Source organism: Balaenoptera physalus, assembly GCF_965194825.1.
Source record: "Balaenoptera physalus genome assembly, chromosome: 8".
Lineage (NCBI taxonomy): Eukaryota > Metazoa > Chordata > Mammalia > Artiodactyla > Balaenopteridae > Balaenoptera > Balaenoptera physalus.
The window spans coordinates 117153354-117441711 of record NC_138887.1 but is presented as its reverse complement, the minus strand read 5'-3'; the positions used below and the strand labels follow the sequence as shown (position 1 = coordinate 117441711).

Here is a 288358-nt window from a genome sequence, read left to right as displayed (position 1 = left end):
TCTTTAATCAATTTTATTTCAGTGTGACTGATGAGAGACCAGCTTCTCATCTTCCTTGCCTGGCTCTTCCCTCTTATCTTAATTAAGATTTCTAATTTCTGTGGTATTTCTTGGCTTTAAAACCCCTGCAGGGAGTGTTACAAAAAAAGTTAAATTTTACTATGTTGTAGGTTATTTTCTGAGGACAAACTGCACTCTTTCAAGAACTAACATGCTAGATGACTTTGGGTCATTGTTTTCACCTCTCTGGGCCTCAGAATCTTCTGTAAAATGAGGGATTTGGACTGGATCTGCTTTTCCTCCGAGTATTCTGAGGAGTACAATCTTGTTGGGCTAAATGAGAAAGGAATTCTGTAGACAGTTATGTTCAGGAAGTTCTGTGTTATATAAAGTGTGAAAGGGCTTTTTCTTTTATCTTACCTTTAATATTATTATTTATTCAGAAGCGTTTATTGAGTGACTCATGATCACAAGAGGTAGGGCCCCTAAGCCCAGACACAGCCTCTGCAGTGGAATTCATACTGTGCAGAAGACAGACTTGAGCAAACCCTGGTCAGTTACAGAGAAGTTGCAAAGGGGTGTCAGGAATGCATGGCAGGGGGAGCCCACAAAGAGTGCTGAGAGTTGAAGGGTGAGCAGGAGCTGCCCAGGGTAAGGGTGGGGAGTGGCAGAGAAAAAAGCACATGCTCCTAACTGACAGCGTGTGGAACTTCCGAGAAACTGGTGAGAATCCAGCCTGAAGCCAGATCACTATGGACCTCTGAAGCCTTTTGGGGAGATTTGGGACTTTATCCCGGGGGAGCAAAAAGCTACTGAAGATTTTAATTAGGGGTGTGATGTTTCCATTTTGCAGAGATCCATTCTTCTGGCTGCTTTGGAGAGAATAGGTTAATGGAGACAGAACCGTTAGGGGTCTGCAGTGTTTTAGAGAGGAGATGCTGGTGATGTTGGATGATGGCAGTGAAAACGGGGCCAAAGTGGGCAGATTGGAGAAAAAAATTGGAGATGTCATTGAAAGAAGTCAGGGAAAGAGAGGAGTCAGAAATGATACCCAGGTTTCTGGTTTGTGCCATTGGGGGATACTGGTACTAGTGCCTGGAATGCGGAGCGAGTGATATTGACATGGAGAGTATTTATGAGGTGAGGGTGACAGGGACGTGTGGAGACCAGTGAGCTCCGTTTGGGAGCTGATATCTCAAACCCCTAAAATCAACAGTATGCAGCATCTGTCATAATCCATAACCCATAATCCATTTCTTCTTGGTAGAACATCTCTTGGGGCCAGGGTTCCGTGGAACACACTTTGATAAATGCTGGACTAGCCACTCTCAGAGGTCCCTGCCAGCTCACATGTGATCTTTTCCCGTAATGCTTATTATAACCAGAAAGTAAATTGCATCGCCTGATGTTTGAAATAAACCTGTAAATTCAAGCGTAAGAAAGATACAGAAGGTGCACAACGGATGCATTTATACACGATGAGCACACGCATGTGAACACCACCTAGAACAACACAGAACACGTCGCAGAAGCCTCCCGCGTGGTCTGACGTTTGAGTCTGTGAATCAAACACTGGGCGGTCCCAGGCTGCGGGGGCATGCTGCTCAGCGGAGCCATCGCTTCTGTCTGTCCTCTGGGATAGCCTCGTCCTCAGAACTCAGGGGCACAGGGGGGCCTCCACGTTGGCTCGCCCGTGGCTCTGCACCCTGAGCGCACCACCGTTAGCACTTGGCCTCTTCCCTTGAAAAGCGTATTAGTGACCAGTAAATCAAGTCAAGGGCCTTCATCCAGAGTTGGCCTCACCTGCCAAGTAACCTTCGCATGAACATCTCAGGAAGAAAGGAAAGGTTCTTATCCATTTGCCAAACAACCTCCGGCAGCGGATGATTCCCTAGGTTAACAGTGGCACAGCATAGGGATCAATAAATATTTACAGGTTAATGAGTACGTGAATATCAACCAATGCTTCCTGCCCAGGGAATAGGCTGCAGACGCCAATGCCTCCAAGAAAGCAGAAGTTCAGCATCACACCCTGAATGAATGAGTGAATGAATGAATGACTTCATTTTCTGGGCTGAAATGCTCCTCCGTACCCCTTTCTACGGCTGCTTCTCCTAACTGCTGGCCCTAATTTCAATGCCGCGCCCTCGGAGAAGCTATACCCGACCCCCAGGCTAGGTCAGGCTGTTCTACCTCTTCCTAACATGTAGCACGACTGCTGTTGGCAACGGAAAGGCATCAGGCCTGCGAGGAGGCTGAATGAGGCAGCCTCAGAGGATGGCCACCCAAGTCAGACTTGCCGGGTTCAAGTCTCTGCTCCATTTACTACTTACAAGCTTTGTGACCTTGGGTAAATTACTTAACTTCTCTGTGCAGCATGTTACCAGCTGGATGAGGATCATCGCAGCACGCACGTCAGAGCCCCCACGTGAAGACTAGAGAGAATAGCCTCGCGAAGTGGTTAGTGCAGTAAGGTGCTCAGAAAACACGTGCTGAGTGATGAACGCTGAATACGTCTTATGGGGCTGTTCTGACTGAGGGGTGGTGGAAGGTTCTATGAGTCTGGGTGTCCGAGGAGGGAGGTGGAAAAGCCAGCAGGTGGGTGGGGAGAGTGGTGGCAACAAAGGCGAGGCTGGGGTTTTAATAAATGTTTCCTTTTAAGACAGGGCCTGACTTGCCTTTCCCCTATTAATGCTTCTTAGCATTTGCCCAAATTAGAATGAACCTGGCCTTGGTGATAAGAAGCCATTGTTTTAATAGAAATGAACACAGCGGTCTGTCTCTTCTGCTGGCTTCTGTCATGGGAACTTGTGGTAGGGTCAACTCAGTTGAGCAGATTTGGCTCCTGGCGGCTACCCGGCTAACCCCATCTGATAACCTAGTGACCAAAGGAGAGGAAAGGGTGGGGCTGGCCTCAGAGTATTTACACGTGATTCCTACGAATGTGCATAGTAAGGGAAATAATCATGGATCATAGCACTGGAAAGTTCTTCCCAATTCCCTTTTGAAATTTACATGTTTACGGCTTGGTCTCACTCAACGTGAAAATCTTTTTACATTTTGGGGAGGTGGAAGCAGGAAGGCACTTTGGAACAAATACATTTGGTCATTTATTTTCTGGCCTAGTTAAGATGCGGTTTTTGAAGACAGCGGGGATCTGTCAGCTCTATGATCTGGCAGTTTTCTAGATCACTTCCAGCCCTGTAATTCTATGATCTAATAGAATTTATAACATTATGTATTCCAGTAGTGACTTGCAAAGATTGCTTTGAAGGGATTACAGATGGTTCTGTTAAGTATATACTTTTAGAAGAATATAATGCAATTTGCTTCCTAGCCCAAAGCCCCAAAAATAATTAGGTAGGAGTTCAGACAAGTGTTGAGGCAGTTGTTTCTGGTGAATCCAAATGTTTTTTTAAAAATCAATTTCATTTATCATCAGAGGAGGGCTTGCATTTCAGAATTCTTATGGTTTGTTGAATAGGAAAGCACAATGACCATGCTAGCATTACAAAAGTCAGCAATGAGAGAAATCAGTGCAACATTCCAAACGCAAATTAAGTATAACAGAGTGAGGAGAAGGAATTTTAGAATGTGAGGAGACTCAAGTGTCTGCCTTTGGGGATTCTTACTTGGTCACATTTGCGACTTTAACACATCTTCCATCCGACTACATCTGTAGCCCCTCATGCCTTGGAATTGCCCCGGCCCATCTGGTTTTCTTTCGTGGGGTCCAGGGGAGACTTTCCCACTAACGTGTGGGTCAGAGTTTAGGCTCAGTCTGTGCAGAGATGGGTGGGGATGGTCTAGAGGGAAGAGAGGACAGTGGGGGCCACACTATGGAGGGCCTTCCTATAGGCAAGAGGGAACCATTTGGAAGTTTTATCTTCAATAAATTTTTATAATAAGAAGAATATACCTTTAATGTAGAAAAATCAGAAAAAAAGCCCAGAAAGGTATAAAGAAGGAGATAAACATCACTCATAATCTCATCTTTCAGAGCCATTGTGATTTTCTTTCTTTTTTTTTTTTTTTTTTTGTTGTTGGAGAGAAGCGTTATCAAAGTGCTATTTTTAGGAAAATTAACATGACAGGCAGTCTAGGATGTACTGGGGAAGAACTAAGTCAGGGAGACTATTTAGGAAGCTAATTAATGGGTCTCTGGACAAAACGGTGGTGATAGCTGTGACCAAAGGAGGAAGGGGTAGATTTGAGGCCATCGGAAGTGAGTGATCAGTAAATCTGGATGAATTAAGATGTGGGGAGTGAGACTTGAGATGGAGGAGTTAAAGGTGGCGTGGAAAGTTCCACTGGATGAACATTATCCATTCATTCATTTAACAGAAATGTATCAAGTACCTCCATTAAATCATCATTCATTCATTCAACAGAAATGTATCAAGTACCTACTACTATTATGGAACTTACAGTCTAACGGTGGGGGGACAGACAAAAAAGTAAAATAAATAACTACAAGACATAGCATGTTAGGTGGTAGTAAGTGTTACAGGGAAAAATGAAGCAAGGAGGCAGCTAGGGTGTGTGGCAGGTGCAGTTGTAAGCAGGGTAGTTAGGGAAGATATCACAGAGGGAGGATTTTTAAATAAATACCTGGGGCTTCCCTGGTGGCGCAGTGGTTAAGAGTCCGCCTGCCAATGCAGGGGACATGGGTTCGAGCCCTGGTCCGGGAAGATCCCACATGCCGCGGAGCAACTAAGCCCGTGCGCCACAACTACTGAGCCTGTGTGCCACAACTACTGAAGCCCGCGCACCTAGAGCCCGAGCTTCACAACAAGAGAAGCCACCGCAATGAGAAGCCCGCGCACCGCAACGAAGAGTAGCCTCCGCTCGCCACAACTAGAGAAAGCCTGCACGCAGCAATGAAGACCCAATGCAGCCAAAAATAAATAATAAATTAAAAAACAAAACAAAACAAAAAAACACCTGAAGGGCATGAGAAAATGAGCCATCTGGTTACCTGGACGTGGAAGTGTGCTCCTCTAAAAAGGAGGGAGTGATGGGGAGAGGACCATCAGGGGCTTCCAGCAGAAGAACGACTCTGGCTCTGGCTGTTATGTTAGGAGTAGACTCAAGAGCGACAAAAGAAGCCAGGAGAAATAGGGAGGTGTATTCAATGTACCCACTTGCTGGGACCGCTGGAACAAATTACCACAGACTGGTGGCTTATAAGAACAGAAGTGTCTTCTCTGCAGCTCTGGAGGCCAGAAGTCTGCAATCAAGGTGTCGGCAGGGTTGGTTCCTTTTGGAGGCTCTGAGGGAGAATCCGTCTCATGTCTGTCTCCTGGCAGCTGCCAGCAGCCCTTGGTGTTCCTTGGTTTGTAGGCACATCGCCGCAGTCTATGCCTCCATCCTCACGTTACCTCTCCTCTCATATAAGGATACTTGTCACTGGATTTAGGGCTCATCCTAGTCCAGGAAGATCTCATCTTGAGATTCTTAATTACATCGCTAAACACCCTTTCCCCAAATAAGTCACATCTCACAGGAGATGTCATTCCGGACTACCATTTGGCCACTACAGGAGGTCAGGAGGAGGAGGGGGATTTTGAAGAAAGGTGATATGTTGACACAGTCAGGACCTAGGAAGACTCAGTGATTCTCTCAGTTTCACAGGCAAGTGCTGCCTCATTCTCCCCCAAATCTATATACATCTCCTTAGCTTCCCTCAGCAATGCAGTGTTGAATACAACTTGACAAAAAAAAAGCCAAGGTCATAATCTCGAACCATAGTTCAACCACTTCATTTTCTCAAGAAGCCTTGGCTCTACAGGTGCCTTCTCATCTTGTGATCTGCCCTGATAAAGGACTGATCCTGGAGAACGCTTCATGTCCCCGTCACCTTTATTCTAATGAGTGAAGGGATGAACAGCCAGTTTCAGTCTGACCTCTGGCCAGTGTTGAAATTCAGAAGCGATTCTAATAGTTCAAGTCAGTAGTTCTTATCCTTTTGTTGAGGAGTCAAGCATGCCCTTAAGAAACAGTAGACAATTACGGGTCTCCCTCCCCATGAAACTATGCTTATTCTCATTATACACAGTTCCCAGGGATTCACGGGTGGAGAGCCAACCGGCCCCTGAGGAGGTGGCCCAAAGAGTCCCCAAAGATGTGGCTACATTTTTCTCATGAGAACTGGATGGTACCTCAAACCTTCAGCCCAGGAAACTGCCCAGCTCACTTCATCTCATATGGCATGACCAACCAGATTTGGGCTGGAAGTGTTCAAGGGTACCAGGTTGCCAGAGAGCTTAGAGCAGGGAAGACTCCGAGCCTAAGGGTCTGGTCAGGAGATAGTAGGTACCATGCCAGGGAGAGGCTGTGAGGTAAGGCTGTTGGCTCTGGGGAAGGAAAAGAAGGTTGAAGCCAACACACATTTGGGAAGTGCACTGGTGATGGGCTGCATGCAGACGGCAAAGGAAAGAGGATTTGGTTGTTTGGTTGGTTCTGGCCACACCACATGGCTTGGGGGATCTTAGTTCCCTGACCAGGGATCGAACCCGGGTCCACAGCAGTGAAAGGCCAAGTCTTAACCACTGGACTGCCAGGGAGTTCCCAGGATACAGGATTTTAAAAGGACCCCAGCTTGCAAGCCTACAGACAAGGGAGAGAGGCATGATGACCTCAAGTCAAGGAGGCTATTTTGATGACAGGATCAATTTGTAGCATTTACTTGTCTGTCTGTCTGTCTGTCTGTCTGTCTGTCTGTCTGTCTGTCTATCTATCTATCTATCTCACCACGCAGGATCTTAGTTCCCCAACCAGCCTAACCATTGGACCACCAGGGAATTCCCTCAATTTGTAGCTTTTAGACTCTTCAGAAAGTCCATACTCAGTTTGGAAACTTTTAACTCTAATCGCTGAACTTGTGGACATGATAGCGCTGGTTGATATAACATTCATGAGTGTTTCAGACTTTGCTGTCATAGGAAATGTGGACTTGAATTGCTGTTGGCTTTAAGGTACAGCTTACCTTTTCTCTGTGACATCCAATTTCATTTGTCATAGGACCTGTATTATATTGTATATAATTGTGTAATGAAAGTGTCCTAAACTTAAAACTGCTTTTATATGGCAGTTACACATAGTTTCTACTGAACCCCCAACCGAATTCCTGAAAGTGCAAAAGTCATAGAGCATGATGTGAAGATCTTGTATTGTGAAAATTTCAGATTGTGTATGTAGGATGCAAGCCAGGCTGCCTCTGAGACTCTGGGTAGAATCTGTCCTTGCCTCTTCCAGCTTCTGGTGGTGGCCGGCCGCCCTTGGCATTCCTTGGCACGTGGACACCTCTCTCCCTCTCCTTCCTCCAGTCTCCGCCTTTACGGCCACATGGCCTTCCCTTGTGTGTCTGTCTTCACATGGACTTCTTCCCTCTTCTCGTAAGGACGCCATCCTGTTGGATGAAAGGCCCATCTTACTGCAGTATGACCTCATCCTAATGAATTACATCTGCAAAGACCCTGTTTCCAGAGAAGGTCACATTCTGAAGCATTGGGAATTAGGACTTCAGCCTATCTTTTGGGGGGACACAGTTCAATTCCATAATAACATGTCAAGGCTGGAACCGGAGTTCTCATCTTTCCTTCCCAGCAAACCAAACTTAAAATGATTCACTTCCTATCCCTTCTCCCTTTAAAAAAATCATATGTGGACCTCGGTAAGGGATAGTATAGGGTGCAACAGGATGAATCCACAAGGAGGATCTAGTACCTTCTGGGGACCAGTCCTGGACAATTACAGAGGAGGGAGACACCCCAAGGAGTTTGCCAGTGGGGTGACATCCTGGCAAGAAATTGTAGTACCAACACGCTGGCTACCGTTAAAACACTTCAGACCCTTCATCCATGGATTTTGCCAGCCCGTAAAATTGTAGTAGCCGTGGCTGATGTTTTTTGAAATTCTATAGGCTTAAAACCTCATAAATTGAGTGAATATGTGTAAGTGTGTGTGTGTGAGTGTGTGTTTTGTGTATATGTGTATGTGTGTTTGCATCAGTGTGTTAGTGTGTGCTGAGTGTGTAGGTGAGGTCGAGGTTTAGGTGTCATGCTGTCAGTTGACTGTCTTGAGATATCACAGATGCTCCTTGTTAAGGGATGCCTTGGAACCTAAAGCCTGTAAATTTGGATATTATGGCAAATTAGATGGCAGTGATTTAAGTGATTTTCTTCTTTTTTAGTGACTAGTGGAACTCAGGAATCCCTCACTGCCCCTTCCTGCCGACATACCCACTGGACATAGACATTTGGCTATAAAATTTGAGTGTAGAAAGAAAAACAGAGAAAGCTAGAGAAATTCTAGGCTCTCACTGCCATCTGGGGCTAGATGAAGGAAGGAAAGACTTCTTAAATAGAGGGGAGGGAGGGGGAAGAGATGAGAGAGAGAGACAGACAGACAGATAGAATCAGAAAGCAAATAGGCCAGTGTCCCCAGGGCCTGACATCAAAAGCAGAGTTCGGTGGATTAAAAGATTGTCTTTTAAATAAAGGTCTGGGATAAGAGTAGATTTAGCATAAAGACTGTTATGGGAAAAGTTCAGAACTAGTAGAAAAGGTTCAGTTGTGTATTGTAGAGTTAATTTCAAATTTTGTCCAAAAGGCATGTCATCTTAAACTCAGCACTTCCAGTAGTTTTACACATATCTGTATAGACAGGAATGTACTTTCTATCAGACTGTGTGCAGCCATGGTGTCACTGAGCACCGATGATGTGACATCATCAGTGAAAATTTCGGGTTTTCTCTCTAATGAGAACAACGATGGTGTTGGTCAGGTCAGATTCACCAGATTAATAAGGAGAAAGGTGTGTTTTTAGAAATCAGAGCACTAATATTAAGACTTGAATAGGACTTCCCTGGTGGCACAGTAGTTAAGAATCCGCCTGCCAATGAAGGAGACACGGGTTTGAGCGCTGGTCTGGGAAGATCCCGCATGCCGTGGAGCAACTAAGCCCATACGCCACAACTACTGAAGCGCGTGCACCTAGAGCTGGTGCTCTGCAATAAGAGAAGCCACCGCAATGGGAAGCTCGCGCACCGCAACGAAGAGTAGCCCCCGCTCGCCGCAGCTTTAGAAAGCCCGCGCGCAACAACGAAGACCCAATGCAGCCATCCATAAACAAACAAACAAATAAATAATCCGCCTGCTAAAAAAAAAAAAAAAAAAAGAATCCGCCTCCTGGTGCAGGGAACATGGGTTCAGGCCCTGGTCCGGGAAGATCCTACATGCCACAGAGCAACTAAACCTGCGCCACAACTACTGATCCTGCGCTCTAGAGCCCGCGAGCCACAACTACTGAAGCCCGCGCCCCTAGAGCCCGTGCTCCGCAACAAGTGAAGCCACCGCAGAGAAGCCCGCGCTCCGCAACAAAGAGTAGCCCCCGCTAGCGGCCACTAGAGAAAGCCCGTGCGCAGCGACGAAGACCCAAGACAGCCAAAAATAAATAAATTAATTAATTAAAAAAAAAAAAGACTTGGATGTTAGATGCTGTAGTCTTGGGAAACTAATCACTATCCACTTACCTCTTTACCTCATAAACTGGTAAGATGAAAGTACATTCCTAGAAGCGGAATGAAAGCAAAACCTGTAAAAATCGCTTTAGAGACACAGCTAGATAGGTATGGAGATTTGATGTTGAAGTAGAACTTCACCAAATCCTAAGACTCCAGGAACTACAATATCTATAGCAGGACTAGGATGTGAAACAGTGAAACACCCAATTACCGTCAGGGTTGCTGGATAAATTTAGATACGTTTCCTTTTGTAGTTGGCATTTCTGGTTGTGTTGGCATTTTCTGAGTCAGATTTAGTAAGTGCGTAAGCCTTTTGTGGACAAAGGAGAATTTTTAAAATATAGCCAATCTTATTAATATGTTAATTCAGCAGTGGAAATGTATTGAGTACTTACTACATGCTGTACACGATTCGTGTATATACATGCATTCTCAGTATATGTGATTTTTAGATGCTTGCTTTTTTAATTATAATTTTCTCACATTCAAAGACAGTGCTTTTTTGTTGTGCTTTGTTTTACAGAAAGCCTATCTGATTTTATAGTGGAAGAATTCATTTAGCAGAGATTCACTTTAAGGAAACTCAAAAAAATTCTCCCCTGTGTTGGGTGAGAGACCTCTACACTAAGAAGGGGATATTAGATGCACCTGAGCAGCAAAAATCCTGGCTTGAAAGCAAAGAGTTTTGCTTGGTATCTGGTATATGAGCTTAAATCACCAAATGGGAGAATGTTTTTACGAGATTCTTTCTTTTTTTTCTTTTTTTTCTTTTTAAAGAGGGGGAGACCTCTAGATCCCCCTCCCACCACATTTTTTTTTTCTTTTTATTTATTTATTTATTTTTGACTGTGTTGGGTCTTCGTTTCTGTGCGAGGGCTTTCTCCAGCTGCGGCAAGCGGGGGCCACTCCTCATCGCGGTGCGCGGGCCTCTCACTATCGCGGCCTCCCTTGCTGCGGAGCACAGGCTCCAGTCGCGCAGGCTCAGCAGCCGTGGCTCACGGGCCCAGCCGCTCCGCGGCATGTGGGATCCTCCCAGACCAGGGCTCGAACCCGTGTGCCCTGCACTGGCAGGCAGATTCTCAACCACTGTGCCACCAGGGAAGCCCGAGATTCTTTCTTAAAGAGAGAAACCATCTCCTAAGAAATCTCTGCAAGGGCAGACACTGTTTTAACCATCTTTGTATCACTGACCTGCCCAGCTCAGAGCTTAGCATATAAAACATGCTCAAAACATATTTTTTGCCGGAATGTTTGATCTAGGTACCCAAACCTGCAAGTGCCATTTCTCTACCTACGATAGTCAATGGTGGCTTTTTTCAAACGACATTTTCCCTGCTCTCGGTGATAATTAATGCTCAGTTCAGATTACATGGTTTGGATGAAGAAATCTGAACAATAGCTAGACAAAGCCTGTTAAATCTTAGGCAGGCTTCTCCATCTACTAATGTGGTTTAGAATTATACATTAGGAGCATTGTATACCAGGAGAATATTGATTGCTTTTCAGATAATGCAATTTACAGTTAATATGATGGTTAGGCTGGTCCAGGGAAATATTTGTTTTGTTCGATAATGTTAGACAGAAAACATACACTTTAATAAATACTGCATGAGAACAATCCTTTGGGGTGAACTTCAAGGAAATAAACATAGTACCATATGGCTACACATCAGTGGATTTTCACATTTCTAAAATCTGGAGAGATGTGTTCTCAGTAATTCTTTGCTTTACAAATAGATTCTTTTGAATTGTTCTTGTTTTAATACCAGAAACCATTGGCTGGCATTTTGTATGTAACCTTTAATATCTAAGAATGATAGTTATAGGACAGAATATGCAGTATGATCCCATTTGTGTGTGCATATATACACACATTTATAGGTACACACACTCACACACACAAAACCCTGGAAGACCATCTAACTTCACAGTGGTTTTGGTGAGGATCAGGGCAGAGTGAAATTATAAGGTATTTTTACATTTAGAGTTACATATTTCTGTACTACTTGAATTTCTATAAGAAGCCTATATTGCTTTTGTAATCAGAAAATGATATATTAATATAGAGCTGAAATTGATGACATCTGCAATAAAAATAGTATTGCAAAGAGCTTGAAAGTAATCTAGTTGCAGAATCATCTATCAAAACTGCATCCTAAAAAAAAAACACCAAAAAAAACCCCCCAAAACTGCATCCTGCCTGTGTACCCAAGGATGTTCGCTACAGCCACGCCTGAAATGGCAAAAGCTCTGCCATTAAAAAAAGTCCTCGAAAGGCCATCATCCAAGGGAGAGAAAGAGGACGTGAGAATGTGTGTCTGTCTGCGGTGGGGTGAGCCTAAGAGGGGCCTGTGTTGCTGGGGGGAACTTTCTCAATTTTATACCAAGTGCTTGTGCCACGTGTTAAAAAAAAAATTAAAATGTTAAAAGGCTATACTTAGGTTCACAAGCCACAACTACTGGTCAAGATAGAACAGGAATCTGATGGGATACTTTCTATTTCCTCCCAGTGGACTTCTCACACCCACCACCTGCTGTGTTCTGCCCCAACAGGGCTTCTAGAACAGAGCATCGGTAGTGAAAGACCAGTTCTGTTCTGCTCTTTATTTCCCCAGTGCCTTGCAGACAGAGGCTTTAATAAAACCAATAAAAATGAATTACTGCAAAAATGAAATTAAAAGACAACCAAGACATGCAAAATTCAGGGTCCAATATTTTTATTAGTAGATCGAATAGACATAAAGTTCCTCTGTCAAATTGCTTTTAAACTGTGGTTCTCAAATGATACAGATGAACTTATTTGCAAAGCAGAAATAGAGACACAGACATAGAGAACAGACATATGGATACCAAGGGAGGGAAGGGGGGATGGGACAAATTGGGAGATTGGGATTGACATATATACACTACTATGTATGAAATAGATAATTAATGAGAACCTACTGTAGAGCACAGGGAACGCTACTCAATGCTCTGTGGTGACCTAAATGGGAAAGAAATCCCAGAAAAGAGGGGATATATGTATACATATAGCTGATTCACTTTGCTGTACAGCAGAAAGTAACACAACATTGTAAAGCAACTATACTCTATTAAAAATTAATAAAAAAAAAAAAAACTTGTAAAAAGCACACAACCAAACAGTGGTTCTCAACTGGGGTGGTGGCAGGGGGGAGCTGTGATTTTTGCCCCCAGGGGACATTTGGCAAGTCTAGAGACACTTTTGGTTGTCACAACTGGTAAGGGAAGTGTTACTGGCACCTAGTAGGTGGAGACCAGGAAAGCTGCTCACTGTTGGGACCACAGTGCACAGAACGGCCCTAACACTAAGGAATTGTTGGGCTCAAAATACCAAAAGTGCCAAGGCAGAAAAATCCTGCCTTAAAAGTTTTTAAGTGGTTAATCTCAGATTCTGTATTTATCTCTGGTCAGATTGGTAACGTTTTTGGACCCCCGTCCACAGACTTCCCTTTGAAAAGACTGCCCTTAACATACTCCCTTTGAACTCTGGCCTAAAAAGGTTGCCGACAAACCGCAACCAGGATTCTCTAATCCTCAACATTTGTGAGGCTTCCACATGAAGAATATACTAGAATGAGGACAGGAAAACGGAGCTTAGTGATGTAATCAAAGGAAACGTGAACAAATGATTCTCTGCAGACGGCGAGACTGCGGCCTGGAGCCCAGCTGTGCCGCGTCCTAGCTGTGTAAGCCTGGGAAAGCTGGTTAGTACCTCCGGGCCACCATTTACCCATCTGTGAAATGGGAAGACCGCCCTCGTCGTAGGGCTACTGTGGAGGTTAAGCGTAAGTCAGGTAGTTTCTAACCCTCAGCAGCACCCAATACGCATCCTCAGGTTCGTCCTCTCTTGGAGCCCCTCTGTCAAAGGACTCTGCCCCAGGTCCCCAGAGCCCACGCATGGCTGGCTCTTGTCAGTCTCTGTTTCTGTGACGGGGCTTGAGGCAACACTGCCCACGTCTTCTCCTCCTCCTTTGAGAAGAGCGGGCCCGGCAGGAACTTTCTGAGGCCAGACATGTGAACGAGCGAGGGGCGGGGCCTAACTCTTCTGAGGAAGTTGAATAAGCAAGTGGAAAGTGCTGCAAATGGGAGGAATCACTCGCTGGCTCAGCCAGTACTGATTGGACCCTTACTAAATGCCCTTCATAGAAACGGCGGGAAAGGAAACTAGAGGCGAAAAAAATAAAAAAGAGGCCCCACAAAACTTGCCACCTGGTAGCAAGCCATGCATTTTGTGAGACCCACATCTGTTTGAAAAGCGGAACCCGCCTCCCATTTGTTCACTGGCAACAACGGTCAGCGAGAAGGAGAAAAGATAATTTGTGAAGAAGTTTCTCATACAGCTCATGAGGCAGCCACAGGGCAGCTGGCTCAGGCGTTGGCAGGAGCTACTGGGAGGGATCTCACCCAACAAATTCCAGCTCCACCTTAATAAACAACTCTCCAGCTGAACCTGAGCGGCAGGGCCTCGCACCTGGCCCCGGGCACTGCTGACCTGGTTCCGGGGAACCAGAACACAGCCCCTCGACGGGTTCCTGTTCTAGGAACGAGGAGAGGGCGCAGGTTGGCTCTGGGCTCAGTGCTGAGATGCTCTCCTGGCTGGATCTCCTGGAATTGCAGCTCGCGGAGGAGGTGTGGGAAGCGGGGGCAGAGCTGGGGCCGGGCCCCTCCCGTCGGGGCACACGGGCCCTTGTCAGTTACACCTGAGGTCCGCCCGCGTGGAGGCCCAGCAAGTCTCTGCTTCCAAAACTCTTTTTCTTGAGAATACTTCCCTCTCTTTCATAATTGCTATGGGTGAGTCACGCTCTGGATTTCTCTCAAGCAGTTGTGAAAGAGGACCTGTCAGAAGCCGCTCTCGGGGTGCGTTCTGAGTAAGCGGCAGGTGCTTTGGAGAGACAGCTGCACGGGAGGCTGCAGATCAGGTGGTGACGGGTAACAAAAACCTCCCTGAACCGTCCAGAGGCCAGATGTTCCCACGCCGAAGTCAGGGATGGATGGGGAAAGGTATAGGTATGAATGAATCACAAATATCAGGTTAATTACCTGGAGCTGCCTGGGAGGAAAAATTCGTTCTGTTCCAAATCCACATCATTTCAGCTACCTCTTCATGCCTGCGTCACCCACAGCATCTTTGCTGCCGTTGGTGGAGGGACTGGAGAAAGATGACCTGTGATCACCTTCTGTACCCGGGGCACCAGCTGGCCCTGGGTACGCAGAGAGAGTTAAGACCTAATTTCTCTCCCACAGATACTCACAGCCTAGACGGAGATGTGAACTATAAACTAATAATGGCCACACAGGGGTCAAGTGCTGTAAAAACACATTTTACAAGGATTTGGGAACAGAGAGGGAGAAGCCGATAACTGCTCACGAACAAAGAAATGGTCCTTTCGGCTTCCCTGCGTGCTCCCGACACAGGCTCTCAGCATTTGAACTTGACGATGGTTGATATCATGCCCTGATCATGGAGCAGATACCTTCTCATTTTATGACTTTTTTGTTTTAATTCATATTCTCAGGTTTCGCTACCATGGCAGAACATGCAGTCATGAACTGTCTGTTAATCTCACTTACCCAGGTCTTCTCATGATATGTTATACAAATATCTTTTTACCCAGCATGTGCTTTGTGTCACTATCTGACTATACGATGTGCTTTCATTTCCAAAAGCAAGTCGTTCATGTAAATGTTCCTGCAGATCATGAAGCCTATAAACTCTGGTACCAGGCATAACTGGAAGATGAATCCACAAATAATCCCAACACATATCTGTACAACATTTGAGATTTCTTCCTACTTTCAAAGAAAATGATATGAGTATACTCATATATAAATGACTGTATGATATATAGGTATATGTATTTGAGTATATATGATATCTATACATGTATATATGATATGTATATCCTATAAATGATATATGAGTATACTGACCTTTTTTTCACATTAGTCTCATATTATTATTTTTTTCTGTTAAATCAGGCAATGAGTACACTTTCCAAGGTTGAGCTCTTTGCAGACGAGCTCTGTGACTCAACTTTGCCATAATGAGGCAGTCTGGAGGCTTTTAAAAGCATGGAGACATTCTTAAGATTAGTAAAAACAGGATCGTCAAAGTCATGCAAATTGAAAGTACAAAAAGAAACATTTTGGCTTTTGATGGTTTGATGAAACTTTCTCTTCACTGGCTTCATAACTCATAAGCATCAAAGTCATGGAAACTGGTGACATAATTTTGCAGTCACAATTTCTGAGTCTCAGAAATGCATTCAGCTGAATCGAATGTAGTATTTTTTTTTATTTAAAATGGGTAAAGTATAGATTCATGGTTTTAGAATCAGAATCAGTTTAATGACTGAAGGAAGAGCCTTTGAGAAAATCTGTTCCCAGCCCATCATTTTGCAGATAAATGCAGCTAGTTTATGACCTGCAGGTCCCTTAACCTCCCAGGGCTCGGCTTTCTGGTCTGTGAAATGAGGGGCGGGGCTGTATGAACTCTGATCCCCTCCCACCACCAACATTTTGCAGAATCCTAAAAAATGGTTGTTGAATGAATGAAGCTAGTGCCCAGAGAGACTGGTTGATTGGCCTGAGATCACACAGTTACTCAGGGAGGGACCCACGTCTTCTGATTTTCAGCCGTGGCTCTTGGTATAGAATAGGCTTAGAATAAAGACCTTGAATTTGGTAAAAGTACATAGAGATCAATGAAGAAAACACCCTAAGAAGAAAATAAATAAATAAATAAAACACCTCTATACAACAACCAAGTGAAACAAAGTTTCACAAAGTTTCAATTATCTGCATATCCACCGTTTTAATCATAGGCTGGCTTCCCTTAGACATCCAGCTCATTTGCCTGGTGGACCAGAAGTGTCAACCATTCTATTGCTGCATCACAAACTTCTCCAAAAGGAGGAAGCTTACAACAGTTTATCTTTACCTCTTGTTATGGGTTAACAAGAGAAAAGACATATTGAAGTCCTAACCCCTGGGGCCTGTGAATGGGACCTTATTTGAAAATAGGACCTTAGCACATGTCATCAAGTTAAGACGAGGGCATCAGGGTCCAAATCCAATATCACTGGTGTCCGCATAAGAAGAGGGAAATCTGGACACCAGACACCCAGAGGGAAGAAGGCCACGGGAAGACGGAGGCAGACCTTGGTGTGATGCTACCACAAGTCAAGGAACACCTGGGACCACCAGAAGCTGGAAGAGACAAGGAAGGACCCTCCCCTAGAAGTTTCAGAGGGAGCATGGCCCTGTGACACATTAATTTCAGACTTCCAGCCTCCAGAACTGTGAGAGAATGAATTCCTGTTGTTTTCAGCCCCACAGCTTACGGTACTGTGGAAGGCAACCCTGGGAAGTGAATATACCTCTCATGTTTCTGCAGGTTGAGTGGGCGAGGGTGGGTCCTTCTCTCTCAGGATCTCTCAGACGGTGGCTGGGACTAGAGTCATTTGAAGGCATGACTGAGCAGGATGTCCAAGATGACGCACTCACATGCCCAAGGTTGGTGTTGTCTTTGGCTGGAGGCTCAGCTGTGCCTCTGGACTGGAGCATCTACATGTGGCCTCTCCATGTGACTCAGATTCTTGAAGCATGGCAGTGTCTCAAGAATGACCATTCCAAAGGGACAGTAAGGCCCTGGCCAGAAATCGGTGCAGCATCTCTTCTGCTCTGTTCTATTCCTCTGTTCTATTCTATTCTCAAGGAGGCAAACATTAGTGACTGAGGGACAGTTCCTTGAGATGTTCTTTTTATTTATTTATTTGATTGCACTGGGTCTTAGTTGCGGCAGGCGGGCTCCTTAGTTGTGGCTCACAGCCTCCTTAGTTGCAGCTCGCCAGCTCCTTAGTTGTGACACGCGAACTCTTAGTTGCGGCATGCATGTGGGATCTAGTTCCCCGACCGGGGATTGAACTCAGGCCCCCTGCGTTGGGAGCACGGAGTCTTATCCTCGGCGCCACCAGGAAAGCCCCTCCTTGAGGTGTTCTGAGCCATTGCCTTCCACTGGTAATATGGATTAACAAGCTGAGGTTGTAGAAAACATTCTCCACAAGAGCAAATGCCACCTGGGACCCAGAAGGCCTAATAAAGCCCCCAAGGGTTCTACATCACAAGGAGAGCTCCTTCAAACCAGTTTTCCTCCCAGAAACTTTCTCACCCCTGGGTCGCAGCTTAGGAGGTTGGAGGAGACATTTTCTCCCTCCTTGCTTTTGAATCATTCATATAGCAACGATTATAACGATGTTCAGGCATTCCCTAGCAGGTGAGGAAAGCGTCGCCCTGAAGGAGAATTCTCACAATTCTTTATTCAATATGCCTTCGGTGAACGTCTCCTGGGGGGTCCGCATCGTGCTGGCTGATGAGACAAGGAGATAAGTAGGAATTTTAGAAGTTCGAAAGAAAAAAAATGCCTGCAGTCTGGGGAGATGGAGCCAAGAAGACTCTCTGAGCCTTCCTCTTCCTTTTTCCTTTCGGGTCTGGGAGCCATCCTGGCCGTGTCTGTCCCCAGACACTCTTTCCTTCCCACGGGATGGCTGGCCTGAGACACTGTCTGGGCCTGAGGCGCCCTGGGGCCGCAGCGCTGGGGCAGGCATGTTCTAACTCTGGGGGCCCAGTTTCTCTGACAGGGTAGGGAAGCTCTCTGTGACCTGAGAGGCTGCAGGTGGGGTGAGGTCTAGGAGCGACCCTCTGGGAGGTAGGTTCCAGCTACACATCTGGGGGAGAAGACGCAGGAACAGAGTGCAGAGGGGTTAGAAGAAAGAGAGCAGTCCCACACGTCTGGGGCAAACTGTACGGGACTGCTTTGGGGTTTTCATAGAGGGGTTGTTCTCTGGTGGGGCGGCCAGTGGCTTTTATACTGCTCATGGTGGAGCCATTGCAGGACCTTTGGTGGCATCAGGGACCTCCAAAGGGAAGGCTGAAGTGGGTGTGGGGGAAGAGACTCAAGGCCCCTCATCCCCTTTTTTTTTTTTTTAATAGACTTTATTTTTTAGAGCAGTTTTAGATCCACAGTGAAACTGAGAGGAAGGAACCGAGAGTTCCCACCCATCCTTAGCCCGACACATACACAGCTTCCCGTGTTATCATCAGCGTCCCCCCACCAGAGTGGTCCATTTGTCACAACTGATGAACCTACCCTGACACGTCATAAACACCCAATGTGCATAGTTTACGTGAGGGTTCACTCTTGGTGTTGCACATTCTCTGGGTTTGGATAAATGTATAATGACCTCTATCCCAGCGTTATATTATCATCCAGAGTAGTTTCACTGCCCTCAAAATCCTCTGTGCTGTATCTATTCATCCCTCCCTCCCTCTCCCCACCCCTGGCAACCACTGATCCTTTTACTGTCTCCATAGTTTTGCCTTTTCCCGTCCCCTTTCTAACCAGAGCTGATCCAATTTACATATTGGGCTTTTGTTTAAGATTTCATTTTAAGATGAGGTTATGTGGCTTAAGAAGAAAAGAAAAAGGTTTTAAGTTAACAGGCAGCATCTTGACCCCATCACTCATTAGCTGTGTGACCCTGAGCAAATCACTTCACCTCTCTGAAACTCAACGTCTCATCCATACAATGGGGCCAATGAGGGCTGCCTCACGTAAATACTGTTCTGTGTGTGCAGCACCTGCACACAGTAGGGCCTCAACCAGGGTGAACTGCTTCCTTTTGCAGCTCGTGCTCACTTCCCCCATTCAGTCCCCAAGGCCTGGTTATTTTGTCTCTGGAGTTCCAGGATTTCTGTCTTCTCTCATCCTTACTCTAACTTCTTTCTAGTTTAGCCTTGACCTGATTCAGTGTGTCTGAAAACAGTGATTAGGCCACACACCTGTGCCAAATGCTCACCTTTAATGTGATGAAACATGGAGCTGACCCTCGGCAATGGGGCGGTGAGCCCAGCAGGAGGCAGGCGTGTTCTTCGGGCTGTTTCCTGGTGCACTCCTCTGGGGTCCTTACCCCCCTAACCGCCCCCACCAAACCACCAGGGCACCTGATGGTCCTTCTGAGTCTGAGGAGCCGTCACAAGGGTGGTTGGCTATCCATTTAGGGCCCCATGTCTAAGTTCTTTCACACAAGCTCTCTGTAACTCTTGCTGGCACTAACCTTACAAGACACAGTGGAGCAGAAACCACTACATCCACAGAAATACACCAGGCTTCGGGCTTCACCGGGCAGCTTTCTGGACCGTATTTCCTTAAATATTTATCTTTGGGCATCTTCGGATTAAGACCCTCTAAATGTGAGGCACTCACCCCCTCTCACCTGGACTACTTCCTTGCTCTCCTGGGTGGTCTCAGCCACCCAGATGAGCAGGGTTTGGTGACTGATTAGAAGCTGGGGCCGAAAGAAAATTTCAGCACGGAGCAATCCCAAGTCCCAGAATTGGTCTCAGTGTCACCAAGTAGAAGAGAGAACACAGGAGAACAGGCAGACTTAAGGACTTTGGTGTTGGCCACCTCAGTTTGTGGCACTTGTGGGACCCACAGATGTGAACCTCAGGCTGGCAGCTGGACACGTGCATCTAAGCTTCAGTGAGTCCTAGACGGGAGGGTTGTTTTGACCCATCCCCAGCTGATTTTTCCATTTACCTCTTATGGGGCATCTGTTTTCTCTTATTTTTGATTTCTTGGATGGGAGTAATTCACTGTCACTCATGTCCCATTTACAGTTCTTGTCTGACTTGGCATCTAGTGTGATAGTTTACTGAGGAAATGCCAAATATTTGCATCTGAGCTATTAGCTCATCATTGGGCTGAATTGATTAGCTGTTAGTGTCTTGATACCGTGTATGAATACATATTACAAATATTATAAAAGGCTTTACTGGGGGCTTCCCTGGTGGCGCAGTGGTTGAGAATCTGCCTGCCAATGCAGGGGACACGGGTTCGAGCCCTGGTCTGGGAAGATCCCACATGCCGTGGGGCGACTAAGCCCGTGCGCCACAACTACTGAGCCTGCGCGTCTGGAGCTTGTGCTCCGCAACAAGAGAGGCCGCGATAGTGAGAGACCCGCGCACCGCGATGAAGAGTGACCCCCGCTCGCCGCAACTAGAGAAAGCCCTCGCACAGAAACGAAGACCCAACACAGCCAAAAAAATAAATAAATAAATAAAAATTAAAAAAATAACAAGGCTTTCCTTTATATACAGCTGATAAAATCATACACTCTTTAGAGAAGGAAAATTAGAGATGATATAATCCAATGCCCACAAAATACTAAATAAGTCAGCATGCTTTAATTGAGTGCCCTTTATGTGTATATGTATATTTACTGAGAGAGAGAGAATGTTGTAAAATGTTAACATTTGAGGAATGTCAGTGAAGGAGAGATGGGAATTACCTGCACCATTTTTTTCAACTTTTTTCTGTCTAAAATTTTTTCAGAATTAAGAAGTTAGTCCCCAAAGTCTAATACATACTATATAACACTTTAACGACTGAGAAGGGCCGGTGCTGGTGGAGGGGATGGTGGAGGTGGGTGGGAAACAATAAAAACTCAATAGTGCTGCCAAGAAATGGGGACTCATGCAACCTGATTCTGTACAATCGCCTCAACTTCTCGGATGTTTTGTGAAACAATCTTTTTGCTTTTTCTAGATGCAAACAGATAGAATTGAATAAATCATAACAGAAAATGAAAAGATCCTCTGCTTGCTGTTATAGTGATTGTGAAATACGTATAAATCTCAGCCCAGAAGGAATTAATTTGGTTAATGTAGATGTAAAATCAAAATGAATAGGACTGTAATCCCTTGGGGAGTCTGCATTTGTTCCGAACGCTCTGATCAAATGTTCCTGGGGACACAGGACCCAATATTATTAAGATACCTGGCTGGGGAGGGCAGTAAGTCGAATAGAGGAAAGATGCTACAGGTCATGTGCTTGCTTTGCTTGGAGAAACCTGATGAAGAAAGCTCCGGATACCAACTCTGGGGCATGGACTGTGGACCCCGGAACCTGACCCCAGGAGCCTTTCACGGACATGAGCACCCGGACTGAGACACACATGTGGCCGCAGCATGTGGTCCTGATGAGGCTTAGGGATGATCCCCTGCCTCAAAGGAAATAGAGAACACCCTTAATTAGTTAAGGACTTAATAAAGTCTAGTGAGTTCTGCTCTAAGGGATGGGCCTCACCAGGAAGACAGGGGAGGCTGCTTATTCAACAAGTATTAAATAAATGCCTTCTCTAGATGGGGCACAATGCAAAACAATGGAAAAATGTAGAGTAAGATAAATAGGATCTATGCCATCAGGTGGCTTATGGGACAAAGACTGCTGACCAAGGAGTTCTCAGAGAACTCAGTTTCCACATCCGTAAAAGGGAAAACCTCCCTCCTTCATATATGAAACACGAAGATTAAATGAATTGATGTATCTAAACGCTTGGCAGTTATCAGGCACTTAATAGTTCCTGGCTTCCCCCTCTCTCTCTTCTCTGATTCAAGAGCCCAGGTCATCCTGGGTTACTCTGAATCTTGCCCACTCTGGTCCATCACCAGGACAGTTCCATGGACCCACATCTAGACCCTCTGCTGTTGTCTTAACCCAGATGCCCTAAGGACGTCTGTACTTGCCCTTACACCTCAACCCCGTACCAAGAGTGCTAAGGACACCGCAAACATTTGATTAGGAAAACCACCTAGTTTTAAAATGTGAATATATTTGGGCTGTAACTGTGATTTCAATTTGTAGATTTCACCACGGTCGTGCTATCAAGCAGTGTTCAGGTTTATTAATTTTATACGCATTGGTGTCTTTGAAATTGTTAGTTCGTATGTATGGAAATAAATTTTCATGAAATGAACTATAAGCTCTCTTATATGGGACATCTTTAATACTAGAGTAAAATAGATTTTAAATTACGTACTAGAATGGCAGGTTTCTGCTGTAAGTTTGTGTTAAAAAAGGGGGAAAAGAAAGCATAGATGGGAATAAAAAAGAAGAAAAGAAAGTAGATGTAAAGTCTCCGTACTTTGGATTATGTTCAGGGAGAAATTTTATCCCGTTTTCCTTGAAACCCAGCCTTTTCCCCACCCTTAAGAAGCTCTGTAAAGGTTGGGGTTATTTATCTCAACTCTAGGACAACTTGGGACAGCGGGATGGAGCTAGAAGGAAATGATAAGGGGCCGAAGGAAGGTTGAATTGCAAGCAGCCTCCAACAAGCATCTGCTTCAGATCACTGGGCTCAGACACGGAGGAAATAGGATCTTACGGCCACTGGGCTGAAACCGGAGCCCAGCCCCTCTCTCGATGGAACCGAGGCTGTGCCGGCCGATCCGTGGACCAGGGGGAGGAACTGATCCCTGAGATCACGGTGACGGCTGTCTGCCGGAAAATAAGGCTGCTCAGAGTGCTGTTTTCTTCTTTGAGTTAATTCCTCCATCTGTCCTGGGCCATGACTCCACAGGAGATATTTCATAACTGCTTACAGAATGATTCAGGTCTCCACAAAATCGGAACTAGTACAAAGTACAGAATCCCGCGGAGACCAAGAGGACCTGTAGAGAATGTCTGCTGTTAGGAAATGTGATAAGTTGAACCAGAAGCTTAGATTTAAAAAAAATAAAAAAAAAAAAGCATAAAGTTGCACATGATACCACTTTATTGCGCTGACAAAGAAGGAAATAAAATGGAAAAGCCAATTCTTCCGATCTAGTCAGGAAAAAGAAAAAAATATTCACCTTTCCTCTACACTTTTCTGTTCTAGTCTCTATATGTCCCTTTTTCTCTGGCTAAGAATGCCTAAGAATTTTTTTTTTTTTTTTTATTGCAGTATAGTTGATTTACAATGTTGTGTTAGTTTCAGGTGTATGGGATGCCGAAGAATTTTGAATCATCATTTTATTATTATCAGAAATCTGTCTCACACTGTTACCAGGTGTGACTACAGAGGAAGGCTTCTGATTCCACGAGCCACACATGGAAATCAATGTTCTTATTTTATAACCGAAGCATATACAGGCAATATGTGCATATATCAAACCATTATGTTGTTGTATAAAACTAATACGATATTGTATGTCAGTTACATCTTAACTTAAAAAAGCTTATTCAGTATTCTGTTTTCCTAGAGTTTCAGATGTGATTTGGGGCATCCCTGGCGATCTCTGATTTTACTTGTTGGAGCATGAAGTCAGGACTTAACAAACTGATCTAGAACTTTGTATTTTCAAAATAGTTTACACTTCTTAAAGTCATCAGGTATTATTTACTGACTTAATAACGTTATTCATGCCCCTCCCCCATGACCCAAATGAGATCATCACCGGATTGTCTCAGATTATAGATTCTTAGCGGCCGCAGCCAGCCCCATGCAGCTCCCCGTGTGTAATGTTTTGCACTTAGATGCTTGATAATGATAATGCTTTGAAGTATGAACTCAGTTTAACGTTTGGTCTGTTTATTTTTAACATAATGGACCGTGAAAATTTGATTTTTCTTGTTATGCCATTTTAGACATTGTCAGTTTTCCTCAGTTGCAAACTTAGTTACGGAGAGAGGAGATACTGCTACGTTCAGAATCAGCAACCATCATACCTGCAACACAACCATACTTGAAAGAGCAGAGTGGAACCCAGAAGCTGTATAATGTGGGGGACCAAGTTGAAAGACTGTGGGTGGATTTCTTAGTCACCCACGGATGGGCCTCAGGGGCTCTGGACACTCCCTGAAATGCCCTATTTGGAAATTCTGAGGGTAGGGCAGTATCTGTTGCTTAGATGCTCAAAGGGATTCAGGTTGCCCTGCCAAAAAAAAAAAAAAAGATAAAACCACAATTCCATGTCTTCTGCTTTCCTGCATCCATTGGGTCGAGAAGACAAGGGATGTAAGGACAGTAAGACAATGTGGGGAGGCTGTGTGTCTTCCCTTCTTTCTGCCAGTAGAACCCTGATTTTGCTCAGGGTGACAATGGGCCTAGCCTGGGAGGATGACTCGTGACATTGCAAGACCAGTCAGGACAAACCCATCCTCTTCCATTAGACTGTCAGCTTCCCAGCCTCCCTTTCAGTGAGGGTGTCGTCAGCATGTGTTCCATTTCTTGCCAATGAGATGCAAGAGGAAGGCTGCAGGGAAGCTTTTGGAGAGTTCTTGCTTTCTTTATACGTGAGAAAGAAGTGGCTGCCTCAGCCCCCTCCCCTTTCTTTTGGCCTTGAACTTGCCTGTGATAGTTGGAACTGCCGCAGCCATCTTGTAACCTTGAGGTGATGTGCATGGGGATAATAGGCCAATATGCAAAATGGAGAGACAGAAGGAGTCTGAGTCTTTAATGACATTGGTAAGTTGGCAGGTCAATCCTGATATGGACTGTCTTTGAGTTTCTTAAGTAAGTAATAAACATTCTTCTGGCTTAACCTATAGTTAGTGGAGGGTTTCTGCTACTTGCATCCAAATATACCTCAGTGGGTATAGTGAATAATCTTTTTCCGCTTAAAATATAAACAATTGATTCTGCCTGTTCAAAATGTACCACTAGTAGCTAGATGTTGTTTTCATTGGATGATACTAACCCTATTAATAAGCTAGCCTTCTAAATATACATGCAGGAAACATATGGGAAAAATCAGGAGTGAAATAAATGATCCTCTGAACTTAAACAGTATTCTTCCTGATATGAAGAATGGTGGGTTTTACCTTATTTTTGGTTAATAATACCATAATCAATGAACAGAAGTAATTATATAGGCAGAGACTACATCTCTACTTCCAACTAAAGTGGGAATTAATTTTAAATATCCATGCTTTTTTGTTCTAAACTTTTCTATCTCAATAAATGTTTGTGCTATTTCATCATATGGCCTACTTACTAACATAAAAGACAAATCTACTAATTAAGGTTTGAATTTTTGTTTGGTTTTATTTTTTTATATTCTGTTAAAACCATTTTGACATATAAGTCCCTTGGAAAATTTGAGGAAGGAAAAAGCCACTGAATTAAGTTAGCACATTCTCCTCCAGGAAATTTAGTCACATGTATTTCTATGCTATTTATATAAACTTAAACATTACTTCATATGTATCCATATGTATATATATATATTTGTGGATTATTTTTAAAAAGCTTTATCTACAGTTCACCAAAGGTGAAGGGTTGGAAGTTCATCAGTTAGCTTTTGCTGTGTAACAAACCCCTCTAAAACTCAGTTGCTTAAACAGCAATGGTGTTGTCACTCACACGTCTGCAGGTCGGCTGGCGTAGCTTGCACTTGACTGGGTTTGCCTCCAAGCTGAAGATTGGATCCAGGTCTGCTTTACATTTCTTGGACCAGCAGGTTGGCTGGGACGTGTTTTTCTCCTGGTGATGACAGAGGTGCGAGATGCAAGAGGGCCAGCCCAGATGTATATTTCAAGTCTTTGCTTGTGTCACATCCACTAACATGCCATTGGCCAAAGTGAGTCAGAGGGCCAAGCCCCATACTCACGGCATAGGAGATGGACTTCATTGCCAGCTGGGAGGGGGCACTACAAAGTCACATGCCAGGTCACAGGAAGGGGGTGGGGGGAAGGATTGAAAACAATGAAGGAAAGAGAGTTGGTAACAAATGACCAGCTTCTGACATTGTCCTGACAGTTCTTGGAACCCCACAGAGCAAAGAATTAAAGGAACACTCTTAGGAAAGAGAGATGCCTGGTACTCCTACCATGAAAGGTGAAATTCCTCATACTGAATATGTTTAGGTTATTCTTGGGAGAATGATCTGACAATGCTTTTAAGAAGATCACTATTCCTTTCTACTATACCTATATGAGAAGATGGATGTTGGCTGAATTTATTGTGGTAATCATTTCCCAATACATGTAAATCAAACCATCATGCAGTACACCTTAAACTTATATAGTGATGTATTTCAATTATTTCTCGATAAAACTGGGGAAAAAAAGATCACCATCCACCACCATCATTCATGTACCTTTCTAGAGCTAGCCTAGTATTTCTGTGGAATAAAGATATTTATTTATTTTTCTTTCTTTTTTTAGATTGAAGAACAATTGATTTACAATGTTGTGTTAATTTCTGCTGTACAGAAAAGCAATTCAGTTATATGCATATACGTGTGTATATATATATATACACACACACATTCTTTTTTATATTCTTTTTTATTATGGTTTATCACAGGATGTTGAATATAGTTCCTTGTGCTATACAGTAGGACCTTGCTGTTTATCCATTCTCTGTATAATAGTTTGCATCTGCTAATCCAAAATTCCCACTCCATCCCTCCCCAACCCACCTCCCCCTTGGCAACCACAAGTCTGTTCTCTGTGTCTGTGCATAGATAAGCTCATTTGTGTCATATTTTAGATTCTGCGTATAAGTGATATCATATGGTATTTGTCTTTCTCTTTCTGACTTACTTCACTTAGTATGATAATCTCTAGGTCCATCTGTTTTGCTGCAAATGGCATTATTTCATTCTTTTTTTATGGCTGAGTAGTATTCTATTGTATATTTGTACCACATCTTTATCCATTCATCTGTTGATGGACATTTAGGTTGTTTCCATGTCTTGGCTATTGTGAATAGTGCTGCTATGAATATAGGGGAGCACGTATCATTTTGAATTATAGTTTTGTCTGGATATATGCCCAGGAGTGGGAATGCTGGATCATACGGCAACTCTATTTTTAGTTTTTTGAGGAACCTCCATACTGTTTTCCATAGTGGCTGTACCAACTTACATTTCCAGCAACAGTGTAGGAAGCTTCCCTTTTCTCCACACCCTCTCCAACATTTGTTATTTGTAGACTTTTTAATGATGGCCATTCTGATTGACCGATATGAGGTGGTACCTCATTGTAGTTTTGGGTTTTTTTTAATAAGTTTTATTTATCTTATTTTTGGCTGCATTGGGTCTTCGTTGCTGTGCGCAGGCTTTTCTCTGGTTGCAGCAAGCGGGGGCTACTCTTCATTGCCGTGCACGGGCTTCTCATTGCGGTGGCTTCTCTTGCTGCGGAGCACGGACTCTAGGTGTGCAGGCGTCAGTAGTTGTGGCACGTGGGCTCAGTAGTTGTGGCTCGCGGGCTCTAGAGCACAGGCTCAGTAGTTGTGGCGCACGGGCTTAATTGCTCCACGGCATGTGGGATCTTCCTGGACCAGGGATGGAACCCGTGTCCCCTGCATTGGCAGGCGGATTCTTAACCACTGCGCCACCAGGGAAGCCCCTCATTGTAGTTTTGATTTGCATTTCTCTAATAATTAGCGATGTTGAGCACCTTTTCATGTGCCTGTTGGCCATCTGTATGTCTTCTTTGGAAAAATGTATATTTAGGTCTTCTATCCATTTTTCGATTGGGTTGTTTGTTTTTTTGTTATTGAGTTGTATGAGCTGTTTGTATATTTTGAAAATTAAGCCCTTGTCGGTCGCATCATTTGCAAATATTTTCTCCCAGTCCATAGGTTGTTTTTCATTTTGTTTATGGTTTCCTTTGCTGTGCAAAAGCTTGTAAGTTTGATTAGGTCCCATTTGTTTATTTTTGCTTTTATTTCTATTGCCTTGGGAGACTGACCTAAGAAAACATCGGTACCATTTATGTCAGAGAATGTTTTGCCCATGATCTCTTCTAGGAGTTTTATAGTGTCATGTCTTATATTTAAGTCTTTAAGCCATTTTGAGTTTATTTTTGTGTATGGTGTAAGGGAGTGTTCTAACTTCATTGATCTACATGCAGCTGTCCAGCTTTCCCAACACCACTTGCTGAAGAGACTTTTTCCATTGTATATTTTTGCCTCCTTTGTTGAACATTAATTGACCATAAGTGTGTAGGTTTATTTCTGGGCTCTCTATTCTGTTCCATTGATCCATATGTCTGTTTTTGTGCCAGTACCACGCTGTTTTGATTATTGTAGCTTTGTAGTATTGTCTGAAGTCTGGGAGGGTTATGCCTCCTGCTTTGTTCTTTTTCTTCAGGATTGCTTTGGCAATTCCGGCTCTTTATGGTTCCATATAAATTTTAGGATTATTTGTTCTAGTTCTGTGAAAAATGTCATGGGTAATTTGATAGAGATTGCATTAAATCTATAGATTGTTTTTGGGAGTGTGGCCATTTTTTTTGGTTGTTTTTTTTGTTTTTGTTTTAAATTTTTATTTATTTATTTATTTATTTATGGCTGTGTTGGGTCTTCGTTTCTGTGCGAGGGCTTTCTCTAGTTGCGGCAAGTGGGGGCCACTCTTCATCGCGGTGTGCGGGCCTCTCATTATCGCAGCCTCTCTTGTTGCGGAGCACAGGCTCCAGAAGCACAGGCTCAGTAATTGTGGCTCACGGGCCTCGTTGCTCCGCGGCATGTGGGATCTTCCCAGACCAGGGCTCGAACCCGTGTCCCCTGCATTGGCAGGCAGATTCTCAACCACTGCACCACCAGGGAAGCCCAGTGTGGCCATTTTAACAATATTAATTCTTCCAGTCCAAGAGCATGGGATATGTTTCCATTTCTTTGAATCATTAAAGATAATTTATTTTGTCATTATTGCTGTCATTGTCTCTGTATGTTGGAATTGTACAGTGATTTTATTTACAAGATCCATAATGTGTAATGACCAATATTTTTAACAACAGTAGCTAAAATAATAGCCATGTTCCTCACGTGCATTCTTTCATTTGAATCTTCACAGCAACCCTGTGAAGTAGGAATTGTTCATTATGCCTATTTCACAGATGAGGAAGTTGAGTCCTGGGTTAAGTAACTTACTGAAGGTCACAGCTAACAGAGCCAGGAATCAAACCTAGTTAGTCTCACTTAAGACTCACATGCTTACCAGGACACAGGTTGCTCCAGGGAAGACAGTGTTGAGCTGGTATTGTTGGAGCCCGGTTTGGCACACGAAGCCACTACAGCCAAGCCGCCATGACGAAATATACATGCTGTAAAATAAAGCAAATGCTGTGTCTATGCTATATTTTTCTGTGTCGCAATACAGAAAATTGCCTATCTAGATTGCTTTTGAGAACAGCATCCTGAGGATTTGGGTTGATCGTTAGCAGAAGTACGCATTTTACAAAACAAACGTGAATTTTTGAACACTCTTAGACCCCTGAGTTACCAGAGCATCAATTTGTCTGGCTTCATTGGCTTCTCAAACCATCGTGGCCTGGGCCAGCCATGCCCACAGTGGACTAGCGGCCTGAAACCTTACCCCCAGTGACCTGCTGTCCCAGCCCGGCAGGTCCCAGCCCAAGCCCCTCGATCCCCTGTGGACAGCTGAGCAGGGTGCAGGTGGCTCTTCATGTCCCCACTGTCACTTAAAAACCTTTTCCCTTGATTCTTCGTGTTCTGCATTCTTTTCTGAAACTGGGTGTTGACTCAGCACATGGAGCAACATTGGAGGACACTCCCCAGAATTCAAATCCACAAGGAGCCTCTTTCTGTGTCTGAACTTAACTTTTCCACTTTCAGTCTCATTCTTTGCTCATCGATCTGAACAAAATGAATCTCTGGACTTTTCAGTGCTTTCAGTAATCATGTGAGTGAGTGTCCTCTTATTTTAAGCTCTACAAATTAATTCCTTTAAAAAGAGTATTCTTTTTTTTCTTTAAAAAACTTTTTTAAACATCTTTATTGGAGTATAATTGCTTTACAATGGTGTGTTAGTTTCTGCTGTATAACAAAGTGAATCAGCTATACATATACATACATCCCCATATCTCCTCCCTCTTGCATCTCCCTCCCACCTTCCCTATCCCACCCCTCTAGGTGGACACAAAGCACTGAGCTGATCTCCCTGTGCTATGAGGCTCCTTCCCACTAGCTATCTGTTCTACATTTGGTAGTGTATATATGTCCATGCCACTCTCTCACTTTGTCCCAACTTACCCTTCCCCCTCCCCGTGTCCTCAAGTCCATTCTCTACATCTTTGTCTTTATTCCTGTCCTGCCCCTAGTTCTTCAGAACCTTTTTTTTTTTTAGATTCCATATATATGCATTAGCATACAGTATTTGTTTTTCTCTTTCTGACTTACTTCTCTCTGTATGACAGTCTCTAGGTCCATCCACCTCACTGCAAATAACTCAATTTCGTTCCTTTTTATGGCTGAATAATATTCCATTGTATATATGTGCCACATCTTCTTTATCCATTCATCTGTCAGTGGACACTTAGGTTGCTTCCATGTCCTGGCTATTGTAAATAGAGCTGCAGTGAGTATTGTGGTACATGACTCTTTCTGAATTATGGTTTTCTCAGGGTATATGCCCAGTAGTGGGATTGCTGGGTCATATGGTAGTTCTATTTTTAGTTTTTTGAGGAACCTCCATACTTTTCTCCGTAGTGGCTGTATCAATTTACATTCCCACCAACAGTGCAAGAGCGTTCCTAAAAAGGGTATCCTTAAGAAAAATACTTTTGGTATGAACTAGAGAGAGTAAAGCACACCCCTTAAACCCAAGAGTGCTTTCATGTGACCCGCAAGCCAACAGTTATTTCTTTAACTAGCACATATTTTTTGCTTCTTTAACAAGAGTGGCATAATCTTGGGGATGCTTTGGGGATGGCTAATGGAAAGGGGAGGGTGATCAAGCCCCTTAGGAAGGTGAGGTTCAAATGATTTTTATAACTGAGATGGCATGAGCACTGACCATTCAGCATAGACACCCGTTATCAACAGCCTGTGTGGCCGTATTTGTGTCACCTCCAGACCAGACGTGCCCCACTCCTGTTCGCACCAGCACTGGCACTCAGCTCCATCACCCCAGATCTGGATCCAAACCCCTAGGCGGTGCTTTTGTAAATAGAATCTACTGTCCAGGGAAAAGATTCATCACCATTTAGGAAATTCAGTTTCTGAAGACAATTTCAAAAGAAGGTTTTCAAAGAGATTTTGAGCAATGACTGGGATAAGTTATTCCTTCTTCAAGGGTCCTGCTGGTTGAGAACATACACATTCTGGCATGTTTATTCAAAGACAAGTGCTGTTATTTTGCCCTACTTCCTGGTGACTGTTATACTTTGTAGTGGCTTCAAGAAGTGACTGTCATTTTGATAAAATGTCAAGTCAGATGACAGATGTCTGACTTATTTGGGGAACCTTAAGCCTGGAGAGAAAGGGAGATTATTGTTAGATCAGAGAAGTAGGTATAGAATGATCACGTTATTAAGCAGAAATAGTTGGATTTGGAAAGAGAAATCAGCCAGCCCAGTGTGACAACCAGCGCTAATGGGACAACCCATGCTGTTGGCTTTCAGTGTGTAGGTTGCAAGTTGATGGAGCCCAGAGGAAGAAAAACACGAGCCCAGGGCAGGAGTGGGAAGAGCTCTGCTATCAGCTATAACTCAGTGCTTCTTTGGCTCTCCATGCCTGCAGTATTCCTTTCATAGTGGATTTGCAAATAAGAAGTTCTCTGAAAACAGCCAAGTAAAGAAGACACTGGAAACCTGGGGTTGGCTCTGGAGTTTGTGAATATGATAAGAGTCTTTGCACCAAAGAGACTGTACTTTTTTGTAGCAACTTATTTCAATATTACATAAAAAGGAAATGTAAAAATGCTATTTGTTCTAAAATGCTCAATGATAAGGGACACATTGAATAATTTAATATAGAACATTAAGCAGGCATTAAAAGCCAGGGTTTCAGCAAAACAATACTATAGATTGTTCCATACATACATATATGTAGAAGGTCCAAAACCGGGCGTGGAAGTGCCAAAGGCCAAATTCAAATCGAGGTGTTACTTCTGGAGAGAGAAGAGGGAAAACTGGGTTGAGGAGATGCAAATGGAGTTTTTTAATCTGTAATGTTTATTTCTGCAGCTGGGTGGTGGGTTCACAGGGGTTCACTATGTGAGTTTTTATACTTTTTGTATGCTTGAGTTATTTCATAATTTAAAAAAATATGTTTTCAGATTCTAATCATATAACTTGGTCATGATAAAATATTAAATGAAGAGATCAATAGAAAAAAATAAAAGAAATCAATAGGATATAAAATATGTACACAATATGACCTCAGTTTTGTTTATTTATTTATTTATTTATTTATGGCTGTGTTGGGTCTTCATTTCTGTGCGAGGGCTTTCTCTAGTTGCAGCAAGTGGGGGCCACTCTTCATCGCGGTGCGCAGACCTCTCACTGTCGCGGCCTCTCTTGTTGCGGAGCACAGGCTCCAGACGCGCAGGCTCAGTAGTTGTGGCTCACGGGCCTAGTTGCTCCACGGCATGTGGGATCTTCCCAGACCGGGGCTCGAACCCGTGTCCCCTGCATTGGCAGGCAGATTCTCAACCACTGCGCCACCAGGGAAGCCCCTCAGTTTTGTTTTAAAGTAATAGGTATACAGATACATATATATATACATACACACGTGTATATGAATAGAAGAAAGCAAAAGAAGCTATCTGGTGATTTCTATTTTCTTCTTTTTTTAAAATTTATTTTATTTATTTATTTTTATTTATTTTTGGCTGTGTTGGGTCTTTGTTACTGTGCTTGGGATTTCTTTCGTTGTGGTGAGCGGGGGCTACGCTTCGCTGCGGTGTGCAGACTTCTCATTGGGGTGGCTTCTCTTGTTGCAGAGCACAGGCTCTAGCCTGCGGGCTTCAGTAGTTGTGGCACGTGGGCTCAGTAGTTGTGGCACGCAGGTTCAGTAGTTGTGGCACGTGGGCTCTAGAGCGCAGGCTCAGTAGTTGTGGCGCCTGGGCTTAGTTGCTCTGTGGCATGTGGGATCTTCCCGGACCAGGGCTCGAACCCGTGTCCCCCTGCATTGGCAGGTGGATTCTTAACCACTGCGCCACCAGGGAAGCCCTCTATTTTCTTAATTATACTTTTTTCGCATTATCTGAATGTTTTACAATAATATATCTTTTATAATCTAAGAAGTGGTATTTTAAAATATTATGGTCTCTAATAATTAATCAAGTACATTGTACAGCTTAGCTTTTTAAAATTATAGAATACATGAATGCAGTCTTATTGTAAAGAGTCCGGCCAGCCATGATGACACAGAGCTGAGAGTGATACTGCCTCCCCAGCATGATGACAGCTCTGTGTGCATCTTCCTTTGTATATATGAACATATGTGCATATAGCGCTCTCGTATTTACTGAATGTGATCATACTATACTTACTGTTTTATAATTTACCTTTTTCATTTTATATTGCATCTTGGGAGACTTAATTATCAGGGTATGTAGGTTTACCTCGTATTTTTAATTCAAAAAATTAAAAAATAAATTTAATTCTATTCACTTAATCTCATTCATCTCAGTAGCTGCATAGTATTTATAATACATATAAATAAATACATATTTATAATATAGCTCTATCGTAATTCATTTAACTATATCCCTAATGATGGATATTAAGCCATTTCCTAAATGTTTCTGTTATAAACAATCTTTCAGTGACTATCCTTATCTTCATGTGCACGAACAAGAATTTTTGTAAGAAAGATTCCTGGAAATGGGTCTCTAAGTCAGAGGGTACACACATATTTAAATAAGGACAAATACTACCAAACTGCCTTCCTGAAAGATTTTGTCACTTAATACTCCCGACACGTATGAGTCTGGTTTCCTCAGATCCTAGCATTTCACTAACATCATATTTTTAAAAACACAAGTTTATCAAGAATGTTTGGCAGATTTCTTGAATAAGCATGTATTCCTTTTAGCGAAAAAAGTTTTTAAATTAAATCGAAATGTTGCTTTTCAAGAAGGAAAGCAAATGCACCAAAATGGTAAAAGTGGTTCTTTTTGGAAGACAGGCTGTGGGCAATTTTAATTTCTTTTTAATCTGAAAAAAAAGACAGTTATTTAAAAAACAAGAATGCTAACATTCAAACATAAACATTATAGAAAAAGATAGAGACACATCGTAAGACCCTGCCCAGTTAACCACTGGATGGTGTAGAACTGGTTTGTTTACACTGCCAAGCGATGCTAGTTTTGGTATTCAGTACACAAAAACAGTTATCTGGAGTAGACATTAGAGTGGATTCTTTAAAATGTTATTAAAACACATATAATCATTATACTCTGAAAGTAGAAATGACAATACCTTAGAAAAAATTTAATAATCTCACCATTTTCTGTGAGAACCCAGCCTACTTTAAAAGACATTGGCTTGTAAAATATATAAGGTATGAAAAATAATAAAATTATGGGCACAATGGATGTCTTTATTGAGAAGTTTCTGCCAGTGTGCACTGCACTATTTTCTTTTATATTTATAAGATAATAAACTATCGAGCAATGGGCCATTCTTTTAAGATTACCCTAGGATAATCTTTGTAGGAAAGTATTTGAAAAGTAACTTATGAGGTCTTTTTCCAGTGCAATATTCCAAGTTCAGTGATTTTTTTTTTTGCAAAAACTTCACAGGTGGTACGGATGTGACAACACTGCAGAATGAACCTGCTCTATCACAGATATACTGCCCTTAGTTTAAAATGGTTGCTTTTTGAAACATATGGTTCCCAGCTGAAGTTTTATCACTGCTACTGTTTTTCTTCCCAGAAGATTATACACCAGTTTGATAAATTTCATCAGTGGGAAAATATTTTCTCCTCAAGTTAGGGATAAATTTCTGCAGTTGGAACGTCTCTTATATTAAAGATATTGATTTGGAACATGTTCCTCTTTGAATGGGAGGAATAAGTCTTTAGTCAACAGTCAGCAGAACACGGAGAATTGCAAAGCAACACGTCAAAAGATTGCCGTGGAACTTGTACAGAACCAGAGCTTCAAAAGCTCTGGGTACGTTAGCATGTGCATTTGCAACAGCACTGGCCCCCGCCCCGCAGGTGCTGGAGGGAATGAGAGGGCACAGGGAACCTTGCAGCTCAAACCCACTAAGAATGCAAAAGGGTTTGAGGAGGGTGCCACCCTGGACTTGGAACAGTGGAAGAAATCAGGTGTAGGATGTTGTTATCGGGAAGATTTATTAGCCAAAGAGTTGGAGCTTGCCCACCCCAGACTCAGGAATCACTGAGCCTGGTCCTGAGGCAGGAATCCTGGTCACACACCCTGCTTCTGAGATCCTAGACGATGACACCTCTAGAGGCCAAGGGAATTAACCTTCCCCCACCCAAACCCCGCCAGTCATGGGAGTGGGCTGCTGGAAGGACCCACGTCACTCTGCTCTTGGGAGCAGGAGGTCTGGGTTGCCTCGCTGCTGACCTGAACATCTTCTCCCCTCGGCATTGCTAATTGTGCTGCTCGGCTCCGAGCCCCACAGCCCTCCATCCTTCCTTCCCTCCCTCCCTTGCTTTCCTCTTGCTTTCTTGAGGAATCCTTCTCTGTGTCCCTCCCCTGGCTATACTCCTGCAGGGCATGGACCAAAGCAAACATTAAGTAAATGTATTTTGAGTGAATAAATAAATTGTCGTGTATGACTCAGACTTTTAAACATTTATGCAAACATTTTAAACTCTTTTATGTTTGTCTAATTATGCCGTATTTTTACATAATGAGTTCCTTAGCTTGTTACTTACCAATTGAAGTCATTCTTAATTGTTTTCATTATACATTATAGAGAATGCAAGCAGTACTTTTTAATTGAAACATCTTGGGATTCAACGAAAAAACCTGGATTCACTTTATCCAGATTGCGTACGTTTTCAGAGAATCTGAACACCTGATTCGCTTCTCAGCTTTTGCGTTTTTAGCCTCAAGTGTTCTGATGCTGTCTTTATTCAGCAGAATTTCTTCTCTTTTCCCTTTCCAACACCCATCTCCCTCTTTCCCTCTCTCCCTCTCTAATCCTTTTAGGTGCAGTGATCAAAAATGCTTGCAGTATTTCCTTCTGTGGACACCTCAAAGCTTTTTATTCCCATTTTAAAATTTTATTTATTAATTTAATTTATTTATTTTTGGCTGCTTTGGGTGTTTGTTGCTGCGCGTGGGCTTTCTCTAGTTGTGGTGAGCGGGGGCTACTCTTCGTTGTGTTGCTGGGCTTCTCATTTCGGTGGCTTCTCTTGTTGCGGAGCAAGGACTATATGCACACAGGCTTCAGTAGTTGTGGCTCGCGGGCTCTAGAGCGCAGGCTCAGTAGCTGTGGCGCACGGGCTTTGTTGCTACGCGGCATGTGGGATCTTCCCAGACCAGGGCTCGAACCCGTGGCCCCTGCATTGGCAGGCGGATTCTGAACCACTGCGCCACCAGGGAAGACCTTATTCTCGTTTTTAAGCCTGATGCTAGGACAAGTAATGTTTTGCTGCCTTTTGGGACCTAAAGCCCTTATTTTCAAGCAACTGACTCCCTGGGGGACCTTTCCTAAGGCTTTGACCAATGGTTCAGAGGTCTTCTTTTTTAATGCATAGAGGATTTATTTTATCCCTAAATAAGTTATCTGGAACTTTCCATCTGAGCAAATATCCTTTCTCTGGAAGTAGGATCTTTTGGTGGGTGGGGATGTCTAAGCAAGTTCTCCTGAGTAATCACCACTTCCTTCTTTTTTAAAAAATGACTTTGAGATGTAATTTACATACCATAAAGTTCACCCTTTGAAACTATACAAAATTCAGTGGTTTTTAGTATATTTACAGAATTGTACCACCATCATCATAATCTAACTTTAGAACATTTCCATCATCCCCCAGGAAACCTTGTATAATTTAGCAGTCACTCCTCCTGTCTCACCCCACCCTCTCCTCCCCCTCCAGTCCCAGGCAATGGCTATTCTACCTCTGTCTCTCTATATGTGCACATTCTAGACATTATATATAAATGGCCCCATACAATACGTGGCCTTTTGTGTTGTTTCTTCCCCTTACCATGTTTTTGAGGTTCACCCCTGTTGTAGCATGTATTAGTACTTCATTCCCTTTTACTGCTGAATAATATTCCATTGTATCGATATACCACGTTTGGTTTATCCTTTCATCAGTTGATGGACATTTGGGTTGTTTTTACTTTTTTTACTATTATGAATGACGCTGCTATGAATGTTCATGTACAAGGTTTTGTGTGGCTATATGTTTTCATTTCTCTTGGTTGAAATGAAATAGCCTTAGGAACGCAACTGCTGGTTTATATGGTAACGCTTTCTGTTTTACATTTTGCAGAACTGCCAGACCGTTTTCCAAAGTGCTGCGCCATTTTACAGTTCATCAGCAATGCCTGAGGGTTCCAGTCCCTCTACATCCTTGCTAACACCTGTTATTGTCTGTCTTTTTGATCATTGCCATCCTAGTGGGTGAGAAGTGGTGGTTTTGATTTGCATTTCCTTAATGACTAATGATGTTAAGCATCTTTTCATGTGCTTGTTAGCCGTTCACATATCTTCTTTGGAGAAATGTCTATTCAAATCCTTTATCTATTTGTCTTTTTATTGTTTATACATTTGGGATATTTGTCTTTTTATTGTGGAGTTGTTAAGAGTTCTTCATATATTATGGGTATACCTCTTCCTTCTTCATAGACTATTTTCATGTGGCTTTTGGGACATGACACTCGGGTTTTCCTCCTTTGTCATTGTTCACCCCCTTCAGTGTTCTTTGCTGGCTCTTTCTCTTCTCCTTGATCTTAAAAAAAAAAAACCCCAAATGAGAAAAACTTATTATTGAAGTATAACATACAAATAGAAATAGCTTAAATAATTTTCACCAAGAAAATGCACCTGTTTACCCAGCACTCAGATCAAGGAGTAGAACATCCTCAGCACCCCAGAAATGGCCCTCACATTCTCCCCAGCCACTAGCCTCACCAGGGGTAACCAACTATCCTGACTTCTAACATCATGGGTCAGTTTTGCTTGTTAAGGAATTTTAAATAAACAAAATCATATGATACATATTCTTTCTTTCTGACTTTTTTCACTCAATTTTTATGTTGATCAGATTTATTCACATTGTTCTACGTAGCTGTAGATTGTTCATTTGCACTGTTGTAGGGTATTCCATTCTGTGAACTGACCACAATTTATTCATTCTACTGTTGATGGGCATTTAGATGTTTCCAGTTTGTGGCTATTAGGAATAGCGCTCTTTTGAACATTCTTGTACATGCGTTCAAGAAAGTATATTCTTGGTAAGTATACATACACACATACATACCTGCTAGATCTAGACCTCGGAGTAGAGTTGCTAGGTTACCGAGTGTCCAATATTTGTTCAAGTTCAGTAGCCACTACCTCTTCTCAACTTTCCAAAGTGGTTGTACCAATTCATAGTCCTATTAGCAGTGTATAAGAATTTTGGTTGTTTCACATTCTTGCTAACCCTTGGTATCTTCTGTATTTTTTTTGTTTTGTTTTAGCTATTCTGGTATGTATGTAGTGGTATTATATTATGGTTTTATTTGCATTTCTCTAATAACTAGTGAAATTGAGCACCTTTTTATACTTATTAGACATTTGTACATTTACTCTTTCAGAGTGCCAGTTTAAGGTGCGTTGTATTTGACCACTTCCTAATATTTTGTCTTCTTTTTCAAATTGTTTTATAGGAGTTCTTTTTTTTTTTAAGATTTTTTTTTGATGTGGACCATTTTTAAAGTCTGTGTTGAATTTTTTTTTGTTACGATATTGCTTCTGTTTGTTTCTTTTTTTAAAATATTTATTTATTTATTTTGGTTGCACTGGGTCTTAGTTGCGGCATGCGGGGTCTTTAGTTGCAGCGTGCCGACTTCTTAGTTGCAGTGTGTGGACTCTTTAGTTGCTCTTAGTTGCAGCATGCATGCTGATCTAGTTCCCTGACCAGGGATCGAATCCGCACCCCCTGCACTGCGAGTGTGGAGTCTTACCCACTGGACCACTAGGGAAGTCCCTGCTTCTGTTTTATGTTTTGGTTTTTTGGCCATGAGGCATGTGGGATCTTAGCTCCCTGACCAGAGATCAAACCTGCACCCCCTGCATTGGAAGGTGAAGTCTCAACCACCGCACCTCCAGGGAAGTCCCTAGGAGTTCTTCACATAATCTAATTACAAGTCTTTTGCCAGATATGAGTATTGTGGATTTCTTCTTTGGCCTGCCTTTGCAGTATCGTAATGGTGTCTTTTGAAGGATAGAAGTTCTTAATGTAGTTCAACTTATCATTTTTTTTATGGTGAGCACTTTTTGTATCCTGTTTAAGCACTTTACGCCTACTGCAAGATCATAAAGATATTTCTCTGCGTTTTCTTCCACATTTAAATCAGTAACCCATCTGGTAAGAGGTAGAGGCGAAGATTTTTTTTCCCATAAGGATATCCAGGACCAATTGTTGAAAAGACTCTCCTTTCTCCACTGAGCTGCCAGGTCACCTCTGTTATAAATCAGGTAACCATATAGGTATGGGTCTATTTCTGGGCTCTCCATTTTGTTTCCCATAGGTCCATTTGTCCATCTTTGTGTTAATATCACTGTCTTAATGACCATAGCTTTAAAAAGCTAGGTTTTGATATCTGGTCATGAAGTCTCCCAGCTTCATTCTTCTTCTTCAAGATTGTCTTGGGTCTTCTCCGCCTTTTGCATTTCACATATGTTTTAGAATCAACTTGTCAATTTACACACACACACACACACACACACACACACACACACACACACACACACACCCATGAACCCTCCTGGGATTCTGATTGGCATTGTGTTGAATCTAGGCATCTTCTAAATCACAAAAATGACATTCCCTCTATTTACTTAGGTCTTTTAAAAGTTTTTCCCAGTATCATTTTGTAATATTCTGTATATAGGTCATGTGCATTTTTCATCAGATTTATTATTAGGTATTTGATGTTTTTCAAAAGGTAAATGGTTTTACTTTAAAAGTTTAATTTCCTCTTTGTTTATTGCTGGTATATAGAAATTGATTTTTGTAAACTAGCCTTGTATCCAGTGACCTTGCTAACTTCATTCATTAATTCTAATACTTTGAAGATTATTTTGGAGTATCTATGTATACAATCATGTAATCAGTTTTTTTTCCTTTCCAGCTCTTACCCTTTGCTAAAACCATGTTCTCTTTCATATAATATATTTTAGTCTTTATTGATCATTTCTCCCATTATAGTTCAAAGTCATGGTAAGATTCATCAGTTCTCAGCTTCCCCAAATCCTCAGTAATCCTTTGTAGGACAAGTGTCACATTTGTAAAATGATATTCTGCCCAGGGGTCACATTTGTAACAATATTTTGGCCAAGCATCCCTGTTTCACACTTGGATTTCTTTAAAACTCCCAGATAATTTCTAGATTGCCTAAATGTTTAACTCTATTTTAATCTATTCATTTGACTTGATCAAATTTCTCTTTTAAAAGTCAAAGTAAAATGGTAACATCCTGATCAATTTAGCTGAATTTGTGTTTGGGAAAGTGGGTAGTACAACATGGCTCGAATTAAGGGTGGTGGAGGTGTAAGGGATAAAACTGATGACAGCTTGTTTCATCCAGAGCAAGAGATGAGGGAGAAAGAGGTGGGGGGTAGGTCCTAATTTCAGAAATGACATCCCATTACTCATGTGGCCGTATTCTATTAATTAGAAGTGAATCAGCCAGTGGGTCCAGCCACATTCAAGGGGAGAAGATTACACATAGCTGTGAAGAGCAAGAGGCGGTAATAACTTGGAGCATTTTAGAGGCTGCCTATCACCGCCCCCTTTAGCTTTCTAGAGGTGACTATTTCAACCTTTTTCTTAAAAGGTCAGGCTAATTTAAATCAGGACCAAATTATGCTGTAATTTTTAATTAAGCTTTCTCTACATGCCACACGTTTCCTGGCCCCAGCCCTGGGTGTTTTCCAGCCTGCAGTATAAGGCCGCTCTCGTTCTTTACGAGAGTTCATCCCTTCTCGGGCCTTCAATTGCTACTCCTCTGTTGACAAGCTCAAACCTCTTAGCCAAATTTTATATCCTATAGCTCTTCATTTGTCCTCCAAAACTTTTAGATGTTTTGCTTTTGCTCTGTATTCTCTGTGTTTAAAACCCAAATAATCAGTTTTCTATCTCGATTAGGACTGAGAAATTATTTTAAGACCAAGAAGGGAGAGTTGATAAAAATGTGATGCTGGAATATAATGGTCTAAACATTTTTTTGCCCTAACAAACTGCATCCTCATTTACACACTACCCATTCTCAGTCAGGTAATTACCAACGGGTGTCTGTTGCAATCAGATGTAAACGCCTACCAAATCTACCCATGTACTGCATTTGCGTCCAGGTAGTCTACCTTCTCTCCTGGCCACTACCTAGCAAAGGTCAATCTTTGCTAGGGTCCTGACAGGCTCCGGGACCCGTCTCTTTTCACCTGTTCAGGGTTTGGAGTCCATGCCTCCTAACACACCAGATGTTGCTCCAGCAATATGCTTTCTTTCCTGAATCACCTGTTTTCCCATCTCCACTAGATCTTTCATCAGAATATCAACGTGGTATGTTATTTCTCTTAAAGATCTTAAAATCTTTCTCTCCATTCCACTTACTGTTCCAGCTATATTTTCTCTCCTTCTGTAGTAAAATTCTTGAGACAGTTGGTTACAATTGCTATCTCCAATCTTCATTCACTATGAAATCCACTCCAACCAGTTTACTGAAAGTGTGCTATCAAGGTCACCGATGCTCTCCACGTTGTTAAATCCGAGGGTTAAGTCTCAGACATCTTACTTATTGTGCAACGATTACTCTCCTCTTTGAAACACCTCCTCCCCTTGGCTTCCAGGATGCCACACTTTCCCACTTGGCTGGTCGTTCCCTCTGTCTTTATTGGTTTCTCTTCATCGCCACAAATGTCATGGTAGAGTACCTTCAACTTCTTTTCTGTCTACCCCTGTTCCCTTGGTTTTAACCACCATTTATATGCTGATGATTCCCAAACTTACATTCCTAGTCACAACCCCTCCTCTAAGTCCAGACTCCTATAACGAATTTTTTTTATAACAGAAATGGTACAAAGATGACCCCAAAGTGCGAACATCTCAGCTCTAACCGATGCTGAAAGAACTTATTGGACTCCCCTTATCTGACTAAAGTGAGAGCTTCACAGAGTCAGCTACCTGCCCTCCCCAGCAAGTCTCCCGTCAGGGAGGTGACCTACCTCAGGCACTGGGACATTCCAGAAGAAAAAAAAAGTCATTTAAACAAGCCTCATCAGAACGTTACATCCTTGGAAGGCTTAAACCTCCCCTGTTCCCCCGCCCTTTATTAAGCTGGTATATAAACATTTACCTCTTTCTGTTTGGGGAGCTACTCTCTCCGTAGAAGTACTCCTGCAGGCATAATAAACAAAAGTTTATCCTGTTACTCTGCTGTGAATTAATTTGCTGGCACTGATAACTAGGTCCTAAATTGGTAGAGGACAAGTTTTCCTCCCATCAGTAACTTACCAACCTCTTGATAGCTCGATTTGGTTGAAAACAGGCATCTTAAACTTACTGTGTCCCAAACTAAACTCTGATCTCCAAACCTGCACCCCCATATCCCTATCCGCTCCTACTGCCTGTACCTTCAAGACGCACCCAGGATCTAACTACAACCTGCCAGCTCCACTGTCACCACTTAGCTTCCCAGTCATTTCTTGCCTGGGTTATTACGATAGACCCCTAACTGCTCTCTGATTTGGCCCTTGCTCCACTTCAGGCTACTCTCAACACAGCAGCCAGAGTGATCTCGTTTAAACGATCCAATCACCTTTCTGCTCCAAATCCTCTCATTGAAGTAAAAAGTCAAGTCCTAACAACGGGCCCGGGCCCGCAAGGCGCGAGAAGATCTGCCTGTGCCCCCTCACCTCCCACTGGTCTCCCCCTCCCCCTAGAGCAGCAGGCAGGCTCCTACCTCAGGCCCAGACACTTGCCATCCCCTCCCCTTTGAACATCTTTCTCAGGAAGGGCTCCTTCACCTCCAAGTTTTCCTTCACATGTCACCTTCTCAGTGTGGCCTTCCTTAAGCTATTTAAAAATTGCAGCATTTACACTCAACGCTTCCCTCCTTCCATGCTGTGTTTCCCCGTTTTATTTACTATCACTCATATGCTGTATAATTTGTTTATTGTTTGTTTCTCTCCACTAGACTATCAGCTCCACCAAGGCAGGGACTTTTCTTTTGTTCTCTTTGTATTCCTAGACCCTAGAACAGTGCTTTCACATAGTAAGCCCTCCGTTAACGCTTGTTGAATGCTGAGTGAATAAATGAATGTGTGAGAAGTAAATCCCGTTCATGGGGTTGAAAGGGGAGTTCTGTGATGCTAACAGCCTTAATTTTGCCCTTGACCTTCTCCTGTCCCCCCTGGAAAAGCCTGATGATACACCGTGTGCAGGCAGTGGTAGGCCCGGGGAGAACAGCAGTGACTAAGGTAGAGCTGTGTCCCGACTTCAGACTTTAACTCTCCACTTTTGGTTTTATCCCATAACTGTTAATAGTAAATCTCTGTCTTTAACAGAGAACAGGACGACCTACCAGTAGTAGCATAACTACTACTGGTGACTCTCACCCTTCACATCTACCTTTGTGTTCAGCCTGGCTTTCTGCTTCATCTGGGTCCCTTCAGTAGTTTGGGGTTCTCACACACACACACACACACATTTTCTTGCTTTCCCCGCTTGGAAATCTTCAGATAATTTTTCTTAGTATCTAAAATGAAATAATTCTTCTCCCTCCCAACTTTCCTGTATTTGTGAATATACAAAATTGAGTTGCAAGATAATGTATGCCCTCCATATACAATGAAGTCTTTTGGCAATGTTTTCAATTTAGCCTTTTTTCTTGCCATCACTGTGACCTAAAACATCCTGCTTAACTGGATAATGTTACCCCTGAATTAAGACAATGTTGTGATCCACTGGCACCCCCACTTCCTGCTCCAAGTCAGCCTTCATATTATATTTAACATAAACGTGTATTGTAAATATAAATATTACAATATTGGCTTTCTAATCCGCTCTCACTCTTTCACAACTGGTGCTCTCAGCTCTAGATTCCACATAATCACTCGGAGTACCTGTTCATTCCCATCTCAAGTGCCCTCACTGCCCCATCAATCTAAATCTTATGCTTTCTTTAGGGTCCGGCTAAAATTTCCTTTTCTGAGTTTTTTTGGGGGGGGAACATCTTGATCCGACGTCATTCCTTGGTTCTAAATGCCTTAGCAATTCATATGGCATTTCACACTATGCTGGATATGTTTATATATTGCTTGGATTTGCTGATAATCTCTAATGTAATTTCCTTGATCTTTCTTTAAAAAATGCCCACATTGTTTTAATATTTAATATAAAGGACAGGCAAAATCGGTAATTTGATAAGTGACTTAGGGATAAAGTTAACTTTTGAGATTTAAATGGCTGGTTTAAAAAGTAATTGTAGGGCTTCCCTGGTGGCGCAGTGGTTGAGAATCTGCCTGCCAATGCAGGGGACACGGGTTCGAGCCCTGGTCTGGGAAGATCCCACATGCCGCGGAGCAACTGGGCCCGTGAGCCACAACTACTGAGCCTGTGCGTCTGGAGCCTGTGCTCCGCAACAAGAGAGGCCGCGATAGTGAAAGGCCCGCGCACCGCGATGAAGAGCGGCCCCCGCTTGCCGCAACTAGAGAAAGCCCTCGCAGAGAAACGAAGACCCAACACAGCCATAAATAAAATTTAAAAAAAAAAAAAAAAAAAAAAAAAAAAATTCAAAAAAAAAAAAAAAAAGTAATTGTAAATTAATGGTCTAGAGGGAAGCCTTTTACCATGGACTACGAATGTATTGGTGACTGTTGGTATATGACAGATGCAATTGTTACATTAGTTTATAGTTACATCTCAGATGCATAACCTACTTACTTTTGCACTATTCTTATCATTTATTCATAACTCTGCTTTTATTTGGGCACATGATTGTATTTTCTCTGTATCTTTTGGGTTCCCTCCACCTAAACTTTTAACATTGAGTTGGTCCAGAATATACGTGAGGAATGGGATGGTGATTTAGGAAAGTTGGTAGAACTATGGGTTAAATCACATGAGGAACTAGTCATTAAAAATCATAATTATTTAAAAATGTAACTAAAAATATTCAAAACATGATTCCGTTAGGCTTTTAGCTCCAGCTCATAGTTGACCATCCTCCCCGCACCGCATCTGAACTCTCAGTATGGAATCCCAGTTTATATGGGTGAGTGGTTGCTTTGCCCTATAGCTGCGTCCTATTAAAAAAAAAAATTCGTAATAATCTTAACTTCATTGCCAGAAAAATCAAAAGTGGGGATTGTATCTGAAGTAGAATATTCCTAATTCCTCTGGGTTGAAACAGGCTTACCCCAAGATCATTTTTTTTAATACTTGAAAAATGTTGCAATCATCCTAATACTTTCCAGAGGCGTTAGCACGAGGCAAGTGAACGGCACTCATCCTTGATAAATGATTTTTAACGTTGACACGTGCTTGGCACTACAAGCCCTGGAAGGGTCTGAACAAGGCGCTCTAAATGAGGAATTTGAAATAATTGTGACGCCGTTCTGTGCCAGGTTTCTAAGGCATGGGCACTGCGGGCTCGACCAACCAAAGTCCAGCGGGCCGGGAATCCGAGGCGGGCCAAGCGGCCGAGGGGCGGCAGCAGACAAAAGTAGCGGGCAGGACGCTCCGCTCGGCTCGGGGGGCGGCACGCTGGCCCCACCGGAGCGCGGGAGGCTCGCGGCTCCTCGCCCGAGCCCAGCCGGGCTGGAGCCGGGGCCCCAGAGCGCATCTGGCCGGCAAACGGGGCACCGCGGGCCCTCCTGTCCGGGAGCCTCCCGCGCACTCGCCGGCCGGCCCGGGCCTCGGCTCCGCGCGCGGGGAAAAGAGCGCGGCGGTTGAAACCGTTACCACCCCCGAGTTTTGAACTGGTTCAAACTTGGCTTTCGGCCCCGCCCCGCCCCTCCGGCCCGGGAACTCCGAGGCGGCGGTTCCCGCCAAGAGCCGCGAGCGCGCCGTCCCGCCCTCCGGCCGGTTCCCGCCACCCCGCCCTGTCCGCCCCCCGCCCGCGGCCCGGGATTCGGGCTCCAGAGGCCCTTCGTCCCCGCGCGCCGGCCCACCGCCTTCCTGAAAGGCGCCGTGCGTTCCGCGAAAGAACAAAGAGCCAGCGCAGCGCTTCCACCAACTGCGGCGTCCCCCGGCGCCCACCCACCCGCGCGCGCGCACGCGCCGCCGGCCCGGCCCGGCCGAGTCCCGCGGGCGCCTCGGCGTGGGGCTGGCTCTGCGCCTCAGAGCCCGGCGGGCCCTGTGATTGGATGGGAGCCCGCCTCGCGTCCCGCCAATCGGGGCGGCGCTTGGTTGGACAGGGGGGGCCAAATAAAAGCGATGGCGATTGGGCTGCCGGGTTTGGCGCTCGGTCCGGGAGCGTCCGACACCCACTGGGACGCAGAAGGCGGTGGAGCCCCGGCGGCGGCAGCGGCGGCGGCAGCGGCGGCAGCGGCGGCGCGCGGGAGCGGCGCGGGCTGGGGCGCGGGGCGCAGGTAACGCGCCGCTGTCGGGCCGGCCGGCCGGCGGTGCTCCGGAGCCCGGCGAGGGGCGGCGGCGGCGGTGGTGGGACATCCCCGCCGCCGCTCTGCCCGTCCGGGTATCGCCCCGAGCGGGCTTTCCCGGGGCGCCGCTTTGGCTGGCGGGGTGAGAGGAGACCCTTCTGAAGGGGTCGTGGGTCCGGGCCGGCCCGCGCGACCGCCACGGGCGGGCAGTGCCGGACCCGGCGACCCGAGGCGGGAGCCCGGGCGGGCGCCGCGGGGGGCAAGCGAAGGGGTCTTCTCGCGCGCCCGCCCCTCCGGAGGCGCCGGGGCTGGGCTGGGGGCGCTCCGGTGCCCGGGGCGGGCCGGCCGCCCGAGCCCCGGTCTCCTTTGTGTGGAGCGCCGCGGCGGGAGCGCCCGGGTGGGACGGGACGCACACAAGTTGGTGGGACCTCGGCGCCGAGTGTGCACTCAGACAAAGGACGGACTGTGTCTCGGGGGAGCTCGGCGCGAGGAAGGGGCAGTGACACCGGGGCCTGACAGCGGGCGGGAGAGTGGCGTGGGGAGCGGCGGCCGCGGTGCAGCGGGCGGGCTCGGCTCCACGCCCCCTCCCCGTGAGGGCGCAGGCTCGGCCGGGGCCGCGGGGGCCGGGACGGCGCGCGGAGACCGGACTCCGAGCGGCCGCGCGTCTGACATTTCCCCGGAAAGGAGCTCCGGAGCTCCTCGTCTCCACCCGCTCGGACCAGGCGGTCCCGGCCGCCTTCGCCTTCTCGGCGGGCTTTCTGTTAAGTTTGAGGGAAGGGTCTCGCTGTTCTTCCCCTTCCCGGTTTTGTTCGTTTCGGAGGGCTTTCCGTCGAGTTCCCGCGTCATTGTGGCACCCCTCCCCCCCGCCCACCCAAAAGTCGGTGCCACAGGGTCCCTTTTTGAAAAATGGGAGGAATGAGAAGCACGATATTTTGGAAAACTTGGTGAACTCACGCCTGATGAGTCCCCACTTTCTAAAGAATCATAATCTTAAAAAAAAAATTACAGGCTGTTTCGGCCAACTTGTGTGATACAGCTGAGACTGGCGACAGGTGCTAACGAAATCAGCTGTCATTTAGTAAGCGATTATTCCCCAAATCCCTAGGGGATGAATGAGGATGAGATGGTTGAAAGTTGATCACAAGAAAATGTTTATGACAAACGTGTATTTAGGTGGTATGGTTAGCAATTTCTCATTAATTGGTCTTGTTTTCTGTGAACAATAGCTTTGTTGAGTCAGAAAAGGCTGGCTGCAGAAATGTTTGTTGCCTAAGAAATCGAATGTGTGCTGTTCACAGTTAAGTTAAACTTCCTTTGTTTGTCACACAGGATCTGTAAAATTTAAATTCATTTGGAGATAAAGATGTGTCTTTGGTATTTCAAAATATTTTACTACAAGGTGTACTTGCTGGGTTTGAAAGGTCATTATCAGCTTAGTTTTATGGCGTTTCAGTGTCACATAAAACAACATTTAAAACAATATTTTAAAAAAATCTTTAAAGAACACTAATGCTGACACAGTTGACTGTATCTATACTTCTAGAGGGTTTTGAGATCGGTTGGGATCCTAACTGTTAGACCACCAGGGAGCTAGGGGGGGTCTTGGAGTTTGTTTTCCATTACTCTTCATTCATGACCATTAGCAATTATTTTATGTTTGGGAATAAAAGTAGAACAAGTGTGTAATCCTAATTAGTTTATTGATCATTTATTTGCAAGAAAATGAAAGCATTTAAGACATATTTTAATTTCCTTTTCATATTCCCTAAAGATAGGAATAGATAGGATGCTAGTCCTAGATATAAAGAATCCCATTCTCTCTTTTTGGAGGTGTGTTAGAGAATGTAATGTTTAAAGTCTTGGAAGCTCTTAAAAAATGGCATCTTAAATTCTAATTTTTGTGGAAAGTGAACATATTCAAAGAAAAGGAATTTAGAAACACATAGACACTCTTCTGATTTGCATTGTTCTGATGATCTGATGTACAACCTACTGTCTTATGGTTTCATAAAAATGGAGACAAAGAAATGCATTGTAAAAGTCTTTATTACATATTTTGCAGTGTTGGACACCACTGAACGGACAGACATTCCAGGTGCTGTTCCTAAGTATTGTTTACATTTATATTAGTTGCTGGTAATTATATATTAAAAAGTCTTGCCCATTGTTATGAGATGAACTAGTTACGCAGATTTTGGCAGAAATTTGGATCTTTTAGGATATAAAATTCCAGTTTTTCCCTTCTTGTGTACACTGTATTTGATAATTACTATCTTTGTACTTGTCACAAGATTTTTTTTTAAAGTTTTTTTGGGGAATTGGTTTTAAATTTTTTCTATTTGAATTGAGAATGTTTAGTTTAAGTAGCAGTGATTAAAAGAACACACTTGTTGATTTAGTGTAATTAGGCAAAAAAAAAAAAGAGCTCTAATACTTTTATACCAGCTTTGCCTTGCATGCATATGTGTAAGTGATTATCTTTGTGTTGGCCACTTAAATTTTTAGGCACATTTCCCCAGCTCACCCTGAGGTTTTCCAGGATATCCTCCATCCTTTGAGCTGGCATGCTCGAAAAGTGTGAATTAGGTTCTGTCCTGGCCTTAAAAAGTGATTAAGAAGGTTGAGCTGCTTTTAAAGAACTAACAGCAAGGAAAAATCCGCTTGTCAGCGGATCTAATATCTTCTGGGGTCGATTAGAAATGATTTATGGATTTGCCTTGAAGTCTTTATGTCCGTACAAATGAAGAAAACATTTTCTGGGAATGATGAAGAATTCTAGATGGGCAGGTGAAATCTTCAGTTTGGAGGAGAGCAGGAGAGGAACAGCTCGTTAAGTTCAGAGAAAGCTTCACTTGCTAGAGGCCTTCCCTGTGCCTGCAAGGGCTTTGTTCATACCTTGATTGTAGCATGTATCCAATTGTATTGTAATCACTTGCTGGTGCCTCCAACTCCTTCACTACAGTCTTAAGTGCCTTGAGTCAGAAGCTCTGTCTTACTTTTCTTTTTATACCTGGTGGTTGCTGGAGAGTAGGTGTTAATAGTTGAATGAATGAAGGAAATCCAAAAAATGTAAGGAAATAATTTGACAAAGGAAGTTGCAAAGGAAACAGGATATATTCATATTTATGTTGTGAGGAACTTTGGAAGGTGTTTTTCTCCCTCTGAGAGGCAGTGGTTATAAAGAAAAATAATTGTCAAGATGTACAAGTTCCAAGGTCTCTCCTAGTTATTAACACTCTGAGGTATTGAAAATTGGATATCCTTTAGGTGCAGCTATTGGTTTTCATGTTTGGTATTTCAGGCAGCTAGAGAGAACCTTGATGGATCATAGCATATATTATCTGCTTAATTTGTGTTGAAATTGATAATTGTACAAAAATATAAGGGGCGAGTACATCTTTTAATCGTTAGGTGTCTCGTTACCATTAATGAGTTCTTTATTGGAATAATTTGAGGTAGGTTTTGAAGCTAAAACTGAAGGAAGTAGTGCCAGTGTAATTACAGATTATTTATTGGGATGTTCTTCATCATTCTTTTAAAATGATATGATAAATGTAGATTTGTAAATCCAATAATATCTCAAAAGGCATAGCTGATAAATTTTTAAGATGGTTGCACTGTTTTATATCTTGCCACTGCACCACTATGTGGTGCAAAAATATGACAAAAATGAAGTGGAAAAAAAAGACATTAATATTAAAGAGCCTACTATTTGCCAGATTCTTTATTCATTCATTTGTTTGTTTGGTTTGTTTGTTTTTATTGGGGTAACATTCACATCAGAGGCTTTGTTTTTAATTCTTATAAAAACCACCTTGCATTCATCAACAGATGTTTGGATAAACAAAACATGGTGTATACATACAATGGAATGTTCAACTATTGAAGGAATGACGTACTGACACATATAATAACATGGGTGAAACTTGACAATGTTATGCTAAGGAAAATAAGCCAGACACAGAAGGAAACAATTGTATGATTCCATTTATAGGAGGCACCTAGAACAGGCAAATTCCGAGACAGAAAGTAGCATAAGAGGTTACCAGGGGCAGAGGGGAGAGGGGAACGGGAAGATAGTGTTTAATTGGGACAGAGTTGCTGTTTGGAAGGTGAAAAAGTTCTGGACGTGGAAGGTGGTAATGGCTGCACAACATTTTGCATGTGTCTAATGCCACTGAATTGTGTGCTTAAAAATGGTTAAAATGGTAAATTTTATGTTATGTATGTTTTACCATAAAAAACTTTAACAACGACAACAACACACTCTGCAAACCTTTACAGATAAGGAAACTTTGATGTAGAGGGTTAAGAATTTGCCCAGGATTATCCAGCTAGGAATTTGCAGTCAGGATCCAAACTTAGATTCTGTTTGGCTCCATTTTATCTACTTCGTGTTATCTGCTGGTCTCCTGGATGATTGAAGACGGATTGGTTCCAAGAAGAGTGAGTTTATTTGAATCAATCAGAGAGTTATATTTAAAAGTAGATAATTGTAGGTTTATGGGCTCTGATGCCCTAGACAAACTAAAAGATGTCTTTGTGGATTTATTTTCAGCCGGAGTTGTACTAGTGTGCGCTCTGGGGGCAGTACAAGTTTTGAGAGTGTGGTCTTTGGAGTCACGTTGCTTGGGTTCCAGTTCCCGAACTGCCAGTTTGTGTCACGTTGTCCTTGATGTCTAAGTTCCCTATCTGTAAATTGGTGGTCCTAATGATAACTACTCATTCCATAAGGTTGTTGAGAGAGTTAAATGAGTTAATACATGTGAAGCCCTTAGAACTACAGCTGGCACAAATTGTTTGATAAGTGATTCTTAGTTATTGCATTAGTATTGTTTATAAGAGTTGATGTACTTTCTCATTCATGGAACTAAACACTTCCCAGGCTTAAGTACGTGCTTAGAACCTGTATGTGAAGAAAACGGCGCCACGTACGCTTTTCATTTCTGTTTCCTTTGAATTATGTATTGATTAAAAACAGGTAATATGTGTTCAATTAAAAAAACTGGAAACAATTTAGACGTTTATAAAGTGAAAACTTTCTTGATCCCTGTAACCCCATTCCCTACCCATAACAGTTTGCTGTATATTCTTCCCAAACTTTCCAGTGTATTCATATGAATATATTAATACATGTATTTTACAAAAACAGGATCAAGTTATTTTGTTATGAAACATTTTTTTAGGTCAATGCAGAGATCTGTTTCATTTTAAAAAGCTTGCTATTTCTTTAAAGCTTGCTATGTGGTCAACACTGTTTTAAGTGCTTTCATTTATTTTACATAGACATGTAATAACAAGAGATGGAGAGCTTAGGTAACTAGTTAGTGGTAGAGTATGGATTTGAATTTGGGCATTTGGGCTTCAAAGCCCTGATTTCTCAGCCTGGGGTGTGTGTGTGTGTGTTTGTTCTTTGTTTTCGTAAGGCCCTCGAGTTACCCATGATTTTAGCATTTCTTAAAAGAGTTGTAAAACAACAGCAAATACCCCAAAAGAATATGCAAGGCGACTGGATGTGGCCTGCCAAGCCTCAAAGCACTTAACCATGTGGCTGTTTGCAGAAGTTTGCTGCCCTCTGCTCTAAGCTCTCAGGCTGTTTTGTTACGTGGAATACGCAGTATGCCGGCTTCTGTGCCGTCATGCAGTGAACCAGCCGTCTGTGTGGACGTTGTGCTCTCCCCGCAAGGAGGGAACATCCTTATGGAGCTTTGAACATTTGTGTGATGGCTTTCTATAGGGAGAATCGCTGGTTCAAGATTATGCACAGTTCAGGTTTTAATAGATGTTGCCAAATCACTTTCTAGAGAGGTATCCATTTTTTAGTGTGCAAAATCAACTTTATTGAAGTGTAGTTTATATACATGAAAATGCACGTATTTGAAGGGTACAGTTTGAAGAGTTTTGACAAATGTAAACATCTGTGTAACTGTCACCTCAATCAAGATATAACCTTGCTATCATTTCAGAGTTCTTTTGTGCTCCCAACTGCCAGTCCGATTTCTCCTGTTTAAGAATTTCACATGAATGGAATTACGCAGAATATACATTTTTGTGACTGACTTCTTTGATCCAACATGTTTTTGAGATTTATCTATGTTGTTGCTTGTTTCAGTAGTTTCTCTTTATTTCTCAGTAATAGTCCATTGTGTGAATATCCTATGTTTTCTTCATTTACCTGTTTATGGGTCTGTGTCCCGTTTTGGCTCTTATTAGTAAAGCCTCTGTGACCATTTGGGCAAGCCTTTTGTGGACATATCTTCTACTTTCTCTTGGGTAAATACCTTGTAGTTAGACTGTGGGGTCATGTGGTAAATATTGATTTAATTTTATGAGAAACTGCCAGACCATTTCCCCAAGCGATTGTCCCGTTTTGCGTGGAGTTAGGGTTGACTTGTTTCCGTGGGGGAGCTGTGGTTTCTCCACATTTTCTCTGAGTCTTCACCCATGTCCCGTGTTGCTCTCATTTAAGTCACTGGCATCTGAGTGCTGAGTATCTTATTGTGGTTTTAATTTGCATTTCCCAAGTGATCAGTGATGTTGGACATCTTTTCACGTGCTTATTGGCCATTTGTATGCATTTTTCGGTCAAGCCTTTTGTCCATTTAAAAAATTGGGGTGTTTGCCTCATTGAGTTGTAAGAGGTCTCTGTGTATTCTGGGTACACATTCTCTGTCAGATGTATGTGTTGCAAACGTTTTCTCCTTAATTTTCTACTTTGATTTTGTGTTTTTGACAATATATAGATCAAGTTAGGTAATAGTACTAGAAGCGTAATTGTTTAAATTCAGTTAAATTGTGTGAAAACAAATTCATTCTTAATCCACAAATCATTTAGTTCTTGGTATAGCAAAACGTCTTGTGTTTGCAGAAACATGGACATTAAAAGGATATTATTTATATTGATGGTATTAGGTGTGTGGCATGAGGAATTTTAAAATTAAGCTAACTAGTTTTGAAAGTGATAATATTTAGTAATTCTTTAAATTTTCATTTTGGGTAATTTGGACCTTTTCATTTATTAGTGAGTTAACATTTTTTTTTCTTCAGAGGATAAATGGGGATATTAAAAGTGACTTTGATCTTAGACTCTGGTAATGTAGAAGTGATGATAAGGTTGCCAGGCTTCGTTTACCTATTTTGATAGTTAAGTAAATTTTTTGCTATATAATCAGATGGCTTTTCAGAGTATATATACTTGATTTGTGTACTGTTTTATTTCTGCAGAGTATCAGTTCTTTTGCTCAACAGCTAATTTACTCCCATAATAATTTTTAGTTTTTCTTCATTATACAAGTAATACACAGTACCTCCTTTTCCCTGTTAAATAAAGGAGAGAAAAAAAAAAAAGCAAGCATTTGGGCTTCTGCTGGGTGTCGTACACCTCTGCAGGTGGTCCCGTCCTTGCCCAGCTCAAGTCTTCCATGGCTGTCGATTCCACGAGAAACTCCTGAAGCTAGTGTTGCAGGCTGGCTACGGAACAGCCCACCTCTTTCAACTAGTCTCACCTCTGATAGTTTTCTTATACTTTTCCCCTGTTGAGCTCAACTGGTCTTCTTACTTGTCTCCAGGAAGGCTCACATGGAGAGTCTGTGCTCTGTCTTCTTTCTGCAGTGTCTTCCATACCATTTTAGCATCTCAAGATGCTGTTTATTAGCCTGTTTGGCTCGGAACACCCCATCCCCCTCTCCCAACCAAACTAGACAGCTTCTCTCCTGCTTCGAGGGAAATAGCCAGCAGTTCTCTTGTGTTTTTCTCTTTCCCTCTCCCCTTGACTTTAAGCTCTAATTTACTCGTCTGCATGGTAGAGGTTAGAAAAGGGTTCTGGGACTTCCCTGGTGGCGCAGTGGTTAAGAGTCTGCCTGCCAACACAGGGGACACGGGTTCGATCCGTGGTCCGGGAAGATCCCATATGCTGCGGAGTAACTAAGCCCATGAGCCACAACTACTGAGCCTGCGTTCCACAACTACTGAAGCCTGCGCACCTAGAGCCCGTGCTCCGCAACAAGAGAAGCCACCGCATGAGAAGCCCGCGCACTGCAACGAAGAGTAGCTCCCACTCACCGCAACTAGAGAAAGCCCGTGCGCAGCAACGAAGACCCAACGCAGCCGAAAATCAATAAATAAAAATAAATAAATTAATTAAAAAAAAGAAAAAGTACCTTCCTTTAAAAAAAAAAAGTACCTTCCTTTAAAAAAAAAAAAAGGGTTCTGTACATAGTAGATAGAAATAAAATTTTGTGAAATTGATTTAGGACCAGAGCCCTGAAAACTTGAGGCTCTCTTCTTCAGCAGCAACTCAGTAAATAGTGATTTAAATAGCACCCCGACCCTTTAAAGCAGAGCCTTCAAGAGTCTGTCTCAGGTGAGTTTTTTGGCTGTTCTGTGTATCACCCAGTGAGCTTTGCTACCTGCTGTCAGGTACTATTATACAATTTTAATTTATATCCCTAGTATACTCTTGACTAAAGTTAGAAAGCTTGAGAAACTCTGATCATGGGAAAAAGTGAGAACGTAAAATAATGATTCTGCAAATTTATCTCAGGATGATCTTTATCCCTCTGTTGCATTTATGCGAGCTAAATGCATGCTATCGTACATAGCATGTCAAGATGTTTCTAGTAAGTTTTTAAAAAGTGTCAAAAAGACAAAACATCATGACTATTTTATCTATTTTAGTGCTTTGGTTTTTGTTACTAAAGACCATCTGAGAAGTGCTTTTTGTAAGCAAAACACAAAAATTTAAGAAAACTAGTTGATTTTCTTTAAACAGGGGAAGAATTCCAATCATCATTAAAGCAGCTTTTATTTGTCTTTGATGCCATAGCGTATAGTGAAATTTCACTGTATGCTATTCATAGGTACATGAATACCTACTGTGTGCTTACAAATAATGGAACTAACTACTATTTATTGTGAACTTGCCCTTTGCCTAATATACATGCAGCCTGTAAACCAAACATTTTACTTTTGAAATTTGTTGAAAGTCATGCATTTTAATTACTTTAAAAAAACCGTATAGTATTTGCTAAATGAGAAAATAATTATCTGTTCTTTGAATATTATAAAAGATTCTGTAAGATGAACTTCATAATCTTTTAACAGTATAATGATCTATCATATTATTAGGTAGACAAAAGCTACGGTGTGAGTATCCTTATTCATAAAATTCTGATCTAAAATGTTTCTATATTCAGACTATTTAATAGTGTAAGCAAAATTTGCAAAATTATTTTTTAAATCTCTAGTGGGTACCATGAGATAAATTACCATGCAGAGGATTTATTGGTCAGAAAAGGTTGGGAAATGCCCTTCTAGAGTAATCAGTAAGGACTTTTAAATGGCAGAAATGTTGCTTGAACAGGCTTAAAGGAAGGAGAGGATGAATTGTTCTACTTGCCCCGTAAGTAATTTTGCCTCTTCAACGAATATTTGTCTGTCTGAAATACAGAGCTCAAGTTAGCTATGGAGAAGATATTTTAGAGGGTGCCTTCCCACTGGCAGCTGGATATTGTGCAAAGAACACAGACTCCAGGCTAGGCTCTGCCGTTAAACTAGTTGTATTTCCTTGGCAAGTAGCTTTCGTGGCTCTCCACTGCTAAATGACCCGGGTGAACAAACTGAGCAACTTGTGGTTATTGAGGATCTACCTTGTGCCTTCAGAGAGGATATCTGTGTCTCTGTTTCGCAGATAAAGAAATAGGGACTTGGTGAAGGTAAGTAACTTGCTTAAATTCGTGTAACCAGGAGGACCAGGATCCCTTTGAGAATAGGCTTTTGCTGCTTCTAGGGTCCTGCTTAGCTCGAACACTGAGATGCTTGCTAGGTGCTGGGCTTCTGTTAGCCACTTAGATCTGTTTCTCTGGAGAGTTTGAGAAATACTGGACTTGACTTCACATTACTATCACAGGTAATTGCCGTGCTCCCTAGCTGGCATTTAATTGCGTTCTATGCATTTCTCCCAAATTCCTTTACCAGTTCATCAATTCATAAAACATCTAATGCTGATTATAAGCCTATTTTTTTCCTCTTTTTTGCCTCTGCACAATAGGCATAATAGCACCTAAAAGTCTTTTAGGACTATGATATATCTGACTAAACTCGCTTTCTAAACAATCAAATGGGGATATTGTGATTTATATTAAGTTTATATTTGGTCTTTGTCCTGCTTCTGGCACTGGAGCTCCTAAAACCCTTGGAGTTTTCTAAGCGGTTAAGAGAGATAAGGGTGTTTTTTGCTATTTGTAACCAACCCCTTTCAGCCACACCTGAGTTTATGCTAAGAGGTGACTTCTGGAAAACACCTAAGGATGGTTGGGGGCTGGTTGCTAGGAAACCAACCTTGAGATTAGAGGGTTGGAACTTTCAGACACCACCCCCCCCTCCAACCTCTGGGGAGGGGAGAGGGGCTAGAGATGGAGTTCAGTCACCAGTGGCCAATTATTTAATCAACCAACCTTGCCTGTGTAATGAAGCCTCCATAAAAACTCAAAGGGACAGAGTTCGGGTAGCTTCTGGGTTGGTGGACACATGGAGCTTCAGGAAGAGTGGCAGGCCCAGAGAGCGTGGAAGCCCTGTGCCCCTTCCCACATGCCTGGCCCTATGCACCTCGTCCGTCTGGCTGTTCCTAAGTTACATTCTTTTCTAATAAGCTGGTAATCTGTTTTCCTGAGTTCTGTGAGCAGCTCTAGCAAATTAATTAATGAAAACCTATCTCCAGGTAGATAGTGTCAGATTTGAGTTGAAGTGTAGGGTACCCAGCTGGTGTCGCAGAGAATTGCTTGGTGAGGGGAAAAACTCCACATGTTTGGTGACCGGGAAGTGTCAGAAATGAAGTACTATTCAGAGAATATTGTGTGTAATGTAAATGAAAACTATCATAGCATTACTCTTCGTACAGATCTGCACTGGCAAGTTCATACTCATTATTTCTCACTTTTTCCTATAGAATTTACTCTTGTAGTTAAAGAAATAAAATAGTTTTTCTTTACTATTTGTCTGGTGTCACTTGTTATCCCCTAACAGCATATAACTAAATGGCTCGCTGTGCCATACAGTTTTCTAGAATAGAAATTTCTTCAAACTATTTATTGGGTGCCTCAGTCTTCACCCATTAGGGCTGTTCAAATAAAGGGTGAGATACTCTCTTCCTTACCCTTGAGAAAGAGACATTCTATTACAACTTTTAAATCTAGATTACCAAACAAAAAGTCATGTCTTTTCTGTGCCCAGAGTCTAAAATTCCTAAATGTTAGGCACTCATTTTAGCCCCCTCCTTTTCTTTTACCAGAGGAAGTGCTGAGATTGAAGTCTTTTTTTCCTGCCTAAAAACCTTAGTGTTAGTGTGGTAATTGCAGAGAGGTAACTGCAGGGATTGTACAACTGGTTTACCTGTAGTTGGTGAATTCTTTATAGCATTTCCATAGTTATTTGGAGACTCAAAAATATTTCTTCTCAGGGCTTAAGTATTTGTGATAAGCGATGTTATAGTAATAAAATAGACAATATACTTTGGTAACAAATACTGAAAATATCATTGATTGTCAGTAGTACTTGAAGGGTTGGACATTTTCTAGTACCTCAGCAATATATTTATATTGATATTTGTCATGAACCTTAAGTATAGGAAAATCATGAAAAGACTTATATCTCATCACTGCCCCTACCTCCTATACTTCCATGTTGGCCCAAAACTACTTCTGTTTTGAGCAAGAGAATGACTTTCAGAGTAGAGATGAGCCTAAGGAGTTTCTGAAGGGTCTCTGAGGAGTTCTGTCGTCCATGGGCTAAATAAATGGCACTTGCAAACATTTTTACCCCCTTGTGGTGTACACCAAACTCACCAAACTCCAGTGCTGAAACTACCAGGTAAGGGTTACTTGGTTGTAGGATGCCTGGAAATTCTGAGAGGTTCTGTAAATACTTTGGGATTAATAGTTTGAACTACCAAGTCCTTTTTATGATTCTGTCTTCAGAATATAGAGGGAATTGTTTTTTGTTTGGGGGTTAAGATATAAGGTCAGTGTCTCAGGCAACTCTAGTATGTTGGCAGAATTGCCCATGGAGAGTTTCTAGGAAGATTCCATATCATAAATACCTTCTCTTTAGGTCCAGAAGCAGCCCATCTTTCCTCTAGTATGGGAACAGATCACTGTTCTTCTGTTGAGCACAGATTTGTTTGTTTGCACTTAGGGGCCAATGCTATATGGAAAGCGCTGAGCACCGGAATCACTCTGCGCGGCTAAATAGTGTCGAGGATGTGCAGAGCAGGCTGTGGGGACAGCAGATTCCTGTCACCTATCTATGCTCACTTAGGTAACTTATTGCTTGGAATGATGGGTGGATCCCTTGTATTTACCTAAAGTGGGTTTCTCTTAAAATTTTGCCAATATATTAATATGTTGTTAAATTTGTACTAGGTTGGCTTATTTGAGGTATAAGATTTAAAATAGACTTCCTATAAGGAAGAAAGGCTGTCATCAGACTTAACCTACCTTTTCATTTTTTTGCCTATATCAAAAGGAGTGTTGAAGAAATAATATGTATCCCATGTCCCGTCCTTGAATTACAGTGAGTTGTGTATCATAGTTTTAGTTTCTGGTACATCAGTCTTTGTTCTGTTTCCCCTCCAACAGTGTCTCAGTAAACTGAGTATGTACCCAACAAAATGAGAGGATTTAGCTTATAAAATAGGTTTCGTACAGTTTTCAAAGAAAACTTTACCCTCTAGATGCGAATTTTGTTAATCTGTTTTATCTGTTTTCCAAGCAAACTATTTATAACCTTTATGATAGTTCAGTTTTCCACTTGGTGTAAATTTATATGCCATTTCTTTTCTAGGACGGGTCTGTGAATGGATAGAACTTTCGAATAAACACAGGAATGCTGGTCTGTAGACTCCGTGTTGAACTATTGAACTTAGGAGTTTAGTTTATTCTTCTGCTGGAAGGAAAATGATCTTATTTTTGTAGAAAATACATTACTGCAGAGTCTACTCATTTTTGCTGAAACAATCCAGTTAATGTTTTCGATCATTCACCTAAGATTGCCACATTACTGTAATTTTCCTGTGCCTTTTAACACGACTGTGCCTTTTTAGCACTACTTAAACCAGGGCTACAAATGTGATATGTATTTTTTCCCCCTTATTTTCCCTTATCACTAGTCAGGGGCACATCTGTTTCCTAAAAACTTCTTGAATACAATTGCTGTTTATAATGCTTTCTCACCTGTAGTCGTATTCACTGAAGTTTAGGCGCTAAGGTGCCTGTTGTATCTTGCAAACTTGTGTCTGTCACAGGATTTAGCACTTTCAGAATGTTTCATAAATTCATATTGACTGGTTGATAATACCTCTACTCCTGGCTTTCCCAAATCCTTCAAAATGAAGTTTCAGAAGTTTCTTTTCCTTAAATTTTTGCAAGTCATTTGGGTGGACTGTTTGGGTCCAACAGTAGTGAGCTTGTGTATTTTTGTCACTTTTTTCTCCTTTTTAAATAAAAATAGAGGCGTGCTAGGAAGTGAAAAGGAACAAGATATTTATGTTTCTTTTATGTGTGTAGGGTGAAGTTTGAATATGTGGGGAGTTGGTTGGGAGGATGGGGTTGTTTTAGGTAAGCAAGGGGGTCAGAAGAGTGACCATGATGGGGGATGATTATCTTCTTACGAGCATGAAGGGTAGGACAGATGGATGAAAACAAGCAATTTGTTTAAAACAAATTTTGTTAATGTTAGTCTCTTAATTTGGCACAGATGTATGGCAGACTTTCTTTTGGATTCTATAGTTGACAGTTATAGCAAAGTATCCCTCATTAAATATTCTTCACATAGATTTTTGTTTGCTTTTTTTATTAGTTGCAAGAATGGTGATTTCTAGGCTTTCATTGTTACAGACTTGTCTTTTAGAAAATATAATTTGAATATATGCCAGTTCCAGGCTCTCTGCTAGGCAAATGAAGAGGCGGGCTATTGTGATTTCTGATTCATACGGTGTCTGGATATACTGATGGCACTTGTTCTCCAAGCCAGCTCTGTGGGCCTCAGGGGGTCCGTGAGGTTAAAATTATTTTTGTAATAATTTTAAGATGTTATTTGCCTTTTTTACTGTGTTGACATCTGCACCAGTGGTAGAAAAGCAGTGGTAGGTAAGGACTGTTGGCACCTTAGCACTGAGAGTAAAAATAAAAAGCCAGTTTTGAGAATGTCCTCGATGAAGTGAAAAAAGTTGTTAATTTTATATACTCTCGATCCTGTGCACACATCTTAATGTTTTGCGCCACAGGATGGGAATGTGCACAAAGGGCTTCGATTGCTGCCCGAGTGTGACCTTCTTTGGGAGCTGCACTCATGGATGGAGTTCCAGGCCGCACCAGCTGCTTTTTTCATGGGGAACCATTTTCACTTGAAAGAGGGGTTGACAGACAAACTGTGATTATTTCGACTTGGGTATTTGGCAGCCATTTTTCAACGAAGTGAGCCTGTCACTTCAAGGAAAACAACTAACCGTTATTTGTTGCCGGTGATAATGTTTGAGTTTTCAAGCAAAATTGAGAATTTTTGGAAAACTTGCATCTGTCACTGTGAGGTTGACAACTTTCCCAATAAATACTTGAAGACATCTTTGATGACGTCGGTGGATTTAACAAGTATGATTTTTTGAAATATATGAACTTATGGAAAATCTGCATAACTCAGTGGACCAGTCAGTGTTTTTCATATTGAGGAAATGATATTATAAAGTCATGCATGGGTTAAAGATGCATTCAAAGGAGACAGACCAATGAATTTTAATGTAGCAGAGTATGAAAAGTTTATTGATACAATTTCAGGTTCCACATTGCAACTAATCTTTTAAGAAACCACCACTGCTTACTGAAGGGTAGTGGTTGTCTTGAGGAAAAGCACCTATGAGGTTGAATTACAAGCTGCACTCGCCACTCTTTTCTTAAAACAGTTTTGGAGTAATATCAGAGCATGAGATTCACCATTACCTCAGAAGGCTATCCAGATACTCTTCCCTTTTCTAGTTCAGTATCTGTTTGGGAAAGTATTTTCTTTATATTCTTCAACCAAAACAACATGTTGGAACAGATTGAATGCAGCAGCAGATATGAGAATCCAGCTGTCTTCTATTAAGACAGATATTAAAGAAATTGGCAAAAATGTAAAACAGTGTCCCTCACTGATTATTTTAAAAGAAAAATAGTTTTTAAAAAGTAAAATGTGTTATTATATTAACATGTAACAGCCTTGCTGTTATTTTTAAATGAATTAATGTTTTAAAACGTTCTCAGTTTAAAATTTCTAATATGCAAAATTTCAGTAGATACGCCCCATATAAACTAAAGGGGTCCTGAGACCAGAATGCATAAGAATGGTGTCTGGTGTTTTCTTTGAACATTCTACCCTCTCTCTTTGTCTGTGCTAGTAACTGCCATGTGAGTAGTTAATGTCTCAATCTGGATCTAAGTTCAAATTCTTAGTGGTCGCAGTGGCTCACTTAGGGCTTCTTATCCTCTTTTGGTCAGTTCTTCTTTCTCCTCGTGAGTGCATCTGGTTTTTAAATTTTAGAATGTCTCTTATCATCTTTTTTCTCCATTCACACTACTGTCAACCCAGTCAGAACTCTTATCACTTTATTCCTGAATTACTTCAGTACTCCAGTTGTTTCTAATATAGTTTTCAAACTTGAATGTTGAATGCAACCCCAGGGTTGACTTGACTTTAATTTTATTTATATGCTCTCTAAAAATGTACAGATATAAACTTCTTATGGTAAAACCAAAGCAAAGTTACAGATTAAACACGGACAATCAAATCAGCAACATGTATTTAATGATGTTATTTTGTTAACATGAATAGCCAATCTGTTTCTTTAATTTGGCTTAATAATACTAACACAGAGAATGGCTGTTAGCATATATGTGTTTTATAAAATGCTGTTAACTTTTAGTCTTTATTTGTTCAGGATAATTAGACCTAGTAGTTAGCCTGCGCTGTGACACCTAGCAATCCTTGAATGCCAGTTGAAAATTCTGTAAAGCTGTGTTGATCACTGGAGCATTGTGGAGTTACTGAAGCCTGCATTGGATAGATATTGAATCAATTATTTTTGGAGTCTTTACTAGAAAAATTATTACATATTTTACTACTGGGTTTGCTGGTTGGTGGGAACAAAATGCAAGTTGGTGACCTCTCTGCATCCCACTGGCTTTGCAGCGCGCACTGGGTGCTGAGCGGTTCAGCACCGGTTCCTTTGCCAACCTTACCAGACCTGCCTCACCTTACTTTCCTGTTGTTTTTTTTTTTTCCCCATAGCCCTCAACGCCATGTTACATACTAAACATTTTTCTTTGTTTTTGATCGTTTCCATCTAAGTAGACTTTAAGTTCTATGAGGTCACAGATTTTTGTCTGTTTTATTTATTGCTGAGCCTTCCGTTTCTGTAAGAGTACGTAGCCATGTGTTAAATGTTCAATAAATATTGAATGAATGAGTGAATGCATATTAACACTTCTCTTTTAAAACCCCAAACTCAGATGCTCTTCTCTTGTGTTAGGTGTTTAATGCTGTCTTCCAGCTGCGGCAAAGACATGTTTCTCTGTCTATCCTAAACACAACTAAACTGGACCTGAATTGTATAGAATTCTTTGATCAGTATATGTATAATCAGTGGCACAATTTCCTTGGTTCAGAGTCTGTATTTCTATTAATATAGCCTGTAAAGTGTATTATCTTTTTAAGTGAACACCATCTTATAAGTGCATATGGAGATCTTTTCCCCCCTTTTTAAATTGTTCAAGTCATGTCTGAGTTTTTAAATAGTAGAATTAGATGTGGGAAACTCCCCCTCAAATTCCATCTGTGTATATTTTTTGTTTTTTCCTGTTTAACATTTTACATAGCATTTTAATTTTTAATATATCAATATTTCTGTTCTGTTTATCATTTTAAAAAGTCGATGCCTATTTTAAAAATGAATGTCTTTACATTAGGTTGTTGTATAACTTAATTCCCTTCTTTAAAAAAGAAACTTTATTTTGGAATAATTTTAGATTTCTGTAACCATGGTACATTTGTCAAAGTTAAGAAACCAGTATTATTATGTAACTGTTAACTAAACTAGAGACTATTTGGATTTTACCAGTTTTTCTGTTTAGTCCTTTTTCTGCTCCAGGGTCCAGTCCAGGACACCAGGTCGCATTTAGGTGTCTCCTTAGTCTCTTCCAATCTGTGACAGTTTCTCAGTCTTTCCTTGTTTTCATGACCTTATTTATTGGTCAGATGTTTGGTCGAAATGTCCTTCAGTTTGGGTTGATGTGATGTTTTCGAGCGATGACTGAAGTGAGAGGTTGTGAGGTTTGGGGAAAGAATACGACTGGGGTGCGGCGCTGGTCTCAGCACACGTCGGGGTGCAAGTGGCGGGTGACCTAACCGTGGCAGGGGTGTCACTGGTTTCTCCGCTGGGACGTCCCCTTCCCCTCCCTGGATTCTGCCTTGAAAGCGACCCACCTGGGAAGGGACTAGCTCCGCGCGTGGGCTCGGGAAGTGTGCACATGGGTTTTGGAATTCCGTGTAAGAAAGACTTGCCTCTCCGCCCCCGTTTACTTGTTTATTTAATCACTTCTTTCTCTCATAGACTCATGGATACTTATTTTATTAGTTCGGGTATCATACCGTTGTGATTTAGTTTGATGCTCCGATTGCTCCAGCTTTGGCCCCTGGGAGTGCCTTCAGTTCCCGTCCTTTCATCCTCTCAGCATTCCCTTACTTCCTGCTACAGGCTGTTCTCCTATTTTCCCGGTCCCAGCCCATGAACCGGCCATTAATGCAGAGCCCGGCTTCCTTGTGCTGGGTAATGAGATTCAGGAGAGGAAGATGTGGGCGCTGGGGTCCTGCTCCTGGGCTCTGTGGGCGGAGCCTGGAAGCCCACGCGTGTCTGCTCACCCAGGGATGCACGCGAGCCTCCCTGCGCCTGTCCGCGTGTGTATGAACATGGAGGAGTTCACGCTGCTGTCTCTGACTCTACTCCATCACCACCGCTTGCTTATTTGGCCCTGGTACCCGTGAGAAAGCTTAACTAGAGGACAGTGTTTCTGTCCAGTCCTTTTCGTCTTTAGCCTTCCTCTGTCCAGTCAAAACACAGATTTCCAAAGTTTCCTAGGTTGGCTCCTTTTCTCCCCACCCGTTTCCATGGGCTTATCTCATGTGGTTTTTATATACCCCAACTCATTGTGTGGTCTGTATTCCTTCCTGAGATATCCCCTGACATCCTGTTTTGGTTTTATTTACTTGCATACAGTCTATCATTTAAGAAAATGACTTTTCACATTGATTTGTTGTCTAACTTAACTTTTTTATATGAATATCGTATCCTGATCTTCCTCACCTGCTGTTGGGTGATGGTAGCCAGGACTTACATGGTGTAGTGCCTGCTGTGACAGGTGCTGTCCTGCGGCCTTACATCCTTACAAGAGTGGACTTCTCAGGACAACTCTGTGACGAGGACGCTCCTCACAGCATGCGGAGAGGGAGGAACAAAAAGGTTTGGGAACTTGACCAGGTTCACACACAGCCGGTCCTAGGAGAACTGGAGTCCAACCCAGGGAGGCTGGCTTTGCAGGCTGTGCTCTTGCCTTTGTTTAAGTTGTGGATAGGACTTAGGATTTAATAGGACCAGATGCCGTCTTGTTGGTTTATCGTTGGGACTTAGTTTGGAGTGGAGAGGGCTGCTGCCCACGTTCTCTGCCCCACGTCCGTAACAGGCCTTGTTGTCGCCAGAGCGCTCTTCCTGCTGAGCCAGAGCATGGCCAGCCTGGAGCGGGTCGCTGTAAGGCTCAGGGTGGTGACCTGCAGTGGAGTCTGCTTGTCCTTGCGGATCCCGAACGGAGGACGCAGGCAGCAGCCCTGTGCGCTTGCCTCCTTGGGCCCCTCACTCCTAGTCTCCTTCTCATGGGGGTGTTTTCCATAAAGCCCCTCAGGCGTAAGACCTACTTCTCTTAGGTTATTAATTTTTATCTCTTACCAAGAGTTACATCTATAGGTCTCTCTAAGTTCTCCTAACCCTAACCCTTAGCCTTACCCGCAGAATCTTACTTACCATTAATTTCCTTTTGAGTTTATTAAAGCAATGGATCTTAACTTAAAGAAGTAAATGAAATTGGTAAATGTGACTAACAGCTGCCCTCAAAGCATTTTAAATATAAAAGCACTATTGAAGATTGGTGATTTTTCAAAATTGGCAATTTCAGTTAGGGAAGGACATCGAGAATATTGCAATCATTATTACTTAAATGTTGTTAAATTTGGATTTTACCTTCCTTAGTCTGGTCTTCAGTTTAGAGTCAAAGTTGATGCTATTGACTTAGTTGAGAAGGATAAGTAGTACCTGTAATTTATTTTTTAGTTTTCTTCAGACAAGTAGAAGCAGAACTCAGCAAGACTAGTAGATGGCGAGTGCCTTGATTTGGCAAATCCTTTAGGAATGAAAAACCTTTAAAGAGGGGCATAAAGTGCACTGAAAATGCCTAGGGCATTTTTTTTTTTTTTTTTAATTCCTCAGTCATTGGCAACTGAGTAAGGAGGGGCAGGAGTGTTACCTTATTTTGGAAAAGACCCCTCACAAGTAGACTAGAGTTGGACTTGATGGAGAAGAATGCTGATTCCTGTGCTGTGTGGCCCAGTCACTGGAGGTAGAGAGGTGTGTCTTGGGGTCACCAGGGCCGTCCAAACCCAGGGCAGGGGCGGAGCTCCTCACCACGTGGGAGTGGAGCCGATGCTGTTGACCATGAGGAAATAGGGCTCGAGAACCTGTCTTCTGTTCACTCAGGTGTTGTTGTGTATATAATCTCAATATTAAAACGGTACCTCAGACCCCTTCTGTGTCTCATGTGGCGGAAAATCGAATCCAAACTGGTTAAAGTAAAAGAGAGGGAATTCCTTGGCTCACATAACTGAACAGTTGTGGAGTTGGTTTGGCAAAGCACGCCTGGTCAGGGCTCAGTGATGGGACTAGAGTCCATTTCTTGGCTTTGGGTGTTTTTTCTTTTTCTCTTGTTGACTGTTCTTTGTAGGCTCTCCTCTCATGGTTGCAGTTGGCTTCCAGCAGTTCTTCAGGCAGCATGTTTCCAGGTTCAAACCTAAGTGGAAAGGGTGAGCGTTCTTGACCTTGCAGGGAACCTCCTGAGACTTTCACATCTGGTTGTGTATTCATCCCTGCACTGGTAACTACAGGGGGCTGTGGGCCGGGGCCTCGGGCTCCCTCCCATGGAGGTGGCAGTCCTTAGAGAAGGGTGGGTGCAAAGTTCCCAGAGAGGGTGAACTGATGCAGGGCGGCAAAAACAATTTGAGTTTGGTTGATTCATAAATTAGACTCTGGACTGTATAATTTTCCTTTATTTAATCTATATGTTTGTGATCCTGTAAAGCTTTACTACATTGTATTAAGGTTTGGATGGTTCCCCACCATAACCTGGTTTGTCTTTTGAATTAAAGCATAACTGTTGTTGTGGTTTCACTGTATACAGGTCGACTTGAGCTATAATCTGTTTTGAATAAGAGAAGCTGTTTTTTTCCTGGATAAAAATCATACTCGTGCCATTTCACCTATGAAACTAAACAAATCTTTTGAGTGGGAAATTTGAAAATTGGATTTTTCACAAATCCCCATCCATTTAGTAGCAAGTCATTTTAACAAAAGTTTCTTTCTGCTAATGTACGAGTATTCCAAGCTGTATCTTAATACTTACTGGGCTGTGATATAGTGGGAAATAGTCAGAAGAGCTGATTTGTCTGCCTTCAGGGTGGTAAGGAGCAGGGGGAGCTCACGTTTGAAGGCTTGAAGTCTCTGCACGCCGGGCCTAAGAGGTAGGTGAGCCTACCTGTGTCTGGTGTTTGCACCCAGCTGTGGGGTAGGTGATGTTATCCCGATTGTTTGGATAAGGTCTCTCAGGCAATATCAGCTTCCCTAAGGAGGACCCAGAGGCTCCAGGTTTTGTGCTCAGAATCTCTTGATTGGTAAGGCGGCTGGACCACAGGGTCCTGACTGCCCCTGAGACGCATCTCCTCCCGGGTTTCTCGGTGGTGGGGTGACTCCCCCTGCCTTCCCGCACTCAGCGCGGCAGCCACCCTTCCTCTCATACCTTGTGGCACAGCGACTCATGATCAGCGCATGCTAATAGACCTGCTTTTTGTTTTTAAATCTGTTTGCCAGGCACACAGCCTGCAAGTTGACAAATGGAGAAAAATTGTTCTTGAGACTGAGGAACTTCCAGTGGGGGTGAAGTGGGGTGAAGAACGTGAAAATGTGATTTTAATACGTTGTAAATGCTGTGATAGTCGGAGGCAGTTTGTTTTATGTAAAACATCCTTCTAATGGTGTCTTAAATTTTGTTATTTTTTTCATGGATCTTCCTGTTTATCCCTATACTTTTTTAAAAAAATTAATTAATTAATTCATTTATTTATTTTTGGCTGTGTTGGGTCTCCATTTCTGTGCGAGGGCTTTCTCTAGTTGCGGCGAGCGGGGGCCACTCTTCATCGCGGTGCGCGGGCCTCTCACTATCGCGGCCTCTCTTGTTGCGGAGCACAGGCTCCAGACGCGCAGGCTCAGTAGATGTGGCTCACGGGCCCAGTTGCTCCGCGGCATGCGGGATCTTCCCAGACCAGGGCTCAAACCCGTGTCCCCAGCACTGGCAGGCAGATTCTCAACCACTGTGCCACGAGGGAAGCCCTTATTCCTATACTTTTAAAGAACAGTCTGTACACTTCCATTTCTTATCCTAATTCAGAGGTCATGATTCTTATATTTTGATAATTTCCCCTAAATGAATCACTGTCCTTTTTTCTTTTCCTCTCTATTGTGTATATTTACCAGATCATTCTATAGCTTAAAACCTTCACTTCTTTATTTGGAAGAGCTTTGTGACGTTTATAAACGTGGAAACTTATCCCTTCATGCCCTCTTACGGAGAGGTTGGTTCCAAATCAACTTTGAAGCGTTTTGTCATTGATGGAGCAACTTGTTAGTTTAGTAACAGCTTTGGTTTTGTCCTGACATACTTTTCCAGAGGTGTTGTTACTAATGGTAGAAACACATAGAAGGTATTCCAGCGTGTTAGGCACGGAGGATTCCAGTGGAAAACATGAAGTGCTAACTAATGAAATGATACCTCTTCACCATGACATAAAAAATGCACCTTAAGAAATGCATTGTAGTGATATCCGTGTTGCACATCAGTGAAAACGAAAGCTGTGTTCCCAGTGCGGGTTTTTATCAGGCACGGTGGTGCCGCCTCCCAGGACCAAGAATTTGTGGAAGCAGCAGATGGGACTAGTTGTGATGAGTTTCTGAGCTAATGCAACAGATCATCCCTTTTTATCTGATTCCTCTCCTTTCTAGCTAGGCCTTTGAAGTGCTAAGTGTCTGAAAATAATTTGTATAGAATTACCTGAGCTCATCTGTTAACTAACCAGCAGATGTGAAAGCAAAAAATTGCCACAAAGTCATTTTTAGAATAAAGCTCCAGCCTCTCCCTAACTTTGGCGTCTTTTTGCCCGGCCTCACCGTCTTCCTAACTTCTTCCCCACTTTCTGTGTTTCCGCCAGGCTGGGATCTGCTGTGGGGTTTAGTCTTCTCAGCTCTGAGGACTGTCATGTTTGTTCCACTCAGCACCCCAGGCAAGGTTGCACTTTGAAGCTTTTACAGGACTTTTACAGGACTCAGTCCTATCTCTGTGATCTCATTCAACTGTCTTTATCTTAAGTTCTGAAGTCTCTTCATTCTTCTCGTTCCCTCAATTCTTGTAATTTGGGCTGTTTACCTAATTTGGGGTCCACCTTCGTTTGCAGGGTCTGCTGGCGGCCCCTCTCCGCCCTTACGGCCCCGAACCCAGCTGGCTGCTGCTCTTACCTGAGCCCCTTCCGTTCTCTCTTTGCCTTTTGAAACCCGGCTCAACTTTTAAGGTTGAGTGGTCACTTTGCTGCCATCCTTCTGCAGCTCCTTACTTGTGTCCCCCACCCTCAGCCCCAGTACTTCTGCATATTTATCTCATATTGTAAAGTCCGTTCTTTTAGCCCTTTTTAGGTAGGTTATAAGTGCCGCAAGGGCAAGTTCTGCGTTTCATTCATCTTTGTATATTCATTGCCTGATTCTTACTAATCATTAATTACATGCTTTCTTTGCCCCTCTCTCAGCTTGAATAATCCACCATTTGTGTTCTCTTTTCGTGGTTTTGGTGGTGGAATATTCCTACAGAAAGTTACCACTGACCTCTGGGTTCCTTTTCTTTCTCTAATTCCTCTCCTTAGGCAATTTTCTCTGTGCCCGAGGGCTGTATGTAAGCAGGTACATGAAACCCTACTCAGTTATTCAAGCCAGAAAGCCATCTTCCCCATATTGAAATCCTTGCCATGTTTGCTCTCAAGTGACTCTTGAAATCATTTCCTTTCTCTCATCACCGGTGTCGTTGAAGAAGCTGCGTCGTCGTCGCTTGTCTAGGGTCAGTCCCGCCTTCCAGTCTCACCTGGCCTCACCTTTGCCTTTTACTCTCTTCCAGCCCCTCCTGCCGCTGCACTGCAGTCAGCTGGGCTTTCCAGAGTGTAAATCTTCCCCCTGCCCCTTTACTTAAAACACTCTATGACTTTCCATTGCGCTTAGAGAAATTAAAGCACAAATCCCTAATGTGGCACCTTTGCACCATCCGATAGAGGAATGTCCTTCTAATCTTTTGAAGATACCAGTACAAGTTTAACACTTTGATGAACAAATGTTCTGGAAGAGGACACTCGTTTAGACTCTGTGGTGTGAATTGGACACCCGGTGGGCTACAGGCCGAGCCCACGTTGCACAAAACTGGCTTCCAGAGCCTCTGCAACCACAGATGGGGTGGGAGGGGTCCCTGCCTTCCTTCTCCTCTGGCTAGCAGAGGAGCCCCCATGGGAGGAAAGGTGGCACGAGGCAGAAACACAGACTTTCATCACAGTGTTGAAGGTGAGAAGCATGGTTGAAAGTGCGTGTAGGGGAATACTTTAATTTGTACAGTTATCACATATTGTGCTGTATATTTTCTACCTTTGGTGCTGTATGTAGATTTTACTTCTTTTTCAGATTTATCTTTTTCAGTCATTCATTTATGCCTGTAGCAACTAATTTAACGATGAAAAACTTAGAATATGTGTCTACATTTTTTTTCACTCCGCAAGTGTGGATCTCACAGCTCGTAACTGTGTATATACTTAACTCCTGTAATGGGTCACATTTCTGTAGGATGACTGCAGTTTAGGAGTGGAGTATCTTTGTAAATAAAAATGTCTTTTAAAGGTTGTCTTAAATAAAAATTTATACGTGGAATGAAATGTTTTTAAGGACTTGACCCTGAAGAACAAATGAGGACCCTTCTTGCAAGTATCAACAGCGTAATTATGTGTCATTTCTTTTGTTGATTGTCAGTTTGCTGGGGACTAAAACACAAGTGGTCATATTCAGGCTGGTTAGATTAGTGATTTTAATATGAAACCATTGCTTTTAGAATAATCATGGGCCAGACTGGGAAGAAATCTGAGAAGGGACCAGTGTGTTGGCGGAAGCGTGTAAAGTCAGAGTACATGCGCCTGCGGCAGCTCAAGAGGTTCAGGCGAGCTGACGAAGTCAAGGTATCCTCCGTCTTTTGTGAAAATGCGGGTACAGTTAAGGATGGTTTACCCCCTAAAGATAAGTTTTAATTTGAAAGGGTAAATGGAATTTACTGTAAGATAAATGAAAACTTGGAAGTTAAGGTCCTTGGTCTGTCTTAATTAACATAAAAATCGTACCATGCACATTAGTGAAGTGGAAAGATTTTAATCTAATGGTTATTCAGTCTACTTGGAAATCACCATCTTTTCAGTGTAGCTTTGTACTTCATGTGGAGACCCAGGACCCAAATGTAAAGGAATGTGTTTCATGGTACTGTGTTCCTAAAGTCATTGTGATTTAAAAAAAATATAGATATATACAAAGTTAACAAAGAAAGGATGGAAATAATTTCCTATTCCCCTTCTACTCTCAGTAAAATAATAGGTGTGGTGTTTTTGTATTATTTGAACATGGGAAACCACAGTTTAGTGTAAAATCCATATGCTTTTGAAGGAACGTCCCTGATACTTTTGAGGAATGACTCAATTTTAACCTTCATTAGAGCTGTTACAAATTTTCTAACAATGAACAATTTCTTTTCTCCTCTCCTTCATTTTTTTAAAGAGTATGTTTAGTTCCAATCGTCAGAAAATTCTGGAAAGAACAGAAATCTTAAACCAAGAATGGAAACAGCGAAGGATCCAGCCTGTGCACATCCTGACTTCTGTGAGCTCATTGCGCGGGACCAGGGAGGTTGGTGAACTCACGCGCTGTATGAATTATCAGTGCATTTTGGTTTTTGCTGTTGGAATGTTGGTTGGTTATCGAGAGGAGGCCATTGACCTCGGATGTCCCTTGTTTTATTGTTATTTCTTTTTAATGTGCAACTGATTCCTAGATTTTTATAAGACTGTTCATTAAAAAAGAACTTTAAATACTCTCGAATGTCCTCATCAGATCACAAGTTAGAGCAAGGCTTTCTGATGCACAGTTGTCTTTTTTCCTCCCCCTTCATATGAATTAGCCATGCTGTAAGAAATGGTTCTTTTTCATCCATACTCACGGAGTAAACAAGCTTCTTATTATACATTTTGTCCAAATTCTAAGGCTCTCTCTATAAGAATTTTTAAATTTGGGGTTGAGAGGTCAGAATTTCCTTTTTTAATAGAATTGTTTTGAACAAACGAGGTAGATCTTAATCACTCCAAAAAATTACTGTTTTCAAAGGAAGGCAATAAATCTATGGTAGATTTTATAATGAGATAACACATTAAAACATAGTGGCAGCAAGATGAAAAGAAAATGGCAGAAACTCACACAGTATAGAACCAATCAGTAGGATTTTGGTTAAAGCATTTCTGTTTAAGTACCTGTTTTATGCAGGAAGACATGGCATATGATATGGAATGCTATTTGAATGGGCATGGAAGCAAAAAGAGGGAAGAAAGTGATTTGAAATTTAGATTATACCATGTAGTAGATGATTGTTGACCTGGGTGTCTAAACATGGAAGGCATCTAAACAATGGAATTTGTTCTAAAATAATGTTTTCAATGAGCAGTCATTTTTTATATGATATTGTAATAATCAAGCACTAATTTGCTGTCTTAGGAGACCTGTTGAGATTGTGTGACGCACTGGCTTCAGAGACTGGTCAGTGCTATCATAGTAGCTCAGCCTGTGCTACAGACACGGTCCTAGTGGTGATTTCAGTGATGGTGCTGGTGGTCTTGATGGTGACATATATGGCTTGGGATGATCCTTAGTTATTTATGCATTTTGTCAGTTGACAGCTCTTTAAGCTCTGACGTGCAGTTGTATAAATATGTATTATATGTTATTAACACCTTCCAGTCATCTGCAACAGGTCAGGACCCACACATTAGAGGTAAATGACTAATTAATATACTAAGGGTGAAAGGGATTCTTTTCTATGCCAGTCAGAATGTTCTCAAAAGGGATCAGGATGCAGCCTCTAATTCTTTTGAAAGTGACCTTTTGGAAATTTTGAAGTGAAGGAAAAAGAAACCTCGTTTTTTTCTCTCCAGAGGGATACATTTTAGAAATTTGGAGAAATAAAGTAGGAACACATGGAATACTTAATTTTGCCACCCATTACAAATCTCAAAATGCTGTTGAAAGCCCAACCTACGTTTATAATAAAAGTTAACATCAGTAATGATTTCTGGCACTGCACTAGGTACTATTCTACCTCATTTTGTCTTCGTGATGGTTGTATTACCACTTTTTTATTCCCAGGTGAGGAAACTGAGCCTTAGGAGAATTAAAGTCAGTTTCCTTGCTCTAATGATCTGATGTGGGCCTGGAAGAGTACACTTTGCTCAGACACATTAAGAAATTATTAAAGTTCATTATTTATGTACAACCGGAATTGCTCATGATACAATTTTTGGTGTTAAATTTAAGAGTACAGTTTATTCAAATGAGTATTTACTAATTGAATTTTGCTTTTAATTTTGTCAAGTGGAGATAAAAGTCATTGAATGTAAAGATACCTAACTTTTTATTGAGTTCATGAGAGAAATTGTAAGAAGAAATTAACATTTTAATGAAACAAGTGTTTTTCTAAACTTAGTACCCCATGCAGGTTGAGAAAAAACATTTTCACAAAACAGGAGGGGAAAAGGAGGAAAGTAACCCCTAGTCTCAGGAATTTAGGTTTTGTTGCATGGAACTCTGGTCAAAGCACATTTGTTTTTGAGCCACTCTTAATTACTGGTTCTGCTTGAAGTGATTCGTCTTTTACTCCTCCTAGCCCCCAGCCCCTTTAAAACCATCATCACTGACTTTTGGAAGCTGAAGGTTTATACAGTTTGTGATAAGCTTCTTGGTGTTATCACAATAAATAATAGAATTTTAGGGCTGGAAAGGACTTTAATGATCTCTGTCTAGTCTCCTTACTTTTCAGATGAGACTATATCCCTGTTATTTTTTCTTCAGTTTGAGCATTTCCAGCAATGTATCAGTTTCTTTTATATGCTTTAAAAGTTGGAGTCAACTAGGTCAGAAGCAGGAGGATAAATAAGTTAGCCTGTTTTGCAACGACTTTCCTAGTAATAGGCTTGTAGGCTTGGCAGAATTTGGGACTTCACTGTTGACCCAAACACCTAGAAAGTCCATGGCTTTCAACATTTGGAAGTGCTGTTGTAACATTGTTTTAATTAAGTCCTTATTTTTATAAGCTGATCCTTTATAAGTGCTGTCTTCAGTTTAAATCCTTTGAGCACGACGATGATACAATGACAATTTTCAGTCATTCACTCAAGTCTTCTACTTTATTCCCTTCTGTACTTGTAGAAGGGGATAAGCTCAGTTTTAAAATGACCAATTTTATCTAGGTTATTTTAGAAAAGAAAGTCTGACAAGTTTACTATCTGATCTAATGAAGTGACTGCTGTAGATTCTGACTTGAGATCAAGGAGCCCTGCCGTCGACCTGGAGACCACATCTTTAGTCTGTTGTTTCCTTAATGCATGCTTTTAGGAGACTTGTGGGTACTTATTTTTTGGTGTTGAAGTTACAGAACCTAAGCCGTGTTGCCCATAGGATCTTAATACAGAGTATGTGTCTATTTTCTCTTTTTAAAACTACTTCTGACTTCTTGAAGACAGTCACTGTAATATATGTTACATATATTTCCTTTGCTCTTCAGTTTATCTTTTTAAGGAGCATTCAGCTTAAAAATGTTATGAAACGATACAGGCCAAGGGATATACGCCGTATTGCCATAATATGTGGTTGTTTGTCAGAAAATTATTTCTAGGTGACATTCATTACTTTGTCTCATCAGTCAGTAAAGAACTTTATCTTCTGTAAGTCTGCACATTGGTAATCATGTTCTTTAATGTGTCTGTTTTTCCAGTTTTGATGAAGAAGCTGGTTTAGGAGTTACTCTTGTAGTTCTTACTAGTGCATTTCTTTTTCTGCATTTTCCATTTCTTGCTGAAAACAACAAGGCACTTTTCCCTTTCATTGATTCTTCATATCAAGATTTTTATTACTTGTATGTATTATGACTGTGAAAGGGAGGCTTGCTCAAATGATGTCTGTCTTCTGGGCAAGTGGTGTGATTGGTTTAATAATTTAAAAATATCCTGCCAATATGCATTTTTAGATTCCCAGGAGAATGTAATGTTCTTGTAAGAATTCTGTGTCTTGTTTACTAATGAAAAGAGTAAGAAAAGTGGGGCTTCTTCAGAATGTTTAGCATACAACAAGCAGCATCAGAAGGACCTCCTAGTCCTCATATTCATGAAGAATTAAAAGTCTTTTGGACTTTTCAGTACGTACAGGTTTGCTCTTCCTATTGATATCTTAAAATTTTAAGTTCATCACCTATCATTTGATATTTGCAAATGAATTTTTTTCGGGGTGGGGGGGCTTCTTTCATGACACAGAATGTGTAAGTTCTTTCGTAAGTTTGCAATTTGGGCTTATTTTTGTTGAAGGAGAAGAAAAACGTTGTCTTGTTTACCTGTAAACACTTGATTGCATTATTTATTGACGTGGTAATGCACTTTCCTCAGTTAATTGTAAATAGAAATTTAGTTACTATACGCAAAGAAGAAATAACGTGCTGGTGTACCCAGTGTGTAGTGGTCTTTACTTAAATATACTCCCAACTTTCAACACAGTAACATGCTTTCTTTCCTTTGTGAGTTTCAGGATTACAGGACCAGTATGTCCTGCCCAGCATTTGAGCAGATGTGGCAGGGAGCTGGGTCATTTTTCTCATGTCTTAGACATTGATGAGTGGTTCTCCCAAGTGTGTGTCTTTACTCTCAGTCTGAACTCTTGGTTCCTCAAGGAACTGGTTTCTTAGTTGCTTTCTGCTGCTCTTTGTCTCTGAACCATCTGTTGGTTGAATCTTGTGTTAACTCTGCCAGTCCTTCCTGCCCATGTCACTTTTTCAAATCACGGCAACCTTTGCTTTCCTTTCTGGCTTTCATTCGGCTGAAATAGATGGAATATTACTTAAATGACCATAAGGAGGTGTTCCTTTGCTTTTGAAAGGAAGCTAATATAAGCATTTTATGCTTTTCCGAAAAGGCCATTTAGAAAAAAGAAAGATCACTTCTGTTGTTTGAGTTTATATATTATTATCATATATTAAAGATATATCATACACGTAGGATGTTTGAGTTCATATTTTAAATTTAAGATTATATATCTTAAGTTTAAAAAGTGAACTTTTCAAAAATGTCAAATGTTTATTTTGTACTACTAAATAAACCAGAAGTTGTGTTTAATTTGCTGTTTTTCTCCAAGAACACTGTGTATACAGTTTGTGTTTTAAAATTTATTGTTAAATTGACCATTACAAAGATCAAGTCTGTCCTCAAAATACAAAACCAAATTTTGACAGCTGTTTTGAAAACAAACAGAATGAACCAAAACCCAAAGAAATGCTTATCTAGTCTGCAATGTTAAAAAGTGTTCATTGCTCTGAAGAAATAAGAAAATTTTATTAGACCTAGAACTACTATCACAATTTAGCTTGATAATTTGGATTGACTTAAATCCACTGCTTAGGATTCTGTTTTATCTTCTCTTACTAGATTTTGTAAAAGAATATTATTTGAGTACCATTTTGAGAGGGTTGGGCAGATTTCATGAGCTACCTTGGCAACCGATGAGGCACTTTTAATACTAGCTAATGTGAATATCTGTTGGGTTAATGAAACTTTTGTTTTTTATCTTTTTCTTCAATTAAAAGGTCACTGTAAAATATTAACTGTAAAAATTCAAATAACACAAATATATGAAACAGGAGCAAAAGGTCCTGTTGTCCAAGCCCTGTGACTTTTATTCTCTCAGATTTCTTTTTCTATAACATGTTAATTATAATGATAATATATATTTTATTTTAAAAAGTTATTCCCAGATAAAACATGCCTGCCTTTTGGGGCCATCGCTTTACATCTGTCCAGGTCTTCAGTATCTTCAACAATGCACAGTGCTTGGTCCTGTGGATTTACCATAATTAATTGCCCTATTCATAATTGATGAACATTTAGGTTTTTATTTTTTCCTTTTGCAGTTAGCATTTCAGTGAATATCCTTCATACACATCTTTGCATCTTTTGAGTAATTTTGTAGGAAAAGTTTCTAGAAACAGTATTACTAGGTCAAGAGGATATGCATATTTAAATTTTTAATAGCTATTACCAGATTGCCCCCCAAAAGTTTTACATTTACACTCTCACCAGCTGTTTATAGTGGGGTCTGTTTATCTATATTCCCAACATAAAATGTTAATCTTTGTCAGTGTGATAGGTAAAACATTATTGTAATTTGCTCTCCTTTTGTTAATCAGTGAAGTTAATTTTAAGTACCTATTGTTTGTTTATATTTCTTTTATGAGTTGGCTGTTACTGTCTTGGATCTTTTAAAATTGGGTTGGACTTTTTCTTATGATTTTTAAGGACTTTTTGTATATTATAAATACTAGTTTTTAATCATCTGTTCTGCAGATTTTCCCCCCCCATTTTCATGTTATTTCTGGTATGTTTTGGTTATACAGAAGTTTTAAATGTTTATGTAGTCAAATTAGAATTTCTTCTTCTGATTGCTGTGTTTCTTTAAGGCTTACAAAGCCTTTCTCCACTTCAAGATTATAAATTATCCATCTTTCCTTCTAGTTTTCATTTTTATATTTTAACATCATTTAACCTATTTGGAATTTCCTTTGGTGTAAAGAGTGAGTGGGGAATTGCGTTTTCAATTTTTTTTTCTATTTGGCTTTGTTGTTTCAGCACGATTCACTAAATGATCAATCCGTGAGCAATTGGGGAGTGGTTATAAATCTGTTTTGCAAAGATCAGCAGAATTGGCCTGTGTGATTTGGTGGTCACGGAGCAGGTTTAGCACCTGAGCAAGGGCTTCGCGCTTCTGAGACTACGGTCCGGTGGCCGTCCTGCCTTTTTACCTTAGCCAGTGGCTCTGCTGCTCTGTGGCGTTCAGCCCCACGTCCACTCACGGGAGCGAGGCTTCACAACGGCTGTGCTGCCACAGCTGATGGAAACCATGACTTTATTCTTTGTTCTGCTTCTTAGTTTTTGTTTACTTTCTTTTTTTTTCAGTGATAGAAATGGTCTTATTTGCCACTCGCAGGACTATTATTGAATTAGGTTCTTGAGTTTGCATGTCATGGACAAACGTGGCTCTGGTTACGTGCTTTACATGCTGCGTTGGGTGTTTTTATAGTTTTACCAACTTATGTCCTGTGACTGTTGTTCTGTTTCTGATCTCCAGTATTTTAGCAAAACTGCAGATTATGAGGAGATGATTTACCCTAACAGCCCCCTTCAGACCCAGACTGCATTGGGTTTTTAATAGTTACTATATTAACTAGGTTTATAGATTTATGACCTGGGCTCAGGCTTCTGAAGCTAGGATGCAGGGAAAAGAGCTTTAAGGGTCCAAACTTCCTGAAATTGTACTTCACATGTTACCTGTTCTGTGTGAAATGCTGTATATGCCCCCCCAGGCCTGCCCCGGAAGAAGTGCCAGACTGATGCTTATAGGGTGGCATCTTTCTGTTGTTCTTAAGTGAGCTCAGGGCAGGAGCCTTGTGTTGCTGGTGGAGGTTCCCCTCCGTCCGGACGGCTCTGCAACATACATATCTAGCAGCAGAAATGGAAATAATTTACAGTCTGGCATGAACCACTCTTGTATTCCTTAGCTCCAGTGCCCTTGATTAGCTGCTTTAATTAAGTGTGTCTGTGTCAAGATCTGATCAGGATGTTTTATTTCTGACCCTCTCCTTTAACCACCCTTCTCCTAATCATCCTTGTAAACCTTGTTAGGAACTCACTTCTACTATGAGATTTTCTTGACCCAGACCTGATACTTAACCTCAGTCCAGTTTTTTCTTCAGTACTTACTTCACATAAAAGCAGTCTGAAATTAAGTTATGTACACTATCATTTTCACCAGAAGGCCTAGCTAATTTAAAACTTGGTGTGTCGTCTTTTCTCTACTCAAATCTTGAAGAATATGGGTAGTTTCAGAAATCATCCTCAGCTTTTCCCTAGAGTTGGGTGGCAGCTGATGCTTTCTTTCATACACCTTAGATGTGAGACAGTTCCTTATTGTTTTTACTCGGAAAAGCTAAAGGATATTAGACAACATCACCAGTTCGTTGTGTCTCTGGCTTGAATTAAATGGACCAACCAGGATCCAAGAATATTTTTAGCTTGGCTAACTGAGTGTATTTTTTCCCCCTACTATACGGAAGTCGGACCTAACCCTTCTAATGTTAAAGATTGTTGAGAGACCGGATGGCTATGACTGTTGCCCTTTGGGATGTCCCACTGTAAGATGGGGAGTCATACCTACCTCCTAGGGTAGTGGTGAATTTTAAAGAAGTTAACTTTGGTAAAGTCTCTAGCACAGTGCTTGGCACATAGTAGGGTGTGTTAATTTCTTTCCCTTCCCTGCAGGCCATTCACCTGCTCTTCCCTCTACGATTTTCCATAACACAGTTTTTACTTGGAACCAGCCTTCTGCCAAGAGTCTCAGTTTGGTTGTGTACTCCTACAACTACTATTTTTGGCTTGACTTCCCTCTCCAGCTCCCAGTGGTCCAGCCACACAGTCGCCTATTGTACCAGCTGGTTGATGTAAGTCTATCCATCCTCAGAGGAACCTGGTTACTTACCAGTAAGCTGTGTTTCTCTGAAAATGTAGCATCCTTGGTAACTAATATAGTTGTTTTCTTTCTTTACCATCAATGATGGATTACCTACAACAACTTCCTTGTGTGATCCTCAAGTTGGAACTAGAATTAGAGAATTTAATTTGTTGATATAGGTCTCCTAGTGAGTTCCTGAGTCCAAGACATATGACTCTGATCAGGTAAAATGCTGTGGAGACCCATGAGGTCAAAATCCTATTCAGTGCTCTGAGTGATATGAGACAATAATATAAAGTGTCAAGGATGATACATTTTCAAAGAAAAAAAGTTACTGGTAAGTAACTGGGATTTTTGAGTAATTTTCCTGTAAGTCAATAAATAAGAATTCCCAAACTTGTTTTACCAACAAATGCTTTTGCATTTGAATATTATTTCATAAATGAAAGGGATATGGTTATTAGTTAAGGTTAATAGTTAAAGAATGGGGTAGGTTTCTAGAGATACTACATAGATAATGAGGTGGGTATAGACCTTCAATTTGCTAAATAGGTGTTCTCTTAGCTTTAAAAAGAAATTGAAGTCGAAGTCTCCATTAGGGACAAATCAGCAAATGCAGTCGGTTCATTCCGGAAACATTTTTTGAGTGCCTACTCTTTTTTGAGACACTGTGCTGAGTATTGTTGCGAGACAGAGGTAAAACCACACTCTGCCACAGCCGCTTTGAGAGCTTATTTCCAGCCCCTTGGTGACACTTTTATCACTCAGAATTGAGGTGATGGGTCATGGGGGTATGGCAGGTGTGGGGTTGGAGATAGTACTTAGCGCTGCAGCCTTTGCTGCCTTATTTTCTGTGCTTCTCTAAGTTCTTTCTGTTCACGGAAAAGTCAGCTGACCTCGTTCAGTAGACTCAGAGCATTTTCTCTGTCACTAGAGCAAACAGGTGGAGCAGAGCCAGCGTGCCTCCTGTCTGGTAGTTGAATAGGATATTCAGCTGTCCTCCCGTAAGTGCCACCTTGGATTTAGGTATTAAAGCAGGTGAATAAGTCAGAGTCGGAGAAGCAGCCACTCCCCCTCGTCCCCCAGGCTTTAAAGGGGGCCAGTCTTCAGAATTAAAATCACAGAATTAATTTACCTCCACCATGTGTAAAACAAAAATCAAAAACTCCAATTTAATTGTTTTGCAAGAAATGAAATTATTTTGTATTTAAAACCACTGGGTAGTGTATAACACTTTATTCCGTAGTTATAACCACTCCTTGCCCCAGAGTGACCTGGTTAAGTAACTTAAGAAGAAGGAATGAAGATGTGGTAGGAATAGGACAAGAGGCAGATGCTGGGGGAGGAGATGCCCTGTGACACTGTTGGGTGTCTCTCTTGCGCAGCACCCACTGCACGGGCATCTCCGGGTGAGAACTAGAGCACAGGCATGAAGCTTGTGGGTGCTGGAAGCAGACTTAGGCTTCCACCCTGGCTTGGTGATTTCCTGCCTTTCTGACCAGGCAAGTTACTTAACCTCCCTGAGCCTCAGTCTCCTCCTCATTGTGTGAAATCGTGATGCCAAAGGCTAAGATGAGAAGTGGTTAAGAAAATGTATGTAAAGCACTTAGCACAGTGCCTGCAACACAGTACGTGCTCAATAAATGTTAACTGCTGTTATTATTGGACGGATGGATGAGGAATTGCATCAGAGGCCAAAGAAGGAAACAGGGAAAGATTGCGGGTTCTGGAGTTTTAGTCAACTGTTCACACCTTCTTATTTACTTGAGCTATGAGCTTTCTAGTATTATCTTTAATCTTTGCCCTTTTGGAAAGCAAATTAATGGATTAATCACTGTCACAGTTCTTCCTAACTACTCTATCTTTAAACCTTCACTTCCACTGAGGAAGGAACTATTTTTGTGCTGCGGTGACTGTGACTATTGGAAGATTATCCCCCTGGCCTGAGGAAATGCTGAGGGCCAGGTGGGCCTGGATGCCAAAGACTTCCACTCTGATTTCACCAAATCTAGACCCGCGATTTTTAAGTCCTCTTAAATAAAAATGAAACATTTAATAATTATGTGTGTTGTATAGACATGACTTTTTTGGTTTCATTTTACTACTTCAATTCTACTTCTTTTTGCTCTATTTTCATGGATTACATGTCCAGGGTATTTTTGAGAAGGCTCTGGAGACCTGATAATTGGGTAATGGTACTCTTTTAAGAAAAGCTGGATTCCTAGACAGGATGGAAAGTGCTGTGGTATTTGGGCACAGATCTTTACCGTATTTCATCAAGTCAAAGATGCAAACTTTTTAACATTTTAACATCTGAAACTGGCATGCATCTTAGAATCACTATGATAAGAAAGCATTGTGTTATAGTTTAATTGGCAACATTATTTTCTTAATGATAAAGAAGATAATGGTGTGCTTTGAAATTGATGTCATCGTAGATTGGATGAAATATGGTATTTCAGGGAAATATATTTACTTAACCGGTATTAGAAATGTATAGAAATGTGGTATCGTGACAATATGTGTAGTGGGTAAGAGCAGGGGCTCCAGAGTCAGACTTTCTGGGTTTAAATTCTAGCCCTAACAGTGTATGACTTTGGGCCAGTTACGTATCCTTTCTCTATCTTAGTTTTCTCACCTGTAAAATGAGCGCTAAGAATAGTCCCCATCATACAGCGCTGTAATGAGGACTAAATATAAGACATGTAAGTGTTTAAAATAGTGCCTAGCACATAGAAAGTGCTTAATAACATTAGCTATTATTGTTAATAATTTAGAGATTACACTGCTGCAGAATTGATTTGAATCCATTTCGTTGTGATTGAAATTCAGGTCTATTACCTTTAATATTTGTGTATCATCTGATAATATCAGCAAATGACACTTGGGTTTTTAAAAAGGGAAGGTAAAGGTAAGAAAGGTTAACCTAACAAGTTTCTATATTCTTATTAAGTAAGATTTAAGTGGCATATTTGGTGTATATATATATAGTATTATTCCATGTGGATGAGATGTAAATGAAATTAAGCAGTGAGGTAGAAAATTTATAGTGAAAGCAAGGAGCAGTTAATCTGAGGCCAACCTAAATATAATATTTGATTCTTATTGATACTGGTAAGTATGGAAAGGGTTGGAAGGTTTTGAAAATTTGCAAAATCTGAAGCTTTTTCTATCACTAAGTAAAAGAGAGGAGAGAATCCTTTTTGGTTTTTATGAGCATACCGTCTCGGTAAAGAAATTTCTTTTTCAAAATGCTGTAAGTAGGCAACATCTCTTTATAATATGATGCCTACAGCTTCAGGTTGTCCTTTTATTCTTACAAGTCAATTTTATTTTTTCTGTTCTAGTGTTCGGTGACCAGTGACTTGGATTTTCCAACACAAGTCATCCCGTTAAAGACTCTGAATGCAGTTGCTTCAGTACCCATAATGTATTCTTGGTCTCCTCTACAGCAGAATTTCATGGTATGTAAATAATGTGTCTTCTTATTTGGTAATCACTTCTTTTAAATACAAAAGCATAGATAATTTTCTTGTCAAGGTGAGGTAAGATAGTATAAGTAAAAATAGCTATCGAAATGGGAGCACTTAGAGTAATTTTTTAAACCAATTAATATATGTATTTTTAAGCCTTTTCAGTGTTGATGTTGCTCTTTTCTTAGTCCTTTCTAGTTAAAACATTCTCCAAAGGAAAAGTATGAAGCAAAAGCCATACCTGGGATTAAAAATATATTTAAAAGATGAAGCGTATAGTTTTTATCCTTGAAGATGTTAGTCAGTATCCTGCAATCTCAGTCTGACTTTGAGGTTTTGTTAATTGAGAACGTATTATTTAAAACAATTTTAGGCAGCATGTTATTAAATGATAATGTACACTATGAAATATTCTCAGGGCAAGGTTAAGCATTTTTCCACAGATAACACTGGCACAATAGCTTTTGTAATGAAATGCTAGTATTTAATTCTTTATAGAAGTAGGATGAAGGAGGATGGAACAAAAGAGAAATTTGAGTATGCATTCTTGACTTGTGTTGTTAAATTAAAAATACATAGTTTTATTACTTAGTTGGTATATAAAATAATAGGGCTATTACAGTGTTGATGGAAGTCCTTGGTGAGCCTACTTTAGAGAATTACCTGCTAGATTTTTAAATAAATAGATGTTTCTAATGTCTTCAGTAACTTTGCTGTTAAAAATTTTGCAGTGGAGGCTTAAAGGCAAACTTCAGATTCTCTTCTGCCATTGTGTATTTTTGTGCATTTAAGGCTTTATTCAAAAACATATTGTTTGAGAATCATGTTACAGGAGCTTCTGGGAGGGTTCATATTTTCACAGACTGAAATTCTGAAAGCATATAGTGTTTAAAGTTGTCAATAAATTTTACTTCTGTTTTTTAAACCATTTTAAAAAATTGAAGTATAGTCAGTTTATACTGTTGTGTTAGTTTCAGGCGTACAGCAAAGTGATTGTTTCAGATTCTTTTCCATTATAGGTTATTACAAGATATTGACTATAGTTCCTTGTGCTATACAGTAGGTCCTTGTTGTTTATTTTATATATAGCAATGTGTATATGTTAACCCCAAACTCCTAATCTATCTCCCCCTCCAAAGGTGTCAGTAGATATTATGAATCATCCGTGGGTTTTGCTGGTGATGAAAGCTAGGTCAGGCAAGCCGTCTTTATTATGGCTAGGATATATTTTGAGGTGCAAAGGTTATCTGGTTATAATTGGGAAGACAAAATAGCCAATTGTCATTTAATTTTGGCTTGTGTCCAAAATAATTAACTCTCCCAGTTTAAATGGGATTAGTGCAGGTGAGGTGTGATGGCAGCTAGACTCATTAGTTGTATATAAGCTTGATCCTGAATACAGCAATAAATACATTAACATCTAAATTTTCATTTTATACCCCATATGCACTTTTTCTCCCAGTTTCCCTTTTCCTTGTTTGTCTAAGGTACCGTTATCTTTAAGAACTCTGCAGTTATCCTAAATTTGTTATGTAGGAATAATTTGAAAAATTTCCCTTTTTTTCCTGTTTCCTGCCTGCTCCTACCGTGTGTGTGTCATGGCCTTTTGCCGGCGTATTCCTCCCTGTCGATCATGGGCCAGCCTAAGGCACCTCGCACTTAACATTTCATCTTAGCCAAAAGGCCGAGAAGCGGTAGGCACCTCACACTTGACATAGTTGCCATGTCCTCCCGTCAGTCTTAGCCAGTCCATTCTGTTTATCAGAATTATCTTTCTGAAATACTATTTTTAACCAATAACTTGTTCAAAGGCCCCTTAAGACTTAGACCTATCCTTGTTTTAGATTAGTCTCCATATTTAGATATGGACTTCAGAAACTTCATGTCTTTATAATTACTATCTTTTAAATTTTTTATTGAAAATTCTCTTCCCCCATGAATGTCAGCTTCCTTTCCCTTGTTTCTTTTTTTTAAAAAATAGATTTATTTATTTACTTATTTATTTTATTTTTGGCTGCGTTGGGTCTTCATTGCTGCGCGCAGGCTTTCTCTAGTTGCGGTGAGTGGAGGCTACTCTTCGGTGCGCGGGCTTCTCGTTGCGGTGGCTTCTCTTGTTGTGGAGCATGGACTCTAGGTGCGTGGGCTTCAGTAGTTGTGGCTCGTGGGCTCTAGAGCGCAGGCTTGAAGTTGTGGTGCACGGGCTTAGTTGCTCCGCGGCATGTGGGATCTTCCCGGACCAGGGCTTGAACCCATGTCCCCTGCACTGGCAGGTGGATTCTTAACCACTGCACCACAAGGGAAGCCCTCCCTTGTTTCTTAAGTACTCTGTTCTCTCTGAACTTTTCTTTGATTGGCTCTTTGCTGCTAAGTTAGCACCCTCGTTCTTCCCTGTTGTCTTCCAATATAATATATGAGTTGATGAGGTGATGTAAACTCATCTGTCATCTTTATTAGCACTGTCAATTTTGATATGCGTCTTGTTCATCTTAGTAGTGAACTATGTTGTCATGTAGAGTAACAATTCTATTTTATGAATAAGAGTAAATCCTTTTGGCATAAACTTTAATGAACCATTGATATTTTATATGTCTACAATTTTATTATGTTCAATGTCTCTTAATAATTAGATCATCAAGTGAAGTTTGGAAATCCTTACTTATATTAGTTTTTATTTCCTTTTCCTTTTTTGGGGGTATGGTTATTTATGGGTTCTTTTTTTGTGTAATATCCTTTCTTTAATAAATTTATTTTTATTTATCTTGTCTTTGCGTTGGGTCTTCATTGCTGCACGCGGGCTTTCTCTAGTTGCGGCGAGCGGGGGCTACTCTTTGTTGCAGTTCGCGGGCTTCTCATCGCGGTGGCTTCTCTTGTTGCGGAGCATGGGCTCTAGGCGCGCGGGCTTCAGTAGTTGCAGTACGCAGGCTCAGTAGTTGTGGCGCATGGGCTCTAGGGCACAGGCTCAGTAGTTGTAGTGCATGGGCTAAATTGCTCCATGGCATGTGGGATCTTCCTGGACCAGGGCTCGAACCTGTGGCCCCTGCATTCACAGGTGGATTCTTAACCACTGCACCACCAGGGAAGCCCTCTCTGGTTTTGATAAACCATATTTCATCGATCCTAAGAAAACTTTGAAATGTCTGAAATAGGCATGTCTTAAAATTGATGATGAGTCGTAACTTGCAGCATTTTTTCCTTTCTTAGGTACATAAAATAATGGTAAGTTTTAATGATTGATGACATATTAGATTAGGTAATACAGTATTTTTTCTTAAATTATTTTCCTGTAAACAGTTTGTTTTCTCAGATATGCTTATTGATGAGAAGGGTTTTTTACTTCTTTGTGGCTTTTAGAATTTGATGTCTATTATTTTAGATCTGGAGAACTGGGTACAGACATCTACTTGTGAAAAAATATTGTTGTATTTCAGCTATATTACATTTACTCTTAAAAAAATTTGATACTTAGGATAAGCCTGCTTTTTAAATATTTTTTACTTTTAGGTGGAAGATGAAACTGTTTTACATAACATTCCTTACATGGGGGATGAAGTTTTAGACCAGGACGGGACTTTCATTGAAGAACTAATAAAAAATTATGATGGAAAAGTACACGGGGATAGAGGTGAGTCATGTGTATATTCTCTTAGAAAAGCGGCCAGAGAATTGATATTTTATTAGTTTTTTAAAACATAGGTATGAAAGAGATTTTTTTTTTATATTAACATTGCTGGACTGGCCTGGGCTCACAAGCCTAAAATTTTCAGTGTTTTCCCTAACTATTTTTGTTTTATTTTATTTTTTTTTAACATCTTTGTTGGAGTATAATTGCTTTACAATGGTGTGTTAGTTTCTGCTTTATAACGAAGTGAATCAGTTATACATATACATATATCCCCATATCTCCTCCCTCTTGCATCTCCCTCCCACCCTCCCTATCCCACCCCTCTAGGTGGTCACAAAGCACCGAGCTGATCTCCCTGTGCTATGCAGCTGCTTCCCACTAGCTATCTATTTTACATTTGGTAGTGCTTATATGTCCATATATACACTACCACTCTCTCACTTTGTCCCAGCTCACCCTTCCCCTGCCCTGTGTCCTCAAGTCCATTCTCTAGTAGGTCTGTGTCTTTATTCCCGTCTTGCCCCTAAGTTCTTCATGACCTTTTTTTTTTTTTTTTTTAAGATTCCATATATATGTTAGCACCCTAACTATTTTTAAATTGAAGGATCATGCTTACCAGTTGAAGATTATGCATAGTTGGTCATAACAAACTGTGATGTCAATAACATGTAAATTAAATAGAATCGTTTGAGTGTATGTAGATTTTAAGATTCTTTAGCAATAAAATCAGTTAGGAATAGGGCTTCTGCTTATGTCACATGGGCTCCAAAAGGCCCTATGTTCAAAAAATACCTTCCCCACTAGGCAACCACAGGACCTGAAATCCTGTCATTAGAATCACAGCTTCGGTGATTTAACAGGAGACCCTGTTAAAGTTCCTGGCAGGAGGGTAACGTGTAACATCCCCATATGTTCCCGTCACGAGTGGACAGCAGGGTCTGGCAGATGCATTGTTTGGAAGGAGGCGAAGGCCGTGGTTAGTCTCTAGAGAATTAGGCTACCGTAGCAGGCACTGGAAACGTGTGAAGATGACAGGTGTTGAGGATAAGTACTACTTCCGACTTTGCCCCAGGCCAGTCCTGAAAATGATCTTTCCTCACCACATTTTAATAATACTGTTATGGTACTGATGGATAGGCTCCAGCTGTTTCTTACAAATTACAGAAAGCATACGTGAACTTTTGTGTATTTCTGATATTTGATTTGATGAATTTCAGAATGTGGGTTTATAAATGATGAAATTTTTGTGGAGTTGGTGAATGCTCTTGGTCAATACAATGACGATGATGATGATGATGATGGAGATGATCCTGATGAAAGAGAAGAAAAACAGAAAGATTTAGAGGAGAACCGAGAAGGTACGTCTGTTACATTTGCGTGTAGCCATTACAGCATTTTTCAAAAACAACAGAGTACAGGTAAATCTTCCTTCCTTCTTTTTTCTTTTGTTAAATATCATATCAGTGGTAGTATAATCAAAATTAGAATATTATTTATAACATTTAATCCTGCACTTGTCTTTATTTCCCTTGGCTAGCAAAAGAACGTGGTTTTTTTTTTGGGTTTCCCTGGGCAGTCATCATAATCATTATATAACATATATATAGCATACTGATCATTGACTATGAACAAGTTGTGTGCTCGTCACTTTATATCACTTTATATGCGTATAGACATTTAATTCTCATAATGTTCCACGAGGTGGCTTTTATCATCAGATCCACCTCATAGTTGAGGAGATGGGTTTAGTGAGGTGAAGTAACTTAAGATCACAGTATTGGGAGGAAACAGAACCCAGAAAATGCTGTGTTCGGAACCAGCTCTAACTGACCCCAGAGCATATGTTTTAACCCCTACGCTAATTACGGTTTGCCAGAAAATTAGAGGGTCCCAACTTAGAGCTTGGCAGTTGGTGAAGACCGGACAAAGCTCGTTATTAAGACAGCATAGAAGAATATGGGGAAAAATTGCAGTTTCAAAGAAGTGTACAGTTTTTATAACAAGCGCCTTAGTGATCACCTGGCTCCTCATTTTACAGATGAGGAGCCAGCCAAGGTGGGTCAGTGGCCAGACGGGGCCGTGGCGTCAGTTAGGGGCTGAGCCGGGACCACAGCCTTGGTTCTCTGCCTCCTGGCGCACTTGCAGCTTTCCACGCTTGAGTTTGAATTTTGTCTGGCCCACCAGCCTCCCAGATCCTTGTGAGATGTGTTGGAAGTAAGTGAAACACAGAGCTGGCAATTTCCTGGAAAATCAGCTTTGTTAGGCATGAAGGAAGTGAAAGACTGGCAAGCTTGTTCACTTTCATTCTTTTTTCCTTTCACTTTTCCCTGTTTAGATAAAGAAAGTCGCCCACCTCGGAAATTTCCTTCTGATAAAATTTTTGAAGCTATTTCCTCAATGTTTCCAGATAAGGGCACAGCAGAAGAGCTAAAGGAAAAGTAAGATTTGTTCTTTGGCGATGGTTTTGCCTCGTATGGTATTTAACTCACCATTTTGGTTCTTTAGAAATGGAACTAATGTAGCCAGTGAGTTCCCCACTTTGTGTGTTCCCAACATCTGCAAGATACTTGAACTAATACGTGTATGTATCTGGTACCCTGTACTCCATTTACGGTAGATGGGATAAGTTTGCGCGCGCGCGTGCACACACGCACATGTACACACACAATTTACAGGAATGCGTGTAAGAGGAAATTTCTTGGGACACCTGTAGAAATTTTAGTGCAGCTGATGTTTCATTTTAATGAATATAGTAACATTTTTCATGACAGATGTGAATCACATCAGTGAATTCGTTTCTTGATATACCATGCATAATATTTAATTGGCTCTTCATTTAAATAAAGATTTTTGTAGGCTAAACTTCTGTGTGTGTTTTAGGCAAGATAAACATCAAAAATAATACACAGAAATCTTGTAGAAACTTTATTTTCAAAAATGTAATTCTTGTTTCACCTTTACTTCCATTTTTCTTGGTTAATGTTAGGTACAAAGAACTCACTGAGCAGCAGCTCCCAGGTGCACTTCCCCCCGAATGTACCCCCAACATAGATGGACCAAACGCCAAGTCTGTTCAGAGGGAGCAGAGCTTGCACTCGTTTCATACACTTTTCTGTAGGCGATGTTTTAAATATGACTGCTTCCTACATCGTAAGTGCAGTTATTGTACGTTTTCATTTTCTATCTTTGTTGTGGAATTATGTGTTAAAGCAACTTGGGAAGTGTCATTTATTACCACTAGCATTTGTCATTTAATCTTGCAGTTACGACTGAAAAATACGTTAGGATCAGAGTATTGTTATTTTTTAATTTGTTGCTTAAGGGTTGCTCTGAAGTCTTTTGCACATGTTAAGCTGGCACTGCTGTCTCCCTCTAACTTGGAATACAGATCAGTGATTTTTCCATAAATGCTAACCGAACAATTGTTTTATAATAAAACTTACTGTGAACTAGCTGATGGCCCAGAGCAACATTGCTAATACTGATGAATAACTTGTTGAATAAGAAATTGGCTAAAAAGGTGTTTATATATATTCTTGTCTGTTTAGTGCCAAATCTGGTTTTTTTTGGGGGGGGGGCGTCCTCTGAATACGTTGCTTTTAAAAAACACCTGCGTTTGAATACAGGTAAAGCATAACATGTTCTTAATGAGATTTACGTATGGTACATATGATATTACTTTCTTTTTCTGACATTGCTGGGGAATGAAGTTTCTTAGTAAAATTTCCAGGTAAGTGGAACTTAATTAAGTACAGTTTAGAAAGTACCAGCTACTTAGGAGGCATGTTTTTTGAAAATATATTTCATACCTCCTGGTTCCTAAGCAGAGTTTACTTAATGTAGGTTAGCTTTTTCCACATTAGAGTTTTGTGTGACCATCTGTGGCATAACACCTTTGTCTCTGTGCTAAATGGGTTCATGTTTCTTTGCCCTTTTAGAGTTCCTGTGCCCACCTTTTACAATTTTTTCCCTCATTTTGCAGTGGTACCTCTTAATGTTAATTAGCCTGCCTAAGCAGCTATATCTTGCCTTGTTTTGAGTTTTTGCTCTACCTACTTATGTTTGCTGCAGCGCATAATTTGTTACGTGATGTGTATCTAGGTTTGGAAATGGTCATTTGTGTGTGTGTGTGTGTGTGTGTGTGTGTGAAGTATTAGTGGCTTAGTTATCTTAAATTAGAAACACTTGAAGTAGACTTTCTGAATTATCACTGTATCTCCCATCGTATCTCCTTGCAGTTGTTGCCTGTGCTCCTAATCTAGTTTAAATCGATGACTTGGTAGTCGTAATAATCTGTAGAAGCCAGCCATTTGTTATCCCAGCCATTGTGGGATTACTTACTTGGGCTTGGCAGCACTGTCTTTACACAGGCCTTGAAGTAGTTGTTTTGAATTGCATTTAATTCCCCTTTACACATGATCATTTTATAAAATAATGTCCAGTTCTTAAGAATACTGTAAATTGCATTCAGATATCACTATAGCAAAAAAGTTGGTGGGAGCTCTTTCATTGGAGTCAATGCAGTGGTCCCTCCAGTTTGTTGTTTATAGATGCAGCATTTGATGGACTTTTTTTGTACAAATGAGCCAAGGCAGGAGGCTACTACTTTTAAACGTTATTACCGGAGTTATTTTATTGTGCTATTCCAGTCTGAGCAATTTGGATGACCCTTGAACCTGCTCATTGTCTCATTATTCCTGTGGGGGAGAGGAGGAGAGAAGTGCTGTGCTCAGTGAAGCTGGTCCTCTGGGACCGACCGGTGGGCTGCTCACTGCAGCGTGTGGGAGACGCGGGTCCAGCACTGCGGTGCCCACCCTTCCCCCTCTTGTTCCACTGGAGCCAGGCTCTTCATAATGTAGCCCTAACACATTCTACAGGCATTTAGTTGCTTTACACTGACTTTGACAAAATATCACACACCGTATATTTTTCTTAGGTAAGAGAAGTCATTAAATACATTATTAAACATACCTGTTAAATATAGCATTTTGTGCTTTTTGTTCTTTGTCTAATGGGAATAATATAAACTGTCATGAGGATTAAATTTATTACTTACTACATGCAAAATATTTAAAATAGCACTTGGCATGTGTTTAGCTATTGTTATTTTTTAAATAAATCATCATTCACATGACTTACATTTCAAAAAAGCATTAAAAGGCGTCCAGCGGAATCCCCCCCTCCTGTCCGCATCCTCACTCCCCTGGAGATAAACCACTTCTGCTGTTAATTCTTCTGTGTCTTTCTGTAGTTTCTTCTGGCAAATACAAATACATTCCTCTCTTTTCCCAACCACCCTATTCAAATGGTGCCATACTCTCCAGGCTTTTTCCCTGTTGGACTTAATATTGTAGATACTATTCCTGTCTGGACAGCTGCACAGTCTTCTGCTGTAGGAGGCCCTATAACTTACTGAGCCCGTCCCCCGAAGGTCAACATTTATGGTAACGGCGCCATAGTGAATAACCTTGCGTGGTGGACCTGTGCGTCCTTTCCCACACGTGCAGGTTAACCTGGTCCACTCTGTGTAGACAGTGCCAAACTACCTGCCGTACGAGGATCTGCCAATTTAAAGAACTACCAGCAAAGTAAGAGTACCTGTTTCCCAGAGCCCAGCCAATAGAGTGTGTTAAAAAACAAACTTTGATTTTATTGATTGAATTAGTAATATGTTTTTTAGCATAATTTAATTTGCATTTTTTCTTCCTGTATGATTAAGAGATTTGTATTTTATTTTCTCTGAACTATTTTTATCCTTTTGGCTTCGTTGGTCTTTTTGATATCTTGAAGCTCTTTATATAGTCAGGAAATTAGTTTTTTTGAGATGAGTTGCAGTGGTTTTTTTTTTCCAGTTTGTTGTTTGGTAAAAATCCCATAGCAAAGTTAAAAAAAACCCTTTAAGGTAGTTGAATTTATCAGTTGGCTTTCCCTACTACTCCAAGGTTTTAAAGGGCGTCTCACTTTTTTTCTAGTACGTTTTAGGCTTTGGTGCTATTTTCTTTTTTTTTTTTTTGGGAATAACATCTGACTCTTTGATCCGTTTGGAATTTATTCTGTTAGAATTTTGGATCCAACTCGTCCTCTGCATCTCCAGGGCCACTGTTTCCACACCATCTATTGACAAGTCCCCTCTGGGGCTGCCCTGAGCTGCTGCCTTCATCCCTGTCACCACAGGTGCTGGGGTCTGTTTCTGATCTTTGGGTTTCGTTCCTTGAGTCTGTCTGTCCAGGGGGCTTTATTCAGAGATCTCCTGGCCATTCTTGTTTTTCTATATAAATTTTAGAACCAGTTTGTCTAATTAAAAAAAAAAAGTCTAAGTGGTATGTTTATTGGAATCTCATTAAATTTATAAATTATCTAAGGGGAAATTGACAATTTAAAATAAGGGTATGTCTAACTATGTGATAAGTCTCCTTTTGTCCTTTTTTTTTTTTTTCTTTATTTTTTATTTATTTATGGCTGTGTTGGGTCTTAGTTTCTGTGCGAGGGCTTTCTCTAGTTGTGGCACGTGGGGGCCACTCTTCATTGCAGTGCGCGGGCCTCTCACTATCGCGGCCTCTCTTGTTGCGGGGCACAGGCTCCAGACGGGCAGGCTCAGTAATTGTGGCTCACGGGCCCGGTTGCTCCGCGGCATGTGGGATCTTCCCAGACCAGGGCTCGAACCCGTGTCCCCTGCATTGGCAGGCAGATTCTCAACCACTGTGCCACCAGGGAAGCCCTCCTTTTGTCCTTTAAAGTAAGCTTTCTGATTTTCTTCCCATAGCTCCTGTATTTATATTCTTTGGTAAGATGATTACCAGGTATTGAATGTGTTGGGCTTTTCCCTTTGTATCATGTATGTTTCGTACCCTGCTACTTCACTGAGCTGTCCTTGTTTGTGATAGTTTCTGCACAGATTCTTTTGAGTTTTCCAGCTGTAATTGCCTACAGTTATGAATGGTTTTGTCTTCTTTACAATCTTTGTAACTTTAACTACTTTCTCCTGTCTAACTGTATCTTCAGTGCCATGTTAAATAATAGTGGTGCTAGGAGATACATTTCCTACTGCTCCTGGATCAGTTTTGGGAAACTACCCATTTCATTCCGATTTTGAAATTTATTTGTATAATTTGATCTGCATGTTCTAATAATTCTTTTAATTTCTTTAATTTCTTTGATTGTTCTTCTGTGTTTCATTCTTTTTTTCTTGATGAGATTAAGAAGTGGTTTATATATTTTATTTAAAAAATCTGTTTTGTATATTTTTCCCTCAGAGAATCAGCTACCGTCTTAGTTTTTACTGTTTTTCTGTTTGTGAATCTGATGTTTGTGTCATTTTCATTCTTTCCTCTTTTTTTGGATGTATGTATTTTAACACAGTGAGTTGTCTCTAGAGCACTTTTCAACTTCTCTTTTAGGTTCCAATATTTGGTATTATTACTATTTTTTTTTAAAGGAATTTGAGGGAATGTTTTTGTATTTCCTTTAACTCATCGTTTAAGGGAGACTTTTTAAAACTTCATTGTGAAAGAGGCCTTTTTTGGATGCTAACTGTTTTTATTATTTCTGTGCTGGCAGCCTCACTGATGTTGGGCCTTACTTGTTATTTAGATGTTAGGGGTGTCTGCCATTTTTATCTCTAAGGAAGATGTTCTTTTTTTAAAAAAAAATAAATTTATTTATTTATTTTTGGCTGCGTTGGGTCTTCGTTGCTGCACGCGGGCTTTCTCTAGTAGCGGCGAGTGGGGGCTAGTCTTCCTTGTGGTGCGCGGGCTTCTCATTGCGGTGGCTTCTCTTGTGGAGCACGGGCTCTAGGCGCGTGGGCTTCAGTAGTTGTGGCACATAGGCTCAGTAGTTGTGGCACGTGGGCTCAGTAGTTGTGGCTCGTGGGCTCCAGAGCGCGGGCTCAGTAGTTGTGGCGCATGGGCTTAGTTGCTCCGCGGCATGTGGGATCTTCCCAGACCAGGGCTCGAACCCGTGTCTCCTGCATTGGCAGGCGGATTCTTAACCACTGTGCCACCAAGGAAGTCCTGGAAGATATTCTGATGGCTGGGGATTGGCAGTTCATCTGGGCCAGAAGCTTGGTATCTGATCATGGATCTTTTCTATTAGAGGGACTTTAATCTCCAGTACTGGCCTAGAGCATAGCTAGAATTGTATATTATAATTTATAAGTCTTTTACCTTTGCTTGAAAACCTTTAGATAAGATTTTTCACCAAGATTTTTTAACTTGCTTTTGAAATTAAAGAAAAAAAAAGCCCTTAATATCCATGTTCTTTTCTTTTTGTGAAACTTTTAAGTATCTTGCTTTAATTTTCCATCTGATAATTTTCCTGATCAGGGAATTTTATATAATCTTTTCCCCAACCCACCCATATTATACTTAGTTTGAAATATATTTTAATAATGTATTTCAAATACTAGTATTTTAAGATGTCTATTTGAAAAGATTACGTTCAGTATTCTGGAAGTCTAAAATAGTCAAGACTCTTAGAGGAAAACATAGGCAGAACACTCTATGACATAAATCACAGCAAGATCCTTTTTGACCCACCTCCTAGAGAAATGGAAATAAAAACAAAAATAAACAAATGGGACCTAATGAAACTTAAAATCTTTGGCACAGGAAAGGAAGCCATAAATGAGATGAAAAGACAACCCTCAGAATGGGAGAAAATATTGGCAAACGAAGCAACTGACAAAGGATTAATCTCCAAAATATACAAGCAGCTCATGCAGCTCAATATCAAAAAAACAAACAACCCAATCCCAAAATGGGTAGAAGACCTAAATAGACATTTCTCCAAAGAAGATATACAGATTGCCAACAAACACATGAAAGAATGCTCAACATCATTAATCATTAGAGAAATGCAAATCAAAACTACAATGAGATATCATCTCACACCGGTCAGAATGGCCGTCATCAAAAAATCTACAAACAATAAATGCTGGAAGGGTGTGGAGAAAAGGGAACCCTCTTGCACTGTTGGTGGGAATGTAAATTGATACAGCCACTATGGAGAACAGTATGGAGGTTCCTTAAAAAACTAAAAATAGAACTACTGTATGACCCAGCAATCCCACTACTGGGCATATACCCTGAGAAAACCATAATTCAAAAAGAGTCATGTACCACAATGTTCACTGCAGCTCTATTTACAATTGCCAGGACATGGAAGCAACCAACGTGTCCATCAACAGATGAATGGATAAAGAAGATGTGGCACATATATACAATGGAATATTACTCAGCCATAAAAAGAAACAAAATTGAGTTATTTGTAGTGAGGTGGATGGACCTAGAGTCTGTCATACAGAGTGAAGTAAGTCAGAAGAAGAAAAACAAATACCATATGCTAACACATATATGGAATCTAAAAAGAAAAGTCATGAAGAACCTAGGGGCAAGACAGATGGGAATAAAGACGCAGACCTACTAGAGAATGGACTTGAGGATACGGGGAGGGGGAAGGGTAAGCTGCGACAAAGTGAGAGAGTGGCATGGACATTATACACTACCAAATACAAAATAGATAGCTAGTGGGAAGCAGCCGCATAGCACAGGGAGATCAGCTCAGTGCTTTGTGACCACCTGGAGGGGTGGGATAGGGAGGGTGGGAGGGAGGGAGACGCAAGAGGGAAGAGATATGGGGACGTATGTATATGTATAACTGATTCACTTTGTTATAAAGCAGAAACTGACACACCACTGTAAAGCAATTATACTCCAATAAAGATGTTAAAAAAAAATAGTCAAGACATTTCTAGAAGAGGGAATTTTTTATATACTTAGTTTTCCTAAAGAATTGAAGTTAGAAATTCTGCTGAAGGAAATCTAGTTGTAAGAATAGTTCTCTTTCTTTAGCTAAATGCAATGTGACATGAAGAATGGTACTTTAAAAATTTTAAAAGTACTTTTATTATTAGCATGCTGATTTTTCCTTTATGGCCTGAATTTGTTCTTACCTTGGAGACTGTGTAATTGTGGCTTATGATGCTGATACTGTTACCTAGTCCTGATTTAGAGGCTTCTTCTGTCTCATGACCAGCAGAGGCTGCTGTCCTCTTTTGTGTATGTGTGTGTGTACAGATACATGTGTGTCTTCTTCAGTGAATTGGGGCAAAAATATCAATCTCTAACTATAGTATGTACTAGAGGAGACATCCAAACTAAAAACAAGTTTCACCAAAAACGTGTCAGTCAGGATGTGCCTCTGGCTCATGACGATCTTTTTTTTGGATGGATGTAATTCCTTCTGCTTATGTGACCTTAATCTTCTAGTGCTCACTCTTTGTATTTTAGGGGTCTTCACCTGTGCAAAATGTAATTCAGTGCTAAATCAGTCATATGGTATCAGGCTCTTGTTTTGGGAAAAACCAACTCACATACTTGAAACAGAATCTGAGCCTTGAATTTCTATTTTAAAAACATAACTTTTTCTTCCTTCCCTCATCACTGTCTTCATTTCCCATTTAAGTTCTATGGATAGAAGTATGGCTTCTTTTTTTTAAAAGGAATTCCTTTGTTTTTATTTTTTATTTATTTTTATTTATTTATTTATGGCTGCGTTGGGTCTTCGTTTCTGTGCTAGGGCTTTCTCTAGTTGCGGCAAGCGGGGGCCACTCTTCATCGCGGTGCACAGGCCTCTCACTATCGCGGCCTCTCTTGTTGCGGAGCACAGGCTCCAGATGCGCAGGCTCAGTAGTTGTGGCTCACGGGCCTAGTTGCTCCACGGCATGTGGGATCTTCCCAGACCAGGGCTTGAACCCGTGTCCCCTTCATTGGCAGGCAGATTCTCAACCACTGCGCCGCCACCAGGGAAGCCCAGAAGTATGGCTTTTTACAAATATTTTTTAAATGATTTATTTCATGAATCTGTCACTTGTTTTTATCCAGATTAATTTTCATCTTGTGTAATTCTGGATAGGGCATTTCTAGTATTTGCCTTTGTACACTGTAAGCAAGCTTCCCCAAGTTGTCTGAAGTTCTCACCGCTGTGCTTTCATACTTTGTTTAGTATACCAGTGTGCTGGAGTTTGAATATTATTTGGGAATCTTAAGTTCCAAACACTTTATCTTTCTAAAACCTGTTTTATCTGACCATTGTGTTTTCCTGCAGAAAGGGTGCTGACCGTGTGGGCTCCCCCTGGGTTCTTGAATTGTGTGTGATTCAAAGAAATTGACTTGTAGTATTCCGAGGCTGTCCTCATTATCTTTTAAAATTGGTGTCCCATTCTTTTCCCCCGTTTGACAAGCTGATTGCTGACCTTTCTTTGGAAATCGATAAATTGTAGATGTCAGAATTCTTTTGTAAAAAGAGGAAATCTGATTTCTATGTAGAGGATACATCAGTTGTTTCTATGGAGACATTAAGGACTCAAATAAATGTTTATAATTAGAGCTCAGGTGTTCTGGGGGAGACCTGAGGAGAATACATTGTGTAAATTCAATAAGAGCTTGAAGGAAAGTTCCGTAATGTAAACATTATTAGCAAAAGTGTAATGTAGTAATTGACTTTATCCTTTGGGTCTGGAGACATGAAAAAGTAATGTTACGTTTATGTGTAAAAGTAATGTTAGTTATGTTTGGATATTTTATGTTTATTTTGCAGCTTTCCATGCGACACCCAACACTTACAAGCGGAAGAACACGGAGACGGCTCTGGACAACAAGCCTTGCGGCCCCCAGTGTTACCAGCACTTGGTAAGCGTGTGCAGCGGGGCTCCAGAGGGAATTGGAGAAGTCTTAATTTTGAACTTCGGTGAGGTCTATAAAGTCAGCGGTAACCTCACTGTTCCCATACTTTCATTGGCCATATGATAGCAGAGGTTTCTCAGTCACATTTCTCCGTAGTGCTTACGTACTGCACATTCTAGTCTTTCGTTATCTCGTGTTATTCTTTATCTCTGTTAGTCTCTTCAGCAGCGTATGGAGTTCTTTAGGATCCAGGCCTCCTGTAGCTCCACAGAACTTACGAGAATGGGAAGCACAGAGAACCCTTTTAAACCCCAGAAGTGCAGTAGTTCCTGAGCCTTGCTCAGAGCCATGGCCCTTCTTTGAGTTGTAGACCCACTGTAGTTGAGCTATATTATATATAGGTCCCAGAGAGGTTTTGTATGTTTTTTTTTTTTTTTAAATGATGGAGAAAAGGTAAGGGTTTAGGAAAATATGAGGTAGAAAAGTTGTTTTTTACGGGTACTATCTTATTTTTACCATTTCCCCTCTTTGAACCAAGCCACTCCTACCTAGGAACTAAATGGGTATATATTGCCTGTTGGATTTTGGACAGAAGATTCATTGAATGGCACCTGCAGAAGGTATCCTATTTTTAAGCAATTTGGTTTTTGTAGAATGAAGTATAAAACTGTTGGCTGCTCTCAGACTTCTCCCTTCTATTGCCACTAAAAATGGAATTCTTGAGCACTGTTTTATAATATTCCTTACAAGGCAGAATTTTATTTGGCTCATCTAAAATGTGTCTGTGGTATCTCTATAATCCACGCCCTTCCCGTTGTTGTATACCTTCCGAGACTGGATTACTGCACCTGGTAACGCAGAATGTAACCCTCACCGCCTTGTTCGTCGAGTTCCTTTCATGTCTTCCTGGGGCTGTACATCCCTCACAGGGGAAAAAAAATGGGATGTTTTACTTGTAAGGCAGAAAGTGACAGAGTGGAGTAGGTGTACATGTTTTGTTTTCTTCTTGTATACTTTAAATGTTACCTGAGAAAGGGACGTGTTGGCTTAAGAAACCCTGAAATGGGCAAGTGTGACTTTAGATGCACTTTAGATGTGTGATTCCTCTTAAAGTTCACTTTTAAATAGACTGTTACCTAAAGTATATTTGTATTTTAACTCATAATCAGTTAATATAGAGCCGTCTTGCCTGATTTTGTGCTGCTCTGGCCCTGTACGGAAGCCATATTTATCTTTCGCAAATCTTCAAACCCTCAAAAGCAGATAGAAAACAGTTGCATGTAGACGTGCGACTGTTTGTGAAAGCCGGATGCTGTGATACATTTGACTGACGTGCTAACGCCATCCTTTTGTTTTCCTCCTCCGCCAAAATGAGCTGCAGAACTTTACCCTGATGTCTGCACTTTTCCCCCTTCGTAGGAGGGCGCGAAGGAGTTTGCTGCCGCCCTCACTGCCGAGCGGATAAAGACGCCCCCGAAGCGCCCGGGTGGCCGCAGGAGAGGGCGGCTCCCCAACAACAGCAGCAGGCCCGGCACCCCCACCACCAGCGTGCTCGAGTCGAAGGACACAGACAGTGACAGGGAGGCGGGGACCGAGACCGGGGGGGAGGGCAACGACAAGGAGGAGGAGGAGAAGAAGGACGAGACCTCCAGCTCCTCAGGTGGGGCGCGCCTGGCAGCGGGTCTCCCCGCCGCTCGGAGGGTGCGTGTTGTCAGGGGGCGGGTCCTGTGAGGTGTCAGTCACTCACACGGTGACAAACCCAGGAGCAGGGCTGTGTGGCTGTGACGTACTGCTCTCTTCTGTCCCACACCCGGCCCTCGCCTGTGGTGTCCATCTTCTGGGTTACTTGCAAGTTGACGATCCAGTTTATTTTCACTCTTTGGGTCACTTTCCTTTTTCCAGCTTTCACAAGGGCATGATGACCTTCTCATCATTCAGTTGAATACTCTTGACGCTCTGTTGGTAGTTTTGGTTACGAGAGAGAATTAGAACCACTGACTAATATGCTATGGGTTGTCTTTTCAGCCCTATGATTACACCATAAATAGTAGCAGGGTAACCCCATTTGCCTTCTTCATTTTAGAAGGCTGAGTTAAAGGGAGCCCGCTCTCATGGTTTCCATGGGGGAAAAGCTTACTGATATTTCCTTCCCTTTCCCTTTCCTTCCTCCCATTGCTATTTCTTGACCATCGCTTAACTTTGGTTTCATAGAAGCGAATTCTCGGTGTCAAACACCAATAAAGATGAAGCCCAACGCCGAGCCCCCCGAGAACGTGGAGTGGAGTGGCGCTGAGGCCTCCATGTTCAGGGTCCTCATCGGCACGTACTACGACAACTTCTGTGCCATCGCCAGGTTGATCGGGACCAAAACATGTCGACAGGTAAGCGTGGGTGATAAAAACAGTCAGCTTCGGGCTTCCCTGGTGGCGCAGTGGTTGGGAGTCTGCCTGCCAATGCAGGGGACATGGGTTCGAGCCCTGGTCTGGGAAGATCCCACATGCCGCGGAGTGACTACGCCCATGAGCCACAACTACTGAGCCTGCGCGTCTGGAGCCTGTGCTCCGCAACAAGAGAGGCCACGATAATGAGAGGCCCACGCACCGCGATGAAGAGTGGCCCCCGCTCACTGCAACTAGAGAAAGCCCTCGCACAGAAACGAAGACCCAACACAGCCAAAAATAAATAAATAAATTTATAAAAACAGTCAGCTTCAAATGGAGAAATACGTGGTCACTGTCCAAACATACGACCATTCGTGGTTATTAAACTCCTGTTCCTCTGAAAAGAAGTATAAAAAATTTTTTTTTCACTGAGAGGGAACTGAAAGGAAATTACTCATTCAACTTTAGATGTTTCAGGTTAGGTGGCAATGCGTTCTATCTTATTTTATTATTCATTCATTTATTTGGTTTTTGGCCATGCTGTGCGGCACGTGGCATCTTAGTTCCCCAAACAGGGATTGAACCTGTGTCCCTTGCAGTGTAAGTGCAGAGTCCTAACCACTGGACCACCAGGGAATTCTGGCAATGGGTTTTAAAAACCAGGAACAATTTAGATTTAGCCTCATGACTCTCAATAAGAGTGTAATCGCAGCAGCGTCACAGGACAGCCAAATAGTTTCTGGTGGGAATGAGCAGGAGACTGGTTTGCTTAAATAGATGGTCCTCACGGCCGTGACCTTGCCTCTTGTCAGGTGTATGAGTTTCGAGTCAAAGAATCCAGTGTCATAGCGCCGGCCCCCGCCGAGGACGTTGACACCCCTCCCAGGAAGAAGAAGAGGAAACACCGGTGAGTCTGCTGCGTGATGGGGAGGCCACTGCGGGCCGGGCGCTCACGAGGGCAGTGGTGGCTCCACTCTGTCGATTAGGAAAGAAGCTTAAGTGGCCTCAGAAATAGACCTGTGGGGTCTTGTTTCCATGGGCATTTGCTGGCATTTTTCTGTAAGAACACAGTGGCTGTCAGGAGATTTTGTGTGTTGAGTCATAAAAATTTTATGATTACTATGCTACATTTTGGTTACGAAGAACTATTGAGTAGCTTCTGCAGTGAAGGTTGCATAAACCCTTACTTGGCATTCGTGTGTGGATCTTGGGAGGCTGTGAGCTCTGGGCCGGTTTTCACTCTAGGAGCCCGAGTTTTCCACGCCCACCCTGCCATCGGCCTGGGTGAGCGAGTGACGGGGGCAGTGAAGGTGTCAGGCTGACTTGGATGCGTGGAGGCTGGATGGACTGCTTGCTGTAACCACCCCCCGCTCCTTTTTTTCTTTTTAGAGAGAAACATACTTGGGTGTTGGGTAAGGGAACATCTAAATTATCCTTCAAAAATTGTCTACAGCTTAATTTAGGCTTTAGTAGACGCTTCTGCATTTTTTGCTTGTATTATTTCTGACCATATAGCTCAGTTGAAATGATGAAAGAGTCCAGAAATTAGAGCAGGTATGCTGTATCAGTATCATCCACACTAGAATAAACCTGCCCCACGTGGCCGGGCTGGCTCTCTGAGGCCACAGCCATTAAGCTGTTCCCACGTTGCTCCACACCTGTGCCAGGTGTGAGCTGGGTGGCGTGTGACTCCTCTTTCACAGTTACTTGGATGAAGAGCCCTGCTGCATTCCTGGCACAGGCTGACCCGTTTAAGTTGTGTTTGTTGACATGTGACTGCCTGTGCGCCCCAGGGTCACAAGGATGTTTTCTTTCTTTGTGTCTTGCAGGTTGTGGGCTGCGCACTGCAGAAAGATACAGCTGAAGAAGGGTTGGCATCTTTCCGTTCAGCTTCATTAGTAACTCAGGGTCTACTTCTCGTGTCTCAGAATAGTAATTGGATTAGAGTTTGGGATATTCTGATATAACCGACTCTGGTGCACTGAAGTTTAATGCACAGAAGTGCATTAAATGGAGGCTGTCTGTTGATTAATTTCCAGTCGGTTAGAGGAGAACGACTCTGGGAACCTGACTGAGGTGTGTGTGACAGTGCCCCGGGGTTCCCGAGCTCTTGGCGGGTGGGGCTAATCTCTGCTGACCTCTTGTAAACAGTGTGTGTGGTGTGGTGGACACGGGAAGACAACGCGCTAAGCTCGGAGGGCCACGGGGAGGGCGTGTGCTCACCTCGCCACTCTCTCGACTGACGTGGTGCTGTTGTCTCTGTGCAGACGGCTCCTCCAACCATGTTTACAACTACCAGCCCTGTGACCACCCACGGCAGCCTTGCGACAGCTCGTGCCCTTGTGTGATAGCACAAAATTTTTGTGAAAAGTTTTGTCAATGTAGTTCAGAGTGTAAGTATTTGTTGTCTTGATGTGATTACATGAGAATTCAGCAGGCTGTTGGTCAGCAGTTTAAAACTGTAACCTCAATCGGCACAAGGACACGGCAGCTCCTGCGTGCTGTTCCCTTTGGGAAATTCACTTACGCCACGAGCGTGCATGGCGCCCAGGAGTGGCGCTGGGCCTGTATCCAGCCAGCCTCCTGGCTGACGCGGGTATGCGGGCGGGTTTAGGCGAATGTGGGTTAAAGGAGCTTTTATTTTTTCCCCCTTGATCATTTAACTTAAATCATAGTAGAGTTGACACAGAATGGAAGGGGACTATAGGAATAGCTACCCAAACACTTTCTGGACACCAGAAACTGTCAAGAGTTAGGTGGGTTTAGTCTTCAGAATAAAGGAATGTGTAGCATCAGGGTAGTGATTGTAATGATTTAATGAAACTGCACTGAAGCTTGGATACCAAGGAAGTACCTAGAACTCTGACTGTCGGAATGGTTGAGAACCATGGATATTATGTAGTCCAAATCCTTCCTTCGCACCTGTTTTATAAATCAAAGAACTGTAAGTACACATGCCATCTAACAAACAAAAAAGGGGAAACAGGAACTCAGTGACCTTTTTCAGTATGGACAGCTTTAACTTTCCTGTTACTTCCCTTTCCTCATGTGTACGATGGGATAATACAGTTGTTGTGAGGCCTCCGTGCGTTAATTAGGGCCTTAGCGCCAGACTTGAGCTGCACCATTAGGCAAGGTTTTCGTCTGACGAAGAACATCTCTCTGAAGGTCAGAACCGCTTTCCGGGATGCCGCTGCAAAGCCCAGTGCAACACCAAGCAGTGCCCGTGCTACCTGGCTGTCCGAGAGTGTGACCCCGACCTCTGTCTTACTTGTGGAGCTGCTGACCACTGGGACAGTAAAAACGTGTCCTGCAAGAACTGTAGCATTCAGCGGGGCTCCAAGAAGGTAGGGCGTGATCGTTGGTGGTGGGCTTCTGAGAGATGTCAAAGTCAGGATAGTCTTAGACCATTTAGCTGGGGCAAAAAAGTGATTATTGAATGGTACAGCTGACAGAAGGAAAACGGTTGACTTTTCTGTAGAATACTTTAGTTTGATATAGGAAGAACCAGTAAACTCTGAGAAGCAGCTGTTAATGGTATCAGATTTGAATAAGAGGTATTTTTCTAGTTGTTTAATAGATGATTTGATTTTCTTTTTAAGTTTAGTTAATAGAACAAGTGGTTTATCTAGTCTCCTTAAAGCAAATCAGTGGTGTTCCTATCAGAACAGAGAGACTCATTCTTATCAAATAGTATTCTGGGTTCCTTTGTGCACAGAGTAAAAGATGGGACTTCCCACGGTAGTTTCTGCAGACTTATTAGTTCCTGTTTCTGTAATAACCTTGAAAATAACACAGGCAGGAATTACATAACTGAAGCCTGGGCATTGGATGGACCTGACTTGCTGCAACCAGGGAGTTTACTGTTGACCAAAAGAATCTTAGTTTTTTAGGGCAGTATCTTAGTTTTTAGGGTAGTATCAGTATCTTGGTTTCTTAGGGTAGACGATAGATTTCTTCAATTAATCATTTTTATAATAATAGCTGACATTTATTATTTAATATAGAGTAGGCCCTGGTCTAAGCACTTTGTGTATTAACTCATTAGTCTTCCTAACTCCATGAGTTAGGAATAATCATTAAACCCAACGTTCTAAGACTTGTCGGGAAAGGAGCAGGAACTCAGCTGGGCGTTCCGGCCGCTGACCCTGTGCTGTGAGTGACCACCCCGTGTGCACGCGGCACGGTCATCTTCAGGGTCTTGAACTAGTGTGTAATGTAACTGAGATCGCACTACTGTCAGTCCTACTCCTGGAAGTTCTGTTTATGGCAGTGGCTGTATTTCTTTGGCTGTGGTGTTTGTGTTATCAGGCGTTCAGACGGTTTTACTCTGGGTCCTTACGTCACAGTGACGCTGGCATGGTTTCCCGGGGACACCCGTTCAGCCCTGAGAACTCGCATTTCTCCCTCAATCCCGTACTTTCCACTGTATGATAAAAACTCCTCCTTCAGTTTGTTCAGAAAGTGGATAATCCTAATGGCGACATGTCTTTGTACACATCTTTTACCTCCTGAAACAGAAAACTGTGTAGATACTTTTTACCAACGGGGTTTCATTTGCTTAACAGTATTTAGCTGGTCGGGAAGGTACTTGCTTAATTCTTCCCCGACGGAGTGTAGGCTGAGTCAGAACAAGCATAGATCGGTAACTTGGGGATCCGGGAGTCTTTTTCAAGGCCACGAGGATACTTGGGATGAAAGCATAATAACAAGCCACGATGAAAAGTTAGGGATTCATTCCCAAACAGACTCTAACGGTAGAAGCGACAGCGATGATCGGTCATCTTGGCATCAGCTAAGAACAGAACGCTGCCCATGGGATTGTGCTGCCCCTCGTGGTGGTTTCTCGTGCTGTCGTGAGGAAGGGCTGTGGAAGGATGCGCCCAAGAGAAAAGTGCCCTGGAAGGAAGGGCAGCGCTTCGGGAGGAAGAAAAGCTGGTGAAGAGCCAGGAGAGGGCCCCATGGGGGCTGGGACTGGGCCTGGAGGAGCTGGTGATAGAGGCCACCTTGGGGAGGTGCAGGGGGCAGACAGGGGGGGAGCAAGGGGTCCCTGTGTGACAGGGACGTGAAGTTGCACGTGAAGTCCAGGAAGTCAAGGGCTGAAGGACGGACAGGGAAGCAAATGGTGCAGCATCTCAGGATGCCTCGTGCAAGGACCGCAGTCGGAGGGACCCGCACCAGCATAGGTGATGTCGTATTTCTGAGAGAGACAGAGGATACTTAGGCTCTGTACTTGATTTACAAAAACCAAAACGTGCTTCTTGCAGTTTGTCAAGCCCTTTGGTAACATGGGGGAGCTGACCCCTTCCCCCACCTGTGGTTGAATTACCCTGGTTCATCCCATGGTCTGATTTGTCCATCTTCACTCTCTGATTATATGACTGTGTTTATTATTCTCTAGCATTTACTGCTGGCACCATCTGATGTGGCAGGCTGGGGGATTTTCATCAAAGATCCTGTACAGAAAAATGAATTCATCTCGGAATACTGTGGAGAGGTAAGGCAGAGCCGTCCAGTTACAGACAGAGGGATGCCCACTGTCGTGTGTTCACGTGGTGTCATCTGTACTCACTTTGCTTTGGACTGACTTTCCTTGGGCAAGTCCATTGGGTTTGATTAGAAGTGAATTTAAAATGCCTTTTCAGCTTGGGCTTGTGGGTTTGGTTTGTCTGGAAGTCAGGCTGCACGGCTTCAGTCCTTGTCACAGTTAGCTGTTACCACCTGGGGAGGAGCGGGGGGAGAACACGAGCTTTAAAACAAGGAGTCTGTCCTACTTAATCTGCAGCCTGGTTGATAAGGACCTAAGTTAGGAAGACCCTGGGGCCGGCTTCACTGTGCGATTAGCCCACCCGGTTTGTATTTTTGTACTGAGTAAGAAGACTTGTTAATCACTTCCTCCAAGCATAGTTACTTTAGATGTGGAAGTATCCAATATTTCTAAGTTAGAGTCCTTAAAATAGCACTGCTTTTGACAAAGAGAGAAGCTGGCCCCGTGACCCTCTGTGGCGCGCCCTCGGGTCCCAGCTGTCCCAGATGAGCAGCTGTGCGCTCTCCTACCAGGCTCACCTGACGCGAAGCAACCTCCCCGTGTCCTTCCTTTTAGATTATTTCTCAAGATGAAGCAGACAGAAGAGGGAAAGTATATGATAAATACATGTGCAGCTTTCTCTTCAACTTGAACAATGGTATGTTGATGAATTAGAGCGCATTTGGTTCCCGGGTTGCACGGGCCCTTCTGGTGGCTTGAGTATCAGAAACGACGTTAGGGGCCCCCAGTGTCAGCAGTGTTGGAAGGAGCCCCGGCCTGGGCTAAGGAATGGGCTGTTTGCTGGGAAGCCAGCCAGGTTGGATGAGTGTAACTTGGGGGTGCAGGTGGAGGCTCCTCAGCCGTAGGGGGTTCTGTGTGCAGGGAGCGATCGCTGCCCCGGCCCCAGGCCGTTCCTTGGCTTCACTGCCTGGCTCTCCTCTCGTGCCCCTCTTGTGCCACAGGTACCAGTCGGCTGGGCCCACCTCCTCCAGTCAGTGCCTCTGACCTGGGAAGGGTGTGGAGCACAGCCTTGTGAAGCATCTCCACACTGTCCCTGGGGGTCCTCGGAGGGCTGTGAGGGTAAAGGGCGCAGCGTGTGCAGATGCTGGTCCCGGGTGCAGTCGGGTCACGGCTGGGAGTGTGCACTTCACACCCGAGCTGTTCAGGGGGCCTCTCAGCTGAAGCAAGTAGAGTGGGTTCTTTCATGAATGTGCTCCATAAATGGTAATAATGAAAAAAACTAATATAATTTAAAATGTGAAGGGAAGAATTTAGTCAGATTTTATTTTTTGCCATGCTTTGCTCAGTAAGACGTATTTATAGCTGATATAACTGTCTTGAATCACTGATGAATTTTTACCTAGAGAACATTTTCTTTCAAATGTCATTTCATACTTGGTAAAGTTGGTTGAATGATTTGCTTTTGAAGGCAAACCCTGAAGAAGTCTGACCAGTTGTATTTCCGGAATCACAATAACTTTGTGTTTATTGAGCTATAGCTGCAGTTGTTTACTGGACTTGCTTATTTTTTCTCTTTAGATTTTGTGGTGGATGCAACCCGCAAGGGTAACAAAATTCGTTTTGCAAATCACTCAGTAAATCCAAACTGCTATGCAAAAGGTAGGTAGGTGTCCCCGGAGGTGGAACTGCTGCAGGTTGACCTCAGTGGTCTGGGTTGACGTGTTACGTGAATGGTCAGCAACCCTCCGGGGCCGCCGTCACTGACCCCAGCTCTCTCTCTGCAGTGATGATGGTTAACGGCGATCACAGGATAGGGATTTTTGCCAAGAGAGCCATCCAGACTGGCGAAGAGCTGTTTTTTGACTACAGGTTGGTGACAGTACATTCCTAGCGCCATCAGGGCTCTTTCTCCCTGGGCCAGCTCCGCGCTGGGGCGTCTGTCGTTGGAGGGACAGAGTTCTGGTCGTCATGGGCAGTGGTGGGAGTTTGGTAACGTAGTTTCCATTAGACAAGTAATGCTTTAATGTAAGTCAAAAAAATGTAGAAAGCTCCATTTTTACCTTTGGGGTCCTTTCTGCAGGAAAAGGCACGCCAGCCATCAGGGTGCGGAGCCGAGGCACTCGGCTGGCAGTTTACACTGTCAAGCTCTGGGGGATAAACTGACAAGTTCTATAATTTTTATTTAAATGCACTCAGATGACTATCTATCTAGTTAAACGAATCCTGTGGCTGAATGTACATCCCATCCAGAAGCTGTTTTTTGAGTGCTGAGTTGTAAACTAGGGCCCGTGTGTAGCCACTTTCAGTGGCAAACTGCGGCACAGCTGAAGGCGAGACCTACCCCGATCTTTAGCGGCAGGTTACGGAGCCGCAGCCCCGCTAGCTGTGAGTGAGGAACGGCTGCTAGACCTTCCTTTGGGTGAGCTGTAGGTTCCAGCCGGCGGTGGAGGTCGCAGGTGGCTCTTCTGGCCTCGGTCCTGTTCCTTCTTCAAGGGGGGCCGGGGAGGGGGGCGGTGACCGGCTCTGGCTGCTCCTGGGCCCCGTTGACTAAGGGCCCAAGTCTGGGCTCTGCCGCGTCGCAGTTACTTTGCCTTCCCCGTGTTAGGCCTCAAGACCGTGCTTCGGGCCTGCCTTCGCCGGCGGTTGGTTTCAGGGGCACAGGGCTGGCTGCGGAGAGAACTGGGGAAGGGTTGTACTACCAGTTCCGTCCACTTTGCAGCTGGAATAGGCCCAAAGATGCAGCTGTGCAACGGGATGCGTGTGTGCTTTTCCTCGTGGATGTGTGAGTGCTACACACTCAGCTCAGCAGACTTGGTTGTGCTGCTGGAGGGCGCTCACCCCTTTTCCCTGCTGTTCCAGATACAGCCAGGCTGACGCCCTCAAGTACGTGGGCATCGAAAGAGAAATGGAAATCCCTTGACGTCTGCTACCTCCCCCCTCCTCCTCTTGGAACAGCTGCCTTAGCTTCAGGAACCTCGAGTACTGTGGGCGATTTAGAAAAAGAAAATGCAGTTTGAAATTCTGAATTTGCTAAGTACTGTAAGAATAATTTATAGTAATGAGTTTAAAAATCAACTTTTTATTGCCTTCTCACCAGCTGCAAAGTGTTTTGTACCAGTGAATTTTTGCAATAATGCAGTGTGGTACATTTTTCAACTTTGAATAAAGAATACTTGAACTTCTCCTGGTCGTTGTCATCTGTCACACAGCTTCCCCAGCTGATTTTAGAAAAAGACGACTGAGTGAGCCTAATGGGAAAAACATTTAACTCCTTTGGTTTTCCAGTAGCCATCCTACTGAAATCTTGGTTTCACTAATACTGCCTATTAGGCAAATTAATACTAAATATAACAAATATATGCCTACATATAAACATACTACCACATAATACATGTTACAATTTAATAAGTGACTCACTGCTGGCCTCTGAGACCAGGGTGGGGCACGTCCCCGGCTGCCGTTCTCCACGTGAAATGACAGACAATTGGACGAAGCGACCTCTGAGAACCGATCTAGCTCTAAATTCCACGAGTCTAGATATAGCCCTTCAGAGAGATGACGGGGATATAGCCAGACTAGGTTCACACCTCCTTGAAGAAGGAACGAGAACACCCTCCTACGTCCCAAGGAGGCGGGCGCTGCTCCTTGGGCTGGGCAGCGGCAGCACAGTGACGCCCTTGCGGCGGGAGAGCCCAGACGGCTGTCGTCAGCCCGGGCGTGTAGCTGCCTCTTCTAGAGTTTGGTAAATTTTCATTGATTTATAACATGGTAATGCTTAACGGGAAGCTCAGTCAAAACTCACCTTCCTCTGCAGTTACACAAACGCTGACAAGACTGCTTTCCACTGCATCCATGCACCAGCCATAGCCACCTGAGTCCTGGCATACAGTTCATGTGCCCCTTGGCTTTGGCAGCGAAGAGACCCGGCCTTGGGGGCTAGTCTCGTGTGTCATCCGTGTCTTCTCTGCCACCCTGCTGGGATGTCCTGTCCCCATGCCCCACCCAGGAAGCGGGACCTGCACTCGGCCGCCTGTCACTGACCTGTTGACGGAGGGTCACCCCGTGCTTGCCCGATCACCGCATCCCGCCCTTGGCACTCAGCCCCAGCGGAGCCCGTCGGTTCCCTGCTGCATGTGGGCCTGTTCAGGACGCCCCAGGGATGACCTGCCCCCAACAGCAGCTACTGACAGAGCTCATTCCAGCCACAACTTTTGTACTGTTTGTAGCTCCCAACCTGTCCCCAGACGCCAACACCCAGAGGTGGGTCCTTGAGTCCAGGGAGGTTCTGCTCGTTTAATACACCACAGACCCAAATGCAGCAGAAAGACAGCAGTTGTACTGACGGACGGCAGTCCTTGTGAGCACCAGCTGGTGTGTATTCTTGGTGCACAGCAGGCTTTGTACCCTGATTTGCAATGTACCTCCAGTAACCTACCCACTGACCTCATGGACACGGAGATTCTGACCAGAAACACTTGACACGCAGCCTCGGCTACATCCCATGTGATCAAGAGCATCCTTAGGTCCAGGCAGCTTTAGATTTTCCTTTATCTGTAATGGGGGAAAAAAGCACAGAGCTTGACACAATGTATTCAAATACCCAGTTAACAGAGAAAATTTGGGCAAAAGCTAAGTTTAAGTATGTGCTTTTCTCCCTTCCCCTTGCTCCCCACACGGAGGTGGTAATTGACTTTGTATGTGGGTAAGCCTGGTGGTTAGTTCCCTACCAGGGAAAACAGACGCCTAAGTAGGATGAGTGTAATGAGTTATCACAAGATACGGATACGTTTCAAATAGTTTCCATGGTTTAGAAATACCACACATTGTTCATTGAGGATAAAGAGCCCGACAACAGGCTGCCCAGCTGGTCGGTGTCTGTGGTCCCGACGCTTTTCCCCTGATGGTCACGAGGACCCACATGGCTGACCGCAGTCCTGATGTCCAAACACAGGCAGCACCTCAGCCTCAGAGTAAACTGCCTCAGGCAAATTTGAAGGCGCCATGACAACACCGTTCCGCGTGTCAAAATTCTCTTCAATCGATATTTTGTAATTTATTAAAAAATTATAATTATCTACCTGGAAACTGCTTCCTCTCTTTTTTTTTGGCTGTGCTGGGTGACATACGGGATGTTAGTTCCCCCGGTCAGGGATCGAACCCGTGTCCCCTGCAGTGGGAGCGTGGAGTCCTAACCCCTGGACCGCCGGGGAAGTCCCGCTAATTATTTTTTGATATTGTCTGAATCATTCACCCTCCAGCCTTCACTGAATCCAGTCAGTGACTCAAAAGTCCCGATTTCCACCTCTGCCCCCGCACCCGCCAAAAGTCAACTAACATCGTGTAATTTCGATTTGTAGATGGGTCGTCAAGAGGGATTTCACACATGGATGTTGTGAAGAACGCAAGTATTCTGCTGTAAGTTGTATGAGCTTTGGGCTCTTACTGGAATAAGCTCAAATAAATGCTTGCTTGTTTCTCCAACCCGTTAAAAACGATTCCAGTGAGGGGTGTGTGTAGCACCTGGTATTAGAAATGTTCCAGTACGTCAAATCCGCACAGCTTTTTGTATGTGAACCGCGCCTCCATAAAGAGGTTTTAAAACACCATCCACACTCACCTATTATGACCAAGTCACTGTGCTGCCACTGGAGATGAAATTCATGTATATAAAATCAAATCACCCAGACAAGTTATTGCCATTCCTAAAAATAAAAAAAAAAAAAACTTCATTAGAAGGGGGATTCAGTTCAAATGGGTCAGCACGTTGGATTTTTTTCATCTGGGTGTGGTAAAATCTTAAATTTCTTTCAAAGGAAAATTAGATACCTCAACAAATAGGTAGGCCATCTTAAAATGCTCAGTCAGTAAAGATATTTTAAATTCAGGTGCCTCTCGGTCCTGCATCTCCTGTTCTCCCTGTACCTGTTACTTAGGCCTGTACTTTGGTGTCCCGGGCTGCTTCTCACAAAGGCACTGACGGGTGACCGGCTGGCAGCCTGCATTAACGCAGACGTGAGGTCCGAGAGCCCAGCCCAGGAGGGAGAGGCTCCTGGCGGTGGGGCCCCACCTTGCCTGCTCCCCTCCCAGGCGAGAGGAAATGGTTCCCTCAGACCGCGGTACCACAGTGACAGCCTGGAACACGGTTTTCCTTCAACCGACCAACTCCAGTGGGTTCTGCCAGGGCTGCCGGCCACCATCCCTCCCCCAGAGCGTGGGCTTCCTGTAGCAACAGCGCACCAGACAGCTTTCAGAAGGCCTGGGCATTTGTCCCGAAGTAGATTCGGAAGATACTTACTATTGAAGTTATCCTGAAAAATGCAGGGAACTCGGTTCTCGGGGCTTGTATTTGGAGGCCCCGGCCATCCTTGTTAGGCTAGGATATGGTTTGGGAAATAGAGGCACCAAGTCTTGAGCTGCTTTTTATTCCACACCCATTAAACAGGACAGTCACCAAGTGTGAGGGGGGGGCAGGTACAGGTACTGAATCTGAGGATGGGAGGGAACCACCCGATCGCCTACCGTCAGTCCGCCTTTGCCCACAGATGTCCTAGGTCTTACCAAAGGCACTCTTCATCCTGGAGGAACTCAAGAGACACCAGCAAAATCTCATTAAAATTTACCTTCCCACTCTTGATGAGACTCAGACACAAGCTCGGCAACTGGCTCCGTGGTGGTCACTTACAGCACGTCAGTCGCGGAGGCGGATGGACTGTTGTGAGGACAAGCAGAGCTGTGGTCCCAGCCAGGACTCGCGGGCAGTTTCCAGGTCGTCCTCGGAGCCCCAGGGCACCGCAGGATCTGGGGGGAGGGATGGTCCCCTGGGGTGGTGGCACTGCTCTTTGCCTGGTTCATACATTGGGAATCTTTTGTAAGATTGTTTGAAAAAGAAGAATGTACTAGAAAAAAAAATAAAGAGTGGACACCATTACACAAGTGCTTAGTCTATTACTACTCCTTTTAATAACCTGTTTAACTTTTAATTTTTGAAAACTAACCTGTTAGGTGCCAGATTGGTCCAAGAAACTGTAAGGACTTAGCTTTGGCGTCTTCCTCTGGCCCTGCTCTTGGAACCTGGCCTCCGGGCAGGTAGGGACCGGACAGGTGTTGACAAGCATGTTCACGTCTCACGTCACGGGAGCTGCCTGCGGTTTATGGGGACCACGAAGCCCCCGAGACTGAGCCTTCCCCGGGGCCTCGGCTCCCACCTCCTGTTCCTTCTGTCCTCGGGCCGGGAAGTGACGGCACGGGGGCTGAGTGAGTGACAGTGGTACATCGCCAACCCCAGGACCGCGGACGAGGAGGGACTGTCCTTCGAACAACTGGTCGGAAGCAGGAGGGAGGCGCTGGTGGTAGACACGGTCCCCAAGCCGCACTCGTGACCAGAGCCCGGGAACAGGGGCCACTCTTCCCGCGGGAGGTGTCGGGATGACCCCGTCCAGCCTTGCAAGTGTCCACAGAGAAGCCACGGGAGGCGCTGAGGCCTGGGAGCTGCCGTTCAGTCGCTGGAGGAAATCGCAGGGCTGAGCACAAGCGTCGAGGAGAAAAAGACGACAAAGGGCTTAAGATAGTAAGAGCTTACAAAGGCCAATCTCAGGAGGGCAGCTCTTGGGGCCTCAGGAAGACACTGGGAATACCCGTTTGCACAATCATTATGTCTTTTATTTACATATAGAAATTAGTAAAACTTAAAACAAAACCAAATGCGACTTGTACAGAAATTCTTTAATTTTCTTTATTTTCACACATTAAAAAATGAAACACACTATACAAATGGTTTTTCATAGCAGATTACACGTGGGTCCATTCAGACCTGCTCTCCAGGCGCTGCCGGCCTCCGAAGGGCCGCCCGGCCGGCCGCTGTCATTCACGTGGCCAATGGGTTGATTCGGATGCAGAAGCATGCAGCCCTCAGCGTGGAAGGTTCCATCCCCTCTGGTCTTAAATTAGCTTAAATGGCGTCGGTGTCCGTATTTACAGACGTGAAGTGTGGCGATCCTGAGCAGTTCTCATCGCCCCGAGTCCGCGATGGGAGCCTGGGCCTCGGGCCGAGCAGGAGGTCCGCGTGGTGCCGCCGCCCCTCGTCTCCATCCTCCCCACGGGACGAGGGGCTGCGCCGCAGTCAGACCCCTCTGGGGGTGGGTTAGGCCAGGTAACTGTAGGTGTCCTTTTCACCATCCACTCGCTCCAAATATTCTTTCTCGATCAGAATGTCAATGCATTTCTGGGCGCCATTTTCAGAAGAGGAAGAGGTAGTGAAAGGGAAAGAAAAACATGTTCAGGGTCGGAACAGAGACGGACCGCCCTCCATCCCTTGGGCACTGACTGAGTCTTCCTTCTGAGCAGCTGAGACGCCACCTCCGCGGCTCCCATCCCTCCAGCCGCCCCTGCCCCGCGGTACCTGCCGCCCAGTTTCTGTTTGAAAAGACTCCAACCAGAAACGAGCCGTGAGTCAGTGCCCAGGGGCCGCGGGCCACCCAGGGGACCCGGAGCAACGAGCCACATGCATGGAGACCACCTCCCCGGGGGGGCTCGGCAGGTGCGGGAGGGCGGGACGCTCAAGGCCCTCTGGGCAGAGGTCAAGGTGGCAAAGTGCTTTTGGGTGTAGGACACACACGCGACGGTGGTGACACCGGGGCGTGGCTACCGGCCGGGCGGGAGTGGGGGGCTCCCGGGGCGCGGGGCTCGCTCTCGTCTGGGGTGGCTGTTTGCTTTGCCGAGATCAGCAAGCTGAACGCCGAGGATTCTGCCCTTCTCTGTGTATACGCCTCAATAAGAAGTTGAAAAATTATCCTATTTTCTTTTGCAGAAACCTATTATACATGACTAAGCCAAGTTCCTTCTTCGCGACACAGCAATCAACCTAGTTTGGTTACCTCTTTTGTCTTCTGAAATGTAATCTGAATGCTTCTGCTATGTAATTCTTGTACCTTAATTACTGGGACCCGAGGCTTGAATCTTGAGGACAGCTGGGTCAGTACTTCTCCAAGTAACTGCTGGTGCTTTAGAACCTTCCTCATTTTCATAATTCTCACAATAGCCGCCTATGCGACCAAGGAAAGAAAAACAAATGTGTTTAACAGAGTTATAAGAACTTATCGGTAGTAATTAAGAAGCACTAGCAACAAGGCTGCCAAATACGCAGAGAACTGTGACGTCCTAACAGGTAACAAACACACACGCCGCAGAGAACTGTGATCTCCTAACAGGTAACAAACACACACGCCGCAGAGAACTGTGATCTCCTAACAGGTAACAAACACACACGCCGCAGAGAACTGTGATCTCCTAACAGGTAACAAACACACACGCCGCAGAGAACTGTGATCTCCTAACAGGTAACAAACACACGCGCCGCAGAGAACTGTGATCTCCTAACAGGTAACAAACACACGCGCCGCAGAGAACTGTGATCTCCTAACAGGTAACAAACACACGCGCCGCAGAGAACTGTGATCTCCTAACAGGTAACAAACACACGCGCCGCAGAGAACTGTGATCTCCTAACAGGTAACAAACACACGCGCCGCAGAGAACTGTGACCTCCTAACAGGTAACAAACACACACACCGCAGAGAACTGTGACGTCCTAACAGGTAACAAACACACACACCGCAGGCCAGAGCGCGCAGGGGGCCAACTCTATCCCCTTAAGTTCCGGCGCTAACACAACAAACATTAAAATGTTTTGGTCTTATGAGCAGCAATTTTAGTAGTTTAACCCAAGTAGAAAACACTTTTAAAATAAGAAAAAGTTCAGTCTTCGAAGCCACGGAAGCCGCCTGACCCTCCACTAAACAACTTTCCCTCCCTCCCATCTTAGTAACTCACCACATGTATTTGCTCTCATCTATTCCATCGATTATTCCATCTACTCCATCCAGAACCATCCATCATCCTGGCCACCACTCCCAAGTCCCAGGGAACACAGCCCAGAGGAAGCGCCCCCTAGCGGCGGCGGCCGCCTCCCACACGAGGGGACGGGCACCCAGGGTCACCTGAATCAGTAGTTTGCGATCTTCCTCGATGTTCTTGTGTGTCGTTTCCTGTTCCTGCTTCTGTTCCGTTTTCATTGGCACATTGATGTTAACCCGTAATTTCTTACTGTCAAGAAAATCGAGGAAACCAATCACTATTGTTTTAAAAGGCACGCAGTAAAGGCTTCTTTCTGTTTTCAATCTTTAAGAGGTGCTTTGCCCTCTGGACGGAGGGTGGAGAGTGTGACCGACCATCTCCCGCCTCCCTGCCACAGTCATCTCTCTGAAAGGCCCCTAGTTCTCCACAGGGCGGGTTCCTGCTCTGCCAGCAGCAGGACGTCTGTACTGCAGGAAATGCAGTTCCTTAACCTGCTCTCCCAAACTCTGTCAAGTGAAATAAAATCAAGACACTGGGACACAGAGGTCCAAACTTTCTAGGCGAGCCATTTAAGGAGACTTATTTGCCAATAGAAGAAAAACCCGGAAACTGAAACAGAGTCAAATGGAGACCCACCCAGGATGGGTCAGAGGGAATCAGAGGTCCCTGTCAAAGGCCTGCCAGGCCTGGCACCTTGCTCACAGCCCCCCATCTGAGGGGACACCGGTAAGTGCACGGGGGGTCAGGGGATAAGTATACGGCCTAGGACCGTCTACTTGTTAGATTTTCCTTACTTTTTATAACCAAGATATAATTTTATTAAGGTATCTGGCTTCAATTCCACCTCATCAACATTTGCATTTTCGTCTTCCAAGACCTATAAGAAAACAACTGTTACTACGTAATCTCAGGAAAAGGCTTTCTTCTAGCTTAACATAAAAAGTACACAAACATACCAATAACTTCGACTTCAATAAAATCTGTAGGACTTGTGCCAAAATGTCCTGCAATTAAAGAGAAAATGCATTTTTCTTTGTAGTAAGAACCACAGCCCCAGTCCCACAGTCCATTCTCCTATGGAAAAATAATAGTCACTGAAGCAGAATATGCCCTGAGGAAAAAGAGGGGTGGTGCCTCTTAGAGGGTCCCCAAAACCTACTCCTACAAGTGAAACCAACCCCCTTCTGCTCTTGATCACCAGTATCAAAGCTGACAAATCTACTACAAATACTAGAAGTCGTGCGTAGCTCCATCTTCTCGGATGCCTGACAGTGCATCCCGGACACTGATCGTCGCACAAGAATGAGCAGGGAGCGTCACGGCCTGGACGTGGTGAACAACACCGTCTGCTCACAAGCAGGGTGGGGACGGTGCCCGCCACCCTGCTGCTGACCCACCTCTGGTGAACTCTAAGCCCGTCGCGTGGCCTCTGGGCCGCTCCCTCCCCCCGAGAGTGGGTGGTCAGCCGTTTCTCAGCTCTCCTTCAGCTCCATGGGTTCCCGATCCCGTGGAATCGGACAGTCACCAGGCCGCTCACATACGCAGCCCCTCCTCCCGTGGACGGACAGAAAGGGCCGCCCCCCGCGTAAGGGAAGCCCATCCTGGTCAAGGAGAGCTGGAGAGGCCTCTAGCGTGGCGACTGGCCCCGAGTCCAGAGCAGGATGAGGACGCTGCCGGCCATGCCCGGGGCGCGGATGCAGAGGCTGCCTTCCTGAGCCAAACTGACTCCCATCGTGGAGGGCAGGGGAGGGGGCAGCCCCCCGCAGGGAGCCGGCTCTGCACTAAAAACTGGCTGAGGGGCTGGCGGGGAGACAGAGCACACAGTAAGGCGAGGGACCACTCAGCTCCGAAAAGCGGGTCCCCGAGGGCAGAGCCCCATGCCGCGGTCTGCGGGCAACCTAAGCCTCCACCCTAACTGAAGCCTCCTCCTTCTGGTCAGGAGTGAGGAATGAAGAACGCTCCTACGTGCAGAGAAGCAGATTAGTTTTGTTATTAGAAACTGAGAATGTATTCTGGACTAACTTGAAGCAGGACTCAAAAATAAATGACTTTCCTAAATTCACATGCTATGAGGCCAGTACTAGCCCGACACCAAAACCAGACAAAATCGTCCAAAGAAAATGGCAGACCAATTTCCTATGAATAAAGATGGAAAAATCCTCAAGAAAATTCCAGCAAACATATAAATTCCAGCAGCATATAAAAAGCATTATATACCATGACCAAGTGGTATTTATCCCAAGAATGCAACGGTGATTCAACATTAAAAAAAAAAAACAATCAACAAAATGCACCATACTAATAGACAAAAAGCACATAGTTATCTCAATGGAGTAGAAAAAGCATTTAAACAGAATCCAACACTCTTTCATAATAAAAACACTAAAACCAAAACGAAACGGAACAAAACAAAAAACTAGGAATAGAAGGGAATTTCTTCAGTCTAGTAAACAGCATCTAAGAAAAACTTAGTGACTGTGAGGCTTCCCCCCCAAGATCAGGAACGAGACAAGGATGCCCGTTCTTACCACTTCTATTCAACAATGTGCTGTGAGTTCTATCCGGAGCAATCAGGCAAGAAAAATAAATGAAAGGCATTCAAATAGGAAAAGTAAGTAGTAAAACTATCTGCATCTGCAGATGACACGATCACATATTAAAAAAGCCCTAAAGAATCCACACAAAAAGTATTAGAATAAATGAGTTCAGCAAGGTTGCAGGATACAAGTTCAATACGTAATTGTATTTTACACACCAGCAATGAACAAACAATTCCATTAACAATAGCATCAAACTTAATAAAATACTTAGGAATAAATTTAACCAAAGAAGTGTAGAGGCTTGCATGATGAAAACTATCAAAATGAAGCACAGTTTAAAAAGAATAAAAGACAATCTGAATAAATGGAAAGACATGCATGTTCACAGAAGACTTAATATTGTTAGGATGGCAATTCTCCTTCCAAGGCAATCTACAGATTTAATATAATCCCCATCACAATTCCAACTGCCTTTTTTGCAGAAACAGACAAGCTGATTCTGAAACTTACATGGACCCAGCATAGCCAACACAATCTTGAAAAAGAACGAAGTTGGATGTCTCAATTCCAAAACTTACTACAAAACAATAGTAACCAAGACAATGTGGTACTGGCACAAGAACAGACATTTAGATCAGTGGAAAAGAACTGAGAATCCAGAAAGAAACCCATACATCTATGGCCAATTGATTTTGACAAGTTGCTAGTATGAACCAATAGGGAAAAAACATGTACAAAAATATCCAATCACTATGTTGTACACCTGAAGCTAATGTATTAATTTATAGTTCAATTATACTTCAATAAAAAGTCAGGGCTTCCCTGGTGGCGCAGTGGTTGAGAATCCGTCTGCCAACGCAGGGGACAACGGGTTCAATCCCTGGTCTGGGAAGATCCCACATGCTGTGGAGCAACTAAGCCCGTGAGCCACAACTACTGAGCCTGCGCTCTAGAGCCCGCGAGCCACAACTACTGAAGCCCACGCACCTAGAGCCCGTCCTCCACAACAAGAGAAGCCATCGCAATGAGAAGCCTGCGCACCACAACAAAGAGTAGCCCCTGCTCACTGCAACTAGAGAAAAGCCTGCACGCAGCAACGAAGACCCAATGCAGCCAAAAATGAATGAATGAATAAATAAATAAATATATAAAGTCAACTATACTTCAATAAAAAGAAAAAAACAGGGAAAGAATAATCTTTGACCTTGGATTAGGTAATGGTTCCTTAGATATGACACCAAAAGCACAATCAATAGAAGAAAAATAAAGTGGACTTCATCAAAATTAAAACAATGTGATAAAGAAAATGAAAACCCAGAGAACGAGAGAAAATATTTGTAAGTCATGTATCTGAAAAGGGTCTACTATGCAGAATATATGAAGAATTCTTACAACTCAACCAAAAAGACAAATGACCCAATTAAAAACGGGCATAAACATCATTAGCTGTTAGGGAAATGCAAATAATCACAATGAGGCACTACACTTCATATCCACTAGGATGCCTATAATTTTTAAAAAAATGGATAACAACAAATGTTGGTAAGGATGTGGAGAAAGTGGACCCTCATACACTACTGGTGAGAATACAAGCTGGTGTAGCCACTGCGGAACAGTCTGGCAGTTCCTTCAAGAGATAAATATAAGTTATCATGACTCAGCAATTCCGCATCTAGGTTTATACCCAAGAGAACTGAGAATATGTTCATACAAAGACTTGAAAGGTGGAAACGACCCAAATGTCCATCAACTGATGAATGGATAGACACAGATGGTCCATCCATATACTGGAACATATTTCGGCCATAAAAAGAGGATGAAATACTGATACGTGCTCCCACATGGATAAGCCCTGAAAACATTATGCCGAGTGAAAGAAGGCAGACACAAAAAGCCACATGTCATATGATTCCATTTATATGACATGTCCAGAGCAGGCAAATCGAGAGAGAGAGAGAGAGAGAGAGAGAGAGAGAGAGAGAGAGAGAGAGTAGATTAATGGTCATAGGGGCTGGGGAGAGGACAGGTAAAGGGTAGCTATTGCTAGTGGGTATTGGGCTTCTTCTGAAGGTGATGGAAATGTTCTGGAATTGGATAGTGGCGGTGGTTATACGACCCTGTGAAAAACCACTGAACTGTATACTTTAAAATGGTGAATTTTATGTTATGTGAAATATAGCTCAATAAAAAATGATTAATAGGAAGAATAACATTAAGTGAAAATTTAAGTTTAGTAAGAAAAAGCTTAGCTGGAAAGAGGGTTAAGAACAAGCTTAATGAGAGAAAATGAATGAACGAGAGAAAAGCATATCATGTGTACGTGTGTGTGTGTGTGTGCGTGTGTGTGTGTGTGTAGGTATATGTTACATTGAGTTTAAAAATTAGTATTTAAAAAAAATCATGCATTGAGCCCTGGAATAAGAGCATATTCATATTCATAAGACAGATATCCATTTCAAATCAAATAAGACCCCCATCTCCTCCTCCCACATCTTCCCACAACAAAGAGGCTGACGGTAGGAATACCATTTTGATCTGGGTGCTGTCTGTCAGCTGCTGCACGGCGTAAGCGTCTTCCGTGTTGTACTGGAGCAGGATGGCCATCTGGAATGTGGATGCCTTCGGGTCCCCACATGAAAGAAAGAGAGGCAAAACCTAAATGCGTGGACAATTCTCAAGATACAGAGCCTCAGCATGAAGAACCTACTTATGAAACCAATTCTCCAAACAGATGCGAAAAACCAAAGCAGATCTAAAAGGGAATACAAAGTGTCATAATTCCACCACGATGCCACATTTTCCTGAAAGACGTCATTCTCCACCTTCTCAAACATTAAAGTGATTTTGAACTTTCTTCCAAATGCTTTGTCCATATAAATACAGCTGACCCCTGAATGACTCAGAGCGGGGCTGCGTTAGGGGTGCCGACCCTGAGCGGCTGAGCGCCCGAGTATAACTTAAGATCAGCCCTGTGTGTATGTGCTTCCTCCCCATCCGAGGTTGCATATCCAGATTCCACCAACCGTGGATCCGGGCTGTGTAGTATTTACTATGGAAAAAAATCCGCGTAAGAGTCGACTCATGAGGTTCAAGCTCGTGTGGTTCAAGGGTTAAGTGTACACACCGTATATGCAGCCACACTCATTTTATATAGATAAACACAGAGATACTCAGCCAGTGTAGACAGAAGCACTGAGCATCAACCTTTAAATTTGCTTTTTCACAAATACTAGAGAAAACTGTGCCTGGTACACCACTGACAGAGGAACCTGCGCGCTGAGCTGTATTATACTTGGGTTTTTGTTTGTTTTTTTTTATCCTAAGTACTTCACTATGTAAAGTTTAAATGGTTTAAAGCAAACCACAACTGCTCTGATGTATTTTTAGCAAACCGTGTGCCAGGCAGCGCGCACTGGGTTTAATTCCTCAAGCTGTGCAGGGAATGCCGCCCGCTGAGGGAGGGCGCTCCCTTCCTGGGGGAGCCCCGGGCACCGTCCCCCACTCCCCATGGGAACCCCTTCTCCCTTCCCCTCTTCCACAACCCACGGCAGCAACTGAAGGACCAGGAGCAGCACCGCTTGTCCAGGCGGAACCGTGGTCAACGAGAGAAACAGCAGTGCCAGTGTGGGCCTGGGTGAGGGCCTCTGACAGACTTCAAGATGCCCCCCGAAAAATGACCCGGGGGGCACGGGAGAGACTGGCAGCTCTGAGATCGCTCCCGAGGTGGGCAGGGGCCTCTCATCTCCGACGGCAGTGACCAGACCAAAACCGAAACGAGTCTCCAATAATGTCCCACAGCTTGGTGGTGGCCGCACAGGTGCCCACACTTGTCGTAACTCCAACTGTACACTTAGATGGGTGTCTTTTTACGTAAATTATCTCAGTAAAGTTTACAGAATGTCCACTGATCAAAAAAGGGGCACTGAGATTTTAGGTACTGAAGTATGAACTCACAGATTCTTCTATGTATACTTGGGAATAAAGAAAAATTTCCAATCGTACAACTGACCCTTGACACAGGTTTGAACTGGGTGGGTCCACTTACACGTGGATTTTGTTTTTCAGTAGTAAACAGGACAGTGCTACAGATCCGAGGTTGGTTGAATCCAAATGCAAGGGAACCGTGGATACAGGGGAACCGTGGATACAGGGTACCGTGGACGCAGGGTGCTGACTCTAAGTTATGTGCAGATTTTCAACTGCATGGAGGACAGGTGTCCCTAACGCCCGCATTGCTCAAGGGTCAGTTGTAGAGAAATCCACATTCAAGTGGATAAAGACCTCTGGACCTGGTGTAACAGAATATCAAACACTTAATTTTATCAGAGTAGAACTATTAAAAGTTTAAATTAATGAGCAGGTTGAGTCTGCAGAATGCAATCAGAAGTTTCTTAACACTTAAAAATAGATTTATAATTGTTTTTATAAGCACACCCTCTTCAAGATGGATTCTTTAAGGGAAAAGACCTTAACTGAAATTTCGTCTCTGCTGCATATCAGCCAGGAGCCAGAGGAAGTCACTTAAATTTGCCCGATCCTCAGTTTCCCAGCTATAAAATGAAAACCTAAGTTACAGCTATTATCACACAGCACTCAGCACCGCAGTGAGCGCCGAGGGTTGTTGTTAACGTGAAACTGCCCTGTCAAAGGGAAAGAGCTATTATCGTAATTAAATTCATGAAACTCCTGCTTTTTAAGCTACTATCTGACCACTTAGTGTGTGTCAGGCAGGAGCTATACCCAACACTTATTAAATACATGATTTCATTTATTTTTCACACCACACACAGAGTCGAAGCACTGACACGCGCCCGCCCTTTTGTGGAGGAGAAAAGTGAGGCTCAGTGTCATTAAGTAACTTCTCCCTTAGCCACAGAGAGTAAGAACTCAGCTTCTCTGACTCTTAAAATCCAAGCTGTTTAACCACGATATTATTTTGCCAGAAGCTTAACTCCAGATTTTGTTGCGTGAATCACTACATTTCTGTAACTGGTCTTGTCTTCATTTACACTTAAAAAAAAAAATCCAAAATAAAAAGGTGATCTTACCTGCAAAGTGTATCTGTTTTTGAAGCAGTTTGTTACTAATTCTCCTTTTGACAGCTGATATAACCATGTCAATTTTCTGCCACTGTGACGGCTGGCATAAAACGCTGTGAATCGCTGGTAACTCCGTTCCAGCTGGATACAGAGGGGGAAGAGCATTTGTGGAATATATATCTCACCATAATCTACAGTCAACATCTCTAAATAAAAAACATTGGTCTAAGTTTACAGGGCAAAATGCTTACATAACAGTAAAATACAAATATCAAGTGTTTACTCTCTTGCAAAAGCACGTTGATTTAAGCATTTGAAGGTACAATCAAAAAGTTTTTAGCTCCAGACAAGTCGGTATCATCATCACGATGTTCATCGCAAAACTGTTAGCTTCTACTTTCGAGAGTAAATGCCCATGTAAATGAATGCACTGCTGAGCTGGAACAGAGGTAGCCCACCTCTGGATCTCCTGCCCTGCCCAGGGCTCACGGCTGCCTTAGCACCGCCAGGTTTAATGCCACATGGCCGACCAGCAGGAACGTCTTCTGCAGACAGCACCTGTATAATGGTGGGGGCTGCCCCTTTTCACCTTTGCTCAACACTAAGGGAACGAACAGACGATAAAGTCATCCTTACCTCCGACGGCAAGGCAAACGTACAAGACTGCTGAAAGGGCCACGATCCAGAGCTCAGAACTTGAATACTGAAGTCCACTGGGGGAGTGGGGAAGAATTCAGGAATACATTTAATCAGCCTTATAAACTGAAAAGTGCCACCATTTCAGATAAACACGGATTGCTTTTTATTAAAAGAAAGCACACTGAATGAAAAGTCCTGCTTTAATATAAAACTAAGGGTTGAACACATTTAATTTCAATTAAATTGTTTTATTCAATTAATTTAGTAAAGGGAAGAAGAGCCAGAAGTTCTCTCCTCCAAGGAGCGAGTTTCTCATTTCTCTTCTAACGCGGAATTATAACTTCGTGTGCCCGTCTGGCTGCACCTGCTTTAGTTTTCTGCCATGAATAACCTCAGTCCCCCTGAGGCACACCTGAGGCCACCAGGCAAGGATGGCATGAGAGCCCCAAACTCAAGACAACGAGAACCCCAAAGTAAACCGACTTCATTATGTTTTGTGTAGCACAGATTACTCTGTGTATAGCACACGGGCTATACATTATAAGAGTAATGGCATCATCGCAGATGGCTGACAACAAGTCCGCTGGCACAGCTGTCAAGTTTAACAATGAAATAGTGCTTTCAATTTGGGAAAAGTACAAACCTCGTTTTTCATTTAAAAAGATAAAATCACCGCATGATGCTGCCAGATCACCTGCCACCTCCTGCTGCAGGCAGCCCTCACAGCGGGAGCCCAGCGGGCCTCCACGAATGAGGCCGGGCACCCGCCCGTCCCGACCCCCAACGGCAGTCGGAAGCCATGTCTGACTCTGTTATCTGTACAGCCAATTCAGTTTCTTATAATTAAAAAAACTGCTAGAATGGAATTAAACTAAGGTTAAAAAACATTCATTGAAACTTAAGCCGCGCGTGGAGCCCCGAGATGGCAAACGCCTGGGGTGGGGCAGTGACGTCAGCCAGTAGAAGAGGCCGAGGCTCAGGACCCGGACGCAAGCCCCCCCACTGGCTCGGCCCTCCGGGCAAGGCCAACACGCTTCCAAGGCTGTCACCTCCTGTCACCACACAAGTCATGAGGTGGGCAGTGCCTGTGGGAAGGACTTGCTTTTGCCTGTCCCTGGATTTCTGATACAGCTTCCACCATCTCTCTCACTAGCTACTAGCTCACTAGCGCCACCTCCTCCGAGAACCCCGCCGGTAAAGGAAGCTCGGAGACCGGGGTACTCACGGTCCAGAGGCTCTGAATTCGTCAGGTGCTTTTTGAACTGCTCATTCAAATCTTTGCTTACACCAATGTCTTGAAACATCCGCTGAAGTTTAGAGGTGTACTCGAAACCACAAGCTTGCTGAAATGAACCCAGATAACTGCCTTATTAATTTCTATAGAAATATAAATGTATACAGGGAATCCGATGGGGCTCACAGTACGTGACAGACGCTTAACCGTATTACTAAAGCTAGTAACGTTTAACTGTATCTCAGGGTATAAACATGCACTGATTAAAATTCTTACACTATCAAAAATTATACAGTTATAAATGGAACGGTTACGTCTTTATACACACAGTAACTATCACGCAGGCCCAAAGAGCAAGGATTTCTGACACCATGGGAAACACCGAGATGACACAGTTTGCTATGTCTCTCATCCACTACCACAGACTGAACGGTGCCCCTACCCCAGTCCTGTGCTGATGGCATTTGGAAGTCGGGCCACAGAGAGATAATTAAGTTTAGAAAAGGTCATGAGGGCGGGCCTCCTCCACGTTGGGATTAGTGTGGTCGTGAGAAGAGACGGAGAGGTTGCCCCCGACCCCGCTCCCTGTCATGTGAGGACGTGGCCGGCGGCCCCAGGCAAGCTGGGAAGAGAGCCCTCACCAGAAACTGAACTGGCGGGGACCTTGATCTTGGACTTCCCAGCGGCCTCCAGAACTCTGAGAATAAATTTCTCTTGTTCAAGCCACTCAGTCTATGGTATTTTGGTACAGCAGCCTGAGCTGAACAAGATACCCGTGGAACTATAACTTCGGGTCAAAGTGAAATATGCTATAAAACATATAGCAGCATTTGACAGGCTAGCAAGCACTGACACAAATGCAGACTAAGTGCAGAGGCGGCTGAATAAAGAAATAAATACTCAACAGCAAACTAACACTGACGCTTTCTGTCCTCCTGCAGACGCGGGGTTACTAATTGTTAACCAAGCCCAGAAAAAAACAAAACACCCCGCCCGCTCAAGGCCAACAGCACATGAGTACAGGCCACGCCACGTGGAGCAATTCTTGGTGGCGGGGGCAGAGCTGAGGCCGCAGGTGCAGGAGCAGGAGTGGGTGCTGGGCGCCGAGCAGGGCTCGGCTGGAACAGAAGGGCCCCCGGGTGTGTGTGCTGGGCAGGCGGGGGTGGTCGGGAGAGCACGTGAGGCCCGACGAGGGGAGACCTGGGCTCATCACAACCGTGGTGGGTTCTCGGTAGCGGAGCAGCAGAGCTCACACTGCACAGACTCCGTGTTATCACTGACTGATGGCTTTGCCCAACTGATAACCTGGAGAGACTACGAACTTTAATGACTGAAAACTGGAATTTTTCAGGAAAAGATTACATTTACCTTTAACTTAGAGATCATGCTTGCTTCGGCATCATCACTTGCACTGTTCTGATGGACGAGCCTCTTGGCCAGCATCTTTGCATAGAACTTCTGAAACACGTCTTTGTCCTCTATATACTTGAAGACCACCATCTAGAAAGCCACCACGAGAGCACACTTAATGCACTTAACAATCTGTCACCAAACACAGGCCAGAAACCAACACGTGTGCTTTGTCTTGCCCGGCCCTGTATGCCAACATTTATAATGACAAAAAATACTGTCCTGCTTCCCTGGTGCCGCAGTGGTTAAGAATCTGCCTGCCAATGCAGGAGACACGGGTTCGAGCTCTGGTCCGGGAAGATCCCACATGCCGCGGAGCAACGAAGCCCGTGCACCACAACTATTGAGCCTGCGCTCTAGAGCCCGCGAGCCACAACTACTGAGCCCGTGCTCCGCAACAAGAGAAGCCACCACAATGAGAAGCCCGTGCACCACAAGGAAGAGTAGCCCTCGTTCACCGCAACAAGAGAAAGTGCGCGTGCAGCAACGAAGACCCAACGCAGCCAAAAAATAAATTAATAAATTTAAAAAAAAATGTGAAAAAAAAATACTGTCCTGTAATCTTTAAAGTAAATATTTTCATCAACCCCTTAAATCACATTAAGTTGGTCTACACTTAGTACTAATGAGGAAAGTACAAATGCTAAAATTAATGACTCAACATAGGGAGTAAAATCATAGATTCAAAATAAAATAAATGATTCTACTACTTTCCACATTCCAGATGGCTCATATAAATAACTTTAAAGCCACTTGTCAGAGAAAAGGTTACAACGTAACGACATAACTACCCAGCACCTTACCACTTGGTTGAGCGTGTCTTCTAGTTCTGCTTCTTCTGGGTTCTTGGAACTGAAAATTTTTAAAAGGCATAGTGTTTTAAAACAAATCAGCAAACATTTACTAAACAAGCACCACTTTGCCAAACTACCATATCAGATTGTGGTTCTGAACATTCAAATGCTCAGTTCTTTTCAGATTAACAGGTGGAAGAGGGAAAGTTATCTTTCCTTACCTGTGGCAATTTGGCAATCTTATACTTTGTCTCTATTTCATAATCTATTCTCCCATATAATCATTTAGAATATCCACAATGAAACTGAACAGAAGATACTTGTTAAAAGTTTCCCAAAACATTCTGAACCAAGTTTTCCTTTAAGATAATCCATTTAAATGTAAGTAAATGAGCTTCACTTTTCTAATTGCCTTCTACAATACGCTTTAACTTTGAGGAAAAAAAAAAAAAAAAGCCTTTTAATGGCCTAATAATTAAAGACAATGAAAGGGGTTTTTAAACCACTTCTCAAGTGTTGCCTTGCGTTTGTCATTATGTCTACAAAATAGATGCTTGTCCTTTAACAACTGATTCATTCACTCTATTCTAGGAGCAAATATTAATTGAAAGGTGATTTCAGGGTAAATCAAAATTTAAAGCTTTTATCCCAAGAGTCCTTTATAAACAAGACCCCTATAAATTCATATAAAATGATCCAACCACCAGACGGGCTCCTATTTAAGAACAGTTGGCTCCGAAGGTCCATTCTTCTCTTTTTCTCACTGAGAGGTCAGGGCTGTGTCTCTCCTGAAAGAGGTGAATTCAGTGCCCGCTGGAGTCTAGTCACTGACACGCGCTCATTAAAGCAGCACTTTTGGAACTATCCGCCGTTCTGCCTGCTTCAGCAGCCTTAACTAAAGAATCATCTATCAAGAGACTTGATGAGACCATTTCTAAAAAGACAATGGCTAAAAAAGAAGCTGTGTATTCTGCCAAACAAACTGGAGTTCTATGAGTACCTACATATTTAAGATATTGAAAACTTTCATTTTATAGAGCCTAAAAAATGAAATCAGGTCAGAAGAGGCATCCCAATTTAAAGTCCATTTTCACTCCTGAAATGAATACATTAGTGGATCTGACTAGAATTGCTAAATTATACATTAGACAAGCATTGTGATAAGTAGGGGGAAAAAAATCAAATACTCAATTTGCACTTGGCCTTGGGCAAATCACTTACCGGCAAAGTTAAAAGAGATAGCTACTGCCCTTACCAAATGTCTTCTCATGTCAATCAAGAAGACCACACAGTTGTTCATACAGTTCTCAGTTCATAAAGTCAACTACATTGGATTTGCTACCGTTGAGCCATCCTTGCATTCATTCCTAGAAAGCTATTCTATGTTCTGGACAGTTATTCTTTAGTTCACTGATAAATTTAGTTTGCTAACATTTTACTTAAGATTCCCACAACTCTCTTCTAAGTGAGACTTGTTTGTAGTCTTTTTCCTGGTAGTGTAGGTGTTCTCAGTCTTTTTTGTAATGGGATTATACGAGCCTTTGAGAGCTGCTTAAAATACAATTTATTAATATTAAACCAATATAACTGGGGGGCACGGAAAACTACTGCAAAATCTGTTGGTGTGATATTTGGAATAGGAAAATAAGCCTTGAGCATTTCTAAACTGAAAAAAGCTACTCCTCAGTGAAAGAGACGCTGATGAAAACCAAAACAAACACACAAAAAATTAAGTGAGAACTTCAAAAAACACAACACAGAGAAGAAAACCGTATTAGGTTATATTGCCTCTAGTGCTTAATACACATACATTGATTAGGAAAAATACCAGTTGAGAAATAAGATGGTTAAAATATAAAGACTATGAAACAGCAAGAAAACAAACTCATTAAATGAAGATAAATGTTAAAAGTATGCAGACTGAGGAAAACACTATAGTATGTGGAGAGTCTTCTGTTTTAAAAAGCAGCCAGTGGGAGCTACTGCAGATTTTCAATTGGAAAAAATTTAATCAAGGCCAGCAGAAAAGAGCAAGTAGGGAGTGAAGAGAAATGGTGACTTTCTGCTGTAACCTCCACCCTCGTCACCACCAGCTGGACCTGCCCAGTGGAGTCTATTTAGCTAAAGGGTCACACGCACACCACCTGCCATTAGAGACATTAGTGATGTAAGAAAAACATGAACTGGGCACCGTACACATAACATGAAATGCCTTTTAGGAAGACAAAGAAGATGTATTAGGTTTACAGTATTTTCTCAAAAGGTACAAAAATTACAATTTAACATACGTAAAATGTAATATAAATTTTAACTCCTCATCTAGAGGCTGAGACTTTAAACAGGCTTACTAAGAAAAAACACAAAGTCACTAGTACCTCTTCTTCAACAAGGAGTCACAGTATCGAGCCAGCAGCTCGGGGGATTTACTGGATGACTGAGCCATTTTGGTGACCGCGTTGTTGTTTATGAAGCGACCGCAAGCCTGCAGATGACAGGAGACACAGTCAGAGGCCAGTGCGCCAGCCACTGTCCCCAGGAGAGCCGCGGGCCAGTGCACCCACCTTGTCCAGCGCGGCCACGAACCCAGCATCGTTGTTGAACGCTGACATCACCAGGGCGTTGTATTTTTTGTGAACGTCCAGCACTGTCTGTACGTACATCTTGGGGTCCTTGGGCAGAGGGAAAAACAGACACACAAGTTGGTTTCTGGGGACTAAATTGCACACTAACATGCTACTAGAAAACATTCCAAAAGGTTTGGATACTTCTTCAAAGATGTTAACAAGTAAGCATCAAGAAACAGTTTTCATTCCATCATCAAAACACATAGGACATGATGTTTATAGATATAATAAAAGAAAATATATTCTCTGCACTCGAAATTAAATACTGACTTCAAGCTATATGAAAAACAGTGATTGTTCAAATTATTTGAAAACTCAAAGGGATCATAGAAAATAAACTTTCAAAGTGATAGCTTTACTTTGCCAATTTTTGTTGTTAACAATTCAACTTCTAGACTTTGTTTTGGCTGGGGAAACCAGTCTATCAGTTATTTAGAACTTAGCTGGGCAGGCAATGCAAGGATAACATAGCTTTTAGGTCCTAGGAAGTGTGGATGAGGGGCCGGGGTGGGTCAGACGTGGCAGCAAGGGTGAGACTAGTACATCCGGGAAAATCAGAAGACCCACGTGGACAAACAGAGAGAACTGAGACGGGAAAGGCCAGGGCCTGGGAGACAGGCAGAGCACTGTGGGATCGGCCGGGTAGCCCAGTGGGAGTCTCTGGACAAAGGAACAACAGGATGGAAATGAAATGTGAAAGTCAGCCACAGGAGTGGCTTCTGGAGCGATACAGAAGGAACACAGGAAGGTGGGCGCCAAAGGAGACAGTCCTGGGTAATCGGAAAGCAGACGCCGACGCTGAGCCTGCAGAGGGCTGCCACTGCCCTGCCGTGAGGCCAGTGCTGTTCGCATCCCCTTCTCACAGACGGAGAAACAAAGTCACAGGCAACCATCCGGCCAAGGGCCTAAGCGGCGGCAGTCAGGCCTGGACACGGGCAGCCTGACTCCTGAGAGCCTTTGAGAAGGAAAGGGCCCGGGTGAGAGGTCGGGAAGGCAGGCTGAGCCCGCGTGGTGCGGGCACGGCGGCCAGCACGTCACAAACGCAAGGCCTGGTGCGGGGGCCTTAAATGGTTTGCCAGCGTCTCCAAATTCCTGACAGGTGTTTCTCCTCGGGATTCAGGAACGAGACACCGGAACTCCCCCAATTCTAGTTATTCTGCATTTTTGTGACACTTGACTTGTTTTAAAATAATAATGAGTAACCATTAAGAGTAAATCATTTTTCTGTGATAGGGTTATACTAAGAGTTTCAGACGTTTTCTGTTAAAGATGTAATAAACATGCCAGGATTATTATTATTACGAACAAATGATAACAAGATTATCATTTCAATGACATGTAAGATAGGGTTATACTAAGAGTTTCAGACGTTTTCTGTTAAAGATGTTAATAAACATGCCAGGATTATTATTATTATGAACAAATGATAACAAGACTATCATTTCAATGACATGTAAAGTGGCCTCTACCTGATAGACATTCGATAAAACATTAAAAGGGAATTTAACACAAAATAATTGCCAAATAAAAATCACTTAAAATATTGAAAGCCAATGCCGCGTACATTTAATGTTTAAAAGTTATCTATCTTAAAACTTAGAACACACACAGCATTAATTGCTCCATCAGAGAATCCGGCTCTTAGTTTCATGACAACTATTCCGGGTGTAGAAGAATTTCTTGCATTCTGTATTAATGGTCTTATTCACAAGACTGCACCCAAAAGCATCTCTCAGTTGGCACACAGTGTACTTCATATAAGCTCATTTCTTTTTTCTAACAATGAAAATACTGTCCGCTTGACTTAATTTTGGTTTTGCCACTGAAATTGATATTGCTTTTGCCAATTCAGATTGCTTTCTGATTTCATGTCAAATTATTTCACATCATTCAAATTATTTTTCTCTCTGCATTTGTTCTTTTAAAGTATTTACAAAGAACCTTAATCTCTAGCAAGTATCTACACACCGGAAAACGCCAGCAAACATTATCGTGTAGTATTTGAATAAAGTAACATTAAAGGTTAACAGCATTACAAAGAATCGCATATCAAAACTGCCAAGTTAAGGACTTTATTTGCTTCCAAAACTTGCTATTTCTTGGAACACCACTCAGAGGGTTGATATAAAGTATATTGTGTATGTAAACAGGTTAGTTTTCATTGTATTTGCAAGAATGACTCACCCTTAGCAGCAGAGAGGGACACACGCACATTTCTAACGCGGCACCACCTACAGGGAAGACGGACGCCCCGGACGGCACTGCTCCTCTGCCTCATCCTGGCGCCCAGAGGCGACCTGAAACCTGGGCTCCCCACGTCAGCACCCCTCCCCTTGCCCTGCACCATCAGCAGCAGTGGAGTCCTCTGGATCAGGAAAGTCTCCACCGTGACCATTATGTTTGCAGGAGAACTACCAATGCTTTTCCCTGTTTTCTTGGTTTCTTGACCAATTTTCCTCAGACTTAGGATTTGGAAAAACATAAATGTCCCCAAAAACGCCCAGCAGAATTCCCCATGGAAAGACAGCTCTTCCCTAAGGGAACAGAAGTCTTCAGACTCCAATTCCAGATTCTTTCTGCTATACGAGAAGACCCAGCCAGGAGCCTGGCTGGTGAGAAGTGAGGGTGTGAACGGAACCCACTGAGGGACGAGTGCGCTAAGGTACTGAGCCCTGGAGACTTGAATTTAGCATCCGAGATCCAGAGAGAAGCCACCTTGGAACCTGGCAAGGGCAGATGGAGACGGGAACACACAGGAATAACACAGAGGAGAGAATTTAAGGAAGGAGCAGTCAGCAGTGCCAAACAGAGAAAAGAGGTTCAAAAGGTGAGTGATTTAGCAACCAGGAGGTAAATGATGGTCTCTTCAGAGGGCACCAGATCGCAGGGTTAGACAAGCAACAGAGGTAAGGAGAGAGAAAAGATCAGCTGGATGAAATGCATGTTTTTTCAAGAACATGAAGACGTGAATTTCTGACGTTAAAAAAAAAAGGAAAGCTCAGCTCGGTGCTCTGTGATGACCTAGATGGGTGGGATGGCGGGGGGAGCGGGATGAGGGAGGTCCAAGCGGGAGGGGATATAGGTATACATAGAGCTGATTCACTTCATTGTACAGCAGAAACTAACACAACATTGTAAAGCAATTATACGCCAATAAAAAAGAAAATGTAGTCAGTAATTGGCGTGATCACTCAATAGTACACGAGAGCTCTCTGCATATAAGAAACAGGACACCTCTCAGGCTGGTCCCGGAGGGAGCTCATCCAGCTCCTACGTGATTGGTGTCTATTGCCAATGGCTGTCACATTCCTCTCCAGACCAGACCAGACCAGACCAGACGTCCCCACTCGGTTCACACAACCTGCCGCGGACGCCTGGAGGGATCCCCAAACCCTGTGAGTCACAGCCGGCCCGATCTCCTCCCTGGCCCTGCTGCTCTCTGGACCTCTCTTTCCATTTCTTTTGTTTCAACACGTTATTGTAGAAAAGAGTCAAACATATTCAAAATTACAAAGAACAGGAAAACCCACCCCACGTATTCATCGCCCAGCTTCAACAATTATCCAACACAAATCCTGCCCATTACAGAGTCTAATTACTTAATTCCTTCTGTGTCCCCCCATCACCAGCCCGTGTCATTTCCATCTGAACCACTCTAACAAACCTAACTGATATACTAGCAACTCTTCTTCCTTTTAATCCATTTTCTACATGGTAGCGATTTTGTAAAAAAACAAAACTCTGATCTTGTCAGTGTCCGGTTTTATGATAACCCTTCTCCTGGCTTCGTCTTGCTCTTAGGATTAAGGTGTATCATCAACATGGCCTTCGAGGTCTCCCATCGTCTGGCCAGCCCGGGCCCACCCTCGCAGGTTTACCTCGTGCCCTGTCCCCTCTTCCTGTCGTAGCAGACTTCTCGGTGGCCAGGACAGGTCTGCTCTGTCTAGGACCCCTACCTGCCCAGGCAGCTCCAACTCTTCTACTGGTCTCCACTATTTCCAGGGAACCTCCCTGAGCTTCCAGGACAGGCCAGGCTTCCCTGTTACACGAGCTCACCATCCCCGTGAGCTGTCGCCAAGGGCGGCCTCCCTCGCCGGGCATGAGCTCAAGGGGCTCACCAGACTGCGCCTGCCTTGCCTCCTGTACTTCGCCAACTCATTCTGAAATGGCCAAATCAGGAACAACCATAATCATAACTGAATTACTACCTTTTTTTTTTTTAATTTATTTATTTATTTTGTTTTTGGCTGTGTTGGGTCTTCGTTTCTGTGTGAGGGCTTTCTCTAGTTGTAGCAAGTGGGGGCCACTCTTCATCGCGGGGCGCGGGCCTCTCACCGTCGCGGCCTCTCCCCGTTGCGGAGCACAGGCTCAGTAATTGTGGCTCACGGGCCCAGTTGCTCCGCGGCATGTGGGATCTTCCCGGACCGGGGCACGAACCCGTGTCCCCTGCACTGGCAGGCGGATTCCCAACCACTGCGCCACCAGGGAAGCCCTGAATTACTACCTTTTACCCCACGTTTCCACTAACAAGATAATTCTAAAAGCCCGTCTCACAGAGAGAAAACACACTTTAGGCGCCTGACATAACTTCCATCTCACCCTTAGTTAAAGCAGGGAGGCGCGTGAGGCACGCCCAGAGGAGTGAGACCAGTACCTCACGGGGAGCTGCCGCACATCACACAGGATTTCTCGGGGTCACCTGCGATCCTAAGGAATACTGTAATTCTGCCTCAAGAGGATACGGGGGCCACAGGCCTGGGGCCCCCACCTCACGCACGTGCATCGCGCTCTCCGCCTGTGCGGCCTCCAGGGCCCCGGGCGGCACCCGGCCTCCTGTCCTCGCGGGGGGCAGGCGGAGGCAGCACGGGCCACCTGGGGCCTTGTTGCATGAGGCCGACGTCCCCACCTCGGGGCTGTGTCTCTCCAAGAAGGAAAGGGAAAGAAATGTGTCTCCGCTGATGAGGACACACCACGCCATCATTCGGGGTCAGGGGAGCTCTTCTTCCCCTGAGCATGAGCACGGCCCCTTTGGAGTCGCATCACCTCCCAGCAAAAGAGAGAAGCAAGAGATCCAGAAAAAGAACAATCCCACACCACCGACTACACTCTGCCGATTACGCGTGGGAGCTTTAACCCCAGCCCGGCCCCCCATCACTCAGCACTTTCTGAGGTGCCCCTCCCACTGCCAGCCTATGTGCACTCAGGGTTTAAAAGTAATTTTGATATTAACTAATGAGCAAAAACCCCAAAACCCAAACCAAAAAAACCAAATAGCCCTCTCCCCAAACTGGGAGAGAAAGGGGAGGCCTCAAATACCATTCAATATTCTAAGTCTCACATTTTCTTAACGGGCTTTAAAAAAAATTAATTAATTAATTAATTAATTTTTGGCTGTGTTGGGTCTTCACTGCTGCACGTGGGCTTTCTCTAGTTGCGGCGAGCGGGGACTACTCTTCATTGTGGTGCGCGGGCTTCTCATTGCGGTGCCTTCTCTTGTTGCGGAGCTCGGGCTGTAGGCGCGCAGGCTTCAGTAGTTGTGGCACGTGGGCTCAGTAGTTGTGGCTCACGGGCTCTAGAGCGCAGGCTCAGTAGTTGTGGTGCACGGACTCAGTAGTTGTGGCTCGCGGGCTCTAGAGCGCAGGCTCAGTAGCCATGGCGCACAGTCTTAGTTGCTCTGCAGCATGTGGGATCTTCCCAGACCAGGGCTCGAACCTGTGTCCCCTGCATTGCCAGGTGGATTCCTGCGCCACCAGGGAAGCCCTTTAATGGGCTTTTCTTACTCCATCACCTCAACTCTTTCGTTTAGATAAGCAGAAATCACTAGTTTTCTGAGAATAGTTTAAAGTTTAAAATACCAAGACAAACTTAGCAATTGAACCAGCGCTCTCCATTCCCACCATTTCAACCTCTGTCCACCTGCTACTTTCTGCTTCAGTCATTTTTACTCATCTTATGAGCCTCAGAGCATAATGAACACATCTTTAATGTGCTCATGACCTTCGGACTCTGATAAACTTTTACAAATCCCTGACCTGACTTACGTGACCGTGTGGGCTCCCATTTTTGACCCTGGCCCCTCGTGCCCGCTCACCCCTACCTCGCCCTGAATCCCAGGTGTGCCTGCAGTCAGCCCTTTGGTGTTGGTTACCCTGTAAATGCTGAGGCTCTAACTGACTAGATTTAGGTGCTGGGTGATCAAAGGCGAAAATATTAAATCTTGAAAGTGGAACTAAGTTAGACTTGCCAAGAAAAACTGTGTCTTCTCTAAGTGAAAGAATGATGTTTCAGAAAGTAATAAATGCATTAGTTCAGAAATAGGAGCAGCATATACAGGAGGGAAGCGGGTGGGTGGGTGGCTAGAGAAGTTCACGGGGTCGCATCTGACTGGCCTTGAACTGGGCAGGGGCCGCTTCAGGACGTACAGATACGCAGCAAAGACGAAGCCAAAATTCAGTTTCATGTGGGGTATAAAGTCAGATTTGGGCAGGAAGAGGCTTCCACGATGGGTCTGCTTGTCAAAGGACTGGAGTTCTCCCTACAGCTGAAGGAGAGAAGGGTGTTTCCTGGATACACAAAGGATACAGTGAGTCTTCTCAGAGCCTGGTTGTCACAGACTAAAAATGGACATTTGTGTATTTTTTCCTTCAGAGAAAATGGCATCCTCTTCATCTCACGGCAAGACAGAAGACGAATTCACAAATTTAGCTGCGTGCTTTCTGAACCAATCTGCACTGTCACCAAGTATCAGTTCTTTATGTAATTAAAACTGTAACCTGCTTCCTCCTCTTTCTCCTTTCCCATATCGACTGCACCAAAACTAGTACATTTCTTTCGTTTTGCTTTTTCAAGTTTTATTATGGAAAAATTTCAACATATTCAAAATAAGAAATAGTAAAATCAGCTGCCATAATCCATCACCCAGCTTTAAGGGATAGCCTATAGCTGTGATAGTCTAGGATTTTCTTATCTTACCCTCTCCACACTCCTTAAAGATACGATGGATATGTTTTCCACCTCCCTTGACCACACAAAGCTGGGTCACACTCCAAATGTAAGGTTCCCGAGCTAAAGTTTAGCTCTGCGTGGATAATCTTCTTCAATTACCACCCACAGAAAGGTTGAGTCAGGACTAAGTTATTTAAGCATTTTACTCCAGAAGAGAAAGGGAATCTTGGTTGTATAAATGAAACCCAAATCTGCCAGAAGCACCCAGCACTGTGTCACTCTGTTCGTTCTGGTGTAAGTTCACACACAAGTGAGTCCTCAATCCCAACTATGGAACTTTTTCGTAATTCTTTTTTGTAAGGGGTCCCAGACTCACCCCTTCGTCTTATACTGAAAAATATACTCGTCGGAGCTCCCCGATTTTACTGCTGCTTTTAAAACTCTCCGCTTTAACTGCTCCCTCTTACAAGCACTATCGCCCTGGCAGCCCTGGGCCGCTCCTGAACCGCCTCTCCGTCTCAGTACACCATTGCTTCCAAAGCTGCAAGTAAACATTCACAACTTTGTGCCCCAGTCTGGCTCTGCAGCCCAACCTCCCACTGTCAGATCAACAGCCCTGCTGGACATCGAAGCATCTACAAGCCCATTCTTGTTGGATTATATTTCAGTTCCAGTTAGACTGAGGTCACTAAATCAAGATACGGTTTCAAAGAGGACTTTGTGCTTATCTGTTGCCACTTCTGCCCTGAAGACAGAGTAATGAAACATTCTCTATACCTGATTTATGAAGCTTTCTTTGTAGGGAAGAACAATAGCACCCAGACTGCAGCAGAATCGTGTGTTAATTAAAAATTCAACACGGAATCAACTGCATCGTCAAGCATTCACCAGCAAGTACTTACAAGTCTGTATTGACTCTTTTCCTGAACTTTATTTTGCTATAAATTTGTGGCGTTAGGGGAACTTACAAAGCCATCCAATGACTTGATACAGTGTTTACTTTGTATTTACGTGGACAATTTTCCACATGGCTGGTGTTCTCTTCAGGATGGGCCATAAGGAAAGGTACTGTCAGTTCTGAATGCCGATAAAGTCATTCCTCTGAGCTATGGGCTCGTTCCCTAAGATCACTATGAATCAAGGAGTTGACTGTACTTCACAGTACTACCAACTGTCCTTTCCAGCAAGCTCTCTGTACTGATGGAAAACATCAGAGGCAAATTTGTAACCCACCTCTAATGAGAGACCAGACTTCACAGCACGCACTCTGAGTGCTATCTTACACTTGGCTTCCTTTGTGTTTCCAGCCCTTATTTTGCTACTCTCTGTTTCATTTATCCTATTGTCTTTTATGTATTGTGTAAGCCGCCCTGAATCCTGCTGGCAACGGTGGAGTATAATTAAGACATAAGCAGACCGAGACCCTATTCTGTATGAGGCACAGTGCTGAGCTGAGGCCATGAAGATGGATAAAGCCATCCCTGTAGAAGACATTTACACAGACATCTAAGATATACGGAGTGTGAATGTCATGTAAATAGTCCAACATGCTGTTATTTCAAAGGGGTGATCGAGAAAGCCTTCATGGAAGAAATGGCATTTGAGGGTACTGAAAGATAAAGGTGTTTAACACATAGGAAAAAAAGAAGGAATATGTCTAAGCAGAGAGAAGAACCAGGAGGGTACAGCACGGCACACGTATGGAACTGGGAGTGTCTAAAAACGTTTTGATGACGGACATAATGAGGATGAAGAGTAAGGAGGATGGAACTGGAAACGAGCTGGGGGCGGCAGCAGGTGGCCCTTCCTCTTTGCCACCATGGTCATCATCATTATCAACAATAACTACTTGCTGTATCAGACGCTAGTTCTAAAATTATAAAGAGTATCAAACCATAGTAAGGTGTCAGCTTTACTCTCAAGGGATTTATAATAGATGGAGTGACAAGAAACACAGAAGTTATACACAAATATAAAATGGCATTTGGGAGATTCTTCTAAATGCCCTAATGGTTTAGGATGAGAATACAACCACTTGGGCGGGAATAGTTAGTGGAGAGCATTTCTTTTAGAAAGTGGGATTTGAGCTGGCCTTCAAAAGCGGGATAAAACGAGAAGGAAGGAAGGACCGCGTTACAGGCAGAGATGAGTATAAACAAGGACGTGTTCTGGGGGGAATAAGGACAGAACAGTTCCACTGGCAGATGAGGTCCATGATTAGAAGAGGATTTTGATTTAACATAATATGGAAGACTTAACATATTATTTTAGGGAAGAGGGGTTTTTTGTGCTTTATTTAAAGCAACGGATGAAGAACATGGAATGAAACTGTCCATGCATCAAGGAGTGTTTTTGGAAGACGGAACTGCTAAGCAAGATGAGGGATGAACAGGAATGGGAGAGATGTAAGACCATCCAGAAACGAAGGGACGGGGCCCAGATTACAAGGGTCGCTTTGGGACTAGACAGGAAAAGCCTGGAGAGCCAAGGAAGGCCGCACGTCCCCACTCCGCTGACTCAGCAGAGAGGACCGGACGGTGGCAACGCGCTGCTGGGGGCTGACGGGCTGGCTGCCCCCGGTTTGGGAGGACCCCGCAGCCATGCCCACATTCAGGAGGCAACGACTCCACCTTAGAAGACTCAAGTTGCCAGGGGCAGAGGGTGAGGCCGCGTGGCACATACCCCACAGCTGCCGCCGCCGTGCTAAGGAACCAAGGAAGGAAGATGTGAGTTTTAAAACGGACCCGCAATACAGTCACTAAAGCAGGCAGATGAGGTCACGGAGATCTGAGAAGACAAAGTGAGATCTGATGAGAAGACAAAGGTGAGGAGGCACCTCACACTGGAATTCTCGACAGCAGAGCCAGCGCAGGAAGGCCGTAAATGCTTGCTGGATGAACGAAAATGACTTCAGTGTTCTCTGCGGCATCTGTTGGTCCTCTGAGCTTTAACCCCAGCCGGCACCAGCAGCTGGTTGCTTTGGCAGACGGAACAGCTGAGAACCCAGCACGGGGCCGCCCCTCCGCGGGCTTCAATCTTTTTAAATGAACACCTGAAGGTGTGGGCTCTGCTTTCAAGATGCTCCCCCCTCAAGACCTAAGTGGACCGGCCAACCTCCTCCTGTATTTTAATACGGATTATTTTTCTTCTGTTACTACATTGCCAACAACTGAGCACGCTTGTAGTGCTTTGGCCCGTCTACATAAGCACACGAGGTCTCTCAGTGTTCGACTCCTGACAGTCTGAAGGCAACGTGAAATGTGCTGATTTACCCTGCTGCTGCCCCACTGTCTCCTTTCAGTCCAGAGGCCACGCACGGGGGAACTTGCCTATGAAATAAACTTGCCTATGAAAAAAATTATCTGATCCTTTGTTCAGCTCTAAACCTGTTTAAAACCCATCCTTGAAGATTTCTTTGTGTTTCCAAAGTTCTACTGCTGCCCCGACGCAATATGCTAACGGTGCCTGCAGCGTGGCTAGGCGTGAGTGACCTCAGTCGCGAGCATCTCTGGAAGGCTGCAGAGGACTCCTCCTCAAGCTGGACTCTCACGTCATGGTGGGTGGGATGGACCCACACTGATCTGCTTCAGCCTGAAGCCCCTGTACCCTGAGAGGAGCCCTGATCCCGAGCTGCGTTCCCCGGCGTTCCCCGGCCTGGGTGTGGGGCAGGTACAAGCAGCAGTGTGCTGTCTAAAAACAGCACGTGCGTTCAGGGTTTCAGTCACACTTCACGGGGGAAGACTGCCAGTTCCTCTTTGGGTAAAGAGAGGGGGACACCATGAGCGGGATTTCCCGGACCCTGGTGACCCAGGAACAGCCATTATTCTCAAATCTGTTTTAACTATGAAAAAAAAATGCCCTCAGAAAATTCTTAAGTAGATTTTGAAGTTTCTAACACAAAAATATTATTTGAATCACATTACAAATGTGAAACCTGTAATAATTTCAGCCTAGGCCACACTGATTAGCAGTAAAACTTGTTTTCTAGCCAAACTGATGGGATAAATGGAATCATAGGACTAGATAACTTTTCAGCCCTTAAAAAAAAGATCATTTAAGCAGTGCCTTCTATGGCATTTAACAGATGAATTTAAATGATTCTCATATACTATGATTCAACTCAGTTAGGTGAAAAACTTTAAAAACTGTTTTGAAAGTAATTAAACCCCACTTAAAATTAGGTACGATAATTGTCATTTTTTACTGATTCAATCAATCTCCTTTTTCTGCCGCTTTTTTTTTTTTCAGCATTAATGGGTTTTGGAAAACCATCGTGGTTTGGGTTACAATACATCTTTTACGTTTACTACACATGTGATAAAAATGAATACCTACTTAAAATTATTTATGTTTTAGCAGCTGTATTTATTCTGTCTTACAATAAGCAGCTGCTGTGAGTCAGGCTAAGACCGGCTACATGTGCTCTCTCTGGAGCTTCTTCAAGTTTCCTGGCCTTTCACAACATTGGTGAGTAAAGGTAGCAGGTCCGACCCAGCCCGGGGAAGGTCGTAAAGAAATCCACGCACCAGTCAGACGGCACCACGAACTTATGAGTCAACCGAAACTCCAGAGATGAGCCAGTAAAATGGAAATCCAGGGAAAACTCCTTTTGCAGAAAATAGGAAAAGTATTTGTTTTCTTAAAGAAACTTTTCCTCACAAGAAAAACAATTTAAAAAACCAGTTTCATGAGTTCAATATAAAAACAGTTCCTATGGAAATAATAATTATAATGAATAATGTATTTTTAAAATGTTTGACTTTTGAAAGTTAAGGCAGATGCAATATAAATTTACCAAGTTATATATAATTATTCTTCATGGGGGAGAATCTTATTTTGGTGTTTAAATACATGCATTATCAGTGGCTTACATCTAAGTAATAAAAATATTGTTTAAAAGCTTAATTTCCAATAAAATATAACTGCCGGTAAATACAGTTTATTTTTGCTGTCTACTGCTGACGGATGAAGTCTCTACTAATAGAGAAATGATTTTACTTAGAAGCTGCACTTGTGCTTTAACTGCCATGAAAAGGTCAACTTCAGATTCAAGACTCACTGACCAAGTCAATCAGGCAGCTGACTGTATCCAGAAGAAAGAGAAAATGGTACTTGAGAATTACAACGTGATTATTTCTCCATCTAGAACCTTACTTGGTTTGGAAAAGATGGACTTTAGAAGGAATATCCCATCATTCCTATGAAAACAAAAAAGCAAGTTATCCTACTGATTTTTAATCTAACTATATTCACCTACAACACGAGTCCCTAAGGCCAATCTCATATCTAACATTTAACAGTTTACATGAAAAAGCGAAACCTGCTTCATTTATCTGCTACTCTAATCCATATCTGATGAAATAAGACTCGCCGCTTAACTCATTTGAAGGAAAGTCATTTAACTTGGCTCTGCTGCCACACAGCCAAACCGGGTTCTGAATTAACATCTGTGAAAACACCTTACGTTACTGAAAAGATATCTTCATCAGGTCACCCCTTTTGAGTCTCATGTACCTGTCTGTGTGTGTCAGGCCCTTTAAAGGTTGTTTACATTCTTCCCTCTAATACTTCATAGATGTGATAACAAGTGAGGCAGCAACCCCCATAATTAAAAGTGGAAAAGGGATCCCCCAAAGATAGCAGGAAAATAAAGACTTAAAAAAACATATTAAAGATAGTATTGTTGAAATAATTAACACCAAACACAATAAAATCAGAGATAAAAAGTTTTCTGATTCAGACCTAAGAACCAGCTGTGTGTTCTAGAAGCTTTTCTTCTCCAACAGTTGTCCCAAACACTATCAAAACTAAAGTTCACAATAGGGACAAAACTGAAGACAACTTACCTCTTAAAAACACATGGTACTTCCTATGTAAAATTATCAAGTGAATTATAGATAACCCAGCAGAATATTCTTGTGCCTCCTGCAGTGGGGATGGGGGTGTGTATGAGAAATGCCATACATTTCAGGGCCTTTCCAGGGCAAACAGCCCTGTGAGCTTCAAGGGGAGGGCAGTACACAGACCGAAGGAAGTTCCTGCAAGGGGCAGCCCGTGGCCCGTGGGTGCCAGAGCCAAGTCTCTAGGAGGCTGTAGCCTATTCTTTCTATGGAATAATCTTCTCTCTTCTAGTGCAAGGAATGTAATTTTGAGAAGACATAAAGGAAAAAAGAATATCAAGAAATTAAATCCTTAGTGCCTAAAAAGTGCCAGAGAAGAGTTTATGAAGATGTTTACTAAATAAAGATGCTTGTGAACCTTCTATTTTAGAAAGCCAAAACAAGGTTCTCTACGAGACTCTAGTGAAAATCTTACCCCTTGGATTTGTAAGTGGAGACACGAGACACACCTGCAGTCCGTGCATGGGAATGGTTAGGCCCGACTGGCTTTCAGTTAAACAGTACTTACATTTAAAGCAGCTTCTCCACACTTTTCAATCGCTGCAAGACCCTGATTATGAATGTGTGTCTCCAGGAGTTTTTTCAATTCTCCCAGGCCATCCTGGATTCTAGATACAAGATTATACATGCGACCCAAATCTGAAAGAAGAAGGCACCACACCTTTATGCACAGAAACAAACTCTGCATATCCATTCCACTAAGTAAGTGCTTACAGAGGTGAAAGGTACACTGAAATAAAACCACCGTGTTTTTACACCTTAATAATCAAATGCACTTAACTGTAACCAAATACTTTATATTTAGCATATGTATATTTAGCTGAAAGTAACAATGAAGTCATGCTACTATAAAAGCATATTCTCCCCCTTGCTAGGAGAAACTACTAATAGAGAAAGAAGATGATCAGGAACTATATCTGATGCTTCCTAAAATTTGAGATTGAGATATGATTTATGCCTGACACATAATAGGCACTCAAATATTATTTAAAAGAATGAATAAATTTAAAGAGTATTTATGAGTATCCATCTCAACTATACAAACAAATAAGTCACAAAAGGGTCCCCATATTCTTCACTTAATATATGTATGGCACATGGTTGATATATGAACACCAAAGAAAAATCCTGAATCCAAACACCATTCTTTTACTGAGCTCCTAAAATGTTCCAGTAAAACAAGGGAGGGGTAAAGGAAATACGTCTGCAAAATTATAGCCTTCTCATCTTAAAGAATTTTCAGAAGAAACATACGTGAGAAAAAAAAAAAAAAAAACCAGTGGTAGCATCATTTAATGCTAAGGTGTATGGAACAAGTTAGACTCCAAACCAAACTGAAAAGATGCTCTTCCCCCAAAGTCACACCCCAAACACACTGCAGAGGTCTGAAATCAACACAGGACAAGGTACACACACGCGCACACACAATCTCACACGTGAATCTCTTAAAGAATGACCGGTGTTGGAAATGCTAACTCTGAGTCTAGAACTTCTCGCAATTTCAAAATCTCAGATCAAAATACATAACCCTTGTGTTTTGAATCTCAGTGGCTCACCTTCATTTTTGTCGGCATCCAGTAAATTCTGAAACTCCGTGTGGAAGATCTCCAAGTGCTTCTCGATGAGCACCTGCTCGCACTTCCTGGCTAGCTCGTCCTGGGTGCTCTCGTGAAGGTAGACCTGGACTCTCCGCTGCTCCTCCAGCAAACGCGCCTCCGCCTGTGGGAATGAACTCAAGTCAGAGGTTTGGGTTTGCTTTTGAAAAACTGCTAACAGAAATAACAGCAAATGAAACTCACAAACCTGCCCGAAGAAAAAAAGGGAGGGGAGGGCTTCTCTGATTTTAGGATGAATGCCAACTGTAACTAACCGGTCACTGATGTGTCCCACGTCCACTGTAACCTATGATTTTGCTTCCAAGTCCTCTTTAAATGACTTTAATGAGGTTATCATGATTAACAGTCCAAATGTATTTACATCAATTTTCTTCCCACAGATACGTGGCGTTTCACACCTTTTGGGGGTAATACCCCTGGCGACACTCTGAGAAACCTGTGGATTCTCCACTGCACACAGACACGGAGGGAAGAACCACGCCCTCTGACTGAGAGCTACTTGAGGTCAAGGGTCACATAAGTACATTCCCTGAAATGACCACATGGAAAGAATCAGTAGTAATTAGACTTAAAAAAAAAAATTTAAATATTATGGCTTTCTCTTGCCAATCAACTGAATATGCATCTCTGAAATCTACTGGATTATTTACTCATCTCAAGTTCTTCCATCTCCCTTCAAGGAAGAGAGGAAAACAGGGATGCAATTTAAAAGAGTAGCAAAATTAATAAAACTCGGTAATGTTTTACAACATATTACCAGAAATGTGTGGTGTAAAGTATCACCTAGGAACCACTAAATTATCAAAGCAAGAAAGAAATTTCAATGATCTTGCATTATTCAGGTAATCTGAATAAAGAGTGAAAAACTATATTTTGTATTGTAAAAATGCCAATACTTCCCAAAATGATTTTTAAATTTGGCATAATTTTGGAGAAATCTAGAAAAATTCAAGTGGAAGAATAAACATCCAGGAGCCAAAAAAACATAAAATGAAAAAATGACTGGGCAGGCCTTGCACTGTCAAGAATTACTAATAGGACAATAGTTTCAACTGCAGAAATTTAAACCTTACTGCACATTCTAAATAGAGTTAAATGTGAAAAACAAAATAAACTTGGAAAATATCTGTAGTATATATCAAAAGGTCAATATCCTTAATACATAATAATCTCTGAAAAATCAATAAGTATGTGCAAATAAAAACATGGGAAAGGAAAAGGAACAATTTGCAAATTAAGAAATACTTGAAGATTCTGATAAGATATAATTTGTTATATTATTTGGTTAATGGAATACCGCTCTCCAGTAAATATAAAATACGTTAATGTAATAAATTAGTGGGGAAAAAATGTTATTAAAAAACCCTATAGGGCTTCCCTGGTGGCGCAGTGGTTAAGAATCCACCGGCCAATGCAGGAGACACGGGTTCGAGCCCTGGTCCAGGAAGATCCCACATGCCGCGGAGCAACTAAGCCCGTGCGCCACAACTGCTGAGTCTGCGCTCTAGAGCCCGCGAGCCACAACTACTGAGCCCATGCGCCAGGAGCCCGTGCTCCGCAACAAGAGAAGCCACCGCACCGCAACGAAGAGTAGCCCCGGCTCTCTGCAACTAGAGAAAGCCTGCACACAGCAACAAAGACCCAGTGCAGCCAAAAATAAATAAATAAAAACAAAACAAAACCTTATAGCATTACTCCAATTTGGTGTTTATGTGCATACTTAAGTAACAGTGTCCCAAGTGTGTGCAGGTTTATGTTATTTGTATTTCCCCGCAAGTCTACAGTTGTGTTTTTTTCCCTGATTACAAAGCTATTTTAAAAAACAATAAAAGATCTTTCTGTGCTTTAACTCTGAAGTTCCAAGCCTCTGCTGCTTCATATCTAGTATTTCATTAAGACTGATACCTCAAGAACTAAAGCTGGTGAAATGCAGGACATGCAAACCAAAAAGCACCACTTTTTCTCGAGGTTATACCTGTTTCCTGGAAGAACATAATACCCTGGCAGCAAAAAGTCATCTCTTAAAAACTTTTCTCTCCCCCAAAATGAAAGGTAAAGCTTTGGTATCACTGCTGATTCACTCTCCGGGGGACACTGGCTTTCCATCCCCTGTACTACAAAAAACCAGTAGCACTCTACAGACTCTTCCTGCAGGGGCCGAGAGGGAAGAGCAAACTGGTCCCTAAGTGATCACAAAAGCATTAAAAGCCAGAGAGGCTCAGTAGTTGTTTACACAGCAGTCCCCCCTTATCTACGGGGGAGACGTTCCAAGACCCCCAGTGGATGCCTGAAACTGTGAATCCTATAGGTACTATGTTTTTTCCTATACATACATACGTATGAGAAAGTTTAATTTACAAATTAGGTACAGTTAAGAGATTAGCAACAACAACAATAAAGTAGAACAATTATAACAATATAATGTAATAAAAGTTATGTTTAATGCCTTTGCCATCTTAACTGGGCACGTGTCATGCACTGTGGCCATAATGTCAACTTGAGGTGCGACAGCAAAACTAGCACAAATTTTCCTTCTTTACAACTTCATGGAGAGACAATTTATTCTCACCACAGATCTTAGCAACCTTTTCCTTATTAAGTTGAGAACTTTCTCCTTTTTACTTAAAGGAAGTACTTTATGGCTTCTCTTTGGCGTATCTGAACTGCTACTCTTGTGCTTTGGGGCCACTTTTAAATAAAATAAGGGCTACGTGATCTCAAGCACTGCAGACAACGGTCGATCTGATCACCTGGTCGGTGAAGAGACTAACAGGGGAGGTGCTCTGGACAAAGGTATGATTCAAGGGCAAGATTCCATCATGCTACTCAGAACGACATATTTCAATACACACAATTTAAAGCTTATGGACTGTTTATTTCTGGAACTCTCCATTTAATATTTTTCGGACTGAGGTTGACTGTGGGTAACTGAAACTGTGAATACGGTGGGACTACTGCCCACAGGCCTACTTCCTTTTATTGGAATTCACAGATACTGCTTTTTTAAAAACAAAACAGAAACTGAAGGACTATGGGTTGAGCAAGTCTATCAGCACCGTTTTTTCAATAGCGTTTGCTCACTTTGGGTCTCTGTGCCACATTTTGGTAATTCTCAAAATATTTAAACTTTTTCATTATTATTATTTGTTACGCTGATCTGTGATCAGTGATCTTTGATGTTGCTATTATAATTGTCTTGGCATCATTTAGCAATAAAGTTTTTTTAAATTAAGGTATGTAAATTGGTGTTTTTGACATAACGCTATTCTCCACATTTCATAGACGACAGTATGGCGTTATGCCCTAGGAAACCAAAAAATCCGAGTGACTTGCTTTCTCGCAGTGGTCTGAACCTGAGCCTGCAGTGTCTCTGAGGTTGGTGAAAAACCCAAGGTCCTGGGTGTTATGTCATTAGGTTTTAGGAAGGACAGTCATTTACATTCTTTGTTGATTTGAAGGCAAATAAGCTCTTGATCAGCACTGTACTTGGCAGATAATTATATCAGAACACCCAGATCAAATTCAGAATGACTAAATAAAGTTAAGCAATTAAAGACTGTTCCTGTTAATTCTATTAGGATCAGTATGCAGGAAAAACAAAATGAAAAAAAAGACCAAAAAAGTAAGCAAATTAATGAAATAAGGTATACTTTATTTTTAAAGTTTTAAAAAAATGACATTAGAAACCTAGAATAGTCGCACGTCTTTTCCGTAGCTCAGATGAGACAGTAAGATACGCTAAAGCACTAATACGGCTCGGGGTGTTCACTCATCGAAGTCATCAGCAGAAGGAAAGCCAAAGATTCTCAACTGTTTCCACTAAAAGATTCCTAACAACACAGAAATGGGAACATAGACCCCCCCCGCCAGGGAATTTGCACATCTAGCCCAAACTGGCTGCTAAAAGCAGAGTATTTCTTGAAACTTCATGCTTTATCTCAATATTGTTCATGAGTTTTGTATTCTACTTCCTGATAGAATGTTTTAATATAAACGTAATTTCTTCTTAAGTTATTGAATAAAATGTGCCACAATTGGGCTTCCCTGGTGGCGCAGCGGTTGAGAATCTGCCTGCCAATGCAGGGGACACGGGTTCGAGCCCTGGTCTGGGAAGATCCCACAGGCCACGGAGCAACTGGGCCCGTGAGCCACAATTACTGAGCCTGCGCGTCTGGAGCCTGTGCTCCGCAACAAGAGAGGCCGCGATAATGAGAGGCCCGCGCACCGCGATGAAGAGTGGACCCCACTTGCCACAACTAGAGAAAGCGCTCGCACAGAAACGAAGACCCAACACAGCCATAAATAAATAAATTAAAAACAAAAAAAAAGAAATATAACCAAATTAATTTTTAAAAAAGTGCCACAATTTATCTCATGGTTTTGCACATTCTCAGGCATATACTGAAGGTTCTAAACAATGTATGCATGTAATACCGAACACTTATATCATGCTTGCTCTTTGCCAAGCATCAAATAATATATAATAATAATAATAATAATAGTAAATTATCCCCATTTTGGAGATGAGGAAACAAGGAACAGAAAGGTTAAGGTCAACCCCCTAGTAAATGGTGGAGTAGGGATTTTAAATTAGACCCATAGCTCAGTTTGAGATGCAAGGCTACAGCTATAGGTAAGGGTAGAATTGTTCACATGGTTCAACTCCAATTTTATGCTCACAGAGTCTCTGCACTATGGACTTTCAGAATGGATGGATGTCATGTTTGGTAAGATCCAACCAGATTTGGGCCAAACCTTTAACGCCTCTAGGAAGAAATCCCCTCTAAGAGAGCAAGGATGCTGGAAGCATGCTCTCCGTCGAAGGCAGAGCTCACACTGGGTTGAAAACATCCAGGCCACTGGAAATCTCTGCTCCTCAAGTTGCCTTTGGTCCCAGGTCCGATTTTAAAAGCAGATTTCCCTGCGTTGGGAGTGCTGACGTAGCTCTGGCCTACAAAGCGGATTTCCTTGTACCAAAGCACTACTACCTTCCTTGTTGTGGGTAGCAGGTAACTGTAATTCACTAAGCAGTCTGTAAAATGAAAAGGCCTGAATCACGCTTGTGGATGTGTACCCCGATAAAAGGCCCCACTTTTAAAAACATACACAGTTTTAAAAGGATCACCATATATAGTAGAGTTCAATAAAATATGTCTTTATGAAAACTACACTGCCAAAATAAAAAAATGAAGTAACAGGCAATGCTTAGATTTAAAACAGATTTGTCAGGCAGCTGTTAGAAACTCTCTATAAGCTGGTTAGGTTCCAGACTGGCACACGAAAGCTAATTTAATCCATAAATATACACAAGGAACTATCACTACTCCAAGTATAATACTTCTGAAGAGTTCCACTTTTGTTAGGTTTTGAGGTATCAGAAATTTGTTTGTCAAGGACTTTCAGCTTCAAACTTGTAAGGGCCACTTATAATCACCATCTCTTATGGGAAAATGCACTCAGAGTGTCACAAACAAATTGGGGAGGACTTTCTCTACATGGTTAGAAGGGGGAGCTGTTTGTTGCTCTTTCTGACTTACTAACTTTCGACCTCAGCACACGGAGAAAGTGATTCTGCAGTGCATTTGCTCTCCAAGCGAACAGAGAATAAAGGGAAAAAAGCAGGTGTCAGACACAGTCAGCCCCAGACTCCCTGGAAGTCTCCTTGCCCATCTCAGTCAGCAGCCATAGCCTGTGGGCAATATCCTGCCTGTAAGTAAACTTTTATTGGAACACCGCTGCACTCGCTGTTTAGATGTTGCCATGGCTGCTGCGCTACAATGGCAGAGCTGAACAGTTCCAAGAGAGACCACATGTGCACAAGGTCTAAAATATTTACCACCTGGCCCTTCATAGCAAGTTTGCTACCTCCTGACTTAGATCACTCCTCAGAGCATAAGTCTGGGATACCTGTATTCCCGAGAAGGAGAACGAAGAATAGTTCCACTAGAACTTCACTGTAACATCACTTAATGTGGAAAAAGATTTATGATACAGACACCGATCTTGGATCTTTTCTTATCTAAGACTTCGATCCTGTTCTCTCAGAAGGACTTCTCCTCTAATGCAAACTTGAAGACTGTGTTATATAGGTTTTTAGGGGGTATTTCAGAAGCAAAAAAGCAAAAGCTTAAAGTTTTCAAATATTTGTTTCTTAAAAACTAGTTTCTCATTGATGTAAGACCGCGGCTCCCGTTAGACACACATGTACATTCTACTGTAGTAGACACAGTTCAAAACACGAAAGTCATACAGCTATTACGGTTATATGCTCCGATCAGTAAGGAGAACATTGAGCCATGATTATCAAATTAATTTATAAAAGCTCCTTGGTGAACTGGGAGAAACCATTTGCACCTGCTACAGACACTACAGGATAACAGTGCCTAAGAAAGGACTTTGAAGAAAGTTGCATATATTAAAAAGAATAATTCATTTGAGCAGCAATAACTTTTAACTTAAGCCTACTTTAAGTACTATGTTTAAGCTTACCTTTTTCATGTACTCAGTAACCGGGTTCTGCTGCAAGAATTCGGTACTCTCTCTGGTATAAAATCTCTCTGTGTCAGCCAAAAACTGAGATTCAAAGGACTCTTTGTACACTGTTAGCGTTGGGCCCTTCGCAAAGGCATCATCTTCGTTCAGCCCCAGTTCCACTGGAAGTAAACAGGAACTACATTTCAACTGCCCTATTTTTGGTTATATTTTAAGGACTACACTTAGGTGTAGCATTCAGTTTAAGTTATGCTTAAAAGGTAAGAATAAAACAACAGGGCATAAGGCAAATCTGTTATTCATTGGTAGTAAAGTATACTTTCAATAAAAGAAAAAAGAAAAAAATCCAAGACACACAAAAGCAAGTAATTCTGATGGATGGCCAGGCATGTTTCAAGTTATCATGAAGTTCATTCAGAGAACGTTTATATTTCTGAAAGCTTACAAGAAGTACGAATGCCTAATTCTAAACTTTCAAAGAAATACAATGCTACCTAAGCTTTTAAAATACTGTATTACTTTTTAGATTTCTCAATCTGTTATCATTCGGCTCCATTAATGACACCCTAGCATATATATCCAGTAATTCAGTACGAGACCAGAAAAGAAATTAATTCAAATGTCAAATGTCTAGTCCATCAAAATTTCCTTAGGGCACAAAGATCAAACAATTTTTATAATGGGTAAAAATCAAACCGAATCACACTCACATAAAGAGAATTATGAGTACCTTTGTAAATGCTAACAATATTCTTGATAATACTAAACTATCTGAAAACAAATCTATTGGAGCATTGTTATGTAACTGTCACTTGAGATACAACTTTGAATAAATTAAAGGGAAATTGTTTACCGTAAGACTGTACAACTCCGCTTATCAGTCTTGTATTGATGGTTTCACCATTTCTTTCCTTTTCAATCAGCTTTAAAACAGCATTTGTTACCTTTAGAAGGGATACAGGAAGAAAACATGTAGATTACAGACTACAGTATGTATTGGTCTGGCCAAAAAGTTCGTTCGGGTTTTTAGCCAACCCACCATTATGTTACTACATAGCTCTTAAAGAGCAGAATCCATTAAATGCAAGATGAGAGGCACTCTTAGGACATTCCAAAGGAGTGAGGAAGACAGTGGTTAAGAAATGAAATCTGGAAGGGGTTTTAAAAGGAAAACATGCACACACTCACACAAGTAGGTACCTGTTTATTCAATGGCCTGAAAAGACAATCTCTCCAAGTCACCAATGCAAGCTGGATGAAAAGAAAAAGGAACAGTATTAAATGGCTATACTTTTACTATGCTTTTTCCAAAGCTGAAGTCATAGGAAATAGCCTGAATCCTAGATTACATGTATCAATATTTCTAGATTATAAACTTGGTAAAAATCATCACGATGAAATCAGAGAGCCATTCTCTTAACAACTTCAAAAGGTATCAAAGTACAGACGTTTATCAGCTCACATTTTAATACCTGAGGTAAAAAGAAAATCTGGATTTTAGGAGAACATACATATTAGCCTAAAGGGCAATAGTGGATTCAATGCATAAAATTGTTCTCTGACTCAAATGTATGTTTTGACCTAACACATTTAATAAAGATAATTCCATTTATCATAGTTTCCTAATACTCAGTAAAATAAATAATAGACCTTAAATATCTAATAAGTTCTGTATCTTTATCATGGTGTTTTATGTTACATGGATGCATACAACTGTAAATGCATCAAACTGTACATCTTAAATGAATGCAGCTTATTATACATAAATTACTCAGATTTCCCATTTTACTAGTATGTGTGCGTATGATGCATTTTTAAAAGTTTTGGAACTTCTCAACAGAGGTTATGTCAGAAAGTTACTGTAAAATGTTCCCCCAAAGAGAAATGTTACAATTCATATATGGTTTTTAAACTGTTGAGAAAGGTATTATTCAGTTATGTTCAAACTCAAATTTATAACAATTTAACACTCAAATACAAACTGCTGAGAAATTAATTTAAATGTAAATGCTATCAGTCTTATTTTCCCCCAAATTTAACCATAGATAAAACTGGGTTTATATAAGATAATACAGTTCTGAAAAGATTACGTGTAAATTTAATTTACAAACTGAAAAAATTTCTACCAAAAAAAGAGCAACATGAAAGCACTATTTAAGAGAAAAATATTTTTAGTAAAGCACGAAAAATATATACTCAAGTACTATTAGAATAAAAAGGTTATTTCAGAATTAGGAATTATGCTACCAAAAAAGACTCTGAGAAGAAACAATCTTATTTTTCAGGAAAAATGCACCCTGTGGGGCACGGTTTTGAAGGTAACTCTCCCTGTGCAAACTCGCCGTTGCTCCTCTCCCCAACTCCTCAGACCTCGTCAGTGCAGGGGGAGGCAAGGCAAACGCAACGTGTGGCCATGAACTTCCAGTAAAGATACTGCACCTTTAAAAATAACTTTTCTAAGACATTTTTCTAAGTTAAGACAGCACTAGGCAGACCTAATTGGACTTGGGATAATTTGTCACTTTGAAGGAAGAAAGGCAAGATAAGAAAGCAGGACCGAAGGTAAACCAGAGAAAATTCAGAAGGACAGATTTAGGGAAAAAGTCTTGCTCAATCACTTTAACGTGTTAATAATGAAATTAGTTTATGCGCTCTGGTTGACTGGAAAGGAAACCCACAACTTCCTATAATTGAAGAGAAAGACAAAATTATCAGGGAAAAAAGTAAATCTTTATAGTTCATGACAAAGCATCCCCGTCTTCTGGAGAGTCTGGAAAATGCAATGAGGCATCATTGTACAAGAACTGTTCCATGTGTCAACTGATATTCGAACTTTAAATGAATTCAACAGGCTCCCTGCAAGAGCAGGCAAGGGAAATACTGTTTCTAGAGAGGGGTGTTAACTGGCCTTTGCTAGGAGTTATGGCTGCATATTGCATTTCCAAACTAACCACAGCATTTAGGGATGTAGAAACTATGAATTTTGAAAGTAAAAAAAAAAAAGTAAGAAAGAAAAGGAAAAAAAAGCAGTCAAATCTTGAAAACAGTACACAAAAAAGTTTAAAGACTATAATAATTTTTAGGAGCATGTGATGCTATTACAGCGCATATATATGGTGTTTTAGGTCAAGCAGCCAAGAGGAAATCAACGAAAATCATGCTAATTCCTACACTGACAACATTCAGTCTCAAGAAAGCATTTGTAAGTGGAAAAGAAAAGGTGAACTACAAAAGACTCAAATCAAAACACTAAACCTAGAAAGTTCTGTTAAAATTGTATAACAAAGTACCATTATGAAGCAGTAACAGTTTGGTATAGAAACTGAGCTACACAAATAATAAAATAATAAAAATCTGTCATGCATCTATGGCACATTACTTTTCTTTTAATTAAATTTGCCAAAAGCAAAGCAACAAAGCATTGCTATTACAGCAACATTCTTGGATATGGAGATACTCTCATTATGCAGAACTTGACATGTGAACACCACTCGTTCACAAAAGGTACTGTCTGTATAGCTGAGAGCCTGTTATGAACAGACAGACTGTTCTGTTGTTCTGACTCCTCCCTTGACTGGTTCTCAAACTCGACAGTGCATCAGAATCACCTGGAGGGCTTGCTAAAAACACACTGCTGGGCCCCAGCTCCAGAGTCTCTAGTTAAGTCAGTCTAGGCTGAGGCCCAATGACTTGCATTTCAAACAAGTTCCCAGGTAATATTGATGCTGCAAGTTTGGGGACCACACTTTGAAAACCAGTGAGCCTGGAAAAAGCTCCCTTGACTGAAGAAACACACTAATGAAGGTGATTTAACAAGTCAAATTTTGCCTCTTCAAAATTTATTTTCATGCAGTCTTAAAAAAAAAAAAACCCTCAATTTTGAATTCTGTTAAGTGTCATGACTCATATTACTTTGTATGTTGAGTGGGTAGAATGGAATTTCACATCACAGTTCCCTCCTTGAAGCAGTTTCCCAGACCCCAAAAGACCGCGGAGGGCTGATCACTGAGGCCTGAGTCCCAGGAAGGGACCCGCTTTGCCTGCTGGGCCGGGATGCAGGACTTGCTGTGCTAAAATGGGGATAGCTCCGGGCTCAGCCTCATGGTCGGTCAGATAATTGAAAGAAACTTTTAATAAGTAAATGCAAAAGCGTGCAGGCTGTATTTTAGAACGCCAATTACTCATCCTTCTCTTTTCTCGCCACAAAACATCTAAGGGCCATTTACTGATAAATTAAAACAAAGGAAGTTGTAGCTCACCAGTCTGAAAACTGCGTACTATCTGCCTAGATCTCCTACTGGGAAGGAAGATGCATCCCTAAGAAAACACACATTTGAAAGGTGTGTAAAAACAATCTTACGGAGTAGATTTCATAGATTCCTTTTCGTCCTTCGTCACACTCGCGGCGAACCCAATGTCTATTGAGGTAGGCACAGATCCCATTCAGCACTTTGCTTGAGAACCGGTAGTCTTCCCACTGCTGGGTGTAGAACTTCAGTACGCTCTCATCCATCAAATCTTCTCCGTCCTAAAGACAAGTTCACTAAGCTTTAAGATGACTAATTTGTCTCATGATAAATCAGAGATGAAAGTTAACTGAAACAAATCTACTGCATTAAGATACACTGACGTGTATGGTTTTAGATGGGTCCTTTGAATTATTCTGTATACAAAACATGCTCATTTACTACAAATTCTCACAAGAAAGTAGCTCATGAGGATCACACTAAAGAGAATTTTAATGAAAATTCTTTGATCTCAAATTAGAACTTTTTTCATGGTATTAATATGCATATACAGTCATAAAAAGACTGAACTTTTTAGAATACGAGGGTAATTCCTTTATATTAACAAATAAGGAATTTACCTCAACTTATTCCTATTTTTGATATTTTCTGTTAAAAAATTAATTAAAATGTCCAATTAACAATTTAGACCACGGGGCTGAAACTATTTCATTTTTTAACGCATCTTCTTCCTTCATTAAATTTACTTAAAAATTATAAAAATCTATAGCTCTTTGTGGTAATCTGCTGCATTTTTGTAAAAATAAAGTATACAGTATAATGGTGCAATATTTCTTCTTTAACAAGGCCTCACGAGGAAAATGTTCATTTACCAAATTATTTTTACTGAAATGTCTACAACTTAAACCACAAAGTTTTATTTGAAGGAAAGTAACTTGAAATTTTTTCTTAGGTACTAATGACATCTACAAAGTTAAGTCTTACCCTTTAAAAATGGGGCATTAAATTGCAGTATCATTAAAACACGCTGTAGCAGAAGAGCACTCCAGGGGGAGCTGGGAGAGGGCAGCCCCTCTATGACCTGAGGGCCCGGGGCCGCCCCTGAACTTCTCAGCCTGGGGCCCTTCAACTGGCAGAATGAAAAGCTCGACAGAATGGAAGCTCCATAAATACACGCTGCACAAGTGACCCGACAAGCCACGCGAAAACCTGACCGTATCTTGATACAACCGAATTTGTGTTCATTTAAGTAACAAGAAATGAACCCGAACATGTAAAGCTAAGCTATTCTGGATTATAGTAGATGACCTTTTTTAAAAATGCAAAAAATAATATCGCTGATGGCATGGCTGTCAGTACCTTTCAAAACACAACACCCTGTTCCTCACTTCAATACTAAAGAGTAATTAATTCCGGGGTTCACTTTACAAAGTGTTGTGAACAAAAGCAAGGAGGACACAGTGGCTTCAGCAAGACTGCTTAGGAACATGGAAAATAATACCGTCTTAGTCACGATTTGTGGTCAGTCGATTATGGTCTGTTAAAATGATGTTAAGTTTCCAATTACCTTGTAAAATATATTAAGAAAAACAAATGTGGAGCATGCTGAAGTTTTCTGCCTGTTATCTGTGTAAATAAAAAATCTTTAAAGTATATACACAGCGTGTGCAGACTTCCCAGGGTACACACTCTACATAACGTGCGCAGCACCAGATGAAGAAGCCACTTGCCCATCCTGTGGCTGGATGGAAGGTGTCACACTCCCTTTGCTACAGAGGATGGAGACTGAGGAAGAAAAAGGCAGAAGATGAAGGCGAAAAACCACATCACTGTCCAAGCAAAAGGCTCAGAGCAGGAGGAATGAATGTTAGTAGTGGGTGGAAACCCACCCAGCCAAGGGCACAATTTCATTATAGTTGTGAAATATATCACAAGGCCATGTAGAAAAGGCAAGAACACATTGGAAAATGTGATTACCGAAGGCTGGATAACCTTACAAGTCTTTTATACATTTTGATACAGAATAGCACATTGGGTTCAAAATACAACATAGGTAATTTGACTTCATAATTATATGCTTTAAAAAAGGTTCATCAATCTCTAACCACCAAATACCAAATGGTTAGTAATTTAAGGAAAGTACTACTATGGTGAAAGGCTATCAAAAACTTCTAATTTAACAAATCAAAGAACAGAATATGGGCTTATGAAGATTTCATCTTCACAACAGGTAAATGACTAAGCAAGAGCAAAACACCTTCAGGCACATGTCAATGCCAAAAACAATGAAAGAATGACAGTGAAAGATTTAACTTATCAATAGAATCTATTTCACTATTTTTTTTTTACATTCTATTATAAATGCTCAGTATACATATAAAACATCTTACCTTAAGAAGATTTGTCAAGTAATTCTTCAAAAATTCTTTAAGCCGTTTGTACAATTCCAAGCCAACAAACTGAGCTCCCCCCGGCGTCTGCCCCTTTTTTGATTTAGAAGGAGGGACACCAGCCCCTCGAGCTTGGTTTGACTGGTGAACACTCGTGCAGTAGTTATAAACGTGACTTGGAGAAAAGTCAAGGAAATCAACATGCATCATCAATGTCAACAGTGATTAATACAAACATATTTTCTTATAAGATACTTCAGTATCAATGTTTCCCATGTATCAACAAAAACCTGTTAAAGTTAGAGTGGAAAAAAGATCCCATTCACACACCAATAAAGCTAAGAGTCAGCCAGCCGAGGAGGATGGAACATCCTGGAGGAAGGTCACCAAGAAAACTCTGGACCTTCAAGATCGTCTAATGCCATTACCTTGTGGAAAACTGTCCTGAGAGTATATTAGAAGGTAAGAAAAGAACTGGCAAATGTACAAAGAAAAGGTTGCAAATGAAAAGAAAAAAAGCAATTATCTACTTCAGGGAAAACAAAAAGCTATAACCGTAGTCTATTACAATGCTTAGCTATGAATATTTCCAGAAGCATATGTCATAAATATAAAAATAACCAAAACTTTACTTTAAAATTATCTGTAAGTGGATTTAACCAAAGCTACCCTCTGAGAATGAAAAATGAAAAGCAGAAGACACGGCAGTGAAAGAGACGGAGTCCTCTATTACAAGTGAAAGTCATGGATGCCTAAAGCTGGCCAATCAGAAAAGAGCAGGACCCAGGCACTATGGAGAGAGATGGAGATGTGGTCTCTCTTTTTTTTTATAACCTTTAATACTATTTCAGTTTACCTGCATGTATTTTACTTGGATCAAATTAATAGAAAGACACCAATACTGATTCAGACAGAAAGAAAAATCATGAAACAATATTCTGGTGTATTTAAGAGCTTGCTATATAAAAACTATTTCAAGTCAGCGGATAAAGATTATTGGATAAATGGCATTATAGGTGATTTCAAAAAACTTTCATATTCCAAAATATATTACAAACAGATTAAGAATTAAAATATACAAACTGAAACTATAAAACAAAGAATATACATACAAATACTTTCTTGATCTGAGGTTGGAGAAGGCCTTTCTAAGCAAAGTCATATAATCACTTTATTTGAAATTTTGAAACTATTTTAGTAAGAAATATCTTAAAGTTACTATCATTAATAAATAAAGGTAATTTAAAACAATGTGAAAAAAATTAATCTCTAAAGAAACAAGGATTCCAACAGAAAATCCAAAAGCTAAAAGAAATACGTATTAGTAGCCAAAAACCTAAGAAACCCCTCAATCTCAGTGGTAATCAAAGAACTATGCCATAAAACACTGACTCATTTTATTAAATATTTCAAATATAGACAGAATCACAGATTATAATACACAACGAACTCTCGCAAACTCATGACCTAGTTTGGACAAATCTTATTACATTCCCATGCTTGTCTCATTCTATCCAAATCCCCCTCAACTTTTTAGGAAATGAAATGATACAAGAGTATACCTGACATACTACGAACTCTTCCCTAATCCCACTCTTCCTCCCCCTTTCCCTAGGGGCAAATGTCCCTGTGATTTGGTGTCTAACATTCCTATGAATGTTTTATATTTTACTGTGTAACAATATATGAAATTATTTTGCATGTTTTCAAATTTTAGATTACACAAACTGTAACACGTTGTACATTTGCTTCTGCCAATTTGTTTCTGACAACATTTGAGATAGTTACAGCTGTATGTCATGTACTGTATAGTACAGATTTATAATTTATCCATTCTCTCGTTGCTAGACCCTGCTAATGATCTTTTGGCAGGTTCCAAATTTTGGCATGATTTTCCTGTATTTCCTTTTAAATCTGACATTTCTAATCCACCTTGATTAAAACTGTATATAACACGAAGAAGAAAAGTGATTTTACATTTCTCTGCATAGAAAACCAACGGTTCACAAACCACATATTAAATGGTCTATCCTTTCCCGACTATATGTATTGCTACTTCTAGATAACTATCCATTTCAATAATCTTTTCAAGTATACTGCCCAGTTCAGTCTTCTTTTAAAAAATGCCCGCTAATTTTATTGTCCCCCTTTTAAAATATTTTTATTATTAATTTTGCCAGAGGCTTGTCTATTAGTCTTTTTAAGGAACCAGTTTGAGATTTATCCATTTTCATCACTGTATCTATATTTCTATTGTTTTAAATTTACTTCTCTCTTTACATTTGCTCTCTTTCTATAAATCCTTGTTTGGTTGCTTAGCTTTGTAATTTATCCTCTTTGTTCTTTTTAATATAAGCATTAAAGACGACAGACTTTCTGGGCTTCCCTGGTGGCGCAGTGGCTAGGAATCCGCCTGCCAATGCAGGCGACACGGGTTCGTGCCCCGGTCCGGGAAGATCCCACATGCCGCAGAGCGGCTAGGCCCGTGAGCCACAACTACTGAGCCTGCGCGTCTGGAGCCTGTGCTCTGCAACAAGAGAGGCCGCGACAGTGAGAGGCCCGCGCACCGCGATGAAGAGTGGCCCCCGCTTGCCACAACTGGAGAAAGCCCTCGCACAGAAACTAAGACCCAACACAGCCAAAAATAAATAAATTAATTAAAAAAAAAAAAAAAGAGGGCTTCCCTGGTGGCGCAGTGGTTGAGAATCTGCCTGCCAATGCAGGGGACACGGGTTCGAGCCCTGGTCTGGGAAGATCCCACATGCCGCGGAGCAACTGGGCCCGTGAGCCACAACTACTGAGCCTGAGCGTCTGGAGCCTCTGCTCCGCAACAAGAGAGGCCGCGATAGTGAGAGGCCCGCGCACTGCGATGAAGAGTGGCCCCCACTCGCCGCAACTGGAGAAAGCCCTCACACAGAAACAAAGACCCAACACAGCCAAAAATAAACATAATAAATAAAAATTAAAAAAAAAAAAAAAAAAAGAAAAAAGAATCCATCTGCCAATGCAGGGGACATGGGTTTGAGCCCTGGTCCAGGAAGATCCCACATGCCGCGGAGCAACTAAGCCTGTGTGCCACAACTACTGAGCCTGCGCTCTAGAGCCTGCGAGCCACAACTACTGAGCCCTCGTGCCACAACTACTGAAGCCCGCGCACCTAGAGCCTGTGCTCCACAAGAGAAGCCACCGCAGTGAGGAGCTGCACACTGCAACGAAGAGTAGCCCCCGCTCGCCGCAACTAGAGAAAGCTCGCATGCAGCAACGAAGACCCAACACAGCCAAAATAAATAAATATATTTTTAAAAAAACAAAAAAAATCCTACAGACTTTCTGCTCTACACCTCTGTGGCTACATCACCTAAGTCTGATATGTATTTTCCTTATTCAGTTATATTTTCTTTTTTCCATTGCTAGTTATATCTTGATTAAGAGTTTAGAATTTTTTAGATTTCCAAAGTGTATTTTTTTTAACCTTCAAAAAAAATCCTTTCTTTTTAAAATTAATCAGAGAGTGTTATCTTTTGGATAGTTTCTTTAAAATATGATGAGACTTGTAGCTGAAGATGTAGTGATTTTCTTTACATGTGCTTGAAAAAATGTCCACTCTCTAACTGCTGGACACATGGTTTGTTAAAGCAAGCTGGTCACTTTTGCTTTTCAGATCTTCTGTATTGTCAGTGATTTGTCTGTTTATTAACTACTGAGAAATTTTTATTAAAATCCCCCTATCCAGTTATGGGTTTGTCAATTAGTCTTATAATTCTCTAAAAAATCTGCCATATATTTTGAGGCCCTGTTAGTAAGTGTACAAATTTAGAATTATATTCCTGGTGACTTGTTCTTTTTATCATTAGAAAGTAACCATGTTTATTCTTAACAACAGGGCCTTAGAAATCTATTGTATCTGATGTTAATATGGTTTTCCCTATATTTTGGTTAGAATTCATCTCAAATACCTGTATTCCACCTCTTTACTTTCAACTTTTATATCTCTATGTTTTGGTTTGTCTACTGCGAATCACCACAGTAAAACTCACTTTTAAAATAGAAATTGAGTCAGACAGTCTCTGATGGGCAGGTTTGGTTTTAAGATTATACTGTTTTCTACTGCTATCTCGATTAATTTCTACCACCTTATTTTGCATTTTCTACTTTAATTTTTTTTTCCTCTGTGCTTCTTGTTTTCTCCCCCTTTCCCTTATATTGGATCGACAGTTTCCTTATTCCACTGTAGTTCTTTTGTTATGCTGGAGTTTCACATCTTATTCATATTCTTGTAATGGTTACCTTAAAATTTGGCATGCATGTTTTGCTTTCACCAATTCTGGTAAATTCTTGGGTTATTTCCTCTTCAAACACTTCTGGTCCCCTTTCTGTTTTCTCCTAGCTTCTCTGCTACATTTTCATGTCACCTCCTTATCTCAATTTATAACTTCAGTTACTTCCATCACTTTATCTTTGTTCAAACTTTCTAATTTTTCTTTTTTTTTTTTTGGTGTACATTTTTACAAGAAAAAAGTTTAATACCAATGCCATTGCAGGACACTTAGGTTAATTCACAAAGTAGTTCTTCAAAGGTTCAAACATTTCTATCTAATTTTTCTTGATCTACCTACCACATCAAGTTAAGTGATTCTCTATCAGCTGTGCCAAATTTGCTATTTTTAATAATTTTATTTTGCATTTGCAGATTTTCCCTCTTTCTTTAAAAAGATGTCTTATTGTCCATAGTGTTTTGTTCCTTTAATATTCCTGACTCTTTTACATCACTAATTGTTTTTAATACACTTAGAAGTGCTCTCTAAAGGCCTTTCTGTTTGAAGTTCTTGAGGCTCTAGTTCTGCTGTTTGTTCTATATGCTGACTTGTTCACGTGGACCCAGACTCTCCTCACTTTGTAACTTTGGGGTTTTTTAAAAACTCATTTTCAGTGGGGCTTTCACATTAATTTCCCAGCTTGGGGAAATCCCCCAGCAAGCTGGCAATACAAACTCAAATCCCAAAGACACCAGAGGTGACAAATTCTCAGGACGGATTCCCCTCCACTCCCCTCACATGCAGAACGTGGCTCAAACTACTTTCCTAGTGGCCTACCTGGGAGAGTGGGTCGATTATTTTGTTTTCCAGTTCACCTTTTCACTAAAGAGTTCCATGGAAACATCAGCTTCCTGCCCGGGCGCAAGGCTTTGCTCCTGTTCTGTGTGACCACTGCTTCCAGCCCACCCACCTCTCACCCAGATCCTCGGGTAGCACGGAGTCTCACTTTGTATCTAGCACCCAGTTCTAGGTGTTTGGTTCTAGGAAATTTTTTAGGTTACCTAGTTCAGCCTGACCTTTATTTCTCGGCAATATATTAATCTCTAGCTACTAAATTAACAAAGGTCTTAAAAAAACAACAACAAAAAAACAGTCAAACTCAGTGATAGCCAAAGTGCAGGAACATGGGAGTGTCTATCCATTGGGGGGTCAGAGCATACACTGTTATATTTTTTTCTGGAATAAAATTTGGAAATATTCAAAATTCAAGTGCATTCTTTTTGATACAGTAATTATACTCACAAGCATTTATCACAGTGAAATTATCATGGAAGTATACAAATACTTTAATTTAGCTATCAAACTATCACAGCATTGCTGAAGATGATAAAAAGAATTCTAACAACCTGTCAAACATAATTAGTTAAATACTCTGTTGGATTCACCTGAGGATACAATAGGGCGCTTTTAACACTGTCACAGAATATAGAGTGGTTATAAAAACTGCAATATATTTACCAAATTTCATCTAATCCAAGACTCTGGTCATAATATGTATCATTACTTTAAGTAACACTAAGAAAATGCTGCCAATTAAAATCTGACACAGTGCGTTCTTAGATGGAATTTTTATATTGACTGACTAAAAGATTAGTGGTTTAGACTTAAAAAGATTTATCACAACGTTCTTGTAAGCAAATAAAGAAAAGCTGAGAGCAGGCCAGAGCCCAGAGCCCATAGCCCACGGTGGGGTTTTCTTTCTAATCTGCTCCCATCCTGAGCTTGCTTGATATTAAAAGGTTTTGTCCTTTCCGGCCATACTCTTCAAATGGTCCTTAATGGTTTGCAGGCTAAGAACGAGGGGGCAGGTACTCGGCACAGGGGCAGGTAACGAGGAGCACCTGCCCAACCATGGAGCCACGCGCCCACTAAGGGTGCACTCAGCCCTGGAGTCAGTGAACGTGGTGTGGTACGTGCCTAGATCGATACAGAAAGATGTTAAAAAGATCACAGTACGTGAAAAACACAACTTCGAAATGAGCATTTTAGTATGGTTCCTTTGGACATGTAGATAAAGTTTATGTATCTGTCCAGACATTAATAGTCATTACTTTGGGAGAGCAGGGCTAGCAAGGGTTTTTAAAAACTTTCAACTACAGAATTCTTTCTTCTTCACAAAGTATTCTTTGTGCCCAGAACACACTCTGACCCCACCATTACTTCCTTTCAGCCTCACCTCCTCAAAGAGGACCTGGAAACAATGGAAGGAACCCTGGGCGTCACAGAACAGACTAAAAGGCAAAATTTTAATGGGGGCGGGGGGGGGGGAATCCCTTAAAAGCTCTTTTAAAATTTCTACCCAGAGTTTAACGTTCATTCCCAAATCAGCATCACCCTCACCATTATCCAACCAGGCACGGAAAACACGAGACAGTGCTGACTAGAGACAGGAGTGGATAGGAGCCATCCTGCTTTGTAAAACTTAGGCTTCCTTTTATCAGCTTACATCTAAATTAGATGAAATAATGAAGAACTAATAATAAAAAGCAAGCGTGTTATGATCCACCCCTCCCAACCCACAGCAGCAACCGCTTTTAACTGTTTCTTGATTTAGTTCTTGTTTTTCAGGCAAATATACACATCTTCAAATCATACGCCTGTATTGTCTTTTGACTAATTAAACTTTGCGTGAGTTACTGAATTCCTGCCGACAGAAAACCTCTCTCCTGGCCACCCCCAACCCAGTCCTGCCCCCGGCAGTGCCCATGTCACCGTGGAGCCTGCGGGAGTTGCCGCTGAAACTTCAGGTTCTACTTAAACTTTGGTTCTGCTATCAGTACCAACGTATCTAACCACGTCTCTGTGGGATAGTAACTATAAACTTGAAAAAGTGTAAAAAGAACTGTCCGAAGGCACCAGAGAGCAACCAAAAGGTGGTTTACACTGCAGAGTATCCTCGTCTTGGAAGAAGGGAACAGCACAACCCAAGCCTATAGACCTAAGAAACAGGAAAATGAGACCCACTCTCAAGAGAAGAGATGAGCAACAGAGACCAACCTGGAGGTGACCTGTGCCCAAATTAGGAGACAAGGATTTTAAAGCAACTATTATAGCTATACTCAAGGACACAAAGAAAAACAGGCTCATAACAAATGAAAATTAATTGCAGTAAAAAACAAACTATGAAAAAAAAAAAAACCCAAATAAGAATTCCAGAACTGAAATACATTATTACCTAGAATAAGTTATTTAGTGGATGGGCTTGAGAGGAGAGTGGAAACGAAATAAGGCTCATGAAGACAGACCAACAAAAATGATCAATTCTGAAGAAGAAAGAGGAAAAAAAGAAAAAAAACTGCTGAAAACTAAAGGGGAGAAAAATATTAAAAGTAGACTTGTAACATACAGCAAAAGAATATCACCACTACAAAGGCCAAATGACAGTGGAATATCATCTTTAAGTGTTGAAAGAAAAAAAGAAACCTATCAACCCCAAAATTCTTTATCCAGTGAAAATATTCCTCAAAAAGGAAGGCAAAATAAAGGTAATTTCAGATAAAATAAAACTTAGAGACTTCACATAGTACAGACTTAAATTCTAGGTAGAGAGGAATTGATATCAGGTTGAATCTTGTATCTTCAGAAAAGAATGAAGAGCATTAGAAATAGTAGATATTTGGGCAAATATAAAAGACTATTTTTCTTAATTCTTTAAAATACAAAGAATGATTTAAAACTAAAATTTATAATATTGTCTTGTGGGTCTTAAAACTATTTAGATGTAATATAAAGGATGAGCTTGGGATAGTAAATGGAACACTGCAGTTACAAGGTTTCTATGTTTTCTGTGGTGTCATTCAATGTCAACTCTAAGTAGCATATTAAAAAAGAAATAAAAGGATACATATTGTACTCCCTAGAGCAATCTCACACACACACACACACACACACACACACACACACACACACAGAGCAGAGGAATAGCTTAAAAATCCAGCAGATATATTAAAATGCAATTCTGAAAAATTTCAAATAATCCAAAAGAAGAGAGGAAAGCAGGAACAGAGAAATTTTTTTACAGGGCAGAAAAAATAATAAAATGGTAGGCCTAAAAACCAACCTATTAATACTTATAATAAATGTCAGTAGACTAAAACCTACAATCAAAGGCAGAAATGATCAGAAGGGACAAAACAGCAAGACCTTTCAATATGCTGTTAGAAGAGACACAATTTAGATATAAAGACACAAATTGAAAGTGAATAGATGGAAAAAGATTATCATGCAAACACTAAGCATAAGAAGGCTGAAGACGCTATAACAATATCGGACAAAACAGACTTCAACAAAACAAAATATTACCAGAGAAAAGAGGGACATTGCATAATAATAAAAGGATCAGTTTACTAAAAAGACATAATCATAAATGTATGTTCTCCTAATAGCAGAGCTTCAAAATACATGAAGCAAAATCTGACAGAATTAAAGGGAGAAAAAGACAATTCCACAATCATAGGATAAGATTAAAAATCCCTCTCTCAGCAACTAGACCAAAGGCGGGGAAGGGGGGAAAGTAGTCGTGACACAGATGACCTGATTGACACTATCAATCACCTTCACCTAATTCTATAGCCAGTGGATGCTAGTAAACTGTCTCTCTGAAAGAAGAAAAGAAAAAAGCCCTGACTGTAGCCTTAGCAGCTATCTGTGGGGTAAGACTCCCTCCATGGCAGATTTCAAGCTACCCACATGACATTGCTGACGGGGAGTTGGGGAGAGATGTGCATAATCATCTCCCACAAGCCAACAGGATCCTGCTCCAGTCTACCCAACAAATTCACATTCTTTTCAACAGTACACTGTATGCTCACCAAAGAGGCTATTTTCTGGGCCATCATGGCCCTCAATACATTTTAAAGGACTGAACTCATACAGAGTTTATTCTCTGACCAAAATGGAATTAGAAATCTGCAACAATAAGCTACCCTGGAAAACCTCTAACATTTCTAACTAAACAACACACTTCTATAAAACCCAAGGGTCAAAGAACAAATAACAAGACATAAATTGTTTTGAACTAAATGATAATGAAAATACAACAAATCAAAATTTGTGGAATGAAGCTAAAAATCCTTACAAAGAAATTTGTACCTTCAAAAACTTACACTAGAATAGGTGAAGATGACATTATTAAGATGACAATACTTATTATTAAGATGACAAATTGATCTACAGATTCAACACAATCCCTATCAGAATCCCAGCTGACTTCTTCGTAGGAAGTGACAAGCTGATTCTAAAATTCACATGGAATTGCAAGGGACCCAAAACAATCTTGAAAAAGAGCAAAGTTGAAGCCCTTACACTTCATGATTTCAAAACTTACTACAAAATTCCAGTAATCAAGACAGTGAGGTACTGGCATAAGATAGACACATATATCAATGGAACAGAATTGAGAATCTAGATATAAACCCATGTCTCTGTGGACAACTTATTTTTGACAAGGGTGCCAAGACCATTCAATGGGGCAAAAATGGTCTTTCAACAAATGGTGCTGGGACAACTATATAGTGACATGCAAATATATGAAGGGGGACCTTTACTTCACACCGTATATAAAAATTAACTGAAAATGGATCAAATACCTAGAACTAAGAGCTAAAACTATAAAACTCTTAGAAGAAAACATAAAAATAAATCTTCATGACTTTGTACTTGTCAAGGGACTCATATATGACATCAAAAGCATGAGCAACCAAAGAAAAAAATGAACTGGATTTTATCAAAATTTAAAAGTTTTTCGTGTCAAAAAACACAATCAAGAAAACGAAAAGACAATCCACAGACTGGGAGAAAACAATTTATCAATCATTTATCTGATAAACTATTTGAATATGTAAAAAACTCTTGCAACTCAATAATAAAACGACAACCCAATTAAAAAATGGGCAAAGGCTCTTAAGAGACATTTCTCTGAAGAATGTATAAAAATTGCCAATAGATACATCATTAGTCATCAGGGAAATGCAAATCCAAACCATAATGAGACACCACTTCATACCCATTAGGATGGCTAGAATCAAAAAAGTCAGATGATGACAAGTGCTAGTCAGGATGTGGAGAAACCGGAACCCTCACACACTGCTGGTGGGAAAGTAAAACGGTACTATCATCCACTTTGGAAAACATTCTGGCAGTTTTGCAAATGGTTAAACATAGACCTACCATCTGACCTAGAAATTCCACTCCTAGGTATCTAACCAAGAGAAATAAAAGCATATCCATACAGAAATCTGTACACAAATGTTTACAGCAGCACTATTCATGATAGGTATAAAGTGGAAATAACACAAATGTCCATTAATTGATGAATGGATGAACAAAATGTAATATATACAGTGGAATATTATTTGGCCATAAAAACAAATGAAGTAGTTATATATTCCACCACATGGATGAGGCTTGAAAACACAGTAAAGTGGAAGATGCCAGACACAAAACTAGTCTACTCAGTTTACTATAACACAATACCACAGACTGGGTGGCTTAAACAACAGAAGTTAATTTTCTCAGAGTTCTGGAGGCTAGAAGTGCGAGATCAAGGTGCCAGGGTTGGTTTCTGGTGAGGCCTCTCTTCCTGGCTTGCAGATGGCTGCCTTCTCCCTGTGTCCTTGGAGAGAGAGCTCTCTGGTATTTTTTCCTTTTCTTATAAGGACACCAATCCTATAGGATCAGGGCCCTACCTTATATGACCGCATTTAATCTTATTTCCCTAAAGGTCCCATCTAAATACTATACAACTGGGGTTAGGGCTTCAACATACAAATTTTGGGGGGCATACACTTCAGTCCACATATTATATGATTACATTACATAAAACATTCAGAACAGACAAATCTATAGACCGAAAGTAGATCAGCAGGGAGGTGGGGGACTAAGGGAGTAATAGCTAAAGGGTACAAGGTTTCTTTCTGAGATGATGAAATGTTCTAAAATGTGATGATTGAACATATCTGTGAATATACTGAAAACCACTGAAATGTACATTTTAAATGGATGAATTGTATGGCATGTGAATGTATCTCAATAAAACTGCTATTAAAAAATATTCAATGTAATCCCAATTGTAATCCAGAAACTTTTAGGGTACAAATTGACAAGCTGACAATAAAATTTATAGAGAAATGCAAAGGACCTAGAATAGTCAAAAATCTTGGGGTAGGAGAACAAAGTTGGAAGACCTATACTACCTGACTTCAAGAGTTTTCATACATACAGTAATTAAGAAATTACAAAAAATGAAAACACCAACCAATAATCCCACATGAATATAGATGTAAACATACTGCACAAAATAGAAACAAATCAAATTAGTAGTACGTCATTCCTTTAGGATGGATACATACCAATGAAACAGAATTCTAGAAATAGAACCTACTTATATTGTGACTTAGTTTTAACGAAGACACCAAAGCAACACACTGGGGGAAATGAATGATGCTGGAATAACTGGAGAACCACGTGGGGGAAAGATTAACCTCAAGCCCTACATCACACCACACACAAAAGTTAACTCAAGATGGATCATAGACCTCAATGTAAAAGCCCAAACTGTAAAGCTTCAAGAGGAAAACACAGTATCTTTGTCATCTAGGCAAAGGTTTCTTATAGGTCACAGAGCATGATAACTGTAAAAGAAAATAAAACAAATAAATTAGGTTTCCTCAAAATAAAAACAACCTGCTCACTCAAAGGCACCATTAAGAACAGGAATAGCAAGCCTCAAACTGGGAGAAAATAGTAGCAAGACATATCTGATAAAATGCTGGCATCCTAAATATATAAAGAACTCATACAACTCAATAATAAAAAGGATATTAATCCAAAAATTAAAAAAAAAAAGAAAAGCAAAAGACTCAGATACTTTACAAAAGACGACATACAAATGGTCAACTAGCATATGAGAAGGACTCAACATCATTCATCACTAGGGAAATGCAAATTAAAACCAGGAGATACCACAACACTCCCACAAGAATGGCTGAAATTAAAGAGAATGACATTCCGAGCAGATGTTGGCAAAACTGTGGGACAACTAGAACTCAGAAGCATTGCTCACATGAATTCAAAATGATACAGCCACTTTGGAAAAATAGTTGGCTAGTTTCTTATAAAGTTAAACATACTATTACCATACATTCCAGCAATCCCACTGCTATGTGTTTACCCAAGAGATATAAAAGATCTCCACTTAGATGTTCATAGTAGTTTTATTCATTATAGCCAAAAACTGGAAACAGCCCAGGTATCTGTCATTAGAAGAATGAATTAAGAAACTGTCGTATTCATACAATGGAATATTACTCAGCAAAAAAAAAGGGGGTAGGGAAACTACTGCTACTTACGATAACATGGATAAATCTCAAAAATATCGAGTGAAAGCAGCCTTACATGAAGTGGTACACACTTCATACTTTCCTTTAGATGAACTTCTAGGACAGGCCAAACTAATCTACGGTGGTTGCCCTGGGGGAGGCCAGGATTAATTGGGAAGCATTAAGGAACTTTCTGTGGGGGTGATTATGCCCTGTATCTTGGTAGGGCTTTGGGTTACTTGGGCAAATATGTTAGTCAAAACTTACCTACAGGAAACTATAAACAAATATCAAACTCCAATGATGTACGTGCCTAAGCATTTAGGGAGAAGTGTATTGATGTCTAGAGCTTACTCTGAAATGAAATAAAATGGATGGATGGATACGGGGATTCAGGATAGACAGATATGTAATTAAGCAAGTTCAGTTAAATGGGTCTTCACTCTAAAATTCTTTTGACTTCTTTGTATGTTTGAAGTTTTTTATAATAAAAGGTTGAGGGACTTCCCTGGTGGTGCAGTGGTTAAGAATCTGCCTGCCAATGCAGGGGACATGGGTTTGAGCCCTGGTCTGGGAAGATGCCACATGCCACGGAGCAACTAAGCTTGTGCGCCACAACTACTGAGCCTGCGCTCTAGAGCTCGCGAGCCACAAGTACTGAAGCCCACGTGCTGCAACTACTGAAGCCCACACACCTAGAGCCCGTGTTCAGCAACAAGAGAAGCCACCGCAATGAGAAGCCCGCGCACCGCAATGAAGAGTAGCCCCTGCTCGCCGCAACTAGAGAAAGCCTGAGCAGCAACAAAAACCCAATGCAGCCAAAGAATAATAAATAAATAAATTTATAAAAAATAAATAAAAGGTTGAAAACTTCAAGACAGAAAATAACATATAACAACCTTCAAAACAAAACATAAAGAACACTTGAGCCTCTGATGTCATTTGCTAAAGACAATTAGACATGCTTTATTACCTAAAATCAAAAGCAAAGATACAAAACCAGTCATTTGTAAAACTACTGAACAAAATGCCTGTGTACCACTTTGGTCCTTTTATTAAGACTTACTGTAATAACGGTGCTCCCGGCTAATTACATTGTGATAGGCTAATCACCTAAGACAGGTGGTCAGACTCCAACTATTTCAATATTTGAGGCTGCTAAATTATGTTCATTTTCCTTAGCTGTGCCTCTTCATAATGACAGGCTTAGGGCTTCTGATACGCCTTACATGCTACTCTTGGTAACTGAAGGCTGGGTTCCACTCAACACACTCATGGTCTTAATTCCGGCAGCAATTGCAACAGCTCCCCGGTCTTCTGGCTTCAGTTTAGACAGACTGCTCTCTAGACCCACTGGGCGACACTAATCCAGGAACTGCATCCTGTTCTCAAATTCAGTCCACAGGTTGCTGGGTATCTCTTAATTCTCTGTGCACAGAAATCGTGGCATCGATCTTTTCTTCCTTTATTATCTTGGGCACTAGAGATATAGCACCTTCAGTTCTGGGAAGTTACTTTCCACTCTCTATTAAAAATATTATAAATTCAAAAAAATCTTCTTTCCCCGTTTTCCTCTAGAATTCCTAACAGTCAGATATTAGGCCTCCTGGGTGACTTCTGTCTCCAAAGCTACTTGCCCTTTTATTTTACTTTTTACTGTCCTTCTACGTCTTCAATTGTTCTTCTTTTTAAAATCTCAGTTACCATTTCGAATTGTGAGTTCTTTTCTCATAGCATCCTGTTCCTAACTTACTGTCATAATGAGAAGCTTCTCATATCTGACAATGTTACTTTTTTAAAACATATTCTTCTTTTCCCTGTAATACCAGTTTCTTCCTGTTCCCTTTTATTCTTTGTGTGTGTATTCTGTTCTTTCATACTATTAATCCTTAGTACTCATAACGATAAGGTACTAAAAAACTGGAAACACCACTGGCCTGAGTGAGGGTGGTGGGCCACAGTTCTGAATGGCTCACCTTTCATGTCAATAAATCCATTTATTTTTCAGGGCTGTTCAATTTTTCCAGAGCACTGTTCTGTCTCTAGCATCCCCACCAGTATTCTGAATATATGGAATTAGGGACCAATCACGCTAAAGGCTAACTTTCTATCATAGCCACTGTTGTTGCTTCCTATTCATGACAACCTCTGCTAGGCCTCCTGTTCCCAAGTTTCTGCAGCGGTCCCATTCAATGTGTTCTAAATAGAAGCAACAAGTCTTCTGCTTGGGATGCAGACTCTTGACTACCATGTGTTCTATACCTGAGTAGAGGGAAATGACGGGCTTTTAATTTCACGGATTTTGAATCCATCCCTCACCTCCCGAGCACCGCCCAGTCTCACACCTCCACCTTCTGCCAAACCGGAGCCTTCAGGCCCCAAGCTTCTCCAGTCCTGCAGGGCCAGTGGTGCTCTCGCCAGCATCCTCCTCTGGGGATGTACCCTCTAAAGCGAGGCTTCCTGTACCCTGGTGATCAGTACTGTGACTCTATCTGCTTTTCATTCTCCAAAAAAAATTGTTAAATTCTTATCTATGATGTCTGTTTTCTTCCATTCTTTGTCTTCACTGATTTAAAAATTATTTTACTATCATTTTAGTGATGTCACAAATGAGAAAGTCAAAACATAAATTTCACCTTCAACCAGAAGCCCAGAAATTTGCTCCTTTTGTTTCCTGTTTCTACCCTAGTTCAGAACTTACACAACATCACACTTGGATTACTAAAACCAAGTTGGTCTTTCTGTGCCTTTGATCTCTTTCCTGTTTTAATCCCATTTGGTTTCCAGATTCATCCTCCTAAAGTCATTAATTATCAAGTCATATATCCATCTCTATGGACCTACAACACTTTAAAACAAACAAACAAACTCATTTACCTGGTTTTCAAGGTTCACCATAATCTGGAGTCATTCCTTATCAAAGTCAGTTAAACTAACCTGTGTAGCCATTCTTACAGCATCTATTCAAGCTGACCAGCATCGTGCTCTCTCAAAGTGCTACTTCCCACTCTCACATTCATCTTTCTCCCTCCAGCAAAACTCTGCAAGAATTTCACCCCTTTGTTTCTCCTTATCTATACTCACCCTCTGAGGCCCACTTAACCTCTACTAGTTCTTGAAACTTTCCAACCTTGGAAGCGTCAAAATCCTTCTCCCTCCTCCTCTGAGCACCCCCTCGGTACTGCCCATCATAATATACTTCCTAATTCATGGAACGAGACCATCAAATATTCCATCACACACACACATCCCCCTCCACTTCATTAGGGATTTGAGATAGCTTATGAGAAGACCTGAAACGTAATAGAAAAATAAAAAATACAAGCCCAAATAATATTTACAGAACACAAAAATAAGATAGGATACAGGACTTCCTTGGTGGCTCAGTGGTGAAGAATCCGCTTGCCAATGCAGGGGACACGGGTCCGAGCCCTGGCCCAGGAAGATCCCACATGCCGTGGAGCAACTAAGCCCGCGAGCCACAACTACTGAGCCTGCACTCTAGAGCCCGCGAGCCACAACTACTGAGCTCGTGTGCCACAACTACTGATGCCCACGCACCTAGAGCCCGTGCTCCGCAACGAGAAGCCACTTCAATGAGAAGCCCGCCCACCACAACAAAGAATAGCCCTCACTCACTGCAACTAGAGAAAGCCCACGCACAGCAACGAAGATCCAATGCAGCCAAAAATAAATAAATAAATAAATTTACTAAAAAAAAAAAAAAGACAGGATACAAAATTATAGTGTCTAAGTCAGAATCCTAAAATTTACTTAAACAAATAACCATGCATTACTAGAAATGAACATATTTCACATCTGGAGGGCTACCTGCCAAAATTAATGCCAGTTTCAGAGTATTTATCTTCTGCATTTCTAATAGCATTTAAGTAACAGAACTGTTAAGGCAATTCCTACTCCTGACTAAAGTACAAATATTATCAAAGGAATCAAGGAAAAACGAATTTTCCTATTGTCTCTAACAAAGACGTCTGTTTCCAGAGCACACAAGAACAATTACAAGTGCTCAGATATAAGCTAAAAATGGTATCACGACGGGACCATTTCTCACACTCACGGGGAGGATGCAGAGCAAGTGCTCTGCAAAGACTGATGACCAGGGAACCATCACAGGTACATGTTTACTTACACTCGGGAAATGGTGTTAAAGGTTATTTCTAAGTTACATACAAACACTCGTTTTCTGTATGATGTGTGTGTGTGTAGATAACACTCAGACAGATGCACCCAAGACAGCAATGCAGGGACTGCCCGGGGGCTGAGAGACATAAACAACACGTGGATGGAAAGAACTCGTACTTTTCACTGTGTGTCCTTTTAAACTTCTAGATTTTACCACAGGATTGTCTAAAAAACAAAAATTATTAAAAAGCCCCCAACTGGGTAGCTGTGTCTGACTGTGGAAGACTTCAGCCCGAAGCCCGGCTAGTCCTCATAGAAGATGCTGGCCTGGGGGCCCATGCTGCGTCAGCAGAAAGGCGAGACCCACGGCCTCCCACCCAGACAGACCCACAGAGCTTTAATGACATGCAACCTTCACTTTGTAGTGTTTTTTCTTGGCTTTAAATCAACTGTGTGGGGAAATGTTATCAGAAAAGGAAAAAGCAGACTCCTAATGTGCATCAGAAGCTGCAGGGAGGGGACTTCCCTGGTGGCGCAGTGGTTAAGAATCCGCCTGCCAATGCAGGGGACACGGGTTCGAGCCCTGGTCCGGGAAGATCCCACATGCTGCGGAGCAACAAAGCCCGTGCGCCACAACTACTGAGCCTGTGCTCTAGAGCCCGCGAGTCACAACTACTGAGCCTGCGTGCTGCAACTACTGAGCCCAGGCGCCGAGAGCCCGTGCTCCGCAACAAGAGAAGCCACCGCGATGAGAAGCCCGCGCACCGCAATGAAGAGTAGCCCCCGCTCGCCGCAACTAGAGAAAGCCCGCGTGCAGCAACGAAGACCCAACGCAACCAAAAAAAAAATAAATTAAAAAAAATTTTTTAATTAAAAAAAAAAAGAAGCTGCAGGGAGAAGTCGTCTGTGCAGGGGACCAGCCCTCCACACACATCACTGGTACGTCCCGTGTGTCACCTGCACGGGGAGGACCATCCAGGCCTGAGGGGGCTCTGGAAGGGGCGTGGCCCGCGATTGCTGGGGGTGGTTCATTCCACTGCGGGAAAGCACTGACCTCAGGCTTCTGGCTGAAGAGCGGGGGCTCCTCCTGCACCCCCCCGCCACCCCCCAAGCCCACCTGTACCACCCGCCCTTCCAACATGGGCAGCTGTGTGTCATCAAGTCATTGACTCTAAGTGATGACTGTAAAAACTCAGTAAATATGACTCAGATTTCAAAGTAAAATGGTCAGATCTAAAATGATTTTTAAAGCAAAAACAAAATAGAATACGAAGAAAAGTTAAATATGGGAATTAAGAAGAAATAAGGGAAAAATACCCTCAAGAGGTAGAAGTAAACTAAAAACCTAACAGGCAATTAAATAGAAGTTTCCTTCAGTAGTCAGTGGGTTGGTTGTTTTACACTAAGTCAGCGAGAGCCTGATAAACCCACGTATCTGACTTTTAAAACTTTGAGCTTGTTTTCAAAAGGTTCCCTGGAAGAGTCCCTTTGGCAACACGGGCAGAGGCGGGCAGTAAGTGGGACCCTAGGCAGACACCTGGGGTCTCTGTCTGCAGGCGGCCAGGATGGCACGGTGGCCTGGCGGCACTTGGCGTTCAAGAGCCGAGCCTGGTTCTGCCTCCGAAACGGGCCTACGACTCTTCTGTATCCTAGAACTGCTCCATCATTTGCCAAAACACACTTTTTGCATGATTGGTTGGGACAAGTCACCGCGAAAGGGGTCGGGTGACACGCAGTCATCTCCTGGGTGCCCGCCCCGCCGCTGTCATCCCAGGTGCCGCGTGTGATGACACGCTGTCCCAGCTGTGTGGCCAAGGGAGCCTGTAAATGCTTTAGGATAAGGCAGATGCCCCCACTGTCTGTTACCACACAGCACCAGGCCGTCTACATAAAGTCAACACATCTGGGGAATCAATTTGTGACTTTTAGTTACTACCAAACTCAAGCCATTTTCATTTTCTAAAAGAAAAGTCAATTAAAGAAGCAAAACTAAACAGAACAGAACCACTTTCTACTACCACTTCTTATCCAACTGAACTTAGTGGAAATTTAAGCAATTGCTTGTATTAAAATCATGTGGAAAGGCTCTGCACTAAAAGTTGTGTTGAAAATACTTCCCATCTTCGTGTCAGCAAACGTTCCGCCTGTACCCACTGGGAGGAGCGGCAGGCCTGCCCGCCATCCTGCACTGTCGTCTGTGAACTTATAGAAGGATCAAGTTCTCTCTAGGCTGTGGTGGGTACAGCTTTGAAAAGGAAAATCCCACAAGAAGCAAATACGTTCACATTTATTTCCAAGGCAGAGACTCCATGCAATGGACTATGATTAACTATAAAATTTGTTTTAGGGGTTTTCCCTGGTGGCGCAGTGGTTGAGAATCTGCCTGCCGATGCAGGGGACACGGGTTCGAGCCCTGATCTGGGAGGATCCCGCGTGCCGCGGAGCGACTGGGCCCGTGAGCCACAACTACTGAGCCTGCGCTTCTGGAGCCTGTGCTCCGCAACAAGAGAGGCCGCGATAGTGAGAGGCCCGCGCACCGCGATGAAGAGTGGCCCCCGCTCGCCGCAACTAGAGAAAGCCCTCGCACAGAAACGAAGACCCAACACAGCCAAAAATAAAAATAAATAAATTTAAATAGCACTTGGCAAACAAAGAGAGGGAAGAAAAATATAGTTATAAAAAAAAATTTGTTTTAACAATGCTCAACGTGCTCTAAGTATATACACTATGAATCAGATTTAGAAGAAAAAAGCTGAACATACCGTATTTATACTAATAAACCAAAAAAGTTGCTTCTAGAGACAACTATGCAATATAATTATTTCTGTGGGTTCTCTCAAAGATAGATACAATTTCTCAATCCCATAAACTATTTCAATAGTACGATGTCAGTAATGAAAGGTAGAATTTTGCAAGTAAGTATAATAACTAGGACCTATATTTGCATAAGGAAAACCAGCAAAAACTAAATAACTGTATTTTAAAATGCATGTTCTATACTGAAAATCTAGAAAGCACAGATCAGTTTTTTTTGTTTTAAATCATCTATAAGCCCAATACATACGGATAGCCGCTTTCGATACTACGGAAATCTTTTCAAAAGCAGAGAGGATGCCGTGAGGGTTCACAGCACACAGACCGCTTCCTACCCTGCCTTCCCCGTTACTACGAACATTATTCCATGTCAATGAATAGCCTTCAATGAATTTCTAATGGCTGTTATGGCTATTTTATGCCAAGTCCTTAATGTTGAAGGTTGAGGTTGTTTTCCGTTGTTTCCTATTATTAAAGTATTCCGAACAGCCTTGCACATACAATTTGGACACAGCTATTTCCTTAGGACAGAGTTAAAAGTTAAAAAAATCACCGGACCAAAGCACATTTTTATGTCTTTGTATTTCTAAATTTCTCCAGAAAGATCACAGCAAACTAACACTCCCAACCTGACCGCAGGGGCTCCAGCTCCCTCCACTCTGGCCAACACTGGCTACGACCATTTCTTTAAAAATGTTTTCAACATGATAAGTTTAAAATTTTTTTAATTCTTCATTTCTTTAATAATTAAGAGGTTGAAAATTTTCCTATATGCTTACTGACCATTTGCATTTCCTCCTTCTGTGAACCAGTTACATCCTTCAGAACCATACTCTAAAGTACAGACATATATATATATATATATATATGTATGAACAGTGGCATACATTTGGAAAAAAATACTCCTGTACATTTAGGTTTATTTGCTGTAAGCCATGCTCATTAGGTGAGCAAAATCAGATGAATGTAAGACTCCTGAATAAAAAGTATACAAGACGAAAAATGTCCAAATACCTTCACTGCATGGACACGGACCATCTTTCATCTACTGTGGAAACAACTTGTGACTCTTTCTGTTTGATTCGCTTTTCGGCAAGACTGAGTTTCTATAAAGGAAAGAGAACTCTGGAACAGGCAGGCCAAGAAGAAAGGCCGCCACCTGGAATAGTGGCCCTGCATCCACAGCTCCTGCAGGGGAGCCTGCGACCTGAGCGTAGTGACGGCGGCAGTGACACGATGGCCCAGCTGGCAGGGGATGAGCTGCAGCAGGCCCGGCACATCCTGGCGTGTCAACCCTGCAAGGCCTACGTTGCAGGCTGCCGGGGGCCCAGCAGACTCGCCTGGGTGAAAAAGTGCCCCAGCCCCGGTGACGGTGGACTTTGTCACAGAGTATCGGGACAGAGGTTAACTGAATTCTGAATGCACTTGTGTTACAACTCACTGAGAGGTGCAGTCAAGGCTAGGAAACAGGAATGTGATCCTTAGTGTACTGGTCCGGGAAAAAGAACTTGGCTAAGAAAACAGAATAGACTAATTCAGCTCACAGCACTACAGGGAGAGAAACAGCCACGTTTAAGTTTCTGAGAGCTAACGCAGGCAGAGAGAAAAAAAGAGAAAGACATCAACATGGAAGTTTAAACTGACTCCAAGGGAAGCTACAATTATGATTTGAGGTGAACGACTTCAGAACAAAAGAATTTTGACCTGGAAGTGAGAAGCAGGTGGACCTGGGGCCTAGCAAAACCAACAAACTTAACCAGATGGCCTGATGTCTAGACTAGACTAGACCAGACCGGCTGCTCTCGGTTATGCCACAGGGGTCCCCTCGTCACGCTGCACTCCCTTCACCAACATCTGCCTGCGAGTCAGGACCCAGGCCTGCTCTCTGAGCTGGGCATGGCACCGGGAACATACTGGTGTCAAGAAACTAAAAGGAAACTTCCTTACCTATTTCAAGTTCAAGAGAAAGGAAACCTACTATTATTTACCCACCGGCAGAGAATGTGCTCCTATATTTTACTGCAAAAAAAAGAAAATAGAAAAAGAAAAAAAAGGTGCTGCATTGTAACTCTACGTACCTAAGGCGTCACAGAAAATCAGAACTGACTATGAGTGCTGCACAGACACACAGCGGGGAGCAAGAGCTTCAGGCTCAACTTTAGAAGAAAAAGGAAACGTTTGTGAAATGGCCAGAAACAAAGTTAATTGAACTAGATCTTTCTGACTGTAGATGCTCTGGGACTTTTTTTTTTTCTTCTTTCCCCAAGTTCCCTTCTCTTTCCTTTGCCATTTTGAGTTGAAAAATCAAGAAAAATGTTTATGCTGTATAATAACCCACCTTCTTGTTATAGCACCAATAAATGCCAGAGGTTCCTAAAAGCTCAAAGAGTATCTGTTTCACATTCAGAAGTAGGTTATTTTTCTCTAGAAAACATGTCACGTGGTTCTCCAGGATGAACGAAGGGTTAAAAATCTAGCTCTTTAGCTACTGGCTACAGTTATGGGGAAAGGATCCCTCATTTTTCTCTCAGGCAGTTTCCCTCTCCTCCGGTTCTGACCCACTCTCCCTCACCAGCTCCTGCTAATAAGGCCAGGACTTTGAAGGGTGACACTACAGCAGGGAGATGCACAGTCTGCTCCTTCTTCCTGGGACCGAAAGTACCTCCCAGCCTGAAACACAACCTCACAATCCAAAGTGTTAAGTCATCTGTCACTGGAGACCAGCCTGGGGGAGATTATTTTAAAGGGCGATGCAGTTAAGCGGTTACATGGGAGGCTGAACATACACCCGAAAGAGAAAACTTTTAAAAATAGTGTTATGTAAACTGAGGCTGGGATAAAACTGTGGTAGGGCGACACACAGTTTCCAAAAATACTGTATGTTAAATAACTGAAATGGAAGTGTAGTTGTGTTCTAGAAAATTGTGTCAGATGACTCAACGTCTTCTACTTAGGAAAATAACACTGATGTTAAAAATGCAGGTAAAGGGGGGAATAAAATTTTATGATTTTCTGTAATTAAATTAATAAATACAAATAGACATTCTGTTTCATCTGTACCCTAAAAGTTAATAATTAAGAGTTGATCAAAGCCTCTTCTTTGGAACTTCGTAAGAAAAATATAGAAAATACTTTGGGAACAGTGATTCATTCACATACAAAATCTGAAGGCCATATAGTGAGTGAATAAAGGCAGTTTCTAGATTCAGGCTACTAAGAATTTTAGACAGGCATCATCACTGCCCAATGGTTGCTATAACAACTAGGCAAGTTACTTGTGTTTTGGAGATCAGGTTTCTGACAGCACTAGAGGAGGGCTACTACCACCAACCCCCGTGGGTGATATAAGCCTTAAATAACATGTAGATGGTTCTTAGCACAATGTCTGACACACAGGACTCAAATGGTAGCTATGATTTCATAGATATTATTTCATAATATCTAAAGAATTAAAGTCAGATGCTTGTGTAGACTCAGTTCAGACTCTCCACTCTTATTAAATATATGCAGTTATTATTTTCTCAGACAAAACTGGAAGGATAATACTCAATTTAAGAGTAGTATTCCTAAAAAAAATTAAAATTGAAGGTATCAGAACTAAAAATGATAATTATTTGTAGAATAAAAGAATTTAGTAATTGCAGCAAGCAGACAAGTCTCTACTTTCTCAGAGTTCTAAGAGCAAAACATTTGATTGGGCTAAGGACCAACCTGAGTTGGTCAAAAATTACAACTAATAAATTCCCCAGAGACAAACCAGCAGCTAAATTTCCATGATGTCTACACTAGTGCTCCCCTGTTGTTTGCACACCAGGAATCCAACTAAGTGCCTTATCGTCTCACAACTGGAATCACCAGCTTTATATCTCTTACAAGAATTTAAAAAACAACTACAACAACAACCATCATACCTAGCAAGCCACAACCCTCTTGAGGGGGTCAACATCCTCTCATTTGCAAAGATTCTACTGTCCTTAAAAGTTTTCTACATATCACAACCCAGCAGTTCCACTCCTGCATATATATCTAAGAGAATTAAAAACACATGTCCACACAGAAACTCATATACAATATTCATAATAGCCAAAAAGTAGAAACAACCCAGATATCCATTACTGATGGATAAACAAAATATGGAATATGCATTCAACTCAGACGTAAAAAGGAATGATGTGCTGACACGTGCTACAAGGATGAAGCCTGAAGACATTATGCTAAGCGAAAGAAGCCAATCACAAAGGCCAGACACTGTGTGATTCCATTTATGTGAAATGTCCAGAACAGGCAAATTCACAGAGACAGAAAGTAGGTTAGCGGTTGCCAGGACCTGGGGGAGGACAGAATGGGAAGTGACTGCTAATATGGGTACAGAGTTTCTTTGGGGTGGGGGGGGGCAGGACGGTGATGAAAATACTCTAAATTTAGACAGCGGTTATGCTTGCACAACATGGGACTATACTAAAAACTGCTGCATTGTACACTTAAAAAGGGGTGAGTTTTTTGGGTATGTGAATTATATTTCACTAAAGCTGTTTTATTTTTTAATATATATATATATTTTTAAAAATCTGTTAATTTTATTTATTTATTTATTTATTTTTGGCTATGTTGGGTCTTCGTTTCTGTGCGAGGGATTCCTCCAGTTGTGGCAAGCGGGGGCCACTCTTCATCGCGGTGCGCGGGCCTCTCACTATCGTGGCCTCTCTTGTTGTGGAGCACAGGCTCAGTAATTGTGGCTCACGGGCCCAGTTGCTCCGCGGCATGTGGGATCTTCCCAGACCAGGGCTCGAACCCGTGTCCCCTGTATTAGCAGGCAGATTCTCAACCACTGCGCCACCAGGGAAGCCCCTGAAGCTGTTTTTTAAAAAGTATTCTACAGTGTAAGTATATACACATTTATGAATATCTATACATACCTACAGTAAGGTTTAAATGTAGAGATAGACATATAGTTTCATATCTATTTAAATTAATGTTAATTTTTTCAGATTATCAAACATTAGCATAGTTGAGGGCATACTGGAATATCGCATAACCAAGTTTGACAATCACTGATACATATTAAAGATTTACTTAAATCGCCACTGAACTGGCAACCTGCTCTTTGGTGAGTTAGCTTAAACTGCAACTTCTTGTATTTGAACGGAATCAAGAAACTCTACAAGTTAAATAGTATGTCTTGGAGTACAGGCGTCCCTCGATACCTGTGGGGAACAGGTTCCAGAAACCCTCCCCGCCAACAATACCAAAACCCGCGGATGCTCAAGTTCCTTACGTAAAGTGGCTCACACAGGTGGAGTTCCGCATCTGCAGATCAGGAGGGCCGACTGTATACAGAAGACAACATATCCTTCGTAGCACACAGCGGTCCCCTGCACCCATCGTGGACCACATAACAGTGAGTGCAACACTTGAACACATTATTTGTAAAACAAGGCCCTAACAGCACAACTTTTGCTCTATGTGGTGACCCTTTAGACAGGAGTCAGCAAACCTGTCCCATAAAGGACCAGACAGTAAACACACAGCTTTGTGGATCAGACCGTTTCTGATGCAAGCTATTCCACTCTGCCCCCATAGCATGAAGGCAGCCCCGCACAACATAGAAACCAATGCTCCCCGGCTTTAACCAGCGCTGTCCAGCAGAACTTCCTGCAATGATAAAAGTAGTCTATTACCTACTGAGCACTTGAAAACACGGCTACCGCGACTAATGATTTCAAATGTAAACAGCCACGTGCCGCTCCAGGCTGCTGTCCTGAACAGCACTGCTTTAGACTACCAAGTAGCCAATTTCACCTCTGCTCAAAACAAAGAAGAGTAAATGAGTTAACTTTTAAAGCAAAAAACGAGTCCTATATTACAGGATGAACTGGAAGAGAAGACGTGACGTAAAATTTCTAACAACTCACAGATCAGACCAGTAAATAATCAAAATCCTAAGCAAAGCAATCACAACTCAAGCAGGAGGATACGTGTAGAGTTCCATGTATCTGGATTTCGCCATACTTTGTCTGGTATACACTTGCTGGATTCCAGCTCTGAGGTCGTCCCAGATCTGGTCAAGGCCAATCTGCTTCAGTCCATGGGGATTCTGACTCCTGTTGGATGACATTGTTGAGTAATATTCTGAAGTCGTCCAGTGCAGCAATCCTTATTCAAGGTACAGCTACTTCTCCATTAGATGAAAATATACAGTATCATTCCAAATCTATTCACAGCAGTTCAGAAAGGACGTCCTTTAAAGGCAGAGAATGAAATCTCATTGCAGGCAAACCTGAAGAAGGAATAAAGGGAACTAATTAATCCTTTTTCAACATCCTGCGTTGGGGTGGGAGCGGGGGTGGGATAGGATGCCTGCCGCATGACAGAAATAGTCTGCAGGCCTCAGGAGGTACCACTCTAATCCAGAGAGGGTTTCTCTGTGTGGAAACACACTCATATTACATGGTCTGTGTGTGCTTACGGAGACGCTTAGTTCAAAATCATTATGACTATTAGTGCTCACAAGAAAAGCTGGGTAAAACGGACACAGCACAACCAACATGTTACTTTGCAGGCCTTCTAAAGGTATCAAAACTTAAACTATATTACTTGACCTACGTAACAGTTAGAAAGACAAACTCAAAGGAAAAAAGGCAAAGGAAATTTCCAGAAAGAGAAACAAAAATAGCTAGTACAAAAAGCCAAACATTCAATCTCACTAGTTACCTGTGAATTTAAAACACTTTTCACTTAGCATCTGGCGAAATGCAGATGTTGTTGAGGCTGAAGGTGAGGGGAAATGGTCACTTGGCCCCACTCCCCCGCCACCTTTTTGGTGCCGCGCCTGGCGGCTCGTGGGATCTTAGTTCCCCGCAATTAGGGATTGAACCTGGGCCCTGGCTGTGAAAGTGCCGAGTCCTAACCACTGGACCATCAGTGAATGCCTGGTCACTCCCTTTTCAGAAGGGAATTGGGCAAGAATTACCAAAATGTAAAATGTTCCCTGAATTTAGGGAGACCCGGGTTTGAAGCTCAGCTCCATACCTACAAATATGTGGTCTTGGGCAAGTTACTTAACTTCTCACTGCTCTAAGCCTCAATTTCCCAGCCTGCAAAATGGGGGCAAATCTATTTAACACATAGTAAACACGTGACAAGTGGCAATGGCTATTATTTCTAAGTGAATGAAGCTACTGCAAAATACAACTTATAATGCCTCCGGATTATGGATCCACAGATAAAGAACTTCAGCTGTCCAATACTGTGTTAAGTCAGTACTTCCCAATACAAAACATTACAGACATACTTTAAGGATTGTCTGTGTACATCACATCAAAATGTGGAGGCTTTTAAACAAGTATTTCTGGTGCAAAACTAGGAAACACTGAATTATTTTAATGGCTCCGAAAAATAAATGTTGTTGGGAGGTAAATGGTATCTGGAACAGGAAGAATGGGTTGTCAAAGTCTGCAAGGGATTCAGTGCATCCTGCATCTTCAACGGCATTATAGAGCTCTCCGTAGGCTAAGGCACATTTAAGGACAATGTAGGTCACGCATATGGATTAAGTCTGAACTTCGGAAGCATAAATCATCTCTAATATTTATAACATAAGCTATGGGACTTAGTATTTTATGCAACCATGACACCATTCCTGATCCTGAAAATATTTTATGCCATACATTCAAATAGGTATGTCCAAATGTGAAATATAACGATGTCTAACAAGAACGAATCCCCAAGTTTTAAGAAACTAACGACTCAGCAACCGCTTGGCAAATGTTTCCTAATATAATTTCAATCTGCCTTTCCTCTGCCTTGGATGGTACGTACTATCGCCCCACGTGACAGGAATCAGGGCACTGCAGACTGACAGTGCCACCTGACAGCACCCCTATTTAAACCTACACTCCATTCGCTGTCACTCACTTAGTTTTTCCCTAAAGGGAAATTATCACTTTAATTTCCCAGACTCACAATTCAGTCAATTCTACCTTAGATCGTAAGCCTTCTCAGACCCATCTAGATGCTCTATTTACTTCCTTTTCTTCTCTTCTAATTTCTACCAGCAACTGAAAAAAATGATCAACTTTCCCCATTTTTTTAAACTCATTTTAAAAAATTTATTTATTTATTTATCTGGTTGTGCTGGGTCTTAGTTGCGGCACGCGGGCTCCCTAGCCGTGGCATACACGTGGGATCTAGTTCCCCGACCAGGGATGGAACCCGAGCCCCCTGCATTGGGAGCACGGAGCTTTAACCACTGCCCCACCAGGGAAGTCCCTTGACTTTCCCCATTTTTATCTTTACCTCACCTTATCATTTCAACTGGGTACCTTAAAAAAGTACATTCAATTATGACACATAAGCATAGGATGGGGATGTTATCAACCCTTCTTTCTTCAAACCTGCATAGGCCAGTCACTCACAACGTTCCTCTCCAGCCCAGCCTTCTTCTCTGAACCCCAGGCCTATCTCTGTATCCAGTTCACATCCTCTCCTACGTCTCAAACGCAGCAGATCCACAGCTAGACTCAGGATCTTCCTCCAACCTCCATCCTCCACCAGCGCCGCCCACCTTAGTAAGTGGCAACTCCACGTACCCACGCACCAGAGACCTGGGAATAATTCTAATGCCTTATCCCTCATCTTTCACATTCAGCTGCTATAGACTTTAACTCTCAAGGTCATTTCAAATCCACTCACTCATCTCTATTTCCTCTTCCAGTAATCATCACCGTCCTCTCTTACCTGGACCACTATTTTCATAGTCTAAACTGGACTCCCGTACCTCCCGATACTTATGTCACTGCCCATCTGTTCTTCACATGGCAGTTGAGTCTAAAGCTGTCCCTCTGACTAGGCTGCCACCCTGAGAGCAAAGGCAGCCTGACGCGGAGGAATCCTTACTACGGCAGAACCACATCTCTCTGCTCGTTTGCCTCTTACAAAGCTCCCCCTTCACCCCCTTGGGGACAGCCACACAGACTCCGTCCGCCTTTCTTGGACGTGCCAGCCCCCCTTCCACTCCCGAACATCTGTCTGTGCACTTGCTGCTGCTTCCCGGAAAGCTCCTCTTCGTCAAGTTCTTTTCCAGCCACAGAAGACACACTAGGGAACTCCCAGGCGAGGTTCAGGTTCGCCCATTTCCAGGCCTTCCCCGTCTTAACTCTCACTCAGAGGCGACGCTCCACGGCTGTGTCTTTTCTGGGACTGTCTCCCTGTACCGGTGCGAAGGATCCCCGGGCACAGAGGCCGTCTCTTTCACTCACCACAGTGCCTCTGAGCCCGCTTCAGAGCAGGTGCAGAGCTCCATCAGTGTCTTGCATGAATAAACGAGAGAGTAAATTAAGGAATTGATGACTTACATGTTTTGAAAGGATTTAGAAATAAGGAAATACCAGCATCATCGAGCATCTAAACTCGCCCCAAATCCCCCTGTAGTATCTCCACAAATTCTATCTTGTTCCCTTTCAACTTTTTCCTTCAAACACTAGATTTTAGGCTAAAATTTATTTCTTGCTGTTTCATTTAGTCATGTTTTATATTTTCCTGGTCACTGTAAACGCATACATATTTTAACACAGTTTTTAAACACTTATGAGAGTTATAGAAATTTAGTGACCATTAATATTTATCTAACAAATATTTAGTAGGAAGCGACCCCGTGCCAGGCACTGTCCTCTGCCCTGGTTAGCTACTGTTAATAGTAAATCAAAGCAGACGCGGTCCACTTCCATAACGCCACTGCCATGGAATAAAACATCTAAGAGGTTAGCATACACATCTTCGGTATATAACCCACTTGTAAACTGGAAACTTTACGTACCAGGCATTTGTGCCAAAAGTGTTTGCTCGTAAGAGCCAATTACAGTCACAGACGATTAGAGGTTAACCTTAAAAGATGGTTCTGGCCCTTCCTTTTACAGATGAAGAAACGGACTCAAAGAGGCAATCAGAGCTGATCAAGGACACAGTGCTAGGAGGTGGCAGGACCCCAGGCCAGAGCTCTGGATTCTCAAGCCAGTACTCCCCAACGCTCTAGTCTGAACTTCAGGTTCTTTGACTTTTAAGGTGTCAATAAACAGGGAAACCACTAACAGAGCCATAAGAAAAAAACACAAACAAACAGATTCACCAGTTATCTATTAATCTTACCAACCCAAACAGCTCCAATGAAAAGAGTTGATAGTCTGAAAGAACAAACCAGTCCTAATCATATCAATATTAAATCTATTTAAATATTTTGAAATTTAAGAAAGCTGGGTTGGAAAAAAAAAAAAAAAAAAAAAGCCTGACTTTTTAAACTAAGAACACTGCAAATATCAGAGCAGTACAAAGTCAGGGTAGCACTTGTCATACCAACCTCACCCCGAACCCTGCCCCAGGGGCAAGGTTAAGATACACCAAATAAAACGGTCAGTGATCTCCCCACAATACCTCATTGTCCTCACTCAACACCAGCCCCCAAATGTGTTCTTTCTTCCTCGTACTGTACATCTGATTCCAGTTACAAGCTTACTCTGTCAAGAGTCACTGGTATTCTAAGATCAAAAACAACCTTTTCATGTTAAAATGTCAAGTCTACTTTATTACGCACGTTTTGTGTCTAGGTCTACACGTGGAAATCTGGTGCCACAGCAAATCTCAGCTTATATGGAGACTAGGCTGAAAAATCAGCAAAGTATTCTACTCCTGCTTTTAGGTGCTTTATTGTTTTCCCTTTTAAACTACTCATGCCCCTTTTCTAGTTGTCCCCACTGAGATTCCAAAATTCATATAGAGTTGATCCAAGATTCACAAAAATTCCCATGTCCTTATTGACTTATTTGAGAAGTTTGAAGAGGATAACCTTATCTTATATTTTTAATATCCCCCAGTGAGCCTCACATTTCTATATTTAACATTTATCATTTATACTACAACAAACTAAATCTAAAGGGAAATGTTAAAAGTAAGTACATCAGAAAAAGGTCCTAAAAATCAGGTCACGTGCTGATAGCAGCTGACCTGCGGGTCTCAGGCTGGGCTCCCCGGAGCAGATGCTGGGACAGAGTTTGGGAGGAAGATGCTTCTTAGGGGTGACACCTGTGAGGGGCAGGGGAGGAAGGGAACCGTGGGGCGGTCCCCACCTGGCAGGCAGCCCTTCTGCTCCTGTCGGCTCAGTCCCTGCAGCGGGCCGGGCAGGGCGGCTCTAACTGGAGGCCACCTGCTGACCATGCGCAGGAGTCAAGTCTTCCCCTGACGGGGCACCTGGGTGGGGCCCAAACGGACACAAGATGCTTTGCTCATGGAGGTTTCCACCTTGGGGTGTGAGTGGGTTTGTGTGTCTGGATTTCACCTGTTTATGCAGCACTCAGTGTCTGACTATAAAACTGTTTGGAGTAATAAAGTACAATAATAGAGGTGCCCATAAAAGACTGGCTTAGGGGCTTCCCGGGTGGCGCAGTGGCGAAGAATCCTCCTGCCAGTGCAGGGGACACGGGTTCGAGCCTTGGTCCGGGAAGATCCCACACGCCGCGGAGCAACTAAGCCCGTGCACCACAACTACTGAGCCTGCACTCTAGAGCCCACGAGCCACAACTACTGAGCCCGCGTGCCACAACTGCTGAAGCCCGCGCGCCTAGAGCCCGTGCTCCGCAACAAGAGAAGGCACCGCAGTGAGAAGCCCGCGCACCACAAAGAAGAGTAGCCCCCACTCGCCACAACTAGAGAAAGCCCACGCACGCAGCAACTAAGACCCAACGCAGCCCCCTCACCAAAAAAAAAAAAAAAAGACTGGCTTAACTGTCAATGTTGAATTTTCAGGAATAAACCACTTTACAAACCATATACCCTCCATCTCATAACCAGGCCATCAAAAACTATCAATAATCTTAATCCGACCTCATGAAAAGTCAGAGGCATAAATGGCTTTGGGGTAAGGGCTAAAAATATTTTCCCAATAATTCACAATCACAGAGCCAAAAAATTTAGGATGCCCAAGAAGCCGAGAGATATTAAAAACAAAAAACAAAACGAAACGAAATATACACTTAGGAAATCGGGTGGTTTTCAAAAGTACTCTGTTACAGTAGGTCCCTGGCATCACAGGGTTTACCAATTGCGGTCGGTGATGAATATCCAGGAGGAACACTCAAGTTTTCGGAGGTAGAATCTGCAGATTTGCCACTTCACCATTTGGAAGCACAGGCCCAAGCACAGGAAACCAAGGCACAAAACGCAGCCAACCAAGGGCAGGAACCGATGGCAGAGCCGGCTGTAGCGTCCCACCCCAGAGCCTGGCTCAGAAGCCTGCACGAGTACCAGCACTGCTCACCCACCCGCCCTCCCTTCACCTTCCTCTCTCCCAGAAAGTAAGATAACGGAGCGGAACCCAGGAGCCAAAATAAACAACGGCATCTAACAGAAGGGAGGTTGTCTATTTAAGGCTTTGCCTCATGGAAAAGACTGCTGTTCCAAAGGGATATGAAAGCCAACAGAATCAATATTAAACAAGTTTTCTAACAGTTCAAATTGTGAACGAATCAGCCTGTTTCTCAAGATTAATGGTACATAAGATTCCTTCGTTGAGTACAAGTGTGAACTAACCAAATGACCTCCAAGAATCCTGCAAAATACATCCTCTTTGATATTAGTAATTCACAGTTTCATTAGTAAGGAAAGGGCTTTCTTAAAAGAGCACTTATAACAGCCATCTACAGACACTGACTGGAACGTCAACTGAACAGATCACTGAGGGAATCTGGGGAAATGCTAGCTTTACTGAAGCTAAATATTTTCTTTGCTTTAAGACTTCAGAGGCCTTGATAAGTGAATGTGTCTTATGAATTTCCATCAGGAAAACAGTATAAAGCATCTCCTACTCAAACTGACTTGGCCAGAGCGTATTTTTTCCTGAACATATCTCAGGACTGGATTTTCAAGAAAACACTAATGTTTCAAGGAACAACACAACATAAAAAAAAAAGGGGGGGGGGAGGTAAATCTGTGCTGATCCCTACAGGGTCCTAACTCTCTTGGGATCAACCACACATTGTTCTGCAACTTTTGCATTTAACAATGAGATAAACCTCACTTCACTTAATGAAATACGCCTCTCTGGTTTTGTGAGCATATAATATTCTACTGTTCATCACACTAGCGCCCTGCTAGAGAGCTTCTAGGTGTTGACTTTTTAACAGTTGTCAGTAATACTGCAACAGGCAGCCTCCTAAGGATTTCTCTTCTGTTGACTTCGAGCATGTATGATAAACACCCACGAGCACCTACAGGATAAACGGACCATGGAACCATTTACCAGGACAGAACACATCAGAGGGAAGACGGCGGGAGATAGTTCGCTTTTGGACCTGGTGAATCTGAGGTGCTTGAGAGCTCATCTCTGATGGGCACTACTTGAGTCTGGGAACCAGAGTTAATCAGAGAAATTACAGAAAAAGATGCGTCCAAACTGAATCCTGAGGAACATTTAGAAACTGACTAGATGCTGGAGAACCCACAGAGTCTGTACCTGCAAAGTTACAGCCAAAAGCAACGAGACCTATCCTGGAGGCCAGAGTAGGCCATGGCTGGCTGGGCCTAAGGAGGTCGCTGCCATTTACTTCCTGTATGATCTTGGGTAAATCACTTAATATCTATGAGGGTCAGGGTTGAATGTGTCAACGTAGTGTGTGATAAATGCTAGCTGTTATTTTCATCATTGTGACAGTATACGAAATGTAGCTTCTGACTTCAGTTCTATGTAAGTCACTGGGGACCTGAGCAAGGCAGGTTTCACTGGTTTTAAGAGGAGGAATCCAACTGCAGTGGGCTGGGAGGGACAGAAATGCAGGCTATCTTTAGGAATTCTGGCCATGAAGGCGTGAAGAGGCTGGAAGGGCATGCGACAGCCGGGAAAGGCCCGCGTGTCCTCGCCCTCTCTCCAGAGAAAGAGCGAGGGACGAGAGGACAGGGGGCTGTGGCTGGGAGGGGCGCAGCTGGGAGGCCAGGCCCGAGAGGGGCTGACGTGAGTGAGGTGGAGGCACCGAAGGCCACGTCGCCTGCGACAGGGTGACAGGGCACACTGGCCGCTGCAGGCGGGCTGAGCAGTCGGGCAGCACCGGGGGGACGAGCAGAGCCCCCAGACTGCCTTCGACGGGAGCCCATGGGACGTGGGGGAAGAGCGACGGCCACACCTCGGCTTCAGGGGCCTTAGTCTCTGAGGAAGAGCAAGGAGGCCGAAGGCGTGTGGAGAGGGGCTTCCGAGGAGTTTCCCATTCCCAGAATTGGGCTCCAGAAGGTTCCATGAAGAACCAAGTGGGGAAAGAAGGGAGGGCGGGGAGGACTGGTGTAGGAATCTGGGTCATTGGGGACAGACAATGCAGCTACGGGGGGTTAGTTCAGAGATGGGAGAGACCCTGGGGAGACACAAGGGGACTTAGGCCTCTGGTTTCATTAGAGGGTGGCTTCCAATTTATGGGACGGGGCATGGCCCTCGGACTGGACCACGTCTCACCAGCTAAGCTCCGTGCACGCTCCTAATGTGTTACATTATTCCCCCAACAAGTCCTAAATACAGAACAGACAAGAATATAAGTTAAGACTTTAATGAACGTAACTACATTTCTACTCTAGGGGAGGAACCCGCAAATTTTAAAATAATAAAAGAATTGTGTCCCCTGCACAATTTCACCTCCAATACTCAAAAAAAACCAGATACCACCTTTGTCTATTAATGCAGTCCTGATAATTTCCTCTGTTCCTATAAATTAAGACCAAACACACTTAGCAGATGCTTTTGCACGAGCCAATGTTGAACAGTGTTAAATAAACAAAGCAAAATCAATCAAATCAGAGTTGTAACAGGAATACATGAAACAGGGTTCTTCAAAAAGACCACAGCTGCTTCAGTTAGGTGACTGCTCTTGAAAAAATGTAAAAAGATAAAAACAAACCATGGACTTAAACTGTTACAGTATCTTCTAAAAATAAAGCATTAGAGTAAATGAAAATACAGTTAAAATTCACTGTTAAAAAATAAAACAAGGGGCTTCCCTGGTGGCGCAGTGGTTGAGAATCTGCCTGCCAATGCAGGGTACACGGGTTCGAGCACCGGTCTGGGAAGATCCCATATGCCGCGGAGCAACTAGGCCCGTGAGCCACAATTACTGAGCCTGCGCGTCTGGAGCCGGTGCTCCGCAACAAGAGAGGCCGCGATAATGAGAGGCCCGCGCACCGCGATGAAGAGTGGCCCCCACTTGCCGCAACTAGAGAAAGCCCTCGTGCAGAAACGAAGACCCAACACACCCATAAATAATAAATTTTTTAAAAATAAATAAATAAATAAATAAAACAAGGCGAAATGTAGCTTTTCTAATTTAGTAACATTTAAAATCTGATTAAAATGTGAATGATCCTGGGTATTACTCAGTAATTACTTATTTTCTAACACTTGGTTAAAAGTATGCAGAACCCCCGGCTTTCACCTGCAGTGTGGCATGTAAGACATGAAATGTAGGATAAAACAGTGATTTAGACCTAGAGGAACGTTTGCCTATGCACACCAAGAAATATGCAAACATGCATTTGTCATATGCTTATAAGAATGAGAACAAAAAGGCAAACCTAGAAACAACCCACAAGTTCACCAACAGGAAAATTCACAAACTGTAGGACAGTCACACAATAGACCACACACAAATCAACTTTGGCTACTACAACACAGATAAATTTTAGAAAAAGTCTAGAGCGAAAAAAGTGACAGAGGAATTCATATTGTATGATACCATTTTTACATATGAGACTTAAAAAAAAAACACCAACAAAAAACACAGGAGAGAAAAGCCAAGGAACTCCTGGGGCTGCCAGAAGCTAGAAGGCAAGGAAGGATCCTCCCCTGATGGCCTGGAGGGAGCATGGCCCTGCCGAAACCCTGACTTTGGACTATAGTTTCCAGAACTATTCAGGTCATGAATGCATGGTCTTAAAACCATATTAATGGGAGGAACCAAGACTGCGGAGTTGAAGGACGTGCTCTCACTCCCTCTTGCGAGGACACCAGAATCACAACTAGCTGCTGGACAATCATCGACAGGAAGACACTGGAACTCACCAAAAAAGATACCCCACATCCAAAGACAAAGGAGAAACCACAATGAGACGGTAGGAGGGGCGCAATCACAGTAAAATTAAATCCCATAACTGCTGGGTGGGTGACTCACAGACTGGAGAACACTTATACCACAGAAGTCCACCCACTGGAGTGAAGGTTCTGAGCCCCACATCAGGCTTCCCAACCTGGGGGTCTGGCAACGGGAGGAGGAATTCCTAGAGAATCAGACTTTGAAGCCTAGTGGAAATTGATTGCAGGACTTCTACAGGACTGGGGGAAACAGAGACTCCACTCTCCACTCTTGGAGCGCACACACAAAGTAATGTGCGCATCGGGACCCAGGGGAAGGAACAGTGACCCCAGGGGAGACTGAACAAGACCTACCTGCTAGTGTTGGAGGGTCTCCTGCAGAGGCGGGGGTGTGGGGGGTTGGGGGGGGCTGTGGCTCACCGGGGGGACAAGGACACTGGCAGAAAAAGTTCTGGGAAGTACTCCTTGGCGTGAGCCCTCCCAGAGTCTGCCATTAGCCCCACCAAAGAGCCCAGGTAGGCTCCAGTGTTGGGTTGCCTCAGGCCAAACAACCAACAGGGAGGGAACCCAGCCCCACCCATCAACAGTCAAGCGGATTAAAGTTTTACTGAGCTCTTCCCACCAGAGGAACAGTCAGCTCTACCCACCACCAGTCCCTCCCATCAGGAAACTTGCACAAGCCTCTTACATAGCCTCATCCACCAGAGGGCAGACAACAGAAGCAAGAAGAACTACAATCCTGCAGCCTGTGGAACAAAAACCACATTCACAGAAAGATAGACAAGATGAAAAGGCAGAGGACTGTGTACCAGATGAAGGAACAAGATAAAACCCCAGAAAAACAACTAAATGAAGTGGAGATAGGCAACCTTCCAGAAAAAGAATTCAGAATAATGATAGTGAAGGTGATCCAGGACCTCAGAAAAACAATAGAGGCAAAGATCGAGAAGATGCAAGAAATGTTTAACAAAGACCTAGAAGAATTAAAGAACAAACAAACAGAGATGAACAATACAATAACTGAAATGAAAAATGCACTAGAAGGAATCAACAGCAGAATAACTGAGGCAGAAGAACGGATAAGTGACCTGGAAGACAGAATGGTGGAATTCACTGCTGCGGAACAGAATAAAGAAAAAAGAATGAAAAGAAAAGAAGACAGCCTAAGAGACCTCTGGGACAACATTAAACGCAACAACATTCACATTATAGGGGTCCCAGAAGGAGAAGAGAGAGAGAAAGGACCAGAGGAAATATGTGAAGAGATTATAGTCAAAAACTTCCCTAACATGGGAAAGGAAACAGCCACCCAACTCCAGGAAGCACAGCGAGTCCCATACAGGATAAACCCAAGGAGAAACACGCCAAGACACATAGTATCAAATTGACAAAAATTAAAAACAAAGAAAAATTATTGAAAGCAGCAAGGGAAAAACGACAAATAACATACAAGGGAACTCCTATAAGGTTAACAGCTGATTTCTCAGCAGAAACTCTACAAGCCAGAAGGGAGTGGCATGATACACTTAAAGTGATGAAAGGGAAGAACCTACAACCAAGATTACTCTACCTGGCAAGGATCTCACTCAGATTCGATGGAGAAATCAAAAGCTTTACAGACAAGCAAAGGCTAAGAGAATTCAGCACCACCAAACCAGCTCTACAACAAATGCTAAAGGAACTTCTCTAAGTGGGAAACACAAGAGAAGAAAAGGACCTACAAAAACAAACCCAAAACAATTAAGAAAATGGTCATAGGAACATACATATCGATAATTACCTTAAACGTGAATGGATTAAATGCTCCAACCAAAAGACACAGGCTTGCTGAATGGATACAAATACAGATCCATATATATGCTGTCTACAAGAGACCCACTTCAGACCTAGGGACACGTACAGACTGAAAGTGAGGGGATGGAAAAAGATATTCCATGCAAATGGAAATCAAAAGAAAGCTGGAGTAGCTATACTCATATCAGATAAGACAGACTTTAAAATAAAGAATGTGGGGCTTCCCTGGTGGCGCAGTGGTTGAGAATCCGCCTGCCAATGCAAGGGACACGGGTTCAAGCCCTGGTCTGGGAAGATCCCACATGCTGCGGAGCGGCTAGGCCCGTGAGCCACAACTACTGAGCCTGCGCATCTGGAGCCTGTGCTCCGCAACGGGAGAGGCCGCGACAGTGAGAGGGCCGCGCACCGCGATGAAGAGTGGCTCCCGCTCGCCGCAACCAGAGAAAGCCCTCGCACAGAAACGAAGACCCAACACAGCCATAAATAAATAAATAAATAAATTTATTTTAAAAAAAAAGAATGTTATAAGAGACAAGGAAGGACACTACATAATGATCAAGGGATCAATCCAAGAAGAAGATATAACAATTATAAATATATATGCACCCAACATAGGAGCATCTCAATACATAAGGCAACTGCTAACAGCCATAAAAGGGGAAATCGACAGTAACACAATAATAGTGGGGGACTTTAACACCTCACTTACACCAATGTACAGATCATCCAAAATGAAAATAAATAAGGAAAGAGAAGCTTTAAATGACACAATAGACCAGATAGATTTAATTGATATTTATAGGACATTCCATCCAAAACCAGCAGATTACACTTTCTTCTCAAGTGCGCACGCAACATTCTCCAGGATAGATCACATCTTGGGTCACAAATCAAGCCTCAATAAATTTAAGAAAATTGAAATCATATCAAGTATCTTTTCTGACCACAACGCTATGAGATTAGAAATGAATTACAGGGGAAAAAACGTAAAAAACACAAACACATGGAGGCTAAACAATATGTTACTAAATAACCAACAGATCACTGAAGAAATCAAAGAATACCTAGAGACAAATGACAATGAAAACACGACGATCCAAAACCTATGAGATGCAGCAAAAGCAGTTCTAAGAGGGAAGTTTATAGCTATACAAGCCTACCTCAAGAAACAAGAAAATTCTCAAGTAAACAATCTAACCTTACACCGAAAGGAAACAGAGAAAGAAGAACAAACAAAACCCAGAGTTAGCAGAAAGAAAGAAATCATAAAGATCAGAGCAGAAATAAATGAAATAGAAACAAAGAAAACAATAGCAAAGATCAATAAAAACTAAAAGCTGGTCCTTTGAGAAGATAAACAAAATTGATAAACCATTAGCCAGACTCATCACGAAAAAGAGGGAGAGGACTCAAATCAATAAAATTAGAAATGAAAAAGGAGAAGTTACAACAGACACTGCAGAAATACAAAGCATCCTAAGAGACTACTACAAGCAACTCTATGCCAATAAAATGGACAACCTGGAAGAAATGGACAAATTCTTAGAAAGGTATAACCTTCCAAGACTGACCCAGGAAGAAGCAGAAAATATGAACAGACCAATCACAAGTAATGAAATTGAAACTGTGATTAAAAATCTTTCAACAAACAAAAGTCCAGGACCAGATGGCTTCACAGGTGAATTCTATCAAACATTTAGAGAAGAGCTAACACCCACCCTTCTCAAAGTCTTCCAAAAAACGGCAGAGGAAGAAACACTCCCAAACTCATTCTATGAGGCCACCATCACCCTGATATCAAAACCGGACAAAGATACTACAAAAAAAGAAAATTACAGACCAGTATCACTGATGAATATAGATGCAAAAATCCTCAACAAAATACTAGCAAACAGAATCCAACAACACATTAAAAGGATCATACACCACGATCAAGTGGGATTTATCCCAGGGATGCAAGGATTCTTCAATATACGCAAATCAATCAATGTGATACACCATATTAACAAATTGAAGAATAAAAACCATATGATCATCTCAATAGATGCAGAAAAAGCTTCTGACAAAATTCAACACCCATTTATGATAAAAACTCTCCAGAAAGTGGGCATAGAGGGAACCTACCTCAACATAATAAAGGCCATATATGACAAACCCACAGCAAACATCATTCTCAATGGTGAAAAACTGAAAGCACTTCCTCTAAGACCAGGAACAAGACAAGGATGTCCACTCTCACCACTATTATTCAACATAGTTTTGGAAGTCCTAGCCACGGCAATCAGAGAAGAAAAAGAAATAAAAGGAATACAAATTGGAAAAGAAGAAATAAAACTGTCACTGTTTGCAGATGACATGATACTATACATAGAGAATCCTAAAAATGCCACCAGAAAACTACTAGAGCTAATCAATGAATTTGGTAAAGTTGCAGGATACAAAATTAATGCACAGAAATCTCTTGCATTCCTATACACTAATGATGAAAAATCTGAAAGAGAAATTATGGAAACCCTCCCATTTACCACTGCAACAAAAAGAATAAAATACCTAGAAATAAACCTACCTAGGGAGACAAAAGACCTGTATGCATAAAACTATAAGACACTGATGAAAGAAATTAAAGATGATACCAACAGGTGGAGAGATATACCATGTTCTTGGATTGGAAGAATCAATATTGTGAAAATGACTATACTACCCAAAGCAATCTACAGATTCAATGCAATCCCTATCAAATTACCAATGGCATTTTTTACAGAACTAGAACCAAAAATCTTAAAATTTGTATGGGGACACAAAAGACCCTGAATAGCCAAAGCAGTCTTGAGGGAAAAAAACCGAACTGGAAGAATCAGGACCCTGACTTAAGACTATACTACAAAGCTACAGTAATCAAGACAATAGGGTACTGGCACAAAAACAGAAATACAGATCATTGGAATAAGATAAAAAGCCCAGAGATAAACCCATGCACCTATGATCAACTAATCTATGACAAAGGAGGCAAGGATATACAATGGAGAAAAGACAGTCTCTTCAATAAGTGGTGCTGGGAAAACTGGACAGCTACATGTAAAAGAATGAAATTAGAACACTCCCTAACACCATACACAAAATAAACTCACAATGGATTCGAAACCTAAATGTAAGACTGGACACTATAAAACTCTTAGAGGAAAACATAGGAAGAACACTCTTTGACATAAATCACAGCAAGATCGTTTTTGATCCACCTCCTAGAGTAATGGAAATAAAAACAAAAATAAATGGGACCTAATGAAACTTAAAAGTTTTTGCACAGCAAAGGAAACCATAAACAAGATGAAAAGACAACCCTCAGAATGGGAGAAAATACTCTCAAACGAATCAACAGACAAAGGATTATTAATCTCCAAAATATATAAACAGCTCCTGCAGCTCAATATTAAAGAAACAAACAACCAAATCCAAAAATGGGCAGAAGACCTAAATAGACATTTCTCCAAAGAAGACATACAGATGGCCAAGAAGCACATGAAAAGCTGCTCAACATCACTAATTATTAGAGAAATGCAAATCAAAACTACAATGAGGTATCACCTCACCCCAGTTAGAATGGGCATCATCAGAAAATCTACAAACAACAAATGCTGGAGAGGGTGTGGAGAAAAGGGAACCCTCTTGCACTGTTGGTGGGAATGTAAATTGATACAGCCACTACGGAGAACAGTATGGAGGTTCCTTAAAAAACTAAAAATAGAATTACCATATGACCCAGCAATCCCACTACTGGGCTTATACCCTGAGAAAACCATAATTCAAAAAGACACATGCATCCCAATGTTCATTGCAGCACTATTTACAATAGCCAGGACATGGAAGCAACCTAAATGCCCATCGACGGACGAATGGATAAAGAAGTTGTGGTACATATATACAATGGAATATTACTCAGCCATAGAAAGGAATGAAATTGAGTCATTTGTTGAGACGTGGATGGATCTAGAGACTGTCATACAGAGTGAAGTAAGTCAGAAAGAGAAAAACAAATATCGTATATTAACGCATGTATGTGGAACCTAGAAAAATGGTACAGATGAACCGGTTTGCAGGGCAGAAGTTGAGACACAGATGTAGAGAACAAACGTATGGACACCAAGGGGGGAAAACCACAGTGGGGTGGGGATGGTGGTGTACTGAACTGGGCGATTGGGATTTACATGTATACACTGATGTGTATAAAATTGATGACTAATAAGAACCTGCAGTATAAAAAAACAAACAAAAAAAACAACTAATACTAAACTTTCTTTCGGTTATTTGTATGGAAATATGTTAATATAAGTGTTTCAGACATTACATGAAATTTCTAAATACCTTATGTTCTGGTATAATGTTGTAAGTCATAATTCTAGTTATTACTTTAAAATGTATATCTCAGAAATAACTAAATTTCCTTGTCAATTGCATTATTATGAACGTTCATCAAATCTTTAACCTTTTGTCATTTACAGACACTTCTGGGTGTACTCTGATGCTTTCGCAAAAATGTTCCTATAAAAGGGTTTCATCTTCAAGGAATTCATGGAAAAGACTGACAAGTACAGGTTTCTGGTAACTAACTATACTGCTGAACTGAATGAATAAGCATTTTCAGAACTCTAATGGAAAACTGATGAATTCATAAAAATGCTAACAAAAGATCAAGATGGAAAAAAAAATTAATTACATGGGACTGAGTGAACTGATGAGGATGATTATAGTTTCTGTGACTTTCTGTTTGAATAAAAAAAAGAAAATCCCCAAAAAACAAACAAACAGAAAAAAAAAAAAAAAAACAGGAGAGACGGCTCGCACTCCCCTGACAGAATGGGAGGACTGCCTGGAAGGTTCGGCTCACGGCTGGGTGAGGCACTGGCACCCGGGTTTACTGGCTCATTTTTAAAACCAAACAAACAAAACCCCCCACCATCCTCGTCAGATAGACACTCTTGTGGGTGAAATGATACAATGGCTGGATATATACTTTAAAATATTGCAGAAAAAAAAAGCTGAGTGATAGTTACACTGTAGTTTCTATTTTCCATAATTAAAAGCTCTGCAAACCTACACAACATATGAAGTACAAACAGAACAAAGAGCAAGAGGACTGGGGTGGGGGCGGGGGAGTGGGGGGGACGTGAACTTCAGGACACGGACGTGGGTGGAGATGGGGCTGGAACGCAGCACAGAGCCAGGGAGCACGCCCGCACTGGACGCTTCCTATTCCACAGGCCGGGGGTGGGTTCCCTACAGTAGGAGCTGCCCACTGGCACCCCTGAAATACTGTGATGTTTAATCACGATCTAGTTGATACACACAAAGAAATCTCAGTGCCACTTAGAACTGAGACTGGAAAGCTCCCAACCTGAGAAAATCATAAATTCTATTAGAAAGTCTTAAATTCCATTAGAGTTTTAAATGAATGTAACACCTGAGATGCAGATCCAGCCAACCTGGGTTTGACGTGCACACCTGGGATCAGGTAACACGAAAGCTTCGGGCTGTAAACTTTGCAGACAGTTCTGGTCAGGATTTTACTAGACTGCTACACTCTCACTTTGATAATTCCGGTGGCACCACCCTCTGTGCACCTGCCACTCCAAGCTGGTCCTGAATCCAGCTCTCCCTCCTACTCTCCTTTCCCGGACCTTCCAGAGGCCACAAGCTCACATGAATAAAATGGAACACCTCCCTCTCCGCCTTTCCTCCACCTTAGTTAACAGAAGCCTCAGTTGCCCAATTCAAAATCCTGGAGGTGATGAAAGCACCACCTCCTAACTGCAGACACATCTCCATTCACATACCACCCCACCCGGCCCCTCCACCGACACTTTAAATTAAGGGTCATGCTTAGCCTCTAACTAACCCTCCTTCTGTATTTCCCATCTTGGTAAGAGGTCAGCTTTGATTCCTCTCTGTTCTTACCCCTGATGTAAAGTCAGTTCCGTCAACCCCCTCTTCTTCTTTTTAAAATTTATTTATTTATTTTGGGGGCCGGTGTTGGGTCTTCGTTGCTGCACGCGGGCTTTCTCTAGTTGCAGCGAGCTGGGCTGCTCTTGGTTGTCGTGCGTGGGCTTCTCTTGTTGCAGAGCACGGGCTCTAGGCGCGCGGGCTTCAGTAGTTGTGGCTCGTGGGCTCTAGAGCGCAGGCTCAGCAGTTGTGGCACATGGGCTTAGTTGTTCCGCAGCATGTGGGATCTTCCCGGACCAGGGCTTGAACCCGTGTCCCCTGCGGATTCTTAACCACTGCGCCACCAGGAAAGCCCCTTCCTCTTCTCTTGAATCATCCACATCTCTTGATATCCACACAACTCCTAGAGTCCAAGAGGTATCACTGGCTCTCACTGGGGTCACTAACAAAAGTCTCTTCACTGCTCTCACGCTGTCCAATTCACCCTCCACAATGGGGCCCGGGTTAATTTCTAAAACACAAGCAGCCTTTCATTCTGTTAAATGAGTAACTCCACGACCACCATCTACACTTTACCACACCGATGACCACCCCGGACAGTGTCTATCAAGTGGGACTGCTTGCTGCATGTCAGTTTACTCGCCATATAAAGAAAGGACCCAATATTTTCTGTAGGTCTCAGTGCTAGACCCTGTGGCAATAGCAGTTGTGATACTTTTTCTCACTGAATCCTTACAGTAACCATATTCTCTGCAAGGTACTATCAGTTTCTTACAAATGAGGATACTCAGGCTTGAAGATGTTCAGTAATTTGCCCAAAGCCACGGGCAAATTACTGCTAATAAGAGGCAAGTATTCACACCCAAGTATCTGGATTCCAAAGCCATGTTCTTTCTGTCACCCGCCCCTCCATGTTGTTTCCACAGGAAGGTGGAGATTTCTTACTCCACCTCCTTAAAAAGCGTGCTATGAAGACTTACTCTCCAATTTGAAATTACAACATGAACCACAGGAACCACGCAAAAAGGCAACTGAAAGCTTCACGACGCAAGTGCGTAAGGACGAGCCCAAAGGACAGCAAACCCACAGGTCAAGGAAGAGCTGGCCAACTCAGGAACTGGACATTTATTCATACTCACATACTTCATTTGAATATTCATTTATTAGTATTTGAATGTTAATTATTAAAATTTTTCACTTTTTAAATCAAAGGAGTCTTAAAGAACAGGGGCTAATATCTTGTAAATGCACACCAGGAATGCGTGCATTCAATAATTAGGGGTCTACTTGTACATCACCAGGAAGGGCATTTACTACCTCGGATAAGCCTACCTGATTTCACTATTGAAACACAAGGCTTGCAAAATTTACACTTACTTATAAAATTTAAATATATTATTCCATTTCTATATAGAACTAAGGGAACAATTACAATTAAGTTCAAACAATTACAGTTGACAAAAGCATAAGAAAATTCCAATTAACATCTTAATAGATGGCTTTCTAGAGACATTAGCTGAGTTTTTGTCTCCACTTAGTCATTCAAAACCTTTAAATCCACAACTAGAAAGAGAAGCAAAAACACTCACCCAGACTGGAAGCGCGTTCTGCTTTTTCTCAAGCAACCAATTCACAGCCAAGTTCCCAAGACCTGAATGTATCTTAAGTGCTCGAATTGCCTTGTTTATGTCTTTACTCAAAGCTAGTGATTAAACATTTGGGCCATTTAAACACCGGGTTTGGGTAACATAAATTTACCATGTGACCCATCAATTCCGCCACGAGGTATCTACCCAAAAAACAAGACAACATATGTCCATCCAAAGACCTGTACAAGAATGTTCACAGCACATTATTTATAAAAGCCAGAAAGTGGAAAACCCAAATGTCTACTAACAGGTGAATGCATAAGCAAAATAGCCTAAAGTCATATAAAAGAATACTCTCAGGCAATAAAAAGTGAAGTACTGATACACATCACAGCATGGACGAACCTCAAATACATTACGGTAAGTGAAAGCCAGAAGAAAAAGGCCACGTGTTATATGATCCCATTTACTACATGAAATGTACAGAACAGGCAAACTACAGAGGCAGGAAGCAGACTCGTGCTCGCCTGGGGTGGCGGGGAGGGAGAGTGCAGACAGCCACATGGGATATTCTGGGTGATGAAAATGTTTTAAAACTGGATTGTGGTGATGGCTGCACAACTCTAACTTTACTAAAAATCACTGAATTATACAAGTGAATTTTATGGTATGCGAATTATACCTCAATAAAACTGTTAAGGAAAAAAAAGACAGCTTTAAAGCGTGCTAGCTATAAATCGTTCTGGGTCAAATTCAGGTCATTCACAGAAAGGAATGTATCTTTACAAAACGACCAGGTTCTGCATATGTAGGAGCCTTAGCATGAAAAACAGTATTATTGGGTGTTCTCCTGGAAAGAAAGCTTTATTTAAGAACTGCTATTTAATATGTTACCAACAGAGGGGCTCTTATTCTCCTGCAACACAAATCATTTAAAAGACAGCTGGAAGCACCAGAGGAGCTGCCACATGGCAGAGGCGTTTTACTGCCACAGTAAAGATAAAGACAGAACTGCAATAGAGTTCAGAGGGTCTGGAAGAAGTCATTCCAGGCTACAGTGACAAGAAGGCTCTACAAGCGTGTGCTCTGGACGCTTCTCAGGAAGGATCTGAAGGGCAGCAGACGAACAGGGAGGGTGTTTGGCAAGGGACGAGCAGGAGGCAGAGAAAACGAAACACAGGAGGCTGAGCGCGGGATTCAGGCTAGAAGCTTCAGGGGCAGGAGGGTAGGTTTTCAGTAAGAGGACGTGAAGCCCTCCTTCTTCTTTTTTTTGGCTGCGCAGCTTGAGGGATCTTAGTTCCCCGACCAGGGATCGAACCCGGGCCCTTGGCAGTGAGAGTGCAGAGTCCTAACCACTGGACCGTCACAGAACTCCCGCGAGGCCTTTATTCTTTTTTTTTTAATTTTTTAATTTTATTTTTTTATACAGCAGGTTCTTATTAGTCATCAATTTTATACACATCAGTGTATACATGTCAATTCCAATCGCCCAATTCATCACACCACCACCCCCCCTGCCCCACGGCTTCCCCCCTTGGAGGAGGCCTTTATTCTGAGTGGGCAACAGAGGCCTGCAAGGTTCCAGGGCAGGGAAGTGACACGACTGCCGTGATTTTAGAAACATTTATCTGACAGCTCTCTGGAGCTGGAGCTGGGGTGAAAGGGGACCTAAGGTCAGTGACACTAACTAACTTAGAGGCACAGCAATGGAAAAAGAAAAGGCCAGATGCTTAAAACGAAACCAAGCAGGGATGATGGGAACGTGGACCAGAATGGGCGGCACTGGTGAGGAACGCCATAAGGATGAAGAGGGCGTCTCTCAAACTTGGACTTTCAAAGCTCCAAAAATTTACCTCTGGATTCCAGAATCTGACAGACGCTGCATTACAAAGTCAAAATGACTTAACTATTGCTGGTGGGGATGTTCACTGAGACAGACGGTGACTGGCCACATCTAGTAACACCGCAGGTGCACTGACCCTTCCACCCAGCGATCTCACTTCTAGGAATCTATCCCCAAGATAAACTGGCCAAAAACTACACGAAGTTGTAAACTCCTCCAGTTCAGTCACGCAAAAGACTGAAAATCAACCTAAAATCCACCAAGAGGGGACGGAGCGCTAAGTTATGGCACGCCCACATCACGGAGCACCGTGCAGTTACAAAAAGGAAGGAGGGCAACCCCTACGCACTGACAATACAGTGACTTCCTAGTGGACACAGCAGCTGAAAAAAGCAAGGTTCCCTGTGTGTGTGAGGGGAGGGGAGTAAATACTAACACACAGGGACAGATCTCTACTTTTCTTTTCGAAGAGAAACAAGTGGAGGGTAAACCAAACACTAATACAAATGGTTACCCATGGGTGGAGGAGAGGGGTGCAGGCGAGATTCAGTGGGGGTCCGTGGATACAACTCAGGGGGCTGCGAACGCAGGTGGGGAAAAAAGTACATCTTATTTCCCACTCACCTCTGACTGAAACCCGACCACTCCTCCAATAATGAATGTAGGCAGCAGTCCACAACAGTTTTAGCAGGACCTCTGACTTTGCCACCAGGAAATCACAGGTATTTTCATTACTCCATGACAGTTATTGCCAGTATCATTTCTGCTCATCAATACTGTGGAATTACAGTAGCTTGGCATAAAAATTTTCATACCTCAAATAGGAAATATTGGACTCCCCTGGTGGCGCAGTGGTTAAGAATCCGCCTGCCAATGCAGGGGACACGGGTTCGAGCCCTGGTCCGGGAAGGTCCCACATGCCGCTGAGCAACTAAGCCCGTGCGCCACAACTACTGAGCCTGTGCTCTAGAGCCCGCGAGCCACAACTACTAAAGCCCGCGTGCCTAGAGCCCGTGCTCCGCAACAAGAGAAGCCACCGCAATGAGAAGCCCGCCCACCACAACGAAGAGTAGCCCCCGCTCACTGCAACTAGAGAAAGCCCGCACACAGCAACGAAGACCCAATGCAGCCAAAAATAAGTAAATAATTTTTAAAAACAGGAAATATTTTAAATACGTTAACGTGTAATTCTCAGGGGTGAAGTTTGCTGTTCTTTGTTGGACATCTTTCATGACTGAAAAAAGCAAAAAGTTACACTGTACAAGTTATAAAAACATCTCTGTGAGCCATAGTTGGCCTATAGGGTCTCAACCAATTGTGCTCTCTGCTTTAGGTAATAACTGGCAACAATATAATTGTAAATAAATAGGAATTCACAAGCACAAAGTCTCATGGAAGTTCTAGGTTAAGTGATGATCATCTAGACATTCATAAACCTGTTATTATAAAATTCCTCACGTCACTAAATTGAACACTCATTTAAAAAAATTCTCATGCTGGAAAAACCCCAGGGGTAAGAGGGTTAAAGAGAAACAACCCAAAAGAAAAAGGTCATATTATTAAAAGAAACTGATGTTATGTGAGGAAGCCTGAATCTAAAGGGAAGATGAGAAACTTAATTTTAGATACGATGAATGTGAAGCAATTAAAAAAAAAATAACACCAAAATGAAAATGCTCAATCAGGCAGTTTGAAAATATAGAACCGTAGCCCAAAGAAAATCACACCTGTAGAAAAAAATTTGGTAATCTGCAAAAAGGTAAAACTGTCTGCATTAACGTGGATAAAATCTTCACAGCATAAGGGAAGAACTTAACAGCGATGAGAACTAAAACCTGTATTTAAAGGACATGGGGGAGCCCCCCTCCCCCTGCCCCCCAGGAGAGAGGAGTGCTGCGAGCCGGGGGGACACAGGTGTGAGAACCAGAGGCCAGAGAACAGAAGCTCGGGGAGGAGAGCTGGACGAAACCTCTAGTCCTCGACAGGGTCAAAGGCTGCAATCAATCAGGGAGAAGGTCTAGGATGAAAGTCGCTGACTGCAGCAGGTGCCAGGAGAAGGTACCTCTGAGAATGCAGCTCCAGAGTGGGAGCCGGCTGCAGCCACACGGAGATGCCCCCTAACAGCCGGGAGAAGGTGCCAGCTCTGCTGCTGATGGGGCACCTGGAAACCTGCCTCTCCTGACACCTGGTGTCACAGGAGGACCCAGGACTAGCTCGGGCGATGACAACGCGATGACTTATGACCCCATCCGCCGTTACACAATGCAAGCGAGAGACATGAGTGTTCCTTTTAAATCCTAAGGCCAGTATACAAGCATAACTGCTATAAAGTTTTATTTGAATACAACATGACAACTATCATGTTTCAACTTCTAAGACAAATCACATATCTTATTCAAAAATAATATACAACCGGCTTCCCTGGTGGCGCAGTGGTTAAGAATCCGCCTGCCAGTGCAGGGGATAAGGGTTCGAGCCCTGGTCCGGGAAGATCCCACATGCCGCGGAGCAACTAAGCCTGGGCGCCACAACTACTGAGCCTGCGCTCTAGAGCCCACGAGCCACAACTACTGAAGCCCCCGCGCCTAGAGCCCATGTTCTGCAATAAGACAAGCCACCGCAGTGAGAAGCCCGCCCACCGCAAGGAAGAGTAGCCCCTGCTCGCCGCAACTAGAGAAAGCCCGCGTGCAGCAACGAAGACCCAACGCAGCCAAAAATAAATAAATAAAATAAATTAAAAAAATATATATATATACAACCAATAATTACAACAGCTGTCTCAAAACTTCTGTGCTATGTCTCACAGTTGAACGTATGAAGCCTTGAATTCAAAATCTGATCTGAAGTTCATACTTCCCACTGCCCTCTTGCAGGGGTCCCCTTGGTGATCTCAAGATGACCCCCAACTCCGATCACGCCCACATGGGACTGAGAAAATACTACACCGATTACTACAGAGAACAGACAAATCCAGACAACCCAAAACCAGGGAGCACTGCTGGTCAGATTCACTTACAAGGCACACCTGGTTCCTTCAGTGCCAGCTCTAATTCTGTTAACTCATTTGAAATTAAAGACCCAAACAACTTCCCAGAGCTGTTATAGAGTTTTAAATGAGACATCGTATGTAAAAAGGCCTAGTTCTATGGCTGGTACCTAGTAGGAATTCCCCAACCAATAGCTCTTTTTCTCCCCTCCTTCTCAAAAAACAATAGTGTAGTAGGAGATGAAACCATCTAACTCACCTGATCTTAGTCAGAAAATGATTAACCCATTAAATGCAAGGACACTTTTGGTATGTTGAACATTATTCATGCAATATTTGCAAAACCTTCCTTAAAAAGAAAAGTAGAGCAAAACTATAAAACTCCTAGAAGACAAAATAGGAGAAAACCTAGATGACCTTGGGTAAGGTGTGACTTTTTAGATACAACACCAAAGGCAGGATCCACGAAAGAAATCATTGATAGGATGCACTTCACTAAAATTAAAAACTTCTGCTCTGGGAAAGACACTGTCAAGAGAATGAGAAAACAAGCCACAGACTGGGAGAAAATATTCGCAGAAGAAACATCTGATAAACAACTGTTAACCAAAACAATACAAAAATTCTTAGGACTCAGTAAGAAAACCACTTGATTAAAAAATGGGCCAAAGCCTTCACCGAAGATATTCAGATGGCAAATAAGCATATGAGAAGATGCTCCACATTATATCACCATCAGGAAAACGCAAATTAAAATAATGAGACACTACTACACACCTATTAGAACGGCCAAAATCCAGAACACTGACAACACCAAATGCTGGTGAGAAGGTGGGGCAACAGGAACTCTCAATCATTGCTGGTGGGAAAGCAACATGGTGCAGCCACTTTGGAAGACAGATTGGTGGTTTCCTACAGAAATAAACACACTCTTACCAAGCAATTCAGCAATTAATTGTGCTGCTTCGTATTTACCTAAAGGAGTTGAAAACTAATGTCCACACAAAAACCTGCACACAGATCTTTAGAGCACCTTTTTTCCTAACTGTCAAAACCTGGAAGCAACCAAGATGTCCCTCGGGGTGAATGGATAAATAAACTGTGGTCCATCCAGACCACGGAATACTATTTAGTACTAAAAAGAAATGAGCCATCAAGCCATGAAAAGACATGGAGGAAACTTAAAGGCACATTATTAAGTGAAAGAAGCCATTCTGAGAAGGCTATAATACTGTGTGATTCCAACTATATGCCATTCTGGAAAAGGCAAAACTAAGGAGACAGTAAAAAGTTTTAAGCAGCTGCCAGGAGCTTGGCGGGGTTGGGAGTGGGGAAATAAATACGCAGAGCCCAGAGGAGTTTTAGGGCAGTGTACTACTCTGTGCGGTACTGCAGTGATGGAGACACGTTAGTATACACTTGTCCAAACCCACAAAACGTACACCACCAAGAGTGAACCCTCATGTCAACTATGGACTTTGGTGATTATGATGTGTTAATGGAGGTTTGATTGTAACAGATGTACTACTCTGGTGGGGGATACTGATAACGGGGGAAGTCTGTGTATGTGTTGGGGCAGGGAGTATACAGGAAATCTCAAAACCTTCCTCTTCATTTTGCTGTGGACCTACAACTGCTTAAAAAAAAAAAAGAAAGAAAAAAGAAAGTCTTAAACCAAAAAATCAAAACAAAAAAATGAAAATAGAGGCTCACTTTTGATCTTTATATTTTGCTCATGAAATAACTTGCATTTCATAATCTAGAAAACATAAGTAAACAAAAAGCTAGTACTGAATATTAAATATACTATGTTTGCTTATTTTTCTTAATTGAAAATTAGGCGACTTTGATAACTGCTATCTGAATAATGGATATGTCAGCAAGTGGATTTTACATTTATACCTGTTACTGTAAAAATGGAAAGTGTATCAATAACTGGTTCTTCTTTGTAAACAGAATATCTGGCCCCAGACCTTCAGACTTTAATAGAAGTAATAGTTCTGATTCATGGGCTCTGCTCTGTGGCTGGAAGGCAGGGGCCTAATTCACAGCTAAATCCTCAGCACCAAACACAGTGCCCTGGCACACTGCAGGGTTCCAGAAAGACTGGGGAAATGATGATTCCAAATATTTTGGGGACACGTCTGAATCACTGATGATACTTAAAAAAACCCCAAACCCAGGACTTCCCTGGTGGCGCAGTGGTTAAGAATCCGCCTGCCTGCCAATGCAGGGGACACGGGTTTGAGCCCTGGTCCGGGAAGATCCCACATGCCGCAGAGCAACTAAGCCTGTGCGCCACAACTACTGAGCCCGTGTGCCACAACTTCCGGCTGCCACGCAGTCCGAAGCCTGTGTGCCTGAAGCCTGTGCTCTACAACAAGAGAAGCCACCGAAATGAGAAGCCCGCGCACCGCAACAAAGAGTAACCCCCGCTCGCTGCAACTAGAGAAAGCCCGCGCACTGCCAAAAATAAATAAATAAGTAAATAGATTGATTAAAAAAAAAAAAACCCAAACCCATCCAGCCCATCAGCATACAGAACTACAAAGAAGCAAGCTAGAACATGTTAATTACATGTAATTTCATTTTCTCCCAGCACAGTAACAGTACTGAGAAAAATGGGGAGGGGGGAGGCACACCATTTACGTTATGTATAAAATTTAAGAGAAATTATTCAAACAGGCGATAGAAACTGTAAAACTGATGGCTTGGAAAGTGAAGAAGCAAGGACCCACCATCCTGGGGCAGGACGTGAGCAAATGTATTTAAATCTTCACAGTTTGTTTCATGAGTTCTCCCACTTGCTAAAAACTAGCAGAGCTTTGAAATTAGTAGGCCCTCAACCTTATACTAAATGAGGGAACATAGCTGCTTCCTCCTTGAGATCAATCTTTGTCCTTCTAATAATATAAACATAGAAATATCTAATTATATAATATTATATAAACATAGAAATATGCGAATTCAGCATTCCCCCAAACACACATACAATTTTATAATCATGAGAAATTTTGGATGCCATTAAGTACGGAATTTTCTCCTATGAGCATCGTAGGAATTAGGATACAATTTTTATTCTTGGTACTTGAACAACTAATTAATAAGTCTTTTTAAATCCTAAAAATCCACATACAAGCACTCAAAGCCTTAAGTATTGTTCAAGTTATAATTAAATCTTAATTCCGTTAGAATATAGATTCTTCCTATTTTAATTACTGTGTGACTTCCAGTAGGATGACACGAGCATCACTGGTATAAATTGCTTTAGGAAGCTTGAAGGTGACCATAACCACTTAATATTTGACAGGTGCTATGCAGACTGACTGGTTCGTCCATATAAACTAGCTTTAACTGTTAAGGACCGAATTTCAGCTCTCAGTTTCAGCACAATGCTTTTACAGGGACATTTATTCAATGATCTAGCTTGGTGCTTGCACGTATTTCATTGCCAAGCATTTTCGTTCACTTTAAAACAAGGAAAAACGGTATTACATTTGATCACTATCTACACCACGCATATTTTTCAAATTGAGGACTGCAATCCATTAACGTGTGGGCCATGAAATCAGCTTAGTAAATGGTAACCGGAACTTTTCAAAAGAGTGAAAAAGAGAAGAGCTCATAGAACATAAGTACTGCTCAGTGCATCTTTAATTCAGTTATGTCTGTGTATGTACAGAGTTAACCTACAAAATGCAATTCTTACTGGAGAAACAATTCAAGAAGCACAGAGTGACATTACACAGTGACATGACTATTTCAAATAGTTAATGTATAAGTGCATGTGGATGTTTGAGGGGACGCCCAAGTTCTGGTTCCTCAACTCACAGCCTGTGTGAGCTTGGGCACATTCCTTAACTTCTGTGCCTATAATTATCTGCGATTATAACACAGACAGACATATATATAATGGGGGCAATAACAGTACCTATCTTATAAGGTTGTGGGCAGGTATAGATGAGTTATGTAAATAAGCTGTTTAGAAGGGTACCAGACACACAGTAAGTATTTGCTACTATTCATATTAACACTTCAACAAAGGTTATCAGATGTCCTCAAAATTCCTAACAGGGTACTTAAATAAAACAACAAAAAAATCCTCAGGGGGAAATGTCAAAGCTAGCGTGTAAGTCAAAATGAAGTAAAGTAATGTTGCCTGAAAATTGCACAATACCCTTGGATAACATAACACCAGGGGTACTTCCCAAATTCCCACCAAAGTGGACCCATCATCAGAAGACAGGGAACCTTGTATTCTGACGGACCTGGGGATCCAGACAGAAGCAGTTGTAGAAGTTCAGATTTTCTTTGAAATTTCACTGGTTCTTAAAGTTCATCTGGATCTTTCATTCCACCACCAAATACACATAGTAGAATGCTCTAACATACCAGCTTGAAAACCGTTCCTCACCCTAGTTAGCGGGTGAGCTGCTGTTTCAGCGAATCCACTGAGGTTGGAAGCCTGCTACGCGGAGCTCTCCCTCCGCACCAGCACCCCAGCGTCTCTCTCCTGTCTTGGTGCCGCAGCGCCATCAGGACCCAGCCTAACAACAGACAGGCAGACACAGACAGCAAGTCGTTTTCACTCCTGAGATGACCAGGATGCTGGTGGTACAGGAAACACCTTCAGGCCACCGAGGGTGGAAATCTGGACACGGACCTTCCGCTGGGGAGACAGAATGACACGTCACATGCAGATGGCAGGTCTCTCCCACTCCTGGTGAGGCTCCTGCTTCAGTAAAGGACGCGCTGTTCTACCACACACGCTGTCACTTTCGTTTCAATGAAATGTTTCAACTCACAGTTCCCACAATTCTGTTCAACTAATGTGCAGATTTCCCTCCTGTGTGGCCACGGTTTGCCCTGTAGTTGGTGAGTGCTAGGCCCTGAAATAATATCTGCTAAGTCAGCAGATTTTGAAAGTTACCACATCACTAAGCAAACAAGATCATTCATCTAATCTGGGTTTTCAAGGCTTTTCATTACTTTTTTTTCCCACTAATACAAATAAATTATCTTAAGTTCAAAAATTCTGACCAGGGGACTTCCCTGGTGGCACAGTGGATAAGAATCTGCCTGCCAATGCAGGGGACACGGGTTCGAGCCCTGGTCCGGGAAGATCCCACATGCCGCGGAGCAACGAAGCCCGTGAGCCACAACTACTGAGCCTGCGCTCTAGAGCCCGCGAGCCACCACTACTGAAGCCCGCACGAGTACAGCCCGTGCTCCGCAATATAGAGCAGCCGCCGCTCGCCGCAACTAGAGAAAGCCTGCGCGCAGCAACGAAGACCCAACGCAGCCAAAACCAAATAAAATTAAAAACAAATTCTGACCAGCAGCTCCCTCTAGCTAAGTGAATTTTCAAGACACTTCCCACTTCACTACAAATTGGTTCAAAAAGAATAAACAGCCCCACCTCTACACTCCATTTGATTTGGAGCTTTCACGTTTTGAATACAGTTTACCAATTCATTCACCTTACTGAAGGTACGAGAGCAATCTGGCGGCACCCTCTTTTAGGCGCCTGGATGGTGCTTCTGGCCACGCGGGGTCGTGAAGAGCCAGAGGCACCTACCGCTGCTGGGGGTCTGCACCCAGCCCCACCCCGTGCACACGTGCAGTGCGGACTTGATAAAAAGCATCCTGTTGAAAGTGTCCTTACTAGCTACGACAACAGCAAGTAGTCAAGAGACTTCTAAATATCCGGGAAAGGGTATGAGGAGGTACATGATACACAAAAGTGTGCTTTTAAACCTGGGCTTTAGGGCTTCCCTGGTGGCGCAGTGGTTGAGAATCTGCCTGCCAATGCAGGGGACACGGGTTCGAGCCCTGGTCTGGGAAGATCCCACATGCCGTGGAGCAACTGGGCCCGTGAGCCACAATTACTGAGCTTGCGCGTCTGGAGCCTGTGCTCCGCAACAGGAGAGGCCGCGATAGTCAGAGGCCCGCGCAGCGCGATGAAGAGCGGCCCCCGCTTGCCACAACTAGAGAAAGCCCTCGCACAGAAACGAAGACCCAACACAGCCATAAATAAATAAAAATAAATAAATAAATAAATTTATAAACCTGGGCTTTAGCACCCGTCAAGGATAAACAGACTAAATTCAGTCTCTCAGTTATCTGAGTGCGTCTTCTGAGTTCATGAAAACGTACCATCTGATAACCTCCGATAAGGGAGGTTTTTTCCTTTCCGGGGGGCGGGGGTGGTTAAAAAACCTTGCTCCCCACTCCGACTGAGAACAATCTGGCCACACCTATAACAAGGGGAAAAGTCTGGTAAAACCTGTAACAGCCTCACCTAAGAAAATGACTCTGAAACTGACGGAAGCGTCTAGCATTTTTCACTTGTGTTTTTTTTTTTTTTCAGCTGAACTGGTCCTAGTCATGATGTTTCTTTTTAGTTGCAAAAACCTGTAGTGAATTTCCTTCATAATCTGCACAAGTTGTTTTTATGGTCACTATAAAAGTAGTGGCTTTTTCGGTTACTGTTTAGGGGCAGAAGAGACAAAAGCAGCTCATTTCACTTCTACAATAATTAAACCTCATATTTTAAATAAGAATAAAGAACATCCTACATATTGAGATTGGTAGATTTCTATCAATACACTACTTGCGACTGGGGCACTACCATCATCTTTACAGTCAAGGTCAAGTTTGGTGGGAGAAGCCTCAGAGAAACGTGTCAAAATTCTTGATTTCACATAATTTACTTCATTAACTTGTGTATATTTTCTCAAGCAAGGTTTTCAAGCTTATGCTTCAAATAGCTTATTTTGAAAACCATCCAATCATGCTCCCAGTTGAAAATATAGTTAGTATTTTTTAAAAGAACATCAAAATCACAAAATGCAGATTTCCTCCACAGTTTAACAAGAACTCATTTATATAAAAAATAGGCACTTTAGAAGACTTGAGCTTCACAAACATGATCCAATTTTTACAATAAAATTTAGACATCAAAACTTTGCAAATAAATCAACTTCTGCAAAGTACTGTATAAATGCAACGAACTATAGAAAGAAGCACATTTTAGGACTAATTTTTTTCAGATCACAAACCCCGAGTATGCACTTATACTCACTTAGTCTACACTAGACTGCCCACAAAACACACAAATCTGCCTCTGCATTTTGGGGGGAAAAACCCTCTTTTTAATGTAAAACTGCTGCCAAGGGAGTCATCTGAATGTGTTTTAAAATCATTTTTTACAACTATTAAGGGAATCCACCGTCCTAGTTAGACACACACTCACTCACCTATAAATCTACCATAAAAAGCAACAGTGGATATTCATCTTACACCACATCCATACTTTCAGAATGAAACGGTGTAACATACGGTTTGTTGGTTAGAACCTGTGACTTCTTTAGTCATAGACTGTTTCCATAAATCAGCCTATCAAAAGAAAATTTCTCATTTATAATTTATTATAGGTTAAATCTCAAAATTAACAGAACTTCCCCAAACTGGCCTGCTTTACTGAAATCTCTCTTTTATGGGTAGAAGGCTGGAAGAAGGAGGACACGCCGAAGAACCGGCGCCCGCACCCGCACGAGCCGCTTTCAAGTGAGAAGTGCCGCGCATCAGCACCGAGCACACGGCCCGACCTGCGGTATTTTCTGAGCCTAAGGGGATGAGATGGGACGTACTGAAGGGCTGGCGAGGACGGAGAGCGGAGCCCACTCCTGCCTGTCGTGGTGACGCCAACACCCGCTGGGGGCAGACTCTGCAGTCAGGGAGCCATGAAAAATCCTGAACACAAGGCAACAGGAGCTGGTGACAGAACCAAACGAGGGAGGCATGAAGACGGGGCATTTTGAAGGAGGAACTAATAATACTCAGTCTGGGGAGGTTGTGACGGTGGGGAGGGCAGGTGGGCCACGGGGAAGCCCTGCGGGCAGGTAGAGAGGCCACTGGGGCTCAGCTGGGAGGCAACCAGCTGCCAGCGAGAACTGTCAGAACCGCGCCGGCCGAAACAGAACTGAAAAACCCCACAGCAAAGTGGACTAGAACGGAGAATCAGGTCCCAGAGGTACTTCCTGGGCGTCCATTTAGAGAAGAAGACAGAACCAGAAGAGCAAAGTATTCTCCACAGAAGCTAAGGCCAAGAGATGACTCAAGAAAAAAGGATGCGAACCTGGTCCAGAAGCTTGGAAAACACCGCATGTTACATCCCCTCCTTAAAGGGGCCAAAACGCTCTAGAAAATAGACCTGGTTACACTTTCCAAACATATCATGCGAACGGTGTTCACACTCTGGAAATCACTGAGCCCGAGACATGCAGGGGCAACCCATTTAAAATAACAGGAAAGAATCTAACAGAACCTGAACGAAGAGAAGCCAAGTCTGAGTCTCAATGGACTGAAGTGCTTTGAAAACTCTTGGCAGTTTAGACTTTAAAAATTTTGAAACATCTTTGTAGTTAATGTTACCAACCAGCATTTTCCAGGTTTAAAAAGTGCTTTCAACATATGACACCTCCAAGAAAATGTGAACCGTGTGTGCTTTGATCCTGCTGTTGGGTCCTCAGTAGTGAGGATGGATTAATGCTGGTCCACGTGCTTAAAAAAATTTCTTAGAGACTTCCTGTGATAGCATTCAGGGTTTATATTTAGACCAGGAATAAACTGAAGCAGGAACCATTTCTAGACAGCTACACGTCTAACTCCGCACCCATGAGGACCCCGATCTCCGCGGCACTTCCCACACTGCCCCCGAGAACACGGGTGTTTCCAGATGCTCATCAACGCTCCACTGAAGAGGGAAGAAGCGAACACAGCCGCTTACTCCAGACCACGCCTCTACGGCAGGGCATGCCATTTTTCACATCTCTGATTCTAAAATCAGTATGTGCTCTACAAAACAAAACACACTCTTTAACATGGTGGTCGGGTTTTCTTCCCCCAAAGGCTATTATTAAACTAAGGGTACACCTTACATACATACACAAGTACATACACACACATATCCTGTAAGATACACAGTCTCTGTAAAATAGATGTCTCCCTATAAGACCCTCAATGCACATTAACATATTAAAAGCCCCTCAATATGCAACCTAGCGTTTCCTAAATGTATTTACTCACAGATCTTCCTTTCCACTCCAATATCTTCCATGTCACAGAACACAGGTGGGCAAATACTGCTCTAAGCAAATAAAAAATTACTGAAAATGCAGGGAGTGGTAAAGCTGAGCTCCTTTATTATAAAAATAATAGTGACTCAACAAAGCTTCATAATGTCAAGTGATGACAGGCTTCACCATAAATGCCCCAGTTAAACTGCAGACATTCAAAAACACAACATCCTGCACAGGACAAAGACACTGACACACAGGACGCTTGCAAAGGTACCACTGAGGAGTAACGGCGGCAAAACTGGTCATCAGGCCAGGCGTCTTCAGCACCCCTAAGCCCTCCCTTCTGACTTCTGGGTCCCCTGTGGGTAGACGTTAATCACCCTCTGGTTTCAGGCGTCTCTATCTGATGACTGACTAGTGAACCATTCCTGCACCGAGTGTCCAAGGCTACCTTCACCCTGGGAAGTGAAGGAAAGACTTCTGTCCAAAATGAGGCATTTATTTGCAAGAAGCAGAAAGCTGAGGGGGAAGAGCTCCAAAGCCGCCAAAGTGGATTCAGCCCAGTCTCTGGCACATTCTAAGCGCTGAGGAATAGTGGTTATTACCACAGGCAAGATGATTCTGTAAGACCGGAGAAGTCAGAAGAAATCACTCTTGGACTTTTTTCTTCTCCACCCTCCCCCAAACTGAAGTCCCCTAGTTCCCAAAGACAAACTCAGGGCTCGGGGAGGGGAAAGGCCGCCAGCCCTCATGCCTGGGCCTCCAGCTGGGACTGAAGTCCGCAGTCTCCGGTTTCTCAGCCTCATCCACGATTTCAAACCTTTCCTTCCAGTCTGACCAGAGCAGGCCTCCCTCCCCACTGCAGGAAGGGGGCTCTGAGCTCCCTGGCTTTTCTCCCACGTCCTGACTTCTGGAAGCTGCCCAGGAACACTTAACTATGTTAGCTAATAGGGGACACGTTCTGTGCACCTGTTTTCTCAGATGGCCAAAAGTATCCCTAATCTGTGTCATTTAGAATACGTTTCTTAAATCAATAGTAACGTTTCAATGTTCTAGGCTACAGCACAGAACGTGTCAAAAGAATTTACTTTTTCTAATTTTTAGCAAATTTACATTCTTAGGCATAATGATGACAGGTTCGAACATCCATCTACTATTGCTAAGAGTTGTAAAGTTACCAAAAAAGGACAGGAAGTTCACAGCATCTCTAAGAAAAGGAAACTTCCACACTGAAGACAATTCACTAGTACATAATCCACTGCTGTAATTCAACAAAATAACAAAACATAAACAAGGTTCATGAGATTAAGACAGTTTTCATGGAGGCTGTGAAACTTGAGTGAAGCAGCTGAAGGATTAAGATGGGGGGATGGGAAGATGAGCTGCAAGGAGAACCTGAGGGTTGAGAGTCAGATATTTACCCTACGTGTCAACACACCTGGCAAGGGACCTGCAAATAAAGCAAACACCAGAGTGATTCCGGCACTGAACTGAGCGAGCCGAAACACCTTGCTCGGAAGCAGGCTCACTGCTTCTATTGTCTTTTGTCTTCATAAGCTAACCCACTGCATTATAAATACACGTGTGCTGTAGAAAGTTGGACGAAAAAATAAAAACCAAAAGAATAAACTAAAAATAACCCATAATTCCACTATTCAGAGATAATCACTAAAAACATTTTGGCTTATTATCCTTTAAAAAAATGTACATACACACTAAAAACGAACGAAAAATTTAAACATTACATATACTGCTTTACAGCATGTTTTTGTCTCACTGAATACAGAATTCCAGAAATGCAAAGATTTATCTAAAAATGCTGAGATCATAATCCTTAATAGCAAAACCTGAAAACAAATGCTCAGTAAGAAAGCATTAAATAATAGTGTACCCATGATAGAATACTAATCATTTTTTATATTTTCTTAGACTAAATCCTTAAAAGTAGATTAGCTATTTCAAAGTGTATAAATACATATATATATTTTTTCTTTTTTTTACATAGTTCTCTCAGAAAAATCATTCTTTTTCAGGCAATGAATGGATGGACTCATTTCTCCATACCCTCACCAGAAGTGGCTTATTTTTCAATCTATGCCCAAGTTTTTAAAAACAGTATCTCACTGATTTACTTTTCTAAGAGTACTGCTAGTAAAGCTGAAATTTTTTTGTTTCTTGATCCTTCTTTTAAAAATTACCAGTTTGCTCATTTTTTTCCCCACGGGGGAGGGGAGGGTGTTGTCTTTACCTTAGTTTTATAAGTCCTCTTTTTATAGTAAGCAAAATAAATTTACTTGTAAGTTACAACATTTCTTTCAGTTTGTCATTTGCTTTTTAATTCTGTTTATGGCATTTTAACCTGCAGAAGTTTAATTATTCTAAAGTAATGAAAAGAGCCTTTTCCTTTACAGTTCCTACTTTCGGTGTTATGCTGAGAGGTTTCCTCCATCCTGAGATCATTTGTATTATCTTTTGGTTCTTAAAATCTTCGGTGGGGGGTTTCCCTGGTGGCACAGTGGTTAAGAATCTGCCTGTCAATACAGGGGACACGGGTTCGAGCCCTGGCCTGGGAAGATCCCACATGCCACGGAGCAACTAAGCCCGTGTGCCACAACTACTGAGCCTGTGCTCTAGAGCCCACGAGCCACAACTACTGAGCCCGCGTGCCTAGAGCCCATGCTCCGCAACAAGAGAAGCCACTGCAATGAGAAGCCAGCGCACCGCAACGAAGACCCAACGCAGCCAAAAATAAAATAAATAAATAAATAAATTTATTAAAAAGATAAAAACTTGGGTGGGGGAGACATTTTAAAAACACACAAGTTCATCATCCTAAAATTACAACCATCTTTACTACTTTAAATATTTTCACTAGTACATACACATTTTAAGCACACATTTCATACAATCTGTTTTCCAAAGTATTTTCTGACACAGGCCTTTTTTAAAAATCGTAGCTTGTTAGATACGAACAGTCTTAAACGGTTTCATAAATTTAAGGCCAGTGAGTCACATCACACCAACTTAACAATAGTCCCAAAGTTCCAGAACTGTTCCTTTCTGTCCCATCAGTGCCCAATTACTCCCCTTCAATGTCCCCCAGTTACTAAAAGACCAAGAAGAATAAGCTCATTCTTGGTAGGCAACCCAGTTCTGCATAATGAATTCGGTCCTAATTATCAACGATAGGATACCAATCTTGAAAGCATTTCAATTTTGCTCTCTTCTCCTCTTCCACCTTCGTATAAATCAGACACTTTGGGAGCATCCGGTTAAAAGCTGGAGCCCTGGAGTCTCCCTGTCATATTTTAACCCAGGCCTCACCACTCACTAGGCCTGATCTCAACCACCCAAAGCCTCAGCTGCTTCCCCGACGCCGTCAGAGGACTGAACAACGGCACCACACTCTGCGGGGCCTGGTCAAGATTTTAAGTGGGTCGATGATCGTGAACAAAGTGTGAGTTACACGAGTTGCAGCAGGCAGCGCACTGGCACAGGGACACCCGCCCGTCACAAGGTCCCGGCCCTACAGGTCTGTCTATTCCAAAGGAACCACAAGTCTAGTCCAAGGTTAACTGCTAGGACAGTGACCCGGGCGGGGCCTCACGGGACCCCAGGGAAGGCTCCCACCCCGATGGAGCATCAGGACCTGAGAGGAGCCTTTCCAAAGCAGCAGGAGTCTGTCAGGTGACGGGAAGGGGACACGATACTCGAGACAGAGGGAGAGCATGAGGAAAGGGCAGCAAGGCCAATTCTGGGAACCGGCGCTGCAGTGATGGGGAAGCTGCCAGGAGACTCTGCTCACTTGATCCCAGAGTCTCAAAGGAAAACATTTAAATGACCGCCAAGCCTAGGCTTCACAACCCTGCTTCTCAAACACGAGTAAGATTACGCTTTATCGGATTTCCTCAAATGTTGTTAACGTTAGAAGCTATGGCATTCGCATGGAACCCAGACGTTGAGGGCCTGAAGAAAACTTAAAAGAGTCAATTAAAAACCATCTCACTTTATAAATGAGGAAAAAAAGGCTCAGCAAAGTTAAGTTCAAACCAGATCCCATGTCGTCTCTCCCAAGCAACATCTTCTACACCTCAGCAAAAATAACATGAATAAATCACACACACATCTCTTTCAGAAGCTATATCCCTGTGAATAAAAAATTTAAAAGCCGTCAAATATAATAATTCTGTTTATAGTGTGCATTATTAAATGGACACATTATAAACAAAGAGCTTAAATCCTTAGTAATAAACCTAAGGTTTTATTTAAATTTGATTTATTCCTCATTTCATGTTCACTTCTCAGTTTTGAAAGGCAAACGAAAGAAGAGAATTTGTTGAGAAACTACCTGATATCTCTCCCCCCCAAAGAAACAAACAAAAAAACAAGGTAAACTTCAAATTGGTCCTTAAAAATGGTACATTCTTTTCTCCAGGCATACCTGAAAGACAAGGTCAAAATTCAGCCAATGGTCCCCAAAAGACATCTTATTCCAGACTCAATTGCTGAGGTAGAAAGCCCATGGCCTTGGAACCTATGCAGGGCTGAAACAGCGAGGAATAAAACACAAACACACTATGTTTTTTTGGGCCCTAATTTTCAACTTGAAGGATGGCAAGTAACTACTCCTCAATCCAAAACCACATTCCTTTGACCTTTCCTTGCTGAAAGAAAGGCATACTACGCCTGCTGGGCAAACTGGGTGTGAACTTCTGATAAAAGGCCCTCAAGGACCCAAGAAAGGTCTCTCCTGTGAGAAAGGTCACTCGGGCTCCAGTACCACCACTGCATTTGCATCATCTCTCCAACAGGGAAGAGCCTTAACTCACCAAAGGATTTCACTTCAAAGGTAAGGCTGCAACATTTAACCTGAGGAGAAAGACCTCAATCTTGTTTAAAAACACACACACACAAATTTTAGAAATCTGTACCTTAAAACTAGTTTTGAAACAAAAAAAAAGCAAATTAAAGTTTCACAACTTGTTTTCTTGGCACTTTCCTGGATTGCCATAGCTGAAGAAAACCTGAGCATTTTTTCTGTCGGGGCACTGTGTTAGTTCCTGGGGTGCAGTAGTAACAATTATCATTAAGCTTGCTTGCATTCTTACGCGATGGAAGCGCAGTGACTGCTTCTGTAGCCAAAATCGGAGGTAGTCAAAACACTCGGTTAAGTTAGAATTATTCCAGATTTATTCACGCAAAAAACAACTGAGGTACCCATGACAAAGGTCTATGCTATTTACTTTGGGGATGCAAAAATACAGAAGGAGTATCTCCTGCCTTCAAGCAATTCAGTCAGAAAAGTATGGGAAGTAAGGCTGCACTGGCAACCAAGACTAAGTTAATTATCTCTAGAAGGTAATATTCAGCAACAGGCAAAGGAGTCGACGGGGCTGTAATATCTAAGCAAACTGCAGAATCGGCCCAGGCATTCACTGGGCTGTTAGTTCCCCGAGGTGGTGGGCGGTAGGAAAGGGGGTGTACCAGCAAGGACCTGAGCCGGTGGCCCTAAGACACAGAAGATACTACAAATCGGTGAGAAACCCTACTACTACAGCTAAAGGTGTTTTTTGCTTTTTGTGGGGTTTTTTGTAACATAAGTTTTAAAAAGATGACTCCAATGACAAAAAAAAGTTAAATATTTTTAGACAGTGTTTCAGCCACCCCTCTCCAGCTTAATGAGCATTCTCTCTCGAAACCTCCAAAAATGGTCATAATAGAGTTAAAGCAAGCCAGTCTCCTGTTTGCATGCTTCGGAACCTGAAATGCCATGCAACTATTTCGACTTACCATGGAAAGCAACAAATAGAACGTTCAAGTAAATTTTTTTCTAATATCCAAGAACACTTTTAGATCAAGAAAACGTCATGTCCAATTTTTTTTTTTTTTTTAGACAAAATATTGCTCTTTTTTAAACAACATTCCCTATTTTGCTACACAACCCACAAACGCTCCAGGATTTCGGAAAATCGGGTAGACGGAGTGGCCACAAAATGAAGTGTTAACCTTAAAACTGCACACGCTTTTGCAGCGTGTTAAGATATGCCGAGGTCCTAGAAGCTGGGGTCGTAAAGTAAAGTGAATTTAGTTCCCTTCTGTGACTCCGACGAGTGTATTTCCAAAACTGCGTGACTACTCCACTCCTAACTTGGACTGTTTTAATGCCCCTACGCGGAAGGGCAATTACACAGAGCAAATAAATACTTGAGTTAAGTTAACTACAATTCCCCATTTGCACCCTCACCACTAACCCCAACTGCGAGCTACGAGCAACAACAGGGATCCAATCGGAAAAGAGGATCCTCTTTTTGGCAGACAGCTCGTTAAAGGGAGAAAACCCCGAACTTTGGGGGATTAGTCTCAAGGAATGCTCACCAAGCGTTTCTCCCCGAACCAGCGCTCGGCCTACAGCACACCCGGGCGGAGGCAGGGGTGCGCGGGGAGACCCCTGCACGCGGGCGGCGGCCGGCGCCCGGGTTACCTGCGGGGTCAGCGCGCGCTCCCGCCGGGCGCAGGGCCGGGGACGCGCCGAGGCGGCGGAGCAGGCCGGGCCCGACTCGCGGGCGCTCGGCCGGCGCCGGAGGGCTCCGTCCCGTTCGGCCGCCGCACTCGCATCCCTGCGCGCCTCCCCGGCCCGCTCCCCCAAGAGAACGGGGCAAAGGGGCGACTATTACCCAATAATAGCGCCCCGCACAGTCGCAACAATGCGGGCGAGGAACCCGGGAGCCGCGGGCAGGGAACCGGAAAGCAGAGAGCCCGGCTCCGCGGCTCCTTCAGCGCGCGAACCCAGTACTTTACTTGAGAGCACGAGTCCGGGGCAAGCGACGCTCGGGGGAGAAGTGATCCCGAGGGGGCGAGGGAGAGAGGGCACGGGTCCGGGTGCTCCGCGGGGGTCGCCGCCCGAGGAGAGGCGAGGCGAGGCTCGCACGCCCGGCCGCCCGGGGCCGCCCGCCGGCCCGGCTCCGCGGCCCGAGCCCGGTCGCGCTGGGAAAGGGGCGGGCGCCATGAATCGGGCTTTTTCCCAGTGCGTAGTCCGGGCCTGACCGCCCCGTGCCCGCGTCCGGGGCCGCGGCCCGGCCAGGCCCGAGCCGGCCGGGGTGACTCAGGGCCGGGCCGCGCGCTCCCCTCCCGCCCCCGGCGCCCTCCGCCCACGAGTCCCCCGGCCCAGCCGCCATTCCGCCCAGCCGCGGCTCGGCGGCTCAGGCCTCGCCCGGCGCTTGGGCTCGGCCGCCGCGGCCCCAGTCACTGCGACACCGCGGCTCCGGGCCGGGCCTGCGCCGCCGACTCTCCTCGGCCCCGGCGCCGTCGACACTCACCCGCATTTCCCGGGTGCCTAAATGGCTCCGGCGACGTCTCCACCTGGTCGCTGGGCCCGGCCCCGGTTAAATCCCCGTCCCGCCAAGGTCTCGCCGCGTCCCTCAGCCGCCGGGGCTGCCCCGCCTGGAGCTGCGTGCGATACGGCTCCCGCCTCCTCCTCCTCCCTGCCCGCCCGCCGGCCCTCCTCCCGCCGCCGCCGCCGCCGCCGCCGCCGCCGCCTGCACCACGCAACCTCCGCCCTCTAGCCTTTCCTCCCCGCCCTCCCGGCCTCACCGGCTACGGCTCCCGTGGGGGAGAAGCTGGTGGGGGAGGGCCGGAACGCACCGCCATCGGCGTCCGGGGCGGGGGAACCGGGAAACCGTCGCCGCCATCTCCCCACCAGCCCGCGGCGCGGGAGGGGCCCGGAAACCTCCCGCCCGCCGCGGCCGCGGCCCCCGGTCCCCCAGCGCCACCGAGGACCCGCTCGCGGGGCTGTTCTCTACCTGAAAGCCCGCGGCCCCTGGCCCCGAACCCCGGCGCCCTCCCCGGCCGGGCGCAGCGGATCCTCCTCCAGGTTTTACAGCCTCCCTCTCCTAGCGGCCGCCTCTAAGGACCCGGCTTCCCGCCACTTCGGGCCGAACGAGGAGGGGTCACCTTCTTAGGTCGGGGCAGCAGCCTGGGGAGAAACTGCCCCAAGGCACCCCGGAGGAGGGGGTCTTACACACCCCCTCCTGCCCCCCTCCTGCGCGCACACACGCCCTGAACCGACACGGATCACAACTGCACCCGGTGGATCTGCCTCCCCGGCTGGGAGAATAACCAAAAGCCATATCCCGACCGACTGATAAAGTCTGAGATGGGCGAGTGGCCCTGAAAAGCAGGTACAGACTAGAGAGAAACGTGTCGTCCATTCTCGAGCCCCAGGACACCTGCGGGCCTCGGCGATCCGCACCTGAAAGCCCGAGCTCTTCGGCGCCTCTCTCACTCTGTTTCTTTAAAATCAAACCAAAACTAGCTTCCCTCTTCAAACTCTTTAACCGACTGTTTTTTAGGCAAATGTTGATAAAGATTCCCTTTACCATTAATCTCTGTAAAGACAAATCAAGAATGAAACTGAAGATTTTACATAAATGGATGGGATGAGATGTGACTATAGAATAGGATTGTTTTCACGTGGGGTCTGGAGTAGTTCACCGCATTCAAGTGAAATTAACTCACAATTGGGTACTTGAAATACAAATTTTGGCAGCACAAATAGGCACCTGGCTGCCGACGGTGACACAGGTGAGAAGCGTGGACTTGGAGGGGCTTCTGCTTTCATGCCCGTGGTCCATGAACAAGCGGGGAGGGATTTCAGATTATCTGGGCAACAGACTTGATGAATGTTAACTTCCTGTTTTGCTCCAAACTAAAACATTAAGTATCACCTTGGGGTGGAAATCCTAGGCCCAGAGCAGAGGCCTACCCCCATAGTCCTCTCTTTCCTGAGGAATATGGGTTTCTCTTAGAAGAAATATCCCACTACTAGATGTGGTTCCTCCTATTAAAAAGTGGTCTTTTGTCAGCATCTCTTAAGTATCTTTAAAAATATGGCATTTGTCTATACTTGTCACCGAAGTACGTGATCTCAGTCTGTGCGAGGATTTTTAAATTCTTGGTTTATACCATATACTTCTAAATATTCAAAAGAAACTTGGATGCATTTAACTTTTTTGTGGGCACATGGTAAGATTGAAGGTACAAATGGAAGGCTTGTCCCTGCAGACAATGCTTTCCACTGTAGGTATATGGCTTCTCTTAGATCCTTACTTCTTCCCTGTGCTTTCCGCAGACAAGGTATCTCATCTCCAATTTCCCTTAATCTGCCCTCTCCCATCTCGTCATTCAATATGGTCTCCTTGCCTGTGACTTACCAGAGCTAATACATGAGCTGAGTGGGTCAACTTTCTCTTTACTGTTTTTTTCTTCCAACCTCTCTTTTTCCTTAACAGAAGGATTTAGTCCCCCTATACCATCCTCCTCACTTCTCATTACCTCAGTTCCTGGTTCTTAACTTCCTTCTAGCCTTTGCTCTTCACTCACCTGCACTATTATTCTTAGCTCTTAGAATATGACATTGACTTTTTTTAAAAATAAATTTATTTATTTATTTTTGGCTGCATTGGGTCTTCATTGCTGCGTGCAGGCTTTCTCTAGTTGCGGCGAGTGGGGGCTATTCTTCATTGCAGTGCGCAGGCTTCTCATTGTGGTGGCTTCTCTTGTTGCGGAGCATGGGCTGTAGGCGTGCGGGCTTCAGTAGTTGTGGCACGCAGGCTCAGTAGTTGTGGCTCATGGGCTCTAGAGTGCAGGCTCAGTAGTTGTGGTGCAGGGGCTTAGTTGCTCCATGGCATGTGGGATTTTCCTGGGCCAGGGCTCGAACCCGTGTCCCCTGCAGCGGCAGGTGGATTCTTAACCACTGCGCCACCAGGGAAGTCCCCTACGCCATTGACTTTTTTTTTTTTTTTTTTTAATAAATTTATTTATTTATTTATTTTTGGCTGTGTTGGGTCTTCGTTTCTGTGCGAGGGCTTTCTCTAGTTGCGGCAAGTGGGGGCCACTCTTCATCGCGGTGCGCGGGCCTCTCACTATCGCGGCCTCTCTCGTTGCGGAGCACAGGCTCCAGACGCGCAGGCTCAGTAGTTGTGGCTCACGGGCTTAGTTGCTCCGCGGCATGTGGGATCTTCCCAGACCAGGGCTCGAACCCATGTACCCTGCACTGGCAGGCAGATTCCCAACCACTGCGCCACCAGGGAAGCCCGCCATTGACTTTTATGTCCACTTCACAACCGGTTACATCTATACCACTTCTACTCTGGGCAGGTAAGCTTGCCTCCAACCTAATGAACCAAGGCCATCTATTCTCTTTCCATATCAAAACATTCTTCCTCCATCTTTCTCCCCCATCTCAGCAAAACTGATGTTGTCCCCCTTTCAGATGACCCAAAGTTTGGAGGGGTAACTAACTTGATAGATGTTAGAATCAAAATTCAGAAAAAAAAAATTCAACATAGTCTCAGACTAGAATATTAGGCCAAAACCAATGAAATAAAATAGAACTTTACCAGTCTAAAACAATATGACGCAGTTCAAAAAGCCCACGTTTTAGATTTAGGTAGACCTTGGTTTATATTCAAACTCAAACCACCATCTTTTGCTCTGGTTAAGCCAACTGTTATATGGGGATTAAAATACCTACCTCATAAGGTTGTCGTGAAGGGTAATTCCTTTGTAATTCCAGCATACTTCCTGAAACAGCAAGTGTTAGTTCCCTTTCTTTCCTCATCTTCCATACAGTGGAAATCCACTGACTGCCCTATTTAGTTGTTGATAACACTGACATTTTCAAAGTCTTATGGGCCTGAAAACTCAAAATACTGACCCATGGACCTTGCATCTCAGAGCTAGTCACCGTCCTAGAGAACTCCTTTGTCTATTTTGGCTCAGTCTGTGGGGGCATTCGTTATCATCATCACACCCACTTTCCAAAGAAAAACCCAAGACTCAGAGATACTAGGCAATTTGCTCCAAATCTCTCAGCTTGATCAGTGGCATAACCTGATCCAGTGACTCCCAAGTCCGGGTACATCCACTCCTTTACTATGATGTTTTCCCACACCTGTATTGTCCCTTTAACCTTCTGAATGGTTTTCCTGGTTCTCATCTCTGCTCTGTCCTTCCAGCCTGTGTAGTGACTGACCGCCAATGGTTTTTCCATACTGATACCTTCATCACTGAATCTTTGTCCTTTCAAACTTTTCAGTGGCTCCTCATTGTTTATAGGGTTCAATCCAAACTCTCACCTGGCACCTAAGGTTGACCATAATCTTGTCCTAACTTACTTTTCCAAATTTATTTCCAGCCATTTCCCAAAAGGAACTCTCAACTTCATCCCTTCCTGCTAAGTGTACTGTTGGCCCACAAATACCAGCCTTGAATCACCATTTATGAATGCCTGCTTCTGTTTGTTCCCCAAACAAACAGAAATGGTCCCTCCTCCTTTCCTACATCTGCAAATCATACTCCCTTTTTCATATCCAGCTCACATCCACTTTCAGGAAGCCTACTTTGCACCTTCTACGCAGGCTTTGGTGATCTCTCCCTGATTGCCAACCTCTCACATGTGCCTTTAAACTACGTGGTCTGTGCCTTGATCAGGCACTATTTCCTGACGTTCACCAGGCCCCTCAGCATTGAGCCTGAAGAACACTGAAGAGGTTCAAAATTGTTTACTAATCAAATTTGAAAGGATACTGTCTCCTGACCAGCCATATGAACTATTGTTTCTAAGACCTGAGTAAGGAACTAGCTATCCAGTGCAAAGTTAATTCATTTAATGAGAGAGTTTCCAAACCTGTGAATCACCTGGGGATTTGCATACTGATTCCAGGGCCCATTCCAGGCCTACTGAATCAAAATTGGGTGGGAAGGGGAAGGGAGGAAATTTGAAACTGCCAGAGTTTATATCCTGGCTTTACTACGTATTACCTGAGTAACTTTGAACAAGCTACTTAACCTCTCTGGGCCTTCCCCTATGAAATGGAGATGATAATAGTATCTCATATGAGGTTGTTATAAATTAAATACTTAACAAACATTACCATGATGATGGTGATGACGATGATATAATTATCCAGGGCCAATCTGGTGACCTGAGTTTGGGAACCACTGATCTAATGAACTACTCTTTCAAAGTTTCAACTGTTATGGTCTTAAAACTTCTGGTATTAGCATTATGACATATTACATAATTCTTATTTGTTTTGAAATAGTGTACTTCAAGGAAGAGGAGCTAAGTAAACAGATTTTTCTATTAAATTAGTTTATTTAATCCAAATCATGAAATACACTTTATGCATGATTAAAAAAAAAAAAAACTAGTTTCTCTTAGGAAAATAACTACCCATTTACTATACAACTAAATAGAGTAATCCAACCAACTTAACATTCAAAGGAAGCAATCAGGAAAGAGATGAACTAATACATGATTTCTTCTACTTAGGACAATGAGTCATAAGTTCTTTTTGAAGAAGCAGGTTTTTAATTTTCTACTTTAATTCATTAGAAAAAAATTCATAGCTCAGTTTAGTCCATCAAATTCCAAACAGTATTTTAATGATATGAAATGTAAGCAGCCATAAAAATAGGAAGCAGAAATTTACTTAACCAAAGTCACAAAGTAAATATGTCTGAATGGGGAACACAGACAGGGTAGCCCCACCTTCTCAACTCTTGACTTATAAATGGCCTATACAAACAAATACACAAAGACCTTATTTTTATTGCCTGGAATTCCACCAAAGATTCCTAGTATCCACTGTTAAAGAGTCAGAAAGCTCTGGGAGGGTAACAGGGCTTGAGAGTCATTCACACATCAGCATTAATTAGTTCAATCAGGTTGACTTCTTTCTAGCCCAGATAGGGTAGCACTTAAAGAAAAGAAAGTTTGGGGCAGATGAAGTTTGGGAGAAACTGAGTGCTTCAGGGCAGGCTGAAGGCCTTGGGGTCAGAGGTTCTGGTGAGAAGAGCCATAAACAAAAGAAGGGACTGAGGAAACAAGATGGAAGTACATTAAAAAAATCTAATCTGGGGACTTCCCTGGTGGTCGAGTGGTAAAGAATCCACCTTACAATGCAGGGGATGCAGGTTCGATCCCTGGTCAAGGAACTAAGATCCCACACGCTGCGGGGCAACTAAGCCTGCGTGCCACAACTCCTGAGCTCGCGCACCTCAACTAGAGAGCCTGTGTGCCACAAACTACAGAGCCCATGTGCTCTGGAGCCCACATGCCACAAACTAGAGAGAAGTCCACATGCCACAACAAAAGATCCTGCATGCCTCAACAAAGATCCCACGTGCCGCAACTAAGACCCAAAAATAAATAAAATAAAATTTAAAATACAATAAAATAAATTTAAAAATAAATAAATCTTAAAAAAGAATCTAATCTGTCCAATTCCAGATGTTGCATGTTGAGAAGTCCTAGGCCTCTTGTCTTGAGGACCCATAAGACAGAAAACACTGTTGTAAGATAGTCATGAATTAAGCTTTTGAGGTCTGACCTGGGGAACTAAACACCATCGTAACATTCAATTAGGTTGGGCCATATGAAATTGCAACTCATTTTCAAATGATTCAACCTTGTCTCTATGAGAAAATTACTGAGTTCCAGAAAACTGTCCTAAAATCTCTTCTTCCAGGAAGCTTTCTCTAACCTTATACACGTCAACCCAGCCCCACACCCACATGTGGATTAGGTGCCTTTCTTTTGTGATTCTTTTTATACTATGAACTTCCTCTTACTAAAGAGTTTATCAATATTGCTTTATAATTTTCCCTTCTCTATTTCCCACTCTCTCACAGGTTATGAGCTTGAATTCAGAGACGGTGTCTTTTATTACTGTATCTACAATATTTATCATAGTACCTGGCACACAGTATACTGAATGAACGGTTAGAACCCAACTCATGGATTAGTTGGGATTGTTTATACTATTAAACCCAGTGATGCCACTTTCCTGCTCAAAGGCCTTTAATAATTTCCTATTTCCTACCAAAAGAATGAGAAACACCTCATTCCTAATATTAAAACACCCTCTACACCTCAGCTTCAATGGATCTCTTCATACTTGTGTCCCTCTGGTTTTTTATACATACCAAACTAGATCCAAACTGGACCCCTGTGAATGCCTGAACTTGCTCTGTGCATTTCCTCATCTAACTACACGTTCCGTATCAATTATTCTTCCCCAATCACTGCTCTCCCAAATACAGTCCATCCCTCTGGGCCCATCTTAAATGCAATCTCTTCGGTGAAACCTTTCTTGCTCCTCTGCCTGATGTGAAATCCACCCCTCCCCTCACACTGGGTAAGCTTCCTGAGGACATTCTTAAACAAGTGTGTAATACAGGACTGTATTAGTCAAGGTTCTCCAGAGAAACAGAACCAACAGGAGATATATCTAGATAGATAGAGATATAGACATAAAGATATATAGAAACTGAATGAATAGGAGATATATATACATATACATACACACACATATATATATCGAGAGAGACAGACTGACTGATTAATTATAAGGGATTGGCTCATGTGATTAAGGGAGGCTGGCAGGACCAAAATCTGCAGGGTGGGCCAGCAGGCTGGAGGCCCAGGGAAGAGCCAACATTGCAGTCCAAATCTGAAGGCCTCTGCTGGCTGAATCGCCTCTTGCTCAGGGCAAGTCAGTCTTGGTTCTAGTCAGGCCTTCAACTGATTGGATGAGGCCCACCCACAGTATGGAGGGCAATCTGCTTGACTCAGAAGTCCACTGATTTAAGTGTTAATTTCATCCAAAAAGCACCCTCACAGAAACACTCAGAATAATGGTTGACAAACATCAGAGCACCACGGCCAAGCCAAGCTGACACATAAAATTAATGTTTGCATGCACTGAGCAGGACACCCTGGACATAGCAAAGGGCACTGCATTTCTTTAAAGAGTATCTTACACTCACTGCCTCAAGTTTCTTGCCTCCTATGGACTCCTCAGCCCATTTCCACCTAGCTATTAAGTTCAACAGTTTCTCTCCTGCATTTGGTACTTCTACTGCCTACCCTTCCATCTTGAAACCAGTCATCCTTGGGCTTCCAAACTCTAAAACTCTCCTGGATCGTCTAGACTGTCTGGTAACTTTTTCTTCATCTGGCTCTCCTCCACCCACCACTTACATGTGGGTTCCTGAAGGTTCTATTCTTGTCGATCTTTTCTTGCTACATCCTCTTTTTTATGTAATCTTGTCATTTTCATGGCTTCAATAGACAACCATATCAAATTAGTACCTCTAACTCAATCCAGGGACACATCTCGGTTTTATGGCAGGTGATGTTTATACGATTTGGGGGGAGGGTGTTTTTGAAGAAAGTTCTATGCCAGGATGGCTAGCAACAGCTTAACTATACACAGAAAACACACAGATGTATCCCATTAATCCCACACTCTATTGTATTTCTAACTCAGTTTCTCCTTAAACAGGTTCCCCCAAATGCCTGGACCACCCCAGTGCCACTGGCTCTGAGGGAAAAGTGAGAGGAGTTGGGGTGGAAAGAGGTAATAATTACAGCCAATCGATGCAGCTACAAGAACCCACTTTTGACATTTTTACAAACACATATGACTACATGAACATATAGCTGCCCCCTGCCCCCAAGGGACTTGGAAGGGCTCATTCATGGGATGAGCCCTGAAAGTAAAGCTTCACGACCTTCCAGAGTGTCCCCCTCCACCTCTGTCTTCAGCCTCTACCTCTCCCACACTTCAGGTCTGATTTTCTATTGCTTGCAGCTCCCTCTACTTGCACGTCCCCCATGTTTCAAATCATTTGGTCTCAAAGCCCACCATTCTTTCTTCTCCCCCGACTCATCCTATATCTTCTCCTTTGTTTTCTGTCTCTGGTACTGGCGGCACCATCCACCCATTCATTCAAGTTAGATGCCTCAGGTATATTTATTCTGCCCTCTTTTCCACCTCTGTGTCCATTGGTTCATTAAGTCCTATCCAGTTTAGACCTGTATTAGCTTTCATTTGCACTGCTGCAATGGCCTCCTAGCTGGTTTCCCTGCCTCCAGTCTCTCTTCTAATTCATCCTCCACACAGCCATGGAGTTTTTTTCTAGAGTATGGCAGTGACTTCCTCAAGAAGCAGGAGAGCATGGGCTCTGGAGCTAGACTAGATTTAAATCTTGACCCCACCACTTACCAGCTGTTGGACCTTGCAAAAGTTATTTCATCAGTCTTTGCCTCAAGTTCTTCACCTGTAAAATGGGAACACTACACACTGTATAGGACGACCTTAAGAAGGGAGTCACAGCATTTCATGGTGTAGGATGTCTGACACACAAAAAGCATTTGGCATATTACTGTCATTATCAGCTAGCTCTCCTACAAAAAACTTTCAATGGTTTCACACCCCATAAGTAGACATTCAAAATAATCTTCACAGCATAACCTCTGTCTCCCTTCCCAGTTTCCATTCCAGCCATGTCTCCTCTTGGACCTTGTGCTGTAGCCACACTTGACAACCACAGGGATCTCCCCACGAAGCGTGGGGACTCCTGGTAGAGACCTTTGTTGGGAATGTCCTCCTTCCTTTTTCTTTCCCTGAATCATTCCCCAGATCCCTAATCATCTTCTCTACGAAGTTTCCTCAGCCTCTTCTTATCCTTACTGTATCCTTACACTTTTGCATAAACATTGGCTAAAAGTCCTCTGAGAAATTCCCTCTCACCCTGAACTTTCTTTTTCGATTGCCAAAAATGGGGTTTCCATTTTTGAGGCACTATTCTTATATGTAATGTAATACATGTAAAGTATATCTTGGATTATTCCAAGTTTTTATTGGCATAAATTGGAGAGAACATTCGAGTCATGAATGATGAAGTGCCAGGAAAAACTTTATAGCCCTTCAATACTATTTCTTTATATGATATATTTTAAAGAAGAGCAATAGTATTTTGAGAATGCGTACAGAGAAGTTAAGAAATTCCAGTGACCTTAGAGCTTGGTTTTCTTGGTCTGAAAGGTCCTTTGCTTTATGACTCACTATTCACTTTGGGGATGAAAAAAATGAACATTAAAGAAGACTACAGGCTGGAGTTCTAAATGAACAGATAATAATCAAAAAAGATATTATAGGGCTTCCCTGGTGGCGCAGTGGTTAAGAATCCATCTGCCAATGCGGGGGACATGGGTTCAGCCCTGGTCCGGGAAGATCCCACATGCCGCAGAGCAACTAAGCCCACGCACCACAACTACTGAGCCTGCGCTCTAGAGTCCGCGAGCCACAACTACTGAAGCCCACGTGCCAAGAGCCCACGCTCTGTGACAAGAGAAGCCGCCACAATGAGAAGCCCAGGCACCGCAATGAAGAGTAGCCCTCGCTCGCCTCAACTAGAGAAAGCCCATGTGCAGCAACAAAGACCCAGTGCAGCCAAAAAAAAAAAAAAAAAAAAAAAATTATACTACCATTTACCATTTTATGGGAGAAATTATTTTACTTCCCCCTCCATTAATTTTTTTCTGTGGAAGGGCAACTGAAGAGACCTCTCACAAATTTGCATAATTTCTCTATTTTTTTAAGAACGTGTGTTTAATCCAGACTTGGAATCTGGATAAGGAGTTCCTGGCTAGCTCTGTGGCAGAGTAAGTTCAGAAACCAAAGGCTTTTTGTACAGTGAGAGGTACATTTTATTTTTGCTGATAATGTCCCAGAAACTGAGGTCAAGGTCATCAGCCACTGTTCCATCACAGCAGTGACAAGGCCATTGGCAGGCGTTTGGCTTTTCTACTGATGCCATCAGCATTCAAGTCTGCTTCTGTGAGTTTAAGCAGTTCATCAAGAGGGAAGTACCATGATGAGAGCAAGAATTACAACCCCTCCCCCTCAATAACTTGGTAGGGGAGCAAGAGATACAAGACAGATGGGAAATCACCTCCTAAATATCCAAAATAAACACTCAAACTTTCATCCCTTTTGGGAAGCCAGGCCATCTTTCCCATCCTTTTGTCAGTGATATTTTCTTTTATTTCTCCCTTCCTCCTTCCTTCCAACAACCCTAACCTTTTACTAAAAGATTAGAACTAGGTAAATATCCAGCAATCTGGTTCCAACAAATAATTATTGCAAGATTGCTGACTTACTTGCCTTTAAATTAAACAACGCTACTTGGACCATGCAAAAAAAATTTATACTCTGAACATACCAGCAAGGCCACCTGGAAGAAATGGGCAATGGAATAAAATTTACTTTGAACCATAGACACTTAAGTTTTCCTGATAGAACTAGGTGAGAAGATGTAAACAGCAGGTCTAAAACTCTAGTGGTGAAAATAAAGTGATTTTTAAAAGCTCAGGGTATCTAGAGTTTTGAAAAATAAAGCATTGACTGTGATGTGTTTCTTGAGCGAGCACTTCATAAACCATTTACTAACTGACCTACTTTTTCCCCCCCTGCAGCTAAAATGCTCCGCTATAACTTACAATTGGGAAACTGGGTGGCTCTTACCTTGCACTGAGTGGGATCAATCCCACCGTAGCTGCTGCAGGGTAGCATTTCCAGCTCCACCCTCAGTCTGAGAACGACTGTGGGAAGAAGCGAGGAAGAGACTCCCATGGGAAAAAGACAGACTCAGGTATCCCAGCCTGTGCCTAAGACAGCAGACAGAAGAGGGACAGCACACAGGAGGGGTCACATGGCAACTTCCCCCAGCTCCCCTCAGGTGGAAGCAGATGACCATCTTGCATGATGACGCCTGGCCAAATAATCCCATTCTTCAGGACGTCCAGAGTTCACAACGCTGGCAGGTGTTCCCTGCACCTCTTACCGGAATTAGCATTTTCTAGCTGTAAGCTATTTGGCAACAGGGCTATGTCCCCGCTGCACTTGATTCCACAATTTGTCTCCAACCCACCTTTCCAGGCTCACTTCCCACTCTCCTCCTCCCATACACCGGAATCTGCACTGGGCAACTTGCAGTATAAACATTCTTGCACTTTCCTTCCTTCTAGCTTTTGCTAATTCTGCCTTGGTGCTCTTCTCACTCTTGGGTCCATCTGTTGCAATTCTACTTGTCTTTTGATTCCTAGGTTGGTTCTCACCTCGTCAGACTTCCCAGATTTCCTTGGCTGATATTAATCTCATTCTTCTTTGTATTCTCATCGTACTTTGTTTGGACCTCTACGATAGACACAGATTCTTGTGGTTTGTATTTCTGCTGCACTAGATTCTAGGCTTCTTGTCTTTTCACCCTCTTATTCTTGTCTTTCACAAAGCAAAAGGTTTTCATTTTGATGATGTCCAATTTATCAAATTTCCTCTTATGCTTTTGGTGTCAAGTCGAAGAACTCTTTTACCTAGGCCCAGATCCTAAAGATTTTCTCCGATGGTAAAATAAAGATTCTTGATTTTATTTTAAAGAGAGGGGAAAGGAAGTTAAAAACAATGGAAATATTGTAGAAGAAAAATTGTTATGGTCACATTATTTAATTAGGATTTCTTGCTGTTTAGAAAGATGAAATGGTTAAGGATATGTGCATGTGAAGAAACAGGGACATTAAGTGTGTTTTTTTAGCCAAAACATTTGAGTATGGAATAGTTATTATAAGAAAAGCATGATGTCAAATCAGATCTCAACAAGTAATTTTTAGAAACTGGTGACTGAAATAGATGTCAAAGAAGAATGCAAAAAAAATTGTTACAGGAGACCTCCCTGGCGGTCCAGTGGTTACGACTCACGCTTCCACTGCACAGGGCACAGGTTTGATCCCTGGTTGGGGAACTAAGATCCCGCAAGCCATGTGACAAAGCCAAAAAAAAAATGTTTACAGAAAGGATTTCTCAAGAATTTCTTTAGCCTGGGTTTATAGTTCTCAAAACTTATACCTTATATACACACTTAATAGGCAGGGAGTTCAATATGCTAATGAAAAATGTAAAACGAAGACTCCAAATTGCAACTATAATAGATATTCAGTATGTTAGGGTGCTGATCATTACGTAAGGAATATTAAAATTTTCAATAGGATTATCTGAAAATAGCACTTTGTTGAGAGATGAATTTTCTCAGTATTTTCATCCTGACTGGTATGCTCAAAGAAAATAATAAGATGTAAAGAGTTTTGCTTCTTTGTCTAATTTTAAAGTCAGCAATGTTATGGGTTCTACCAAAATCAGCTGTCATCTTTTAAAACACATTATTCACGTAGGTAAAAATTGTACAATATTTTATGTGCTGCACCTCACTTCTCTCCACACAAAGAGATCTCAGCCTCTGAATTGCAGCAGTCCTTGGAGTTAATGTTCTGTATTGTGGCTTTAATTTATGTCCATGAAGGTTTTTAATGCTCCTCCCTTTAAGAGGTGGAGCCAAATTCCTCTCGCCTGGAATGTGTGCTGAACTTAGTGACTCGCTTCTAATAAACAGAAGAAAGTGGAAGTGATAACGTGAGCCTTGGGAGACCTGGTTGTGAAACATGCTGTGTTCTTCCTTGCTCCCTCTCTTGGACTACTTGCTCTGCAGGGAGTTAGCTGCCATGTTGCAAGGAAATCTCCATGTGTGAGAAACTGAGACCTCCTGCCAACAGTCATGTGAGTTCACCATCTCAGAAGGGCATCCTCCAGCCCCAGTGAAGCCTTCAGTTGACTGCAGCCTCAGCTGACCTCCTGACTGAAACCACACAAGAGACCCTGAACCAGAGCTACTCAGCTAAGCCACCTCCAAATTCCTTCCCCACAGTAAATATGACATTTTTTTTTTTACTATGGTGTGAGGTTAGGATCAAGGTTTCTTTTTATTCCCCAAGCATATCCAACTTTGTGAGCACCATTTATTGAACAATTATCCTTTCCCCATTGAATTACCTTGGGACCTTTGTCAAAAATCAGTTGGTCAGTCGGATTTATCCCAGGAATGCCAGAGTATTTCAACATAAGAACATCAATCAATGTAATACACCACATTAATAGAATGAAGGAAAAAACACATGATCATATCATGTACATCACATCATGCACAAAAGATGTGGAAAAAGCATGTGACAAATTCCAGTACGCTTTCATGATAAAAAAAAAAAAAAATGCACTCCATAAACTAGAAATAAACAGGATGAAGCCCAGATATTAAAAGCCCACAGCTAACATACTTAATGGTGAAAAACTGAAAGCTTTTCTCCCAAGATCAGGAACAAGACAAGAATGCCCACTCTCACCACTTCCATTCAACATAGTACTGGAAATTTTAGCTGGAGAAGTCAGGCCATAAAAAGAAATAAAGTTCCTCCAAATTGGAAATAAAGAAGTAAAGCTATCTCCCTTCAAAGATGGCATGATGTTATATGTAGAAACCCTAAGGAATCCACAAAAAAAGTTTTAGAGCTAATAAATGAATTTGACAAATTTTAAGGATATAAAATCAACATGCAAAAATCAGTTGTATTTCTATATACCGGCAGTGAACAATCCAAAAAGGAAATTCAGAAAACATTTCAATTTATAAAACCATGTTTATCCTCCTGCCAATACACACTGAATTAATTGATGTGCCTTTATAGGAAGACTTGCAATCAGGTAGTGTAAATCCTTCAACTTTGTTGTTTCTAAAAATCATTCTGGCTATTTTAGACCTTTTATGTTTCCTTACAGATTTTAGAATCAGCTTGTGGATTTCTAAAAGAAAACCTGCTGGGATTTTGATTGGGATATCTTCTCTATCTCCTGAATCTGTTTGTTTCTCTCCATCCCAACCCCAATTACCACCCTAATAGAAGGCAGGATGAACAAGAGTCTATTAACTAGGGGGAGGGACGAATTAGGAGTTTGGGGTTAACATATACACACTAATATATACAAAATAGATAACCTATAAGGACCTACTGTATAGCACAGGGAACTATACTCGACATTTCGTAATAACCTATAAGGGAAAAGAATCTGAAAAAATAGATATATATGTATGTATAACTGAATCACTCTGCTGTACACCTGAAACTAACACAACATTCTAAATCAACTACACTTCAATTAAAAGAAAAAAGAATCTACTAACCGGTCCATCTGCCTTCACTTTGGCCTCTCCCCAATCTGTTATTCACACTGTAATTGGAGTGGTATTTTCAAAACATGTATCTGATCACGTTACCATCTCCAAGGATATCCCGTTATTCTTGGAATCAACACTCACCTCTTACATGGCCTGAAAGCAGGGGTCATATTCAAAATAGTCTAAATATTTAACAATCAATATTGCGCAGGTACTGACCATCAGAGCAGATGCCAGAATCTTGGAGCAGCCTTTAAAAAATCTGCCCTCCTTGCCCTATTCTGCCAGATATTACTCTCTTGGTGGCTAGATCATGGCAAAGCCCAGAAGAGGGGCTGGGCATCTGGACTGGGTTTGGGGTGGATGAGGGTGGCTCAGTGCAGGAGCTATTTATCATCGGGTCCAGAAGTGTGTTACTGCCTTAATGACAGTGCAGCCATATTGGAGCAGATTGGCTGACCACCAGGCCTGCTTCCAAGGCCTTCTGTGGTCTGGCATCCATCCACTTCTCTGGCTTTATCTCCTGCCCTCCCTGCTCCAGTCACACTGGTCGTCTTTGAGTTCCTTGAAAATACCACCCTCCCACTCCAGAGCCCCTGGGCATTGCTTCCTCTGTGAACATCCTTCTTCCTTCTTTCACTTAGCAAACTCCTACCCATCCTGCCTATCTCGACTCTAACAAGGATTCCTCAGGAAGCTGCTCTGACCTCCCTGAAGAGGTGAGACTCCCAATAATCCTCCCTCATAGCACCATGTTCTTCTCCTTTCTTGTATTCATCACACTTGTAGTTATAAATATCTTCACGTGATGACTCAGTTAATCCTCTCTCATAAGCTCCAAGACGACAGAGATTATGTCTTCTTTTGTTTACCATCGTGTCCACGGCACTAACCTGGTGCCTGGCACGTACTGCGTGGCCAATAAATATTTGTCGAATAAATGTATGAAAAACCAAGCTTAGAGAAAGATAAATACCATATGATATCACTTATATGTGGAATCTAAAAGAATGATACAAATGAACTTATTTACAAAAAAGAAACAGACTCACAGACATAGAAAACAAACTTCTGGTTACCAAAGGGGAAAGGTGGGGAGGGATAAATTGGGAATTTGGGATTAACAGATATACACTACTCCATATAAAATAGATAAACAACAAGGACCTGCTGTATAGCACAGGGAACTATATTCAATATCTTGTAATAACCTATAATGAAAAAGGATATGGAAAAGAATATATATACATATATATATGTAAAAAACGGAATCACTTTGCTGTATACCTGAATCATTGTAAATCAACTATACTTCAATAAAATAATAATAATAATAAAAAGAAAAACCAAACTCAGTTCATTTGCTCTCAAACTTCTTCTTTCTGAATTTCCCATTTTGGCTAATGGCATATCTACCTAGTTGCCATAGCAAGGGACTTAGAAATCATCCTAGATTCCTCCTTCTTCTTTATTCCACTGTTAAGATAGACACCAGATTCTGTTGGTTCTACCTTCTGAATCTGTTTCTACCTTAGCTCATTTCTTGTTTGGACTAGAGCAGATTTCTCCATACTTGTCTCATCTCCAGTTTTGCATTTACTTTGTCCATTCTTCACGCTGCTGTTAGGGCGATCCTTCGAAACTGACCAAGTTAGTCCCCTGTGTAAAATACTTCAGGGTCAAGTTCAAATTCCCTCCTGATCTGGTTCCTGCTCACTTCCAAGGCCAATTGTCTGTGACCATTCATTGTACATCTTCCATGCTCTCGAGTTCCTCTAGTGAGAATGAGCAACCCTGGATACAGGGCCCAGGCTTCATTGGCTCTATTTTTAGAACTCAGCACCATGTCTGGCTTGGAGAGGGAAATACACAAATGTTTGTGGTACTGAATGGAAATGAACAAAACTTATTTTTGTCCTGGTGTGCTATCAACCACAATAGTACAGCACAGTGAAGAATGTTCACTGTAGGATGACAGCAAGTCATTAAGAAATGGATTAAATTATATTTATAAACTTAATATACTACCTCCTGCAAAGCAGTCAAATGAGAACGATTATGATTTTAAAGTTTTGATTTACAGGTGTAGTTGTTCAACTGTTTTGGAAAGTCAGCTATGCAAAACCACACTCAGTCCTTGGGATATCGGGGAAATTTGGCTATGATTAATAATATTGTGTTTCCCTGGGGGTGGGTTGGGATGTGCGGGGTTTAGCAACATTTGTGAGTTTGACATATACTTTCTTAAATTCCATATTTACACCATTTTTTTCCTTTCCTTCAAATTACTGTCATATCAGAAACTTGCAAACTTCTAATTACTTGTTTTTATTTGCTGCTCTGAGACATTGTGTTTGGAATTAAAATTAAACTTAGGTATAAAGTGTGGCTTGAGCAGTCCATAGGCAAGAATGCGTGTGATTCAACAGGATATGGGAAGAAATGATACCAGCAGGTACCATAACAGATGCAGCCTTTTTAAGGGACAAAATTTCCATCTGTTAAAGACAGCTGGCCCACCAAGACTGAGAAATAAAAATCAAAAGGAGAGGGCTTCGGATATATGGAAAAAACCTAATTTGAACTAGAAAACTCCAACCAGAAGCTGAGCAGCATAGTTTTTTCTTTCTATAAATTTATTTATTTATTTATTTATTATTTATTTTTGGTTGCGTTGGGTCTTTGTTGCTGCCCGTGGGCTTTCTCTAGTTGCGGCGAACGGGGGCTACTCTTCGTTGTGCTGCACGGGCTTCTCTTCACGGTGGCTTCTCTTGTGGTGGAACACGGGCTCTAGAGCGCGGGCTTCAGTAGTTGTGGCTCGCGGGCTTCGTTGCTCCGCGGCATGGGGGATCTTCCCAGACCAGGGCTCGAACCCGTGTCCCCTGCATTGGCAGGCGGATTCTTAACCACTGCGCCACCAGGGAAGTCTGAGCAGCATAATTTTAAGAAGCAATTTTAGTGAGGGGTGGGGGAGTGTCTGGGGAGCAGCTGTAGTCAGAAGGCTGAATAAGACGCCATAATTATAGCATTTGAGACTCTACAACTTTTTCTAATAGGTAGTATGAACAGTTAAGATGATGAAGTGAGAAATGTCTCCGTTTTCTTACCAGAAAAAAAGACTTTGCCTCTGAAGGTATGTAAAGTGGTGTCAACTGTTTCAGTGCTGATGGCCCCATTCAACCTGGAAATTCCATTTGGAATTAATGTCCACCTTAAGCTCTGCCCAAAAAAGAGTGATCTCTTTTCCAGAAACCAATGTTTGATGCCACCTCATTTGAAGGGACCTTTGTGTCATTCTGTGAATTTATCAAGTTTGGTCAGTAAGCCCAAGAGACTGGCTAAGAGAGAATTGTTACTGTGAATTCTTATTTACAGTGTAACCTCATATCCTGGACCTAATCAGGTCTAAAATTTGAGTTACTTTGGACAGGGCCCAATTTGTATTTTACCATGACACCATCTTTGTAAAAAACGTCTGAAAACCAAGTTAGCATTTTTGATAAAATTTCAAAATGAATAAATAATTTGTCAGGCACCCTCAAGGGTTTAGAAGCACCATTTACATGTAACTTACTATCCTGTTTACCAAAGTCACCGTTGCCTTTTCATAAAGCAAGTTCTTTTAATAAATAGTAATTTAGTAGACAGTCCAGTTTTCGCATCACTACACTTTTATTAAACACATTCTATGTGTTTAATACTATGCTTAGCATTGCTGGTGATAAAAATAAATATTAAGGAGGCAATAATACGCTTGGCGGGATAAAGATTTCTCCCACAATTATTTTTATAACAAAATGAGAGTATATAGTCACGGTGTAGACTGTATCATATTTAAGTATTACAGAAGTTCAGAGAGGTGAGATCAGTGCATTCTGGGTTAGTAAGGACCGGCTTTATAGAGGATGTTTGTCATATGGATGGAAAAGTAACTTCGGTTCTTTCCAAAAAATTACAATCCAGACTCTCTTCAATTTACAAAGGACTTTCCTGCATTATTTAGTTATTATTATCAACTTTTATGGAAGATATAGGTGGGAGCATTATACTGAGAAGCTCTTTTTCCAGCTGCGCCTCCCCGCCCCGCCAACCCCATCTCTGCAACTTTTCAGGGTCTTAGGTCTGGCCCCTGGTGCTGTCCTGTACCAAACCACCAACCCTCAGGACTGAGGCTGCAGAAGGACTCAAGACCTATTACCTCCTGATATTACGAGGGAAAACAGACACGAGATCTTTATGTCTCCCTAATTCTCCAAGATTTTCTCTCAAAATGTGTTTCTGGCAAGAATTAAAATTTTTCTTTTGCATATCCTCAAGCTCCAGTAGAGCCAATTTTCAACTTTCACTTGAAATCTTACCTCTCATTTATGAGACATGCGTCCTTCTTACCCACTTAGCATCCGTTCTCCCTTATTCTGGTAACAGAAAGCTTCTCCTTTTGGGGCATTTGCATTGGTGTGTTAGAGCTGGCACACCAATGTTGTTAAAATTTCAGGAATTTGGCTAGTCCGTTGTCGTATGCCGTCACTATTTAACATTAAATTCTATAACCTTATGATTAAATAAACTCTATTAAAAACAAAGGTCATGCATGCTCAAAACTCATCACTTCCTAACTATTTTATGACATTTTATTATTACTGATGGTCTTGAGGTTACTTATTTTTATTTTACCTCTGTGGTAGAAATATTATGTACTGGGTGATCCTGCATCTCTCTTCCTTAACTCTGTGTTCAGGGACCACACTGGTAGCTTGCAATCTGCCCTGGTGAGAGTGTTTACACCATGGAAATTGGCAAACATTACACATGAAGACCCCACCTCCCACTCCCAGAGCTCATCATTAAACATTTTCCAGAGTCCCACTGGGTGTTCCCCACCATACCCATGTCTACTAATCCCGGTTCACAAGGCTCAAGTAGTCTGACCACATGCTCCAACCCCAGAAGTGGAAACATGCCCCAAAGAGCGAGTGACAGTAACTCCTCTGGGGTCCCTAAGTTAGCAGGATGTAAGTTAGTAGCTCGTGATAGCCTCTTCATCATTACAAACACAGAGACTGCTGGGGAAGAAAGCCACTACAGAAGAAAGCAAAGTGGAAAGATGGAAACAGAGTCTTAATGACATCTTTCAACATCGAAATCTAGCTTTGTCTGAAGCTATTATATCCTAGATTTCCAGTTATGAGGATCCATCATTTCTCCCGTTTTTCAGCCTGAGTCATTTTGAACTGACTTTCTATCACTCTAAAGAGCAATTTTGCACAATGAAAATAATTTCTGGATTTCCCTGGTGGCGCAGTGGTTAAGAATCCGCCTGCCAATGCAGGGGACATGGGTTCGATCCCCGGTCCGGGAAGATCCCACATGCCGTGGAGCAACTAAGCCCGTGCGCCACAACTACTGAGCCTGTGCTCTAGAGCCCGCGAGCCACAACTACTGAGCCCTCGTGCCACAACCACTGAAGCCCGCTCGCCTAGAGCCCGTGCTCTGCAACAAGAGAAGCCACCGCGATGAGAAGCCCACACACCGCAACGAAGAGTAGCCCCTGCTCTCCGCAACTAGAGAAAGCCTGCGTGCAGCAATGAAGACCCAACGGAGCCAAAAATAAATAAATAAAATAAATAAATTTATAAAAAATAATAATTTCTAAAAATCACACAAGGACTGTTCCTGAGCGCTCACGTATAGTGAGAGAGTAACAGAGTCATGTGTGATGATGGGCTGACACTTGAAGTGAACGCAGACTCACTCCAAGAGATTTTCCTGGCAGAGCACTTGATTCAAAATCCTGTATTAGCAAACACTAAATGTACAGACCTTTCTGATTGCCCTTGGATGGCTGAATCTTTGAACGGCAGATCTGTGAATCCCCAAGCCCACTTCGTCGATTCCCACACTTTGGCTGTGGCTATCCTAACTCCGTCCACGTGCCATGAAAGGAGGGGTCCATGTTCTCTGGAAACATTCTCCGTGGTGTGAAAACCCAACACACAACCGTAGTCAAGCTCAGTGTCGTATTTCCTCAAACTGTTATAAGACTTGAGGCTAGAAGACTATGCCCAATTTGTGGGAAGAGCTCTGTATTAGAAGTCAAGGACTTGCTTTCTAACTAATCCAGATTTTCCCACAATTTTGGACAAAACGCTTTACTTCTCTGGGCCTCAGTTTCCTCTTCCAGAGAGTGAGGGGCTGTTACAATGGTCCCACCCGAATCTCGGATGGGTTCTGTCACAGATAAGCTCTTCACCTATAATATATGGATCATTTAGGACTTTAATCCTGGACAGTTCCTTTTGTACTATTGGGATCCCTTTCATGAGCCTGGGAAGCTTCATCAAGTTTAGCTTCATGATTCTTGCTTTCACATACTGTAAGAGACTATTCAACACGATCCCCTTGGGATGCTCTGTCACAGGGTGTCTTTGGGTCATCCGTTACCTTCTTACAGCATGTGCTGTAGATATATATTTTACGTACTGCATGTATATATTACGTAATATACATAATATGCATATATGTGTATACATATACATCCATATATTCATAGTCATCTACAGAAATTTTACACATTTATGAAGATGACCTTGGAACTTAATTAATAAACATGTTGGGATACATTAAGTATTTATATATACACACACATATACATATAAGCACACAAATATACATATATTTATTAATAGATCACATACATATATATGCAAACCCTTTTTTCTCTATATATGAATATATTGTGAGAGTCCCTCTCCCTCCACATCTATATATATGTATATATTGTGTACTTATGTCTTTCTTATTCTGCCCTTTTATTTTCCCTTCAGAAGAGGGAAGGAAGAGAAAAGAGAGGGAGAATAAAAGAGAACAGAATTGGGTGACAAAGAGATGCCCAAACATTAATATGAAAAGAATAAATCCTTAATCATAATAATTAGTGACATGTGCCCATTTGGACTCTCATCTGTTCTAGCCTAAGGAAAGAAATTTTAAAAGAACATTTTAAAATGGAAGAAACTCTCTTTCTACTTTCTAAAACCAACGAAGGCTATGTCATATACCAAGCCATTTCAGCAAAAGCATTAGGAAGGAAGGACCATTTCAAATTAAATCTGTCATTAATTTACTAACTACTCACTTGAATCTCATACATAATTTTAAGTAGAAAGGGTTGTCAAATGTAATTAAGGTCATTATTTTGTGTTAAAGGAGCCCACAGGCTTTTCTCATATAAGAAATCTTTCCATAAAAAGAAGCACTAAGGTTTCTTCAAGATTAAGGGCCTCTGGAGGCTTTTCCATGAAGATGTATTACAGCAGAGAGGATGGAGCATATAGAAGTCATCTAGGAAGATTATACAAGGTTTCTCAAGGTGAGAGGTCTCTGAACAAGAACAGATTATGTTATTTTAAGAAGATTTGCTGGGTGTCCAATTTCCAAAATGAATTGTAATGTTTTCTGCTACCTAAAAAACTGACATCTGTGGTGAGAAAATGATAGCCTTGGCATCATTTAGTTCATTCAACAAATATTTCTGGAGATAGTCCTACATGCCAGGCACTCTTCTAGGTTCTTGGGATCCAGCAGGGAATCAAATGAGGTCCCTGCTCCCAAAGACCTCCTACTCTAGTGCGGAGGCAATAAAAACAAAAAAAAAGCCATAAATGTAAAAGATAGCAGAACTCATAATCTGCAACCAAAAACACAAATATGCAATGACAAACTCAGCTGGGGAGTTTTGGGGGCGAGGACAGGGTGGGGAATTCTGAGACTCGGAGGAGAAAGCCTGTCTTCCCGGAGCAAGTGATGTGAAGCTGAGAACTGAAGGCTGAGGAGGATCTGGCACAGCCAGGGCAGCTGAGGGTCCGAGGCGGAGGGAAGGCGGGCGTGTTCCTGGCCAGGACCTTGGAAGTCATGTTCAGAAATTTGAAATTTAAGAGCCATGGGAAGCCACCGTGGAGTTGTTAGTAGGAAAGTGAGCAGATCAAATTTTGTTTCATACGATCCTTTTGTAATAGCTGGAGGAGGGATAATATCCTAGACAGGAAGAATGTCAGGATAAGCCAGGGAAGAGACATGGGGCACGGCCGGCTCTGGAGGGCTATGACGAGCGCCACTGCCATCTCGTTGAACCCCCAGAGCATCTCCATGAGGAAGGTCCATTATTAACACCCACATTTTCTAAATGAAGAAACGACAGAGAGGCTAAGTTACTTTCATAACTAGCTGGTAGATGTGGGGTTTGAACCTACTTCCTCCGGCTGCAAGTGTAACCACTTCCTTACGGTTTTCTCTCCAGAGGTAGGCTGATTTGAGGAGTATCGAGAGAGTGGGCTTGAGAGCATTCAGTGATTGAATTTGGAAGTCATGAGGGAGCAGGCGGAGCTCGGGGTGGAGACCGGGTGGATGGTATGGCCTTTCACCAGGAGGACAAGGGAGGTTTTGGTTGGGGGGGAGGGGAGAATGAACATGAGAAGTCTAGCTTTAAGCACGCTGACTTGGAGGTACCATGTGGAGATGTCTGGGTGAATCATGAATCCAGCGCTCAGAAGCCAGGTCTGGTCTGACAGACACAGATTTGGGAGTCCTCAACCTAGATTATACCTGGAGTCAAGGAAGGAGATAAAATTGCCTTAGTACGATGTTAAGGGTGCCTGGAGAAGATAGCCTAGTACCCCCAAGGAACAGACACAGAAAACGTAACTTGAAAAAGAGACTGACAAGATGTGGCTCGAGACACGTGAGAAGCAGAGGAACGGGCCATCACAGGAATCAAGAGGCCTGTCCAGCAGAGGAGGACAGCTGGGCAGCACCGTGCCGTCTGGGGGGGCGAGGGCTGGGGTGCGCTGGTGGACTTGTCATCGAGGACGTCCCTGGTGAGAACAGTCATAGTTGATGAGTAACAGCCAGACGGTGCTGGTAAATGAGGCGACGAGTGAGGATAACTCAGGAAGGGAGAAGTGAGATGGTTGTGGGAGAAGAACACGGGGAACAGGGGCTGAGGAAGTTTGTTTGATTTTCAAATAAAGGAACCACCTGTGTGCATCTACTCACGTGCCGATGATAAGGAAGCAGTTCAGAAAAAGAAGGGAGAGATGGAGCAGAGATGGGACGAAGCAAGGAATGCATTCTTGGAGTGGAAGTGGGCGGAGGGATTGACTTCAGACTGCCGTGGGGGGGTCGGGGGGGGGGAGGGAGGGTGTGGATGCTGACGTTTATGTGGGTTTGGTGGTGGGAGATTGTTGGGCACAGTCTCGCAAGCCTTGTAGTTGCCCAGACTCAAGACCGAAGAAAGAGCCCGGAGACAGCGACAGAGACTTCAATGGTTTATTGCACAGGGGGTCTTACACAAAGGGTCCTGGAGCGACACCCCACCATGCGCAGCAGACGGTGGGCAGGACATTTGGGGGAGCAGGAGGCTACTGTTTATCGGGGGTTACTGACGTCAGGTGGGCTCACCAGTTACCAAAGACTAATTAAGCCCTATAATTAAGAGGACTGGGTAGTCATGTGAGTGAAGCTGGGACTGGTTGAGCAGGGGATGTACAGAGAGCAAGAGGACAGCCATCTTAAATGACCTAACCATACAGGGATCAAGGGCTTTCCCATTAAGGGAATTCATTTTAGTAGGATTGAGTGTAAAGGGGCGATGTAGTGGGGTCAGACGTTTGAGGATAGCCGAAACATTGTGAAATAACTAGAGCGGAGGCTGTGAGAGTGGATCAGGGAAGGTTTCACAGGTTGCTGGCAGCACTTAGGGCCCGATAGGGTCTGGCAGTCATGAATTTATGGTGGCACCCATCTGTGAGGTTGTCTGATGTTCTCAAGCAGAGCTTGGCAGCCCAGGTATACAAAGAGCTCAAGAACCTTGGCTTGATCCAAGTTGAGGTGTTTCCAGGTAGTTGGGGAGAGTGAACTACGGAGACACTGGAGCAAGAGAGTTGAGGGTCTGCAAGAGCCTGGGTGAAGGGGCAGGTTATGGAGTCTCAGCTGGATGGGAAATGGGGAGAAGGAGGGGGCAGATTCCTGCTCTGGCTCTCACATTGACTCTGTTACTTTGGGTCAAATGCCACATATCTCTGGGCTTCAGTTTTTTTCCCACTTAAAAGAGAGGGTGTTGGCTCACTCGGTTAATATCCCTTCCAGTTCTAAAATTCTGTGGTTCAATTTTGCAAAAATGCAAGCACTCTTTGACCATGAGTGAGAGACCCTGCCAACTCCTTCTAATCACTGGGGTCAAACAACCTTCTCTATGCCAGAGAAGCAAATTCCATCGATGTTTCCAGACCACTGATGCAACTCTTTCATTTTCTCATGAAAATATGAAAAACATTCAGGGCCCTTCCCATAAATCAAGAATAACTGTCTTGTTGCCATTGGCAATTCAACCCTGCTGTACACTTCCGAATCTGTACTTGATTCAGTTCAATTCAGCTTAAAAACATATTTACTGAGTATCTACTTTGGGTAAATTACTGAGACAGCAGTTGCAGGCGATACAAAGGTAAGAGAGCTGCAGTGCTTGTTCTGTTATAGTCTAGCAGGAAGGATCAGACTGGTACAGAAATAAGTGTGTCAGGGCTATAAATCTTTGCATTCAGCTCAGGGGAGAAAGGACAATTTCTTTCTATATTTCTCCTTAACTTAATTACTGTTTTGAGCCTACTTTTTACCAAGTTGGAATAAACTCAGTGGGAGTCCCACCATTTTTTGGGTCACAACTAATTCTCAGGGCTTACATAATCCTAAGGCACCAGGAGGGGGTGCTGTTATGGTCCTCAATGTCATTTGTCAGCAGACAAAAACAACCACAAGCCCCGTGGTTCTGTGTTATCAGTTCATGCAGGCAGCTACAGGGACATACTCATTTGCTCTGTGTGGTCCCTTCAGGACATTTTGATTCTCTCTTCTACCTCTAGGCCTTTCTGGGTTGCATGGTAATCAGTGTGCTTCTTCCCAGCATGCTTAAACACACGCTACGGTCTGACTGTTTGTGTCCCCCCCAAATTCATATGTTGAAATCCTAACCCCTAAGGTGATGGTATTAGGAGGTAAGGCCTTTGGGAGGTGATTAGGTCATGAGGGAAGAGCCCTCATGAATGGGATTATTGCCCTTATAAAAGAGACACCTGAGAGATCCCTCGCCCCTTCTGCCACATGAGGACACAGGAGGTTGGGCTCTCACCAGATATTAAACCTACTAGCACTTTAAACTTGGACATCCCAGCTTCCAGAACTGTCAGCAATAAATTTCTATTGTTTATAAGCCACCCAGTCTATGACATTTCATTATAGCAGCCTCAATAGACTAAGACACACACCATTCATTCATTTTCTTTATGGGGGTCTTAATATGTGTCCCCAAGGATCTATGTGGGACACAGGATAAAGTGCCCCTTCTCTCTAGAACCAATTGACGTTTTGATTCTCCTCATTTGCTCCCCCTGCCACCTCTCCTTTTTACTTCTAGCCCTGAGAACCCTCAGATCTGGGAAGACCGGGTAGATGGGGTGGGGAATCCTACTATGACAGGTAATGTTTGCTTTCAAACCTTTTGTCTTTGCTGTCAGCCATTTCTGTTACACTGGGAAACTTCTTTTTCTCTCCCTTTTCTGCTCTCCCACATCCCTTTAAGTCAATGAACACAGAATGGATTATCTGCTTGAATGTGGAGAAGAGAAAGAGGGAAAGAAATGTGGGGGAAAACGTGGAAGCTATTTCATACAAGGCAGAAATAGGGTGTATTATGAGATGTATAAGCTTTGTGCTCTGGGGATTCAACTATATCAATAGGGATGTTTGGTTGAACATGAAAGAAATGAACACTGGCTAACTTAAGAGAGAAAAATAATGGTTTTATTAGAAGGATTCTGGGTACCTCACTGCATAGAAAAAAGGAGCTCAATAGATGCTTTGAGAATGACAGGAACTGGGGCTGAAGTGGTGAACGCAACAGGAGGAACTCAAGAACCATTGAGCATGCCATGATCAAGTGACTCAGCTCCAACTACCTTCTGTCTGTGTGTTTCCACTGGGGAGAAAATCCTACGGGAGATAGAATCTGATTGGTTGAACTTGGGTCACATGACCACACCTGTTGCCAGGGGTTCTCTACTTGGAAGCTCTGCCAGACCTAATGAATGGGAGAGAAGCTGTATTCCTAAGACAAGGGGGAGGTAAATGAATATAGGGATGTGGACTAAACAACTGGTGCTTGCTCAAGAGGAGTGAGAGACCACTTCCCTGTCAGAAAACAGGAACACTTAGAGGAGATGGCATTTGTACATGACTTGGGAGGACAGGAAGGGTTCTGATGGACGGAGATAAGAGGTGGGGTAGAATGAGCAATGGTCCAGAGACAGGAAATTTGAGACTCTCTCAGGGACTAAGAACAATTTTGTAGAGCTTAGTACGTGAATAGGGGTAGGAAACAAGGTTCATAGCATTGAAAATGTTGATCTGGAGCCATGTAAAGAAATCTGAATGAGGAATTGTTATGGGCTGAATTGTGTCCTCCCCCAAAATCCATATATTGAAGACCTAGCTCCCAATAGCTCAGAATGTGACTGTGTTTGGGGATAGGATTTTTAAAGAGGTTATTAAGTTAAAATGAGGTCACTAGGGTGGGCCCTAATCCAATATGACTGGTGTCCTTGTAAGAAGAGGAGCACCTCAATATATAAGGCAAATGCTAACAGCCATAAAAAGAGAAATCACCAGTAACAATAGTGGGGGACTTTAACACCCCACTTACATCAATGGACAGATCATCCAGACAGAAAATCAATAAGGAAACACAGGTCTTAAATGACACATTAGACCAGATGGCCTTAATTGATATTTATAGAGCATTCCATCTGAAAGCAGCAGAATACACATTCTTTTCAAGTGCACATGGAACATTCTCCAGGATAGATCACATGCTGGACCACAGAGCAAGCCTCAGTAAATTTAAGAAAATTCAATTCATATCAAGTGTCTTTTCTGACCACAACACTATGAGATTAGAAATCAACTACAAGAAAAAAACTGTAAAAAACACAAACATATGGAAGCTAAACACATGTTACTAAACCAGTGGATGACTGAGGAAATCAAAAAATACCTAGAGTGTATATATGTCCATGACACTCTCTTACCCTGTCATGGACATATATACACTACCAAATGTAAAATAGATAACTAGTGGGAAGCAGCCGCATAGCACAGGGAGATCAGCTCGGTGCTTTGTGACCACCTAGAGGGATGGGATGGGGAGGGTGGGAGGGAGGGAGATGCAAGAGGGAAGAGAAATGGGAACATATTGTATATGTATAACTGATTCACTTTGTTATAAAGCAGAAGCTAACACACCATTGTAAGGCAATTATACTTCAATAAAGATGTTAAAAAAAAAAAAAAACTTTGCTTTTAAAAAAAAAAAAAAAAGTATTAAAATTGTGAGTTCAAGGGAATACGTTATATATTTTTTCTACTCTGTATGTTTTTAATAATTTGAAAATTAATAAAAAAGAAATATTGTGAAGAAAAAAAAAAATACCTAGAGACAAATGAAAAAGAAAAATGATGATCCAAAACCTATGGGATGCAGCAAAAGCAGTTCTAAGAGGAAAATTTATAGCAATACAATCTTACCTCAGGAAGTAAGAAGAGATTAGGACACAGACATCCAGAGAGAGGACCATATCAAAATACTAGGAGAAGATGGCCATTTACAATATAAGAAAAGAGGCCACAGAAGAAACCAACCCTGCAGGCACTCTGATCTTGTATTTCCAGGCTCCAGAAATGTGAGAAAATAAATTTCTGTGGTTTAAGCCACTCAGTCTGTAGTACTTTGTCATGGCAGCCCTACCAAACTAATACAGGATTTTTGTTCTTATTTTGGAAGCAATGGGTACCCATGGAAAGTGTAAAGAGGGAAATTACATAATGAGACTTATCCTCAGGAAAACAGGTCTAACAGTGGTATATAAGTGAGTGGAGTGGGTAGAGTCTGCAGGCTGGGAGACCAGTTAGAAGGCTATTGCAATAGCCTTTCAAAGGCAGATGAGGATATTCGCTTGGAGCATGAAGAGATGAGGGGTATGGTGACTATTATGGAAATGGGATTCACTAGGTTTGGTCATGAATCGAATGTTAGAGAGGAAAACAGAGAGTTAAAGAGGTCTTAGATCTTTCTAACCTGTTCACTGGGAGAATGGGTCATAAAAGAGGACTCCTGATGATGAGTGACAGAAAATCTAATTCAAATAAGCTTAAGGGAAAATGGAATTTAGTAGCCGTTATAATCTCAAAGTCCAGTGGGATGTACCCTCAGGTGGTTTATGAGGAAATTGGGGCCCCAGGAGGGCCATGACTTGTACAAGTTCTGCATGGGGTCTGGGAGAGGAACAAGGATGACCAAGCAAAGCCTTAACTCTGGGTTGCTATTCAACCCTATGTTTGCTGTATGGTATTGGCCTGCGGTTTCCTCTACACCAGGAGACACATGCTCTGATGCTTCTGGAAGGTAAAGCAAGTGAGTGAAGCAGGCCTCATTAATGGGGACCCCTATTACTCAGCACAGCTGATCACTGCCATGTGGGAATAAGAGGTCAAGAATCGTCCAGAAGAACCTAGGGGCAGGACAGGAATAAAGATGCAGACGTAGAGAATGGACTTGAGGACATGGGGAGGGGGAAGGGGAAGCTGGGACGAAGTGAGAGAGTGGCATGGACATATATACACTACCAAACGTAAAACAGATAGCTAGTGGGAAGCAGCAGCATAGCACAGGGAGATCAACTTGGTGCTTTGTGACCACCTAGAGGGGTGGGATAGGGAGGGTGGGAGGGAGACGCAAGAGGGAAGAGATATGGGAACATATGTATACGTATAACTGATTCACTTTGTTATAAAGCAGAAACTAACACAACATTGTAAAGCAATTATACTCCAATAAAGATGTTAAAAAAAAATTAAAAAAAAAGAATCGTCCAGATGGGATTTTCCAAGAGAAGCTGGTAATGTGAATTTTCATGTTGGCAGCTAACTTAAAAACACAAAAATACCATGTGAGCAAAACAGGTTTGTGGGTGGACTGCCAGTTTATGACCTTGGCTCTACACCTTGGGGATAGAAAAAAAAAAAAAAAAAGAGGTCAAGATGTGGAGAAGAGAGGATATAAACAGCCTTTACCTCCAGCTCACATCCCCCAGAGATGTTGGTGGGAAAATGGCTTCTGTGGTTCCGAAAATCTGTATACCTCTAATATGACGGGACAGAGTGTGGGACTTCTAAGCCATCAGTGGTCTGGATTTTAGTCTCCTGTTATTTTTTATATAAATCTGGAAACTTTTTTAATGATGACCTTTCTTTCGTTTTTGGTGTGAAAATACTATATAATTTGGATTAAAATAGTGTAGGAGGGCTTCCCTGGTGGCGCAGTGGTTAGGAATCTGCCTGCCAATGCAGGGGACACGGGTTTGTGCCCCGGTCCAGGAAGATCCCACATGCCGTGGAGTGGCTAGGCCCGTGAGCCTACAACTACTGAGCCTGCGCGTCTGGAGCCTGTGCTCCGCAATGGGAGAGGCCGCGACAGTGAGAGGCCCACGCACCGCGATGAAGAGTGGCCCCCGCTCACCGCAACTGGAGAAAGCCCTTGCACAGAAACGAAGACCCAACACAGCCAAAAATAAATAAATAAATAAATAAATTTATAAAAAAAAAAAAATTGTGTAGAAGTTGAAAAAAAGATTTTGCCAATTTTGCAGTCATAGTTAATGCTACGACATCTCTTTCCTTCAACTCCTTTTTTTTTTTTTTTTTTTTGCCTACTACGTGCAAGAAAATGAGTTCTACCTCGGACGATGTAAGAAATTAGTAAGAATAAGCTGTGCCCATGCTCTTAAAGTTCATAATTGTGGAATCAGACTATCATTGGTTCCTACAGTCTCCCAACCATCATGTGTTCCTTGTACCACGTTATTATCGGGGACAAAATAATAAGTAGGACATGTTTGTGGACTCAGAGTTTACTGTAGAGAGAGATATAAACAAATAATTATAGTGTTGTGTATGTGCTATAATCGCAGCATGATCAAGAAAGTATAGAGGAACAGAGGAGAATGACCTAATTCTGTTTGTATGAGCCAGGGTAGGCTTCACAGAAGAGGTGACATTCATGTTTTCTTTAAGGATGACTGAGGATTTGCAAAACAGATTAAGGGTGGACAGACTTTCTAGGCAGAGGGCACAGCATGTGCAAAACTCGGGCACAAAGGAATATCACATGTTTAGGGTGTGATGAGTGAGAAATCAGATGAGGCAGGTTCCTTAGGAGAACTACAAGCAAAGTGTTTGCGATTCTCATTTACATCATGATTCTATTGTTCTGTGTAAAATGAGTCAGGGCAGGGGAATGTCTTGGGCATGCCAGACATTCAGGTATTTGGGGACTTGCCTTACATCCTCTACACATGAGAATATTACTGGAATTTCTACTGGAAAAAAACCATTTATGTCATCCAGGCTTGGGAAGTATAGTAGCCCCTACAAATTACTTCAAAGTATTTATTTCACTTCTGTTATTGTAAGTCACGAGACCATATATTTAAAAATGAGCAATACTTGTTACCATAATCTACAGAAAACTTGCCCTATATTATTGTGGAATTAGTGATTCTTTTTCCTTAGATGGCAGGGTTATGGTTTAAATGGGAATTTAATGGTAAGATCCATTATCTACTTACACTGAATTTTGTCATCCAGGTGACTATTGAGTATTTACAATACACGTAGGTAGCTATCTGAGTTTGTAAAGACAAGAGAATGCTTTTTATATTTGGTTTGTATAGGTCAGTATCACTACCTTAATTCACAGTGAAAAAGAAAAATACCAATCAAAGGAAAGGTACAGTTCCTTTCTCAGCAGAGACATTCAGAAAGACAGTGTAACAATCCAAGGGAAGTGTCTTGGTCCATACCCTGAGGTATCCTGGTGAGTGCCTGGGACCTCCCATCAGTGAAGGTCACAGGCTGGAGGTCGGCCCAAATGATTTTTGCTTCATTTACACATAGGTAGTTCCCATGAACTATATAATAAATATATGTGGGTTTTCAGCCAATTTTTGTTAAGAGACATAGTGTTTCAGAGCATTTTATCTGTGGAATTTGATTTAAACATTATCAGATAGTTACAAATAAAGACAATTATGTACTAAGTAGAATGTAAAATCTGTTGAATTCACTATCATAGTTTTAGAAAATAAACTTGAACTCTTGTGAATGTGAGTTGGTAAATGCCAATGCCAGGGTGACCAGCTTGTCTCGGTCGTAGTTCTGAAGATCCTATGTCCCAGGGCTCCAAACCGTGAGATAATTCTGCCCACTGGGACCCAGCACTGCCTAGCTCAGGTGCAGATCTGCACAGTGGGTCGTGTTCTTACACCAGCTCTGAGGACTTAGTATCTGGCTGGAGCAGAGTTGGATGGTGACACGTGGATTGCTTGAAAAGTGAATGACCCAGGGTTGTAACAAACGATAAAATAATAAGGTTGTAATAATCCCAAACCTGACCATGAGTGGCAGGGAATATGAGAAAGACAGAAAATATAGGCAGGAAGAAAGGAGTGCCAAAAGGCTGGAGAGAAAGTTAAAAAAAGTTTAGCTCACTAGCTCAAAAGCTTCTCCCAGAAATACTTATCAAGGAACACTGTTTCTCTCTTCACTGTCCCTGCACACACCTACGTTTAGGGAAAATCCAGTTAAAAACCCTCATGTGCAGCATTTTAATCTTTTTTTTTTTTTTAATGTACTATGTCCTTAAGGGTGTTTTCCTAACCATTTTTTAATGAAAAATTTCAAACATACAGAAGAGTTGCGAGAACTTTACTGTGAACACCCATATACCCATACACCCATCACCTAGACTGCACAATGGGGACTTCCCTGGTAGTGCAGTGGTTAAGAATCTGCCTGCCAGTGCAGTGATACAGGTTCAATCTCTGGTCTGAGAAGATCCCACATGCCGCGAAGCAACTAAGCCCATGCGTCACAATTTCTGAGCCTGCGCTCTAGAGCCTGCGAGCCACAACTGTTGAGCCCATGTACCACAATTACTGAGCCCATGTTCCACAACTACTGATGCCCGTGTGCTCTAGGGCCCACGTGCCACAACTACTGAGCCTGCATGCTGGAACTACTGAAGCCCGTGTGCCTATAGCCCGTGCTCCACAACAAGAGAAGCCACTGCAATGAGAAGCCCGCGCACCACAACAAAGAGTAGCTCCCCTCACAGCAACTAGAGGAAGCCCGCATTCAGCAATGAAGACCCAATGCAGGGAAAAAAAAAAGTTAGACTGCACAATGAACATTTTGCTATACACTTGCTTTATCACGTATCTTTCATCTCTCCATCCATCAGTCCATCTTACTTTTTTAACACATTTCAAAGTAAATTGTCATATCCCTTCCCCCTAAACACTTGAGCATGCATATCATTAACTAGACTTTAGTATTTATTATGTTTTTTTCCCTCTTGAGATAAAATTTACCCCTGGTGAAATACACAGAGCTTAAGTATATTTTTCCATGAGTTTTGACAAATAAATACACCTGTGTAACCCAAACCCTTAGCAACATATAGAGCAGTATATCACATCAAAAAGTTCCTCATGCCTCTTCCTATTAAACCCCACCACTGTCATTCCCCCACCTTCCCTGGCAGGCAATTACTGTTCTGATTTTTTCCATTACTGATTAGTTTTGTCTGTTCTAGAGCTTCATATAAGTGGAATCATAGAGTACACATTCCTTGGGGTCTAGTTTCCTTTGCTCTGTGTAATACCTGCAAGATTCATCCTTGTTCATGGGAATATCAGCATCCCACTGAATGTCTCTATCATAGTTTGTTTATTCCTTCTCCTATTAATGGACATCTGGCCTGTTTCCAGCTTTTGAATATTATATATAAACCTGCTATGGACATTCTTATGCAAGTCTTTTTATGGACATGTTTTCATTTCTCTGGGGTAAATAGGAATAGAATCCCCAGCATTATTTTAAATGGTTTAGTTTAGCACTAGGTGGTGAAATCACTATAGCTCAGCACATCCCATATCTCTACCCTTCTGTCCATCTGATTTTCTCTCCTTTTCTCAACTTTTTTCTTCCTATTATCCTGATTACCTTCTTCTACCTCTTGTCTCTCTCCTCTTGTTCTCTCGCCTCTTGTCTCTCCTGATAGGGTAGTGTATTTCATTACCATATTTTCATTGTCCGAAAAATTCTTCCAGAGGGAGGCAGCATAATGTTGATGAAAAAGCCCTGATTCTTGGGCTACATTCAAGATACGCCCCTGCCACTACTTGGCACAGAAAGTCACTACCTTTCTGGGCTCCAGGCTCATCGATCCTTTATTCAAGGGGTTGGAAGAGGTGACTCTGAAGTCCCATTTCCCGATCTACTGTTCTGTGAATCCATAACCTCTTTTTCTAAGCCACAAATAGGGCAGAGAGCCAAGAGAAAAGGAGGGGAGAAGATGAGGATGTTAGGGTAGAGATGTAGAAGGAAAAATAGAAAAATAAACTTCTTTCCTGCTTCTTGGCCAGGAAAACAGTGATGCGTTCTCTGGGACTAGGACAGTCCCATCCCGTACTTAGGTTTCTTTCCTTACTCATGGTTTTGGGGTTAGGCACCCCACCTGGCTTAGCTTTTTCCTCTCCTGCTGGATGCCCCCATCTTCTCTGTTCCCCCATTAATATATATACGTTCTGTGCGCCAGAGAAGCTCACTGTACCTTTTGAGATGGCGTTGTATGCTAAGTTATGCCAATGAACCAATGAAGAAACCAAAAGAGGTCCTTTCTTGCCCAGGTAAAATTTGCGATTTAACATAGGCGTTGTGGATGTGATGCACTCATTTTCATCATATAATCCAGAGTGAGGAGATGCAGGTCCAAGAAGTGAGGCGACACCATGTCAGCCTCTATGGGGAGTTCCTCTTGAGCACATGAGGCTGGGCATTTGAGATCCTCTTCATACTATGCAGACTATGCGACCTGAATTTTATCGTATAGTCTCAATTCCAAAAACTTTATCTGGCTGCTCTCAAATATACTCGTATACTTATCAGAACACATATTTCAACTTTTGGGTCAGAAGCTGTGTTCCCTGGGCATGTTGACTGATACCATTTTCAGCATGTGTTCTCTTTTGAGCAGTCTCTGCCTGTTAATAATTAGCATATAATTAGCATATATGTTATTTCAAAAAGGTAAAGTTTCAGCCCTCGGTACTGGATTTACAGAAAGGTTAAATGAAGAGAGAAACTACTAAAATAAGAGGGACATAAACCTAATAAAAAAAAAAGAGATAACGTAGAATGAAAGAGAGGGAAAAGATGGGACAATCGTGACTAGAAGATAGGAAAAAAATGGGATGTGTGCGAAGAAAAGAGAAAGCCCTTAAAAGACAACATTTTATGTTTGAAAAAAAAAACAACAAAAACATTCTGGGCTAATCCGATGTAAAATTGCTTTACCCCAAACCAGAAGATTTCAGAGTAAAATGTAAATCTTGGGCCATAGCGCCCCCTGGCACACCTAACTACAAGCGCCGTTATGCATCTTAGATCCCTCATGTATTTTGGTGCACTCAAAACGTACTCATATTTCACAACAAACACAAATTAATTATAGCTCAAAGGAGCAGAGCGAGGCTTTCAATTCAAGCTCTAAGCAATCATATTAGTGATTATTTTTTTCTGTTTCTAATACACCAATTAAGCTCATTGAGTTACTAATTAAGTTACTTCACTCAAAGATAAGGGAATCATAACATACACTAAAGATGGCATGAGCTCTAGCTTTTAAATAATTATCTCTCTGAGGTTGTGGCTCTTCAGTTTCCTATGTTATGCCAGTAGATTGAATCTTAAGAGTCATTTACAGAAAAAAGAAAAAAAGGCATTTAAACAGTTCGAATGCAGTGGGTCCTCCTCATCAGACACGGTGAAGGGCACCGTTGACTTTAAGACCCAGGGGCAGGCACGTGTGGGAACTGGACCACACATGTGCTTTGAAAAGAGGCCCAGCCACAGCTGGAAGCTATGCTATACCCTTATCCTTGTCATCTAAAACCAAAGAGAGGGCGGACTCTTCACTCCAGGTTTATCTAGGAGCCACTTGACATTTAACTCCTCAGAAGAAAGCCTTCAGAAGACAGAGCAAGCAAACAGAGATTCTAACTTTGCAAACTGAAGAAATGATAAGATATGATAAGGAGGAAGATCAGATAAATGGGGCCAGGATCAAAACCCCTCTGGGTACGAGGGGAGGAAGGGGAAGAGGGCAGAGCATCTTGTTTTGAGAACCGAAACGAGCAAGGCTCGCGGACTGGGGTGGAGGGCATGCAGCTGCACAGGTGGATCGAGAGAATCTTAAAAAGCTGGAAACATCTGCCCCTGTGGCCTTTCAACTCAAGCTTGGGTTCAGAGATAACCACTTCCCCTACTACACTCCACCATTATTAGTTAGCCCACTTCCTTGCTAAACTCTGAGAATGTCTATCCAGAAATCTATTTGAAAAAGGGCTCCTTTAATTAATTAATTTTTTTTTTAAAGAGAAGTTTTCAGTTTTTAAAAGACTGACAGCTATGAGTCAGTCACGTTTCTGACACGGGCTGCAAGCCAGGAAGAGGTGGCCACCTGTGTCTGAGAGCAAGGCCCAGTGAAGGACACAGCCGTAAGCCTTCAGCAGCCGGTCTTTCCAGCAGCACTGGTTCTGAAGGGGGAACTGAGTGAAGGCCACAGAACCCATTCCGGTCCACCCCTTGAGCCATTCAGCTCCATTTACTTCTTTTTTTTTTTTTTTTTTAATTAATTAATTAATTAATTTTATTTTTGGCTGCGTTGGGTCTTCGTTTCTGCACGAGGGCTTTCTCTAGTTGCGGCGAGCGGGCGCCACTCTTCATCGCGCTGCGCGGGCCACTCACTATCGCGGCCTCTCTTGTTGCGGAGCACGGGCTCCAGACGCGCAGGCTCAGCAGTTGTGGCTCACGGGCCCAGTTGCTCCGCGGCATGTGGGATCTTCCCAGACCAGGGCTCGAACCCGTGTCCCCTGCATTGGCAGGATTCTTAACCGCTGCGCCACCAGGGAAGCCCTCCATTTACTTCTTATAGCAAGTCTGTCCTTTCTGAGAAGAGCTCCTCTAGAATTCTGGTTGGTTTTGTTTCCTGAGGAGCTTATGAGGGAAGAGATAGAAGGATGAGCTACAGCCCCTGATGTTACAGTTGATCTCAAGGCTGTAACTGACACTCATCATCTCTCCTCTGCTGTCCATTCTAGATTTCTCTCCCCACTGGGTTGGCACTCTGCTGATCTAGGTCCAGTTAAGCGATTCTGACCCTCATCCCAGAAAAGTGCAAGTCTCTGGTTACCTTGCTCTTCCCAGGCTGTGTCAACTGTACTTGTCTCAACCTTTAAAACTCAACACGGAGAACTAAGACATGTCCCAGTCGGTCACCTTAGTGTCACACATATGGTACACATGTGTAGCATCAGACCTGCCTACCCACCTACCTCCTATGATGATCAGAGACAATTTTCTCTGCCAACGTGGTAACTCCTTCCATTGTCTGCTGGTCTCTTGGCACAAGGATTCTAAAGTGACGGGATAGCAGCCGTGGCTTAAAGTTCAATGGGATTCTTACTGTGTCCCCAGGTAGAAGCGGTACTCCTCTGGGAATAAGGGCCTCTAGATTCACAGTGTTTAGAGTTGTAGGGCAGAAAGCTCAAACTCCCCAAGTGGGTGACTGTGCATCACGGTAGGTGGGTCCACTCCTCCTTCTACCCCCTTAGTTCCTAGAACCATGTGTTCTACCTATTGAGAACACAGCAACATAATAATGGTTGTTGATTTAGGGTATGTAACACAACATGTAGGATGATGCCCCATCCTGGCAGGGCATCATCTCCAAGCTGGTGCCCCAGCCCCACCTCTAAGAGGCCATTCCACTGCTTTACTAGGCCAGTGTCTTCTTGGTGTTGTGACAGTCTCATTGGATCTCATGGTCATTTTCCTCTCCTTTACTGTAAAGTGGGTTCCTTGGTTCCATTCTGTTAGGAGATATTTTATTTCAGTGTATTAAACCCTCTAAATCCTTGAACAGTAGTGCTACCCTGAGGCACTGACGGCTGGAGAGGAACATCCACACGTGGAATCCCAGGCAAGATGAATTTCTGTCTTTCCCAGGTTGGAAGGGGTCCACTGTAGTCAACCTGCTACCAAGTGGTTGGTCTCTTCAAAGGCTAGTGCCACACTGGGGCTGGCAGTTTGGACATCCAGCCGTGGCGGTAGCTAACTCAGCCTTGGTGAGTGGGGTCCATGCATATGCAGCACTTATACTGGTTCCTTGACCTTCACGTAAGAGTTGGCTTAGTAACAAAGCTGTTGGGTGTATCTGTAGTTTGCTCCTTTCTACTGTTTATTATTCCCGTTTAATTTAGTACTCCATTCTATAAATACATTGGTTTATCTGTTCATCTGTTGATGGACATTTAGGTTGTTTCCATTTTGGGGGTTATTATGAATATCCATGTACAAGTCTTTTTGTGAGAATGAGGTTTGGGAATCTGTATTTTTAATGAGTAACCCCAGGTGATCCTCAGGCATACTAAAGTTTGATAATCCACCTGTTAGGATGAATCCTGACTTTTTGCTGAGACAACTGAAGGAGATGTAGCCCAACCTGGGGAGTCTGACTCAGCAGCCATATTTTGATATGGATCTGTATCCAAATTTTACTAACTTCTAATCTGTGCCTGAAATTGAGTGTCTACCTCGAAGGTAGAATACAGGATTTAGGTGCTGGATTTGATGCTGAGTTTCTTGGTGATCAAATAAAAAGCAGTCATGTTCTGTTACAGAATTCTCACTGTTCTGGAAGAAAACAAATGACACCAGTATCTTGGGAGAAGGAAAGCAGGTCCCAACCCTTACTCTAAAGGAATTTTCTCCCTGACTGATGTGGTGGACAAGTCCTCAACAACATCTCTGAGTAGACGCGGTCATAGGTGATCAGCTGAGTGAATAATAATAATTTGCAAAGCCTACAGCTTTTAAGTCAGCCAACCCGAGTTTGAATTGTAAAAAAATTCCAGCAAATTATCCTTCTTGAACCCTGACCATTTATTACTGTTTTGAAAATGTGTAACTAATCAATCTCCATTATAAATGGTTCTAGGAATGTATAAGTGTAGAATGAAATGGAAAAATCTCCTCTTCCCACTCTTATCTTCCCCCACTTCCCCCACTCTACTCCCTGTCAGAGGTGACCACCATCAACGTGTATGATGTATGTCCTGTCCAGCCTTTCATAAACACATGTTACTTTTACATGAATGCACTGTTGTGCAAATTGGTTTTTTCACTGAATAATATATATTGGAGGTAAGAATGGGTTTACCTCACCATAAACAAAATGAAAAGACAACCTATTTTCAAAGATGCGACCAACAAGGGCTTAATTTCCAAAATATACAAACAGCTCATACAACTCAGTATCAAAAAAACCAAACACCCCGATCAAAAACATGGGCAGAAGACTTAAATAGACATTTCTCCAAAGAAGACATACAGATGGCCAATGGGCACATGAAAAGATGCTCAACATCGCTAATTATAGGAGAAATGCACACCAAAACTACAATGAGGTACCACTTCACACTGGTCAGAATGGCCATCATCAAAAAGTCTACAAATAACAAATGCTGGAGAGGGTGTGGAGAAAAGGGAACCCTCCTACACTGTTGGTGGGAATGTAAACTGGTGCAGTCACTATCGAGAACAGTATGGAGGTTCCTTAAAAAACTAAAAATAGAGTCACCATATAATTCAGCAATCCCACTTCTGGGAATATAACCGCAAAAGACGAAAACTCTAATTCACAAAGATACGTGCACCCTAATGTTCATAGCAGCACTATTTACAATAACCAAGACATGGAAGCAACCTAAGTGTCCATCAACAGATGAACGGATAAAGAAGCTACAGCACATATATACAATGGAATATTACTCAGCCATAAAAAGAATGAAATACTGTCATTTGCAGCAACATGGATGGATCTAGCGAATATACCAAATGAAGTAAGACTGACAGAGAAAGTCAAATATCATATGATATCACTTATATGTGGACTCTAAAAAATAATACAAATGAATTTGTTTACAAAACAGAAACAGACACACAGACATAGAAAGCAAACTTATGGTTACCAAAGGGAAAGGTGGGAGAGGGATATATTAGGAGTATGGGATTAACAAATACATACCACTATATATAAAATAAATAAGCAACAAGGATTTACTGTATAGCACAAGGAACTATATTCAGCATCTTGTAAAAACCTATAATGGAAAAGAATCTTAAAAAAAATATATAGGGCTTCCCTGGTGGTGCAGTGGTTAAGAATCCGCCTGCCAATGCAGGGGACACGGGTTCGAGCCCTGGTCCAGGAAGATCCCACATGCTGCAGAGCAACTAAGCCCATGCCTCACAACTACTGACCCCGTGCTCTAGAGCCCATGAGCCACAACTACTGAGCCCACGTGCTGCAACTACTGAAGCCCACATGCTTAGAGCCCATGCTCCGCAATGAGAAGCCCACGCACTGCAACGAAGAGTAGCCCCTGCTCGCCACAACTAGAGAAAGACTGTGCAGAGCAACGAAGACCCAACGCAGCCAAAAATAAATTAATTAATTTTAAAAAAGAGAGTGATTAAAAAATATATATATACATATATATATAAAAAACAGAATCACTTTGCTGTACACCTGAAATTAACACAATATTGTAAATCAAATGTACTTCAATAAAAAAAAGGAATGGGTTTACCCCATTCATTTTTAAGGTTGCTTAATATCCCCAAATATGGATATTTCCTAATTTATTTAACCATTTCTCTTTGATGACTCATGGATTTGTTCTTCTTTTCCCCTTCTCTCCCTCCCTCCCCTTACTTCTTTCATGTTTCCTTGCTAATATAAACATTGCTGTACTGAATAGCAAACATGTCTTTAGGATAGATTCTAAAGGAGAATTAACTGGGTCAAAAGATATGCACATATATTTAAAATTCAGATTGATACTACCAAATGCCCTCCCAAGGAGCTTTACTAATTTATACTTTGGGCGAGTGATTTAATTTCTGTGCTCCTTTGTTTCCTCAACTATAGATATTAAATACAGTAAAACCTACCACGTGGGACTGGTGAGGTGATTCAATGAGAAAACAAACATAAGAAGAGTGCTGGGGGCTTCCCTGGTGGCGCAGTGGTTGAGAATCCGCCTGCCAATGCAGGGGACACGGGTTCGAGCCCTGGTCTGGGAAGATCCCACATGCCGCGGAGCGGCTAGGCCCGTGAGCCACAACTACTGAGCCTGCGCGCCTGGAGCCTGTGCTCCGCAACAAGAGAGGCCACGATAGTGAGAGGCCCGCGCACCGCGATGAAGAGAGGCCCCCGCTTGCCGCAACTAGAGAAAGCCCTCGCACAGAAACGAAGACCCAACACAGCCATAAATAAATAAATAAATAAATAATAAGTAAAAAAATTTAAAAAAAAAGAAGAGTGCTGGGAATGTAGGTGGTTGTCATTGTCTTTATGCCTTAGGACCAAGTTAAAAAAAAAAATCTATTTTACTGTGAACTTTAGTTTCATTATTCATGGTGACTGAGGACGGTCACAACTCTCCTTGTGGGATATCTTCATGTTTGGCAAATTTCAGAGACTAAAATTTTGCGGGGGCGAGTTACTATAAAAAAAGTTCTCCAAAACACGGTTGTGTGATTTTTATTTTTATGCTAGAGCATCACTTAACAAGCCAATCTCAGGATTGTCTGACTCTAGGCAAATATAACTTTATTTAGCTATTTACTAATGAATAGGACCCAGGCATTTTACAATAAAAATTAGAAGTTGATATGTAAAAAAACAAATAAGTTAAAAATAATTTTGTCTAAGAGCAATGCAAACGATTTCTGCTTACCAGAGAAAATAACCCAAGAGATGATAGTTTACTGCCCTGTAGGTACTGAGTTTTGTGTCTAATTTGATTTTATTCTAGTCTTGTTTTCTTTAATAGACTATACGTACATCCATTTCTTGACTCTGCCTTGGAATCATTTTGTCATTCTGATGGTTCCTTCATGAATGAGCTAAATAAAACTTCGACATAAGCTCTCTACATGTGTGTTTTCAGCATTTTGAGAAGCATACTTTTGACAGTCACTCTTTATAGATGGGTCATACTTTGCGGGCCTTCATTTGTTTGCCTTCTTTTGAGTTGTCTCTAAATTTTCTGTGGGTCTGGGGAGTAATTAAACACAATACTCAGTAAGGAGAGAAATGCTCCGGCATCACTCCTTCAGTCCTCGGCTTAGATTTCATCTCCTTTGGAAACTTTCCATTGTCCTTCTATCTTATTGTAACACTCCGTACTTTCCTCTTGCAAAGTATTCATCACACTGTATTGGAATTGCTTATTTCCTTGTCTGTCTCTTTCTTGAATTCCTTGGGAGCACAGACTATATTTTGTTTAACTTTTTATCCCCAGCTTTCAGCTTAGTGCCTGGCTGTAGGTTCTCAATAAATATTTTAATGAATGGATTATGGGATGAATATTACATCTGTCTTACTTTGTATTTCAAGGGACCTACAGCCCGCTTGTATGTAACTTACTGTTCTAACAACAGTGACTTTAGCTTGTGTATTTCTCTTGTCTTTAGCTTGTGTATTTCTCATAAATCTTTAGCTTGTGTATTTCTCGTAAATCTTCCTTTTGGGGATTGTGGTGGTGCTGGTGTCTGCTTGTGCATAACCAAGACTCCATCTTCTATTCATTGCTTTTGTTTCCTTCCCTAATATTTTCAGATGGGTAGAAAATATTATGTGCTCCTTTAAGACCGGTAGAAGCCTGCTTGTAGAGAAGAGGTCCTGACACTAAACAAAATGTGCTGATCCAGCCTTCCCTATTTTATATGTTCTTTAGTCTCCTTTAACTTGCCTAGTCATCTATCCCTGTTTGATTTGTCCTTCGATTTGCCCTCAAGATGCTGTGTTTGGCTTGTCCTTGTTTGAACTTGGTGTCTCTGGCTATTGACTCATGTTCTGACCTCCACCCATCCCCATTTCTGCTCCTCGGTACCAGGCTTTGGCATCGCCAAGGACCTGACCTCGGCTCAACCTGCCTCTGGCCTTGTTTCTCCTGCCTGACACTGACAACTGGAAGGAACCCGGCCCTTCTGCAAGGAGTGTGATGGAGCTGAGTGGTTTACCTGAAATAAAGCTTGCATTATGGAGGGAACAAACAGGCACCTAGTGAGTCAGAGGGGAGCATTTGAACTTAATGTAGGCTTGTTTTCATGGTAGGTCTCTTCTGTTTCTGCTTTTGTTATGAAATATGTTTTGCCAATACAGAATGGAATATTCCAGAAGTAAGAAAAAAATAAAACCCTGGTTGCCTGTCAGTAATTAATGTAAAACTCTGCTTTATCTTTAGTTTCTTTTCCAACTTCCTGTACAAAGACGGGAAAATTTTACAGTTTGGAAAAAATTTAGACCTCACCTGCTGAATGGTACTGCCATGCTTTATTCTGTTGACTATATATGCTCTTTCGGTGTATGACTCCACAATATTTTAACAAATACTTGATAAAAATATTTTCAGGAATTATAGCAACCCTGCCTTTAGATGACTGGAAAATGGCTATTTTTAAACTATTAAAGCTCATTTCTAGCTTTTTATTAACATGGTATGACCGAGCAGAACCCTATCGGGCCCTCCCAGGATAGACTGGGAAGGTCTTCTATATAGACCTTCTATATAGAAGATGTAGAAGAAGCTATATCTTCTGCTGTAGCTCCTCTCTGAAGTACCTAGGTAATAGTATCCGATACACATTTCCCAAGTTGTTTTACAGATGCTAAAACCACCACCAAATAGGAGAAATTAACTACCTGATGACCATGAGCCCACAGCCCCCAGACCTGCTGGTGCCTAAGGATTGATAATGTTAACCCCTGTGACACTGCCCTGTTACCTCACCATCAACCAATCAGAGAATTGTGCACGAGCTGATCACATACCCTGGAATGCCCTCCCTCACCTGGCCTTTAAAAATGTTTTGCTGAAACCCATGAGGGAGTTTGGGGTTTTACAGCATGAGCCACCCATTCTCCTTGCATTGGTGCCTGCAATAAATGCTGCACTTTTGTTCGCCACAACCCAGTGTCAGTAGATTGGCTTTACTGCACACAGGTGAGCAACCTACGTTTGGTTTGGTAACAATGGTATTTAGCATAGTTGTTTGTTAAAAAGAAGCCTACAGAGGATGCATTTTGCAAAATGAAATCAGCTAACTACACATGAAAGCCTCTTCATGCTTGTTCACAACTTTTTAAATAAAGTGGCTCTTTTCAAATATCAGATGTTTTTTCCAGTCTCTAAGTGAAACATTATAGGAACTGTCACACCCAATCAGTCCATAACTGTACTCCCATCGGATCCAGACCAGGTGAAGAAGTTACCTGCTGGAGCACGTGTGATGCCCTCAGCCTGTGATGGGCTGTGCAGGTTTGTGGCTTACAGCTTTGCTGATGGGAGTAGCAGGGCTGTTTGCCTGGCCCAAATAACCACAAAAGAGAACAGATTTCAGACAGGCAGTTTTACAGTTTCCCAGTGGTTATTTTGCCAACTTCCAGCCAATTTCTCTAGAACTGAGCATAAAAGACAAACGATCATTCTTTTAAAATGTTCTGAATATATAGGTCACTCCATTTCTTTTCCTTATCTTTAATCTGATGGGTATCGATTTACCTCTCCACACGGATCCACTCAATTTCCATTTAAATAAAGCTTTCTAATTAATTGCATACTAAAAAAAAAAAAAGCTATTTAGGAAGACGAAAGCTGTTAAAAATGTGTTGTCTTTTTTCTTCATCGCTATAAAGATGGAGAAGACCAGCTTCTACAAAAAGCCTTTAAAATGTTTTTCATTCTAGCCATAGCCAGGTTTGCTATTTTCCTAAAACCCTCATATGTAGCACACCTGTTGTAAACATTTTGTTTTATGTGGTTTTTATTTAAAAACCCTGAATCACATTTACTAGTGTAAAAAGGAAATCTCTTTGGAGAGAGTGTTTTGTTCATCTTTTTCATTGATTTTACTTCTTTCCCATGTGGCTGTATGGTCACTGCTACACCATCTGTCAGTAAACCAACAGCTCCACAGGAGTAGTAAAAACCAGAGAGCTCTGTGTGGCCAGCAAAGCAAGCTTGTTTTTCAAAGGATGCAGGTTTTGGAGATGGAGCTTCTCAATGCAGATAACCCCCAGGCTTTTTCCAGGGATGCATTTGAAAAATGTGCAGACCCAGATGCAGGGCCAGAGTTACAAAATCACCAAATTTTGAGGTTTGACTCTTCATTCTTTTTCTTGAGTCTTTCTAAGGATTTAATTCACTTGTTATTTAAAACATAGTGTCTTCCTATACTCAACAGTAATGTATTGTACACTTAAAAATTTGTTATGTGGGTAGATCTCATGTCAAGTATTCTTACCACAATAAGGTAAAAAAAAGTCTTTTAAAATATTTTATTAATGTAAGTTGGTGCAGCCACTTTGGAAAATAGTTTGGAGGTTCCTCAAAAAACTGAAAATAGAGTTGCCATATGATCCAGCCATTTCACTCCTGGTCATACATTCAGACAAAACTATAACTCAAAATGATACATGCACCCCTATGTTCATAGCAGCACTATTCGCAATAGCCAAGACATGGAAGCAACCTAAATGTCCATCAACAGATGAATGGATAAAGAAGATGTGGTACATATATACAATGGAATACTACTCGGCCATAAAAAAGAATGAAATAATGCCATTTGCAGCAACATGGATGGACCTAGAAATTATCATACTAAGTGAAGCAAGTCAGAAAGAGTAAGACAAATACCATATGATATCACTTATACATGGAATCTAAAATATGACACAAATGAACTTATCTATGAAACAGACTCACAGATATAGAGAATAGACTTGTGGTTGCCAATGGGGAGGGGGGAGTGGTGGAGGGATGGAATGGGAGTTTGGGATTAGAGATGCAAACTATTATATATAGAATGGATGAACAGCAAGGTCCTACTGAATAGCACAGGGTACTATATTCAATATCCTGTGATAAACCATAATGGAAAAGAATATAAAAAATAATGTGTATATATATATGTATAACTGAATCACTTTCCTGTATAGCAGAAATTAACACAATATTGCAAATCAGCTATACTTCAATTTTAAAAAGTCTTCTAAAATATTTTATTAAATTACTTAAAAACTTTATTATTTTAATTAAATCTTTTATAACATTTTACTATTCTAAGACAAACAGTATTAGAATATATAACCTTATTCTTAATCATTTCACACTAATGTGAGAATATTCATAAAATAAATTCCTAGAAATGGAATTTCTTGAATAAAATGTACATATATTTTAAATTTTGATAGATACCACTAAATTGCCCTCCATAGGGGTATTACCAATTTACTTTTCCACCAGAAGGGTATGAGAGGGCCTGTTTTCTGATGGCCTTAGTAACAAAGTGTGTTACCAAACTCTTTGATCTTTGCCAAACTGACACATGAAAGTGATGTTTCAGTGTAGTTTTGAATGGCATTTGTATTTTATGAGTAAGGCTGAATATGTCTTATATGTTTTAAAGCCATTGCATTTTGCTTTTTGTAAACTGTCCATTCCTGTTACCTAGCCAAACTTGGATCTTTTTGCCCAAGTGCAATCTATTGACCTAAGGTTGTGGTGAAGGAAAGTGCAGCATTTATTGCAGGGCACCAAGCAAGAAGTCCAGGGCAGCTAATGCTCAAAACGCCTGAACTTGGGACTTCCCTGGTGGCACAGTGGTTAGGACTCCACGCTCCCAAGGCAGGGGGCCGGAGTTAGATCCCTGGTCAGGGAACTAGATCCCACATGCACGCTGCACCTAAGAGTTCGCATGCTGCAACTAAGGAGCCCGCCTGCCGCAACTAAGACGGAGCCCAACCAAATAAATAAATAAATAAAATATTAAAAAAAAAAAAAAAGCCCAAACTCCCCAATGGGTTTCAGCAAAGCATTTTTAAAGGCCAGGTGAGGGAGGGGAGTCACAGGGTATGTGATCAGCTTGTGCACAATTCTCTGATTGGTTGATGGTGAGGTAACGGGGTGGTGTCACAGGGATTAACATTATCAATCCTTAGGCACCAGTAGGTCTGGGGGCTACATGCTCATGGTCATCAAGTAGTTAATTTCTTCTATTTGGTGGTGGTTTTAGCATCTATAAAACAACTCAGGAAATGTGCATCAGATACCGTCATCTAGGTACTTCAGAGAGACGCTACAGCAGAGGATATGAGGAAGGGGTCTGTCCCAGGAGGGCCCCATAGGGTCCTGCTTGGTTGCATTCCTACACTTTTCCAATTCTTTTACTGAGTTGTTGACTTTAAAAAATTATTTTGTAGTAACTCTTTCTATATTAGTAAGCTTAGCCCTTAGTCTGTGATAGAGTAGTATATGTTTTTTCCTCCATTTCTTGTTTGTGTTTTGACTTTGCTTATTTTTTATGTTAAAATGTTTTTTTTAAGATGAATTTATAAATATTTTATTTAATAGTGTCTGGATTATGTGTCATAGTTAAAAGGCTTCCCCCTACTCCAAAGTTATGAAAAAATGCTCCTAAGTTTTCACTCTTTCTTTTTTTTTATCTTTTCCTTCCTTCCTCCCGTCCTTCCTTTCTTTTTTCCTCTCTCTTTTCTCTCCTCTTTTTCTCCCTCTACCAAACAGGGTCCCAGGAATAAGTTAAATCCAGAGTAGGTGTCTGGCCAAGTTGGGAACCAGAATCACAGGAGTGAAGCTTGGAGATCATCACTAGGGAAATAATAGAAACCACTAAGTCTACTCATTGGGGTGAGAACAAAAATGGAAGAAGTAGCAGCTGCAAAAGCTGTAAGCACAATCAGATGCAAGACAAAGGTCACGGGGAGTGATTCAGAACCCAATCTGTGCATGCTCTGTTTGTTCAAAACCCTAGTAGTGCATGTTGTAAGCATACACGAGAGCTTCAGTGGGCTCTCCAGGGCTGGACCATTTGTTAATGTCAAGTGTAGAAACACTGGAGGGAGGCTGGATGCAGACAACTCAGAGTCTGCTGAGAGGACCTTGTGCTGTGGTCAGTGGTTTAAGTAACATCAGGGGTTTGTACGTTGTTCAAGCGAGTGGTTGACATCAGGCAGGCTCAAATCTGAAGGTTAATCAAGAGGGACAGCAGGTCAAAAATCTCAGAGCCAGTCAGGAGCCAGGAACTCTCCCGGAGTCAAAGGTCAAGTCCCGATGAGGCAAGACAAGACGTCAGCAGTAAGGTGAGTGAGCACCTAGCAGACTGGACCACAGCCCGCACAATAGAAGTGAGAACTAGGACAGGGAGACCGGGCAACACCAAACTGAAAGCTGAATTGATGCCTCGTTACCCCAACCCAGAAGCGCCAGCTGATGCGTTCTGCTAGAGTAGGAGCCAATTATACGGCACTGGCAGCAGTGGGGCATTCAGGGGCAACAGCCAGTAGATGGACAGCTTGAGTGAAGGGCAGCACGACGGACAGCTGGTGATCCCACGCCATCCTCAAGTGGCCTTCTCTTTCCTGGTATTGTCCTGTGTGTTTCTGTGCAGGAGGTTCTAGGACTCAGTCAGCTTGGTTTTGTTCCTGGGGGCCACTGACAGTTCCAAGGAGAGTCACCCTCTCCTTGAGAAGTGTCAGCGCTCTTCAAGAGGGGATGGGGCGGGGGGAACAGGACCCCAAGCTGATTCGGTTTGGAAAAGGATTTGGGCAGATTCTTAGATGATTCGTGTACTATGTTTTTATTTTGAAAATTTCAAACCTACAGAGAATTTCCAGACTAGTACAATAAACTCCTAGAGACCCATCACCAGATACCTAGTATGCATCCAGACTCAGGAAAATCATTAACAGCAGACTTCTGAGAAACAAAAGCTTTCACTGGGCTCAGGGGATAGACTAGGAGCTGCCTCTCAAGTTGCAGGAGTAGGTTTGGAGGATGCAGGAGAGTCGGGAAGGGGTTCAAGGAGGTGGATGCACCTGTCTCCCGATGCTCCCAGGAGACCGAACGGACAAGGGCTCTCAAGTCCATAGGGCAGAAGGAGTAGACTTTGCAGGCATCCAAGGCCCAGGGCTCGCAGAGAGGATGGGTCTCCCCAACTAAAAGGCACTGGTTTTCAGAGCTCAGATAAGCATCTATCAGGAGAGAATGCAGTTGAATACAGGAATAGGTGCCCTCAGTGTTCCCATAATATTCCTGTAGACGACCCCCTGAAGCCTCCGGCCTCACCACTCTCCCCTTTTCCAAAGGTGGCTTGGCCCCCTACTTGGTAGGGAAAACACATGCTGGCAGGGACTCTAAACAAATCTGCATTTACACGTGGTTAAGTGGGAGAAGCGTGCCTTTTCCTCTCTAATGCTCAAGTCCCCTCCTCAGAAGAAACTAACCCTGCTGACACCTGGATCTCAGCCACCAGCCTCCAGAAATGTGTGAAGATGAGTTTCTGTTGTTTAAGCCACCCCGCCTGCGGTACTCGGTTAGGGCAGCCTGGGCTGACTAATTATACTATTACAGAGTAAAGCTGTGGTCAAACTTCTCCATTTCACCCTGGTAAGGATTTTCCCCTCCTTTATACCCAATATAATGGTTTCCAAATGTTTTTTAGGTGACACTGGAGAAACCTATGTGACATCTAATTTATCTGGGGTCAAAGGCTAGGTATAGGATGGACCTGGGCTTCTCATAGGATATTTATGAGAAAGGACCCCAGGCCCAAGTAAGTGGAGGGTCACCACGGGGTCACTACAGGTCAGTTCAAAGGGGCTGCATCAGAAAGGAGCACACAAGCCGTGAGATGAAGTGGACATGGCAGCAGGACGCCTGAGTGACAATGCCAGGCCTTGGAAGGGACATGCAGGCCACTGCTCCTGTTGAGACATCCCACCTGGCTGACAGCAGGACCTCAAAGGGGCAGGTCCCTGCCGTTTTCGACCACCATTGAGAGATTCTCTTTTCAAGCTGGACGTGTGCCCAGTTTGAGGGGAAGAATTTCACGAGGAGGCAATGTGCTCCCAGGAGCAGAAGATGTGCCGGGGAAAGGGTCTGTTAATTCAGTGTTTCCAAGAAATGTATTGTCGAGACCATGCTGGAAAGACAATGCAAATAGGTCTTAGTGTTGATGGGACTGTGGGTAAGCCTCGTGATCATTATTTTGAATTTTGATTTAATCCCTTTATGCTCTATTTCCAACGAACTATTTCTAAAGAGTGCACAGGGCTGGTGGATGGCAAGCTAGTTTCTCCGGCTCCCTACCCTGTACCCACCGACGTTCCCATTGCTGTTGCCAGGGTGATCTGTGACCTTCCTGCTACCCCCTCATCCTTCCCACTTTCCTTCATTTTTAAAAAAATGTATCTTTTTACTGAGGTGACATTCACATCACACCATTTTTAAATGACCAGTTCAGCAGCCTTCAGTACACGCACTGACACCACCTCTAGTTCCAAAACATCTTCATCACCCCCAAAAGGCAACCCGTACCCGTTAAGCAGTTGCTACCCTGTCCTTCTCCCCAGCCCCTGGCAACCACCAATCTGCTTCTGTCTCTGTGGACTGACCTCTTCTGTATATTTCCCATACATGGATTCATACAATGTTTTCCAGGTGCATCTGCATCGCAGTGTGTGTCAGTGCTTCCTTCCTCTTTACGGCTGAGTAACATTCCATTGTATGTATAGACCGCATTTTGTTTATCGTTTATCTGTTGATGGACATTTGGGCCATTTTCACCTTTTGGCTCTTGTGACTAGTGCTGCTGTGAACACGTGTGTACTAGTATTTGAGTCCTTGCTTTTAATTCTTCCAGGTATGTCCTTGGAGTGGAATTGCTGGGCCCCTATGGCAATTCTATGAATTTACTCATTTGAAAAATTTTTGAATGCTGGTTCATTTTCTTTTTCATTGAATAAGTGACACTTAATCAGGTTAAGAATTCAAACAGAACCAAAGGGGATCCAGGGAAAGGAAGTCTCTCTCCCACTCTGACGGCAGCGTCTCTCCTCGGGAATAATCTCTGGCTCCCAGGGGTTAAGAGTCTCCTGTGCATCCATCCATGCATTTTCTACGCGCGTACAAATATATCCATCCTTCCCTGTTTTACGCAAATGGGAGCAACGATGGTCTCCGCCGTGCAGTCTGCGCTCCTTTTGGGTACAGCTTCATCCATGGGTGGTCTGCAGCTGGGACGAGTGTACCCCCAAACGGTGGCGATGCTGGGTTGCTGCTGCTGAGTCAGTCTCTTCTCCCAACCCTCCCTTCATCTGTTTCTTAGTCTGGGCTTGATGCCACTCTGCCTGGCCCTCCTTTCTGCCCTCGGGGCATGTAGCAGCAGGCTTGGGAAGAGTAATCAGGCTGTGGAATGCCAGGACCCAAGAAGCACAATATTCATTAATGTCACTGAACACACTGTGCTCGTTTGGCCTACTTTGTAGCTGACGGGCCACTGAGTAAATGAGGAAGGTGGTGTATAGTTAGAAAAGCTGCCTTTTCCCAAGAGTCTCAAGGAGCTTACCCAAACATCTATCAGCTTGTTAACTCTTTGAGGGCAGGGCTCTGTTTGATTCAGGTGTGTGATCTCCACATCTCCTGGATCATACCTTGAAATATAACAGGTGATCGGCACGTGTCTGCTGTATGACTGAAATGAGTTTTCCTTTGAATACAAAGAACCTCAAAGGGACACATTTCATTTTAAGATATAAAGGTCCACATAGTCTAATATTGACGAGCAATCGCAGAACAGCTGAGGTGTAGAATAGTGAGTGGCACAGCCGAAGTTCGCAGGTTAAATATCAGGATATCTTTATTCACAACAACGGCTAAAGTCGTATATTATAACGTGATGCAAATTGAGTGGGAGAAACCCACAGACGCAAGCATCTTGTTCATCAACAGGTTCAAAATGGAATTAACTTTCTCCCTCCGGAAAACTGGTCTTGTACCTTTATTTTCCTCTTTGGTTAAAGGTATCAACATCCTCACAATATCTTGGAGATATCCTAGATTCTTCTGCTCTCACCCCCATATCCAGTTGGTCACCAAGCAACTCCTACTGAATATCTTCAAGGTCCTTGACTTTTTCAATTTTCCCCTCACTATTGCCCCAGCCCTGGTCCGTGATAATATCTTTTTTTTTTTTCTTTTGACTGTGAACAAATTTCTAGAAAAGTCTCTTCTTGCCTCTGGTTTTGCTTTAATCTAGTTTAGTCCATCCTAAAACTCTAATAAATCTAAACCCCCAACCTTAAACGATGCCATGGTTCTCATCACGGCAGGATGGCTACATAGCGTGTTTTACTGAACAGTTAGCGTAGACATACCAGGTATTGTGAATAATATGCAAGTGAATTACACTGTGGGTCAGGTGTAAACCCTCGGCTCTCATTATAACCAAGGAGGACCCTGTGGGACCTCCCTGGGACAGACCCCTCCCCCCTTGTCCTTTGCCTGCCTCTTGTTTGTAGAAAACCTCCCAGGCCTCCCCTGAGTCACAAAAGCCTGGCTCAAGAACTCATGACTGAAACGATGTGAACATGTAGTGACAAAAATAGCAGTTGGGCCAGGAGAACTGGTAAGAATTTAAATGGTCAATCAGCCATGTGGCAGTCACAGAATCGTTAGTTCCTCCCTGAAGTACCTATATAACAGTATCTGGTGCACTTTTCCCGAGTTGTTTTACAGAAGTTAAAACCACCACACCAGGGTTTCCCTGGTAGTTCAGTGGTTAAGTGGCCAATGCAGGGGACACGGGTTGGAGCCCTGGTCTGGGAAGATCCCACATGCCACGGAGCAACTAAGCCCATGTGCCACAACTACTGAGCCTGTGCTCTAGAGCTCGTGAGTCACAACTACTGAGCCCATGTGCCACAACTACTGAAGCCTGTGCGCCTAGAGCCCGTGCTCCGCAACAAGAGAAGCCACCACAATGAGAAGCCTGTGCACCGCAACGAAGAGTAGCCCCTGCTCACCGCAATTAGAGAAAGCCCATGCGCAGGAACAGAGACCCAGTGCAGCCAAAAATAAATAAATAAAATAAACTTTAAAAAAACCAAAAAAACAAAAACCCCAAGAAAACCCACCACACCAAATGGAAGAAGTTAATGGCATGATGACCATGAGCAGGTACGCAGCCCCCAGACCTACTGGCATCTCAGGATTGATAATGTTAACCCCTGTGACACCGCCCCGTTACCTCACCATCAACCAATCAGAGAACTGTGCACGAGCTGATCACACACCCTGAGACTCGCCTCCCTCACCTGGCCTTTAAAAATGCCTCCCTGAAACCCATCGGGGAGTTCTGGTTTTTTGAGCATTAGCTGTCCCGGACTCCTTGTCTGGCGCCTTACAATAAATGCTGCACTTTCCTTCACCACACCCCGGTGTCAGTAGATTGGCTTTACTGCGTGCGGGCAAGCACACCCAAGTTTGGTACAGTAACACCATCACTGGGGACACACTTAGCAAACGACGGTCAGGGAAACATCCCTGCCCTGGTCCTGTGGGACCGTCTCTCCCTTAATGCCTGGTCCCTTGTCATTCTGTGGTGCTCTCATGAGCCTCACACCAGTGCACACCCACCGCACCGACTCCTGTGGAATCACTAGAGAATTCTCGGCTTCTCTGCTATTGTTCAAAGTCAGACTTCAGGCTGCCAAGTTTTCACCAACTGTTAATTTCCATAATTCCAGCTATTACTCTTTCTTCCTGCAAGAGGATATTCCACAGTCCACACACATTTAGAGATGTGACTCTTCAATTCTGCAAAATTCCTACAAACAGTTGAGGCCTCAGCAGGGATCTGCAGCTTACATTCTTCATATCCATTGAACTACGTGTGGGTTACAAGGACTTAGGTCATCTCAGACTGATTTAGCTTTTTCCCGGAACATCAACAACACAGTTTAAAACACCATCTCTACCAGCTCCCATTAGAATTTAAAAACATCAGTTTCACTTACTTCATCTAAATGTTTATTAACATTCAGCCTATTTGCTTAGAACTCTAGAATTTTCCATAAAAAGATTTCATGGATACCTTTCATCTCAAAGATTTAGAGTGATGCAGGCAACAATAATTTTAGAGCAATCTCATTGCTTTATTACCACTACTAGTATTTTAAATTTTTAAGTTAAGGTAGATGATATGAATGCTCAAGTTGATAGATTATTTTTCTCAGTTGGAGTTCCCCAGAGATATTCTAGTTGGAAGCTCTAATTTGATGGCGGCAGCTACATGTGCTGAGAGATTTCCCCAGGGTCACGTAACTACCGAGGCCCCTGGCTTCCTGTAGTGTCCTCTTTCTACAGCACAAAGTTAGCTGAGGAATGGCATTTGCATAAACAAGTTTAGATATATAATCCCGTTACTGAGCTCCTCTTTTGTTAAAGTTGCCATACACTCTTTGAATAACATTAGTTATCATAAATATAATGGAGAAGAAGGGAAGCACGTTAATGAGGTGCTCTGGGAGGTTGATAAAAGGTATTTTCTTTTATCCTAACATAAAACACTCTGGCAAAAAAGCTTGTGATCCAAAGGAAACTATGAAACAGAAATGGACTCACAGACATAGAGAACAGACTTGTGGTTTGCCAAGGGGGAGGGGGGTGGGGGAGGGTTGGATTAGGAGTTTGGGATTAGCAGATGCAAACTATTACATATAGAATGGATAGACGGCGAGGTCCTACTGTATAGCACAGGGAACTATATTCAATATGCTGGGATAAACCATAATGGAAAAGAATATAAAAAACAATGTATATCTGTGTATAACTGAGTCACTTTGCAGTACAGCAGCAATTAACACAACAAGGTGAATCAATTATACTTCAATTAAAAAAAATAAAGAAAAAAAAAGCTTGTGATCAGTTCATGCTGGATATTCGGAGAATTATAAAATATCAGGCATGCTAGAAAGAAGCAAGCCCTCCAAGTTTTAATTTTGGGGAAAGTTTCAGAGCATCCCTGAGGGTTTTCTTAAGCTTGTAAGTTCTAAGACCCTTCAGAATTTATGGTCAGGTATGAAATATTCGCTTTCTTCCCACGCTTCCAAGAGACACTTAGAAGAGCTGGGTAATTGGTGGACAGAATATGTTATATTCACAGACACGTGCAACTATCACCACAGTCAATTTTAGAACTTTTTCATCTCCCCTAAAAGAAGCCCTGTCCTCATCATCATTCACTCCCTCTTTCCTCCCAAGTCTCCCTAGACGACCACTAATCTACATTCTATCTCTATGGATTTGCCTATTCTGGACATTTCATATAAATGAAATCATACAGTATGTGACCTTTGGGGACTGAATTCTTTTACTTAACGTAATGTTTTCAAGGTTCATCCATGTTGCAGCATGCACCAGCACTCCATTCCTTTTTATGTTCAATAATAGTCCATCGTATGGACATATCACATTTTATCCATTCATTTATTATTTGGTGGACATTTGGGTTGTTTCCACTTTTTCACTATTATGAATAATGCTGCTATGAACATTCATGTGCAACTTTTTGTGTGGACACCTATTTTCATTTCTCTTGAGTATATACCAAGAAGTGGAATTTCTGGGTCATATGGTAACTCTATGTCTAATGTTTTGAAGAAGTGTCAAGGTAGCTGGCCCCATTCTACATTCCCACCAGTGTATTCCCCCAGCAATGCATGAGGGTTCCAATTTCTCCACATCCTCACCAGCCCTTGCTGTTATCTGTCTTTTTTGTTATCACCATTCTAGTGGGTATAAAGTGGTATCTCAGTGTGGGTTTGATTTGCAGATCCCAAAGGCTAATGATTTGAGTATTTCTTCATGTGCTTCTTAGCTATTTGTGTCTGTCTTTCAGAGAAATGTCTATTCATATGCTTTGCCCAATTTAAAATTGGGCTATTATCTTTTCTTAGGGAGTTGTAAGAATTCTTTATATATTCTAGATCCAAGTCGCTTATCAGATATATGATTCACAAATATTTTCTCCCGTTCTGTGGGTTGTCTTTCCACTTTCTTGATGATTCTCTTTGCAGCGCAGAATATTTTAATTTTGAGGAAATCCAATTTTTATGTTTTTTTTTTGTCACTTGTGCAGTTCCAACATTTTGAAAGATAAACTAGTTCCTCAGGGTAGAGGTAAAAGAATTACTCACAACTTATAGGTCGGATGGGAAATTTACTATTACTGAGACACGTTGAAGATGAGGAAATAAGACACTTAGAATCAAGAAGCGAGAAAACAGCAGACAAAGGAGATTTTTAAAAGTCACTGGCTAACTTCAGTTGACTGTGAAGGTCTCTCTGTTGGTCACGGTTCCGGAGGGAAGCAGATGGGATACTGGGGAGAGGTTAATGAAGGGACTTTGTTGACAGGGTTAAGGGAAACCAACAAATGATGATGGTGAAGCACCCGGGGCTAGTGATGCTGGGAAGCTGCTGTCACAACTTGGTAAACAGGGAGTTACTGGAAACTAGTTATAGGGAAGGGCGGCTCAAAGGAAGCCATGACTTTCAGTGAAAGGATGCAGCCACTGCTGACCTACAGTGAGGCAAGGAGGAAGCTCTGTCCTCCAACTCTGTAACCTCCTGCCTGTGCCTTCTTAGGCAAAGCCAAGTAAAAGCCAGGAGCAAGGGGACTTGGTGCACACGGTCCACCAAAGCCAGTCTCTGGGGCTACAGAACAAGATGGAGAAGAGTGGAGGGTGGAGAGTGGGTCTGAAGGAGAATGTCCCTTCAGTCACTGGGATGGTGAGTTGGGCATTTTCCCTCTTTGGTGAGGGAGCAATTTACACTAAAAGAAGAAGAAGGAAAAAAAAAAGGGCAGGTCATTCCCTCATCATGCCTTTTAACTTTCTTCCCCTGCTTCCCTCATTCACCCAGGCATACCTGTCCCCCACACCTTTGCAGGTAAAGTTTGACCTCTCACAGCCTCAGCTCAGATGCCACCTCCTTTTTGCTGCTGTTCCTCAATTTTCTCAGATGTGATCTCCCTCCTTGGAAGTCCCTGAAGGAGACTGAACTGTCCACAGAGTGGTTCTAACTTTCATTGTTACTTAGAGACACATCCTATGGCTCTCACTGATCAATGAGCTCTTGGGGCAGAACCATTTTCATGCACCTTTGCACCTCTACACACACACAGCACCTCAGCTAATATTTGATGAATGAATGGATTGAGGATGAGGAATTATTTAGGTTTCTTGAAATCTGCTAGGTGGAAGAGTCCTTGAGGTCCTTCTGTTTTTAATGCAGCCACTTCATGGTCCTACTCAGCAAAGACTCTGCCTCTAGGTGGGGACACTGTTGGTGGCCAACCCAGCATTTCTCCCTTCTTCCTCTAACACAGCCCTGATTTTGTTCAAGTCTCCCCCCAACCACCACCCTGTATCAGAGGGGACCCTCACCCCGGGCTAGATAATTTAAGGATACTGCATTCCCTCTTGCCAGGAATTAGTTTAGGGAGGGACATGTGACCAAGTTCTGGCTACAGAGCCTTGAAGGGAAGTTGCTTGTGATGTCCAGGAAAGCCCTTGCTCCTCTTGAGAGAGAAGCTCCAGTCATTACTGGGAGCCAATTTACAACCAGGAGGAGAACCAGCTTCGAGATGGTGTCAGTGTGGAGTGCAAGGCAGGGATCTGAAAAGAACTGGGCCCTTGCTGACATCATCAAGGGTAACCTGAAGCCTGCTCTATCTTCAACTTCTCCTTCTGTGATTAAATATGTTTCCTTGTTTGGAAAGACCTCTGAGCTGGGTCTTCTGTTACTCTGTATCTGAAAGCAGGAACATACACTCTGCCATTGTTTTCCTCTTCAATCCTTCTGTTATAGGAGCCAAAATATAATTGAATAGCCCTCTGAATGTTTAGACTTGCTCTGTACCCAGGAATGTAAGAATGGTTTATACCAGAGAGACCCTGTCAAGCCTGAACATCATATATCATTTCATAGTAGCCGGTGCTCTGGAGGCTGGGAGTTTGTTCTGTATTCATCCTAGGATCCCCTTTTATGTGCTGTCTCTTGCCTATTACATTGGACCTGGATTTTTTTTTTTTAATAGTTTCTCCAAAATGTTAAAGGTATTTTCTTTTCCATGCACACAAAAAACTCTTTGCTTCTTCAAGGTAAGAATGAGCCTTAAGCCCTCAAGCTCTGAACTCAGGATAGATCAACAACAGCATTTGCCAAAGCAAAGCCTTGCTTACCCCAGGGGCCTTCCACCCAGGACTCCTAGCGGGACTGGATGTTTCATAATAGGCAGGATTTGGGGCTATTTATGCTGTAAATTGACAGGTCAACTTCACAGTGAGATTTATTTTGCCTTTCCTTGCAATTTAGATGAAAAGTCAAAATCCAGTCTTGTGTAACTTTAAGTCCAGGTAGAGTGGTTATTGGAGACATTCAGTAGGCAAGGGGAAAGGATTTGTACCCGGGAGCCCCACGGGGTCCTGCTCGGTTTCAATATTTCCATGCCCCCCATTTCTTGTTTGTAGGAAATAGGCTTCATTCAGCCTCCTTGACCTTCCCTGAGTTCCAAAGGGCAGGTTCAAACAATTGCCAATCAGGAAAGGGAGGGGATGCAGAAACAAGGGAGGAGCAGTCAAGAAACAAGAGTACAGCCTTGGGGCAGGGTCCTGGCTCCTCCTCAAGGGACACACGTAACAATCTCTTGGAGTTCTGCAGAACTAAGGCAGAGGATGGTAACTTCAGGCTGAGCACAAGATTCCTGGAGCACCACCCAATAGTTACTTCACTACCAACCAATCAGAAGAAAGTCACACACCCTGCAGCCCTCACCCCAAATTTTGCCTATAAAAACTCCCCCTGGCCAAATCATTGGGGAGTTGAGGGCTTTTGAACACAAGCCACCTGTTCTCCTTGCTTGGCCCTGCAGTAAACCTTTCTCTGCTCCAAACGCCAACGTTCTGGCTCATTTGGCCTCACTGCGCATCGGGCGCACGAACTTTGTTCGGTAACTAAAGTACGTATTATGAGGCTCCACAGCAGCCTGACTGACCCAGAACCTTTGGGGGAAGGGTATTTGTAACCAGCACCCCAGATTTGTAATTTTTACAGATTCTGATCTTCAGAAACCCTGGTCTAGAGTTTAAGTTTCTTGAGACAGGATCCATGTCATTTATTTTTCTTTCTAATGCCTAGCGCGCAGGAAGTGCTTGAGAAATGGGTTTCGGAGGAAAGGATCTAAGAAAAGTGACTGTTTCAAAATCTGGCTTTGAAGCCCCTTACTGTCCTGTTGAAACAGGAGGGAAGGGGGCAGGGCACAACCTCTGAAAGAATGACATAGCCGGAGGACACCACATAAACTGATTAGAACCAAGTGGGTCCAAGATGGTGGACAAGTCGACTTCCACTAGACTTTGAGCCTCAGTATACACTCACTGTAACACATCAGCAAGCTAAATGACACACCCACAGGCACCATGACAGTTCCAAGGTCGACCATAAGGATCAAGAAGTGGGCGGTGGCCCAATTCCTGGCAATCCCCACCCCTTCCTGCTATAGCTGGAATACTCCTCCCACTCATTAGCCTATGAAATTACCCAGCCCTATAAAAACTGACAGCCCCATACCCTGGGGCCTTTCTCACCTTCTGAGATGGCCCACACTCTGTCTGTGGAGTGTGTTTCTCTCTAAATAAATCCACTTCTTACCTATCACTTCGTCTCTCACTGAATTCTTTCTGCGATGAGACATCAAGAACCTGAGCTTCATTAAGTCCTGAAACCAGGTGTGTGATCTCAGTTGGAAGATTGTAGGTTTTGGCCAGGTTCGAGTCCCGGCTGTGTGGGTTCAAGTCCCAGTCAGGGTTTTGGCCAAGTTCAAGTCCTGGCATGTGGGTTCAAGTCCCAATTTGAGGTGCATGGTTTAACTGTCCCTGCCTATCTCCAGAGTAAATCTTGGTTGTCTGTTCATAACCTTCTGTATATTGGGATATGTGGTGGTGAGAGTAGATGCAGCAATTTGAAGGCCTCAGCAGCAGGGGCTCATCCAAAAGATTGCTCCAGAGTGAACATGGCCGGGCTTCCTGCCTTCGCAAGGCTGGATCTCTAGCCATCCTGTTCCTCCGATGAGCTACCCACCAACATTTCAATAAATTCCTTTTCTACTTAAGTTAGCCAGAGTAGTCAGGGTCCAGCCAGGAGACAGTATACAAACAGATTATTTGAACATTAAAAAGTTAATATAGGGCTTCCCTGGTGGCACAGTGGTTGAGAATCTGCCTGCTAATGCAGGGGACACGGGTTCGAGCCCTGGTCTGGGAAGATCCCACATGCCGCGGAGCAACTAGGCCCGTGAGCCACAACTACTGAGCCTGTGCGTCTGGAGCCTGTGCTCCGCAACAAGAGAGGCCGCAATACTGAGAGGCCCGCGCACCGCGAGGAAGAGTGGCCCCCACTTGCCGCAACTAGAGAAAGCCCTCGCACAGAAACGAAGACCCAACACAGCCAAAAATAAATTAAAAAAAAAAAAAGTTAATATAAAAAAAAGTCAATTAGGTAAAAATGTGTTAATTATAAAATTATCAAAGGGTAAAAAGAGAATTTCAAGGCAACATGGAGGCAGCAACTGCAGCTACCACTCCCAGGGTTGACAGAACAAAAAGGAAAGGGAAAATGTAGAAACTTAGGGGTGGGGCTCCATGGAGCTAAAACTCAGATCTTTGAGGTGGGGTTGGGTGTGGGTGTGGCTTAGTGTGTAGAGGGGAGGGTTCGGAGCTTGGAGACAATGGCCAGATTATGTCTCTGTTGCTTGTTCTTTCGGATGTTTTCATTTCACGATTCTCCTTTGAACACCTTGCAGTTTAGTCCTATTTTATGAGTCGATCTGGACTTTTTCTTCACTTTTTTTTTCTGAGCTAAATTAATTGTTTCACTTCTCCTTTTTGTCCACCTCTGTCCATAGTTTCGTATTCATGGTGTTCTGTCGCAGTTGCTCGTGTTCGTTTAGTTATATTTAATTCATATTTGAGTGTGTTACAATATTTCTTTCCTTTTTTTTTTAACTTTTTATTGGTAGATACATTTGGATTCTCACTGTGTTCTTCTCATAGCAGCTTTGTGTGGAGGTTACCTGCTTACTTCTGTGCATTCTGGCTTTTCTTGATCAGCAATAGCACATGCATCTATGGGGTGAGTGAAGAGTTGGGTTGAGTTACTTACCAGGTTTCTTAGCCCAAGAGGGTGCTCTGTTAGTACAGCAAAGTGCAGTTCTTAGTTTTTGGTGCCAGGGAAGGTAGTATTTCTTCCAGTTGTATGACTCCCTTGTTTCTGTGAGACCTTTAATTTCCACTGCTTGGTTTTTTGGGTTTTTTTTTTTCACTTCTTTAAGAGATGCCTCCCCCTCCCAGTCCTCCTCCTCACTCAGAACTGGTACACGCCTCATGCTGATCCTCTGACCCTATACTTTCAAGTGTCTTCCTTTTGATTATTTTGTAGCCAAGTCCACCTGATCTCAGAGCTGTTCTGAAAGTTCCCCCATCCTGAGGGAGATGCTTTCCTCCTGGTTGTGACATTTTTACTGGGGTGTTCTGCTACCACTAGGAACCTTGCTTCAATCTCCTCATTCTGTGTGATTTTCACCTGACTCTTTGCTCCAGTGTGGGCTCTGGAGCTGGTCTGCTGGTTCTGTATGTTTATTTCCTCCCTGATGTGTAAATTGACATTTGTAGTGTTCTAGTTATGATGTAGACATGCCTTTTTGGACCGTTTCATTTGCTCTTCTTGTTGATCTTTTTTTTTTTTTTTTTTAGAAAGATAGGTTGGTGGTGGGCATTAAGAGAAGATTCAAGGAGTTTTTTTTATTATTATTATTATTTTTTTTTGCTGTGTTGGGTCTTCGTTTCTGTGCGAGGGCTTTCTCTAGTTGCGGCAAGCGGGGGCCACTCTTCATTGTGGTGCGCAGGCCTCTCACTATCGCGGCCTCTCTTGTTGCGGAGCACAGGCTCCAGACGCGCAGGCTCAGTAGTTGTGGCTCACGGGCCTAGTTGCTCTGTGGCATTGGGATCTTCCCAGACCAGGGCTCGAACCTGTGTCCCCTGCTTTGGCAGGCAGATTCTCAACCACTGTGCCACCAGGGAAGTCCCTTGTTGATCTTTTTATTGTATTTATTTTTTACTCCACATTTCCCTCCCAGTTTTATTAATTGACATACGTCACTGTATAAGATTAAGGTATACAGCATGATGGTTTGATTTACATATTTTGTGAAGTGATTAGCACATTAAGTTTACCTAACATCCATCTTCTCATATGCTGGGTTGGCGAAAAAGTTTGTTCAGGTTTTTCTATGACATCTTACAAAAACCTGAACGAACTTGCTGACCAACCCAATAGATAAAACAAAAAGAAAGAAAAACAGAAAAATAATTTTCTCCTTGTGATGAACACTCAGGATTAACTCTTTTATTGATCTTTATGCCTTTTGAAGACTGTATGGAGAATTTCATATTTAGGGAGTAGCTATCATCCTATAGGAATCTGGAAGGGATGCCTCCTTAAAATTTTTTTCTTTTCTAACCATGGCTGGTAAATAGACGTGTAATTGAGTTCACATATTTATTTTGTATCCAACAGCCTTGCTAAATGTTGGAAGTAATACAACAGTTTAGATTAGTTTAGAATTTTCAGGTAGACAAGCATATCTGTGGGTCAGGACAGTTTTGTTTTTTCCTTTTTAACCCCTTATAACTCTTACTTCCCTTTCTGGTCTTACTGCGTCGGCTGAATCTTCTGCACAACTGTGAATAGAAGTGTTGATAGCAGGCATCCTTGTCTTATTATCAATTATTAGGGTTCTTTGCCACTAAATATAATGGTTGCTGAAACTGTTTTGTAGATACAGTATATCAAAGAAATTTCTATCTTTTCATTTTAAAAGGGAATTTAATGGTGAAAGAGTGTTGAATTTTATAAACCTTTTTCTACATCAACTGAGAAAATCATATGATTTTAATCTCTTAGTCAAATAACATTCTAAAGAGAGAAAAATATAGATTTTCTAATGTTAAACCACTCTATCGTTCCAGGGCCAAACCCAACTTGGTCATGATGTATTATTTTTTTTAAATACATTTTGGGGGACTTCCCTGGTGGTCCAGTGGTTAAGAATCTGCCTGCTAGTGCAGGGCACATGGGTTCAATCCCTGGTCTGGGAAGATCCCACGTGCTGCAGGGCAACTAAGCTTGTGCACCACAACTACTGAACCTGCGCTCTAGAGCCTGCGAGCCACAACTACTGAGCCCACGCACCTGGAGCCCGTGCTCCGCAAGAAGAGAAGCCACTGCAACAAAGAAGCCTGCACACCACAACAAAGAGTAGTCCCCCCTCGCCGCAACTAGAGAAAGCCTGCACGCAGCAACCAAGACCCAGCGCGGCCAAAAAAAAAAAAAAAAAAATACATTTTGGGCTTGTTTTGGTAATATTTTGTTTAGAATGTTTACATCTATATTAAAAAATACGACTTGCCAATAATTTTTATTTCTTGTACTGTTCTTGTTTGCTTTTGGCATCAAGGTTATTAGGGTTCAAAGAATGAGTTCTCTCTTTCTACTCTCCAGAGGAGTTTATGTAAAATGGAATTTTTTTGTCCCTTGAAACTTTTGCAGAATTTACATATAAAATCATCTGGGTATGGAGTTAGGCAACATGGCAGCATCTTCACTTGGTATTTTGAGATAAAAATGTTAAACAATGGATTCAATTTATTTAACCTTTATAGAACTCTTCAGGCTTTCTACGTCTTCTTAAGCCAATTTTGCGAACTTAAATTTTTTTTAGGAATTTGTCTAGGTCATATGAT

General features: G+C 42.6%; 2 protein-coding genes and 1 long non-coding RNA gene across 21 annotated transcripts; 1 reads left to right on the top strand and 2 right to left on the bottom strand.

Moving 5' to 3' along the window:
- Positions 1-46710: 46710 nt before the first annotated feature.
- On the top strand, positions 46711-109964 carry EZH2 (enhancer of zeste 2 polycomb repressive complex 2 subunit). Of its 15 annotated transcripts, XM_082473861.1 has the most exons (22): positions 46711-46862; positions 71396-71519; positions 72106-72207; positions 79401-79464; positions 79947-80125; positions 83484-83600; positions 87111-87231; positions 88449-88589; positions 89567-89669; positions 90218-90381; positions 98827-98918; positions 100332-100572; positions 101124-101293; positions 102106-102200; positions 103123-103163; positions 103561-103686; positions 104462-104640; positions 106695-106790; positions 107397-107478; positions 108360-108440; positions 108566-108650; positions 109641-109964. In XM_082473861.1, exons 2-22 carry the CDS (start codon positions 71403-71405, stop codon positions 109699-109701), a joined length of 2457 nt encoding a protein of 818 aa, XP_082329987.1. In that variant the 5' UTR covers positions 46711-46862; positions 71396-71402; the 3' UTR covers positions 109702-109964. The 15 variants fall into 15 exon arrangements, with proteins under 15 accessions (XP_082329987.1, XP_082329990.1, XP_082329989.1 ...); XM_082473864.1 differs by lacking the exons at positions 79401-79464; positions 79947-80125; XM_082473863.1 differs by lacking the exons at positions 79401-79464; positions 79947-80125 and having other exon boundaries at positions 90218-90396.
- Positions 109965-114488: 4524 nt separating this feature from the next.
- Positions 114489-225249, bottom strand: CUL1 (cullin 1). 5 transcript variants are annotated; one of them, XM_082473871.1, is made up of 23 exons: positions 224748-224918; positions 212763-213017; positions 184070-184371; positions 158504-158678; positions 156227-156394; positions 153067-153117; positions 152720-152810; positions 151864-152027; positions 145315-145477; positions 144267-144397; positions 130851-130958; positions 130665-130771; positions 128299-128347; positions 127454-127585; positions 126077-126194; positions 124849-124925; positions 124222-124353; positions 121700-121792; positions 117590-117637; positions 117428-117510; positions 116777-116882; positions 115709-115822; positions 114489-115002 (listed from the first exon to the last, which is right to left on the bottom strand). In XM_082473871.1, the coding sequence occupies exons 3-23, from the start codon at positions 184207-184209 to the stop codon at positions 114922-114924; spliced, it is 2331 nt and encodes a 776-aa protein (XP_082329997.1). In that variant the 5' UTR covers positions 184210-184371; positions 212763-213017; positions 224748-224918; the 3' UTR covers positions 114489-114921. The 5 variants fall into 5 exon arrangements, 4 of the variants coding, with proteins under 4 accessions (XP_082329997.1, XP_082329999.1, XP_082329998.1 ...); XM_082473873.1 differs by lacking the exons at positions 212763-213017; positions 224748-224918 and adding an exon at positions 225231-225249; XM_082473872.1 differs by lacking the exons at positions 212763-213017; positions 224748-224918 and adding an exon at positions 225022-225155.
- A 3929-nt stretch (positions 225250-229178) lies between these two features.
- LOC309666441 lies at positions 229179-238907 on the bottom strand. Its single transcript, XR_014267111.1, has 2 exons — positions 235809-238907; positions 229179-233559 (listed from the first exon to the last, which is right to left on the bottom strand). It is a non-coding gene; the product is annotated as an uncharacterized lncRNA (long non-coding RNA).
- Positions 238908-288358: the final 49451 nt, after the last annotated feature.

Bases quoted from the DNA above. Each gene is read 5' to 3' on its own strand.
- EZH2 (XM_082473861.1), top strand. From the start codon at position 71,403: ATGGGCCAGACTGGGAAGAAATCTGAGAAGGGACCAGTGTGTTGGCGG. The intron at 102,201-103,122 runs GTGAGTCTGCTG...TGTGTCTTGCAG, and splicing joins AAGAAGAAGAGGAAACACCG to GTTGTGGGCTGCGCACTGCA. The intron at 104,641-106,694 runs GTAGGGCGTGAT...ATTATTCTCTAG, and splicing joins TTCAGCGGGGCTCCAAGAAG to CATTTACTGCTGGCACCATC.
- CUL1 (XM_082473873.1), bottom strand. From the start codon at position 184,209: ATGTCATCCAACAGGAGTCAGAATCCCCATGGACTGAAGCAGATTGGC. The intron at 121,793-124,221 runs GTAAGATCACCT...GGGGACCCGAAG, and splicing joins AAAACAGATACACTTTGCAG to GCATCCACATTCCAGATGGC. The intron at 117,511-117,589 runs GTATGTTTGTGT...GTTTTCTTATAG, and splicing joins TATTGAAGTCGAAGTTATTG to GTCTTGGAAGACGAAAATGC.